This window comes from Tursiops truncatus, chromosome 4 (genome assembly GCF_011762595.2).
Source record: "Tursiops truncatus isolate mTurTru1 chromosome 4, mTurTru1.mat.Y, whole genome shotgun sequence".
Lineage (NCBI taxonomy): Eukaryota > Metazoa > Chordata > Mammalia > Artiodactyla > Delphinidae > Tursiops > Tursiops truncatus.
The window spans coordinates 60,898,642-61,173,705 of record NC_047037.1 but is presented as its reverse complement, the minus strand read 5'-3'; the positions used below and the strand labels follow the sequence as shown (position 1 = coordinate 61,173,705).

The 275,064-nt window shown below is 50.1% G+C and overlaps 15 protein-coding genes, 1 long non-coding RNA gene and 2 other non-coding genes across 75 annotated transcripts; 5 read left to right on the top strand and 13 right to left on the bottom strand.

The window, feature by feature from the left end:
- Positions 1-48,909: 48,909 nt before the first annotated feature.
- Positions 48,910-59,912, bottom strand: CHRD (chordin). 17 transcript variants are annotated; one of them, XM_033855569.2, is made up of 23 exons: positions 59,788-59,912; positions 57,850-58,652; positions 57,515-57,618; positions 56,907-57,036; positions 56,640-56,768; positions 56,444-56,543; positions 56,234-56,321; positions 55,734-55,875; positions 55,478-55,618; positions 55,311-55,393; positions 55,087-55,234; positions 54,823-54,929; positions 54,579-54,698; positions 53,779-53,935; positions 53,212-53,432; positions 52,660-52,773; positions 52,064-52,336; positions 51,892-51,985; positions 51,722-51,778; positions 51,334-51,437; positions 50,761-50,863; positions 49,985-50,139; positions 48,910-49,371 (listed from the first exon to the last, which is right to left on the bottom strand). In XM_033855569.2, exons 2-23 carry the CDS (start codon positions 57,995-57,997, stop codon positions 49,048-49,050), a joined length of 3,042 nt encoding a protein of 1,013 aa, XP_033711460.1. In that variant the 5' UTR covers positions 57,998-58,652; positions 59,788-59,912; the 3' UTR covers positions 48,910-49,047. The 17 variants fall into 17 exon arrangements, 11 of the variants coding, with proteins under 11 accessions (XP_033711460.1, XP_073660058.1, XP_073660059.1 ...); XM_033855570.2 differs by lacking the exon at positions 59,788-59,912 and adding an exon at positions 49,720-49,822 and having other exon boundaries at positions 49,171-49,371; positions 57,850-58,535; XM_033855571.2 differs by lacking the exon at positions 59,788-59,912 and adding an exon at positions 49,720-49,822 and having other exon boundaries at positions 49,171-49,368; positions 57,850-58,535.
- Positions 59,913-60,011: 99 nt separating this feature from the next.
- THPO (thrombopoietin) lies at positions 60,012-69,549 on the top strand. Of its 8 annotated transcripts, none has more exons than XM_033855584.2 (7): positions 60,012-60,226; positions 61,332-61,460; positions 61,556-61,730; positions 61,966-62,093; positions 62,385-62,471; positions 63,972-64,139; positions 64,379-65,272. In XM_033855584.2, the coding sequence occupies exons 3-7, from the start codon at positions 61,718-61,720 to the stop codon at positions 65,042-65,044; spliced, it is 1,062 nt and encodes a 353-aa protein (XP_033711475.1). In that variant the 5' UTR covers positions 60,012-60,226; positions 61,332-61,460; positions 61,556-61,717; the 3' UTR covers positions 65,045-65,272. The 8 variants fall into 8 exon arrangements, with proteins under 8 accessions (XP_033711475.1, XP_073660074.1, XP_033711476.1 ...); XM_033855586.2 differs by lacking the exon at positions 60,012-60,226 and having other exon boundaries at positions 61,323-61,460; positions 64,379-64,459; positions 64,576-65,272; XM_033855587.2 differs by lacking the exon at positions 60,012-60,226 and having other exon boundaries at positions 61,338-61,460; positions 64,391-64,459; positions 64,576-65,272.
- Positions 68,992-74,398, bottom strand: POLR2H (RNA polymerase II, I and III subunit H). 3 transcript variants are annotated; one of them, XM_033855590.2, is made up of 5 exons: positions 74,264-74,398; positions 71,382-71,465; positions 71,204-71,297; positions 70,322-70,405; positions 68,992-69,363 (listed from the first exon to the last, which is right to left on the bottom strand). In XM_033855590.2, the coding sequence occupies exons 2-5, from the start codon at positions 71,428-71,430 to the stop codon at positions 69,246-69,248; spliced, it is 345 nt and encodes a 114-aa protein (XP_033711481.1). In that variant the 5' UTR covers positions 71,431-71,465; positions 74,264-74,398; the 3' UTR covers positions 68,992-69,245. The 3 variants fall into 3 exon arrangements, with proteins under 3 accessions (XP_033711481.1, XP_004321485.1, XP_019801872.1); XM_004321437.4 differs by lacking the exon at positions 74,264-74,398 and adding an exon at positions 72,710-73,482; XM_019946313.3 differs by lacking the exons at positions 70,322-70,405; positions 74,264-74,398 and adding an exon at positions 72,710-73,496.
- Positions 74,399-74,588: 190 nt separating this feature from the next.
- On the top strand, positions 74,589-88,749 carry CLCN2 (chloride voltage-gated channel 2). 8 transcript variants are annotated; one of them, XM_033855575.2, is made up of 24 exons: positions 74,613-74,946; positions 77,186-77,342; positions 77,485-77,616; positions 77,960-78,088; positions 78,175-78,308; positions 78,414-78,491; positions 78,581-78,659; positions 78,762-78,887; positions 78,986-79,070; positions 79,161-79,262; positions 80,132-80,216; positions 80,354-80,509; positions 80,893-80,962; positions 81,201-81,311; positions 81,531-81,744; positions 82,070-82,203; positions 82,446-82,618; positions 82,745-82,859; positions 83,077-83,150; positions 83,383-83,442; positions 83,585-83,623; positions 83,796-83,900; positions 88,145-88,231; positions 88,363-88,749. In XM_033855575.2, the coding sequence occupies exons 1-24, from the start codon at positions 74,872-74,874 to the stop codon at positions 88,555-88,557; spliced, it is 2,715 nt and encodes a 904-aa protein (XP_033711466.1). In that variant the 5' UTR covers positions 74,613-74,871; the 3' UTR covers positions 88,558-88,749. The 8 variants fall into 8 exon arrangements, 7 of the variants coding, with proteins under 7 accessions (XP_073660067.1, XP_073660066.1, XP_073660068.1 ...); XM_073803963.1 differs by having other exon boundaries at positions 78,581-78,671; XM_073803966.1 differs by lacking the exon at positions 77,485-77,616 and having other exon boundaries at positions 74,589-74,946; positions 78,581-78,671.
- Positions 88,750-88,882: 133 nt separating this feature from the next.
- Positions 88,883-98,176, bottom strand: FAM131A (family with sequence similarity 131 member A). 8 transcript variants are annotated; one of them, XM_033855583.2, is made up of 6 exons: positions 97,495-98,176; positions 96,224-96,284; positions 92,842-92,935; positions 92,425-92,607; positions 92,152-92,268; positions 88,883-90,629 (listed from the first exon to the last, which is right to left on the bottom strand). In XM_033855583.2, the coding sequence occupies exons 3-6, from the start codon at positions 92,909-92,911 to the stop codon at positions 90,154-90,156; spliced, it is 846 nt and encodes a 281-aa protein (XP_033711474.1). In that variant the 5' UTR covers positions 92,912-92,935; positions 96,224-96,284; positions 97,495-98,176; the 3' UTR covers positions 88,883-90,153. The 8 variants fall into 8 exon arrangements, with proteins under 8 accessions (XP_033711474.1, XP_033711470.1, XP_033711472.1 ...); XM_033855579.2 differs by lacking the exon at positions 96,224-96,284 and adding an exon at positions 95,095-95,237; XM_033855581.2 differs by lacking the exon at positions 97,495-98,176 and adding an exon at positions 95,095-95,237 and having other exon boundaries at positions 96,224-97,450.
- Positions 98,177-98,324: 148 nt separating this feature from the next.
- EIF4G1 (eukaryotic translation initiation factor 4 gamma 1) lies at positions 98,325-116,810 on the bottom strand. 8 transcript variants are annotated; one of them, XR_004526335.2, is made up of 34 exons: positions 116,666-116,810; positions 115,789-115,845; positions 115,473-115,566; positions 115,095-115,181; positions 113,798-113,974; positions 113,469-113,568; positions 112,275-112,387; positions 111,392-111,484; positions 111,127-111,193; positions 109,983-110,804; positions 109,629-109,717; positions 109,350-109,536; positions 109,124-109,257; positions 108,837-108,995; positions 108,497-108,685; positions 108,112-108,309; positions 107,758-107,904; positions 107,309-107,545; positions 106,994-107,098; positions 106,721-106,880; positions 106,417-106,517; positions 105,466-105,568; positions 105,125-105,227; positions 104,665-104,897; positions 104,403-104,521; positions 104,105-104,277; positions 103,684-103,809; positions 103,444-103,525; positions 101,802-101,900; positions 101,555-101,689; positions 101,348-101,429; positions 101,070-101,210; positions 100,812-100,897; positions 98,812-98,949 (listed from the first exon to the last, which is right to left on the bottom strand). XR_004526335.2 is itself a non-coding variant. In XM_033855560.2 (33 exons), the coding sequence occupies exons 3-33, from the start codon at positions 115,530-115,532 to the stop codon at positions 98,765-98,767; spliced, it is 4,806 nt and encodes a 1,601-aa protein (XP_033711451.1). In that variant the 5' UTR covers positions 115,533-115,566; positions 115,789-115,845; positions 116,666-116,809; the 3' UTR covers positions 98,325-98,764. The 8 variants fall into 8 exon arrangements, 7 of the variants coding, with proteins under 7 accessions (XP_033711451.1, XP_033711452.1, XP_033711454.1 ...); XM_033855560.2 differs by lacking the exon at positions 100,812-100,897 and having other exon boundaries at positions 98,325-98,949; positions 116,666-116,809; XM_033855561.2 differs by lacking the exon at positions 100,812-100,897 and having other exon boundaries at positions 98,325-98,949; positions 108,497-108,682; positions 116,666-116,809.
- On the bottom strand, positions 106,597-106,672 carry LOC117312267 (small nucleolar RNA SNORD66). The gene has a single exon (XR_004526524.1). It is a non-coding gene; the product is annotated as a small nucleolar RNA SNORD66 (small nucleolar RNA).
- LOC117312268 (small nucleolar RNA SNORD66) lies at positions 109,873-109,930 on the bottom strand. Its single transcript, XR_004526525.1, has one exon. It is a non-coding gene; the product is annotated as a small nucleolar RNA SNORD66 (small nucleolar RNA).
- A 4,145-nt stretch (positions 116,811-120,955) lies between the features above and the next one.
- Positions 120,956-129,814, bottom strand: PSMD2 (proteasome 26S subunit ubiquitin receptor, non-ATPase 2). Of its 3 annotated transcripts, XM_033855555.2 has the most exons (21): positions 129,656-129,813; positions 129,150-129,206; positions 128,602-128,766; positions 127,351-127,472; positions 126,961-127,185; positions 126,520-126,678; positions 126,222-126,366; positions 125,980-126,040; positions 125,579-125,725; positions 125,302-125,408; positions 124,977-125,104; positions 124,677-124,764; positions 123,768-123,930; positions 123,541-123,642; positions 123,230-123,375; positions 122,908-122,991; positions 122,527-122,695; positions 122,340-122,434; positions 121,984-122,110; positions 121,447-121,565; positions 120,956-121,298 (listed from the first exon to the last, which is right to left on the bottom strand). In XM_033855555.2, exons 1-21 carry the CDS (start codon positions 129,788-129,790, stop codon positions 121,116-121,118), a joined length of 2,727 nt encoding a protein of 908 aa, XP_033711446.1. In that variant the 5' UTR covers positions 129,791-129,813; the 3' UTR covers positions 120,956-121,115. The 3 variants fall into 3 exon arrangements, 2 of the variants coding, with proteins under 2 accessions (XP_033711446.1, XP_033711447.1); XM_033855556.2 differs by lacking the exon at positions 129,656-129,813 and having other exon boundaries at positions 128,602-128,809; positions 129,150-129,177; XR_004526334.2 differs by lacking the exons at positions 120,956-121,298; positions 121,447-121,565 and having other exon boundaries at positions 122,057-122,110; positions 122,340-122,459; positions 129,656-129,814.
- A 5,703-nt stretch (positions 129,815-135,517) lies between these two features.
- On the bottom strand, positions 135,518-169,007 carry ECE2 (endothelin converting enzyme 2). Of its 5 annotated transcripts, XM_073803950.1 has the most exons (20): positions 168,558-169,007; positions 164,318-164,601; positions 148,773-148,859; positions 148,290-148,425; positions 147,855-148,070; positions 147,273-147,397; positions 147,010-147,156; positions 146,792-146,857; positions 142,832-143,020; positions 141,989-142,131; positions 141,591-141,705; positions 140,104-140,214; positions 139,066-139,164; positions 138,881-138,958; positions 138,262-138,365; positions 137,973-138,083; positions 137,780-137,847; positions 137,408-137,598; positions 137,205-137,300; positions 135,518-136,496 (listed from the first exon to the last, which is right to left on the bottom strand). In XM_073803950.1, the coding sequence occupies exons 1-20, from the start codon at positions 168,751-168,753 to the stop codon at positions 136,320-136,322; spliced, it is 2,739 nt and encodes a 912-aa protein (XP_073660051.1). In that variant the 5' UTR covers positions 168,754-169,007; the 3' UTR covers positions 135,518-136,319. The 5 variants fall into 5 exon arrangements, with proteins under 5 accessions (XP_073660051.1, XP_019801730.1, XP_073660049.1 ...); XM_019946171.3 differs by lacking the exons at positions 164,318-164,601; positions 168,558-169,007 and adding an exon at positions 149,128-149,378 and having other exon boundaries at positions 148,635-148,859; XM_073803948.1 differs by lacking the exons at positions 164,318-164,601; positions 168,558-169,007 and adding an exon at positions 149,128-149,377.
- On the top strand, positions 160,321-162,840 carry CAMK2N2 (calcium/calmodulin dependent protein kinase II inhibitor 2). The gene is made up of 2 exons (XM_033855558.2): positions 160,321-160,911; positions 161,797-162,840. Exons 1-2 carry the CDS (start codon positions 160,743-160,745, stop codon positions 161,865-161,867), a joined length of 240 nt encoding a protein of 79 aa, XP_033711449.1. The 5' UTR covers positions 160,321-160,742; the 3' UTR covers positions 161,868-162,840.
- A 355-nt stretch (positions 169,008-169,362) lies between the features above and the next one.
- On the top strand, positions 169,363-174,809 carry ALG3 (ALG3 alpha-1,3- mannosyltransferase). 4 transcript variants are annotated; one of them, XM_073803951.1, is made up of 9 exons: positions 169,363-169,720; positions 171,597-171,696; positions 171,794-171,941; positions 172,060-172,220; positions 172,712-172,832; positions 173,257-173,462; positions 173,603-173,680; positions 174,274-174,417; positions 174,561-174,809. In XM_073803951.1, exons 1-9 carry the CDS (start codon positions 169,378-169,380, stop codon positions 174,721-174,723), a joined length of 1,464 nt encoding a protein of 487 aa, XP_073660052.1. In that variant the 5' UTR covers positions 169,363-169,377; the 3' UTR covers positions 174,724-174,809. The 4 variants fall into 4 exon arrangements, with proteins under 4 accessions (XP_073660052.1, XP_073660055.1, XP_073660054.1 ...); XM_073803952.1 differs by having other exon boundaries at positions 169,540-169,757; XM_073803954.1 differs by lacking the exon at positions 174,561-174,809 and having other exon boundaries at positions 173,603-173,701; positions 174,275-174,408.
- Positions 174,810-174,873: 64 nt separating this feature from the next.
- Positions 174,874-187,442, bottom strand: VWA5B2 (von Willebrand factor A domain containing 5B2). Its single transcript, XM_073803947.1, has 20 exons — positions 187,308-187,442; positions 186,204-186,662; positions 185,949-186,119; positions 183,846-184,065; positions 183,516-183,673; positions 182,858-182,989; positions 182,551-182,675; positions 181,993-182,148; positions 181,445-181,555; positions 181,156-181,364; positions 180,956-181,067; positions 180,321-180,506; positions 179,277-179,448; positions 178,877-179,190; positions 178,169-178,358; positions 177,711-178,067; positions 176,307-176,444; positions 176,123-176,206; positions 175,803-176,047; positions 174,874-175,716 (listed from the first exon to the last, which is right to left on the bottom strand). The coding sequence occupies exons 2-20, from the start codon at positions 186,340-186,342 to the stop codon at positions 175,168-175,170; spliced, it is 3,768 nt and encodes a 1,255-aa protein (XP_073660048.1). The 5' UTR covers positions 186,343-186,662; positions 187,308-187,442; the 3' UTR covers positions 174,874-175,167.
- A 23,068-nt stretch (positions 187,443-210,510) lies between these two features.
- Positions 210,511-219,033, bottom strand: ABCF3 (ATP binding cassette subfamily F member 3). Its single transcript, XM_004326097.4, has 21 exons — positions 218,887-219,033; positions 218,512-218,659; positions 218,292-218,371; positions 217,755-217,801; positions 217,491-217,588; positions 217,267-217,389; positions 216,835-217,101; positions 216,442-216,522; positions 216,294-216,353; positions 216,136-216,192; positions 216,001-216,023; positions 215,835-215,890; positions 215,517-215,717; positions 215,340-215,416; positions 212,740-212,784; positions 212,527-212,659; positions 211,807-211,895; positions 211,613-211,704; positions 211,293-211,425; positions 211,067-211,154; positions 210,511-210,977 (listed from the first exon to the last, which is right to left on the bottom strand). Exons 1-21 carry the CDS (start codon positions 218,957-218,959, stop codon positions 210,819-210,821), a joined length of 2,130 nt encoding a protein of 709 aa, XP_004326145.2. The 5' UTR covers positions 218,960-219,033; the 3' UTR covers positions 210,511-210,818.
- LOC141278560 (uncharacterized) lies at positions 218,598-221,207 on the top strand. Its single transcript, XR_012331404.1, has 2 exons — positions 218,598-218,694; positions 218,864-221,207. It is a non-coding gene; the product is annotated as an uncharacterized lncRNA (long non-coding RNA).
- On the bottom strand, positions 220,732-229,794 carry AP2M1 (adaptor related protein complex 2 subunit mu 1). Its single transcript, XM_033855554.2, has 11 exons — positions 229,641-229,794; positions 227,594-227,710; positions 225,479-225,744; positions 224,678-224,760; positions 223,931-224,066; positions 223,699-223,840; positions 223,071-223,190; positions 222,830-222,965; positions 222,629-222,726; positions 222,005-222,116; positions 220,732-221,339 (listed from the first exon to the last, which is right to left on the bottom strand). The coding sequence occupies exons 2-11, from the start codon at positions 227,665-227,667 to the stop codon at positions 221,205-221,207; spliced, it is 1,302 nt and encodes a 433-aa protein (XP_033711445.1). The 5' UTR covers positions 227,668-227,710; positions 229,641-229,794; the 3' UTR covers positions 220,732-221,204.
- A 1,202-nt stretch (positions 229,795-230,996) lies between these two features.
- On the bottom strand, positions 230,997-247,761 carry DVL3 (dishevelled segment polarity protein 3). 3 transcript variants are annotated; one of them, XM_073803943.1, is made up of 16 exons: positions 247,363-247,761; positions 241,862-241,931; positions 241,217-241,338; positions 240,987-241,096; positions 240,663-240,798; positions 240,392-240,485; positions 240,107-240,176; positions 239,330-239,469; positions 239,086-239,162; positions 238,910-238,977; positions 238,605-238,754; positions 237,874-238,005; positions 237,513-237,680; positions 234,039-234,254; positions 233,529-233,939; positions 230,997-232,671 (listed from the first exon to the last, which is right to left on the bottom strand). In XM_073803943.1, the coding sequence occupies exons 1-16, from the start codon at positions 247,521-247,523 to the stop codon at positions 232,640-232,642; spliced, it is 2,157 nt and encodes a 718-aa protein (XP_073660044.1). In that variant the 5' UTR covers positions 247,524-247,761; the 3' UTR covers positions 230,997-232,639. The 3 variants fall into 3 exon arrangements, with proteins under 3 accessions (XP_073660044.1, XP_033711442.1, XP_073660046.1); XM_033855551.2 differs by having other exon boundaries at positions 230,997-233,939; XM_073803945.1 differs by lacking the exon at positions 241,862-241,931 and having other exon boundaries at positions 247,363-247,501.
- A 5,268-nt stretch (positions 247,762-253,029) lies between these two features.
- Positions 253,030-262,761, bottom strand: EIF2B5 (eukaryotic translation initiation factor 2B subunit epsilon). The gene is made up of 16 exons (XM_004318871.4): positions 262,531-262,761; positions 261,292-261,416; positions 260,274-260,459; positions 260,005-260,182; positions 259,429-259,509; positions 259,081-259,158; positions 258,247-258,559; positions 257,224-257,369; positions 256,854-256,995; positions 256,627-256,728; positions 256,338-256,445; positions 256,111-256,201; positions 255,683-255,806; positions 254,841-254,966; positions 254,298-254,408; positions 253,030-254,122 (listed from the first exon to the last, which is right to left on the bottom strand). The coding sequence occupies exons 1-16, from the start codon at positions 262,738-262,740 to the stop codon at positions 254,063-254,065; spliced, it is 2,181 nt and encodes a 726-aa protein (XP_004318919.1). The 5' UTR covers positions 262,741-262,761; the 3' UTR covers positions 253,030-254,062.
- Between the last annotated feature and the right edge of the window lie 12,303 nt (positions 262,762-275,064).

Here is a 275,064-nt window from a genome sequence, read left to right as displayed (position 1 = left end):
AGAGACAGCAATGTCTGTCCCCAGAGCCAGAGTTGATAGTCCCTCTACCCCAGAGACTGGGCAGCCCCAGACTTCTCTCTAAGGCTCCTATGGGAGAGACACCTTTGTCTTAGGAAGAAATGGGGATGTTATCGGCTGTTGTGGTTCCCTCCCTCTCCGGCCGTCTCCACCCCTACCGCTTCCCTCTGGGTCTGATCTTCCTCCTTCCTGCTTCTTTGCCTTAGGAGACCATCATTCTGGACCTATGACCCCTCACACTCACCCCTCACCCTACCCAGTCGGGTCATTAGAGGGGTTTATAAGCAACGTTGCTCTTCAAAAACCTTCGAGCATGTCTACTAAACCCTAAGAAGGGTTTGCTTACCTGTGAAGGGTGGAAGTGGCTGGTCAAAGGTGCTGGGACGGGCTTCCCTGGTGGCGCAGTGGTTGGGAGTCCGCCTGCCAATGCAGGGGACATGGGTTCGTGCCCCGGTCCGGGAAGATCCCACATGCCGTGGAGCGGCTGGGCCCATGGGCCATGGCCGCTGGGCCTGCGCATCCGGAGCCTGTTCTCCGCAGAGGGAGAGGCCACAGCAGTGAGAGGCCCGCGTCCTGCAAAAAAAACAAAACAACAAAGGTGCTGGGACCTTCTCAGGATCTATGCTCATGTCCTGCCTATTTCACCACAGTCCAAATGGTCCAGTACTTTGAGCAGTCTTTGCTCATTCTCCTACAAAGCTACTTTCTAGCTGTGTGTCAATAAAAAAATCACTTGCCCTTTCTGAGCCACTGGGGACTGGTAGGAATTGGTCCTAGCATTCTACAATTTCACAGTTGCTTAAGGTCAGAGCCCAGGGTCATCAACAAAGAGCTTGGGAGCCCCAAAGAGGTGACACGGAAATCCTGCTTTGTGGAGAAGAGGCTGGGTGCAGGCGACAGGGATGGTTCCGTGTAGAAGGTGTTATGGGAGCTGGGCCTCAGAGTCCCTCTAGCATAGTTTTTAAGAGCATGAGGTTGAATCTTGGCCCTGCCACTTACTGTCTGGGTGCAACCTAACCACTTCTCGGCTTCAGTTTCATCTTACAGCTTCAGTAATGATGCCTGTCTCACAGGCTTGCCGTGAGCATTTACAGGTTAAGGACAGAGAGGTCAGCGTCACATCTAGATTCAAGGTAAGGGCTCAAAAAAGTGGTTCTAAGGGACTTCCCTGGTGGTCCAGTGGTAAAGAATCCGCCTTCCAATGCAGGGGATGCGGGTTCGATCCCTGGTCGGGGAACTAAGGTCCCACATGCCACCGGGCAACTAAGCCCGCGTGCCACAACTACTGAGCTTGCGAGCCTAGAGCCCGCCTGCTGCAAACTACAGAGCCCACGCACTCTGGAGCCTGTGTGACACAACTAGAGAGAGAAAACCCTCACACTGCAACTAGAGAGAAGACTGTGCACCACAATGACCCGATGCAGCCCCCCCCAAAAAAAGTGGTTCTAATTATTTTTATATTATGAACCATGATTATTATTGACCAGGTGAAGAAGGGTGAGCAGTGAGGGCATGTCAGGCAGAAAGAACACCATTGGCAAAGGCTTGACAAGACAAGGTGTGTTTAGAGACAGAAGACCCGTCTGCAGGGCTGGGAAGGTGCGTTGGGTGGGATCAGGGACCTGGGAGTAGGACGGAGGATGAGATTCCAGCAAGCTGCCCCACTCTGCTCCCTAGCTCCCATTTCTGACCCCATCACCTGACCAGGAATTCTGTACAGAAACGCCAGCCACACCCCTTGTCCCCCGCCAGCCTTCACCTGCCAGAGTGGGAAACATCTCTCTAGCTCCCCCACTGCTGACAGAGCCTATGCCCTTGTCACCATCTGTGTGGACAGCACAAGTCTCCTAAATGGTCCCCCTGGGCCGCCACAGTGTTCCCTCCTGCACACGTCCCACACAGGCCCCGGAGCCAGCTCTGCAGAATGTCGGTGTGGTCAGCTTACAGCCATTCCACCTGCCCGCTGCCTGAGCAGAGAGCGCCTGTACAAAGCACTTCACGGGCTGCCTTTCCCCTCCATGTCACCCCCTCCTTCTCCAGAGTCTAGATGACGAAACCACCTGCCTTTACCCAAACATACCACAGACTTGTTTCTGGGCCTTTGCACGTGCTAGTCCCCCTGTCCAGGATGCCCTCCCCCAAGTCTTCTCCTGAAGACATTTTTTGGATCATTTTGTACCCAGTCCACTCTCCCTTCTCAGGGCCGTGTGGCTCCAGAACAACCCTTGATGCTGGAGCGATTGTACCATGTGCTTCAAGGATGCCCCAGTGCCCCACTGCCAGGCTGCGAGCTACCTGCTCATCTTTACACCTTCAACACAGTGCCTAGCTCTTAACAGAGGCTCCAAAGAAATGTGTGATTTCTTTGGAGGAGTGATTGAGATTGGAAAAATAGGGCCAGAGCGTGGAGAGAGGCTTAGGTTATGGGGAAACACCAAAGATTTGGAGGCCAAGAAATGGCATCCTGATGTGTTTTAGGGAGATGATCATGGGCAAGGAGAGGGCAGACTGCATGTGCCCAGGGCACTGGGACTTCCCCACCTCCAGAGAGAAGCAGGAGGAGAGCAGTGGACTTCGGCTAGGAGAGTCAAATGGCCATGACTAGAGAGCAGGGTTGGTCCTCCACCACCCCTTTAGCAACAACCCACTTAGAGGGTTCGCTCCTGTACTGCAAAATGAGAACCACACTTGCAGAGTCATCCTGTCAAGCTGGAAAAGAAGCCGGAGTATCTCCATGCGCTGGGACATGGCTGCCTGGGAGGAGCAGCCGTGAGCCCTCTCCAGCTGCTCTCATTCCTCGGAAGGTCCTGCGGCTGCCTGTTCCAACAGAGAGCCTGCATCCTCAGGATGGAGGGGCTTCACTGCGGGGTGAGGGGGTAGGACAGGGCTCTCTGGGGGAGGGGCAGGAGGGTGGCGTCCAACCTTCTCCTGACCTCCAGGCCCCACACCCACAGTGTCCTTCACTCCTGCAGGCACTGCTGGGACCTGAGGCCCTCCCCCATCAATGCCCTCCTTGCCTTCCGAAAATCTCCCCAGCCCTTCCCATGGCTCTCTCAGAGGAAGGAAGCCCACTCTGCTCTGTGACACCCCTCGTATCCTTTAGGGTGATTTAAGCTGCTGGTTACAAAGCTCAAATCACACTGCTTCAAATGACAGGATTTACTGGCTCCCGTAACAAAAAGTGTAGGGCAGGGAGCACTTCCAAAGGGCTTTGATCCGCAGGCCTCTACTCTGTTTTCTAGCATCTCCAGACAGCATGTGGCAGCCCCTGCCACTCATATCTTGAATAGAACAACTGAAAGGAAAAAAATCCCTCTCTATATTCCTGCATTGCACACCTCTGCCCCGTAGCATTCGCCAGAGTTGGACCTGTGCATCCCTCTTTTGTATGTACACCTATCCTTCCCCCCTCCTGATACCTTTGTCTGATTCTCAGAAGAATCCGTGACCCAAAAGAGATTACAAACCATTACCTAGCAGAAAAAAAATTAGTCCATGATAATTAATTCTAAATGTTGAGCAAACGTTCAAGTTCTGTTTGTAATTTTAAGCACCCGGTTGTGGCATAGGATTCATTCTGACTCCCAAGGAGGCTGGAGAAATTCTCAGAGCATGGAAGAGGCAAGACAGAGGGCACTATAGCACGAAAAAGACAGAAAAGCTAGAGCTGAACACATGACCAGGTAGATTTATTTCTCTTTGGCCTCATATAGCTTCAAATGTGACTAAAAGAGGAAAGATTGAAAGTAAATATCAAAGTTCATTTATTATTTGTGCTATATAATATACATAAGTCCATATATAAAACAGTATACCTAGTTATTTTTACCTGTTTGTTCTCAGGGCAGCTGTATGGACAGAACCAGTCTCAATTCATCTTTCTTGTTATTTTTATGAAACCCTAAATTAAAAGAACTCCACCCTGGACTTCCCTGGTGGTGCAGTGGTTGAGAATCCACCTGCCAATGCAGGAGACACAGGTTCCATCCCTGGTCTGGGAAGATCCCACATGATGCAGAGCAACTAAGCCCGTGCACCACAACTACTGAGTCTGTGCTCTAGAGTCCACGAGCTACAACTACTGAGCCCACGTGCCACAACTACTGAAGCCCACGCTCCTAAAGCCCGTGCTCCACAACAAGAAAAGCCACCTCAATAAGAAGCCCATGCACCACAACGAAGAGTAGCCCCAGCTCGATGCAATTAAAAAAAGCCTACGTGCAGCAACGAAGACCCAACGCAGCCAAAAATAAATTAATTAAATTAAATTAAAAAAAGAACTCCACCTGAGAAAAAGGAACCCTCCTACACCCTTGGTGGGAATGTAAATTGGTGCAGCCACTATGGAGAACGGTATGGAGGTTCCTCAAAAAACTAAAAATAGAGTTGTGATATGATCCATCAATCCCACTCCTGGGCATATATTCAGACAAAACTATAATTTGAAAAGATACATACACCCCTATGTTCATAGCAGCACTATTTACAATAGTTAAGACATGGAAACACCTAAACGTCCACCAACAGATGAATGGTTAAAGATGTGGTACACATATACAATAGAATACTACTCAGCCATAGAAAAGAATGAAATAATGCCACTTGCAGCTACCTGGATGGACCTAGAGATTATCATGCTAAGCAAAGTAAGTCAGAAAGAGACAGACGAATACCATATTATATCGTTTATATGTGGAATCTACAATATGACACAAATGAACTTATCTACAAAACAGAAACAGATTCACAGACAGAGAGAACAGACTTCTGATTGCCAAGGGGGAAGGTTGGATTGGGAGTTTGGGACTAGCAGATGCAAACTATTACATAGAGAATGGATAAACAACAAGGTCCTATTGTATAGCACAGGAACTATATTCAATATGCTATAATAAACCATAACAGAAAAGAAAATGAAAAAGAATAAAAATAAATAAGTAAAGAAAACAACTCCACCTAAAATTAAAATCAGGAGGACCTAGGTATAAAATAAATAAGATACAAAGATATGTTGTACAGCAGAGAGAATATAGCCAATATTTTTAAATAATTATAAATAATTATAAATTGTAAATAATTATTATAAATGGAGTATAATCTAAAAATTGTGAATCACTATGTTATATACCTGAAAATTATATAATATTGTAAATCAACTATACCTCAGTAAAAAAAAAAAACACAAGGAGACACCCCTATACACCTATTAGAATATCTAAAAGTAAAGAGATCGACTATACCAAGTGTTATTGAGGATGTGGAGCAACTGGAATGCTCTACAATGCTGGTGGGGAAGCAAAATGAAACAACCACTTTGGAAAACAGCTTGGTAGTTCTTCTAAGAGTTAAACATATACCTACTATATGATCCAGCCATTCCACTCTGAGGTAGCTACCCAACAGAAATGAAAGCACATGCCATACGAAGACTTACACACAAATATTCATAGCAGCTGTGATAGCTAAAAACTGGAAATAAGTCAAATGCCTGTCAACAGATGAAAGGATAAACAAATTGTGGTATGTCAATACGATAGAATACTATTCTACAACGAAAAGAAAAGAACTATTGGTATGCCTACAACACCATGAATGAATCTCAAACCAATAATGTTGAGTGAAATGTCAGTATATACGTATGATTTCATGTATATAAAATTTTAGAAAATTCAAGCTTCTCTACAGTGACAGAAAGCACATCCATTATTGTCTAGACAGGGGAGAGGAGGCAGAATTACAAGGAGACACAAGGACACTTTGGGGGGTAATGGATACATTCATTATCTTGATAGTAGTAACAGTATCGCAAGTGTATACATATGTCAAAGTTTATTGAATATCAACTACACATCAATAAAGCCACTTAGAAAAAAGAACCCCAAATGTTCACTACACCTTTCTCCTTTTCTTCCTGGAAACTTGTGCTTAGGGCCTTATTTTAAATTTCCCCCTTTCTTCCCTGTCTCTCCTTCAATTTCATAGTCTGCCTAAATTACGCAGGATTCTCCACTCTGGGCTGGGGAGTAATGTCATTCTTTCATGACAGTGAGATCGATACTGGGAAAGCTTTATCCAAAGTCCAGGCTCTTATTCAACTCATCCAAAAGAATTTGGGCACGGAACACAAAACACAAAGGAATTAAAACACACACACACACACACACACAAAGGAAGAAACACACACACACACACACACACACACACAGAGGCTGAGCAACAAAGAACAAAGAAGCAGTTTATTGAGGCAAAAGCAAAGGACACAGTCAGAGAAGAGTGCGGTGTCCTCGAGAGTGAGGGGTGCACCACAGGGTTTTTTCCTCCCCCATCTTATTTTCAGCCCTTTGAATGGGGGGTGGTCTTTTTGATTAGGGATGGAATGCTCTTTGAGGGTGGCCTGGATGGCACCAGGTTGCATCAGCTTCTGGTCCTGTGCATTTGTCCCCTGAAGCCACTGTTCCTGGGCTCTAAGAGCTATTTTCCCTTAAATTTTCCCTTTCTAGTCGAGCACCACACGTGGGAGGTCATACTGGGTCATCAGCAACCTGTGCATTTTTATTTGCGCATGCTCCACTGTTTTCAGGGTGAGAGTTTCTTGCTCAGATGCTACAAAGTTTCTGTTTTAGATGCCATTCCTCCATGTGTCATGGCCTCATTACGTGCAAAACAAGGAGGTTGTTTGCCTTCTGCCTAATGCCTATACATGAGGAGGCTGTCCTTGGACCTGGCCCCGTCTTTCCTGCCTCAAGATGAAAGTGTCAGGGCTCAACTAATCAGAGTCCATTCACAGCATTGACCGACCCCATATTTCCTCTCACGGTGCCAATCAATTCCCAGAAGTTAACCCCACTGATCTGGCCCTATGCCAGAGGTCCGAGTTCTTTGCTAGTCTAGGCAGCTGTGGATCTCAGAGCTGGGATGGCTCTCCTGGAAGCAGCGTAAACAGAGAGGAGTCTTTTCTGAATGGCATGGCCAAGCTCAGAGCAGTAGCCCCTTCTGTTCCAAGGGCAGAAACTGTTATTACACCTTTTATTACTTTCCCCAGGGTAAAAAGTGTGACACCTAATGCTACATATCTTGCATCAATGACAAAATGGAAAAATGTTCATGAAAAGAAAGCTGGAAAGCAAACAAAGATGGCTTCTAAACAGAGATGGATTTATAACAGGATATTACAAGTCTTTCTAAAACACCTCTTGCTGTGTACATTACACACAGAAATAATAATCAAAGCTGTTAATTCCATCTGCTTTCTATACCAAGGAAAACTTCCTTATGTGTGGGAGTCAGGAGGCCTCAGATCAATGGAGGGGGTTTCCCGAGGGTCTCTCAGAACCCCCTCCTGGCTGGCTTTTTGCCTTCAAGGTCCCCTCCACTTTCCCACTGCTGTCACAGAATGACACCCTCTGCCTCAGCTTTCTTCTCATCACCTGGTCCTTAACTCGTTGCTGTTTGGCTTTGGCCCCAGCCCTCCAGTGAGGCAGCTCTCGAAGGCCCCCAGCATCCTCCGTGTTGCTCTCACGACCTTTTCTCGGGGCTGATGCTGTCATCTCTCTGTAGTGCTTACCCCTCCTCTCTCTCCTGCCCTTCCACAGGTCTCCTGCTACCTCTCCCACCACTCCTGCCCACTGTTCCTCGTTTTATCCCAACCTCTTAAGCATGGGTAATTTCCTAAATTCTATCCTAGGTTGGCTTTTTTCCTCTCTCTCTCTGCACAGGCTCTCTCTGAGTATCTTTTACCCTTCCATGCTTCAGGTTTTATTTTATTCAAATGACTCCCAAATCTACATGGCTAGCCCTAAGCTCTCTCTCCAAGCTTGAGATTAACAGATGGTGGTCTATAAATAAGACATATTCCTAACAAATGAAAGAAAAGATATTTTTTAAATCTGCAACTCAAAATTATGAAAGGGTCCCTTGGTGGATTAGAAACTGTGGAGATTTTCTAAAGATAAAATGCTGATGAAATGATGATGGGATTGGATTGAAGAAAGAAAAAACAGTCCAAAATGTGGATGGGAGAGCACCATGCCCAGAGGAAGGAGTGCCTGGGAGCTGGACAGGACCAGCGCAGCTCAAACAGAGAACCACGAAGAGGAGCAGTGTTTGGTCTCTATAAACCAAGCCCTGCCCACATTCACGCAAACACCAGACAGAGGTGACTGGGACATCTCCCTCCTGGCAACACAGTGGATATGGGCTGGAGTCAGAGAGAGAAGGCAGGGTCCCATGCACACCAGAGACTGGAGCACCCATGCCACAAAACCAACCTAGGCCATCCCCTGTTCCCAGCTGCCCAACCCTCCCCTTCCCCACTCACTCACATCCCACTCCTTCCCCAAGGAAATAGCACTAACAGATACTAGAGAGCCCAACTCGGCTCCAATGAAGACAAGCCCAGTCAACAGTCAGCAAACTCTTGGGTAAGGCCAACACCATGAAAGAAGTGGAGCAGGCAACAAAAAGGAACTTACAGAAGCAAACTGTACTCACAGCAAGACCTAAACATAATCCAAATCCTCGGAGGAATAAGCGAGGGTCTGGCATCCAAGAAACAAGAACAGGCAGGCTGTGCTGAAAGAGAACCCATGCGAACGCTTGAAAATAAAAAATACCATAAAAGAAATTAAAAAATAAACAGATGAGCTGATAACAAAATAATGACAGTTTATAAGAATTACTGAGCTGGAAAATTGACCTGAGGGCTTCTTCTGGAATGCAGCACAAGAGGAGGAAAATATGAATTGATTTATTTAAGAGATGTGGAAAATAAATTCTGAAGTTCCAGTATCCCTCTAATAGGTGTTCCAGAAAAAGAAAGTAGAATAGAGAGGGATTTTTTTAAAGAAATATTAAAACTAAAAAATAGAATAGAAAATAATATAATGTCGTGTTCCCACCAATCAGAACTGACAATTTATAATGTTTTACCGGGTGCGCATCAAGTAATATTTTTAGAGAACAAAACTACAGATAAAGCTGATGGTCCTTCTGACCCCCAATCCCCCTTCCCCACCTTTTTCCTTCAGGCAGCAACCACCACCATGAATTGGTGGATATCTTTCCAGTCCATTATTTATATATATATACATGTGTATATATACATGTGTATATATACATGTGTATATACATGCGTATATATATATATACACACATATGATGTGTATTATATAATATATATAATGTTGCATGTGGCTTTCAAGTTTACTTAAATAATAATATACTGTACATAGGGTGCTACAACCCAGGATTTTCACTCAGTAGTGTAAGTGTTAGCTTTCTCCACATTTATGAAGAGAAGACCAGTTAATTTCTCTGGACTGCTGTAGAATGTTTCATTGTATTCCTGACTATACCACATTTTTTTATATAGTACTTTATTTAATAGATGGATTTATGCAATAGTTCCAAATTTTTACCACCATGAAACAATGTAATAATATGTGCTTTATGCACTTGGATGAAGGTTTTTCCAAGTGTATATCTAGAAGGAGAATTGCAGGGTGATAGGGTATGCACTAGACTCTGGCAAACTGCTCTTCAGTTTGTACTCCAACAAGTAGTGTATGGCTGTCCCCATTTTTCCTCAACCTCACCAATACTTAATATTTTCATACTTTTTAATTTTGCCAGTCTGATGGATGAGAAGTGATACCTCATTATAACTTTTATTTGCATGACCTTGATTTCTAGTCAGCTTGACCATCCTTTCATAGTCTACTGGCCATTTGGGATTCCTTTTCTATGAATTGTCTTTGCCTTTTTTTTTAATTGAGATATAGTTGACATATAACATTATACTAGCTTCAGGTATATAATATAATGATTCAATATACTGAAAACGATCACCACAATAAGTCTAGTTAATATTCATCACCACACATAGTTATATATATTTTTCTTTTGTTGGGTACTTTCAAGGTCTACTCTCTCAGCAACCTTCAAATATACAATACAGTATTACTAACCATAGTTACCATGCTGTACATTACATCCCCAGGAATTATTTATCTTACAACTGGAAGTTTATACTTTTTCACCCTTCACCCATTTCACCCACCCACCCCCTCCCTAAGTCTTTTTTCAGTTGCATTTATAGTGTTTTTTCATATAAAAGTTTTAAATTTTTACATAGTCAAATGTATTCATCTGATGGGAGATACTTCTTTTTAAAGAACGGGTGTTTCTTGAACCTAAGAAAACCGAGTCCTCAGAATTGAGAGAACACACAGAGTACTAAGCAGACTAAATCTAATAAATGCCCATTTGGATCCATAGTAGTGAAAGTTCAGCTGTTTGGGGTCGGGGGGAATTGTTGTCTGTGCTACTGTTTGCAACGGGAGAAGAGAGAGGGGGAGCTCTGGGTACTGGGAGAAACCGGCAAAGAACTGAGGTCTCGCACATTCACTGGTTTCAGGCTGTCCTTCGTAGCCACTTCACAAGTCTCCAGTTCCTTGAGACATTAAACAGAATTCTGGAGACTCATTAGGGAGCATGGATGGAAGGATTTTGTTGTTACTGTTATTTTGTTTTGTTTTGTTTTGTTTAAACACAAAAACTAACAATTCAGAGTTCACAAAACATTGTTTACACATTAGGCTGAGCCATCTGAAATTGCCATTTCTGTAGAGTGAAAGAGCATTGAACGTTGGCAGTGTCCTAGAGTTCAACCTAACACATGACTGCATTTCATACTGAACGCTGTGAGATTTGCACTATTATTATCAACATTTTTTTTTTAGAGATGAGCAGCCGGTGGGACAGGGAGCTTAAGTCGGCCGACGGGGGCTTTATGGCAGAGGTGAGCCTGCCTGGCTCCGAAGCTCTTTGGGCAGGGCTTCCTCTGTCTGAGAGATGGGAAACACACTTCATGTTCCCCTCTCCCGCAGGAAGATTGTGCCTGTCACGGATGTCACCTGTCTTCTGGGGAGATTAAGCTCAAGATAATCAGTGGCAAGAAATGGCCTTTGCCCGCAGCACTTGACCTCGACCTTCAGACAGACAACATGCTTCAGGCACGACATATGAGCTGGAGGAAAGTGTGTCAGGGCGAGAGTGGACTGCAAACCAGAGACCATCCGGTGAGCAGGGGAGAAAGAATGATTGCTGTGCACGTCCCAGCTGCTAAATGCTACGTTCAGAACCCTAAGTGACTGGTGGGCAGTTTCCTTGCACCAACAGTATTCCAGGAGAAAAGCCTCCAGGGCCTGGGTGACATCTTCAGCAGGCCCGAGATTTTCTGCTCATTTTTAGAACAGGGTCTGCAGTCACTTTGGGTCGCAAACACAGTCTCAATTCAGTAATTGGAATGCTAATGCAAGGTATTCATCAAAACTCTCAACTTATTTTTACCTTAAATCCTCTCTCTTCCCCCAGCCTGGGCCTGCCCAGCTGGACCCCGCAGTGGGGACAGTAGAGAGGAGTTGGCTTCTTCCATCGTTTTCCACTGGGCCTCCCCAGCCAGTTGCCATGGCTACAACTCGGCTGCTCCATGGGCGCAGGCGGGGAAGGGGCAGAAACAGCTGGCCGTTGACTTCAGGCTTCCTCGCCAGGCAGATGTTAAATTCTGCCTCTCTCTCATGGAGTGCTTTAATGCCCTCTCCACGAGGCTACCCACTCAGCCTCTTTCTCCCGAAGTTCCCTCCAACCTGTGAATGTATCTCAAGTCCAATCCCATTTCTGGTGGTCACCTGGGGCCCCTTCCTCGGCACCAACCTTTAGCTAGTGGGGTCCCTCCACACAGGACCCAAGACATGGCGCCCTCACAGGCTCGCTGCTGTGAGGCCCACCTCTGTCTAGCAGCAATTCCCATTCTTCCTGTACCCCCAAAAAAACCCTGGGAGTGCAGGGGGTCCTAGGGTGGTGGCAGCAGCCCAACCAGTGCAGCTAGTGAGCCCTCCTCTCACTTTCCAGATTCCCCAGGTGGGACCAGAGCCCAGGCCACCACGCCCCAGCTCTAGGGGTCACATGTTAAGCTCTTGGAATAGCGTCCCCACAGGCAATCATCCTCAGTAGGTTTGAGGTGAGGAAGCAGGCACTCACCCTGCCCCCAAGATGGGACTCACAGCCCAGCTTTCTTCAAGGAAATCCTCCTCACAAAATCCTTCTGCCTCCTCTGTTTCTACTTTTTCAGAGTCTCAGTGGAGCCAAGGGGTTTCAAAAGTCTTGGAACAGATGTTGGCATTTCCTGAGAAAATCTCATAAGGTGACTTGGCATCACGCTTTGGATTTTCACATCTATGATACGTATTAGTACCTCGCGGAAAATTTAGTCTTAAGGCCCTGTTACATTTATATGCATTGACTCTTTACGTTCATAGGTACAAATAACATTTTTTTCATTTTAAAGATGAGGAAAACCTGCAACTTGCCTGGCGGTCCAATGGTTGAGACTCCATGCTTCCACAGCAGGGGACGCAGGTTCTATCCTTAGTCAGGGAAAAAAGATCCCACATGCTGCGTGGCACAACTGGAAAAAAAAAAAAAGGTAGGAAAAAAAAAGGTGAGGAAAACTCATCTCCGCAGACTTAGAGGTAAGGCCAAGGTCACCCAACCAGTCAGTGATGGAGCTGGGATTCCAATCAGGTCTGTCTGGGGTCATCTGGGAGGTACATGCCCACTGGCCTTGAGCCCAAGGAAAGAATCTGAAGACCCAGAGGGAAGTGCTTCCTTCATTTAACATCCAGGCTCCAAGAGGCTCTGGGCTACTATAGAGCTGATATAGGTCAGCTCCTGTGGCTTGGTCCAGCCTACACCCTCACAGGACACATTCTGGGACCTAGTTGCAGAGAGAGGGGTGGGAGGACCCGGGTGTGGGAAGGACCGATAATTCTACTGACCTGGCAACAACCCCATCTAAATGTGACTTTCGACTCAGAGGAGGGTGACAGGAGGGCGCCAGGAGGGCTGACTCACCTAGTCCATCATCCAAGCCAAACACTGTGAGGAAAGGGCTCAGCTCAGCCAAGACTGTAACTGCAGGAGGATGGGGATTCTGTGCTGGGATCCCAGCCATGCCTTTGCCTCAGCGTTTTCTCGGTGTGTTTGGGCCTCCTTTTCTCCATGACTTCCGTGAGCTTGGGAACAAGGCATGCTGGGACTTCAACAGGTGGTCCAGAACCATCACAGGAAGGTGCTGAGAGGTGAGAGATGGAGGAACTGACTAAGCTGGTCCTTATAGGAGGGGGAAGATACGGCACTGGCCAGATCCCAAGATGGGCTTAGTTTGGTCTCCAGTGAGGTCCAGTCTGGTGGGCATTTCCAACACAGCAGCTAAGAAACCACGTTCTGTCCACGATGGAATGACTATTGAACACTATGGCACAGAACGCTTAATTGTACGGAGAGATATTTACAATATGTTATTAAGTGAAGACTATGTAGAGCAGGATCCTATCTTTATAAAAGCAGTGTTGTTGCTTGAACAAGTGTTTCTAGAGGACAAGCCTAAAAGGTGCAGTCCGAGTTCTTGGCTCTGTTGATCACTGTGGGTCCCGAGATTACACCCCTTCAAATAAGTTTCTTATTTATCCTCAGGCTGACCCGAAGGTTTGAGGTCAGTACAGGGTCCAGCCCCTTCTACTTCCTACGGTCAGAGCCACTCACCTCCCTCTCTCCTACAGCCCCTTTCAAGGATCTGCTGGCCAGTCTTCTGTACCCTCCAAATACGAAGGGAGCTGTCATACCCCCATGTCATTTCCGCAGACAACTGGGCCACTCATTGGGCACCCATCTGTTGAATGATCCCTTCAGGGATTCCAGGAAGCCCCTCCCTATCCTACCCCCAATTTCTGATGGGGGCTGCTTCCCTGAGGCCAGAATGTGTTTTGGGCACTTTCTCAATGAAGAATACATATGTGCGCGTGCGCGCGCGCACACACACACACACACACACACACACACACACACACACACACACGTTTAATCTAGGACAATCTACCTTGAAACAAAAACACAAACACACATATAAATGTTTTGTTTTTTATATGCAACAGGCTCATAATAGGTATATTGTCCTGCCTCTAGGATTGAGCTAAATTCATACATAGGTCTGAAACATTTCTCCAAGGAAACAGTCTGCAGAGATGCAAATCTGCTGCCCCACTACAAAGATGATCTTTCAATACGTTGTGCAAGACAGCCTGGCTTCTCCAGGTCACAGTGTCTCAAACCTCTGCGTGACAGAAGAGGGTCTTTGAATGACTTGCACAACTAAAGACCCATAGGGAGATTGCTCAGGACAAGGGGGTGAGGTCACACAGCTATCTCCTTACACTGAGAACTGTTTTTCTTGCAGCTCCAAAATTGCAAGGTGTAGCTTCTGTTGGGTTGGTTTGTTCTTATTCTTTCAATCAGAAGGAAGAACTGGCTTCCTCTGTTATGTATTTATGCCTATATATGTATGCTTAGAGAAAACTCTAGAAGGAAATACAACAAAATATTAAAAGTGGTTATGGCAAGGGCTTGGAATTGTTCTCATTTTCTTTTATTGTTACCTGTGTTTTCCATAATAAATGTTCCTTCTCTACTTTGCCAAAGAAGTCAAAGCCATTTTCTTGAACTGCCTCAAAGTTCTGTTGCCTTCTCTCTACCCCTCCCTTATGTCTATACCCATCTCTGTGTTCACATTCGTCCTTCTCTCCTTCCCTCGAAAACCAGAGACCAAGGCAGACTTTCCTTCTGTGTCTTACTGCCTCTCATTATGTTCTTACTATGCCTAATATGTAAGACTGATCTATTAATACATTACAGACGTGTTGTCAGTAGTCATACCCCTAATAAATAAGAGCTCAATAAAAAATAATGATGATCATTGTTTTGACTCTTGGTATCTCAGTTTACCTCATCTGTAAAATGGGGTACAGTACCTACCTCATAGGTTTGTTGTAAGGATTAAATGAATTAAATATATGTTAAGCACTTAGAAGAGCACCTGTACATAGTAGGTGCTCTGTAAGTGTTTGCTAGTCTTAGTGTTACTAGTACTAATTAGCATTGTTAGTATTAGTATTAGTGCATTCATCCATTTCTGCCAAAACCTTGACTCATTAGTTATCTCCCTCTCTCTCCCATATTTAAGCCTCTTTCTGTCTTAAAATTCCTTCCCTTAGTTTATTCAGAGTCAACTATGTCCCACCCCCCAAATTCATCCCGTGATATTACTGACCTATCTCTGTCCACCCTTCAAGTCCAGGCATCTGGGAAAAGAGGGTTTGGAGATTCGCTCTTCCACTTGTGCTCACATTCAGCTCACCATCGCTCACGGCACAATGCAATCTGCTTCCCCCTCACCTCTCCAGTGAAACTCCTCCAGCGAAGACCACAAGTACCCTTCCTTTGCCAAACTCAAAGGACACTATTCAGTTTTTATCTTTCTGGACCTTTCTTCCTTGTCTGACCTCACCGAACTACACTCTTTCCTGAAACTGTTTTTCTTGGCGCCCCTGGTCTCCTCCTTCTCTGGACTCGGCCTCCTTGCCTGGGTTCTTTCTCTTCCCTCAGTCCTTAAATGCTCATGCTCGCCAGGGTCCATCTGCAGCCACCCGCCTCCCCAGGGAAGCTTATCACTGCCTCACTACTCATCTCCTTCTCCTGGAATAACCAACTCTGCACTTCTAGCTCTGGTGTCTCCCCTAAGCTGTAGACCCATATATCCTAGTACACGCTGGATACTTACACCTGGAGGTCTCACATCACTGTCTGAAATTATACTCATCATCTCCTTAAACCTATGTGCCCTTCAGGGTTCCTATCTAAACAGATAAAATGTCAGGTGGTGACTCCACCACCACTATCCCCCAGTGAGAGGCTCAGGAAACCTTCTAGGCTTCCCTCTAATCATGATCCACCAGCACAGCTCATTTCTCTAGCTTTTCTCAAGCCTGTCTACATCTCTCCACAGTCCACGTCAGAGAGCGGCAGTGAAAGCCTCAGTCTCTCTCCATCCTCCTCCTAACCTTCCTCTTTCCGCATTCCCCTCTTTCTCTATTTACTCATTCAGTCAGTCGTCAGTCAGTCAGTCAGTCAACAAGCACGGGTTGAACGTCTACACTATGCCAGGCTCTAAGAATATGGAAAGGAAAAAGACCACACCCCTGAGGGAGCTCAGGATTTAGTGGGAGAGGCCACCATCAACCCCAGTGTCATGAAATATGGACACACAGGGAGCTTAGGAGTCCTTCTGTCTGAACTGACAGTTATACAGATCTGGATTATGATGATTTTTACTACAATCTTTCAAAGGAGTAAAGACACTTACATCTAAGTATCCAACACCCAGCTCTATGGGATTCTGATATTTATCTTTCCTCTGTGTGTTTATACTGCATACTATATATATGTAACTATATATAATATCCATGTTTTCAAATTTCATGCAAAATGTATCACACTCTATATGTCATTTCACAGTGATTTTTTTCTCAACATTATGTTTTTGAGATTTATCCATATTTATAGATGTATATTTTCACTGCTTTGTAGTATTCCACTTATTTATTCATTCTCTCGTTGGTGGATACGTAGATGATTTCCAGTTTTTCCCCATTATGAGCAATGTTATAGTGGATTCTTATACACGTACTGTTTCCTAGTGCATTTGTGAGGATTTCTCTAGAAGTCAACTGCAGAGTTGAAGGACATGCACATCTGAAGTTTGTCAGACGTTGCCAAATCGCTCTTCAAAGTGGTTGTACCAATTTATTTTCCCACTAGCTGCCTATGAGAGTTTCTGTTTATCTACTCTACATCTTTGTAAATACTTGGTAGTATCCCTTTTTAATTACTTTACCAGTCTGATGGGTGTGAAATGTTATCTCATGTAGTTTAAATTTTTATTTCCTTGATTATTAATGAAGTAGCCCATTCAGATTTCTTTTTCTCTTAATTGCTCTTTCATACTTTATGCATATTTTTCTATTCTATTTTTTATCTCTTTCCTATTTCATTTGTAGAATTTTTTTACAAATTGTAGATACTAATCTTTTGTCAGTTCTCTGAGTAGCAAATACTCTCCCCTAGTCTGAGTCTTATCCTCAAGTTTCTTTAAGAAGTCTTTTTTGAACAGAAGTAGTTCATTTAAAACAGATAAGGCATCATTCATTCCTTTTGTGATCTATTTTTGTGTCCTGTTTAAGAAATCATTACCTGCCCAAAAGTCATCTCTCCATATTTATTCTAAAAGCTTTAAAGATTAGTTTTTTAGTTCTTTATTTTGGAGTATGGAACTAGGAGCCTAATTTGATATTCTTCCATGTGGATAACCAATTTTCCAAGCATCATTTATTTTTAAAAGTAATTTCTTTCCCCTACTGATTTGAAATATCAGCTGTTGTGTATCTTTTCCATATGTGTGTGGGTCTCTTCCTGGGCTCTCTGTTCTGCCTCACCACCCCACTCTCTAATTACTATTCCTTTACAATACCACTAAGTCTTCTTATCTTGTAGGTTAAGTCTTGCTTCCATCCCACCTCCTTGTGTTCTTTTCCAAAATTATCTAGCTCTTGCTCTTCCATGTGAATTTTAAGATCACTTAGTCAAATTCCATCAAAAAAACACTTCATTGAAATTTTGATTGAAATTTAATTAAATTTATAGATTGTTTGAGAGAAATTGGCATGAACATTGAGTCTTCTGATCCATGAACATATGTCTCTTCATTTATTTTCAGATCATTTTTGGCTTCTTCCCACAATATTTTGTCATTCTTTTCCATAAAAACTTTCCTATCTTCTGTTAGATTAATCACTGAGCACTTCACAACTTCATCTTGTCATTATGAATGAGATCTTTTTTTTTTTCTATTACATTTTCTAACTGGTCATGATTGATGAGTAGGAAGACTAGTAATTTGGGGGGAATTCCCTGGCAGTCCAGTGGTTAGGATTTGGCGCTTTCAATTCCTGGTCGGGGAACTAAGATTCCACAAGCCATGCGGCATGGCTGAGGGGGGGAAAAAGAAAGTCAAGACTAGTAATTTTTCTATGTTGACCTTGTGTCAAGCAATATAGCTGAATTAATTTAATACTTTAATAGTTTATCTGTAAATTCTTTTGAATTATCTATGTAGACAATTGTATTCTGCAAAAGGGAATACTTGCATTTCTTCCTTTCCAATTCTTCTACGTCTTCTTTTTTCCCTTGGGTTGTTGCATGGGCAAGGTTCTCCAATGTGAAAAAGAAGTGACGATAGTAGGCATCCTTGTCTTACTCCCGAGTTTAAAAGAAATGCTTCTGAAATTGTGCTATGTGAGTATGCTTGCTGTTGATTATTGATGGGTAACTTTGCCATGTTCAAAAAGCTTCCTTCTAAGCCCAGTCTGGTAAGTTTTATCCTGAATGGATTTAAAATTTCATCAAACGCTTTCTCTGCATCTGTTAAGATGAACATATATTCTCTCCTTTAATTTTTTGATATAGTGAATCACATTAATAAATTTTCCTAAGTTAAACATTCTTGAATTCTGGGATAAACTCTAATTATACACCACTTAATTCATTTTGCTAGTATTTAATTTCTAACTTTTGCATCTAGGTGCTCAAGTGAGTGTATCAGTTCTCCATTGCAATAATAACAATTGTCCCAAACTCACTGATTAAAAAACAATAAACATTTATTACATCTCGGTTCCGTGTGTCAGGAATACGGGAGCAATGTAGCTGGGTGGTTCTGTCTTGTGGTCTCTCATGAGTTGCGGTTAAGACATTGGCCAATGCTACAGCCATCTGTAGCCTTGACTATGGCTGAAAGAAACACTTCTAAGATGACCCACTCACATGACTGGCAAACTGGTGTTGGCTACTGGCAGAAGGCTCAGTTCCTCATCACGTGGCTCTCCTCAGGGATGCTTGAGTGTGTCTATGATATGGCAGCTGGCTTCCTCTAGAGCAACCCATCCAAAGAGTAAGGCAGAGAAGCTCTGGTGACTTTTATGGATTAGCCTCCAAAGTCACATGCTGTCACTCCTGCAGCACTCTAGTGGACACACAGACAAGCCACGGTTCAATGTGGAAATCTACACAAGGATTCAGTGTGGGAATCTACACAAGGATGTGAATATCAGGAGATGAGGGTCCTTGGGGGCCATCTTAGAGGATGGCTACCAGTGAGATTGGTTTATAATTTTCTTTTCTTGAACTGACCTTGTTTAGTTTGTATCAAGAATATACCACCCTCAAAAATTAATTTCCCTGGTTCAATTCTCTGAAGCAGTTCTTTGAAGGTTCAATAAAACTCATGTCTTTTGAAGAGAGAGATGTTTGATAAGTTGCACGATTAGTATTGGTTAATTCAAACTTTCTATATATTCTTGGGTCAAGTCTGATTATTCATATTCTTTAGAAAAGTAGCCATTTTCTCTGTTTTCAATTTCATTGACTTGAGTTGTTCTATCATCCTCTTACTATTTTTTAAAATTTCTGGGACTTCCCTGGTGACACAGTGGTTAAGAATCCGCCTGCCAATGCAGGGGACACAGGTTCGAGCCCTGGTCCAGGAAGATCCCACATGCCGTAGAGCAACTAAGCCTGTGAGCCACAACTACAGAGCTTGCATGCCACAACTACTGAAGCCCATGCACCTAGAGCCCGTGCTCCGCAACAAAAGAAGCCACCACAATGAAGCGTAGTCCCACTTGCCGCAACTAGAGAAAGCTCGTGTGCAACAGTGAAGACACAACTCAGCCTAAATAAATAAATAAATAAATAAAAATAAATAATAAATAAAATGTCTACTTCATTTCTAGCTATGCCTATTTTTTGTTTCTAATATTGTTCATTTATGACTTTTTCCTTTTTTTTCCTTGGTGAGTCTTGCTAAAAGTTTGTGTTTTGTTTTTTCATGGAACTGCTTTTGTGTTTTGTTTCTTTGTGTTCTACTTTGTTAACTTCCATTATTTTTACTATTCTCCTCCCCTACTTTCCTTGGGCACTCTGTTATACTTTTTCTAGCTCCTTGTACTGAGTGCTTAATTTTAAATCTGTCTTGTTTGTAATAAATGCCTGAAAAATTAGAATTGTTTTGGCTTCATCCTACAAGTTTTAATCTGTAGTATTTTTGTTATCATTCAGTTCTAAATACTTGGTAATTTCCATTGTGATTTCTTCTTTAACTTGCTTTAGAAGTGACTCCTTACAGTTCTAAACAAGTGGGAGATTTAATGTTATTTTTATTGTTAATTTACAATTTACTTGTTTTGTAGTTGGAGAACACAATTTTCATGATGTTGACTGACATCCTTTTTCACCTGGTATGCAGTTAATATTTCACAATTTTTCCATGTGTTTACATTCTTTTGTTCATTCTAAGTCTCAGAAATCCAATTCGTGGGCCCATGAGAAAATGGTCCAGCCAGACAGTCCTACAGTGAAATCCACCTTGGACAGACCCCACCCGTGTACACAGAGCTCACAGTCAGCTTTTTATGCTCTATCCTAAATATTAACAAGCAAATATCATCAAACATTTGAACTTCCTGTGTGAAGAAACAAAAATAAACAAGTAAATAAAAAGGAATTTTGAGGAAATAAAGACAATTTGAGAACAGGAACAAAGCTGCTTTAAAAATCTATAATTAATATCCTCAGAGAGATAAGCAGAAACATGTGGATAATAAAAATATGAGAAAAGAAATGAAAATTTTAGAAGGAGGTTTAGAAATAAAGCTAAGGAATCTGAAGGTGAGAAAGTGAGAGAGCAAGAGAGATTAAAAATAGAAGAGAAAAAGTAAAACCTTTAAATGATCAATCCAGAAGGTCCAACACCCAAATAATAAAAAATCTACAAAGAGAAAATAGAGAAGAGATCAAAAAAATAATTTAAGAGGATCATTTGTAGAGATGTGGATGGACCTGAAGACTGTCACTCAGAGTGAAGTAAGTCAGAAAGAGAAAAGCAAATATTGTATATTAACTCATATATGTGGAATCTAGAAAAATGGTATAGATGATCTTATTTGCAAAGCAGAAATAGAGACACAGACGTAGAGAACAAAGGTATGGATATCACAGGGGAAAGCGGGGTGGGAACTCGGAGATTGGGATTGACATAAATACACTATTGATACTATGTATAAAATAGAAAACTAATGAGAACCTACTGTATAGCACAGGGAACTCCACTCAGTGCTCTGTGGTGACCTAAATGGGAAGGAAATCCAAAAAAGCTATATGTACACATATAGCTGATTCACTTTGCTGTACAGCAGAAACTAACACAACATTGTAAAGCAGCTATACTCCAATGAAAATTAATTTTTAAAAAATAATAATTTAAGAAAAACTTCTAAGAAGAAAGGACATGAGTTTCTAGAGTAAGAGAGTCTCCACATTCTCAGGACAATTAATTTTGAAAAGATCCCACCAAACATATAATCATTAAATAGCAGAACAATAAGGATAAAAGAAAGGGCCCAAAATTTTTCCAGGAGAAGAAAGAGTCCTTATATAAGATCTGGAATCAAAATATCAATGGACTTCTAAACAGTAACACCGGAAGCTAAAAGGTAATAGAGCAGTGTCTTCAAATTCTGAGAGAAAATTATTTCTGACCCAGAATTACAAGTTCAGCCTAACCATCACTCAAATGTGATGGTGGAAGAGACATTTTCAGAGATGAAAGTGCTCAAAAAAATGTGCCTAAGTCTTACACACTCTTGTGTAGGAAGCCACTGAAGAATATACTTCATAAAAATGAGGGAATACATCAAGAAAGAGGAAGACACAAGACACAAGGCGTAGGCAAAGGGAATCCCCATGGTGACAGAGAAGGGATGTCCCAGGAAGACAGCTGGACAACAGGCCTAGGCACAGCCACCTGCAACAGAAACAGAAGGACAGACGGTTCTAGGAGGAAATGTCCCCAAGGAAAACATGAAATTAATAGACTACCTAAAATGTTAAAAAAAAAAAATAGATTACCTAACATGTTCAGACATATTGAGAGATGAGTCACTCATAGAAATAGAAATGTAATGAAACAAAACAGATCATTATTATCACCAGGGAAAAGAAAAAGTGATAAAAGAAAGGAAATGTAATCATATCACAATACAAAGTTTAGCTGTGAATAGTACTGATATAGTAATACTAATATGAGCATTGAATAACTAGAAAATATGATGTAATTACTTTGAAAGGGAAGGGGTGGAGAATTGGGGAAGGAGAAAAATAATATCTTTCATAATAGAAAATCAATATATAATACCTAATGAAAACTAAGAAAAATATAAACAAGATATATAGAAACATAGATGCAAAAAACAACAAAATACTAGCTAAAGGGAGTTGAAAGTGTTTGCCTTTAGGGGTTGGGAGCTGGGGTGGGGTAAGAGGGACAAGGGACTGCAATTTTTTGTTAGAAGTTATCCACATGTACCTTGGAGATATTGTGGGTTTGACTCCAGGCTACCATAGTAATCCGAATATTGCAATAAAGCAATAAATATTGCTTTAAATTTTGCAATAAAATATTGTAATAAATTTTGCAATAAATAAGTAAACATTGCAATATTGCAATGAATTTTTTGGTTTCCCAGTACATATAAAAGTTATGCACGGGGGCTTCCCTGGTGGCGCAGTGGTTGAGAGTCTGCCTGCTGATGCAGGGGACGCGGGTTCGTGCCCCGGCCTGGGAAGATCCCACATGCCGCGGAGCGGCTAGGCCCATGAGCCGTGGCCACTGAGCCTGCGCGTCCGGAGCCTGTGATCCGCAACGGCAGAGGCCACAACAGTGAAAGGCCCGCGTACCGCAAAAAAAAAAAAAAAAAAAAAAAAAGTTCTGCTTACAGGGACTCGCCTGGCAGTCCAGTGGTAAAGACTTCGCCTTCCAATGCAGGACGTGCGGGTTCGATCCATGGTCAGGGAGCTAAGATCCCACATGCCTCGTGGCCAAAAAACCAGAACATAAAACAAGCAATATTGTAACAAATTCAGTAACGACTTTAAAAATGGTCCACATCAAAAAATCTTTTAAAAAAATTCTTCTTACACTATACTGTAGTCTATTAAATACACAGTAGCATTATGTCTAAAAAACAATGTACATAACATAATTAAAAAATACTTTATTGCTAAAAAATGCTAATTATCATCCGAGCCTTCAATGAGTTGTAAATTTTTGAAACAGTAACATCAAAGATCACTGATCACAGATCACCATAATAAACATAATAATAATGAAAAAACTTAAAATACTGCTAGAATAAACAAAATGTGACACAGAGACATGAAATGAGCAAATACTGTTGGGAAAATGGTGCTGATAGACTTGCTCAATGCAGGATTGCCATAGATCTGCGATTTGTAAAAAACACAACATCTGTGAAGCACAATAAGGCAAAATGCAATAAAATGAGGTACGCCTGTGTTAATTATCTATTGTTGTATAACAAATCACCCAAAACTAATCAGCTTAAAATAACAATAAACATTTGTTATCTCATTTAGTATCTGTGGGTCAGAAATTCAGGAGTGTAGCTAGGTGGTTCTGGCTGAGAACCTCTCATAAGATCACGGTCAAGGTTCCAGCCAGGGCCATAATCATCTGAAAGCTTGACTGAGGCTGGATGACCCCTTTCCAAAGTGGTCCACTGACATTCCTGGCATTTAGTGCTGGTTGTCAGCATGAGGCCTCAGTTCCTTGCCACACAGACCTTTCCTTGGGGCTGCTTGAGTGTCCTTCCCACATGGCAGTTTCCTTCCCCCAGAGCAAGTGAGCTTAGAGAAAATCAGATGGAAGCTGCAAGGTCTTTCATCACTTAAACTGAGATATCACACACCATGATGTTCTGCAATATCCTTCTGGTTACACAAGTCAGCTCTATTCAGTGTGGGAGGGTAGAACACCAGGGCATGGCTAGGAGGCATGGATCATTGGGGACCGTCCTTAGAATCTTGGAGAATTTTTAAATTTTTAAATATATATATTTAAAAATAAGTATATGTATATCTTTAACAAAAATAAGAATTTTTAAAATTTTGTGTATAGTCAATGCTCATTTAGATTTATCAACATATCTTTATCACTTTCTGTGGTTAACATTGTTTCTTGTACCCTTCCCTTTCTTTCTAGGGAGTCATGGCCACTGAGCCTGCGTGGTTCATCTTTTCTTCTTGAAGTACATCCTATAATAATTCTTTCAATGTGGGTATGTATGGAAATGTCGCTTTTTCCTTTCATTTTAACTATAAGTTAGCTGGGCATAAAAGTCCAGGTGGACTTTGAAGCTACTACTCCAACATCTCTGGCCTTGGTTTTTGCTGAGGCCAGAAGTTCCTTTGTAAGTAATCTTCTTTTCAGGTCTACTGTAAGGTCTTTTTCTCTTTGCATTTGTTTGTCTGCAATTTCCCCCCAAACATTCTCTGCTACTACTTCCTCATGTGTTACTTCACTGTGGTTCCATTCACTCTCTTCTTCCAAAACTCCTATTGGACATACACTGTCCTTCATACAATCTATCCATCATGTCTCATAACTGCTCTTACATTTTGTAATCTTTGTCTGTGTGTACTGTATTGGTGTTAATTCCTAAGTAATGTCTTCTAACTCACTAACTCTCTCTTCATATCTAGCCTACATTTATTCTGTCTACTATGTTTTTTAATGATCAATGTTTTCATTTCCAAGATCTCTAATTCATTCTTTTTGTATCTCCTTGTTCTCATTTCATTTCTATCTGCCTCCATTCATTTCTTGTTAATGTTAAGCTTTCATTTGCCTTTTTAGGCATCCTAAACACTAGTTTTAATTCTTTATAAGATTTTCACAAAATTAAATTAATCTGGAATGAATTCAAATTCCAAATGTTGACTCTGTTGACTGTTTTTCTTACCATTAAGTTTTTTTCCTTGTATTTTGGTTTGAATCTCAGTGAGTTGGAGAATTTTTGAATTTTGTTTTTACATCTATTTTTCACTCTGTCTCTGCCCTGAGCTGGGACTCCAGGCCCAGCTGAAAACCAGGTCCTAGAATAGCACTTTAGGGCTCCCACTCTGCTGTGGTATGAGGACATCACACACCCAGGCATGTAGCCAGAGGGTGGCTTGGCTCAGCTCCTAGTCAAGAGTCTGTCTTCATCTTCCCACATTTCAAGCCCCAGGCTGTACATGGACAGCTGGCTTTTTTTTTTCCTTTGCCTCTTTTCACAAGCAGAGAGAGCCTCACCTCACCCCTGGCTTCAAGGAGCCTGGCCGTTGTCCCCTGTCTCACACAGAACTTGTAACCAGGAGCTAAACCTCTGGCAGCTACTGCTTCTTCTAGACCCCGAGGCTACCAGGCCCTCAGCCCCACTCATCACACTGCATTTCTGATCTGCTTCTCGTACACAAAGATATCTATCTTGGTTTAGGGCCCAACTATGTCCTTTTGTTTATCATTTTTTCTATCTTATTTATTATTGCTCTCTATTTGGAACAGAGGGCGTAGGCCACAGAATGAACTCACTAACCATCTTGGCTGGAAGTTGGGAACAGAACTGTGTGGTTGCCATACCTATAGAGAAGTCCTGTGTTTCCTTTTATTAAATGTAAAAGAGGAAAGATCATTGTTTAAAAATTCAGTAGGCTTTTATACATGGGCTTTGCTATGAGTGCTATCTGTGGTTCTGACAGAACATATTCCTTCCTCAGGATAAAGGAGGTAGAGTTCGCGTGTCCCCAAGTTACTCACAAGCCCACTTACTCCACACACACTCTGTGAGTTGTTCTTTGACAGTGGAGGCCACAGGACACAGACAAGGCCTCGGCAGCATCCATTTCTCTCTCCTCAGAGCAGAACAGGGCCTGCCTGAGCATAACAGCAGGGAGTGGCCCGGGGACCCCAGTGGCCACAAGAAGAAGCTGCGGCGCCCACAGCCAAGGAAATGCCCACCAGCTTAAGATGTTCCATGCACGTCCAATCCCAGCTGACCTGGGGCCTGTGGAGATGGCACTTACACAGGCCCCAAGATGGAATTCTCTCTACTGTCTCTCCTGCTCTACCAGAACCTAGCCCACCCAACTTGGGCCAGTTCTGTGAAGGCAGCTACTTCCTGCCTGGCACTTCTGAGCATCAGAACCTTGATTCTAGGGACCACTTGGTCCAGAGAGCTATTTGAATGGGTTCCTTAACACACAAATGTCCAGAGGATCCCCACCCCCATCGAGGCCACCCAGAGGATTGTGGAAAGGCAGTCTGTGCACGGGTCCAACATGGGTTTGGGGATGAGATAGACCTGAGTCTGAATCCCACCTCTGTCACTCACTAGCTGTGTGTCTCTGGGCAAGTTACTTAACCTCTCTGTGCCTCTGCTTCTTCATCTACGAATAAGGGTAATACTTTCTTATTTTAATGGGTGGCTGTGAGGATAGAACCAGATAATCAGATAACTCCATCTCCCATATACGTGACCCCTATTTCGGATGTGCCTAGGCTCTTATAGCCCCTTCCTATCCTATTCCTGGGACCTATAAGCTTCAGTCAGCCTCTTCTTGGCCTTGGGTAGCTGTGATGGAGGGAATTTTTTGAGGAGGAACCAGGCCCAGATGGAGTCCATACAGCAGAGGCCTTACATGAGGGCCAAAGTCCTCCAGATTAAGCTGTCCCTGAGAATCGCAAATTCACAAACATACCCTCTGACTGCTGGTGCCTGGGCGGCTCCTGGTTAACTATTTCCCACCCAGAGGCCTGCAGACCATACTCTCAGGTCACACGCCTGCCAGAGGTATGATTCCAGTGCAGCCAAGCTGGGCTTTCAGCTGGTCGGTCAGTGAATTATTAGGCGCCTGCTCTGTGCTCACACCGGGGTTCTAAGGGAAAGGCGATCTCTGCCCTCAAGGCATTCACAGCAGGGTGGGAAGGCTGACTGCAGACCCTCTCTGCAGGACTCTTTCATGACGGCTGTAAAGAGAGGTGCAGTGCACAGGAGAAGCACAGATCAGGGTCAGCCTGGGATTATCAAGGACGCTTCCCAGAGGAGAGGTTGATGCTGGGCACTTGAATGTGGAGTTAGAATGTGCTGAGGACAAACTTCATCAATTCGTTGAACACTTTTTTTTTCAACATCTGCCGCCCTCTCCTCCAGCATCTATCCTGTGCACTGGGGATTCCATAATGCTAAAGAGAACAGCAGTCGCGGCTGTCCAGGTCTTGGCCTGGCACTCACAGCTAGGCTGTGGTGCTCTCCTGTGGAACATAAACAATTCCACAGAACATCAACCTCAGACAAGGCCACTCTGTGACCGTGATGGATCTAGATAGAAACAAGCCCAAACCCCGTAAGTCCTTTCTGACACCCCACCCTGAGACCTCGCAGCTCCCCATGGTATGCGTTCTCCTCCACTGCAACGAGCAATAAACCCAACTGGCTCCACTGCAGGTGAGTTCCTGGTGGTCTCTGGGTGGGGAGTGTTACAGTGATGACCAAGAGGTAGGACTTGAGTGGAGACAATTAAATGATGGGCAAGCCACGTTGGAGACATGGGGGAGGAACGTTCCAGGCAGATAGAATAGCTAGTGCAAAGGCTCTGGGGCGAGATGCCAGGCATGTTTGAAAACTAGCAAGTAGGCCAACCTAGCTGGAATAGAAAAGTCAGAGTAGGTATTCCAGGCAGAGGGAATAAACTGTACAAAACTTCACGTAAAAGAAAGTAGGCCCTTGCCTGGCAAGCGTGGGTAGCTCTCTGTGGTTGAACAGGAAAATCAATGTGTCTTTGGTGGGCTGCACCCTCAGGCCTACAAGCCCAGTGCTTACCCAGCTTCGAGACCGAAGAAAGAGCCCAGAATCAGAGACAGAGACATCAGTGGTCTAATGGATGGGGGAGCTTACACGTCTGAAGCCAGGTCCTGGAGAGACACCCCACCGTGTGCAGCAGACAGCAGGCAGGACATTTTCAGGTATTTTTTTTCAGTTTCTAAATAGCCAATTCAGTTTAAACAAATAACAGGAATAGACAATAATGAATATCATTCACTCACATGCACGTGCCTCACTTTCAGAGGAACATGAATCAGCATTCAAGTTAACCTTCGCCTCCGCTGTTAGCTCAGCCCCTGTGGCCTTTCTTAATATAAAAAACAATGGCCAGGGACTTCCCTGGTGGCGCAGTGGTTGAGAATCCACCTGCCAATGCAGGGGACACGGGTTTAATCCCTGGTCCGGGAAGATCCCACATGCCGCGGAGCAACTAAGTCCATGCGCCACAACTGCTGAACCTGCACTCTAGAGCCCGTGAACCACAACTACTTAGCCTGCATGGCTAGAGCCTGTGCTCCACAGCAAGAGAAGCCATCTCAATGAGAAGCCCGCACACTGCAACAAAGACCCATGCAGCCAAAAAATAAATTAAAAAAAAAAAACAAAACAGAAAAAACAATGGCCAGGCACAGCTGGGGCCGCCACCTTATTGTCTAACTTCTTTTTCCCACGGTTATGACAGCCAATATCTCTGCAACAGCCTTAGGGATGTCTATGAGTTCTGCATACTCTCTAGGCGGCCTCCATTCATCAAGGACAGCCACCACAGGGATTACCACATACCAGTGGACAGCCACCCAAGGATTACCCCTGCAACTTTCAGGATCACCCCAGGAACTTTTGAAACCGAGACCACCTAAACCCAAGTTCCTCTGACGAGTTTATGATTAACCTCTGTATCCAAAACGATATTCTCTGTCTTGTCCAACACCAGTTCTCATCAGGATTAAGGAGTATCAAAGTAAAGGGGGGATTGAAACCAAGCAGGACCCTGTGGGGCCCTCCTGGGCACGAAAGCCTTTCCAAGTCCCCTGTTTCTTATTTGCAGGGAGGGGGGATGGGAGACTTCAGCCTCCTAGACCTTCCTGAATACCAAAGAGCAGATTCAAACAGTTGCTAATCAGGGAAGTAAGGAATGCAGAAACAAAGGTGGAGCAATCAAGAAACTCTAGGGCAGGACTTCCCTGGTGGCGCAGTGGTTAAGAATCCACCTGCCAATGCAGGGGACATAGGTTCGAGCCCTGGTCCGGGAAGATCCCACATGCCGCGGAGCAACTAAGCCTGTGCACCACAACTACCAAGCCTGCGCTCTAGAGCCTGTGAGCCACTACTACTGAGCCCATGTGCCACAACTACTGAAGCCCACACGCCTGGAGCCCATGCTTCCCAACAAGAGAAGCCACCATAATGAGAAGCCCACGCACCGCAATGAGGAGTAGCCCCCACTCATGACAACTAGAGAAAGCCCGCACGCAGCAACAAAGACCCAGCGCAGCTAAAAAAAATAAAATAAGTTAAAAAAAAAAAAAGAAACTCTAGGGCAGTGATTAATTCAGGGTCCTTGTTACTCCTCAAGGAATATACAGAACAATATCTTTGAATGCTTCTGCTGAAACTAAGGCCCCCACTCAGGTGGAGGATGGTAACTTCAGGCTGAACACAAGATTCCTGGAACATGGCCCTGTTACCTCACCACCAGCCAATCAGAAGAAAGTCACACACCCTGCAGCCCTCACCCGAAATTTTGCCTATAAAAACTTCTCCCTGAGAACCATCAGAGAGTTTGGGTTTTTTGAGCATGAGCCACCCATTCTCCTTGCTTGGCCCTACAGTAAACCTTTCTCTGCTGCAAACTCCAACGTTTCGATTTGTTTGGCCTCACTGTGCATGGGGCACGTGAACTTGTGCTCTCTAACACTTTGGGGCTCCACACGTTAGTGGATCGCCACCTGAGGATTACCCCTGAAACATCCGGGCCCCACATTAGTGGCCAGGCCTCCCGACAACTTTCCATTCCCCGTCCCTATTTCCCAACATCTCGGCGCTCACAGAAGTGTTCTACATCTCCTGGTCGCTCTGCCAATTGTTGGGCTGCACTCGGCAGGCCTAATAAACCACGTGCTTGCCCAGCTTCAACACCAAAGAAAGAGCCTGGAGTCAGTGACAGAGACACCAATGATTTAATGGATGCGGGAGCTTACACATCTGAAGCAGTGTCTTAGAGCAACAGACACCCCACTGGGTGCGGCAGACGGAAGGCAGGACATGGCGGCAGGCTACGCTCCCCGGGGCAGGGGGAGATTACCAGTCATGGGGGAATTGATGTCAGGTTGGCTCATCGGTTACCAGGAAAACTAGCAGAAAGGCACGCCCCTCACTGTCCCTTTGATAAGCTATCAGGTGGAGATGTTCTGATCTAAAGTTAGAACAACCATTAGCTGAGGTGAGGGTAAGAATGTAGGAAGGTCAGTCGTGGACAGCGTGTGGATGAAACAGGCACTGGTCGAGCAGGGATGTATAGAGAGCAAGAGAGCGACCATCTCGCGTGGCCGGATCATACAGTCTTGTTTTGAGGAAGAGAGACAAGAGTCTTTATTGCCTTCTTAAAGAGAATTTTAGCAAAGTCACCACGGGTCCTAGCGCTATGTCGGAGCCTCTCATGATGGCATACTTCTTTGATATGGTAACAGAGTAAATAAATCAGTACTTTCTATCTTTGAGCACCATCTACCGAAGGGAGACCCCCACCTTTTGGATGGTCCTGCCAGCTCACCCTGTGGATGTATGTCTCTCTAGCCATCTGGGGAAAAGCCTGTCCTTTCGGTGTAGGTCTAATGGGATAACATAGGCCAAGCATTTGTGTGGTCCAATGTGATATAAGAGTGGGGTGGATTGAACAAATTTTATCACCAGCTGCAATTTATGCCCTGGAAAAAATACAAAAAGAGAGTCTGCCTTCTCGTTGCTGGCAACATAAACCGGAAATTCCCTGCACCAACTCAGGGCTGCAGGCCGCAGGTGTGAGCACACACACACACACACACACACACACACACACACACACTGTACCATCATTAAGCCCCAAGTGCAGCCAGCTCAGGACTCAGTACCACTCAGCAATTAAATTTTCCCAGAGAAAAAGTTATGCAGGTGACAGCCAAGTACTCTTTTAGCATTGGCATTTAACAGAGAACAAAAGTGAACTTTAACTCTTCCTTTCTCTAGGTGTCCTAAAATTTCTGTTTCATTAAAATTAATGGAATCAAGTAAGTCTGGTCCATGAAAGGAGTAAACTCTGACTTGAGGCAGAGCCTTAAAAACACCATGTACTAGGGACTTCCCTGGCGGTCCAGTGGTTAAGAGTTCACCTTCTAATGCAGGGGGTGCGGGTTCAATCCCTGGTCGCGGGGCTGGGATCCCACATGCCTCACGGCCAAAAAACCAGAACATAAAACAGAAGCAACATTGTAACAAATTCAATGAAGAGTTTGAAAATGGTCCACATCAAAAAAAAAAAGTCTTTAAAAAAACAAAAAACACCATGCACCAGATTTCTATTTCTTATCCTGCTGTCAGTCAGGAGCCATGGAAGTGTTTTTGAACAGAAGGGAGATATCGTCACATTTAAACTTTTGAAAGATCACTCTGGTAGCTTAATGATGGTGCACTGGGCCAATGCCTTCATCTCCACTGCTTTCTGAAATCCTTTTTTATTTTTTTAATGTTTTTAATATTAAAATCCATAAGGAAAGAGAGAAGAGGAGAGATGTCAAAAGCAACATTTTGGAAGCTGGAAAGCAACTAGACAGACGGGAACCAATGTACCAGAACCAAGAAAGTTCAATCCTGAGCTGTGGGGCAGTAAAGAAAAAGGTCCTATTTATACCCAGAAATGCCAAATGGTTCAGGAATCGGTGGCACCAGGTACCTCTGAAAGTGGAGAGGGAGGACAAATGCTGGTGAAGCTGGAGCCAAAAACAGGAGAACTGAGGACCGATCCCTGCCCCCACCCCACCCCATCGTTTCCCCCATTCCAACAGACACTGGAGGTGGTTTTTTCTGAAAGGGTAAAAGTGAGGGTCTCTGGACTGGCACGCCAGGCAGAGTGAGGGCAGGGGCCCACACTGAAAGCGGGATCATATGCGGGGTTCCATGCTGAATACCGAGATGTGCCCCACCCATAGCCTCCTCACCCATCTGTTCCCCAAAACTGGCAGCCACGTTCCTAACCCCCAGCCACGACACTGGATGAGCCATCTGCAGGAATCTGAGCAGCCCAAGAAGAAAACCCCAAAGATCCTGATGGCCACACTCCCTGGGAAGCAGCCCTACCAGCCCAGCCCATCCTGCAGCACCCCTTGCAGCAAACTGGCTGGACCTGGTGACCCCCGCTAGGGGGTGAGGGATGGAGGAGTCCACATGATGCCTGGCTTCTGTTCACCTGGTTCCAAAAGGGACTGACCCACGTGCCTTCCCTCATCAATCTCCTCCTCCTGGCCTGTGACCTTTTCCTCCACCACTCCAGGTCTCTTATGCCATCACACATCACTTGTCCCCTGTGTCCACCCAGTACATCGGGCCAAGAAGGCACTCAGGCCCAGGATGCAGGCCTTTGGTCCCAAGGGACCATTCCCTCAAGACCAGGATAGATACAGCCGCCCACAGGGGTGAGGGGTGAGGGGTCGGGGCCTGCAGTCTCTCAAGTACTGCCCACGGCAGGCCCTCCCCTAGGGAATGCAGGTCCCGGGCAAAAATTTTTTGTGGCGCTGTCAACATAAACAATTTGATTTGATAATGTGTTACCGAAATTCATGGGCTCACATGAGCCACGCTGATGGGTTGAAGAGGTACTTAATTATTTGTTTATTGTCCAGTCAGAGCACTAAAGACTCTCTGTAATATACGGGCCCCATCTCTTCCTGTCTAGTGCAGGAACCATCTCTTCATGTTGTTTATGGCCAAGGTTGTCGTTCTCAGCGAACTTCATAAATCTCACCTCAAGGAAAAGGTAGCAAGGCTGTTACTACTCACAATGCTGTGGCTCTTCGGAACCTGTTTATATTGAAACAACATAGACCTCCCTGCCTCTGTGGTTCTCTAATACTATTTATTTAATGTCCATCCCAACACTGCATCATCCTTTTCTTTTTTAGTTAATTAATGAGTTTTGGCTGCGTTGGGTCTTCGTTGCTGCGCGCGGGCTTTCTCTAGTTGCAGCGAGCAGAGGCTACTCTTCGTTGCGATGCATGGGCCTCTCACTGTGCTGGCTTCTCTTGTTGCAGAGCACAGGCTCTAGGCGTGCGGGCTTCAGTAGTTGTGGCTCGTGGGCTCTAGAGCACAGGCTCAGTAGCTGTGTCGCACGGGCTTAGTTGCTCCGCAGCATGTGGGATCTTCCCGGACCAGGGCTCGAACCCATGTCCCCTGCATTGGCAGGTGGATTCTTAACCCCTGGGCCACCAGGGAAGTCCCACGGCATCATCCTTGGGGCGGCTTCGGTGATTCTCTCAAAGGTTGTAACGGTGCTTCCTTGATAATGATCACAAATGCAAGTCTTACCCAAAGTATGAAAAAAAAGAAAAAGCACTTATTTATTTTCAGATTATGTTCAATTTACCATTGGGAATTTTACAGTGTGAACATAGAAGAGCACATCTTCCAACCGTGACCCCTCAGGAACGCTTTAGGTCACAGTCATGGAATTTTTAGAATGTGACCTCTTTCCCTGTTGACCACACCCCCACCCTCCACACACCATGGAAGGAGAGGCGAAGGAGACCATGGCCAGAGTGAAAGGAACAGTGTCGTTCACGCTCCCCATCACCTCACAGCAAGTGCAGACACCCATGGGAAAGGCCCCTTGCTGCCGAGCTGGTCTGAAAGTCCTTGGAAGAGATGGGAGTCCCCAGAGCACAGCCGGACAGGTGGTGTGGAGGCCCCCGGCAGGGTGGGGAGGGCACACAGGGACCACTCGCTGCCACCCCTGCCCTTCTAGGGTGCTGTGGCCCCAGGGCAGCACTGTGGTTAGAGCACCGCTGGGCCAGAGCTGAAACGTGGACACACACATGCAGGCTCCAGAGCTGACAGCAGCCCAGAGCCTTGAATTTGTCCTGAGTCCCGCATGACTCAAACTCATGTGATCCCACACAAAAATACTGTGCCGGCCAGCAGGAGCAATCCACTCACCAGGCTGCCCTCCGGGAAGCGGGACCCATGCACGAGCCCCAGGACGACACCACTGGTATGAGTTCCAGAACTCCTCAGGGCGTGCGGCTCACCCCAGCAGAGAGTTGGAGACACCACAGAGGAGACTGACAGGACCCGGGGCCCACGTGGGTCCTGATCCTGGCTTGGGGGCTCTGCCAGGAGGGGAGCTCTGGCTGCTCTAGGTCATCCGAGTGGGACTTGGAAAATTTTGAGGAACAGGCTTCTGGAGACCATCACCCTCACAGGCCCAGTTCAGGCTCTGGGCACCCGGCCCAGCTGGTGCTGCCAGCCCAGCCCAGCCCAGATATCCAAGTGGGTTTAGAATATTCTAAGGAGGTCACTCAAAAGCACTGGGCCTTCTGAGGCCTGGCCCAGGGCAGAGACCTGCTTGCCCACATCTGAGGACTATACTGGCCCAGGGAGCCAGTTTACCTCCAAGCTATCGTCTCAGCCCTGAGCTTTGGGGGCCCTTGGTTCTTCTGGCAAAGATAGGACATCCAAGGCCCTCCCCAGGCTGTCTCAGCCTGTCTGTCCAACCTCATGCTCCCACCTCATATTCCTTCTCTCCCCCCACCGAACCCACACTCTTCGCTTGAAATCTCTCACCCCAGGGCCCAGGGTCTTCCCTCCACTGGCAATGCCTACAGCTTAGGGATCCTCCATGGCTCGGCTCAAACGCCACCTCCTCTGTGAGGTTTGCTCTGTTGCCCCAGCTGGGAGTGTGTCTGTCCCCAGATCTCTGCTGGCCTCAGGCATCATCCTCATCACTCCCCGCTCAGTGTCACAGGACTTTATGCATGTCAGGTCTCTCATACCAGATGGTAAGAACCCGGAAAGCAAGGTCTCTACTGAGAGATTGATTAGTTGATTGATTAGAGCAGAGAGTGGGGAGGAGGACCCAGGAAAGGAACACAAGGGCCCAGAGGAGGAGACGGGAGGGAGGGGCCCATAGTGAAAGGCAGGTCCTGGTATCTGCCGAGCAAGAGAAACCAAGTTATTGGTAGCACCAGTACCACTGCAGCCCACACAAAAATGTACCCATCACGGGCTCCCCTGGTGGCGCAGTGGTTGAGAGTCCGCCTGCCGATGCAGGGGACACGGGTTCGTGCCCCGGTCGGGGAAGATCCCACATGCCGCGGAGCGGCTGGGCCCATGAGCCATGGCCGCTGAGCCTGCGCGTCCGGAGCCTGTGCTCCGCAACGGGAGAGGCCCGCGTACCGCAAAAAAAAAAAAAAGAAGGAGAAGAAAAAAAAATGTACCCATCGCATAAGGATACTTTGGCCCCTAGGAAATGCCTCAGGGTACCTGCCTAGCTCACAATGGTTCTCTGTGTCTGTGAATTCTTCTGCCCTCCTACTTACCCACATCTCCACACAGGTGGGACCAGGCGGCCACTGTTCTGCGTGACTCCATTCTCTGGCCAAATTCCCTCTCCAGGGATTTGGGGATTGATCACAGCCAGGGAATCTCTGAACACAGCTGGGACTGAGTATCTATAACCCACCCCTCACCCGGCCACTGTGGGTAGATCACCCTATACTTGGAAAGGCAGCAAAGACCTGTGTCCAAAAGAGGGAACTACAGCAGATGAGCCACGATCAGGGGTATTGGCCAGGTCTCGTTCAGAAACAAGGGACAGAAGCCCAGATCAAACCAATTTGAGCAGAAGGGACAGCTGTGATCAGCAGTGGCCAAGCACAAGAGTGCCGTGTCCATGTGGCAGAGCTTTGTCCTTCTCTCCACTTCTTGACTCTACTTGGATCTAGTTCTTTCCCGTCGTAGGTCTAAAAGCCTTTAGAAATGCCAGGAAAGAAATTAACACAACATTGTAAATCAACTCTACTTCGATCAAATAAATTTAAAAAAAAAGGAAATGCCAGGGAAATGAGAATTTCTCCCCTCATGTTCACAGCTCTGCCCACTGGAGGCTCTAACTGACCTTGGACCACATGCTAGCTCTGAGGGAAGAGGAGGGCCAAAGAAGGTGATGGACGCCCTCCCCTGCATGTCTGCGCGAACCAGGGGTGGAGGGGTGGGAGAGGAGACCCCAAAGGCACTAGAAGATGGACAAGCACGGGGAGACGTCCAGAAGTCCATTGACCTCCGTGCCGTTCAGAGCAGAGAGAAGTGCCCGGCTCCAGCCTCAGAAGGCCGAGCACCGGTGTTTGGGTGGAATCCCCTCCATCTTCCAAACGCATTTTTCCCTTTTTGGTTAATCTTACTGAGGATGATTTCTGTTATTTGTGACCAGAAGAGCAAACAGCCCCAATCACGTGTATCTATAATAGCACAGGAAAAAGTCTAGGTGGTGTTCCAGAACCTTCACAGTAGTTATGTCTAGGTATTGAGGTGGTAGATTATTTTAGTTTTCTTCTTTACATGCTTTTAAATTTTTTTCGCAGGTTACATTAATTTTACTTTTATTTTACAAGTACTAAATACCTGATGTAGCAAAAATTGTAAAGAAAAGTAACAGTCTTTTTTTTCAGCAAGAATCCTGACACTCAAGGATGAGATTATTGACATTTTGGCTTCTTACCTTAGACACACACACACACACACACTGTGGCCTATGGAGTTGAGTGACATCACCCTGTAGGTACCCGTGTGCCAATGAAGTTGTCACAAAACGTTTGGCAACATTAAAGTAGTGTTTGGTACCCCATGGAAAAATAACTTGAACTCTAATCACATTTGACCTTCACAGATGTATAGGCAGCGGTAATGCACAGTTGGGTGGATGGTGAAGAGATCAAATGGAAGCCCATAACACGAGCAGCACCTGGAACCCCAGGAAAGTAATCAGCGTGAGGGAGGAAGTGGGCCAGACTCACCACCACGGTATGAAGGTCAGGGGCAGTAGCGAGATCAAGGTGTCTGGGAGACAGCTCCTGAATATTCCAAACTCACCTCCTCCTGGAATGCAAAGATCTGAGGTTAAAGGGGTAGGGAGAGGTATATCATGAGGAACTCACCCAGCTACGTTACTTTGGAAAATTACTTCTATGTACCCTGTTTTCCTTATCTGCACAATGGAGATGGGATGATAATACCAAGGCCCTCTCTTGGTTGTTTGGAGGCCCACATGTATGTTTAGCTCTTATCATAGTGCCCCTAGCTCCACGGTAAATATTCAGTAAATGGTGATGATGGTGATGATGAAGGAGGCATGCCTCATCCCAGAGGGCTACAGAGTCAAACCAGTGCCAGGGCGGTGTGGGGAGGAACCACCATTAGGAACTCAAGCATGGGACACAGACACACATGCCCCCCCCCACTAAAATGCTAAATTGAGGGCCTCCCTGGTGGCGCAGTGGTTGAGAGTCCGTCTGCCGATGCAGGGGACACAGGTTCGTGCCCCGGTCTGGGAAGATCCCACATGCCATGGAGCTGCTAGGCTCGTGCGCCATGGCCGCTGGGCCTGCGCGTCCGGAGCCTGTGCTCCGCAACGGGAGAGGCCACAGCAGTGAGAGGCCCTCGTACCACAAAAAAAAAAAAAGCTAAACTGAAATAGGAGGACTGTGAGCTCCGGAGATCTGGGGACAGGTGGCAAGGCACACCTAGGTGTAGGAGGAAGAGTGAGCAGTGCCCCATGACTCAAGGACAGAGGATGAGGGGGGCCATCATCTCCGCGTGGGCAGCCGGCACCAAGGGGCAGGTGCACAAGGAGGCAGAGATCAGTGGTCCCAGCCAACAGCAGGGACAGAGGCCCATGGCAGGGAGATGGGAGGCAAGGGACAATGGAGCAGAGAGATGGTGAGAACAGCAGCTGAGAAGAGGGAGCCCAAGCTTCAGGAAGCTGCCCTCATTTAAGTGAGACTCCCCAGCCCCCATCTCTGTCTCCATTCCCATCCTTGGTCCCAGGATACCTAGAGAAACACGGTACCAGGAAAGGCATTGGCCTGACATTTTGGCAGGTGACAGCAACTGACCCAGCACACTGAGGGGGAAACCAGTGACTTTACCCAGAACCCACAAGTGTGGGGGGGCCTTAGGAGCCTCCGATGGGAGATCTCTGAGCCCTCTGGCACCAGCTTAGAACAGTCTTCTCAGGGGCACATATAACATTACGACCACGGCTCTTGGCCACGGACGCATCCCTAAGTTGCTGCACCCTTGCATGGCTGGCTGCTCTGCGGGAGAGCTCTGTGCCGAGGAAGGGCCAGTCACACCTCCTGCCCGTGCTTCTGAGGCCTGTCTTTGTCCTCATTCCTCTCCTGCATCAAAATCTCCTGGGGCTTTAAAAATCTGTTGCTACCAGGACCCCAACCCCCGAAACTCTGGTTTAGGGGCTGGGCGTGGGTGTTTGTAAAAGCCCCCAGGTCAGAAATGCTGCTCTACAGAATCTGTACCTTGCAGACCTCTTTTTTTTTTTCACTTTTTTTTTTTGAATTTTATTTTATTTATTCTTTTATACAGAAGGTGCTTATTAGTTATCCATTTTATACATATTAGTGTATATATGTCAGTCCCAATCTCCCAATTCATCCCACCACCACCACCCCGGCCACTGTCCCCCCTTGGTGTCCATACGTTTGTTCTCTACATCTGTGTCTCTATTTCTGCCCTTGCAGACCTCTTAAAGACCTATGGTGAAACAGACACGACTTGCTAGAGAATGCTGTAAACCGGATGAGGCCCCGTGAAGCCTTCCTCAAGGGCACCTGGATTCTGGGCACCGAGTCTGTGGACACTTGGACAGCTTGTCCCCTCACTTAAACCTGAAATGACCCATTGAATCCATGGTCCATGAGTCAAACCTGCATTTGAATCCTTGCTCAGCCACTTATACGGAGTGTGTCTTTGTATGCCTTGCCCAGTCTCTCTAAGCCTCAGTTTACTCTTCTATAAAGTGGGGATAATTGTACCTACCCCAGGACACTGTGGATGAAATTAAGAGTGCATGGCATATGGCAGGCACCTAATAAATGACAGCCGTTATTACTCACCGTATCATTACCCCAGACCAGGAAGGACAGAATGAGCACGTTAACACACCTGCCATAACAGACCCCCAAGCACACCACCAACTCCACAAAGCACAGCGGCGGAGGGGCCGGGTAACACTGCCTGCAATGGAGCAGCGTCAGGACCAAATTAGACACCCTCCCTTTGTACCGGTGACCGGCCTCCCTAATGCAGGCTTGTCCTGGATTCATTCTTCAGCTTTGAACACCTGCCTCTACTTACCTTTCTTTTCTCATTCCTGCTTCCCATCTTTACTTCTATTTTCTCCAATCTCCTCATTTCCACCTGTTCTTACCCTATTTGTATCATCGAGTTTCGTGAGTGGCAAACAACAGAAACTAACGCTTGCCATTGTAAGCAAAATAGGAATGGGCAGGTTAAGGAGGAGGAAGCAGGGAGGTTCTCCAGAGCAGTAAGAAGAATGCCAAGGTCTCAGCACAGGACCACCTGTCCACGCACCACTGATATTGACACAACAGAATTCACCCACCACCATCCTCAAACCTTTGGTCATGAATTCTCAAGATTCACAATCCCAGGAGAGGGTATCTGATTGGTTGAGCTCAACTCACGCGCCCACTCACTGCTGTCCCAGAGAGAGAGAGACAAGTTGTCCCTTTGGTTTACACAATGGGCCATGAGCCAGCCTCTTTTCAAGACCCCTCAGAGTGGAGGATTCAGACATAGTGGGTGGTCTCTGTACTGGATGGTCACCAGCTAAGTTAGGAGCTAACAGGACTGGAAGGTTTGATCGGCAGCCACAAAATGGCAAGTGATCACGACACTGCCGTCTTTCCCCCAATTTGTATTAAGGTACAATTTACATACAATGAAATTCACCCTTTTTAGTATTTAGTTCGGAGAGTTTTTGCCAAATGCATATAGTCATGTAAACACCACAACAACCAAAATATAGAATTGTTCCATCGCCCACAAAAACTTCCCTGTGCTCCTGTGTAGTCAACCTCTCCCCCAGCCCCAGTCTCTGAGAACCACTGATCTCTTTTCTGTCCATGCAGTTTTGCTTTTTCTAGAATATCATATGACTGGAATCATACAGTAGGTAGCCTTTGGGGACTGGCTTCTTTCGCTGAGCATAATGAATTTGAGATTCATCCATGTTGTGGCACGTATTCGTAGTTCATTACTTTTTATTGCCGTGTAGTGTTGTTTCAGCGATGATGTAGCTCAGTTTGTTCATCTTGTTCACCTGTTGAAAACATTTGGGTTGTTCTCAGTTGCTGACAAGTTTTAATAAAGTTTCCATAAACATTCACCTACAAAGGTTTTGTGTGAACATAGTTTTCATCTCACTAGGTAAATACCTAAGGGTGGAACTGCTCGATTGTATGATAAACATGTGTTTAACTTCACAAGAAACTACCAGACTGTTTTCCAAAGTGGCGGTACTGTTTTGCATTCCCACCAGCAACGTATGAGAGTGCTAGTTGCTCCACATCCTCACCAGCATTTGTCTGAAATATCTTTTTCCTTCTTTCCTCACTTCATCCATAGACCATCATCACTATAGACAAATATTCCCTGGGCATCAGCTGACTACAAAGCCCAAAGATAGGCACGGGGCCCTCTCTTCTCAGCCCTTACTTTCCCCTTCTGTCCAAGGTGCAGATATCCCCCCTCCAGCCCCACCAGCTAAGCTACAAAAGCTTCATTTCAGAGTCCTGGTCCAGGCCAGGTCCTGAAGGACGCTTGGGTGGGAGAGGGGACACTCTTTCCAGGGAAGCTGAAGAAGGAGCACTGCAGCTGCTGACAGTTACATCCTAACCCCACTCCTTTCCCATGAAATGCAGCTCCGAGAACTCTAGTCCTCATAAGCCATGTCCCTGGGTTGTTCCTTCTCAGAGTAGATTTATATTGAAGAAGTAGAATTTGTGCCTCCTGATATGATCCAGTGGGAAACGTAAAGAACCCCTATGAAATGCTCCTGTGGAAAATGAACCAGAACCAGAATCTAATCAAGACTCTATATTTAACTTTCAGTTCGCAGGAAACATAGGGGATGGAGGAGCAAATCAAATGGCACCGCGAGGAGACAATACATAAATCTAGAAGGCGGGTCATTCTCTAGAGACAAATAAGCCAGTTTCTCCAGCAAATCAGTGTTACGAAAGAAAGAGGGGGAGGGACTATAACCGAAAGAGAGGATTTGAGAAACACAGTAAGAACAAAAGATGCACAGGCAAAGGCACTTATAGAGGTAATCCACAGTTAAACATTAGATTGATCATATAACTACGAAATCCAGCAATTCCACTTCTAGACAGCTGCCCAAAGAATTGAAAGCAGGGACTCAACCAGATGCTTGGACACCAATGTTGATAGCAGCATTATCCACGATAGCCAGAAAGTGGAAACAACCCAAATACCCATCATCAGGGAAATGAATAAACAAAATGTAGAATATGCATACAATGGAATATTATTCAGTCTTAAAAAGGAATGAAGTTCTGATTCATGCTACTACATGGATGAACCTTGCAAACATTATGTTAAGCGAAATAAGACTGAAACAGAAGGCAAATGTTGTATGACTCCACTTCTATAAGGTACCTAGAAGAGAAAAATTCATAGAGACAGAAAGCAAAGTGAAGGTTTACCAGGGGCTGGGGGGAATGGGGAGTTATTGTTCAATGGGTACAAAGTTTTTGCTTGGGGTGATGAAAAGTTTTGGAAATAGAGAGTGGTGATGGTTGCACAACATTGTGAATGTACTGAATGCTGAATTGTACACCTAAAAATGGTGAAAATGGTAAAATTTATGTTATATATATTTTACCACAGAAAAAGGAATTCCATCTCTATTCATATCTTGAAAAACATTAAGGGAAACTCATAATGTTTCCCAGAGCCCACAGCAACATGTTAGAATCTCTTCGCTCTGGTGCCCTCTTCCCTCTCACCCCACGTACAGGGCTGCTCTCTCCTCCACATTCACCTTACCACCTGCCCCCGACTCTCTCACCACTTGATTAGGTAGATTGGCTTAGCCTCACTCCCAGCAAGAAAGAATGCTTCCTTTGGGCTGGGAAAGGAGAGGGAGAATGAGGCTGGCTATGAACGACTCTTTGACAGTGGAAGGGCTGTGGTCACATCCACAGTAGTCATTTTCTTTCCTCCCATCACACAGTGGAGACCTGAGCACTCAGTTTCCTCTACCCCGGAATAATCTCACCCTTTCATGGTCACGCCTAGCACTTTCCACCCCCCTAATGATTCTCATACCCGTCAGATCCAAGTGCAGTGAAGTCACTGAGTACCAGCTATATGTCATGCACATTACAGACCTTTTCTATAGTCCTTGTAACAATCATGCAGCTAAGCAGTATTATCACCATTTTTCAGGAGACTGAGGCTCAGATATGTCAAATGACTTGCCCAAGGTCACATAATCAAAAAGCGTAAGGCCTTGGATTCAAACCACTATACTAAGTTGCTGCTAGTTCAAGACTGGCCATATTTCTGGGAAGTTTTCCAAAGCAAGGAAACTGAGGTGATGGAGGTCAAGTGACCAGAAGTGTTACTAGCAAAGCAGGCTTTTCTGGTTCCCCAGGTCCCTCCTCCTCCACTCAAACCCGTCAACTGCCTCCCTCCTCCTCACAAAATGTCATCTACTGAGCCCCAAACACTCAGCTGAGTCTTCTTGGCAACTAAAATGAATACACACGTTGCAAACTATTAAGGTGACCACAGCTATGCGGGGAGAGCTCAGTCCAGCTTTGGAGTCGCTTTTGACTGACCCTGGGGAAGCAGCCCCTCCCCACCAGTGGCGCATCCCTGCCTCCCTCTGACTGCCACTTCCCAGCGCCTGCATGGCTCCCGCTGGCCCCGACTGTGCGCCACCATAGGTGTCCAAACTCACTTCTTCATCCGAGGCGCCAAGTAGCTGCCCTGCAGTTATCTCTCTGGACCCGGACCGAGGGCCGAGTTTATCGCACGGACGCGGCTCTCAGGCTGCGAGATTTTCAGCTCGTCCCTTGGCCTCCGTGTCTGGCTGCACCCAGACGTGGCAAAAACAGGCACTGTCTCTCTTCAAACTCCGACAATCCATGGCCGAAGTTCATGAGATGTGTGACAATAGGGCCAAGTGAAGAAAAGAGAGACCTAAAACTATAAACACAGGGTAAACTCAACAAAACCCACAGAGGGAAGAAAACACTTCAAAAAACTTTGGATTCTCTGCAAAGAATTTTTCCTGGGTTTTTTCTTTAACCAAATTTTCTACTTCAAGCAAACATTATTTTTATAATTAAAAAAGATGGTTCACTAGAAATACCATTAGAAATGTTCAGGGAAGTCATGGTCTATTCATGTGCAGAAGAAAAGATAAGGGAAAAAATCAGAGATAAACGAGGATTACTTCTGAGTTGGCATTTTAATTGTATTAAGTAATTAACATTGAATTTCCTTCATTTTATACTGTTCTGTTTGCCAAAACAGAACATTACATTTATAAAGAATGTGGACTCATCCTTGAAGAGTCATTACATTTATGATCAGACAAAAATAAAACCCTACTTCTTTTATTCCTGTCAGGAAGTCCTCTCATTCATCTCTCTCTGGAGGAGGGGAGGGAGAATTTAAAAGCGACTTCTGAAGGTCTTCCCTGGTGCCATTTCCAGTGGTACCTCGGTTGGAACCTATGAGAAAAAGTTCCTTCATAATGACGTCAACCTTGCTTTTTAAAAAAAGCCTCTAAAACTTATGAAAAACACAGTTGATGTGAATCATATGTCTGAGTGGCCGAGTTCCCGCTAAGCTGGGAGAGCACACAGATGTGCAGGACAGAAATTCCGCACAGCAACTATTCCTCCCCGAAGCTGTTGAAGGTAAATAGCCCTGCCCTTGTCAATGTCTCTGCCTGAAGTGTGGGCTGCAAAATCCCCGTCTCCCTCCAACCTCCCGCTCCAGTCTACCTTTTTTCTAACCCACCCCCTTGTCAAAAAGGAACAGGATATGACGCTAATTATTTACATTTGTTGACTGGTAGTTCTACTTTAGCATGTGACCTAATATCTTAACCACTTGTTTGCATTTTAAAACTCCCATCTTCCAGTTGTGTTAGGAATTTCAGGCATCAGCCAGCAGGTGCAGTAATATTTGTGTTGGGGGATAGGGGGATGAGTCCTGGAAGTAAATGTGGTTTAGACCTCCTGGGACCTGGTGGGTTGGTCGGAAGGAGAGGTGCTGGGCCTCTCACCCGGTAGGCTCCCCACACCTCTGGAAGACAAGCTGAAGCTGGTGTGGTTCCAGCTTCTTGGGGAGAATGAGGCATCTTTTGTCCAACATCTGGAGCCCACCCTTCCAGGATGAGTCCACCAGGTACCACTCCCACCACCTTCCCTCTGCTCCCTTTCTCCCACATTAACCCCTTTCCTCAGAGTTTCCCAGCATGGTGCTTTTTTAGGTGGCATTCAGTAAGATGTCAAACTACAGCCTGACTTGTCTGCCAACCTGAAAACCTCTTCATGTTTCATGTGGCATTTTGGCCTCTAACGTTTCCAACCACAAGATATGTACTTAAATTGCAGCCTCTTCCTTGGTAGAGATTTTGCCATAAGGTTCCTTCCCCGTTGTGAATAGAACCTCTTCCCTTATTCCTTTTCCAGACTCAAAAGTGCCTGAATGGGTTGTATCTTGTAAGCAAACACTTGCAGGCAGAACTGGCATGTTAAGGTATGTAACCTAATTGTACCAGCTGGTAGGTAGTTCTTTTACACTTACTCTAGTCATACTTCATCTTTATATAGTATATAATTCAAGTGTTAGAAGAAGAGATTTCATACGATTGAATCAAGACCTCATCCTCTGTTCTTGTGGAGGTCCACTTCTCTCCCTAATATTCCAAGGGTCTCCTTTTCTCAGAATCTGCTCTCGGAGTTTAGATATCTATTGATATATTGATTTCACATGTATCTCACAATTATGGCAGGTCTCTTCCCTTCTCTCCTGATAAGGAACTTAGGCCCACTCACAACTTTTTTAAAAAATCATTGCATATCCCTATGGTTCATCCTCTCCCCTCATTCCTAGTCTTTAATCAAACGTCTCCTCACCAGAGCATTCTGTGGTCATCCTTGTTAAAACTACACTCAGATCCTCCTCCCCCAGAACTCCCAGTTCCCCTGTTCCTGCTTTATTTTTTCCATAGCTCCATCTGTTTCTGGCACACTATATACTTATTATATGTATTGTCTGTCTTCCCTCACTAGATTATAAACTCTACACGGGCAGGACTTTTAGCCAGCTTAACTGACTACTGAGTCTCCATCACCAAGAACAGGGCCTGGCACCAGAAAAATGCTCAATAAATACTAGTTGAGTGACTAAACTTACAGTAGCATGGCACATTGGCTGAAAATGTGGAGTGATTACTACTCACAATGTGTTTCTGGACCAACAGTATATCACCTGGGAACTTGTAAGCAATGCAGAATCTCAGGCCCACCCTAGACCTTCTGAATCAGAGTCTGCATTGAAACAAGACTCCCAGGTAACGCATATGCACATCAAAGTCTGAAAAGCACTGATCTGTATCACAACAATGCAAACAACTTAAACTTGGATCTTGGACAACCCTGTTCTTAAGAGACATTCTTATACACAAGAAATAAGTAACAGGGAGTCTCTGGGGAGGGGACCTGGTTGGCCAATGGGATAGGGATGGAAGGAAGAAACTATTCCCTAGGAATCATTTTGTGCCTTTTGCATGCAATTAGTAGCTATTGATAAGTGATTAAATTGATTACTTGTGAGATAAATAGTACATGACAAAAGGCCCTCTGCTGTTTCTCCATGGGATGTTTCTCCCCGGCCTTCCTTCTCTGTAGCCTCCTGTCTTGCTGCTTACTATCATCTGCCACCCCAACTCTCCCTCCAGACCAGTATAAAGAATATGTCTCGGGCTTCCCTGGTGGCGCAGTGGTTGAGAGTCCGCCTGCCGATGCAGGGGACGCGGGTTTGTGCCCCAGTCTGGGAAGATCCCACATGCCGCGGAGCAGCTGGGCCCGTGAGCCATGGCTGCTGAGCCTGCGCGTCCAGAGCCTGTGCTCCGCAACGGGAGAGGCCACAACAGTGAGAGGCCCAAGTACTACAAAAAAAAAAAAAGAATATGTCTCTGCTGCTACCCACTTAGAAGGCAGAAAGGACTACAGAAGGTTGAGTTTTAAAGAACAAGTTCATTGCTTTTTTTTTAGATTCACATAAGGGAGAATAAAACAGAAATGAAGGAAGCTGAAAACTTCACATCCTAACAAACATGGATAAAAATAACAGATGCGGTGTGGATGCTCTGCTCTCTGTCACATAACACACTTCAGACGTGTGTGCACGCACGCATGTATACAAACACCAATGCTCCCAAAGAGCACCCAAAAAAGATACAAACTTGCCTCTGCTTTCCTGTCATCTTCCCTCATCTCCCCTCAGAGTGGGGGCTGGTCAGGACCCCAGGACTCCATGGTAAGCACCAGGGCCACCAGGGCCACCAGGAAAGTGGCAGCAACAACAGGCAGGTTCATGAGGTCCACCAGCTACTTGGCAGTTGTCGCCCCAGTACCCGGACAGCAGCCTCACCGCCCCCTGCATGGAGAAGGACTCAGTGGGATCCCTGTTGCAACTCTCCTCCCACTGGCACCTGCTACCTCCGCCTGTCCCCCCTCTTGTCTCACTGCACAAATGGAGAGTGAGGAGCCTCTGTCCCCACAGTAGGGCCAGGGACTCAGCCAGGCATGGGGGACTCCAAAAGGGGAGGAAAAGGCGTGGCGTCTCACAAGAAGGCTGTGTCTCAGCCCAGGATCCAGCCCAGCCAAAGTGGACAAGAAGAGACGTGAATGACTCCTCCCAAGGGACAGCTGGGGCCCTGGCCCACCAGGAGACAGCCCCACCAGATGACGTCTACTGCCCCCAGAGGATGGGACAACTCGCAGCCCTGCCCAACTCCCATCAGCTGAGGAGCTCAGCCCCCACTGGTGGGCTCCGGTCAATTCACTGAAAATCAAATCACTGAATATCAACTTGCCAAGTTCCTTGATTTGGTGAGGATTTTTTCAGAGTTTCTGGGGGTTTCCCTCCCCTGCCACTTTATTTTATTTATTTATTTATTTATTTTTGCTATACGTGGGCCTCTCTCACTGTTGTGGCCTCTCCTGTTGCAGAGCACAGGTTCCGGACGCGCAGGCTCAGCGGCCATGGCTCACGGGCCCAGCCACTCTGCGGCACGTGGGATCTTCCCAGACCGGGGCATGAACCCATGTCCCCTGCATCAGCAGGCGGACTCTCAACCACTGCGCCACCAGGGAAGCCCTCCCCTGCCACTTTAAATGCAAAGGATCAGATTTCCCTTAAATGCAATCTCCTGCTTTCCTTATTTGTGCAGATTTACGTGTGTTCCTGCTCCTGAGTTGATCATACAAATTCCCTCAACTGGGTCAAGGAAGGCATCACAGCCCCTTCACAAGCGGGAACAGAGGTGCTGCAGGGGCAGGACCCAGAGTGGGCTCCAGCTGGGCAAAGGAAAACTCAGAAAAATACTCAATGATTTCTTAATAGTGGTTATCTAGGGGTTAGAATTCCTTCTTTCTAACAGGTGAGTTTTTCTTTCTTTCTCACACATTTGTGTATTACCATAATTATCCACAGTGATTTACTTTTATGATGAGCAGAAATAATTCTGGCAGCTCCCTTTGTTCATGAGATCATATATCAAGGCCAAAACAATGTTATAAGGGCGACTCCATTCTCAGACCACCATGATCATTTCACGATCCCTAAGAATTTTTCCACTTTTATCATCTGCAACCATGTCTCTCCAGTATTCCAGAATTTGCTCTATGTTTTTTCCTTCACTCATCCTCTTTGACTACCTAAAATCTGATGAGCTAAAATGTGCCCCTTCCAGCATGCCTGGTGAACACCCTCCTTGTCCCAATTGTGTTACTTTATGAAATTACCCCCTCCTGTCCCTTTTGTTGTGTCAGGGGTGTCACACTTTTGTTTCTCTATCTCCCATTATTTTCATAAAAGACTAAGGGTGAAATTCAATGAAACAGTTGTTCGGAAACTTTTTTGAAAGCAACAGACTCTTGTTTAGAATGCAAACTCTTATTTAGGCTTTCCCACAAGTTGAGAAGCTGACGTGCGTTTTAGAGTGGCGGACCCTGGACTCCCCACTCCCAGTAAGCACCTGGGCTGCCTCTCTCCAGCCCTCATTTCTCCCTCAGCCCTGAGGAGGCATCTTCTGCAGTCTGTAGTCATAAATTACTCAAATACCCGCTTGGACACTGACTTGGCCCAAAGTGAACTGGCAGCTGCCAGCAGCGCCACCATGTGATGGCTCCTAGTGGCTGTTCATCGTGTGACATACCCAAAATCCAATGTGGCACATGAGAGACGGCCAAGGGAAGTCACTGGAGAATGCTGAAAGGTGACTCTCAAGTAAAAAGTGGCAAAGTGGAGGGCTGTACGTGAGGGAGTTTTCTCTTCAAAACCCAGGTGTATCAGAACCACCCCCGTTTCTCCTCTGACCAGAGCCCCTGTTTTACCTTCCATCTCTTTCTGCCGGAGAAGCTCGGAAGCCCAGTCAAACTCTCTGCAGAGCAGAAGGCCTGACTGACCCCAGGGTAACAGATCAAATTTTAAATCCTACCAGCAACAGTTCTGAGACACTATAATACTCAGCAGAAATGCCAGCCCGGGCAGGTCACTGGAAACTAGTGTCCAAATCCTGCTTCAGGGTGCCTGAGTTCTTGAAGCTCTATTCCATCTCAAAGACGGCCCAAGCCCCTCTGTGGAGTCCGGGCATGCCAGCCCACTGCTGTGCCATCCTGTCCCCTTCCCCGGGTCTCTTCCCTCTCCCTGAGGGTCAGAGGGAAGCCCCAGGCGCCAGTGGCCCTCTCTCTCCCTGCCTACCCTCAGACCCTTCTCCACTGGGGCTCACTCAGGCCCCTGGTCACAAAGAAACAACCACTAGCCCAAAGACTGGAAAAAAACGTTTTAATAAATACAAAAATCTCCAATAATGACTCTGCTCAGCTCAGGGGCAGCAGGAGTGAAGTGGGGGGGGACCCTTGGTGCTGAGTGAGGATAAATTAAAAATCCCAACAAGCCAGTGACATTATGTACAGAAGGAAAGGGGGTGGGCTTCCAAGGCAGAGGCGAGAGGGCGACAAGGCCGAAGTTGGAGTGGACATGGCATTGGTCGGCCCTGGCTACCCCTCCCCCTTGTGGAGTTGTGGTTCCCAGAGGTAGTGGGGGAGGGAGAAGAGGCAGAAAAGAGGGGCCGAAGGCACTGGGTTTCCCGCAGGAGAATGCGGGGTCCCCGGCGCCCCTCCTCCCCCAGCCCAGGCCCCATCCTCTTGGTCACGCGGCCTTCTGGCTGCTCCCTAGGAGCCTTCAGCTTCTTTCTCCAGCTCTGGAACTGTCCTGGTGTCTGCAACTGCTGGAGACAGAGGGAGTGAGCTTTAGAAGAGGAGTGAGGGAGTGGGGTGGCAGGGAGGGCACAGCAGAGCTCCTCTGTTCTGGTCCCAGAAAGATCAGAATTTTTTCAGCACGTCAGCACACACCAGTTGCATGACTTTAGCCTAGCTGCCTGATTCCTCTGGGCATCAGAAATCTCATTCCTAAAGAAAAGGTAATCACGAACAAGTCCACAAGTTTGCTGTGACGGGGGGATGGGGTGGCGCTTGTGCAGCAGGGGGCGCTATTCCCGCCACACGGCAGGGGCTCCCTTCCCTCCCCAGGCGTCCCACAGGCAGCCTGGAGCTGCTGCCCCAGGCCCCTCACTTACACCGCCGCCGGGCTGTGCAGTGGGAACAGCAGCGGCTCTCCTTCCCTGGGCCGCAGGACAGTGGCAGTGAACAGTCATCCCGCTCACAGTGGGGCACCCCTGCCTGGTGCAGGACAGACCAGATCCTGAGGGTCCCTGAGGTGCTGGGGCACAGGGGCCTTCAGCCTCTTGGGGGAAGCCCACCCCCAGGAGCCTGCCCTCCCTGGGAAGTTCCCCTCCCCCAGGCCAGGCCCCCAATGCCCGCCTCACACAAGCCCTCACTTACCCCGCATCTGCAGGTGATACAGCTCATCTCCCCAAAGGGGGGCACCGAAGGGTGCCAGCTCTGGCTCTCCGGGAACCACTGCCCTGCAAAACGGCAGCCCCGGGGCCCATCAGCCTGCATGGGGTCCCCCAGTTGGGGGTGGGCCCCTGACCCCACTGTTGGCAGGGAGAGAAGGAGGGAAGGAGGGAGAGGTCAGTAGATGTGAGCTCTGTGAGGGCCATCCAGGTTTTATTTGTCACCAGCAGTTTCTGGCACTTAGTAGACGATAAATTTCGATGGATGGATGGATGGATGGATGGATGGATGGACAGATGGACGGAAGGACGGACGGACGGAAGGGTGGATGGGTGGATGGGTGGGTGGATGGATGGGTGGATGGATGGATGGATGGATGGATGGATGGATGGATGGACGGATGGACGGATGGACGGAAGGACAGATGGGTGGATGGGTGGATGGGTGGATGGGTGGATGGATGGATGGATGGATGGGTGGATGGGTGGATGGATGGGTGGATGGGTGGATGGGTGGATGGATGGGACAGGAACTGGATCCCATCACAGCCCACTAACACATGCACATTCTTTCCAGTGCGTGTAGATCCCTGGCTCCAGGCTAGGCACAGAGCAATGCTGGGTAAATACTGATTTAGCTGAGACATCCCTTCCATCCACCCTCACTAGGCATCCCCTCACCATGCATCCCCCCGCCCCGACCCAGGACAAGGACAAAAAGCCTTATCTGCCCCAAGAAGCCTCAGTGCCCACCCCCCTCACCTGGACACTGTTTGCAGCAGTCAGTGGGGTTGGCACGGACAGGCTGGGCACAGGCCAGCCGGGGACACTGCACCTTCTCACAGTGCACCTCTCCAGTGCCCCCCTGTAGGGATCCATTGAGTGAGGGGTATCAGGAAAAAGGAGGAGCACATAAGCCTCCTGCTTCCTCCCTCTCCTTTCCCATACCTCCAAAGTAATACATCCATGGCCTTTTACTCAGAGGCCCTGAGCTGGGGCTTTTTATGTACCTGAACTCAAATCCTCATTGTGGCCCTGCAAGGTAGGTGCTACCACATCTGCTTATGGGAGAGGAAAGTGAGACTCAGGGACGCACAGAAAGTGCCCAGGGTTACATGGAGCTAGCCAGCTGGCAGAGCCAGAGTTCACACCCCAATCAGTCCGTGCCCTTTTCCTTTATAGGAAGCCAGCTCTCAGAGCCCAGGGAACTCTTCTCAAGTTATTTTGATCCTTGAGCCCTCCTCACCAAGACAGGGCTTTCCTCTCCTACCAGCCCCCTCCCCAGCTCTGCAGACCCGCTGGGTTCCAGCAGCACAGAAGACTGGGTGGCCATACCTTGCAGGTGCAGACAGCACACTTAATTAAGCCAAATGGGGGCACGACAGGGTGCCACCGGGTGCCCGCTGCCCGCCAGCTCCGGTCGCCATCAAAATAGCAGCCTGGTGGGGGACAGTGCCCAGCTGCCATTAGCACTGAGTTCATTGGCCGGGCCCACAACCCAGGACTGAGCCTCAGGCCAACCCCACAGTAGTCTAACCGCAGGGCCCACTTGTGGGCCAGTGAATCTGATGAAGTCTATCAGGTGTCACTTGTAACCTGTGCCCCTCAGCCTCCCTCCACCCCCATAAACACTCTCCCCCTCCCATCCCCCCCCCCCCCCCCCCCCCGTCCCACCCAACAGCTCCTCTGGATTCCCTACCCCTCCACGCCTACTTCTGCTCACCCTCTCCAGGGTCCCTGTTCTTCGGCAGCCCCGGCAGGTCTCCGACATCTTGCTTCTCTGTGGATCCAAAGTAGTGAAAGCAGACGGTGGCCCCCTCCTTCCCTCCGCAGAGGCTTCACGCCCACACGGTGGACCCTCCATTACCCTCTCCGCTCCTGCAGGGCACTCACCCGGGCACACAGGGCAGCACTGATCCGGCTCCTGCACCGGGCTTGGGCAGCTGGGTGGCGGGCACACCATGGGGTCACAGATCACCGTGCGTCTCTACGGGGAGAGGTTGGGGGTTGACTGCGATCCTGACCCAGAACCCAGGCCCCAGTGTGCCCTTCCAGGGCCTCCTACCTGGCAGGTGCAGAGCGAGCAGAGCGGGTCATAGTTAGGAGCCCAGCGAGCCCCATGGGGGCGCTGCTGCCCCTCGAAGAAGCAGGTGTTGGGGTCTCGGAGCCGCCCGGGGCCACCAGGTTTGGCTGGCGCTGGGGCATCTGGGCCTAGCACAGCGGGCAGCGCGGCCACCTCGGCCACCACTGCATCCAGAGCCCCGGGCACCCGTACTTCTTCGGCCCCTGCTGCCGCCAGGCGCAGGCCGCCCGCCTCGCACTGGTTGGCGATGTGCACCTGAGAGGAGAGGCAGGTTGAGGCAGCGCCCGGGCTCCCCCTTGCGTCTCCACCAGCTGCGGCCAGTCAGCCCAAGACACCCTGAGCGCCCCTGCGCCCCAGGAGGATGCTATTATCCACGGCGATCATCCCAGCTGCCAAGGACAGATGGTCAGCTACTAGCCTCATTAAGCACCTCATCTGGCTTCAGCCTCCCGACCAGCGAGGAGGGAGTGTGTGTGGTTCTACCAGCCCCGGGGTTCAGAGACAGCAAGGGACTGACTAAGGCACACAGTGATAGCCCAACACTGGACCATCCCCACCGGCCCGCACTGCCTGCCTACCTGCCCTCGCAGCTCCCCTTGGGGGCTACCCTTGGTGGTGATCAGCAAGGAGGCAGAGCCCTGTGCCAGGTGCCGCAGCAGCTCAGGCTCCAGATCCTTGACCACGCCCTGGGCCTGTGAGTAGACAGAATCAGGGACGGGAACAAGGCCCTCTAGGGCTGAGCCTACCACTCCCAATTCGTGGGGAAGGACACTGAGGCCCGGGGAGATTAAGTAAGGCCTCCAGGATAGCAAAGCCCAGCGGCGATGGTGTAGAGCTCAGAAGCCAGGCCTCTCTAGCCCCGATTCCATGGCAACCCACCCCACGTCGGGGGCTTGGTCCATCCCACACACCCCTCTGGAGGTTCAGGATATTACATACTAGCCAAGAGATCCCACCAGAGTAGGATGCAGGAGAGAGGATGGATAACAAAAGGCTGAGTCAGATTCATACCCGGGTCTGTCTGACTCCTGAGGCTGCCTGCTCTCTGCTTCTCCTGCCAAAGGCCCACACAGCCTTTCATGCGAGAAAGTAGATCTTTTCCAAACTGCCTCCCACCAACACGTCCTCACCTCTGGGCCATAGAATCCCTTCAGCAGCCGCCGGGGCCCTGGCATCCCAGGAGGCCCGAGGAGGTGGGCAGTGATGGTGCCCTGTTCTGAGCCACCAAGCCCAGCCAGCAGCACTTCATAGTGCAGGTGACAGTGGGTATCCAGGGAGAGCCAGGCATGCCCTGCTGCCTGGCTCTGCACGGGGGGCAACACCAGGGCTCCTGCCAGGGGCACAGGTAGTGCTGGATCCAGACAGAGGAGAGGTGACAGATGAGAAGGTGGCCTAGAGCAGCGACTCAATCCCGGCATTCCCCGTCTCCCCCAGCACGGACTCCACAAGCTGCCAGGCACTGTCCACAGGCCCAGGGCTGGGGCAGCAGCAAGTGAGAGCCCTGCACCGTGTGTGGTAACAGGGAGGGTCTCCTGGCAGGGCCACCCTACACATCCCCACCTTCTCCAGATGCCAACTGGAGCTCAGGCACAGAGAAAGACACCATGCCAGGCTCTGGCCCTCTGGCACCATCCCTCACATGCTTGAGTCACAGGTTAGAGGACACCAAAGGGCAGGCAGACCCCTGGAGCACTCACTATCATGGCGGGCGCTGTGCCCGCTGTAGGGCAGGGCAGCCACGTGCCCCCGCAGCTCTCCATCTGGGAAGTCCTTGGTGCCCACGTTCAGGAACAGCTCATTCTGCAGCAGCATATGAGCCCCCCGGGCACCCAGCCCAGGGCAGACACCCACAGCCTGGAGGGCAGGGAAGGGTGAGCCCCAGCTGTAGCCTGCCAGGTCCCAGATGAACCCCTCCTCAGCTTTCACACCAGCCCAAGATTCTGAACCCTTTCCATGTTTTGTGCCCCCACTAAACCCACACACACTTCCTCACACCAGTAACACTGGTTAAGAACCTGGCGGGCCCAGGTTCAAGTCCCTTCCCTGCCACTTCCTACCTATGCAACCATCTTGAGGAGTCATTTAATCTCTCTGATCCTTCACTTCGCCATCTATAAATGAGTACTGTGAGGGCCAAAAATAACAGACGCAAGACAACCAGTACAGTTTGTGACACATAGAAAGGCTCAATAAACGGCAGCCACTGCGATCACGTTTGCTATCACGTGATCTGCTGCACTGGGCTCCCTGTATAACTCCTTCCACTTGACATGAGCTTCCTGAAGACAGGGGCCACATCGGATTTTCTTTGTACTGCAGTCTTTAGCCTGAGACTCACTAAAAAATGTGTCCAGTGAATCAATGCATCAGTGAGAGAGCCTGTGAGTGAGTGAATGACGCGGAACATCCCTGCTCATCCGACATGGCTTCCCACAGCCCCCTGCACTGTCAGCTCTGGTGCTGGGACCTGCGGCTCTGCTCTGCCTGAAGCACTCACCATGTATCCTCCCGGCTGGAGTCCAGCCATGTGGCACAGGACAGTGTGCTGGTTCCTCCGCTGAGGCTTGGTCTCCAGCGTCATGGCCACCACCTCGCTGCCTGTACCTACCACCTGTACCTGGAGGGCAGGGTCAGGGAGGGCAAACTGGAGTAGCAGAGAAGGCCTGGGCCCTGAACCATTGCAGGCCAAAGCCCCGCCCTGCTCTGCTGCCCTCCCACCTCCTCCATCCCCCAGCTCTTACTTGGTAGATCAGGGAGCCATTTCCTAGCAGTGTAAGGCTAGCCGAGCCAGCTGCACCTGTCTGAACAGGGATCAGGGCATCGGCCCCACAAAGGACACTTTGCAGAACTGCAGAGGGGCGAGACAGGTGGAGGCAGGCTTGCTGCATGGCCATTCACACCCCCAGCCCCCAGGATCCCTCCTCTACCCCCCAGCCCCTCCTCTGGCGCTTCTCTGTGCCTCTCAGTTGTGTGTGCCTGGGGCGCCAGGCTTCGCCCTGCCTCACCATCACAGCTCTGCCTGGCAGCAATGTGTCCACTGATGCGCAGCCCTGACCCACTTGCCCTCTCCAGGGCCATCTGCAGCTCCCCCAGCACCAGCCAGTCCATCTCCTGGGCTGTCAGGTTGGGCAGCACTTCAGCAAAGCCCGGCTCCTGGGGGCAGAGCAGGGTATGGTGGGCACAGCAAGAGGCCAGAACCAGTGGCAGTAAGAGCCAGACCCTTGCTCACCTGGGCCGAGGCATTGGCCTGGAGCTCTCGCAGTAGCTTCCCCTGGTGTAGAATCTGGAGCCGCAAGGGAACCTGGGCTGGTCCTGCAATAGCCGCACATGTGGATACCTCTGAAACATAGGTGATCTCCCTACCCTCCTCATATGTGCTGCCCCCATTCCACTTACCGCCACTCCTGGCTTCCAGCAGCCCACGGAAGAGCAGCAAAAAATGCAAGGAGTCCTCTGTGTCACTGAGCGTGAGGAGGGCAATGCCCCCTATGCCCTGCTGTGGGGGGCCTTCCAGGGTCAGGATGGCACTGAAGGTCTCTGGGGGAGAAAGGACCATGAGAGCCCACCAGAAAGTCCCCTCCTCAGCCCACTCCATTCCTGGGGGTAGAGAAGACTCCAAATTTCACGTCCAGGGGCTGTTTGCTCCCCTCACCTGCGGCCAGGGCCCGATGCCGGATGAGAGGCCCCCAGACCTCCCCTGAAGGGTGACTGGGTGTCACGAGTGCCACGTGCAGCTGTTCTGCCCTAAGGAGCCGCAGAGACAACCGAGGCACTGCTCGCCACACCCCACAGACCTGGAACAGAGAGATAAGAAGACTCTACTCAGAATGCAGGACAGGCCTGCTGAGAGGCCCATGTCTGGTGAGGAAGGAATATGGGAAGCTGCCCCCAGGCCCTCCTAGGAAGTTTGAGAAGGGGCCCTGGAGCCAGATGCCAGGGTCCAAATCCTGGCTCCACCACTTACTAGCTGTGTGACCTTGAGCAAGTCACATTCTGCTACTGAGCCTCAGTTCCCTCATCTGTAAAATGGGCATCATAATGTCAGTGCCTTTCTCCCACTGGGCTGTTGTGAGGACCCAAGCAGGTAATGCAGAACATGCTCTCAGCATAGCGCCCAGACTGGATAAGCACTCATAAACGGCATCATCTCACCAGGCCATCTTGGGTAGGGGCTGCAGGGTGTTCAAACAGGATGCTGCCAGTGGAGTCTGAGAAGCGGATTCGGGTAGGGCGGTCCAGCCTGGTAATGAGAGTCCCCTGAGCACGGACTCCGAGCCTGAGCCAGAAGCAGCCCCTCCAGCCTCCCCAATTCTCCCTCCCTGGCCCCCAGCTGACCCCTCCTCCCTCCTTCCCCTTTCTCACCGCCGGTAGGAGATGGAGAACCGCAGACTAGAGCGCAGCAGTGACACTCGGGCCCGTGCCACCGCTTGCGACCTTGGCCCCGTCAGCAGCGCCACGAAGTCTGTGAGGGAAGGAAGATATCCCTAGTACCGTCACCCGCTGCTGCAGCCCGGCCCCAACCATGACCCCGGTCCTCAATTGCGCAGCCCCTGCCTACCCGTGTGGCCGTCTCCACGCCCCCGATCCTCAGCTCCAGGCTCCCCGCGGTCGCTGTAGCTTCTGTGCTCTGGGTCCCGCGGATACTCGAAGGCCAGGCCCGTTGGCTGCGTTTCCGGACCGCTGCGCTCTGCACCGGGGGTGGGGGATGCGGGTTTCAGCTGGGCACGAGGAGGGCCAGTTGGCCGCTCCATTCGCTCCATTCGCGTGGCCCAGGACCAAGCATCGTGGCCCTGCTGCCCTCCTCTCACCGCGGAGCGGGCCTTACCCTGGGGGCAGGTCTGGCAGCAGTGTCCGGGCAGCTGGCGCGGCTGCCCGCAGGCCAGGGTTGGGCACTCGGGTTTGATGTTCTTGCAGCTGACCCTGCCCGCGCCCCTTGCGCGGCGACCCCACTGAGGCTGCTCACAGAGAAGACGGGAAAACCGAATGAGGGCAATACGCTGTTGGTGAGACTCAAAGGCGAGCCGAGAGGAGGCACGGGACCAGGGCAAGGTCCTCCCACGGAGTGAGACTGCTCTGCTACATACAAGCTGCATAACTCTAGACAAGTTACTTAACCTCGATGGGCCGTAGGGTCCTTATCTGAAAAATGGAAGTAATGATAGTATCTATCTAGCATGGTTGTACTAGGAGTTAAGCGAGAGACAGACGAAACGGAGTTGGCAAAGAGCCTGACACACAGTGGGTGATCAATAATAGGCAACACCTGAGACTTGAAGGGGGCTCTTCCTCCCCGCTTCCTCCTTCAGAAAAATATCCCAAGTATCTGCAGACTGACTTCTCTTTCTTCAGCAACTCCGAGTCCCTCCGACGTCCCAAGACCCCAGCGGTCCCCGACCCGCGAGGGCCCCGGCCACGGCCATTGGGTCCACTCACCGCCTCGCAGGCACACAACACGCAGCGCATCACCCCGAAGGGCTCCCCCAGGTCCGGGTGCCACGTCTCGTCCAAGGCATAGACCTTCCCGCCGAAGGAGCAGCCTACGGGGACGGACTTGGCTGGCGGCAGCTGTCCCGCTCCTACCGTGTACCCGCCCCGGGAGCTGCCGGCCGGGCCCCGGGTCCCCGGGCGCGACGCGCCTCGCGGCCCCCGCCCACCCCTCCGGGCCGCCCGCCGCACTGAGCCACCTGCACCCGGCGCCCCCTCCGGGCGGGCGCAGACTTGCCCCGAGCAGGACTCCCCGCCCGCGCCTCCCCCGGGGCAATACCTACCTGCTGCTCCCCGAATGGGCAGCGGCTCCTTCTCGGGCCGGATGGGCAGCGCTGGGTGCTCGGGGCCGGCGCCGCGGGCCGGCCGGGAGCAGAGCAGCAGCAGCCCGAGGAGCAGCAGCGGGGCCGGCGGGGCCGGGAGGCTCGGCATGACGCGAACGGGACAGCTGGGGAGGCGGGAGGGAGGAGGGAGCTGGAGAGGGAGGAGGGAGGTGGGAGGAGGGCCGGGCCGGGGGCGGTACGGCGGGAGGGGGCCGGGGCCAGGGCCCGAGCTGTGCGGCTAGGGGCTCGTCGGGCGGCCGCGGAGTCGGCGCCGGGCCGGGCGGGGCGGGAGGAGCGGCCGGGAGGAGCGCGGGCGGGCTGGCGGCCGCTGACCCGGGCCGTACGCGGCTCTAGTGCCCCGGGCGACGGCTCTGGCCCGTTTTATGCCCCGCGCCCGGCGCCCCGGCCGGGGGCCTCCTCCTCAGCAAACGGGGCGGCGGCGGCGGCTCGGCGAGGGGCCGGGCTGAGCCCGGGGGGTCCGGCCCAGCAGCAGCGGCCCGGATCGCGAATGGGGGAGGGGAGGGAGGGGCTGGAACCGGGCAGGGGAGGAGGGAGGGGCTGTAGGAGAAGGGGGAGGGGAGGGGGAGGGGAGGGAGGGGAGGGGAGGGACCAGGGGGCGCAAAGAGGGGAGGAGAGGCGGGTCTGGAGCCCCCCCTCCAAGCTGGACCAGGAGGTGCGTGTCCGGCCCAGGATGGGAGCCCCAGACCAGGGAGGGGCAGAGACTGCCCGAGGCCTGGGCCAGCCACTGGGCTAGGACTGGGTTCCTGCAGGAAGGATGAAGAATTGTCTTTAAGGATGATGACTCCGTGCAGAAAAGGCCCCGTCAACTCATCTTCGCCTGACGCTGGGCCCACAGCACCTCTCAAACCCCACACCACTCTCACTGCCTAGCCTGTGTCCTACCTCTTCTCTGAGCTCTCTCCTCATTCTACTGTTCCCCAGGATAGGAACTTGGCCAGAAACAGACAGTATCCCCTTTCTGTCTGGTGACAGTGTTTCTCTCCCTACTGTTACCTGCGCTCAGGCCCATCCAACCATCATCATCCCCAGCCTGACGCACTTTCCCACCCTCTTCCTTCACCCTGGGGACCCTGTGCCTCTCCATCCTACCCACAACCTCTTTTGTCTTGGTTTCCTGGTCATGACGGCCTCCCTGCCCCCTCCCACCCCCACTCTCCCACCATCCTCCCAACCATCCCGGCACCCTCCTTCCTAATCTTGGGAGGCATCTCGTCTGGCTGAACTGGAGAATTCTGGGATCTAGGCCATACTCTTTAGCAGACAGCCCCATCCTGGGGAGGAGGAGCAGGACACAGCCTGAGGAAGAACTGGCGGGGAGGGGGTGATGGGAACAAGGTCAGGCCAGGAGGCCCCTGAGGACGGACTGTGGGGAGAGTGGGACTGAGGGGAAAGCAAAGGAACTAGAGCCAGGGCCAAAGGAAGAGGGGGGCCAGCGGGAGGTATTTGTGGGGGAGGTTCAGCAGCTGTCTTTCCTAAGACAGGGACACATGGGCCTGGTTATTCCTCTTGTCACATGTGGAGTGGTAGGAGATGGAAGAGGGAGAAAGACCGGGCAGGCAAAGAGGGCACTGGCACAGAGATAAGTGGGCTTAGCCATCGGAGCCACTGGGCCCCAACAGAGTGGTACCTGAGCACAGCTTAATCCAGCACAGGCACCCCCTCAGCTTGAAGGCCTCTCAAACTGTCCAAACTGCTTCCTGGTAACACTGACCCCTGACAGGCGACACCCACATTCCCACTTGCAAAGGGGGCATAAGACATGACCCCCAGAGGGTTATTGGCGAGAAAAGCAGGAAAGCAAGAGTCCTAGTAGATTTTAGCAGCAGGTGTGGTGTCCAGGGAAAAGAAATTTGGACAGCCAGGAATTGAGAGACCCACCATTCTAGAGCCAGACCTCCGTGCCTCTTCCTCAGGGACAAAAGTGTCCTGCCAGAATCCTCCTGGAAAAAACCTGTTTCCCTCCCATCTTCTCCCCCAACCAGGTCCCAGATTTCCCATCTCCTAGGGAAAGACAGATCCCCCGTTCAAATCCTCTGTGTGGTGTGCGTGGGTGGAGGATCCGGGGCTCCGCTAGTGAACCATGGTCCAGGCAGGGGCTCCAGGTCCTGCGCGGGTGGGAGGAGAAGGCGTCACTTCCGGGGGCCATTGCCAGTGTCTAGTGGCTCCCTGCTCTCTGATTGGGCAGAAGTGGCCCCGGGCAGGCTTGTGACCCCACTGCCCTGGAGGGGCTATGCCCCAGCGCCACCTGTTTTCCTACCCATCTGCTCCCCAGAGTGCCGCCTGCTCCGCACCTGGGTCCTGGAGCCCTTCTCCACCGGTGAGTGGCAAGCAAGATTTGGAGTTACGTGAGGGTAGGAAGGACAGGAAAGAGGAATTGGGCTCTCTGCTGGGGGAGGGGCAGGCAAACTGGAACCTGCAGGCACTGACCTTTGTCGAGAAGAGTGTAGCCTTCCCAGAATGGGAGGAGCAGGACAGAGCAGGGGTAGGGGGTGGGGTGCTGGGTTCTGAGGGACTGATCACAGACTTGGTGGAATACAGCACGGTCGCGGCTGGCCCTAAGGAAAGGGGACATGGTCCCAGGGAGAAAATAAGAAAGGAGGTGTTTTTTTTGGACTTAGGGAACATAGCACCAAGCTGGACGCAGCCCCAATCCCCATTCTTACCCAGTCATTCCTAGTTAGCTCACAAGGTTCTGAATCCTGGGGCTGGGGAAGCTGGGCCAGGCAAGCCAAGGCACAAGGAGAGGGTAATGGGAGGAGGGCTCATGCATGTTGACAGACCTACAGGAAATCCCAATATTGAATCAGGTGCAGGCCTCTTTGCACAACTTGTGAAAGAAGGAGGAAGCCATGTGTGGGGTCCTGCAAAGGAACCGGAAGGGGTCTGCAGAGGGGGCAGGGAGGAAGGTGCAGGCTAGGAGACAGATATGGTTGGTGTCTAAGGCAAGGTAAGCCGTGCAAGGTGGGCATCATCTCACCCAGTCTGTGCTCGTTCCTGGGCAACTTGCTTCAGGAAGGAAGTTCCAGGACTGTTAGCCCATCTCCTCACCTTGGATAACCCAGTATTTCAGAACTTAGAATGCAAAGAAAAACTCCAAGAGGCTTTGTATGTTGGGGTAAATAGAAAATGAATGAGAGGTTAATTTCTCCTACACCACCTTCTCAATCTTTTAATCACTGACCTCTAGTAGTTAAGTTTCATTTTTGCCCAATTTCCCTCCTCAACCCCACTCCCCAAGCTATCCCTGAGCACATTGTACATGTTTGCTAGCTCCTGGCCCTGTACCCCATTTCCAATCTCTTCTCCAGGCTTGTGCCACAATACTTCCCTTCTCTATCCCCATCCCAGATTTTCTCCAACCAAACAGGGTTGCTCAGACTTTGAGGCCAATTAGATGTGTGTGTATATATCCTGTCCTGCAGCTCTCGGCAGGGGGCAGGGGCACCAGAGCCACCTCAGACATCCTGAGGAACCCTGACAAAGAGGAGATGCCGTACGCTACCTTCACAAGATGATGTGGGAGCAGTCCGAGCTTTAGCAGTTCTAGGCTGGTCAGCATCTCACACCCTCCCAGCATCTGTTCCACCAGCCAGACAGAGTGTTTTCCTTGAAATTCAATAATGTTCATTATTCCTGTCACTTGCAGGACAGATTCTAGACCCTCCTCCTTGGCCCACCTGTGCCCCACCTGTGCCCCACCCCACTCTGCCCAGAAGTGCAAGAGCCCAAGCCGCCCCCATGGCCCCAGGACGGATTCAGGGGAGAGGCCCCATACAGGGAGCCGCTGCAACCACACAGCCTGGCCAGAATGGAGCTGACTGGTAAGAAAACCCTCGAGAGACCTAGGGCCAAATCAGAACTCGGTAGAGGGGAAAGAGAAAGGAGATGTGCTGGGGTGCAGGGGCAGGGGGGACCTCAATCTCCCAGGAGTAAGGCCTCTGAGAGGCAGATTCCGTGGATTTCAGGTCTGGGTCCTAAGTGGGAATTCCTGGACCACCACCCAACAATGATTTCTTCCTTATCCGCCCCTTTCAACCTCACCTCTCCTCATCTAAGAATTGCTCCTCGTGGTCATGCCTCTCCTAACTGCAAGACTAACACTGTCCAGCCCGGCTCCTCCTGCCTGTGACCCCCGACTCCTAAATAAACTGCTTCGTGACTCCCATGTCCTTCACAGCAGACTGGTGAGAATCCCCAAGCACTCTCCCCGCTATCCACCTAGCTGGTGAGATACCCTGACTCCTATCACTTCCTCTCATGCCCTCCGATCACTACTCTTCTAATATTGTCTTCAGTAAGACCACCCCCCGCCTAATTACCACCCCTTCACAAGGATTATGGTTTACAATCAAACCCTCTCTTAAAAGCTCTAGTCTGGTTCTATTTCATGGAAGCCTGTCCTGGTAATTGGGCCACCATAACCCCCTCTATTTCAGCGCCCTCTCCACCATCCCCCCACCAATCTTTTTCAACAGAGCCAGTGCCCAGACGTTAACCCTTTGTCCACACCCGTCCTGCTGCCTGCTGTGGACTTCAGCTTGGGAGAATGGAAAACCCAGACAGTAAGAAAGCCATCCTTTCCCTTGGTTTCCCGAATCCTGTCTTCATGTGTTTCCTACTGATTCCCATGGATTTTTCAAAATTCCTGAGCTCCCTAAAAAGATCTCACCTTCAGCTTGGCCACCCTAACCCAACATACATTCTACTGTGGGGATATCCTCTGGACAAGATGATGGCTTGTGGTCCACTACATAAAAGAGAGTCAAAGTTGATCACCATGAAAAGCTGGATAGAAGTCTCTCATGGCCATGCTTCTGACCTATTTCTGTTCGGCCTTCTTAAGTTGGTGTGAAGAAGCAAGACTGATCTGTCATCCTCAGATGACACAAAACTGGGATGCACAGCTAAAATAACAAAAAACAGAATTAAGGTTCAAACTGCTAAAAGGCTAGGTCAAAAACAAGGTGAAATTTAACAGAGATGTATATAAAATTCTAGATGTGAAAAGTAATTGAATAAAATCCTATTCCAGCTTTCAGGCCACAGTGTCCCTACGTACCTCATATAAACTTCTAGCCCTAGTACTTACTATGAAAAGGACCTGGGAGGGTTGGATTGACCCCAAACTTAGCATTGTAACAACATTATTGAAGTAGCTACTTAAAAAGGTAGGGATCATAGGTGGCCTTAGATGTTTAACATCCACATTGTAGAAATATTCCTAAAAAACTCTATTATGAGTGGACTGCACTTAAACTACTGCACTGAGTACTAGCCATCCTCTTTTAGAAACATGCTAATTTACTCAGAGGGACCATAGTAAACTAGCATGTTTCCAAAAGGAGGAAAGCAACCTGAACAGTGAGAGGTCAGAAAATATGTTATGCAAGGAATGGTTTAAAAAAATAATAAAGCTTGTGTGATTAGCTTGGAGAAGAGTGTCAGTCTTGTGGTAGAGCATGAAGTGCTTCAGTCTGAGACACACTCAGGAAACCTACCAGGAGGGAGTGCTGCTTAGAAGGTCAGCTCCTCTACCCTCAAGATCCCTAGAATTCCCTTGCTTCCCTCAGGTCTTCTGGGGGATTGGGACAGGGAGGAAGTGTAATTGCTAGTGATCCCTTGTAGCTCTAGCTCTGCCATTTATCAGCAAGCCCCTTCCCTTCATCTTTATAATCTTTATGATGGTCTTATATCTACATTAATTTTTTTTAATCATATGATCCTGATTTTGTAGCAGAAAGAGTAGATTTGCAGCACTAGAACCAAGAAGTAAAAGCTATAATAGGGCAGATTTCAGCATAATGTAAGAAAAAAAAAAAAGAGCTTTTCTCACTGAAATTACATGCGAGACCAGGCTGCGTTACTGGACACTGGCGTTATTCAAGCAGAGGCTGATGACCAATTGTCGGGAGACTGAAGGAATTCCTGTACTGGGTGGGACCTAGGTCCTGTCCAATTCTCAGCTCCTATGATTCATTCTGCTGGCTACTCTTACAGGCTCCCCACCCGCTATTAGCATACCCTTTGAAGCTGTCCGTTTCTCTCTTCCATCTCTTTCCCAGGAACAGACCAAGGCACAGGACGTTCTGGGAGCCTCGACCCTTCTGCTGGAGGCAGTGATGGCAGCGCGGGGACAACTGGGACCCACTTGCCTCTCATCCCTACTGGTGCAGCTTTCTGGACAGGTCCGCCTCCTCCTTGGGGCCCTGCAGGGCCTCCTAGGAACCCAGGTAAGTCCCCAGTCAAGGGAACTATAGAAGTTGTCTTTCTTTTCTGACTCGGTCCCCTCAGAAGACCTGAGGGAAGAAAGGGGAATTTTAGAAATCTTGAGGGTGGAAGAGCTCACCTGCCAAGGAGTGCTCCCTCCAGCCACAAAGCCTGGGTTCTGGTACCTTATCTTTCCCACATAGACAGGGAGGCATGATATCTGGCCCAGGTCTCTGGCCTCAGGCCCATCCTCTGCCCTCAGCTTTCTGTGCAGGGCAGGACCACAGCTCACAAGGATCCCAGTGCCATCTTCCTGAGCTTCCAACGACTGCTCCGAGGAAAGGTGCGTTTCCTGCTGCTTGTAGTGGGACCCACCCTCTGTGCCAAGCGGGCCCCACCTACCACAGCTATCCCGGGGAACACCTCTCCATTTCTCATACTGAACAAGCTCCCAAACAGGACTTCTGGATTGTTGGAGACAAACTCCAGTGTCTCAGCCAGAACTACTGGCTCTGGACTTCTGAACAGGCTGCAGGGATTCAGAGCCAAGATTCCTGGTCTGCTGAACCAAACCTCCAGGTCCCTAGACCAAATCCCTGGACACCTGAACAGGACACATGGACCCCTGAGTGGAATTCACGGACTCTTTCCTGGACCCACACCCAGGGCCCTAAGAGCCCCGGATATTCCTCCGGAAACTTCAGACATGGACTCCCTGTCACCCTACCTCCAGCCTGGAGAGTCTCCTTCCCCAGCCCATCCTCCTCCTGGACAGTACACACTCTTCTCTCCTTCACCCACCTTGCCCATCCCCACGGTCCAGCTCCAACCCATGCTTCCTGACCCCTCTGCCATCACACCCAGCTCTACCAGTCATCTTCTAGTTGCAGCCCACTCTCACTTCCGGAATCTGTCTCAGGAAGAGTAAGGTACTCCGGCACTGCCGACATCAGCATCGCCTCCCAAGTACAATCCCCTTACTCGGAGGAGAGGCCCTGGGAGACAACTGCAGCTATACAGGCATACCTCATTTTATTGTGCTTCATTTTATTATGCTTTACAGATACTGCATTTTTTACAAATTGAAGGTTTGTGGCAACCCTGTGTTGTCAGATGATGGTTAGCATTTTTTAGCAATAAAGTATTTTTGAATGAAGGTATGTACATTGCTTTTTTTTTTTAGACATAATACTATTACAGTTAATAGACTACAGTATCATGTAAACATAACTGGGAAACAAAAAAAAAAACCAAAAAATTTGTGTGACTCGCTTTATTGTGATATTCACTTTATTGTGGTGGTCTGGAACTGAACCTGCAATATCTCCGAGGTATGCCTTTACCAGATTTCCTGCTTTCACTTGAAACCCAAAGCCCTGGTGAAGGGAGACATGCAGGACAGAAAAAGTATAATTTTTTTACTACATGCCATAAAACTACAAAAGCTATTTTTTTTAACTATTAATAATGTTCACCAGAGCAGTTAGTTATCTCTGGTCTATCTTCTGCACAAATTTATAACTTACTATTTCTCTGTATACTCTTTTTCATATGAGAATTCTGCAAAGGCCTGGCCTGGCCTAGCTTCTGAACAGAGGTAGGGCTTATGACAAAAAAAAGCTTTGGTTTTCTGCTCAGAACTAAGGTTAGTCTCTTTACCCCCTTTATTATCATTCTTAATGGGGCTCTGATCTGCTTTTCTTAGGAGATCCTTACTCTTGAGAAATGAATGAGAAGTCTCTCAGAAAAGCAGTTCCTAAGCAATAGACAAACCTGAGACTGTATAAAGACAGAATAAAGGAGAGGACCCAAAAGCTACCTGCAAAGCGAGGGGAAGATGTTCTTCTCATGGGCAACAGATCCCCCCTCCCTGAGAAAAAGCTAACAGGAAGCTTTGGAGAGCCTTACAGGTAAGGCTGTGCAGACGGGTCAGTCAGACAAGATGAGACCTGGATGTGACAGCTGAGCAAACAGCCAGCACTTCAGCAGCTCAGCAGGAAGCTTCACCAGGCGTGGGTTCCTGCCTCCCTCCTGTGGAGGTCAGGGGGAAATGCAGGAAGTGGCTTGAGTCAGTCTCCTAGAGCTCACACAGCAGGAGGGACAAGCACAAGTCAAGTGCAAGTTGAAGGCTCATTTCCCAATTCCCAGAAGCGTATAGTATCTAAAAAGCAACCCTGTGTGACACCATAAACTCTGCCAGGGGATCTCTAGAAAAGAAGCCCAGGCTTATGGGGCTTTCTGAATAAATGCCACCATGGTGCTTGGGAAGGTTTATACTGCCCCAAGCACTCCACTGCAAGGTCAACACTACCTCCAGAGGTGTCTGTAGGAAAACTAATGGAAGCTTTTTCTTCTCCCACCTCAACTCCCCAAAGGACAGGAAAAGTTAGCATGTAGGTAGAGGAGCCAGAAACCTAGGGTTCCAAACACTACCACAAAACCCCAGGGTCATTAAAGGCATTCCAAAACAGTAGAATGAAAGCCAGTATGTCAAGAAACTTATGCATATTATCTTTTTTAACACTCACACATCTCTATAAGGTAGGTATTATCATCTCTGCTTTACGGATGAGGAAACAGGCTCAGAGAAGCCCGGCAAGTTCCCAATGGTTTCACAGCCTGTGAACAGGAAAAGAAACACCCTAGGATGACTTAGTCTGGAGCCCATACATTCCCCAGTGTGGTGCACTGTCCAGTATATCAGTCAGTGACTCTATTTATTGGAAAAAATTTCCAAGTCCTTAGGGAGTACACATCGACAGTTAAAGAGTTCTGAGTAGAAAACCAAAGCTCTTGGTGGGGTGACCAATTTAGGCATCTCCAGGTGTCTCCCCCCACCACCCCATGGACAGAACGGTTGCCATGGAGAAAAAGTCAACAAATGCACCAAGCTCAGAAGTGCCGTCCAAATCTCGGATGGTGTCAGTTTCTCCGTGGGAGAAAATCAGTTCATCCACACTACAAATTCCAGCATGGAGTCAAGAGAATAGTAAGTGGAAATTTTAACTTACTGAAATATTAAAGTAGGTTAAATTTAATGATCAAATGAAACATTTTATGGCACATGAAAGCCAGCACCCAGTACAAGAGATGCCAAAGGGACCAGAGACAAAGAATTAAGGGTTTTCAGACAGTCAGCTGAGAGACAAAGATGGCAAAACTGCAAGAAGTATGTAGCCAGAAAGTTCCAGGCATCCAGTACTGGCATTTGACTTACCCTAGGGCAAACGTAAATAACCCATGGGCTTCTCCAGTGGGAACTAACTTGCCTCTCCTGAGCATCTAACCCATTCCCAAATCATTCTATCGGGCTGATTCAGTCCCTTCTTCCCTTTACAGAAAAGACAAAAACCTGTTACAACGAGGACGCTCTTATCTCTATTCAACTGTACCCCAGTTCTCTTTCTTCTGCCACCCCACGGCAGCTAGGACAGTCTGCTACACTACCCCGCAAACTATTAGCTACCCTGCAAACTGTTATCGGTAATTAGGTTCTCCCTTCTCCAACCTAAATCCATCCTTCTCCAACCCCTACAAAAAAATTTGACTGCACGGAAGAGGTTCTTCGATTCTATAAAAATTCATCCCAACTCCCACTTCATCTCCTACTTCCCTCTCCCCTCACCCCCACCCCACAGTAAAGCAAAAGAAATACCTTTTCCTCCCCCCTACAGAGGCCATTCATTTTCAACCCATTTCCCTAAATACTATTTCTAACACCTCCTGTGAAGACCTGAAAATGATGGGGAAGGAAATACCCCAGGCATCCCAGCAGGAGGACCAACTCTCATGGCAAAAAAGGGAGATCAAAAGAGACAACTACTGGGCTTCCCTGGTGGCGCAGTGGTTGAGAGTCCCCCTGCCGATGCAGGGGACGCGGGTTCGTGCCCCGGTCTGGGAAGATCCCACATGCCGCGGAGCGGCTAGGCCCGTGAGCCATGGCCGCTGAGCCTGCGCGTCCGGAGCCTGTGCTCCACAACAGGAGAGGCCACAACAGTGAGAGGCCCGTGTACCGCAAAAACAAAAAGAGACAACTACGTAATACACACTTATGATCTTTCTGGATTGTTACCCTGAACTTCCCAGGGGAAATCAGAGTCCCATGTACTGTCTGAGACCTCAAATGCCAGGCTGAAGACGCAGCTCCGATGCTGGAGTCCTTGTAAGCATCGCCATTTCCTCAACTTTGTTCTTCCCCCACTGATAAATTAGTGACTGCAGTCAGACTGCTGTATTGTCCCAGGCACTGGCACTGAACTGCCAAACCTCATTGGTATTGCTGCCCTGTCTACTTCACTGGTCTGTGAGGCAGCTCCCTGTTCAGTGTCACTGGTAAAAACCACCACCACTTACCCTCCCTCCAGGTCACCACTAGAATGTAAAGCAGAGAGCTAACTCCTCCACCCGCTTCCACAACCACCAAATCGTTCTTCCTCTCCTCTTCAGAGTTGTGTCCTATGCATGTGTCGAAAAGCCTCATCTCAAAGCTTCCATAAAAATGACGAACATTTCCAGGCTATGCAAGCAACTCATTCAAGTCAACGTGATCTGACTTCCTGAGAAACTGAAAGTGTTAGAAGAACACGAGCAGAGCTCCTTGCCTATTCAGGATTCTATGCCAAATGGGTGGTGCCCTCAGGAGCCAAAAGCACAACACTCTCTCTCCCAGACAGAAAATCACATTGGAGGATAGATATTGGGGGTAGTCAGCCAGGAGACGGAGATAACCCTGAACCCCGATACCAAAAGGTTGGGACAGATCCTACATTGACATGTGACCATCTGGCTGTGGGCCAGAAACATAATATACCATAGGCAAACTGGAAAAAATGATTTTAAAATAAATGGAAAAAACTTTGCTAAAAAAGAGGGGAAAAGAGTCTGAAAAAGTAAACTTTAATTAAAAAAATCATATACATAAAACAACTTCTGATTCATTTTAAGCTCTCCCACTGGGTCTTTTGCAGGCAAGTCAGTTTCCCATTGAGTCCAGACCTCCTAAAGATGCACCCACAGTGGACAGAGAGCCAGCCCCTCCTGAACAGGTGAACAACAGCAACTGCTACTCGGGCTTGAACGAACGTCCATGACGTGCGTGAGTAAGCAGCAAGGCTGGCTCCCTGGGTGGTTCAGAAGGCCAGTTTCTTCATCAGCAGATAAACTCTGGAATCCACTTCAAATCCATGCAGATTGTTGGCATCACCCTGCAGCCTCATGAGCAGGCCCCCATAGGACACGTAGGCAGAGCTGAAACAGAAGACCCAGTCCCATGAGTCTGAGCTCCATAGCAACTGTTACTCAGCAGCTCTCCAACCCAACCTAAGAACAAAAAGGCATCCTTCTAGAGTATTGTCATCAGGAACCAAACTGTTCTTTATATCGGCAAAAGTGGAAAATACCCCATGCCCAGAATAAAGGAAATGGTCAAATCAATTAAGATATATCCATTTACTGGAATGTTATATAGCTATTAAAATGTTTAGGAATAGCTTAAAATGGACATGGGGAAACATGTTTTACATAACATTAAGCAAAAAGAACAGAACAAAACATTGTAATAAACAACATGAGCTCAAAGAAAAAAGTACAGAGGGAAAAAAAACCCTAGAACATTCAAGAATGTTTATGTAAAAGATTCCCTCTGGTTATAGAATTATAGGTGACTTTTTTCCTTCTTCACGTTACTTCTCTGCTTTTCAAATTTCTTACAAAGGGCACATGTTGTTTTAATAAGATTTTAAAGAAAAGAAAAAACTAGTTGGGCAGAGAAACCAAAGAACTAGGGATTGGATTGCAGAGTAGCAAAACATACACATACACACACACAGACACACACACACACACACACACACATACACACACACACACACACACACACACACAAACAAAAAGGCCTAGCAGTTTAATCACTTATGCTGCATTTAGTTCTTGGAGAAGTAACCTTCCTTGGCATTTCACACAGCTAGATTACCAGTTTCTCATTTGGACCACCAGGCCCTGAGGTCCTGACAGAGGGCAAAGTGAGCAATCTACATTTCAGACTGAAAATTGTTCCCAGAACAGTTTCTTTCCGGGTCCCACCTAGGTCTGAGGTGCTTGGGGAAAGAAACCCAGGAAGCCTGAGCATGGTTCAAATTTTCAGAGCATAGTCCAAATTCTCACAAAAGGGAGGGGGCGAGGGCTCTCACAAGGCCGTGGAACTTACAGGCGTGTTGCTGCTTCAGTAGAAGTTTCATCTCCCTCAATCCTGTACACTTTCCCATACATTACATACTCAAATTGGTCAGCCCTGTGGAACAACAGTGGCAGTTATTCTTAAATGTAGTTAACAACAATAAGAGGTCCTTTAAAAATGGTAACTGGTAACTAAGTGCCAGCATCATAACAACAGGCACTTTCCAAACATAATGTCATTTAGTCCTCAGAGTAACCCTGTGAGATGGGTATGACCATCGATATTTTACTGATGAGAAAACTAAGGTTGAAAGAGGTTAAGGTTGGACTTCCCTGGTGGCGCAGTGGTTAAGGATCCCCCACCAATGCAAGGGACACGGGTTCTATCCCTGGTCCAGGAAGATCCCACATGCTGCGGAGCAACAAAGCCCCATGCGCCACAACTACTGAGCCTGCGCTCTAGGGCCCACATGCTGCAACTACTGAGCCCCCACTCCCTGCAACTAGAGAAAGCCCAGGTGCAGCAACAAAGACCCAACGCAGCCAATAAGAAAAAAGAAAAAAAGAAAGAGGTTAAGGTTATTCAACAAATAAGTGGTAGAGCTGAGATGTGAACTGAGTGGGGCTCGAAAGCCTCTGCCTCACACCAAACTCCCTCCCAAGACACAAGGCCCACAAAGCCTAGGTCATTCAGTGGTCATTTCCTCTGCCATCAAAAAGCTACAACTCACACTGTAATCACTGCTTTGGATAAACACCTGAATGTCTGAATTCTTAAGTGCAGCAATTTCCTTAAGGTTACATAGATTCTGCTGATAATCATTTATTTTATGAATTAAGTAAGGTCTTTCTATACCACTTATCGACTTAGTCCTCAGGCATATTTCAAGTACTCCCTGCTCCACTCCCTCACCTGGAAGGCCTATCATCTGTAGGGTTGTATTCACCATCATCCAGAGTACCATCTTCATACAAAGTACTGGCTATGACCAACCGGAACTTGTCACCTGAAAAATAACAGCAGCATCAGAGGGTGAAGAACAGCGGAAATGGCAAAAAGCCTCCTGCTGTTGTTTATGTTCAATACTTACCCAAGTCTACAGGGTAAATCTGAATGTTTACATCTAATATGAGGTCCATCTTGAAAGATTCACTCTCACAATGCAGTCGAGACACTGGAAGGAAACAGGGAAAGAGTGGCAGAGGTCATTGCCTGGCCCAAGGCAGACCCTACAGCGCAGGGCAGACTCCTACTTTGTGGGGGCTGGATGCAATAGAATACTCAATCTAACCCAACCTGTATCCACTGGCCTCTCGTAGACGTGCAGGCTCAGTCAGACTCACATATGCAGGGACCTCCCTGGTGGCGCAGTGGTTAAGAATCCGCCTGCCAATGCAGGGGACACGGGTTCGAGCCCTGGTCTGGGAAGATCCCACATGCCACAGAGCAACTAAGCCCGTGCACCACAACTACCGAGCCTGTGCTCTAGAGCCCATGAGCTACAACTACTGAGCCGACATGCCACAACTACTGAGCCCTCGCGCCTAGAGCCCGTGCTCCGCAACAAGAGAAGCCACCACAATGAGAAGCCTGCGTGCAGCAACGAAGACCCAACGCAGCCAAAAATAAATCAAAAAAAGAACCACATATGCAAGAAGGAAAGGGGACACAACCTATGGCAAGCGGATAGAATCCCCAGAAAAAAATCAAAGATCCTCTGGCAACAAATAATATCCAGGTTCTAGGCCTACCTAGATGGTTAAGAAACCACCTGATTTGGGGCAAGTTATTCATTCATCCAAAGGTTTTATCTTTCTGTGCCAGGTCCTCTGCTAAGGGGATTATCAACTTGTGTAAGAACTGGGTTTTGTCCCAAAAAACATCCCAGTCTCTAGGCAAAAGAAGAGACACCAAAGACAATTATTTATCAATGACATAATAAAGAGTTGTACACTAACCAGTCAACTCTATCTCCAAGAGGATTTCACAAAGAGCTAAAGACTCTGAGGGCGAAGGGCTCTGGAGGTCGGATTATTCGCTGTACAGCCTTGCGTGGGTTGCTTTGTCTCTCAGAGCAAAATGGGTAAGACACCACCTACCTCATGCAGGCTCTTGAAAGGAATACGTAAGATAAAGTGTGTGTAAGGTGCACAGTACAGCGCCTAGCACAGAGTGGGTAGCGATTAGAAAGATGCCCGGAGAAAAGGCCATCCAGGCACTGGGCACAGCTTGTGTGAAGCCAGGGAGAGCCCGGAGTCTCCGTTTCCTCATCTGTAAAAATGTTTCCTGAGAAAGGTCCCTACGCCAAGACCTGCCGGTAGGGGTAGGCTACGTGAAATGGGTGGACGAGAGGCCCAGGGGCGTGTCCCCGAGGAGATTAGCCCCTTCCCCCAAACAGCCCCTCCAAATCTTACTTACCTCGGTCAAACTTTTTGCCCTCCGGGTCAATGTCTTTTACATCAAAAATATCCTCAAACAGGATGCCCGCCATGGTGAGGGGGCCACGAAAACAGTGGAGGGGCTGAGCGCCCGACCACGACGACTAGGGGTACGCGCACCCCGTCGCGTGGAGGTAAAGAGGAGAAAGGAAAAGTCAGCGCTTCAAGAGCGGCGGCTAAGAAATAGAATAACGCATGCGCACGGACGAAAGGGAACGCGGCCACTTCCGCCACCTAGCTCTCGGGGCTTCTTAACTTCCGCCCCGAACGATTCTTTCCGAGAGGCTGCAGTATTAAAGGCGGGTCTCAGGTCCAAATAACTCCGCCCCGGGCGGCAACACGATAGGTCCCACCTCCGGCCGAGGCGGCGTCTTGTCCGGCTCTCTCCAGTGGCTCTCCTGCGCCCTCTTCAGAAGCCAGGTCAGGAAGACTGGAATGCTTGGGGGCCTACCCAAGCCAGGGACCTTGATCCTTGGCCCAGAGAAGCCCGGCCCGTACCCTACCGTGCCCGTCCGCCTGACCGCCGAGGGCACAGTCCGTGCGAAAGGCGAGCGGAGAAGAAGCCCGCCCCCAGGGCGCTGGCCCGGCAGGTCTCAGGACCCAGCCCCTCCAGCTGGCAACCAGGCCGGCCCGGGCCGGCCCGGGCCGTCTCGGCCCATATGGCTGTCACCTGAGCCGGGTCCGTCCAGTTTGGGAATTTGCCATGATGTCACCATGGGAAAGAGGAAAGCCTGCATCGTCCCCACCCCTACTCTCTTCCCTTACACCGCCCCTTCAGCAGGCATTAACACCCACCCACTGCCCTCCTTGAGCACTGCCCCTTAAGCTCGGTTCTGCCCTTCCCCCCCCCCCCCCCCCCCCCCCGCCACGACCCTCTCCTGGACAAGCTCTCCTATGTGCTCCTTCATCCTGACACAATCCTCTCCTACGGATACCACCTCTTCCTTTACATTGCCCCTTCCTCTAGGGTGCCGGCTCTCACACTTCCCCCTTCCTGGACACTGCTCCCTCCTCCTGGGAACCCCCGCTGCTCCCACGTGCCCCTTCACCCTGGTGCTGCCTCCTCCGGCACACTGCCTGTTTCCTGGACACTGGCCCTTCCCCCTCACACTATCTCTGACACTGCCCATCCACCTGTGCTCACCCCACCCACTGCTCTATCCTTCTTCGGACCCTTACAGAGAACGCAGAGCGCAGAGCGCCAGCAGGCCGTTCCCCCTTGGCGGCTAGACGTGAGCAGCTACTCGGATTTCTCCTTGGGCCCTGCCAGGGAGAAGCGACCTCTGTCCCCCCACGCCCGACTCCCAGGCACCTAGACCTCCCTTCCCTCTGGTCTCACCCCTTCCCGTTCCCTCTCCACCTCCACCCCCGCACAAGCCGAAGGCCAAGTTGCTCCAAGTGCACCTACCCTCGGGGAGCCGCGAAGAAGGCAAAGAGAAAGGAAGGGGATGAGAGAGACCGAGGGTCCCAGTTCCAAGCACTCCCTTTCTGGGCCTAGCGTCCCCCTCCGAGTCCCCCCAGCTTTGTTTCTCACCCCCGACGGAGTGGAGGGGCCCTGCCAGGCCGGTCTGAGCCCTTGGCCCCAGCGAAGAAGCAAGAGAGGACGCCGCTCCTGAGGGATTGGGCCTGAAAGTCTGACTTAGACGGCTCGGCAGCCCCCGGCCCCAGGCCCTACAGAGCCCCGGCGAGTCCCGCCCCTCCCGGCCGGGCGCGGAGAGCCACAGACCCCGCCCGGCCCCTCCACGTGCCAGTGGACCCGCCCCCGCCCTGGCCCGGGCGCCGCTCTCAACCACCCGCCTCGGCAGAGACTGGGTCCGGGCTCACGCGTTCCAGGCGCCCCCTGCCGCCCCTCCCGAGCCAGGGAGGCGGCCCCAACGCGGACCCCGGCCGCGTTGGGCCGGCTCCCTTAGATGGGCCGGCGGGCGGAGCAGCACGGTGGGCACCGCCCTCGGCCCGCCCGCCGAGGCGGGGACGAGAGCGGGAGGTTGCGCCAGCGGCGCCCGCCTGGGGCCCGCCGCACTCTGCACTCGGCCGCCCAGGCTACGGGGACAGGACGGGTGTGGGCGCGGGCTCTGCGGGCCGGGAGGCGAGTCCGGGCCAGAGCCCGAGCCGCGGCGGGAGGCCAGAGGGCTGTGAGCGGAGATGGCGGCGGCGGCGGGGGCGGCGGCGGCGGAGGAAGGGATGGAGCCACGGGCGCTGCAGTACGAGCAGACCCTGGTAAGTGAAGCCAGCAGAGCCCTGAGGAGTGTGCTCCCGGACCGCTGCTCCTGGTTACCCGTGGAAGCGCGAGGACGGGGACGGGGGCGGGGGGGGGCTACCCTAAGCCCGCCCCAGCCCTCTGAGCTGGGGAAACTGAGGCTCGAGGGCCTGAGAGCCTGGAGTACTAAAGGGTGGAACGCTGCATGCAGGTTTCTGGCTGAGGCTGGGGGCCTGCAGACGACAAGGACTTCAGGTGCCTGTTCCAGGTGTCCTTCCCTTTACTCCCCCCACCAACGTTTTCTTTGCTCCTCCCCACTGCCACTTGGGTCCAAGTCTCAGCACCCTACTACCCCTTCCCAGCACCACTCACATGCTTGAACTTTCTCTTTCTGCACTGAGTCTCCACCATCTGAGACATTCCTTCTGTCTCCACTATGGGCATGGCACTGCTAGGAAGATGATCAGACCCAAACCCAGCTCTGGTCCTTACCCCTGGGAGCTGGCAATCCAGCACTAGCAGGAACCCCTCAGTGGATTCTCTGGAAAAATGTGGCCTGCCACCCTGGGGCACAGGGGAGGATGGGTCAAGCAGGAGTTGGGACCTTTGCTCATCTGACCCTGGGTGTCCAGCCACCCCCACCCCAGGGCTGTCCCTCAGTGTCATTAGAAGCAGGGGTCCTGGGGATCTGCGCCGACTTACAGCCACCACTGCAACTTAGTGTTTGAGAAACCTTTTGCTTCTGCTTGTGTCACTGGGGTGGGGGACCCAAACTCTAGGGAAGGGAGTGGGCCTTGTAACTCTTTTTTATCAGCGTGGGCCGGAATTTGCCCAGTAAGGAGTCAGGGAAGGAACTTCTCCAGGAGAAGGGGGTCCAGGCTGTATCTGAGGCTAGGAGGTGCCCAGTTACAAGAAGAGTGACTGGATGAAACACGATGACAGGGAGAGGTGGCAAAGGTGAGGGTGGAGCGAGGGTAGGGGGTAAGCCTCTGCACAGGGTGGGATGTGTCTGTCAATCTGCGTGGGACGCTGGTCTAGCAAGCCAGGCACCAGCTACCTCTCCATCTCCTTCACCCAGTCTCTATCTCTGGAATGAGTTCTCAGGGTCAAGCTCTCTCCCTGGCACTCTCTGCTCCAGCCTCTCCCTCTTGTCCTTCCGATCCCTTTGTCTTTCTGTCACTCACTCACCTCCCCCTCCTGCGCTGTCTGCCTCTTTATTACTCTACTCTCTCTCTTTTCCTCCTCCCTTCTTCCCCTCTGGTTTCCTTCTCTCTCTTCTCTGCCCTTTCCCCTGGACTCTCTTTTCCCCCTCTTTCTCCTCCCACTGGTTCCCTCTCGTCCCTTTCCTGCGCTCGAGCTCTCTCTCTCCCTCTCTCCCTCTCTCTCTCTCTCTTTCCCTCCCTCCACCCCCCCCCCAGCCCCAACAGGAGCCCTTTGTGTCCCGAAGCTCTGCGGGTGGCAGCCGGAATCTACTCCTCCCTGCCCCCCAACACACACCCAGCTTGGCAGGTCTAGCCGCTGCTCAGCCACTCTCTGATCCCATCACCCCAGCATTCACGGTCACACTCCAGCCATCAGCTTCTGCTATCCCCCAACCCACCACTGGTCTCAGGGCAGCTCCAGAATGGGGCTGAGGCCACCAAGCACTCTCTCCCCATCCAGAGAGGCTTTCCACTCCCAGCTGGGCTGGCAGGCTGGTGGGGGGTGGGTGTAGAGAATGGGGACAAGGGGATTAGGGTGGGTGGGAGGGTGCAGCTGAGGCGGTTCCAAGCCAGAGGCCCAGCAGGAACGTGATAAGGATTGGGGCCCCGCCTGTTCCTAGGCCCAACACAGCTGCCCCCGGTTCCATGAGGCCCTTATTGTTACCCATATGCCCTTGACCATCCCCTATTCTCTGACCTTCCCTCCTCCCACTTGCAGACTGCCGTAGGTTTTTCCATCTTTTCCTCCTCTGGGGCCTTCCCTCCCACTCCTCCTCAGTGCTCCGTGCCTCCCCAGGCTTGTGAGAAGGGGACCGATTATTCTGCCACCCCCAGAGTTGTGTCCCTGTACCGTGGCTGTGCCCATCACTCCAGCCAGGACAGCCCCCACGATCTGCAGTGTGCATTGTTCCCACACCCCAAGCCCAAGTGGGAAGTGTGGGTTCAAGAAGGGGTATATAATGTGGGGACTGGGAGAAGGGGAGTTGAGGCCCCAGGAGCCCTCCCCCCATCCCCACTCGGCCCATGTCTGCTGACCCCCATCTTCCCTGTTTCTCAGATGTATGGCCGGTATACTCAGGACCTTGGGGCCTTTGCCAAAGAGGAAGCTGCTCGGATCCGTCTGGGAGGGCCCGAGCCCTGGAGGGGTCCACCTTCCCCTCGGGCTGCCCCAGAGCTTCTGGAATACGGACAGAGCCGTTGCACCCGATGCCGTAGTGAGACCTGGGTTGGGACAGGGGACTTGGCTGTGCTGTGCTGAGGGGGTCCGAGACCATTAGAGCTGCCTGTGGGGGGCGGGGGGACAGGGGTAGGAGCACTTTGGTGCCAGCCTCCCCTTCTTCCCTTCCCTGCTCCCAGTCTGTACTGTACACTGCCATAAGTTCCTAGTGTCCAGGGTTGGTGAAGACTGGATCTTCCTGGTCCTGTTGGGGCTCCTCATGGCACTGGTCAGCTGGGCCATGGACTATGCCATCGCTGCCTGCCTGCAGGGTGAGGACAAGGGCTGGTGGGGAAGGGCTAGGGAGAACCAACCTGCCTCCTTTATGCCACACTTGTCCATTGACCACTTCCCCCGGCCAGCCTGAGTGCCCCATCTTCAGGCATAATCACTGCCACTCCCATAGGCCACAACTTGTTGCCACGCCTATCCAACTGACCCTCTTACCTATAGTGATCTTTGTCTCCGTGCATGCCCTCTAGCCCCCTCCCTACCCCTTGTGCCTGTGCTCTGTGTGATATTCCCTGGGACACCTTGTCACACCAGTATGTCCAGTGGCCAGGAGGGGACTGGGTGTGCGCTTCGGAGCTCCAATGGCACATCCTCTCCCCACAGCTCAGCAGTGGATGTCCCGGGGCTTGAACACTAACCTCTTACTCCAGTATCTGGCCTGGGTCACCTACCCCGTCGTCCTCATCACTTTCTCTGCTGGATTCACACAGATCCTGGCTCCTCAGGCTGTCGGTACAATAGAAGAGAAAGAGAGGGCGGAGAAGGGACCTCCTGAAACCGGCACATCAAATGACTGTCCTGGGATTGTGCCTTTCCAGGGTCCGGCATCCCCGAGATGAAGACCATCTTGCGGGGAGTGGTGCTCAAGGAATACCTCACCCTCAAGACCTTCGTAGCTAAGGTTATTGGGCTGACCTGTGCCCTCGGCAGTGGGATGCCCCTCGGCAAAGAGGTAAGTGCAGGTTGGGGAATAAAGGAGTCCATCAAGTGGAGGAAGAAGCCAGGCCAAGGTCAGGGTGTGCCCCTTCCCCACTCACCACCTGCCCCCATCTCCCAGGGCCCTTTTGTGCATATCGCAAGCATGTGTGCTGCTCTCCTCAGCAAGTTCCTCTCCCTGTTTGGGGGCATCTATGAGGTAAGGGGGACCTTGGGAGAAGGCAGAGGGGAGGGATGGGCTGCTGAGCCCGCACTAACGCCGACTCCCCTTTCCACCGCTCTCGCCAGAACGAATCCCGGAACACAGAGATGCTGGCCGCCGCCTGTGCCGTGGGAGTGGGCTGCTGCTTTGCGGCACCCATTGGAGGTGGGCAGTCAGGTCAGCCCCAGCCCTGCCCTTGGGTCTGAGACGATAGGCCAGGCCCAGGCCTCAAGGGGCGCTCTCCTTGCCCACACCCCGCCCCCGCAGGTGTGCTCTTCAGCATCGAGGTCACCTCTACCTTCTTCGCTGTGCGGAACTACTGGCGGGGCTTCTTTGCCGCCACCTTCAGTGCCTTCATCTTCCGGGTCTTGGCAGTCTGGAACCGTGATGAAGGTGGGGGGACCTGGGGCATGAGAGGAGCCCTGAAATGGCTCAGGTGGGGACCTCCGAGGCTACAGCCAACCTCCCTCTGCTACTCTGCTTCCCTTCAGAGACCATTACGGCTCTCTTCAAAACCCGGTTCCGGCTTGACTTCCCCTTCGACCTCCAGGAGCTGCCGGCCTTTGCTGTCATTGGGTGAGGAGCCGAGGGAGCTGAGGCGGGTCAGAGAGGAGGAGGTAAGAGAGGGGAGACCTCCTTTCACCCAGGTGCTTGTTCCCTCTCCAGTATTGCAAGTGGCTTCGGGGGAGCGCTCTTTGTCTACCTGAACCGGAAGATTGTCCAGGTGATGAGGAAGCAGAAGACCATCAACCGTTTCCTCATGAAGAAGTGAGTTGATTCTGGGGCACTTTGGGTTGTGTGAGGGTCGTGGCCTGGGGGAAGGGGGGTGACAGGTGAGATGGTAGGTAGTGGCCCAGTCAAAAACAGGCACTCAGTGGTGTTTTCCAGACTGAACGTTTTGACTTTTATTTGAATTACCTGAAAATTGGCACTTTTGGATTTTTAGTCAGTGGCAGAGGGCATTTTGGATCAAAGGCTAAGGCTTCCTGTAGGCTCTTGGCCTGGCCCAGATAGCAATGATCCCTGGAGAATGTTTGGGTCTTAGTTCTTCCCTCATGGAGCACAGCTCTCTCAGTTGTGACCCTGAGGATTGGGAGTGGGGAGACCTGAGACATGACTTCTGTTGGGACTGACGTCCTTCAGGGAAGGGGCAACCAACTGAACCTGCTGCCTTTGGCACCTTCGGTCAACTTCATGAGTGACCCCGGCTTCCCCCAACACCGACCTTCACTCTTTTTTTTTTTTTTAACCTCTTTATTGGAGTATATGTTGTGTGACCTTCCCTGTTAAGTCACCTCGGAGAAACAGACAGAGGCAGAAGAAACTTGAGCGTGAGGGGAGGCGTCACGGCTTAGAGGTGTCCAAAGAGGGCTGGGGGGATGAATTTTCTGCTGGTGCTACCCACTTAGGGAGTCAGGAGCCAACAGAAAGGCATTTGGGTTCATTATAACCCTGGATGGCCATCACCCTCAGAGACGTCGTATCATGGATGGCAAAGGGGGCCTTCTTTCAGAACTGTGTGCTTTTATGTAAGAGCCAAGGCCCTGCTGTGACCTCAGCCCTGAGGTATGTGAGGGCACCCAAGCCTATCACCAGTCTGTAGTAAGTATTTGATGCTATGAAATCTACATCTCTAGACGCCTGCTCTTCCCGGCTCTGGTGACCCTGCTCATCTCTACTCTGACCTTCCCCCCTGGCTTTGGACAGTTCATGGCTGGACAGGTAACCCCAGGCAGAACAGGAACTTGTACTTTCTCTTGGGATGCATCCCTTCTAAAGCCAACAGTCCCTGCTCTCCTGTGGGCCCCTTTCCTTCATCCTGTCTGTCCCCCAGCCTGAGGCACCCTGTTCACCTACAGCTCTCACAGAAAGAGACACTGGTCACCCTGTTTGACAACCGGACGTGGGTCCGCCAGGGCCTGATGGAGGAGCTTGAGCCACCCGGAACCTCACAGGCCTGGAACCCACCACGCGCCAACGTTTTCCTCACCCTGGTCATCTTCATTCTCATGAAGGTGGGGCTCCTTACATATGTATGGCCAACATAAGCTTACTAGGTGCGGGGCACTGTTCTAAGCGCTTTCCGTATGTTAACTCCTTTAAGCCTCACCACAGTGCTGTGAGAAAGGTACTATCAGTACCCCTGTTTAAAGATGGGAAGTCGAGGCACAAAGAGGCTAAGTAACTGGCCCAAAGTCACACAGCTAGATGGCAGGGTGAGGATTTGAACCCAAGCCACCTGGTGCCTGAGTCCTCCTTTCCTTCACCTCTGGGGGATTCCAAGATAGCTGGGAAGTTTGTGCCTGACTGATAAGCAAGGTAGGCTTCTGGGGTGGAGCTGGGAGCTGCCTGGGGCCTGGAGGTGCCTCTACCTGTTTGAACGACCTCCTGCCTGCAGTTCTGGATGTCTGCACTGGCCACCACCATCCCAGTGCCCTGCGGGGCCTTCATGCCTGTCTTTGTTATTGGTGAGTCCTCAGCTGCGGTTCTCCCAGCCTGCACCCTCTGGCTGCCCCCTGGCTGTCCCCTGTCTGCCTGGGAGCGGGTTTTGGTCCAGTACCTGCCCCTGCCCCCGCCCCCCGCAGGGCAGTCCCCTGCACTGAATGACCCACCGGCCCCCTCCCCTACCCTCTGACCCTCTCTCTTCCTAGTGTCCCTGCCCACCCCCTCCACTACCTGTTTCAATTCCCACCCCCCTCCCTGAAGGAGCAGCATTTGGGCGTCTGGTGGGCGAAAGCATGGCTGCCTGGTTCCCAGACGGGATTCACACAGACGGCAGCACTTACCGGATCGTGCCTGGAGGCTATGCAGTGGTGGGTGAGTGCTGCAGGTCCCCCGTTGTCTTGGAAAACCCCTGGCTGGGCCACAGGGCCAGAGGCTCTGGCGCCCCCTGCTGGCAGAAACCAGGCTTCTCTTGGCAGCAGAAGCCCACTCCCCAGGATTGTACTGGGCAGCCCAGAGGGTCCCTACAGGACTGGCGGGTGGCGTCATCTGGGGCCTGGGCACCCTGAGGAGACTGAGGGTGGCTGTCCCCAGGGGCGGCTGCGCTGGCAGGAGCAGTGACACACACAGTGTCCACGGCCGTGATCGTGTTCGAGCTCACAGGCCAGATCGCCCACATCCTGCCTGTTATGATCGCCGTCATCCTGGCCAACGCCGTTGCCCAGAGCCTACAGCCCTCGCTCTATGACAGCATCATCCGAATCAAGAAACTGCCCTATCTGCCCGAGCTGGGCTGGGGCCGCCACCAGTATGGAGGACTGGGTGACAAGGGGGGAGCGGTTGAGGGGCAGAAGCCACCCTAGGACTCCCTCCCACCCACCTCCAGCAAGGTCTTCAGCCAGTGAGGCTGGGAGACCAGCCACCCTGCTCCCTCCTGGCCAGAGCTGCCCTTGTCCACTCCCTGGGGGAGCTGTGGCTGACCCACCCCATCAGAACGAAGGCAGTAGGTACACCTCGGTCCTTAGCCCTTGTCCCCATAGGCTCTGGGGCCTTCCTCACGGCCCTGGGATAGTAGTGCTCCGGGCTACCCTCCCCATGCTGATGGCAAACCACGTGCCTCTCTCTGCTCTCAGGCAGTACCGGGTGCGAGTGGAGGACATCATGGTGCGGGATGTTCCCCACGTGGCCCTCAGCTGCACCTTCCGGGACCTGCGGTTGGCACTGCACAGGACCAAGGGCCGCGTGCTGGCCCTAGTAGAGTCCCCTGGTGAGACCAGGAGAGGGCCCAGGTGCTAGGGTCATCTGCCTGGGTCGCTGCTCAGGAAGGGGGAGGGGCAGGAGCTCAGGACCAGTCTCCTTGGTTCCAAAGGCAGTAAGCTAGCAAACCCAGCCAGGGTTTCCCTCGGGAGTGTGGTTTGTGTCCAAGGCCCCACACTGGGTGTGAGAGAAGGTCAGGGGGGTAGGAGGGCCTCACCCCAGCTCCTGAGTCCTCCCACCTGCTCTCTCCAGAGTCCATGATCCTCCTGGGCTCCATCGAGTGCTCACAGGTGGTGGCATTGCTGGGGGCTCAGCTGAGCCCAGCCCGCCGGCGGCAGTACATGCAGGAGCATCGAGCTGCCCGGACCTCTTCCCCCTCCGATCAGGAGAGTCCCCCCAGCCCTGAGACCTCCCTCCTCTTCCAGGTGAGGGGAGAAGCCCCATGGCAGGGGCACCCAGACTTCCTAAATGTCATTGTGTAGACTGTTTGGGAGGGTGACTTAGAGGTGGTCCAAGGCCATGGGCTCCCCAACCCCTTCCTGCCTGTGCAGGTGAACACAGAAGACTCGGGCTTCCCTGCAGCACGGGGGGAGACTCACAAGCCCCTGAAGCCTGCTCTCAAGAGGGGGCCCAGCAACACCATGAACCTCAAGGAGAGTCCCACAGGTGAGCCCATCTGCTAGCACGACGGAGCCAGAGACCAGCCCCGGAGATGCATTAGGGTCCCTGCCCAACCTTTTTACTGGAGCACATCCCAGCTAAGAGGCTGCCCAGATGGGCCAGGAGCAGAACCAGGACGCCTCTCCCCTTGCCCTCCTCACCTCTCCTGATCCTCTCCAGCAAGGATGACATTGCCCTCAGGGCCTTGTGTTTGGGAACACAGGGAACATGGAGCAGGCAGGCATCGCCCTCAGAAGCCTCTTCTGTGGCAGTCCGCCCCCCGAGCCTGCTTCAGAGGTGAGTGGTTAGAGCCTCTCCATCTGGCTCTTTCTCTCCAGCTCTCTCTCTGACGCTGAGACCACCTGTCCGTTAACCCTGCAGTGCCTGCCTCCACTCTCCCTGCCCTTCTTCCCTCCTGGATATCAGCTGTCCCTGCACTGTGCCCTTCCTCCCAGCCCCACCACTTTCCCTCACCTCCCTCCTCCCTATAACATCAACTCCTCTTCTCTCTGGTTTGGCGCTAACAAAGTTGGAGAAGTCGGAAAAATGTGACAAACGCAAGCCGAAGCGGGTCCGAATTTCCTTGGCGGTAAGTGCTCCCTCTCTTCCTGCAGCTCAGGAGCACTAGACAGGGAGGGCCGGGCTCTAGGCAGGGTAAGCTTCCCCTGAGCCGGTGAGATACACCACCTCCCCCAAGCCCCTAGCTGCCAACCTTCCTTCCTCTCTCCTAGAGTGACTCGGACCTGGAAGGCGAGATGACCCCTGAGGAGGTAAGGTGTGACTGGACTCTGGACTCTTCTTCCTGAGTGTGTTCAGTCATCATGTTGGCTGCTGTCCCCATGGGAGGGACCATGGGGTAGGAAGAAGGGCAGGCCAACTTTCAAGGAGGTGAGAGCAGCTTTTGGTACTTTCTCCCTAACCCTCCTAGTCTTGTCCCCTCAGATTCTAGAGTGGGAGGAGCAGCAACTAGATGAACCTGTCAACTTCAGCGACTGCAAAATTGACCCTGCCCCCTTCCAGCTGGTGGAGCGGACCTCTTTGCACAAGGTAGGGCCAGAGGCCCGGGGCCGCCTGGGCTCTCAGGAGCACAGGGTGGGGAGCTAAGTCCTCCCACAAGTTTGGACTCAAGCCAGTGGGGAAAAAAGAGACAGGAGAGAGTGGGCTCTGTGCTAAGATGTTTTTCAAACACATTGCTTCAAACGATGGGAGGCCAGGAGCAGGGCCCCTTAGCCTCTTCCTGCCTATGGTGAAGCCAAGCATCATTTTTCTTCTGCTCAGCCTTGCCCCCAGGGAACTCTGGACCAAAGCGGCAACAAAGACAGGGCTGGAGCTGGGTGGAAGCCAGAAGGCCTCTGACCTTCTAGAGTCAGAGCTAGGCAGGAGGCTGCCAGCGCCTGACAAGGCTGATACACCCACGCTGAAAAAAATGGGTGAGAAATAGGCAGGATAAGAAAATCTAATAAACAAGCGAACAAACATCCAAGTAGGATTGGGGACACTGCAGAGAAGAGATAAACAAAGATGAGAAGTGCCTAGTGGGGGGCTTGGAATGTCAGACCCCAGAAAGTCTGACTCAGTGTAGGCCAAAGGAAAACTGGTAGAGACACAGGAAGATAGCTCAGCAGAAGGGCACAATGGCCTGCATAAATGCAGAGAAAACTGGAGTGCAGTGCGGTGGGTGAGGCTGACGCTAAGAGAGGACAGGGGCTGTCTTTGCAGGACTGCCTCGGGCCCCCCAAGAATGGCGCAGCCGGCATCATTGGGCACCTTCAGGCCTCTGAGCGAAGGCGGGGAGTACAGGCACACCCAGCAGGCTGCTTGGGCAAAAACCAGGGGGGTTTAGCTAAACTGTTGACAGATTTAACGTGCAAGCCTCTGAGCACATTAGACGGGGGAAGAGGAGGAATTTTCCCAAGGTCTGCAGCTTGGGCAGCTAGCTTAGACACAAACTGTGCCCAAGAGCCAGCCTAGTGCAGACAAGCAGGGCAGGAAGAACAGGGGACAAAAGCAAAAAAGCAAAAGGTAATAAAGGAACGTATAAGCCTTTGGGTAAAGACCTCGGATCAAGATGAGTGGGGAACTGCAGTGCAATTGCAAGAAAAAAAGAAGATAGGCCTGTGAATAATACATTTGGCTTTTATTTAAAGCCTTTCTTCCTAAGACCTCTAAAGCGTTTCTATCACCTTACTTAATCTCCAGACATCACACAATGACGATGATAACGCTGACGTGGTTTTTTTTAGTGCCTGCTACATGCCAGGCAGTGGGCTGAGCTCTTCACATGTTTAATTTAATCCTCACAACCACCCTGTAAGATGGGTATTGTGATATTCTAGTTTTTCTATCCTAGTTTTTTTGTTTTTTTGTTTTGTTTTGTTTTTTTGTCTTTTTGGCGGTATGCGGGCCTCTCACTGTTGCGGCCTCTCCCGTTGCGGAGCACAGGCTCCGGACGCGCATGCTCATCCGCCATGGCTCACGGGCCCAGCCGCCCTGCAGCACGTGGGATCTTCCCAGACTGGGGCACGAACCCACGTCCCCTGCATCGGCAGGCGGACTCCCAACCACTGCGCCACCAGGGAAGCCCCTCTATTCTAGTTTTTATGAGGACATTGAGATTCAGAGAGGTTAAGCAGGTTGGCCAAGGTTACACAGCTAGTAAGTAGCAGAACTAGGGCTGGAATCCAAGATGGTCTGACCCAAAAGCCTATGGATTTAACCATGTTAATACACAGGGAAGCTGAGGCAGTGAGGAGGTTACTTGCCCGAGTCAATATAGCAGAGTCAGGCCCAGAGGCCAGATTTCCTGGCCCCAATCCCAGGATTCTTTTGGAAGGCAAAACTGACCCTCTCCCTGTCAATTCACTGTTTCCAAGCCCAAGAAGTATGGGCCCTCCGGTGGGCTCCCTGGTGTCTAATTAAATGAAAATGAAAAAGAACAAAGTAGGTGTTTGTTGCAAACTTAAAAATCAGAGGAAGAAATGAAGCCTTTGAGGAACCAACTAACAAAAGTATAAAGAACTGAAAGTGATAAGAACATACAAGATGAGAATTCAAAATGTCCTTGTAGGCCTGAGGAGTCAGTAAGTAGTAGCCCCGTGAAGTCCAGGAAAGGAACATGCAGAGGGAAGAGGAATACACTGGAGACTATTTAGGAACCTGTGCCACTGGACGTCCCCGTACCATCAGAGTGCCTCATTCATTCAGGGCCGCCTGCAGAGCAGCAGTGGGTGGAGGGGGGAAGCTAGAGTGCCAGCGGGCTGAACCCGAAACCTTGTCACATTTCTTAGCCTCTGTGCCTCACTTTACTTCTCTGTAAAATGGGATCGTTGTGCCAACATAGGTTTTTCTGAGGATTAAAGTTGATAACATGTGAAGCACTTAGAACAGTGCCCAGCACATAGTAAGTATTCGATACATGTTAGGAATTACTGTTACTACTTATACTGAGAGGTGAACAACAGGAGACTTTAAAAGATGGTGTCGTGAGGGAAGGGCTGAAGCGTGGAAGAAATGGATGTTCTCAGAAGAGGATGAGTGATTATCTGAGGCTGGAAGCTGGGGTGGCTGGCGGCATCTGAGGCTGGAAAGACAGGCTGAGGCGAGTTTGGGAAGGGTCTCAATGGGCCATTCTGGGGAGTCTGGGGTCTAACTCAAGTTTGAGAAAGCTCTTAGTATGGCAGAGCCAAGTTGGAGGGAAGGGAGGCAGAAAGCAGAACCCATTAGGATGTTGCAGCCCTGTCTGGCGAGGATGGTGAGGAGGTTGGGGGGAATGGCCAGGATGTTCAGAAAGTCAATCAGTAAGGCTTAGTGGGACAAGTGGTTTGGAAATCTAAAAAGCATATAGTCTGCCAGAAGCTCACTCTGATTAGGATGGTGGAGAACAGAAAATCAATGGGAACTATTTAATAGGATCCTTGGGAGAAGCTGAGAGGGATTATTAAATGATAAGGCAAGGCTAAGGGATTATTGAAACAGGAAATATAACGATATGCTTCCCTCTGAAGTCTTATGAAGAAATTAAAGATAACTTGTAGCACATAGGATTCAAGTTAGATATGAGGAGGAACTTGCTAACCACATGACAGTTATGACGTAGGCATGGAAGGAGCACAGAAAAGTGTATTCTAAAACTGAACTTCTATCTCCTTTTATAATTACTGTCATGTCTTAGATGGAGAATTTAGCACTGTATAATAAAACATTTTTAAAGTGTTAAGATGATAACAGTGAGTTCTGAGTAAGTGGTATTCAGGAAGCTGGGTTATTAATGCCCATTTTGATTCAAATATTAAGCCAAAACGCTTACAAGTAAACTCAAAACAGTGCGATAAATGATGGGCCAAAAATTCCAGGAACTGCTGAGTCAGTAGAGTGGTTTTCAAGACATCTGGCCCAAGAAAATCCACTTAGAGCACAAGGGGAACTGCCTGACAATTTCTGAACCCTGGTGATTACATTCGAAAGCCTGGGGGGAGGGCCCGAAGCAAGAAAAACATGGGGGGATGGGCATGACTGTTGTCCTCCTGGACTGCAAGCTACATCTCAAAAGGACCCGGGATGCTACTTGGGCCCCAGAAAAGGCAAACTGTTTGAGAGGTGTAGAGTGCTGCAGGCCAAGATTGGAGGGGTACCAAAACTGGCCAGCCGAGAGCCAATGGGAAGCATGTATCAGCCGCAGAGGTGAGTTAGGGGCAGAGGATTCAGGGCCAATACCCTTAAGGGGGAGTGGGGTGCGTGTGGAACTTTGGTCCATGACTAATTGGACAGCTGCATGGGATGACTGGTGCTGTGCTTCCTCCTTCTATAATGTGATGAAAAGTGAGCTGGGGCTGCAAGGCCACTTCTTCCTGGTGACCTTGAGCGAGTCACTTCAGCTCTGACCTTCATGTTGCCTCTCCTGTAGAATGGGTATCATACTTACTTCTCAGGACACTACTGAAATTAAATGTTAATGTAGGAAAGACCTAGCCCAGTGCCTGGCCAATCATCTGATGTCGTATTTCAACAGTTGTTCTCTCTTCTGTCCTCCTTTCTAACGTGGGACAAAGAAGCCTTCCTCTGTCCCTTGCTCCATCAATGTAAGCAACATAAAGATTCCCACTATCAAGTTTCTGAGGCCTGGTTACAGAAACATTCTATTGTTCTTTTTCCTCCAGTGGTTCTGTCCCCTTCCTCACCATCCATCCTCACCCCTTCTACTGCCCCCCACCACCTTGTTCTGGGTCCCTCTGGCCTATAATCTAGAGCTGTCCCCTCACACATCAAGTCCGTGTTTTCTCCCCACCCCGCAGACTCACACCATCTTCTCACTGCTGGGAGTGGACCATGCTTACGTCACCAGTATTGGCAGACTCATTGGAATTGTCACCCTAAAGGAGGTGAGATGATAGTGACCACTTCCACTTCCAAAAAGGCTCAGAGGCTTATGTCCAGCCACCTGGGGAAGTGCTGGGGAGGAGTCTGAGCAGGGAGCTCCGAGTCCACACATCTGATCCTCTCACCTTTCCAGCTCCGGAAGGCTATCGAGGGCTCTGTCACAGCACAGGGTGTGAAAGTCCGGCCGCCCCTTGCCAGCTTCCGAGACAGTGCCACCAGCAGCAGTGACACAGAGACCACTGAGGTGCATGCACTCTGGGGGCCCCGCTCCCGCCACGGCCTCCCCCGGGAGGGCAGTCCTTCTGACAGCGACGACAAGTGCCAGTGATCCCCTCAAGGGGTGGCCTGGGATGGCAGTGGCCATGGCTGTCGACCCAGATCCTGCAGCTCTCCTGTTCCTTCTGCCTTGGGAAAACAGGAGCTCCAGCCCCGCTTCCAGACCTGGGGTGCTAGCATCTCCTGGCTCATCCTACCTGAAATCTGACCCAGTGCCCACCTGCAGCAAATGTTCCAAGGGCAGGAAGGTCAGCACTGCCCTGACAGGGTGGGGGTGGGTTCACTGGACCCCTGCTCCCCCTTTGAGGGAAGGGGTAGAACTAATATGGGTTTATACTGGAACCTCCCGTCACCAGATGTACATAGAGATTTACAAAGATTTTTATATTAATTTAATAAAACAAATTCTTAAATAGAACAAAATAAACACCTAATGAGCCACTTCTATGTAGAATGCTTGTGCCCACCGGCTCCTGTTCTTACCTTGGGCCCTCTCACCTGCCAAAGCCTACGAGGCTCCACATTCAGCAGCCACCCACCCCCCCGACAGCCATAAAACTCCAGAGCCTGCTGTCCGTGGAACGCAGGGTCTGCAGAGGCCGCCACCACCGCTTGCCATCAACACCCTGGTTGGGGCGCAGTCCCCCAGTAAGGTAGCTTTGGCCTTTTGTTCAGCCAAGAAAGGCACTACCCTCTTTCCTCCCCAAGGAGAGACGCTCCCTCATGACTGTCACTCGTTGGCACCATTCCTGCTGGCAGCTGCCCAGCCACCTGTGTGGCCCCCTCGTGGCCCTCTCTGGAAGAACATCCAAATCACGGCTCCGTGGCAACCAGAGCCATCCCGTCTTCCAGCTCCACCCTAAAGAGAACTCTTGAGTGAATGGGGCAGCCCCCGGGCTGAGAGCCACCGGGACCCTGCCCACATGTCCTACAAGTCGCTGGGAAAGGGCCCAGACCCCGCCAGGGGGGCCAGGGAAAGGGCCGAGAGTACAGGCCTTCATCATTCCAGTGCCTCCCAGAGAAGATCCGACTGAAAGAACAGACCAAGACCCCTCTTTAGGAAAAAGAAGATTTAGAGATGATGGACAGGTGAAGCACAGCACGAGCCCAGCTGGGCGAGGGGCCCTTGGGGGGACAGCTCAATCCAGAGGCTCCAGGAGGGTCAGAGCCACCCCCCACCCCGGGCGGGGGCAATTCTGTCAAGCACTACACATGGACTCGGAGGTGAGGAGAGAAGCAGAGGAGAGGCAGGGGGAGGGGGTGGGGAGGCAGGGCTCCCTCCCGCTCCACCCCACACAGCCCAGTCACAGCTGCCCCCATAGGGGTTCACATCACCCAAGGGGGAAATGTGCACGTGGTGGTTTTGATTTAAGAACATGAACATCACTGTCTGCCACAGCTGTAGCCATGCCCCAGGGGCCCCGGGCAACCCCCGGCAAACCCCAGGAGTGGGGGCAGGACATGCGCCCCCAGCCTGGCCCCTGCCTCCTCTGAACACTTTCATGCAAACACACAATGGAGGAGTGAGTGCTCCCAGGAGCCCTCCAGGCTTTGGAGCTCTGCTGGAAGCCTCGCCCGTGCTTGGGCACAGAGGCTCTGCCCCCAGCAGCGGCCAGGGGACACATGCCACCACCGGGCATGATTTGGGTCACTGTTCCTCTGGCTCCACCTCATCCTCGTCTAAGGACACCACCCCAGAAGAAGCTACGTCAGAGGCTTGCCGCTGCCGTTCCCAGCTGCTCGCTGGCGGCAGGCAGAGCGGCTGGCAGTCCTTGCAGGGGGCTGGCTCCTCCTCAGCAGGAGAAAGGCAGGACTCTGTGAGGGGCGAGTTGTAGAGCGAGTCCTGGGCCTCCAATGGGCCCAGGCTGCGGAAGGCACTTTCCCGGCTGTGGGGCAGTTTGGCGAGGAGCAGCTCGTCGCCCAGCAGCTGGGAAGCCAGGCGGGCCGGGGAGCCCAACAACCCGTCCTCCAGGCTGCACAGACTAGAGCACAGGGTCTCTGGGGACACGGTCTGCGAGCAGTCGCTCTCGGGTTCCACGGAGCCCTGGCGCATAGGCCGGGAGAATCGGTGGCCGGTGAAGAGGTCCTGGAGGTGGGGCCCCAGGGGCAGCTGCCCAGTCATGTCTGCAGGGGGAGAGAAAGAAGACAGCCCTGCTAGCCCCACTTCAATTGGCCAACCTGGAATGGAAGCCGCATCCTCTCAGCTCCACCCTCACAGGAGCTGAGTAACTTGGAGCAAGTCACTTAACCTCTCAGTGCCTCGATTCCCTTAATGGTGAATTGGGGGTTATAAATTTACAGGGTTCTTGAGAGAACAACAGACTCTGGTACACCATATGAAACAAAATATACAGGGATACCATACATGGTGCAGGTTGTTCACTGCACGAGGGGAGCCTGTCCAAGGCAGTGAGTGAGGGCTGAAATTCAGCACTCACTCTACCCACCAAGCAACATGCTCTAGCATGGGTCTGTGCCCACCAGATAAAGACATGCCTTTTTCTAATTTGCACAAAGATTCCACATAGGCTAGTAGTGGCCTTGGATAAATGTTAGTTATTATCATTATACCAGGAGTCAAAGCAAGCCTGGAACTCAATTAAACAAAAACGCTTGTGGTTCAGGCATCCAAATCAGTCCCCTCTAGACCACAGCAGCAGTCTCCAGTCTGCTCTAATGTATTGCCCACCTTGGAGAACTTGTTAATTAGCTGGAGGGGTCGGGGTGGGCGGAGGCAATGATCTTCAAAGGCAAAGGGGGGGGGAAGGTGGCCTGTGAGGTTTGAGCCCAGAAGCTACAGAGAAAGTCAGCCATGTGGTTCAGAGAATGGAAGATGAAAGGAGGGCCTCTGCACAGCTGCACGGCCCCCCGCAGGGTCCCCTCTGCATGCCCTGGCCCAGAGAAAGGTCCACAGGCAGGCCTTGGCTGGAAGGCAAGGATGCTGAGCTGGAGCCAGCGGCCCTGTGGGCAGTCCAGGCCCAGCAAGCCTTCCTGTTTGCCTGGGGCCCCAGCCCTGTGAGGAGCTGTGCTGCTGCACTGCGGCTCCTCTGCGCTGCCACAGCCAGCCAGAAGCGGACCCTCTCAGAGAGCAGCTGCTGAGAACGTATCAGTGAGGTCTCTGGGCCTATTTTTTTTTTTTTTTTTTTTTGCGGTACGCGGGCCTCTCACTGTTGTGGCCTCTCTCATTGTGGAGCGCAGGCTCCGGACGCGCAGGCTCAGCGGCCATGGCTCACGGGCCTAGCCGCTCCGCGGCATGTGGGATCTTCCCAGACCGGGGCACGAACCCGTGTCCCCTGCATCGGCAGGCAGACTCTCAACCACTGCGCCACCAGGGAAGCCCTGGGCCTTTTTTTTTTTCAGGACTGCAAAGCCCAACTGCACAGACAGGCAGAGAAGGCTCAGCACCTGTGAAAGAGGAACCACTCCATTTCCAACTGCTCACTGCCCACCCACAAGCGTAGATAGCCCACCTGCCCCTTGAATGTCAAGGACTGCCTGGACAGAGTCTGTCCCTCTCCTCTCCCCTTCCACAGCTTGAGGACATTCTGGATCTCCCCTTCCAAAACAAAGGCCAAGCTCTGAATCACAAGGCCTATCAGGCAGTTCCAGCCCAGCTGGCAGCACTAGCAATGGGATGTCCCCTCACCTGAGTCAGTTCCCCCAGCAAAGTCCTCATCATAGGATTCATCGGTGGAGTCCTCCCCATCCACTGATGACCATGCCCGGAGCTTGGCTTCTGCAATGGCGAATTGCTCGGCCACTCCTGAGAGGAAGGACACAGAATTCGTTTAGCAGAGAGGATGAACTAAGACTAGGGCTCAGCTTGGACACAGGAGAGGGTAGACACAGGGGTGTAGAAAGACTCCAACCCCCACATCAGGCCCAAGGAGAGGCACACGAGCATCCCTGATAAACCCACCTGCTGCAAAGCGAGCCTCTTGTTCACCCTCACTGAGGTCTGAATAGGAGGAAAAGGCTGATTCTAGGGCAGCGGGCGAGTCACTTGGCTTGCTCCAGCCCTTCCACTCAATGAGGTGAGCCACTCGGCCCTGGGCCATGGCAGTGGGCTTGGTCACGTGGTCCTTCACTACCTGGGAAATACCTGAAGGTGGGCCAGAGTGAGGAAAGCTGGTAAGGGGAAAGACCAGGGAGCATCTGGGAGGGAAGTGGTAGGGTCCACATGTGCCCTTGGGTGGGAGGAGGAGGCTGGGATTCATCTGAGAAAGAGAGGAAAAGGGAGATCCCAGCAAGAGCTCACAGGATCCAGTCCCCAAGGGCATGTGCAAAAGGGCAAAGAAAGGACCAAATGGCCAGAGGCACGGGAGAGGGTGCATACCATGCAGGGAGGATCTGGCCAGCGCAGCAATCTCCTGGATAGTTAGGGCTCTTCGGGACTTGGGCAGCATCGCGACTGTGTCTCCAACATTCACCTTGGGTGACAGCATCAGAGGGTGAGTGCCCCTCTGACAGCAGTGTCCCCCAGATGCCCGTACTCCACCCAAGGCATCAAGCGGATGTGGGAGCCGAGAAGAGATGCGAGAGCATCTCAGATGTCCCAGTGGCTGCTGGGATATGTAAGAGGGTAAGAAGCCAGGATCAGCAAACTGTGTCCTCCCAGGGAGCAACAGAGACTCCGTCAGGCCCAAAGAAGCAGAACTGCAGCTAACCCTCCACTGTCCCAGCTTGCAGAGGGGGAGGGAAGCAGGTTGGCAAGTAAACGGAGTGGGGCCTTTGAGAAGAGCAAAGAGGAGGGGACAAGGGTATGGGAAGAGGGACTTCCCTTCAGGTCCTCTCTCCCTTGCCCCTCTCCTCCTCTCAGTCTTCTGACCCCCATTCTAGCTGTTTCTAGAGCCTACAGCATGACCAAAACCAAGCCCAACACCTTCTCCCCATATCTGGCCCTGCTTCCAGACTTCCTGACTTTGCATCACCCCACCATTCAGCCTGGCTCCAAACCTCAGCTCTCCCCTATCTTGCTTACCCGTATCTGGTGTTAAGACCTAATGATTCCATCGCCAAACTGTCTCTTATAGTACCCTCAACCATTCCACTCCCACTGCCACTGCCCTTCCTCAAGGGCAAGCCCTCAGTGCCCCTTGCCCAGATTAGCACAAGTGGTGGTCCCCCAAGTTCCAACTCACGCTGAGACTTGGAACACACTGTTTTCTCAGCCCAGAATGTTGTGTATGTAAGTGTTCCCCTCCCCCCTTCCCATGACTGTCTGGCTCTTTCTCATCTTTGGGGTCTTGGCTGAAATATTACTCTCTCAGAGGGCCTTCCTGGCCACCCTACCAGTAGTCCATCCTCCCTCTGTAGTCTGTAACAAGCCACCATCCTCAATCGACGTACCCCGTGTGTGTCATTATGGTCTATTTCCTGTGTTTCCTTATTTCTTGTTGATCTTTAGCTCTTTGAGGAATTTGGTCTCTCTTGGTCACTGCTGCACCCTTGTGTTTAACATAGCGCCTGGTACACAGTAATCGCTCAAAATACATAGGCTGAATGAATGAGGCAAAGTATAAATGTAAACAAATAATTTTCCTGGAGTGCAACTGCTCACAATATGTCCCTATTTAAAATCTTTCCTGGACTCCTCCAAGGCCCAGTGAAGCGCAAGCTTCACAGTCAGGCACTGAAGGAACCCACTCCGTGAGGCCCCGGCCTCCTTCCAGGCCTGCTTGGAATCCACCACTGATCTCCTCTGCCCAGTAAAAGTCCACTTCCCCACCTTCCCTCCAGGCAAAGGAACGCAGCTTTCCCCTGGGTGAAGAATGCCATCCTTGCCTGACAAAATGCTCCCTACCATTTAAGGCCTGACCCTCAAGTGCCACCTCCCATTACGTTTTCAGTCCAGTTTCTCTCTCTGTCCTCTTGGATGCCTGCAGCCCCACCTCAGCGATGCCCTTGCATCTCTCCTGAGGGATCTTGGGATGGCAAAGCCTGAGTCTGATTCACCTGGGTTCCTACCTCCACCCTACCCCTGGCTCAGCGCCCCTTGGCAGCCCGGGGAAACGTTTCCCTCAATGAATGAATGAAGTCAGAGGCACACACCCCCTCCTCGGCATTGCCTAGCTCTCCTCCGTTACGTTCCCACCCCTCAGAAGAGGGACTCCACCTGCCCCTTGACCTCAGGCCCACCCTGTCCCTCCCCTTCAGTACCTGGCTGACAGCGCCCCCAGGGTGGTGCCGGCAGCTTCTGGCCAGGCCTGGGGGGAGGAGCACCTGGTGGGTGTTTCCTGACTCGCCCCCCTCCCACCCATCACTCCCCCCAGCCACCGCCATCCTTGCCTGCGCTCACGCAGCTGCGGCCCAGGCCCAGAGAAAAGGTGTATGTCTCCCTGGCAACCCATCACCATGCAACAGGGTCTCCAGGGATACGGCCCGGGATGCGCTGACGTCAGGGCCCAAGGCGCAAGAAAGCCCGCCCGCTGGCACAGCGCCAAGCAGAGCAGACCGGCATGGGGGCGGCCTTGGGGCCCCGCCGGCCGGATAGCGCCTCCGCTCGCTCGCAGGAAAAGGGAGCCAGGAGTAGGCTGGCGAAGCGGGGTGCGGCACACCCTCCCCACTACCAAAACCAGGGGCCCAGCACCTCTGGCAAGTCCTGACTGTCCACTGAGGAAGGACGGGAGGACCGGCTCCAGCCTCGGAGGGTCCGAGCAGATCCCAAGGAAGATAGAGAGAGGCCCCGAGGAAGTTCGATCCACTCCACAGCCCACGCCGGATCCGAGGCCACTGAGGGGTGGGGGGAAGGCTTTTCAGCGGGGCTCGCACTTCTGCCGAGATCCCCATTTTCATCCGGGGTTGCCGTTCCATTTCTCCATACCACCTCCCCCACCTCCCAGAATATAAGCATCCACCTGGAGCGCTCCGCAAGTCTGAAAGCCCCCATCCCACAGCCCTGAACTTCAGGCCTCCGGGGGCCCTTTGGTGGCAGCCACTCCTCACCATCCTCCTCAAGATATATCGTGTCATCAAAGCCCTAGGTATGAAACCTAATCTTTGATAAATTCGGAATTTTCTCAGGTTTCTCAGCCTACCCATTCCTCTTGGAAAGCACACCACAGTCTTCCACCACCATCACCACCAACAACTTGGACCCTTTACAGGCTTGCTCTGGTTCCTTCCTCTCGCCAGCCACAGCTTGTGCGCAGCCCTTTACTCTTCTTTTCTGACAAACCCGTGATTTTTTCTGACTTTCGCCCCAGTCCCCTAAGGCTTTTTCTTAATGCCCTGTTTGGCCCCAACTTGGTTGCTCCTATTTCAGCCTGGTTCCCAAAATCTAAGCCAGAGTAATTTTCCTCTTGCCACATAAGCATCCTATTCCTCAGCTTCCCATCACCTCCCAAATCACATCTGCGTCCCTGATCTCACCTCTGCGACTTGTCTGACAAGTCCATCGTCCTCCAGGCCCTTCACGCTGCCACAGAAACATTTTGCCCAGCACAGAAATCATAGGCATGCTGGCTGTGTTGATGCAGAGAACCAAAAGCCCAGAACTGCTCCAGGCTCAGCTCCCAGTTCTGTTCCTATTTTGGCTCCGGATGCTGAGCCAGTCCCCTCCCCACTTGGAACCTGTGCCTAGTCACATAAGGAGAACACTTCTGCCTCATGGCTTTGAGGAGGTGGGAGTGCCAGGGCCCAGCTGAGCTCTCTGGAGCTCAGGGAGATGAGGCTCATCCCCTAGACAGTGCCAACAGGCAATGTACATAACAACTGACCTTTAGCTGGAGCAGCCGTCTCTGTCCCTGAGCCTCAGCCAGCTGGTGGTCCCCAGAAATGCTACCAACCAGAAGGAAGACACAAGGTTACAGGCCATCCCTGGCTGCCAGCTGGTACCTAATCAGGGCTCTTGAGGCTAGTCATGAGGTCAGCCAAACTCTCCTGACTAAAGGAGGGATGGCTTCCTGAACTCTAAGCCTTAGCAGGGCCAGAGGAATCAGAGCAGCCTGCTGCTTCTCAGCTTCAAAAGTCATGAGATTAATTTAGGACTACAAATCCCAGAATTCCTCATGTGAACCCAAGTAAAGTACAAATCTCAGCTAGAGTCTTAGCTCCAAAGAACCTCAAGTACCACACATACTAAGGCCTGTGTGACTGACCACCTGCCCTGAAAGCCCAGGACCCATTCCAAATCCAGCCCTCAATGTCACAAGCTCCTGCCTGGCCTAAGGCATGGAGAAATCCATGACACTGGAGTTAAGTAGGCTGGCCCACCTCAGACACTAGAACTACGGCCAGGCCCCAGCGTGCACCACCATCTGTGGGAACCAAGGCCCAAGCAGGGATCAGCAGTTGTGGGAAGGATGCCTTGATAGCCTCCCTTGGGCTCCTGTTTCCCTCCACAGGGTAGGGTGATTTTTGTTTCCGTTGGGAGTGGGGTAAGGGAACTAAAACAGTTTTAAGAGGTGAGAGGTGATCAGGTGCTCACAGGTGCCCCCAAATGGGGCCGCGGTCCACTTCATCAACCTGCAGACTCTAAAGCAGGTAACAAGTTTAGTCAAAAACTCCGTGGTAGGGAGCATGGCCAGCGTTTCCAGACTACCTCCTGAAGGGGGTTGGGACACAGCTCGGAGAGGCAGGTTCCCAGCACAGGGCCACTCCCAGGACAGTGAGAGGAGAGATGTAGGCAGAGGGGGGTAATCGTGAGTGGGCGTGCAAGGCCAGTCGCCACGGGCTGGAGAGGGTTGACCAGTCCCTCTCTAGGCTGTGCGCCTCCTGCCACCCTCAGCGGTGGGGAGTCAGGCGGAAAGCCCACGAGTCCACCCCGCAAAGCCCAGAGGCAGGCAGCAGGCCTTTAGGAGCGAGCCCGAGTCGGCTAAGCCCCCTCCCGGCTCGGCCCGCTCCCTCCTCTTGCCGGGCCCGCCTCCCCAGTGCAGGCTCCTCCCTCTCCCAACACCAGCCCCCTCCTCAAGGCCCCCCCCCACCGCGGCCCGCGCACCGGGCAGCCGCAGCCAGACTCCCCAGCACCGGCCCGGCCTCCGCCTCTTACCCTGACCCGCCGGGCTCCGAGAGCCGATACAGCCCATGGCCGGGCACCCAGGCACGCTAGCCCGCGCTCGGGGCCCGGGCCATCGCCTTGCAGAGGGTCGGGCCGCGGCCGCCACCGGGGAGGGGAGAGCCCGTGAGAGGGGAGGGGGTGGGAGCCGCGCGTCCGCCAACGCTCCCGGGAGAGGGAACCGGGCTGGTGACGTAAGCGCGGGGGCGTGTCCACCCCCGCGTCACCACCCAAAGCGGGCGGGGCGAAGCGGACGTCACAGCCACACAGATGGGGTCTGGGGCCGAGTCCGGCGAGAAAAGCTCGTCCTCTGCTCCCAGACCCGACTGCGCAGTGACCTGAAGGCAGGAGGGGTGGGAACCGAAGGGACGGGGCACGGACAAAGACTCACTGGGCCCGTGCTACCGGGCATACTGCATGGGGACAGAAAACCTCATTGTGTCCAGGGTTCTCCTCTTTTCAAGATGAGACCTTCAAACCATAGGTTTCAGCTATAGACGGCCTGAAACCCAGGGCCTTCACACACAGGAGTCTGCATCACATTCTGGTAGGAGCCGAGACAGGCAAGTGTGTTCTATGAAGTACCCACAGCTGTGTCCCCCTTCTCCCCTCCTAATCAACAGTGAGCCTTACCATGTCCACTTTGAGGGCCAACCCTCCAGGAAAGACTCCCTAGCCCTCCCGATCATGGACAGGGGAAGAGGCAAGAGGGGTGCCAAGTTACAGAGAACAGTGCTACAGTGCCAGCTCTGGAAAGGAGGTTGCCCACCTACCCAGACCCCTTCTCCAGAGGGAGCAGGCCATAAAGCAGAGAGGCAGTGAGCTTAATTGAATTCATGTTTAATAATTACAGGCACCGTGCCCCCCCTTCCCCCTGCCCAGGCAGCAGCAGGGGTGGTGCAGGGGCTGGGGCGTATGCCCCCAGCAGCGAGGACGGCAGTCCCAAGAGTGATTTTTCAGAAAATAAAAAAGGACCAGGGGCAGGCAGTGGTGCCCCCCCCCCCAAGACACACCAAATTTCAAGACTTTATATATATCTCTGTGCCCCAGGGGGAGGAGAGGGACACCTGGCAGCATCCTGGAGGGGAGCCCCAAGCAGCCCCAAGCCATCCTGCCTCTTCAGCCACTTTATTAACTCAGACATCGCACTACAGGCACCCACTGCCACTGCCGCTGCCGCTGCTGCCACCCCCCTTGCAGTCCGGGCGGCTGGCTTGGCCATCCGAGTGTCCATGGGGCTCCAAGTCCCCGGCCCCACCCACCCTCAGTTGTGGTCAGACTCCTCCTCCTCGGCCTCACGAAGCCACTTGAAGAAAGCTGTGACAGATTTAAGGGCCACACCCTTGCCCTGCTGTTCAGCGGGGTCCTTGCTACTCTCCCAACTATAGAAGGCGTCCTCCTTCACCACGTCCTCATCGTACAGCGCATCAAAGAACATCCGAAGCAGGTCTGCAAGCAGGCAGGACAGCAGTTACAGGCATGCTGCCCACAACCACTCCATCCCCCCTCCCAGGGATCCCTCCCCTAAGCTCCACTGCTGAGACAAGGCCCTGACCCACCGTGCTGACATTTGTGTGTCTGGCCATTCCAGAGTAACTATGTCTCTGACAGGATGCTTATCTCATGATCTAAGAGACTGATGTGCAAGAGTGAGTCACTTGGCCAAAACTCAGAAACCTACATGCACACCCTCAGATCCACAACCGCTGCCTACGGACAGCCTCCCACCCCCATCCCACAGCAATGGCAGCAACAGATTATTTATCCCAAGCTTGTTCTCCAAATCCCATGCATACCCATCCCGGGGACCCTATACAATCAATTATCCACTCTGCCCTGTATTTTCAAGCCCAAGTTTCTCCCATCTAAACACAAAAGGGCTCCTTTACAACTGCTATCTCTTTACAGCCAAAAAGATCTGTCTTTTGACAAGAGATTACTTGAATTCAAAGATTTTTGTCTACACTTGCTGTTTTCTTTTCCTCCTGATTCAGGTATTACTCTGTCCTTTCCAATCCAGATCCTGCCCCCTGCTGTACCAAATACTGTTTCTGCCAGGGTGGCCTCTATGTTTTCACACTCCAGAGGCCCTAATTTTCAGATCTGCTCCTATGGAATCCGGGCGCATCTAGCATTACTGACCACTTCCCTCTCCTAAAATCACTCTGTCCTTTGTTCATAGGGTCCTATCCTCCTTTGGTCCCTACCTGTGGAACCTCTACCTCCTCAAGGCTGTATCCCTTGGGCAATCCTATACCCTCTTGTGACTTGCACATGTGTTGCCCTGTGCCAGCAGTTCAAGAGATGGGCCTCCAGCCCTCACCTCTTCCTCTCCAAATGAAATCAGATACCCAGCTGTCTACCTGACTGACATCTCTGATCACCCCGACCAGGACCATAAACTCAACATGACCAAATTCAACTTGACCCAGTGTTCCCTACCGCCCAGTGAATGGCACTCCCCACTAACACCTCACCTGCTGAAACTATCCTGGGAGTCATATATGTCTTCCAATCTCTCACCACCCGCCCCCCAGGCCAGTGTGTGTCTTGAATCTGCCCACTCCTCTCCCATCTCCATTGCCACCAGTGAGGCTGAGTCACTACCAACACACCCCTGATCTGCTGATCCAGCCACATTCACATTCACCCCACTCCAAAACACTCTTCCCACTAATGGCCAGGATGATCTAAAAACTAAAAAGAATGTTTAAAATCCTTGCTTAAAATCCCATAAAGGCCCTTTCCTATCCTTAGGTTAAAGCCCAAAACTCATCCCATGGCTTACACAGCCCTGCATGACCTGGCCACATCCACCTCTCCACCCAACTTGCCTCACATACAACTGGTTGCTGTGCTCTCCCACCCACACTGGTATTCCTTCAACAGTTTTTACCTTGCATCATGTTTTCTACCTCAGAGCTTCCCTTAACACACAGTTCCTTCTTGTCAAGTCTCCCCCTCCCACTTGTCATTTAGCTCCCATGTGTCAATTCCCACTCATTCTTTGACTAGGTAAATTCTCCCAGAGTACCCTTGCAGGATCCATTTTCCAACATTCATCTTGACTCCATGCCAACATGGGAACTATGCTTGACTTAATCACTGCTAATATCCCAATGTCCTGGCACATACCTCTTTGCTAAATGCATTAACCTCAAGCATGTTAACCTAAGCCTCAGTCTCCCAATATGGAAAAGGGGGGAACACCATCTACCCTAAACAATAATTGTGAGGATTAACTGAGGCAAAGAAAAGCAGCTCAGCCATGTACCAGGCAGAGGGAGCACAGGATACTTGGGAAACGTTACCATTTATCACCTCTGCACTCCTGGCATCTAACAGTTGGCTAGGCACAAAACAGGTAGTCAATTAACCTTCAAGGCCGAGTCTTGCACTTGTAGGTAAGGAAACAAACGAATGTTTGTTGCAGGGGAAAGGACTCAACCATCAGGATATTTTGCTCTCCAGTGACCACCCACTTCTCCTGGATTGAGACCCTTTCCACAACTGCCCCTACTATCTGGTAGTTCCTCCAGCCCACCCCATCCCTGTGGCCTGGCTCTTACTGGGGGGCTGTTCTAAGGTCACTACAAGGGCCTGGAGGGCGTAGAGCGCCTGCAGCTCCTTCTGCTCGTCACATAGGTACTTCTGTAGCAGTTTCGCTCGCGCTTTCAGCACCGCAACATCCACTCGGAGAGGAGTCTCAGCTACAGGGAGGAAGACAGGGATAAGTGGAATAATGCACCCTCAGCCTGGTTCAGAACTGGAGACAAAGACCAAAACCTCCCTCCCTCCATATCTGTTGGGCCCACCCTTGCCCCACCAACTCCCTGGCTCCTCTTACAGATAATTGCAGAATAGCAGACCGTTGTCATGAGAGCTCGAACTAATGTGTTGGATGCTACCTGCTGCTCATTCACGTTGGCCTGTGCAGAAGAAAGACAAATGGCCCATAAGTTCTGAATTATGCCTGGAAGGCTCCATTCTTGCTGCCCTCACTTGCACTACCTTCTCCTTTATCTCTCTTCCCCAATATCCAGGAGAAATATACCTCTATCCAGTCAAACACCCGCTGGTTAGTGCTGCCCTCCTTTAGCAGCTTCTCCAGCTGCTTGCTCAGCTCCTCAGAGGACAGCAACCTCTGGCCAGGGGCTTCTGACTCCTCTCCCAAGGTATACTCCACCTTCTGCAAGGAAAAAGGCCCACAGTTGGGAGGTAAGTGTGTCATGTGAGATGAGGGAAGAGGAAAGGACTGGCTGACCCCAACTCCTAGAGCTAACTTAAGTCCAGCTGCAAACCTGCGCAGTGACAAAGGCACCGACATCCTGGCCTTCAGGTAAAAATTCCTTCCAGCTGAGTCCAGCCTCTCGCCACAGCGTCCCCACCTTCTTGGGACCCTAGAAAACATAAGACCAACTTAGCAACTCTCTTTCTCTCCAAGAAGCTAACAGCTCCACAAATGTCATCCAACAAATGCCTACTGAAAGTCCACTAGGTGCCTGCTAGCAGCTCAGGATGATACAGAGGTACTGAATGGGAACAGTACGCCTACGGTCTAGTAACGGGCACAAACGTCAGTCAAATAACCACCCCAAGTCACAAGAACTCACCCACCACCATGCTATGAAACCTGGGGGATGGCCTGAGACCTCTAGGAAAATGTCAATTAGCTGTCACAGGATTCTCAAAGAATTACTGAACCACAAAATGTAAACAACCAAATCCAAATATCTCATCCTAGCCTTCCACACTCATCTACATTTTTTCCTAAAATAGCTTAGTTTTTCATTATTGCAAGTAACAAATGCTTATGGAAGCGAAAAACATCTAACAAGTATGTTTATTTGGTTCCCAAGTCCAGAAAATTTTAGAAGCAGATGTTAAGTCCCCACCCCCAACCCAACACAAATCAGAAATCTTCATGTAAACGGCAGTTTGAGTTCATTTTCTGTAAAGGGAAAGAGATTCTGAAGCCATCACTGTTTTACAATAACAGATATTCAGGATGACGCCATCAACCCTTGACAAAATTACTGTACTTCATGGATTTTAAAAACGCCCATTTTAACACCACTAAAACAGAGTTGTCTCACAGCTGGCATATTACCACATTTTAAAAATATGACCATGTCTTTTCTTTCTCAGCAGTGCATAGATAAGATGTTGTAGAATCTATGGCACCTTAGAGTCAATGAAATACATAAATAGTCCCATATGCTTTTTCTTTTAAATTATTATTTTAAATTTCTCAGAAACTATCCTGGTACATATTTCTACCTAAAACAAGTAATATGCTACTGAAAGAACAATTCCTCTCGATTCAAAGACTTACTCCTCTAAGTTCCAGACAGCTGAACTCTTTTAAAAAACTGCACTTCCCAACATCTCACCACTACTAAGTACCACACCCAACTTGCCTTTCCCATCATTTCACCCTTCTCCTTGCTAATCAAAATTAATTTTAACAAAGCGGTTTCTGTCGTGAACGTTACCAAATAGACACCCTTTTGCAACTTCACAGTACCTAAGGCACTCCATTTCAGCTATTTTATTTCACACTTTACTTCACACTGTTGTTTTCATTAAGCTGTCGTTTGTTTCTTTTCCAACTTGTTTCCTAACTGTGTTTTTACTCACTGCTGTGTTCCCAGTACCTAGTATACGGTAAATGTTCTAAAAGATGCTAGTTGAATGAATGAGTGAATCAATCAAGGGCCTAGGGCCTTAGATTCTCATTCTCCTCCAGCCTTGGCCAGAACCTACAACAGGCACTGGTCTGAGGGAGAGTGCCAGCCTCGACATTTCCTCTCCCAGGTACCCACACAGCACTACCATCCCACCAAAGGACCATGAGGCTTCAGGGTCACTGCCAGCACCCAAAACCACATGGTGGGAAGAGAAGTTCTCAACACACTACCTCTGAAAGGCTCTCTCACTCACCATGCTTTTGCATAGGAGCCCCAGGATCTCCAGCAACAGGGAAGCAGCTTTGCCCAGGGGTCTCAGAGGTTTTGTAATCTCCCTACAAGAGAAAAATCCAGTGTTGATAGCCTTCCACACCCTCTCAACACACTATCCCATCCCTCCCTAAAGCCGGGGGTCTAAGTTGCCACACCTCCCCTCCCTCTCCCCTCTTCTTCCTGTTTTTACCTCCCCTGAATTCCACCAAAGGGGACTAACCTGAACAGCTCCCCCATGGGCACCCCACCTTCATGCAGAATGGGCGTTACCAGTTCTGCTAGGTAGAGCCACACATGAGGGATGTCAATTTCCATGTCTTCAGCCAATTCCAGGATTTCATAGAGCCTGCAAAGAGAATTCAAAGTCAGCTAGGAGAGACAAGCTGCACTACCCTCCTGCTGGGGCAACAAAGGCGCGCCTAAAGGATCAACGTGGAGCACTTCAGCAACTTCCTAAACATGGGGCAATTATCTCAAACTAAGGCCGTCGTCTTCTCCTTAGATGGCTCACCCCCAACCCTGCCAAAACTTATGTTGACCAAGATGGCTAAGGAGCCTACATTCATATCTAAGGTTCCATGGGTCCTACAAAGGAGGGAAATTTGTGGGTATGTAAAAGTGGGAGGCCCACCAAGTCATACCCTTGGTAGTACTGAGCAGTGGAGAGGTGCCCGGCACAGAGCAGCTGGTGCAGCAGTCGCCCCATGTGCTCACGGGCAATGGCGCTGCGCTCCAGTGTGGACTCGATGCCGTGCCGCACAAAGATGAAGAGCAGCGAGGGCGAGGCCAGCTCCTGCACACACTGAACCGCCTCCTGCAGGGGCGCAGCGCACAGAAGAGAGACCAGTCACTGTCTGGCCCAGACCCTACACCCATGCCTGTCGGCACAGGCCCCTTCCCGCCCACCCTGCTGTCACTCAGACCACTCCCACTGCTTACCTTCATGTCATTGAGATGGAGGTATTCCTCAATGATGGCCCTGGATTTCTTCTCCAGCTCCTCTTCAGAGAGTGCAGCCTTCGGAGGACTCACAGGGGGCAGGGCGGCTTCTCGCTTCACTGAGCATAGAAAAACAGATCAGAGATTCTTCAATTCCAGTCTTCCTAGCAAGCAGGGTCTGGAGCCCTGAAGACACTGTCTGGGTACTAGCTAGTCCCAAACCAGCCCACACCCTTCCCTTCCCCACCCCCCAGCCCCTTACCAGCATCCCGCCCGCGGTCCCGATCCTCCGTGAGGCTAGCTGCCTTGCGCAGTCCCTCAGGCTGAGAGGGCCGCTCTCTACTCCGCTCCTCCACTTCCTTGCTGAAGCTCCGCTTGGTGGCAGGTGTCCGTGCGCGATCAAGCCGGTCACCACGGTCACCTCCCCGTTCACTCCGCTCTAGGCGGTCTCCCCGGTCCCCAGCTTTCTCACCTCGTTCCCGGCTCAAGCTACTCCTGGAAGAAAGACAGGCACATCGTCTCTCACCTGTACTGCCCACATGCACTCCTGTTTAACTATCCAACATGCTGAGCAACTGTCAGGCCTTGTTCTTGTCATCAGGTATATGCCCCAATCTCAGCCGGGAGCTCTGAGCATTACAGGTGTTAAGGATTCCTATGGCAGCAGTCAAAACCCAATCAGTACTCCCAGTGTGAAAACAAAGACACCGAGAAAACCCCACCTCTGTACCACACGTCTGTTATCTGTGCTTTCTGTAGGTACTGCTTGTTGAAGGGCTGAGAAGCGATTCAAAGTACTAGTAGCTGGACGAGCAGCTTCTGATGCTGGGGAGGGAGAAAACCCAGATTAAAACATATTTCTGTACATCTTACCTCCTACTCGCCAATTTAGGACACTTGATCCTAGTCCTGACGCTAGAATAGTTCAGTCCCTAGTGCCAAGTACACACTGCCTGTATTACCTAACTAACCACTCTGTAATGAAAGCCCCCGGTACAGAGAAGACGCTGCCCTCAGGAGAGCTGATTCCTAACCACCCAGCTCTTTACAGTGGCCTCCATACCTGCATCGGAGGGCTTGGCTCCTGAGCCTCCACTGCTACCCTTGCCCCAGCTCAATCGCCCTCCAGGTGCAAACAGCTGGTTGTTAGAATCAATGGAGCCAGGCTGAGGAAGGAAAGGGAGTGAGAGTCACGGGTCTGATCCAGCCAAAGCCCCCGCCAGCTCTCACCACACACAGCCGCAAGGGGCCCCTGGTTACAGGAAAACTTTCCCTGTAAAGGGCCAGACAGTAAATATTCACTACAGACCAGGCAGTTTGAACTACTCAACTCTGCCGCTATAGCACAAGAGCAGTCACAGACAATACTTAAAAGTGATGAGTGTGGTTATGTTCCAATAAAACTATGCACACTGAGGGCTTCCCTGGTGGCGCAGTGGTTGAGAGTCTGCCTGCCGATGCAGGGGACACGGGTTCGTGCCTTGGTCTGGGAAGATCCCACATGCCACGGAGCGGCTGGGCCCGTGAGTCATGGCCCCTGAGCCTGCGCGTCCGGAGCCTGTGCTCCGCAACGGGAGAGGCCACAACAGTAAGAGGCTCGCGTACCGCCAAAAAAAAAAAAAAAAAAAAAAAAAAACTATGCACACTGAAATTTAAACTTTATGTAATTCCTTAACACAAAGTATCGTTCACTTTTTGATTCTTTTCAACCACTAGACAATGTAGAAAACTCTCATTCTTAGCTTGTGGGCTGCAGAGAAGGAGGGAATGGCTGGCTTTGGTGTGCGTGTCAGGGTGCTGACCAGTGGTTCAGACCAATGTGAATGCATCCCCTAGAGCTGGAAGTCCCTCTCTAGCAATCTAACCAGCTAGTCTAAGGGGGAAAACTGAGCTGTCACCTTCCCAACCTCAGACAAGTGAGGGGATTAAGATCCAAACCTGTGCTTAAGGCCCATCTGACCCCTCTTTATCCTGCCATCACTGACATCAGCCCTTCCAACACACACACCCCTACCTTCGTGATCTTAGTGAGTCGTGAGGTGTCAATAGGGCGGCTGCCCTTGCTGATGGGCACTGTGTTCCAGCCACCATCATCCACAAGTGGAAGGCCACGGCCTGGGACAAAAAGGAAAGCATACTGGAATGATGGGTAAGTCCCAAGAACCCCGCTCCCGAGGGCTGCCCCCAGCCTCCCTTCCTCAGATCCTCAGTTCCATCATGGGGTCTCAGTGGCCCAGACACGTGGCACTAACAAGAAGTCATCAGTGGAAAGCACAACCCCTCACACTGTCCCTCCTCAGTCCCAGCCTCAAACTTACTGATGGGTGGGCCTGGAGGACCACCCCGACGCTTGTCGCCGCCCTTGGCCATTAACTGCTGCACTTTTATGTGCTCCCGATGCTCCTCCATCTCAGCTTCCTTGTGGATTTGGTCAATCGTCTTGGGACCCTGGTCCCCTCGACGCGGCACCCAATTGCTCTGTGGCGACAGGCCAGTCACAAGGTAATTACATCAGACAGGGCCAGACAAAAGTGTCAGGAACTGGGACTGTGGGGTCAGAGGCAGCAAACAGTGGGAAAGGGGACACACACCCGTCGCAGATCCAGCACGTCTTGCAGCATAAAGCGGATTCGGGATGAAGTCTTCTTTTCCTTAATGATTTTTTCCATCTGGTTGAAATACTGATCCATCCGGGGCTAACAAGAAGCAAAGGGATCAAGTTCAGGAACTTCTAAAACTTCACCTCCAACTACAGGCCATGCCCCTCCTCAGGCCTTCAGCTCCGCCACTGTAGCTCAGTGGCACACAGTGCCACTCAGACACAACAGCTGGAAAGGGTGTCTGCCAGTGGACCGCAGACCCCACGCGCTTCAGCCTGTCCTCTCCCATACCCCAGGAGCCCCTACCTTGGCCTTTTCAAAGTCCAGGTCTTTGCCAATGGTGGTGAGCAGACGGCAAAGGCATTCGAGGGACTCTTCATCATGGTTCTTAAGTAGTTTAACCACACAGTCGTGCATGATCGCCTCTGTTAACATCTTCAGCTTGAACAACTCCCCGATAAACTTGATATTCCCTAAAGAGCGCCGCCGGGCTATGTCTCGAGCCTCTTCCAGCTCTTCCTTCAGGCGTCCCCGTTCCTCTGCCTGCCGGTCATGGGACAGGGACCACATCAAAAAGACAGCCAGCCACTAAGCTAAAACTGTTCTCTCTTCCACTATCTAGATTCCTAAACCTAGCAGCAAGCACTCACGTCCTAAGGCAGAGAAACCCCCAAAACACCAATATCCCCACCCCCACTTCTGCAGCTGAGTAGCATCTGGGTGAGCAGTGGAAATGGGAATGGAGTTTCTCTCACCGTGGCAGCTTCATCCATCTCTTTTTGCTTCTTCTCAAAAACCTCATCATCATCTTTGTCTTTTTCAAACTCTTTCTGACATCGATTTAACAACAGTTTTCTGAAGTTCACAGTCACTGTTGGCTTTTCTGTAGTGGGCACTTTCAGCTGTTATGTCAAAGAGAACGCCACATTCAGACTAGTCCAGGGCAGGGAAAACCCTCCAAAAGTCTTCAACTACCTGACCCAGGAAGACCTCTGGCCCTGGCTCTGCCACCAACAGCACAGGATAGAGAACCAAGAAGCTGGACTCAGAGTCTTAGGAAGAGAAGTGGGAAGCTAAACCACAAGGTTTATAAAACAGTGGAAACTAACCGCCATGAGGCAGCGGCACATGTTGGCATAGGCCACGGAGAAGTTGGGTTCTGAAATGGCCTTCTCGAAGATGAGGTCAATGACCCCTTTGAGGCGTTCCTCGGTGTCGATGGCTAGCTGCGTCACCTGCTTCATAAGCTGCTGGAACATCTGGGGTGTCAGCTTATTCAGGATGGAGCGCACCCTGCGGAACAGGTCCTGGAGAGGAGAGGAGACAGAGAAAGCATAGAGTCCAGTGAGGTTTTCAGAAGAACAGGGGCTGCTGGGAGGGATGGACAAAGTAGTTACCAGTGATGAGAATGGACAGAGGCAAAGAGGGCAAGGCTGGCTCAGAGGGCAGACCTTGCAAAGAAGGAATGGACACCAAACCACGACTTCCAGGTACCTGGGTTTTGCTGCCATCAGTGTCCTCCTCCCCTCGGTCCTTATCAGTCACTGTCCGCTTGCTACTGGGTTTCCAGGCCTTCTCTGCTTTGTTCAGCTTTATATCTTCAGTCATTGACACCGTGGCAATGATCTTGCGTGGTTCCTTTCGGGGGCCCTGCTGAGATCGCCGGGGTCCCAGACCAGCCTGCTAAGCAAGGAGCGGGGACAAGAGAAGCCACAGAACTAGTCAGCACGACCTACTACCACTACCACACATCTCCAGGGCAGACTTCTCCCCACCCCCTCAAATGAGATACAGGAAGCCAACACCCCCAACTCCCCTTGCCAGTCCCACTCACCGGCCCTCGGGGCAGCTCCCCACCTGGCCCACCCCTCGGGGGCCCACGGCTGCTAAGGGCTGGTCGGCCAAGGTTGGCAAAGGACGGAGTGAAGTCTGGGCCACAATTTATGCCTGGAAGTCTGGCGGGATCCAGTGGCCGCAATGGTGTTTTATTGGCCTGCGAAAAGGACAGGGAAGGTATGAGAAACAGGCTAGGGCTAGCTACTGACCACTCTTTCAAGACCTCTGGCTCCTCCCCAGCCAGCCAACCTGCCCAAACTTACCCTCTCCCTTAAGCCCACCAACCTTATCCAACACCACATCACTGATATGGGGCAATCCCTCTGGCTTCTGCATACTGGCAAAGATGAACTGAAAGCCAAGCAGGAACTCACGGTCATAACGCTTTTTCTCCTCAAGGTTTAGAGGCTTCCACTGATCTGCGAGGAAAACAGGATGAACCAATCACACTGCTTTCTCCTGGGGCCCTGGTAAGCATACTCAACCCTTCTCAACCTTTCCTTCTGCATACCTGACTTATATTCATACTTCTGTTCCCCCGGCTGGATGTTCTCAGCATTTTGAATCTTGTCTTCCTTTGAGTCCCAGGTCTCGTCTGCTTCCTCAGGTCGCGGGGGCACACTGCTGCCCTCAGGCTCTGGGCTGGGATTGTTGCCTACAGGAGGCTGATTTTCTACCTCTGGTACTCCTGGGTTCACCTGTAACCATTGGACATTCCGTTTTGGTTGCAATGTGACCGCTGTTCCATACCCAAACTTTGCCCTTCTCCCTCCGCTTTCTGATCCCTTACCTCCTTGAAGGCATCTAGAAGGTCTCCTACAGCCTCCTTCTTATTGAGCTCCTTAATTTTCCGTCTCCTCTTTGGCACAGATACTGCCACTATTTGGGGGGGAGGAGTGAGAATAACTTAAGGAGTACCCCCAACCCCTCAGAAAAATAAAAAGCAGCCACTGTACAATATTCCCTTTTCTCATCACACCCTCTCTTGACTTAGAATTCCTTAATCCAACCCTTAGGTTAGATGGAATCTAACCCTTCCATTACAGGGCTTCTATGACCCAGACACAATGGCACAAGAAGTCATCAATGAAGAAAAAGAACCACACCCAGCGTGCCCCACCTCTACCATCCAGCCACACCTTACCTTGGGTGGCTGATGCCACCTCCAAATTCTGGGACAGGTGGGCTGGGACAGGGGTGCTCTCTAGGGGGAGCGGTTCCTCTCCTCCCTTCTCACCCTCAGCTTCTCCTTCCTCTTCCTCTTCTTCCTCTTCCTCCATGTCCTCCTCCTGAGCAGGGGAAGCAGCTGGAGGAGCCACAGCTGGAGTGGCAGAAAGGATGGTGGGGGGAGCCACCGATGCTGTAGCCTCCTTGGCCTGCTCCTCTGGTTCACTGACGGGGCTTAAGTCCACAGCTGGTGGCGAGGGGGCTCCGTTGAGCAGCTCCTCAGGTTGGGCAGTTGGAGCAATGGGCATGGGGGATTCAAAGGGACAAGCCGGGGGAGGGAGAGGGGCAAGCTCCGGGCTCGACTCCAACTCTGGTTCCAAATTCTCAGATAGGACTGTGCCATTAGGCTCAGGAAGAATTTCCACCTTGTGAGATGCCAGGGGGGTGGGAACCTGGAGAGGACTGGAAGAGAACTCAGATTCTGGAACTGGTTTGCTAAGTGTCACTTCTACTTCCAGTATGGGTTCAGCGAGGGGAGTGGGTTCTGGAGAGAGGCAATATGGCTCCCCAGTTTCAGGGGGCATGGGGGTTGATTCTTCTACAGATGTTTGTATCATCCCCGTTGTCATAGTGTCCCCAGGAATAGGGAGGACTGTGAGATTAGGCTCAGACCCCGGTTCCAAGACTGGGGGTGGTGATGGGGTCGGAGAAGGTGATGAAGGCTGGGATTCTGAAGGGCTGTGCTCTGGGCCAGGCAGCCCTGGCCGCTCCCCAATGATTGCTCCCTGCGACCGGTCATCTGCACCATAGTAAGAACGAGTAATTAGAGGCAAGTCCTTCACTGCTACTGCTCTTCCTCCTCCCAGCCAAGCATTCCCAACCTAACAGCCCCCTACACACACACCAGTCTTCTCCCACCTAGGTCTTTTCCATTCTCACTCAAAATCCAATCTACCCTAAAATCTGACTACCTGACACCTAGTTCTTCTCTGAAAGGAAAACAGGATGAACCAATCACACTGCTTTCTCTGGCACCCAATTCAAGTCACTCCACTTCCTTGGTTTTTTAAATGTTCACACTCCTTTTCCCCATAAAGGCTCTGCCCCACCTGCTCACTTACCTGGCCGGACAACAACAGCAACCTGGGGTGTCTCCCCATTAGCCTGAGGCTCCAGACCACCTCCCGTCTGCAGGACACAAAGGGTTACCAAGTTTGCCCTGAAGAGTCCCACAACCCTTCTTTACTAGAGCCATTTCTACTTTAGCCGCCTAGAAATCCAGGAAAGCAGGGAAATAAATCCCTTAGTTGAAGAAAAAGATCCAGGGACCTAGGAGTCCAGGGCAGAACAGCCATCCCAGCCAAGGCATCACTCAAAGAACAGTACCTGGGGAGGGGTGGGTGTGGAGGCAGTGCGGGCCCCAGACATGATCTCCTCCGTGATATCCTTCCCTCCTTGGTTTGGGTCTCGAATTCGGATCTGGGGGAAAAAAAAGCTACAGGATGAGTGGGAAGCAGGAGGAACCCACCTCTCCACCCTGCCCCACTCCTAGGACTCCCCACCCCTCACTGAGAAGCAGGCAGGTGGGTGCCAGAAACTCCATGAGTTCTACTGTCAACCCATCCAGCTGCTCTTATAGTCTCCTCTTGGCCGCTACCCCTAAGACACCCTTGACCTCACAGCAGCCACGTACATCACAATGCCCCTCCCTCCCTCATCCCTGCCCAGCCAGAAGTCCCCAAGAAGTGGCTGCATGCCCTGGGGCCCAGGACCCCCATCTAGCACCCATCCGGCTCACTTGTGGCTAGTCTGCTTGATCTCTGGGGGCAGAGACCAGATCCAGTGGGTGGAGCGAGGGTGACTCAGCGGCTTCCCCAGCCCTGGCACCCTATTCTGGGCACCACGCCCAGGGCTTGAGGACCGAGCAGAGGCGGAGGCCTCAAGAGCTTCCAGGACTGGGGGGGTGGGGCCACAGAAAGCAAACCATTTCCAAGGCAAGCCACCAGAAACCCAAAACCAAACTTAGATGTTACGGACCCAGGACCCAGGTCTCTAAGGAATTTCCCCACCAGACACTCCAATCTTCCAGTAAGCTTCTTCTACACGGAAATCTTAGCACGTTACAAAGAACCTAAGCAGTTCACAGGTCCCCATTCTCTGCCTACTCTCAGCTGAAGATCTCCCTCAATTTCCTGCTCCCTGACCCACAATGTGCCTGACCTTGATTCTCCCTTTCCCAGATATCCTAGAGCCCCCCGCTGCTACTCACCGTCTTCCGCTCCCTCTTGGGAGCAATCTGGGGTGGCTGGTTCATCAAAACCGGCGGGGGAGCCACACCAGTGGGAAATTGCTGCACACCCTGGGCTGGGTAGTAGGCGCCAGCTTGGGGGGCGGGAGGGACACGGAAAGGAAGAACAGTGGCAGGGTCAGAGCCCAACCACATACAAATGCCTGCTTGAACACCTCCCACCCCCTAGAGAACCTCTCATCACCCACAGCTGGCCCCTCGCCCTGCCCCACCCTCCTCCCCAAGGGAATGAGGTGTCTATCAAAGCTGGGGAACCAGTCTGAACTGCGTTTACAAGAATTCCTAACACTGACACACACACCCCTTGTAGGCAGGCACTTCTTCCCCACCACACACCAGCTACCAGGACTACGTCTGCTCCTCTTCTACCCCGTAAGGTAACACGTATGCACCCCACCCCCAGCAAAACACACACACATACTCTGAGAGAGCAGCAACTACTTAACCTGAAACAGAATCAGGTCTTTGGCTGGGAATGATAAAAACAGATTTGCCAACCCTGTTCCATTCAACCTGAGTCCAATTCCAGTCTCCAGCCCTTTGCTAAGGGGCAAGGAAACAAAAAGTAACATTATGAACCAGGCCCAGGATGAGAAAAATTCCTTAAAGCAATGGTCTCCAAAATGGGATACATTCTTTAATATCATCCATAACCTCCACTTGTTTGTTTCTGACAAGCAACATTAAGTGCTATTTGTCTAAATTATGCATACGTATAACAAACAAAAACATACATTAAAAGTACATACTCAAAATTTTTCCTGATGGTCAAAAAATTTTGGAAACCACTGCCATAAAGAACAGACTAATCCTTTCCTAGAATATAAATGAAAAACAGCTACAGAAACCTCTCAGATCCATGTTACATGGGCTCCCCCCAACCATGGAACGAGTGTCACAGGGAATATTTACTAATAGGCCTTCAAACTAGTGCTTGAACTGTATTCCTTGACATGGGGAGGACTCCAACTCTCAGCAACAGTATAAAATCCTCTCCGCACCACCCCCCAACACCAGTTACATATTAAGCAACAATCCCTGCTACCCCTGTCATTTTTAGACCAAGAAACAAGCCTGGGAAGGGTCTTAGCAATTAATAGGTGAGTTTAGATGCTCCCTGGGACTCACTCACACCTGACTCCCTCCCCTGCTTACCGTAGGTCCCAAACTCTGTAGGGCTTGCACCCGGATAGAAGCTTGGGGCTCCCGGCTGCACAGGATACTGCTGTGTCGGGACAACATATGTGGAACGCCCCTGGTGGAGGGGAAGGGGGAGAAGGAGGGGAGAGGAGTTGACGGAGCTACGAATACCGTATCAGACTACAAAGAGAATATAAGGCAAGACAGGACAAGCCAACTCTAGGCAATGACCAGAAGAAAGTCCCACCTCTGGAGAAGAGATGGGACTGGGGGGTCAGGGTAAGGAAAGTGGGAGTTGGGGTACAAGGTTGTGTGGCCTCCAGCCCCCAAGCCTCCAGCCTCACCTGTCCAGGGATGTAGTAGGCCCCCTGGGAGGCTGGGTAGGAGATCTGGGAAGGGATCATCATTACTTGGGATCCAGCAGGGTAGACATGGGCAGCTGGGCCAGGGCGGGCGGGGGCTGCACTCTGCACTCGGGAGGCTGCACTGCTCGGGGGCTGGGCCCGGCTAGGGTAGAAGTGCTGTCAGGAGGGAGGAAGGCAGTTGGCACTGGGAAGGGAAGGAAGTGGACAGCAAAATGGCCATTCTACTATGCCTCTAGTCTGGACAGAAGTGCCAGGGGCTTTGGAGCATGGGGACCAACACTTCCAAGATTCACCTGACCAACTGATGTTTAAGTGGCCTCTTGTACTCACAATGTGCCCTCCAAACTCAGATACACACTTTGCACTCTGCATATTTACTCCCTCCTTGCCATGCATACTCATGTCACCTCCTCCAGTCTATCCTTCAGCAGAGGCTTCCTAACACCCAGATGCATCATGCCTAAGTAAAGCCTTTTTCAGCAACATACTCCCCAGCATGCACTGCTCCACCCTAAGGTACTGAGGAGCTAACCGCTAACATGCAAGTCTCCCAGTTCCCAGATACGCGCTATGCAAGATTTAGCCCCTAACATGCATTGGTCAGCCTCAGAATGAGGACCTGGACAGCAAACAAGTCCCCACCCTGAGGAACCCCAGTCCCTGTCTCTAGCCCCTGACTAGGGTGGAGGGTAATGGTGAGACCAGGAGAGAGTCCAGGATTAGCAAAGGGGTATTACCTGCAGAGACCTGAATCCTCCCTGAGAGCACATGGGGACAGGAAAGAAGAGAATTACCCCCAAGGTGAGGGGAAAAGATGAAGGAAAATATGAAGGACGCAGGACAAGAATCCTCTCCCACTTAATGAGGAAGAATTTAGGGAATAGAGAAAGGCAAGAACCAGCTGGAGTGTTTATTTTCCCACAGTCCAAAGAGAAAGAAGGGATGGGGAATGGAGCAATGGCAACCTCCCAGTAAAAGGAGGAAATAGGAAAGCAGGGCCCAAAGAGTTGGCAGCAGGGCCCAACACTGCCCCCAATTCTTAAGGCACCAGGACCCCTAGTAATGCCATCCCCACCGACTACATACTAACCGAGGGGCCAGCCACCGTAAGTAATCAACAGTGCAAAGTGCAGAGCCCCATGAAAGAACACATAGCAACTGTCAGGAAACTGGGGCAGGTACAGGGCCTCCGTAGTTTCCATCCTAGGCCCAAACTGGCCTAAGCTTTACGTGGCTCCCACCCATGCCCCCTACTCCCCTCCCCACAGCCCCTCACCTGGCGGGGCTGAGAAGGCGTGTTCATTTGTGTCGCTTGAGGCGTACTGAACACCACCGGTGCTGTCTGCCCCGGGGGAAACGCTGGCTGAAGGGGGGAGACCAGATTTCAGCAAGAGGGGAAACCCAGGTGGGGCAGAAACTCAAGCTGGTGAAGGGGGCAGATCTGTGGCAAGAGCCTCAACAGTCCACATATACCCTCCCCATGACAGCCCCTGGGAACAGCCCAGGGGCCGTGTCTCAATTTGGCAGCAGGAAGCTGCACTTTGCCCTGACACAGAAAGGGGTGGGAAAATCTAGAGGCTGGAACCTGTTCCTGACCCGGCTGCCTGGTCTCCCCAACCTGCACCCCAGTCACTGCTAATTCCTCCCTAATTACCTGTGGGAGTCCAGGGGATGGGGCAGGTGGGGGGCCTGTGGGCTGTGGAGCTTTGTTCATTTCATTTGGTGCCACATCAGGGTCCCCCCAGCACCTGTTGGGAAAGAGAGGAGCTCAGAAAGGGGAAGGGACCCAAGCTGAAGGCAAATGGAGTGGGGGAAGGGCTGAAGCAAGGGCTGGGGCCCGCAGCGAGCCCCGGAGGCGCCAAGCGGGTGAAGGAGCATTAAAGACCCAGCTTACGTCCCCACCAACACCCTGTCAAACCCACACCGCCTCCAACCACCCCCCTGGCCTGCTGAAACAGCCCCTCACTCACCCCCTCGGTTAAGAATAAATCCACGGTGCGGCCTACAGGTTCTGGGCATCCGAGGGCCTGGGGTTGGGAGGTGAGGGGTATCAACCTGGCTCCGCGGGGCCCAAGACCAACCAGACCGGAAATTCCAGGTCTCGCTGGCACCAGGCTCCCGGATCACAAACGGAGCTAGCAGCTTCGGCCGTGGTGTCCCCACCCCCCACCCGGGGACACCGGGTTCGGGGCCTGGCCCGGGGGCACACGAGGCACGCCTGCCGCGGGTGACCGCGGGGGCACCCGCGCGGGGCCAGAGACGAGGCCTGCCGCTGCCCAGGAGTGGAGGCCAGGAAGGGCGGCAGTCGGGCCGTAAAAGGCCAGGCGGGCGGCGGCCGAAGAGGAGCCGGTTTGAAGCAAGTGAGGGTCGGCCCGGAGGGCGGGCGGGGCCGGGGGCTCCTCCCTGCCCGCCGCCGCCGCCTCCTTCCCCTGCGCCCTCCCTGCGCAGCGCCGGCCAGTGCCAAAGAACAACGTGTCACTTCCCGGCGGCCAGGCCGCAAAGGGGGGAGGGGGCGGCGGGCCGGGAGCCGCGGTGCCTGCGCCCGCGGGGCCTCCTCGGGTCGGACCGAGGTGGCACTTAGCGGCCGGGGAACCCGGCGCCCTCCCAGCCCACGGGGACCGCATATTCCGGCCCCGCGATCCCCCACCCCCACCCAGCAGCCAGGCCGGGCCAGGCCGGGCACACGTGGGCCGGGGATCAGGCCCTGGCGGGCCGGGGCCCGGGCTTGGGCCACGGGGCCAGGGCGCCGGGGCGGCGGCGCAGGGTAGCCGGTCCGGGCCCGGATGGCGGCGGATGCGGGGGGAGGGGGTGGGGGGGCCGGGTCGGGCCCGGACATGGCGGCTTTACCTTCAGTCTCCTTCAGTCCGCGCGGCCGAGCCCCACGCAGCCGCACAGACGTAGTCCACAACCATTTCCGGCTCCCCGCACGGATCCCGCTCGGCGGCCACCGCTTCTCCGCAGGCGCAGCCGGCGCCCCCACGTGACCGGCGCAGAGGGCGGGGCTGCGCCCGGCGCCGTGGAGCACATGGGATTTGCCCCGCCTCGTCATGTGACAGGCACTGCCCGCCCCGTGTCCCCTCCCGAACTTTGGAACTCCCCAGACCGAATCCCCTCTGCGTCTCTGTTCCGCGGTTCTTTAGTTCATTCATACTTTGAGCAAGTATTTATTGACTGCATACTGTGTGCTAGGCGAAGTGCTGGCTGAGGGCTGAGAACACTGAAATTAAAGACTCAGTCCTGCGGAAGTAAATCTTGGACAAATACGGAAAGAAATACGAATTAGGCAGCTTTGAAATAATGTAAATTTGATCATTGAAAGACCTATTAAACTGAATGTTACACTAAAAGGATTGAAACATTCTAAGTAGGGAATTAGTAGATTTGTCTTTTATAGAGATCGGCCACTCCCAGGGAGGGACTAAAACCAATCACGGAAAGTTCAAATAGTGATGGAAGAAGTAATCCAAGACCTCTCCCTGCCCAATAGCCAAGATTTTGAACCGCCTGAAGGGACACACTAGAGCCACATCTAGTTACTCAGAGTCAGCCTGGATTTTAATCCAAACTCTGCCACTTACTCCCCTGGCGATGCACCTACTATCTACCTACTTAATACCTGTTGTAAAATGGGGATATTTGAAACGAGGCAGTCTGGCTCAGTTCTGGGCTTTTACCCATCGTGCTTTCACGCTATTGGATTGTGAGGATTAAAGGAATTAATTTTTGTGAAAGTGCTTAAAACTGTGCCTAGGTATCTAGCTCTGTTTTCTCTCTCCTCCTCCCCACCCCCCTCTCTGTATACAAACACATATAATCTCAAAAGAAAACATTTTCTTTGCACTAATGATGAACTGGTCACTCAATATATGACCTTTGTGATCTCACTTAATCCTCACAATTTCCTACAAAATGGGTTGTATTATTATTCCCATTGTATCTGAGTAACTGAAACTCCAAAGAAAGGAGAGCAAAATAGACACACAGAGGAGGAACCATAAGGAGAATGAAAATGCAGATCTAGAGTGTTCTCTGTTACACTCTTCACTTGACTTCTGTGACTTTATCATGTATGGCTGGCTCCGTTTTCTACTCTTCTCATTTCTCTTTCTCCCTAAGCAAACTAATAAATAAAAATCAGTTACTGCCTGCATGCCAATTCGTTCCTAGCTCAGAAATCACTCTCGAATTCCAGTCAGAACAAGGTACTACCTAAAAGACATCTTCACCTAGTCACCTCACAGGCATCTTAAATTGTGTATGCCCAGGTAGAAATGCATCATCTCTCCCCACTGGATAGAGTCCTCCTGTTGCTCCCAAACATGTTTTGCTCATGTATTCTTTTTTATGAATAAGTGCCTAAACAGAAAATTTGGGATTCATCCTACATTCCTTCCCATACACGTCTCATCAGACATCAGGTCCTATTGGTGTCTGAATCAAAATCAAGTCCTGTTGATTTTGTCTTTAAAAGCACTTCTGCCCTTCCCCCCTCCCCATTTCTACTGCCATAATTCAGTTCATTTCCATTGCCTGGTCTCCAAGCCTCCATGGTGAGCTTTCTCACCCAGATAGCTAGCTGACCATGTCACTTTCCTGCTCTCATTCATTGGTCCCCATAGAGAGACACTGTCAATTTCTTAGCACAACAAAGCTCTTCTAAACCTCATCAGCCTGTGTCTCTTATCTCCTACCACAGTTTCCCATAGCTCTATACACAGCCAAACCAAACTATCCACGGTTTCTGAAAACAAATAGCTTGTCTGCCTCTTGCTTTTCCTACTCCTTTAGCCATATCCTGCCTTCTTTTCCTCTGGATAAACTCATCTTTCTCCAAGAATCAGTTTCCTCAAAAATCTCCCCTCACTTACCCGGGCACTTAGGCCCTATTTCAGTGATCCTAGAATAACTTGTTCACACTCCAGTACAACATAATTATTTTCTTTTTCATCATATAAGCTTTGTGAGGATTTGCTTTTCTATATTTGCATATCCACAAACTAAAATAATGTCCAATGCAGAATAAGTAAGTCTCCATTGATATTTATTGCTGAATGACATTAAATGTGAAAGGTTAAGAGCCACTGTGAAAATTTCTTACTCTAAAGTACAATCACTGACTTGGATAGAGAATTATCCTTTTATTTATGTTTTCCAGCTTACAATCACTTTCTAATTTTGTTTCATGTTTTAAAACTTTATTTAGGTATGTTATAAACTGCACATGTTTAAAATGTACAGGGAATTCCCTGGCAGTCCAGTGGTTAGGACTCTGTGCTCTCACTGCTGAGGGCCTGGGTTCAATCCCTGGGTGGGGAACTAAGATCCCACAAGCCACGCAGCCAAAAAAAAAAGAAAAAGTACAAGTTGATGAGTTTTGACAGATATGTTGAATATCATCACCACCACTACCACAATCAAGATACTGACCAATTCCATCACTCTCAAAAGTTTTCTTCCTTTGGAATCATCTTTGTCTTCACTCTAATCCACAGATAACCACTGATCTGCTGTCACTAGAATTGTATATAAATGAACTGATAGAGTATGTACTCTTCTTTTTTTATTCTTGTACTTTTTTAAAATCTGGATTCTTTCATGCAAAATAATAAATTTGACATTCATTCATGTTGTTATTTGTCACTTTTTTTTTTGCTGCCCTGTGCGGCTTGTGGGATTTTAGTTCCCCCGACCAGGGATTGAACCTGCGCCTTCGGCAGTGAGAGTGCAGAGTCCTAACCACTGGACCGCCAGGGAATTTCCCTTGTGTCACTTTTTATTGTTGAGGAATGTTCCACTGGATGGAAATCACCTTCTAATTTCTTAACATCACCACCATTAGAAATCAGGTAAGACAATTACTATATCCCCAATGTAGAGATAATAGAGGCTTATCACACTGATTTGCTTAAGACAGTTCCCATTAAAGGGGCTTTACAGGTCTGCTGACTCCCAAGTCCAGCATTTCCACCTTTTATACAGGTTTTACACAGGCTGCTAAGTGAGACTAGAGAGAAGACTATGGAGATACTCCATCCAAAGCTGCTGCTTCTCCAGCCTAGCCAAGAGCTTGGACTACTACAGGGTCCACAAGTCTCCAAGGCTACAGAGACTGATTAACAGTGAGAAGGGCATGGGCCTTGGAGTCAGATGGACTTAGATTCCAATCCTGGCTCTACTACTTACTATGTGATCCTGAACAAGTTACTGAACCTCTCTGAACTTTACATTCCTCACCAAAACACAGGGATAATACCTACCTCTCGAAGTTCTTGTGAGGTATGTAGAGCAATTATTCTTTCAACATTTATTGATGACCTATCAGGTGCTTGTCACTATTTGGAGCTTAAATCCACAGTGTTTTCCCAGTAAGTGTTGGATAAATGCTAGCAATTATCTGACAGGGCCACGTGTTCTCCTCCACTGCATCCACAGGGGTCTAGGCCCCCACCGGCAGTATAGCTATACTCATACCAGTCCCACCAGGAAGGAGCACTACAGATCAAGAGTGATTACATTCCAGGAAGGAGGCCATTTCTTTCCCATTGCTCTACTAAGAGGAAGGTCAGGATCAAGCTTTCTTGCACCGTTCCCGCAAGGACAGCCTAGAGGTAGATGTTAACATGATCATATCTCTCAAATAGCAGCCTCCCCAAAAGGACAAGCGGGTCATACGAGGTAAAGATGTTCATTTCATTCAGTAGCACAGAAGTCAAGTTAGGAAGAGTGGAACTAACTCTGCTGCCTCTTAAGAGAAGGGATCCTTAGTCCAAAGTCAGGGAATGATGGGCTTGAGGTGGGTGTGCGTTGGCAGGTGGGAATAGGGGGGATGTTTGGGATCTACAAGCCCCTTGGAAAGTTATTTGTAAAAGTTTAAGTAAAAATTTGTGTACATACATCTCTTAGAAAGAAGATCCATTACATTTATCAGCTTCTCAACAGTTCATGCCTCTAAAGATGAACCACTGTTCTAAGATGATTAGGAAGGAGGGGAGAAGGAAAAGGGGCTTAGTTTTTTCCATTCTTGGCAGCCTCCCTGCTAGCCCAGGCTCAGAGTTGCTACAAACAATACCCTCTCACATCCACTCCCCACCCCAGTCTGGCCTCCAGCCACAATACCCCAGAAAACAGACACAGAGGGACCTTGGGGATAAAGGTCTTTATTCAACAAAGTTATCTCACTCAGTAACAAAAGAACAGGAGGTAACAATTCTCCCAAAGGTTTGGAGCAGTGTCCACCCCTGATGGAAGGAAGCATGACCCGCTGACACAGCTGCAGCTCAGCGCCTCTGGTGGCCACTTAGAGATCATAGTTTGGGTTCTTCCGAAGGATAACAAAACCTTCTAGAATAGGGGTGACGGGAAGGAACTCCTCAGTGGCCAATTCTGCCCGCTCCCCGTGAGCCAGCAATACTGGGGTTGTGTGTGTCTGGAACCCTGTGATGGTCTTGGGCTTGCCGGCCTGGCCCACCACATCCACTGCCTGTGGGATGAGAAGACTGAGATGAAGAGACTCTGGATAGGAGTACAGCAGCAACCCAGTGCCAATTCACGTTTCAGAGAAATGGTACCTCTGCATTCTACAAGCTCTAGAATACAGACTGAGCCCTCCCCTCTGCTCAGCCCCTCACCTGGCCCACGCGGACAGACACTGGTAATGGCCGCAGCTCCTCATCGAATGTGACCAGCATTCGGGGCTGCATGGCAGCCACCAGCCCATATAATACATAGTGTGACTTGCCTAAGATGACTAAGAGCACAAGACAAATATAGTTAGAGGCATGCCTGAATCTTGGGACCCCACTCCAGCCCTGACTCTTTAATCCCTCAGTTATATAGCTGAACCCACAACCCTCCCCTCATACACCCTACTACAAGCTGGAGATGCCACCCCCATACTCTGCCTATAGGTTGCGGACTTGATCATCACTTTCCCCCAGTCACTCAGAGGCAAAAACTGGGCTCAGTTCTTCATCTTCAAAAGAAAATCTTTTGGGGTCAGATCAAAAGTGTGGGGGATGAAAGTCTCAACGAGGCCCAATGAACCTCAGGAATCCAGAGCAGCAGAGTTAACTCAGAGTCTTGCTCCTAAATTACCAAGGAGGCCCTGGCAGGGGAGTGGAAAGGGCGCCATATGCCACCATGTAAGATTCCTGACAGGGACTCACTGTTGCGGACATCCAGGAAAGAGACAAGCACGGTGAGCAGCCCAGCCACGGCCACTTGACTCATAAGCTGCCGGTCACTGTGGTAGGGGCAGAGGGTGAGTGTGCCCTTCCCTAAATGGGTCAGGCCCTGGGGAAAAGAAAACAAAACAAAATGGAGTGAAGTGGACGTGGGGAGTCACAAGTCACATCTAAGGAGAAATCACCTAACCCGGCCACACAGAAACCTCACAGCTCGTTCACACCCTCCTTTCCAGGCCAAACTCAAGGTCCCCTTCACGAAGCGTCACATCTCCCTTCCATCACACAGACACTTCCTTTGGCACATTCACTCTAAGGAGAAGAGTTCTATTCTCTACCTGTGCCAAGCGCACCATGAAGAGGTTGTTGGGGTCCTTGGCATGATACTGGGCTAACTGGCGCAGCATCGCAGCCAGACGGGCATTATTGGTACCTGGAAATGTTAAGCATTACAAAGACTTGAAAAAAGGGCCTCAACAACCCTTCCCCCAAGATGCTTACGATCTCTTTCTGACCAATACTCACCACTGCCCACCATGCCCATGGCAAAGATGGAGTTATAGGAAACTTCTGGGTCAGCATCATGAGAGAATTTGCTTAGGGTATCCAAGATGTTGAGTCGTGGATTTGAAACGGAGATTAAGGCCAGTGCTAAAGGCACAGCCCTTCGGAGTGTAGGCTCCCCATATCTCAGCTGGTGATAAAAGAAAATAACAAGGGTATCACAGAAAGCAGAAAAGAATAAGCTCGGTTACACGAACAGATGGATAGACGGGGTCTTAATTTTTGTAGAAAGGGTACAGCAAAAAGACCATTTCTCCACCGACAAAACCCATCAGGGAAATTCCTGGGGAAACCCCAGGCATCAAAACTAATATACTTCAATCTTCTCCATGGGATACTCACCAGGTGGCCAAAGGTTCGTAGAGCCATCTCTGCACCAATCTCCTCCCCCATAGCAATAAGGGCAATCCCCAGCACCGCTACTCCCTGCAATTGAAGAGGCAGCAGAGCCCAATAAGCTCAGGGAACAAAAAACTCACCCCTGACTCAAGTCCCATGTAAGAAGAAAAAGCCATCCTGTGGGGCACACCCTGACCCCTCATGTATGGAACCCAGTCTCATGCTATTTCAATACACAGTGATACCCAGAGACTCTAAAACAAACAAACCCACAGTTATCTTTTCTCAGAGCTTCCCTCAGAGGATGCCCAGCTGCCCACAGAACCTGATGTGCTCCCATGTCGGCAGGGGCTTCCTTCTTGTCCTTGTCCTTCTTTTCCTTTTTGTCTTTGTCTTCCTCCTTTTCCTTGGAGTCAAAGTGTTCGCTGCAAATGTGGAGCAGCTGCTGCACCTTCAGTACATTCCCAGAGCCTGGGGCAGGGTGGTAAGGGAGAGAAAAGGTAGAAATGAGAAGGCACCAAGGAAAAGCTTGCTCTAGGAACAGAAGCTAAAGAATCTAAGGCAATCCAGAATGACTTAAGAAAGGAGGACCAAGAGAGAAGTGAAGAGTCACTGAGGAAGAACAAAGACACAGACCTGCATAGGCACACACATCCACCAGTGTGTTGGCAAAACTGCGGAATGGCTCTGACACAACCTCCAGCGCGGCCAGGATGGCCTCAATGGCCTCTCCCTTCCCTAAAGGAGAGATTCGAGGGGTCAGAGGACATGTACTCCCTTCCAGCACAGCCTGACTCATAAACTCTCCCTGTTGTATCCAGTTACTACCAGTCTTTTGCCCAAATAGAGAGACATCCCCTAACCTAGGTGGTTGAGGCCCAGTCCAAGAGGAAGCCAACGGGCATAAGTGTCCTTGAGCTCAGTCTCTGACTTCTCCATGATGGTCTGAAGGATAGTGGAAGTGACATCGCCATTGCAGGATCCCACTGCTATCATTCCACAGGCTAGAGCTGTCACACCTGCCACCTAGCAATAGGAAAATCGACATCAAGTTATTAAAATAAGGTGTTAAAATAGTTGTTTACCTATCTTGATTCAAGATAGCCAATTCCTACAGTCCACTGAAACCACATGAGGTAATAACCCCTTTCTGATGGTAGGTCAAAATAACAGTAGCATCAACCATTCACTGAATACTACAGGTCAGCCACTAAGTCAACTCGCTTGCATACTATTAACATTTAATCCTCACAACCCCATGAAACAGGTCCTACTGTTATTCCTCTTTTATTGATGAGAAAAATGATGCCTAAGGAGACTGAGTTACGTGTCCAAGATCACATTGTTTGTAAGCAGAGGTGGCAGGATCTGAACTGAAGCCTATCTGACTAAAACCTATGCTTTTAGCCACCATACTATATTTATCCATCACTAAAATGATTCTGCACAAGTAAGAAAATTTAAAGTTGGCTCATGACTAAAACAGTGTACCCACCCCAAGCTGGGTTAAGTTACTCCCCAGTCTAGTCTGGTACTCAATACTAAAATGTTAACTCTTTAGCCTCAATATCTCCTGAGACTTAGAAGCCCAATTCCAAGCAGTTTACACACACACACACACACACACACACACACACACACACACACACACACACACACACACACACACACACACACACACACACACATTTTTTCACCATTTATCAGAGACCGGCAACACTCAGAGCACCTTCCCTACTATCTCCCCTAAGTGATCAACAAACTCTACTCACCTCCATACTGGACTTGGAATCTCCCATCACAGGTAGCAGCAGTGTTAGAACATCTTCGCGATTGGAGCCAGCATAGGCCAAGCCAAGCCTGCAAAAGCCAGGGAGAGGCAGTCCCCGACACACATCCGACGATAGGACAAGGAAGAAACAAAAAGAGGATTGGTCATTTCAACAAATAGTCACCCAGAGCCAAATACTCAACAGGCACAGTGGTGCTCTTTGGCAATACAAAGGTGAAAGGGCCTGATTCTGTTTTCACAGAGCTTACAGGCTAAGCACTACCAAAAGGAGAAGCCTTACCCAAAGATGGAACCAAGTCTCATTGTGTTACTGTTGTGGAGGACATAGTCTGAGAGGAGTGCCAGAGCAGGGTCACACTCATTTCGGACACCAGAGTTCACGATGCCACAGGCCAGGAGGGCTCCTGACTGAAAAATGCAAATAGATCCTTCACTCGGGCTACTCTACCTTCCTCACCACAAAGGATGCAACATAGGCCTTATTATAGCACCCGCCTTAACTGGAGTTAAAAACAGGGTAGACCTTACCAGTGAAAGGGAGGTCCTGAGAGGGCCCTAGAACATGGGAGGGGATGTCTGCATTAGTGGGTTGTACCCAGACCAACCTTGATATAGTCCTCAGAAGAGTACAGGTACTTGTCAATCTGGGTAAGGCCACCATCCACATCCCACAGCAGAATCATGCCAAGGGATGCAGCTGCACTCAACATTCCTATACCAAGGAAAAATCTATCAGTCTTAAAATGGCCCTGCCCTGAGAAAACTGTTATAAAGAGCTCTCCAAAGAACTGCCTTGGGGATCTGCCATTATAACACATGAACCTAGGAGAACAACAAGATGGACCAAAATTATACAAAGATAGAGTAGGAACAGAATTATACCATGATCCTTGTTCTTGTAAAGCCATTTGTTGCCATCATCAGTCAGCAGCTTGTCCTGGCCAAAGGCTGCATTCACAAAGCCGTTCACAAAAGAGGAGGCCAGGTTCATGCGGGCAGAGTCCACCTGAGAGCCACTGCCCCCAAACCCTGCAAAGGAGGGAAGGAGGAAATGAAGGTCTAGAGTAGGACAAGAAAAGAACACAGTATGGCAGCTGGTCTCTGATTCTGAGCTGGCCCCTTGGAATCCTCTATCTATAACCCCAACAGTGACCTAGGGAAAAAGTATGTGGGAATTCTGAGCTCTATAGGATTCCTAAGTATGTTGGGCCAAGCCATGACTCTCAATACAAGGGGCATAATTAACAATCCTCCAATCCCCAAACATGGAGATGTTTACTCACTGTTGTTCTCTAGGTGGGTTTTATAGATGTCATCAGGCACCTTGGGTTCCATGATGTCCAGCTGAAGAGAAGTCAGAGGATCACAACTGCTCCCCCAGTCCTCCCCTAGCTGTCCCTTCTGTTACCCCATTGAATGGCAATTCTAACCAAGGAGAGTCTAGTCAGAGGCATAATCAGGGAGGTGAAATGCCAGGTATCATCACAACCAAAAAACCTTGTTGGAAAAGGGCAAAGACTCTCACCTCCCGAGCTAAAGCCAAGAAGTTGCTGTTGAGCTGCACATTGGACATGATCTCTGTCAGGTCCTCATACTCCTCCACATCTTCACTCAGCTCCAAAAACACCCCATGTCGGCCTAGCATGAATGCCATTTGCTTCTGTACAACCCTGTGGGAGAGAGCCATCACATCTGCTCAGCCCCCATCCACTAAGGGCACAGAAAAGCCCTTCAAATCCTAACCAGAAACTACATGTCCCAGCACTTCATGCAAATGTCCCACCCATGAGCTTATCGCTTTGCCAACTTTTTCCTTTACATACACGTCCTTGCAGGAGGTGAAAATATCTTCTACCAGCTCCATGTCATTGAGCATCAATGCCAATCTCAGTGCTTCAGGGAAGCGACTGAACTTTCGGAACACACCCAGGGCACAACGCAGTAGGGCGGAGTTCTCAGGCTCGGGCACGTAATTCACACAACTACAAAGGTAAAAATAATAAAGCTATCAGGCATTCATTTACCCCGTTTAATTCACTTACCCAATACCGAATGCCTACTACATACCAGGAAGTATACTAGTTATTGGGACTACTAAGGAGACATGTCGTCTCTGACCTCAAGAAGTTCACAGATGTTAACAAATTCACTACAGCTTGATTGCGACCTTTGAAGCAGATACTCTTGGAGAATAAAGGAGTCACAGTTGAGAAGAAGTGCTGGGGAGGGCAGGCCTGCCACCATTCCCCACCCTGCTCACTCACCTGGTGAGATAGAGGCAGACCTTTGCATATGCATTCTCATCAATGTCTTTCTCCAGCATATCCACCTGCTCAATTTCCATAAGCAGGTCGCAGGCCTCATGCTCTGCATTGTGGGCCATGTTGTAGGGGACAATCTCCTTCACCAGGGTCAGCAGTGGCTCCCGCTGCGTCTTCTCTGCATCATCCAGCTCCTGCCACTCCTTAGCCACTTCTCCTGCCAGATGCCTACGGACAGGCCCAGACTATTAGAGGAGCAGTGCTTCATGGGAAGCACTTCCCTGTGGGTCAAGGAATTCACTATCTGGGAAACTCAATACACTGGTACTCCAAGACAGAACTCAGAACTATATCTCAGAACCCCTTCAGATTCCCAAGAAGAAAAGGTCTTACCTGACATACTCATGACCCCATGATGCCAATTCCTCCTGGGAGCCCACTAGACGATATTTGAGGCACTCACGCTCCCCGCTCATGGTCATGGCCAAAACAGAGATGATGTCAGCGGCAAAACGCTATAAAGAAACCAGTCCTTTGAAGTCAAATCCAGGGTAAGGGGAATGTTACATTATGGAATCAAGATCACTGTCACTACCCCCAAAATTAAATGCTAATTATATCACCAGCCTCCATACTAAAAACTTAAAACATGTTATATCAGCTAAGCCTCATAATAATCTTAAGGTTAGTGTTGCAATCTCCCTTCTGAACCAACGTGACTGAAGGGTGATAACAAGTGGAGAGTGGAGAAAAATGGAGACTCTGAATTTTATTCCAATCATAATAATAAACTATTAAAAGGTTTTAAGCAGAAAAGATTCACACTCTAGAAAAGATCACTATGGCTGCTGCATGAAAGACAAACTGTGTAGGAGGTCACAGACAAAAGGAAGAGGGTCAGTTAGGAGGCTGCTGCAGTAGTTCCGGTGAGAACTGAAAACTTGGATTAGGGTTGTGCCAATATGCAGGTAAGTTACTGAACTGGGAATATATTTTAGAGGTAAAACAAATGAAGGTGCATGTGATACAAAGAAAAGAAAAATATTAAGGTTAAAAGTAAGTTAATAATAAATCATGATAATAAAATCCCAAGGTCCAACATAAATGACAGAAACACTGTCGTTTCTGAAGACAATCTTCCTGTCAGCTCTTATGTGACCATTTCGATTACGACGAGCAATGTTTTGTTGTTTTAATTTTTAAATTTAATTTTATTTATTTATTCTTGGTTGCACTGGGTCTCTGTTGCTGCGCATGGGCTTTCTCTAGTTGTGGCGACTCTTTGTTGTGGTGCGTGGGTTTCTCATTGCGGTGGCTTCTCTTGTTGTGGAGCATAGGCTCTAGGCGTGCAGGCTTCAGTAGTTGTGGCACGTGGGCTCTAGGCGCGTGGGCTTCAGTAGTTGTAGCACACGGGCTTAGTTGCTCTGTGGCATGTGAGATCTTCCCGGACCAGGGCTCAAACCCCTGTCCCCTGCATTGGCAGGTGGATTCTTAACCACTGCGCCACCAGGGAAGTCCCGGGCACTGTTCAACTAGCTCAGATCTCAGGTCTATCAGGCTTCCTGAGATTCACCATGAGCCCCATGGTCTAGACGAAAAGGAATTCCTAAACTAGGCCTCCACCAGCTTCTGCAATAGTTTTACCTTATTCTCCCCAGGGGCCATGTTCTCATAGATCTCCTTCAGTTTGCCGTAGTGTGGACGCAGAAATTTGAGAGGCTTGGGTACTGAAGTCATGGAAGTTGTAGAAGAACGAATCTGCCTCCTCAGCTCCTCCAGGGCTGGTCGGTACAGGGACGTGTCCTTCTCCTGATCAGGAGATGTTAGGGCTCAGACAAAAGGAGTCTCATACCTTAAGTCATAATACAGAAGTGTTCAACAACCTCCTAGGAAAGTAACTAACTGTGTCTTATCCATCTGTGATTGCCCAACGCCCTGCACACACACTACCTGACACAAAAACAAATGTCTCAGGTTAAGAGTTCAAGAACTGCTTCTCCCACGAAACAAAGCTACAAAATCTTTCAATTATCTTTTTTTACTCCCCTCCCTCACAACATGGTTGTAATATGACTCCAAAATACAGTCTCTCTTTCCCTATCTCATATAGCAGTTGTTGCCCCAAGTGGAATAAAGCAAACAAGTGGGAAAGATCCATACATGCACCGGCTTTTGTTAACATCGTGACTCACCCCCAGTCGTTCCACGAGCATCTCCAGTTCATCCTGAAGTTGTTTGTCCTCCTCAGACTGGAGGATTGAGGGAAGAAGCTCATCAAGACAAGGAATCTCAAACACATCCTCCTCCCATTCACCCTGGGGCAGGTGGAGAGTGAGCCTGCCTCCTTAGGAAGGACCAGGTGAGACAAGGAAAGAGAGAGGGAATGGGAAGCTCTGGTGGGAAGGCAGCCTGGCTTCTGGGCCAGGCTTTACTTGAACGCTGTTCTGAAAAACGAGGGTGACAATGACCCGCCCGGGCCCACCTCACGAGTCGGTGGTGAGGACTGGTAGGGGCGGCGGCGGTGACAGCGCGGAATGGAGGATGAGGGGCAGAGAGGCGGGTGCCGGGAGCCCCGAGGGTCGCCCTATCCGCCCTCTCCCGGGCGCGGCGGGGCCGTTGGGAGTCGGGCCCGAGGCCTGCGGAGCCGCCGTGACTCAGCCCGCGGCCTTTTCCGCCGGCTCCCGGGGCCGCGCCTCACCAGCTCCTGCTCTTTGTCCTTGTCTCCGGCATCCCGCCGCTCCTTGCCGCTCGGCTTCTCATCCCCGCCACCGGGGGACGTCGCTGGGGGCTGCTGGGGCTGCAGCGGTGCCTTCTCCCTGCCACCCTCCTCCATCGCCGCCGCCACTGCCGGCCCGCTGCGCGCGCACCGCCCCGTTTCCCAGATGTCCTCGCGCGCGTGGCCCACGGCGCCCCTCCTTCTCCAGAGCCCGCCTGCGACCGGAAACGCCGCGGCAACCCACCCACCCCCGCGGCCTGGGAGTTCCAGCCCTCGGACCTCGCCCTCCGAAACCAAACGAAAACTCTAATTCCCAGCTTCCCGCGTGCCGTAGGCACCTCCCCGGTTCGAACCTGGAGTTTCCTGAACGCCGTCTGGGGTTTGGGGTCACCAGCTGCAGTAGGAGTTGAGCTGGCTGCGAGCCGAGACCGCCCCTCGATTCCGCCAAAGCAGTGTGAATAGTACACCCCAGTGATACCCCCGTTAGCCGCGTGGTGGGACAAACAGAAGAGATTCTTGAAATCCTGGACGCTTGATTGCCGTCTTTGTGAAGTCTGTGTAATCTATGTTTAGTCCCACACTACTGTGGCATATTCACCTCCCCAACTGAAGAATAGTGCTCTACTATTACCATAAAGATGTGGATACCATCTTAAATCCACCTGCGGAGCCAGATGGAGTAGAAATGAATACATCAAGCCCTATACCCTAATGCGAAGTTCTGGAGCTAAAAACGGGACAAGATAAGGTCTTTGTCCTCAGTGTGTCTTTTGGTCTTCCTCTCCCTCTTATGACTTAGAGGGGATGTGACCGACACTTTATGTCAGGACTTATTTTAAATGATATATATTGTTCGCACAACTTTTTGAGTTTGGGAGGATTGTGTCCATTTTACAGCGGAAATCGTACAGTAAGTAGTAGAATCAGGATATGAATCTCCATCTTTGAGTCTCCCAAGTTCTTGAGTGTTTCAGGCAAACCTCAAAGTTCTTCTGATCGGGCTATGTGTATATATCTAGAAGGTGAGAAAAGAGGAAGTAATTCTTCTCCCTTTCATCTGGTGGGAACACTCACCATTTGGCCTGGAATCTTATTTTATGGGTCCTGAGGCATTAAAGAATGCAGAAAATGTTTGTTTAAAAAAACAAACCACCTGTCACAGCACAGTTAGCATTGAATGAATGTTGTTGGCTAAACATTTGTATAGGTATTGATGTACGGGTCTGATGCCCATTTTAAAACTTGTTGCTCTTTTCCACTCAGTGTTTGGATACTGGGGATGACCTTCCACTTGCATCACCGGTGATGGCCCCAGCCCTAGTCTACTGACAGAAATTGGATGGTCCATAGCTGGTGTGCCTACTCTGTTTTCTGGCTTCGAGATGTCCATACTTTGTCATGCTTTCTTCAGTCATCAGTAGAGGTATTTCTCCTAAATCTTTCCTATTTCCACGACTTCTTTCTATCCGATCTCAGATTTTGTCTTTTATACCAGTCACATCCCCACCAGTACCTTAGAGGAGACGGGGTGATGTTGTGGCATAAAGCACAGGCTATTAACAGCTGGTGACTCCAGGTGAAGAGTAAACGAATGTCTGTGTACTATGTTTCAACTTTTTTGTAGGTTTAAAATACAAAGTTGGCAAAGTTTGTAAAATAAAAAGTTTGTAAAATAAAAAGTTGGGGGTGGGTGGGAGAACATAAGCTTTAGAGAGGACAGACCCGGTATTTAAAACTAAATTCTGCCCTTCACCAGCTGTGATATTTGGGCAAGCTTCCTAACCTCTCTCAGCTTGGTTTCTTCTTCTATGAAATGAGAGTAATAAAGTATCTCCCTCGGAAGTTTTTATGAGAATAAAGTAAGACAGTGTATATAAAGTGCTTAGCTAAGTGCCTGGCAACTGGAGAGGAGGCAGTTAGCATTTTCCAGCTTCCTCAAATTTGCAGGGCTGCCCCTTGCTCCCCACCTCCAAACCTCTCTGGCCAAATGCAGATGTCTGGCAATTATTCTCAAGGCCTTATGATAACATTGATTTCCTGCCTCAAGCTTCATTTCAGTCAAATTGCTCTCCCAGAAGCACTCCTTCCTACCATTTGGCCAGACTCCCAGCCTTGTGACCAAATTGCTCTCCGATCAGGGGACAGCCCATCACCTGTCCCTTCCTACCACCTTCTTTCACATTGCACCCACTGGCCAGCCATGCTTCCCCCAAACGTATGGCCTGAGCTATAGAGCTACACATTTTATGGATGGCTCTACTCATCTGAGAATCATTCGACCCAAAGCGTCACTTACGTAATACCAGAAATGCTTCAGGCCAGACACAGCATTGCACTGTTTCCACTGGGTTGCTACTTTCTTTGTGTGATATTTTTCAAAATCAGATTGCATTGTGGCCCTTTTACTGTTAATTCCCAGGACTGAAAGCAGTTGTTACAATCCCCTTTTTTATAACTACTGTTACAACTTCCCTTCTTCAGGCGCTCACCTCTCATTATGCCCCTTGCATCTACCTCCTTCTGATCTCCCTGAACATTTCACCACTTCTGAACGTGCCCTGCCCCTTCAAGCTGGATTAGTCTTTTCTTGTTGCTGTTATTTCTGTATGGAATGCCCTTCACTGTTTTTGGCTAGCAAATTCTCCCATCCTCTGTACTCCAGCTCAGTATCACCTGTGTAGGAAGCCTTTCCTGTTCTTTCAAGTTATTAATTTCTTCCCTGTACTCCTACAATGCTTGATACATACCTCTCCCTTCCTCCACTCTGAGCTCTTAGAGGACAGGAACTGTGTCTTATTCAACTTTGTGCCCCTAGCACCCAATCTAATACCTGGCTTGTGGTAGGCCTTGACAAATATTTGTTGAATAAATGAATGAATGAATGGCTTTGCATTCAACTTCAGGTCATCTTTGTTTATAATAATAGCCCATTGGGAGCTCTCTTTGGAGCCCAGAGCTCAGCACTGGGAAACTGTCAGGAGTCTCCATTTGTGACTCGTGATAGGTCTACTGAAACTGTGCTTATTTTATGGAGATTCTCTTCCAACTTGACATTTCGAGAGCACTTCCGAGTGTGAAACCATACTGTTTGGCATACGTTACTGTATTGTGCATGGGAATTAGTCAAACTTCCAATGGGATAGTGTAGGGTACGGCCCAGCACCTTACTAATAACTATTCTCATGTGTCCACCCAGGAGCACCATCCATTATTCCCCCTTCTGCTTTAACACATCAGAGCATATTGCAGATGCATATTTATCAGTTTGGCAGGCTACTAAGGGTGGAGGTTACATCTGTCACTTGATGTTCACCTTGCCTTGCCCATGGAACCAAGCACCTGCAGAGTGCTCAACAAACAGTGCCACCTGGCTTAATTTCAGGTCAACATGTGCTTAGGTTTCCTGCAGCTGCATGGTTGTCACATGTACCTGGCCCGGATGAGATAGGGGCCATGAAAGTGCACCTGCTGGTAATGGCCTCACTTGGAAGCATGATAAAATTGCCCAGAAGGCAGATGTATATGCTTGAGTCTAAATTCTGCCATGACTTAGCAGACTAAGTGGTGGTGATTAAGAACATCTGAATCCCAAATCTGAGGCTCTGAGTTCCAAATTGGACTTCAATGTCTTAGCTGACACTGGAAGTTATGTCATCTTTCTCCTTAATTTCGCCACTTGTAAGATAGAGACAATGATAGGACCTCCTTATAAGTTGTTGTGGGAATTTAATGAGGTGATGTTTTTAAAGTGCTTAGCACAGGCTTAAGCAAAAAAAGAAAAAAAAAGGGACTTGGTAAATGAGGGCTGCTCATTATCATCATCATCATCATCATTATTTGACACTTCAACCTTTGCAAATATGGAGTTGTTTTTTTTTTTTTTAAACCGGTACACAGGCCTCTCACTGTTGTGGCCTTTCCTGTTGAGGAGCACAGGCTCCGGACGCACAGGCTCAGCAGCCATGGCTCACGGGTGTAGCCGCTCCGCGGCATGTGGGATCTTCCCGGACCAGGGCATGAACCCATGTCCCCTGCATCGGCAGGCGGACTCTCAACCACTGCGCCACCAGGGAAGCCCGCAAATATGGTGTTTTAATGCCACAATGGCCAGCTGGTCAGTATCCCTAGCTGGCCTCTGAAATCAGGTGTCAAGGGAAGGGCAAGGCTTTGTGAAACCAACCCTATCTCCTCTATCATTACACTGACATTATAAATCTCATACTCTGTGCAAGACCCAAACTTCACAAGCCATTTCTTAATATTTCTTTGGGTTCTGGAACCTGCTAAGCCCATGAATTCACTTCTTAAAACATTAAAGCTGATCTAGTCCTCAGAGATCATCTCATCCAACCCACTTATTTTACAGACTGCTAAGGTTACTGAGATCTGAAGAGGGGATAAGCCATGCCTGGTGTCACAGCTGGGGAGTGGCAGAACTGGAGCCAGAACCAGATTTCCAGATGTGACGGCCTTCCTCTTTCCAATACACTTTGCCACCCCCCCTCCTAGAGTTTTGCTCTCAGAGCAGAGACTCAAGCCATGCTTTCCCTTGGTCTTAGAGTTCCCAAGGCCACTTTTCCTTTTTCTTAGTAGCCAGCAATTTCCTTCCCTTGGTGAGCAGCCACAGTTCCAAGTAACTTGACAGAGACCCACATACAGCTCTTTATGGGGACAGTCTGATGCTGTGACAGGATACAGACTGTGGGACATGTGCTGGTGCCATCGCCCAGGAACCAGTGACCCTAGCAGCAATCACTGACAAAGCTTCACTCTTCCCCCTCCAAACTTAATAAACCCACACCTACTTACACCTTGGAGAACACTGCATGTTAAAGAGAACTGAGACTGGACTCTTTCCACCGCTTTGCTCTGGTTCTTATTTTACAGATGAAGAAACTGAGGCTTGTAGAGGTTAGGGAACCGGCTCAAGCTCACACAGCTGTCAGAGCTTCAGTTTCAATCCAGGTCTCTTACTGCAGTGAAGTGTTTACAGTTAGACCTGTAAAGTGGAAACTGGAGCACTTAGAAAATATGTTGCTGCGAGGATCGGGCAAGCTTATGAAGGTGAAAGTGCCAACGGAAGAAGAGTCACCTGAGGGAGGGAATCATCGTATTCCTCTTTCTGTCACCAGTGCCTGGCACATTATTGGTAATCAATATACTTATAAAAACAAATCTATGAATATATAAATGTATAACTAAATGAATGAAGAAAGAAATGAGCCACCTAGCAGAAGTGCCTGGAACACAGAGGTATCAGTAAATGCTCCGTTTCCCTCGCTTGTGCTGGAGGGTGGCAGCCAAACCCGCAGTCTCTGTGCCTGGAACTTAGTAGGCCTCGATGCGCGTGTGTAGGTGGGATGAGCGGCTCTCAGGAGCGCTAAGCCTTTGAGAACATGGAGAAATGCATGTCTTCTCAGCCACAAGCAGAGGCTGGTGCTCCAAGCTCCAGGGAGTGAAATGCTACCTTGGCCAGGGCCGCCCTCCACTGCAGGGTAAGGGCCACCCGTCTTCCAGGCCGACCGTGGCCAAGTAGTTACCCAGACTCAGTGTCAGACCCAGCTGCATGCACCAGCGGAGGGCCGTAGCAAACGCTTCCAGCTATAGAACAGCCAGTGATGGAACATGGCCACCAGTGAGCGGAGGATGTACTCCACTTGCCAGACTCAATTTCATGCCATTCCTCCATCCTGCCTCTTTGTCTTCTTGGGACTTCAAATTTCAGTCCCCTGTGCCTGGTGCGTGAGTAAATGCGTGCCTATAAGAGTACCTGGCATACAGCAGGTACTCAATAAATACTGGTAGAATGAGTAAATGAAAACAGGACTGAAGGAAGAGACAGGCTGACTGATGCGTGTCTGTTTATTGGCACAGGGTCCTACAGGGCCAAGACCATTCCTTCCCCACCCTCTTTCCTGTAAAAATAAACTCTATCCTTCCCTCTCCCTGCTCTGTCTGCTTTCCTGCTTGGTCCAGGGAGAATCAGTCATCCCCTAAGTCTTGCATGCCGAGACACAGGGACTAGCATCCCCTACATGTACACTCTTCCCCTCTGAGCCTAGGGAACCTGGGAGGCGGCAGGAAGGTTCGTAAAGGCTTCCACTAAGCACTGAGCACAGGTGGTTTGTCAGCGAGGGCTGGCAGCAGTATTAGGAGCAGCAGCAGGAAGAACACGGGGTGGGGGCCACCCCGAGGGTGGGGCTGAAAGGAGCTCTGTCTACTCCCGAGGGAGCACTGAGTGAGCCTTGGGGAGAAGTGTGGGAGGCACACCAGCAGGGCCCTGCGTGGTCAGCATGTGGCAGTCACAGCAGGCCCCGTGGCCACCAAGCCCAGGGAGCTTGGGACCAGAAGAGGTGGACTCCTTCCTGTGGGAACTGGTGCCCTCTGCCCAGGCATCCTCCAGGCAGGGTGACGCGGAAGAATGTCACAGTGAATGGTGGGGACTCTGCTGGAGGCAGGGACACCCCCAAAGCCTTGGCACGATGTGGTGGTCGAGGAGGGACTAGGACTCATGTCATCCGTGGTGTGGAGGGGCCGGACCCAGCCCAGCTGGCATTTGCCTTCTCCAAACCGCAGAGCAGACAGCCTCGCTGGGCAAACTGCCCCAGGCCCTGGCAACAGCTGGCCATTTCTCCCCAACCCAAGTCTACCACACCTCACAAAGCAGCCCTGAGTTCATGGGGGAGCCGACAGGGCAGCCGAAGTGCCGCAGGAAGTCACGGGAGTTGGCGAGCGTGCCCAGCACGCGGAAGCGGGCAGGGCTGTGGGGGTCCGTCACCAGCCCCTCGTGAGAGCTCTCGGGTGTGCGGACCGAGCACCACACCTGCAGGCCAGGACAGACATGGGGACACAGGGTGTCTAGTGCGGGCAAGGCCACTGCCCCAGTTGCAGCAGAGCCATCCTGGGGACACACGGCACCACCGCCCCAGGCCCTGGGCTCCGGGAGCCTCAGGGATGTAGGAGAGGCCTTAGCCGGGCTGTCTCAGCCCCGACCCCTTGCCATCGGCACCAAGGGAGGAGAAAGCACCCTCCCTCCCAAGTTCCTTAAGGGCCTTTCAAAGCTGCCTGGACAATGGGCTGCCTAGATGGATGTGTCCGAGGGGAAGAAACCCAGCCCCCAGAGGCTGCCTGCTGTAGTGCAAAGTACCTGGAGGAGACCCTGCTGAGTCTGCCACTTACTTTATTCCTGGGTAGCCCTGGAGAGCCACTTGGCCCCGCGCTTCCTCCTCCACAGCCACCTCACGGGAGCATCATGGAGATCAGTCCCGCTCCCCACCCCTTGCCCCATCAGGCAGGGCAGCCCTGCCCTTCGAGATCTGCAAAAGCCTCCTGAAGCCTTCTCCCTCCTCAGCCCTCCTCACGTGCTTTTGTGGACCCCGCCAAAAGGCTTCACGAGGCCTTCCCAAACCACTTTCCACACTCCAACTTCGGCCCCATTTCCCAGTCCCTTCTGCGTGCCCCAGACTTCTAATGACGTGCCCAGGAGGTTGTAGGAGAAGGGCAGACCCCCGGCCTCCCAGGAGGGCAATACCTGGGCAAATCCCACAAAGAAGAGCTGGTGGTTGGTGAGCCCCACGGCTGGTAGCTGCTGCTCCTCCCCATGCTTTCTTAGCCATGCTTTGTAAGCCTGGGGTTGGGAACGGATGGCAAGTCTGTTGGGGCCTGCCCACCAGCTCCACCCAGTGCCCTGCCCCCCCAGGGCAGGTGAGCCTCAGCTACCAGGGGGCCACTCACGTTGTAGGCAGCCTTAAGCCCTCCGTTGTCAGCAATGTTCTCCCCCAGCGTCTGGCGGCCGTTGAGCTTCTCCCCGTTGACCTGGTACTGGCTATACTGCTCCTCCATGCAGGCCGTGTGATTCCGGAAGGCTGCCAGCGACTCATTCTGCCACCATGGCCGCAGGTTCCCTTCCTTGTCATACTCGCGCCCTGAGGAGAACTAACCTTTGCACCCCACCGAGAGTAGAACTCAACCCTTGGGGGCACAAGTGCCCCCACCAGCCCTAGTCCACAGACCCCGGGGTCCACGGGGCCTGCTTCCAACATCCCAAGGTTTTGCAGGAGCCACTAGGAATTCTAGGCTGGAGGAGACAACTACATGGACCTCTACCTTGGTCATCAAAGGCATGTGTCAACTCGTGGCCCATCACCACGCCGATGCCACCAAAGTTCAGGGCCCTGGTAGGTGAGGAATGTTGAGTGAGGACATGGTGGGGGGACTTCTAGATCCCACCTCCAGCCCTGCTCCCAGCTCACCCGCAGGCCCAGGCCCCAGCACCCAGCCCCTCCTGCCTCAGACACACTTGGGGTGGTTGCGGGCGTAGAAGGGGGCCTGCAGGATGCCGGCGGGGAAGACGATTTCATTCTTGGTTGGAAGGTAGTAGGCATTCACTGTCTGGGGGGTCATGCTCCACCTGGGGGAGGGAGAAGCTGAGGCGGAGCCTGACTCTCTCGATGCCCAGCAGCCCTGACCTACATTCTAGAAGAACCTCGTGCCTCATTTGGGATCCATCTTGCCATCCCCTTCCCTCAGCCCTGGAAACCTCCCCTACGTCTCCTGCTGCCCCAAGTGTCTGCAGCCCCCATTCTTACTGGTCCCGGCTGGGAGGCTTGCGGAGCTGGTCAGCCATCACCTTAGCAGAGAAGTTGTACAAATTCAACATGTTCTGGAAGAAGGAATCTTCAGACACTTCATACTGTGGGAATGGGAGGAAGTAGAAAGCCAGTGAGAGAACACGTTGGAGAAGATAATAGTCCCAGTTTGGCTACTAATTAGCACCCTTCTGAGCCTCAGTTTCTTCAACTGTAAAATGGGTGTAAAATAGCTACTAAATAATAATTGCCAATATTATGTTGCAGCTGCTTTATTTTTTTTTAATACTATCTCCTTTTATTCTCACAACAATCCTATCAGGTAAGTGCTAATAGGACTCCCTTTTACAGATGAAGAAACTGAGGCCCAGAGAGGTCCAAGGTTACAGTTAGGTAAAAACAGGTTTGACTACAAATCCCTGCTTGTGAACACTGCATTCTACTGCTGTCTGGCCTGCAGCCTGGCACACAGCCAGCACTTGAGCAATGCTGGCTGCCTGCACTTGCCTCTGAAAGGCACCAACAAGTATCTCCTTCCCTCTCAGTGCTTGAGCTCCCATTCCTGAGCCCTGTGCCCCCCACAGGGCTAAGGTTCAGTACTGATGGGCAGGGTACTCACCCCATCATAAACATCATCCAGCTCTTTGGGCTCCAGGATGAAGTCTGGGAAACCAATCATATCATAGATGGCATCTGCCTAAAGAGACCAGGTTAAGGGTTTCCCTCCCCAGGCTCCCCCCAGCACCAAAACTGTATTCTCCATCCTCACCTCAAGATGGCACCCCAACCCTGGCCACTGCTCACTTTCTCCTTGGCTGCCTGGCGGGTCTTCTCATCCATCCAAACCAACTGTCCCAGGGCCTCCTCAAAGGCAGTCCGGATCTCGCTGATCATCCCCTCTGCCTGGGAGGGAGGGTGCACAAGTCTGCCTCCCACTCGCATTAAAGCATCCTTTTTCCCCATCTACCCTAGTGCCCCATCCCCCCTAGTGCCCCATCCCTGTCCTTCCAGGGGAGCACATGGGAGTACCCAGACTCTTGAAATAAGGCTGAGCATCTGGGCAGGATGAGAAGGAAACATGATTTGTGAAGGTACTGGGACTGTGGTGGCTTTTTTTCTAATTAATCAAAAAACTGACAATAAGTTAACTGAATTAACATTATAATTTAATGTAGTGCATTGATTTTTATCCAATTATGAAAAGAAGGCACTAATAGCAGAAAATGTGGAAAATTGAGAAGAGCTGAAGAAGAAAATAGACCATTTAAAATCTTATCCCTCACAGATAACTCCTTTCAACATTTTGACTACCTATGTCTAGTGTCTTCCCCTGCTGAGATATTCATATATATATATACATTTTTTTACACACATATACGTATAATATGGAATTATGTTGTACAACATATATACATTTCATAACCTACTTTCTTTTCACTTAACAATCATCAGTTTTAAGGCTGCCTCATAATCCAGCCTAACCACAATTTGTTTTTCCAGTCCCCTATGCTGGACATTTAAGCTGTTGTCATTTTCACCTATTATAAACAACACTGCCATTTACATCCTTATAGGTAATATTTTAAGTACAAACATCATTTCCTAAAAAATAAACATTATTTTTCTAATTATATAGGTAACATAAACTCATTGTAGAAAACCTGGAAAACACAGAAAACTTTAAAAGAAAAAAAAAAACTCATAATCCCAACCACCCAAAGTAATCACTGTTAATTTGTCGATGAATTTCCTCTACATTTTTTCCCTGTAGGTACATACAAATATGAATGGTGAATTTTAACTAAAACAAGGGGCAGTGTTGGAAGGACCTTGAAGACTCACAATTTCCTTACTCTGCCGGTCAAACGTGGCCTTCACAAAGAGGGAGCCCAGAGCGAAGCCAAGGGCGTCGTCCGTGTTGGAGATGCAGGTCTGCCACCTTGGTGTGCAGGACTGGAAGGGGTAAAGAGCCAGGCCTCCTGGAGATCGCTCTGCCCTCCAGTCTGAGGGCCTTTCTCTGTCTCTAGGGCCAACCCCTCTCGCTCTGCACACAGGAGGCCTGGGTTTGGGGTGCCATCTCTCCTTCAGACTCCAGGGAAAATGAAGGGCAATATCGCAAAGCATGCCAACCCCAGCAACGTAACCTCAGGAGGGACATGTGTGCTGCCCACTCTATTTGCAGCACTCTCCTCCTCTTATGTTTCTCAGAGGCCCACTGGGGTCCAGATGTTTCTTTGCTCAGCTGCACCTCGCAGTCTTATATCCAGTCAGTCCCCCATGCCAGAAACCTGGGAGTCACCAGCTTCCTCCATCTCCCTACCCTCACGTTCAATCTATCACCAGATTCTAATACTAACTCTGCTTCTTAATCGTCTCCTCCGTCCACGCCGTTGTCACTTCCCTGTCCTGTAACACTGTTATCTCTTGCCTGAAGACTGCAGTGGCCTCCTAACTAGACACTCGACTCCATTCTCATCCCCCTCCCGTCATCCTCTCCATCCATCTTCCATTTAGCTGCAGAAAGATGATCTAATACATAAATCCAACCAGGTTACACCTCTGCTTAAAACCATCCCAGGTTCTCTATCCCTGAATCAAGGCCAGGCTTCCTAGGCACAGCGTTCAGGTCCCTCCAAGGATTGCCCCAGGCCCGCCTCACCACCCTCGGCCTCTCCGGTGCCCTGTCCTCAAAGTCATGCCAGAACACATGCAAAACTACCACGCTCCTTCTGGCCTCTGGGAATTTACACATCGTATTCCTTCAGCCTGGAATCCCTTTTCCCTGGCTTTCTTGATGAACTCATTCTTCAAATGTCACCTCTTCAGAGAAGACTTTCCTAATGCCCCCCATCCCCCAGGTAAAATGTGCTGTCTCCACCTCTGTCCTACAACACAAAGAAGGTTCGTCACTCAGTGTGAGCACTTATCACCCCAAAATATAATGTTTGTTTACACATCTCCTTCCCCCACTTAACAGGGCTTCTTGAAACTAAGAACTGCATTTATTCATTCTCTCCTTCACCCTCATCATCAAAGTTGAGTGCCTACACAAAGCATGCACTGGGTAGGTGCTTCACTTACGTGAACTCAGTCCTCATAACAACCCCACAAGAAATTCCTGTTTTACAGACCAAGAAATGGAGAGTCAGAGAGGTGGGGGGGATATGCTCAAGGTCCCATAGGCCAAGAAATAGAGGAGTTAGGAATGGAACCCAAGTCAGCCTGATTCCTAATCCTATGCTCCATGTGCAAATGGTGCCTGACACACAGTGGGTGTGAAGTGTCAGCCTGACTGGATTGGAAGGTGGGAGCAGAGTCAGAAAGCCCACCTTCTTGGTGCCATAGAGGGTCTCCAGCAGCTTCTCTTGTGCAGACTCAAAGCGGCGGTCCAGGCTTGATGTTGTCTTCTGTACCAGGTTCCAGATCAGGTAATTGTTCAGGACACTGGCATTCAGGTAGCCAGAACATAAGGTAAAGGCAGGTAACATTTCCACCCCAAACCAGCTCTACCAGCATGCAGACAGCAGGAGTCCCGAGAGGCACGTGTGGGAGCTGTCCCATAATCCCTCTCTCTTACCCTGGGACCACACACCTGCCTGTAAAAGTCAGGTTGGAGCTAGGTGTGGAAATAGAGACCACAAGTGGGTCCCCCGAAGCCCTGGCCTAGGGGAAGAGCCTGCACAGAGCCCTGAGCCCCACCCCTGACACCTTGGGCTCCACCCCCCACCTTGGCTCTGTGCGGTTGATGAGCTCTGACACCTGCTGCAAATAATCCGTCCCATACACCACCACAGGCTCAGAATCACCCAGCTCCAGCGGCGACAGCAAGAAGGACAGGAACTCCAGCCAGTCCATGGAGGGCGCCAGGGCCTGTAAGCAAAAAAATCGCAAGCGTCCCTGCCCCCTTGGCTTTCAGCAGACCACTCCCCCACTGATACACTCAAGCTGGGAGCCCTTTCCATTGTCATAGCAACAGCTACTAGCTGCTCGGAGGCCCCTTCCTATCATAAACCCGTTTTCAGGCCTAGGTGCTCTTCAATCAGGTAACCCAATCACATATCGTACAAGGAAAACCACCACGTGTGATATTTAGTTGGACTGCAGATATTCAAATATCTTTCAGACAGTTAACAAACTCCCCAGATACCACCCAGGGTCCCTACATACCTGGCCTCTCCTCCAGAACTCCCCCTTACCCAACTTTTCCATAATCCAACGACTAAGAGGCTGATGCCTGGCACAGTAAGGGCCCTCCAGGAGATGCTTCCATTTCTCTTCTGATTGTTTTGTGGACATCTTGTACAAGTTGTCATGGATTTTTAACATAATCCCTCTATGCATCCCCAGGCAATACAAAAGGGACCAAGGGATGGCCCAGTGGGGGTGCCCTAAAATGGACACCACTTTTCCTTCCAGGATAGCAACAGTTCAGCTGGGAAGCTCAGAGGAAATAAGGAAATGAGGAGAGGCTTGGCTGCTTCAGACAGATGGCATGAAGGGAAGCTGCGTGGCCTGTGCTGGGGCTGGCCCCCCCCCCCCCCCAGCTGTCTCTATTCCCTGCCTGCCCCACCTGCAGCTCTGCGATGCTCATCTTGTGGTAGATCTTCTCCTCATCCCGCCGCTGGTCCTGGGGCACCGTGATGTTGGCCAGTTGTATCTCCAGCTCCAGCACCTGCTGCATCTGCTCCCGCGTGGAGGCTGGATGTCCTCCTAGCAGCATCCCCAGCTCCTCCATGTAGTCCAGGTAGGCGGTAAGCACCTGTCAAGGCCCCAAGTCATCCTCAGAGCCCAGCAACAAGTCCTGCCCAAGGCTAAGACGACTATTCTGGCTGCTACCCCTGCTCACCATCTCTTCTGCAGACCCTCCTCACTGTCTCGTCTGCAGACCCTCCTCGTAGAAGCTTTCCTGGATGACCCTCATCATTTCTGTCATACTGCTTATCACCATCTGCTAGGATCTTTTTTTATTAATTTGTGCAACTGTTCATCATCTGTTTCCCCAAGGAGAAGGTAAGTTCCAGGAGAGCACTGTTCCAAGTTACAGCGGCTTATTCACCACTGTATCCCAAGGGTCTGGAATAGGGCCTAGCACAGGAGCCCTGTAAATATTTGTCCAGTGGATGGATCCGCTTCCCATACTGCTCTGCCTTCTCATTTCCTAAAGCCCTTCTACTTTTCCCAGCCCATCAGTGACCATGTGCCCTCACTTAACAGCTGAGTGGACCCCAGTGGGGAATTTGGTCCACAGTGGCTTCAATTTCCTTCTACCTCCCATCCTGCCAGGCCTCAAACTTGCTGCCTTCCCCTCTGGTCTCCAAGGGGGAGAAAAGCACAGAAAAGAAATATTTAGTGACTACATGTACATACATGTATCAAATTCTCTGCTTGCGTTCTACATGTAATATATCTGCCCCGACCCCGCGCCCACCACAGCAACTCCATATAGTTCCATCTTACAGATGAAGCTTGGCAAGATTACATGATTTGACTCATACTACAAACTAGCAGATGGCAGAGTTGTGGCCTAGGCCTGATGACTCCAGGGCCACAATCCCAGCACTGCCTGGGCTCAGAACAAACCCATGTCGCCTCAGAGCCTGCTGGCACTTTAGCTGCATGGGGGCAGGGGCTGTTTGTTCTGTTCTGCACTGTAGTCTCAGGCTCTAGCACAGCATCTGGCACATAGTAGGTGCTCAATAAATATTTGTTGACTGATGGATGAAAACCCATGCACAGACCCTCAGCCCTGCTCGGCACTGACTTCCTGTGGCCCTCCTCCCAGGGACCACTGTCACTCTTGCCCTGAAGCCCCACCCGGGGCTCCTTTCATTGCCAAAGGCCATCTCCTCTTCCACTTTACTGAGAAGTTTTAGATCCCTTAATATCCATTCTCTGCAAAATATTCAAATATCAAGATATTCAAAATAACTCCTTTTTCCCACCTCCCCTCTTTCTTGCTGCTGCTGTCAGAAGAAGAGGTTTGCATACCAATTCCAGTCATCCCAGCTCCTAAAGTGGATGGTTGGTTCAACCAGTGATCTTGCCCCACCCCCCAGGTCACTTACCCCTCTCTCCCTACTTCCTTACTTTCAGCTTAAGACTTGCCTTTTTTTTTAATGTGTTTTTTTGTTGTTGTTGTCGTTGTTTTTGGCCGTGACACTCGGCTTGCGGGATCTTAGTTTCCTGACCAGGGATCGAACCCAGGCCCCTGGCATTGGAAGTGCAGAGTCCTAACCACTGGACCGCCAGAGAATTCCCAAGACTTCCTTTGGCACTACAGCTTCCCCTAGATGCTGGCACAGGAGACTTCCTACCCAAGACAAGGTGACACACTGAGAGGTAAATCGAGGCTTCTCCTGCCCTTTCCTGGGGGTCAGAGCATGTGGTTCTCTCCTGAATTCTCAAAATTCCTCCCCTGACTCAGGTGATATCAAAACCACACATCTGTTCATAACACTCTCCACTTTTGAGTTTCCTATTCCATTTCTTTTGGGATAAATGCTCAACTTGACCCATAGTGTTTATGTGTACCATGACTCCACCTACCTGTCCAGAAGGACTTGGCCCACTCTCCCCTCCCACTCCCCTCTCTGATCTGTCAACAAGTCACACCCCTTCCCACCTCAGAGCCTTTGCATCAGCTGTTCCCTTTGCCTAGAACCCTCTCCCTTCCCACAGCCAACCCTCACCCTAGGACCAGGCTGGCTGCCTGTTACTGCACTCTCGGAATGCCATGCTCCTCCTCTTACAACAGTCCCAGCAACTGTACAAAGGATAACTGCACTTGGCCATTTCATGCTTTCTCTCCCACTGAGTGGCAGTGTCTTGTTCACCACATGGTAGCAGAGGGTCTGGCTGAGGGATGCTTGGTAAGTGTTTGGGAGCGAATGGGAGAAGGACAAACACCCCTCTTGGTTATCCTTCCCCACAGAAGTCTCTCTTTCTCCCGCTGCCCTTGAAATACAAGGATCTCCTCCTTCTTTTTTTAAAAAAAGTATTTATTTATTCATTTGGTTGCACCGGGTCTTACTTGCAGCACACGGGCTCCTTAGTTGTGGCATGCAAACTCTTAGTTGCGGCATGCATGTGGGATCCAGTTCCCGGACCAGGGATCAAACCTGGGCCCCCTGCGTTGGGAGCACAGAGTCTTATCCACTACGCCACCAGGGAAGTCCCAAGGATCTCCTTGTTTTCCTTCTCTAGTCTTGCCCTTTCTCTCACTTCTCCTAAGCCTTTGTCTAGGCTTTTAAGGAGATGCCCCTCAAGCCTTTGGCTCCCTCCAGGCCCGTGCTCTCTCCAGGACCCCACCCAGCTTTCACAGCTGTCTGCTGACCTCTGTACAGAGATGGTACCCAGTTCCCTCACACTCACACGTCTGAAACGAGCAGCTCCCACTCCCTAAGGGTCTGCCACGTGCAGAAGCGTAAACTTGCATCTTCCTCCTGCCTCCAAGCACTACATGAGGTAGATGCTGTGATCCCCATTTTTCAGATGAAGAAACAGCCTCAGAGAGCTTAATCAACTTGCACCAAGCTGTCAAGCTGGGATTAAAATCAAGGTCTGACTTCAAAGTCTGCCTTTTTCCTGTGATATCACCACCTCCCCAATGTGCTTGAAGCTGGTTCTCCCTGTAGGCATCCCGAATTCTCTAAGGACCCCTCCACTCCACCATCACTCAGGTGCACAGCCTCAACTATCTTTACCTGTTCCTCCTTCTACTCCTCTCTTCTAACATCCAGGCATCAACAATTCATGATTTGGCCTTGATTATGTCTCTTGCATCCTCCCCTTCCTGACTTTCCTTCTGCCACTTCTGCCATTTGGGTCCTCACAGACTCAGAGCCTGGAGTACTGCAGACACTCTTAACTGATCTCCAGGCTCCCTCTCTTGCATCTACTTTTCACACCCAGCCATACTGCCTTCCCAAACTAGTTCCTACCCACTTTTCCACCCTCTCATCTGCTTTGAGCTCTACACTTTGCCAAACTGGACCACTTCCTGTGATCCAAACACGCCTTAGCTTTTCCTTCTTCAACACTTTTGTTTAAAATCTGAGCATGCCCTCACCCAGTCCTAGATATTCTACAGGGCCTAACTCAAATGCAACCTTCTTAGGAAAACTTCTCTGGCTGCCAGGTCTCTCCTGAGTCCCAGAGGCCCTCTTTTGAGCCGTGTTCTCGGCTGTCTAGGTCTGTGAACCCATCTACACTGAAAGCTTCCTATGACAGTGGCTCTGAAATGTACGTCTCACAGCAGGTGCCTGTAAAATGTTTTCCTGGAAGAGTAAGAGAAAGGAAGGAAGGAAAGAAGGGAAGAGGAAGGGAGAAAGGAAAAGGAAGGGAAGAAAGGAGGGAGGGAAGAATGCAGGGAGGGGAGAACGAAGAGAGAAAGAAGGAATGGTAGTCGGCTCACTAGGTGACAGGATAGGCTCACCTTCGCCACTCTGACCCTGGGTAAAGGGAAAAGTAAACAGGGATCAGCCCAGCTCAACAGGGGGGTCAGGGTGGATATTCTGAGGATGCTCCTTACTTTCTCATTGGCAGTCCTGTTTAGGTAGTAATCTCGAGAGGGCAGAAAGAGCCCAGACTGGTCCACCTGCAATAGCAAGGTGAGGAGTGAGTCCTCCCCCCATGAAATCTGGACTCTTGTGCGGGGGGAGCCACCCCAGCCAGCCCAGCACAGGGGAGGGGAGTCTGGTCTCAGCAAATAGTCCGTAAGTCCCTCCCCACCCTTCCCCAGCCCAGTACCTGGATAACATTGCTGTTGGAACTCTTAGAGTCGGCACTGATGTAGACAGTGAAGAAGGGGGTGGCCCTGTAGGTCCCTGCTACTGCCTTCAGCACCTCCATGAAGTTGTCCTGGTCCCAGGGCCCCGTAATGTTCCAACCACCAATCTGAGTAGAGACCATGGTGGCGCCTCTGGAACAGGGGCCTCTAAAGCTTTCTGGGGCCACATCCTCTCCCAAGGCCTGTGCTGCTCCCCTACCTGCAGCCCATCCCCGGGGCCTACCTTGTCAATGAGGTCTCGCAGCGGCTGGGCTCCCAGCTCTTCAATGCGCTCCACCTGTAGGCAGGAGAGGTAGAAGCGCTGTGTCTTCCGCTCAGCTTCACTGCTGGAGTTGAAGGTGGTGTTTTCTGTTGAATAGAACACAGGTCCGGGTGGCAACCATGCTGACTGCTAAGAGGGGTCCTGGACCCTTGCTTGATCCCTCTCCTTGCCTTCTCAAGGGGGTAGTCCTCCTAATGTAGACCCAGGAAGACTGTCTGCCACAGCAAAGAGTAGCTTCCTCTCCCCTGTCCAGGGAGACTCTCAAAGATCTCTAAGCACTACAGACTCCCTGGTGCCTACCACACCTCAACAGTGTTCCAGAGTGCAGAGAGGAGTCCCTTCATTAACCTCAGAGGTCTGCCCCCTCAAACTCATCTCCACCCCTCAGGAGCCCCCTGCTCTCTGTATCCCCTACGCCAGGAGTGGTGGCAGTCATCCACTTATTCATTCATGGACATTTCTTGAGTACCTACTAAGTGCCGAGCCCTGTGCTGGGAACAAGGCATGTACTTGGCTCAGTGCCTCCCGGACAGGCCCATTTACCGAGCAGGTGCTTCAGTATGGCCTGGTTCTGGTCCCAGAGGCTGTTGAAGGTGTTCCAGCGAGAACGCCCATCAGGCAGAGGGTTTCTCCGAATCCAGCCTCCACAGGAGAACTGGTAAAAGTCTTCACAGGGGCTCACCCCACGGTCCAGGGACTCCAAGATTTTTCCAGCCACTCGAATGCAGGCCTCCGTGAGGCAAGTGCTGTGGGATGGGTCTGTGGCAGGGGACACGGGGGGGGGGGGGTGGGGGGGGGGGACTGTCTGTCAGTCTGGGAGAGGCAAATGCTTTGGGAGGGGTCGTGACAGCAGAAAGGCTGGGAGGAGGGAGAACAGCTGGGGGAAGGCTGGCCCCACCCAGGGAGAACCTTAGCAGCCCCTTCTGCCTCCAGAGCCCCCAGGCTAAGAGGGCTGATGACAGGAGTGGGCCCACCTACCTCTGTGGTACTGGACCCACAGGGCCACCAAGCAACCCAGAAGCACTGCAGCCAGCAGTAGAGAGACACCAGCCAAGACCAGCTCCAGCTGGGTGTGCGAGCCCAAGAGGTGTCTTGTCCTCTTCCGGAATCCCACCTGGGGAACAGAGGAGGACCTGGAGCTAGCAAGCTGCAGGTGGGCGACCCAATCACAGAAGTCCTCCCAGAGGGTGAAGGCTCAGGCAGTTTCCAGAGCCATGAAGCAAAGACGCTAACGGGGCTAACTTGGGGCACAGGGGCAATGAAGCAAGCTGAGATGATCCCTCAGCCTGTTTTGTGCAACGTCATGACTTCGAATCGCCTCACCATAGTCCTAGCGCAGAGGCCAGAGATGGATCGGAGGTGGGGGCAGGTGACCCTCCAGGGCAACCCAGAGCTCCCGGGTGTGCCGGCCGTCATGCCAGGGCGGGGGCCTGGTGAGACAGGAATGACCCCCTTGCCCACCTCCACGGCGTCCGGGGAGGCCCCGCCCTCTACGGGGGTCTCGGGTGCGTCTTCATCCCGCAGCGTGGCGCGTTTGTACTCCACCATCTGCCAGACAGTCGGGCGCCAACCCAGGTCAGGCAGACAGAGCTGCGCGCCCACTGCCCTGCCCCGGCGCCCCTTGCCCGGCGGGGCCCCTCCTGCATGAAGTGCGGGCTCCTTCCCTCCCGCCCACCGAGCTCTCCGGCCTGGGTCCCTCCGACCCCCGCCCGTCAAGTTCGCAGCCCCTTCTCCGCGAGCCGGAGCCCCTTCCCGACGCCGCCTGCCCCTCTGCCTCCCCCCAACCCCGGTCCTTTCCCCCGGGGCTCCCACTCACGTTGCCGCCGCCGCTCATCTCCTGCAGCGCGACGCTCATGGTGGAGTCGGGGCCGGCGGCACCTTAGGGCTCCCGCCGGCTGGCCCTCGCCGGGGCCATGGCCTCGGCCCCCGGCCCGGCCGCGCCACCGCCCTTCATCTCAGCAGTCGCCGTAGCCACTTGCTCCGCTGCCGCCGCCGCCCCCGCCTGCCTGCGCCCCCCTCCCCCCGCGGCGCCGCGCCAGGGGTGGGGGAGACGTGGGGCAGGGGGAGGAGCGCGCCTGCCGCGCCCCGCCGTCCGCCCGGCGCCCAGTCCTCTTTCCGGGTGCCCGCGGCCCGCCCCGCAGAGCTGCACCCAGCCTGCTGCCCTAGCCGGAGCGAGCCGCCCTGCAGAAACGCCGGAGACTCCCTCTCCGCTTCGTGGTCAGCACCCATCCCAGCAACACCCTCTTGCAAGACTCCCGGAATTTACATTCCTTTGACCCAGGCCCAAACCCTGCTGATATTTTTTGGCCCAACTCCCCAGATTGCAGGCCCTCCCCATTCCCTTTAACACCTTTGAGAAATTGTGCTCTCATGGAGAACGTCTTCCCCCAGCTGTCCGCACTGCCCCTCTTCAGCCAGCACATACAGAGCAGCACGGAGGAGGTGACCCACATTCAGGATGTCAGCACGATATCTATACAGGGAGCGCATAGACCCAAAGTACACAGGCAGGCACTCAGCCCGACACACGGTCCACACACACACACACACACTCACCACTCACAGAATGCACACACTGCATATTCACACAAAATGTATACACGCACCAGGCACCCAGAGCCAACATATGTTCTATACTGAGGTTCTGGACACACACACACAACACACATACAACACACACAAAGTGTTCAGGCATCATGTACACACAGCCCACACTCTGAGTCCACCCTTACATGTTGTTTCAAGACTGCACTTTTACTCTCCAAGATAATTGTTGTCATCAGATCATCTCACAAAGGAAGGGTTACAGATGGTGACAAATCGGCAGGGAAAAAAACAGCTATGCACAGATATTTAAAGGAAAGACGAGCTAACACTTCTAACTTGAGGAAAGCAAATCACTTTATTTGGGAGGTTTACAAGAAAAAAAAAAAAAAACCCACACACCAAGCAATATTTAACTGAAAGGCAATAGTGTGGCATCTATGCATCTGCCATCTGCCTTCCATATTGTCATTCCTTAATCAAGCCTGGTGGTGTTACAGTCTGCTTCACTGAAGAGTGCCTAGTTTTTTGTTTTGTTTGTTTTTTTACCACAAAATTTTTTAAAGTGCCTCATCCTCGTCCCACCTCTCTTTTGCAAAAGAGTGTATGGATTTGACCTGAGAAGGCTTGGAATGGTAGCAAATCCACCACCCATTTCTTGACTCTCACCTCAGTTCTCAAACCTCTTGCTGTGAGCATTTCTAACATGGAATGCTCTTGTGGCTGAGAGAGGGTAGGTGATGAATGGATCAGGCTGAGAAATGTTGGATTGCTGTCTTTTGGCATTTTCCACCCCCAAATTGCATGTTCTCAAACAAGAGACAGTACAGTGTCATAGTTAGGATGAACGATTCTGGATTCGGACTCAATTTCCTCTCTTGTAAAATGGAAATAAGAATAGTACCTATTTCAAAGGATGGTTGTGAGAATTAAATGGAACAATACTTGTAAAATGCTTAGGACAATGTGTGGCGTGTAATGAGTACTCTAGCTGCTATTATTATTGTTGTTGTTGTTATTAAAATCCTATAGGTAGAAATGAGAATTGTACGGCTGGAGGAAGCCTGTTCTATTTCCCAGATGGTAGAGTAGGCACATGGGTTCTAGGTTAGTCAGGGGTTCCCTGAGCAAGGAACTTTCACATCCAGCCACACTGTGGTCTGCAGCAGCACGACCTTGGGATATCCACATAGGACAAGTCTCTGGAGTTGTTCATGTTCAGTCTGATGGCAATATGGCATCACATCACTCACCTCTTTCCCCTCTCCCCCAAGCCTGGATGAAGCGAAACATGGCAGCAGGGTCAGTCCTGCCACATGGAAAATTCCACCATGACATGGCCATGTGAGTATAAGCAAAGCCACTTTGTAAGGACTTTCTGGCAACAGGTTCATTAGAATAGTCCCATGGCTGCTGCAATGACGTGCTGTAAGTAGCCAGCTTATACAGCACTGTACCATGGCCAGCCACTGCACTAGGTGCTTTACCTCGATGTACTCATTTATCCTCGTGGCACTTATGAAGCCATTTTACAGATGAGGAAACTGAGGCATAGAGAGGCTGAGTCACACAGCTAGTAAGCAGTAGAGCTGGAATTCAAACCCAGGCAGTCTAACAGCCCTCTGAAGAGCAGGTTGGCAATATGAATCAAAAGGAGGATATACTTCCTCCCAGCATTAGTTGATAGTCTTCTCCACATCTCTGGAAGAGTAAGGGGAAGCACATAGTTTTCAAGCCAGACAAACCTGGACTCAAATCTGACTCAACTCTTTATCAGGTGTATAATCTATATTAATTTATTTGAAAGCTCTGACCTTTCACTTTTCTTCATCTGTAAGGTGGGAACAATCATCCCTATCTCAGTGTATTGTTGTAAGAATTCAATGCAACCACATAAGGAAGAGGCCAGTACCTGCTTTTACAGTGTTCCCAGTTTCACTAGGTTTGGCCTAAATGGACATTTCCTTTCCATGCCTCTTTGATTACCCAAATCATTTATTAGGTTCACAGCTATTCCTGAATGCATGTTAAGTACCCTATGTATAAAAAGGCTTGGAAGTTGCTCTATTCTTTTTTTTTCTTTTGGCTGTGCTGGGTCTTTATGGTAGCAGCACGTGGGCTTAGTTGCCCCGAGGCATGTAGGATCTTAATTCCCCCGACCAGGGATCAAACCCATGTCCCCTGCATTGGAAGGCAGATTCTTAACCATTGGACCACCAGGGAAGTCCCTGCTGCATTCTATATTTCTATTTTTTTTTCCTCTGTGTTTATAACCTTTGACTCTGTTTTATTCTCTCACTATTATTTTCTCTCTCTTTTCTGCTCTTCTTTTCATATAAGAGTAAGTTTTGGGGGTCTATTTTTCTCTAAATTGACTGTGAATTGAGAGGGAATGGAAAATGTTTATGTGTTAACTTACAAGAACAGTATAGTTATGAAGATAACAACACACATTAATGTCCAGTGTTGACAAAGTTGGGGAATGTGGGCACTGTCATATACTGCTGATGGCTTATAAAACGGATACAGTCTTTTTGGCAATATGAATCAAAATGTATGTGTACATATTTTCTGACCCAGAAAGTTGAATTCTAGGAAATTGTTCTAGGAAATAATCATTATCTACAGCATGTTTGTATCAATTAGCTTTGGCTGCATAACAAACTCCCCAAACTTCATGGATTAAAATAGCAAACATTTATTACTTTTCATGTTCAGTAGATTGATTGGGTGGTTCTTCAGGTCTGGGTTAGCTCACCAGGAGCTGAATGGTGTAGCTGAATTACCTCATTTACATGCTTGGGCCTCAGCTGGGATGGCTGGGCCCAGTCTCTATGTGGTCTCTCCTTCCCCAGGAGGCTAGCCCAGGCTTCTTCATATGGTGGTCTCAGGATTCCCAGCAACAAAAAACAAGGCAAGCCCTAGTACATAAACACTTTTCAAGCCTCTGCTTGTATCACATTTGCTAATGTCCCTATTGAGCAAAGCAAGTCAGGTGGTCAAGCCCAGATTCAATGAGGGAGAAAAAGATTCTACTTTTTTTTTTAATATTTATTTATTTGGCTTGCAGGGTCTTAGTTGCGGCACGTGGGATCTTCACTGTGGCATGAGGGATCTAGTTCCCTGACCAGGGATTGAACCCAGGCCCCCTACATTGGGAGTGCAGAGTCTTAACCACTGGACCACCAGGGAAGTCCCAGATTCTACTTCTTTTTTTCTTTTTTTTAAAATTTTATTTTAACATCTTTATTGGAGTATAATTGCTTTACAGTGGTATGTTAGTTTCAGCTTCACAACAAAATGAATCAGTTATATATATACATATGTTCCCATATCTCTTCCCGCTTGCGTCTCCCTCCCTCCCACCCTCCCTATCCCACCCCTCCAGGCGGTCACAAAGCACCGAGCTGATCTCCCTGTGCTATGTGGCTGCTTCCCACTAGCTATCTACCTTACGTTTTGTAGTGTATATGTGTCCATGCCTCTCTCTCACTTTGTCACAGCTTACCCTTCATGCTCCCCATATCCTCAAGTCCATTCTCTAGTAAGTCTGTGTTTTTATTCCTGTCTTACCCCTAGGTTCTTCATGACATTTTTTTTTCTTAAATTCCATATATATGTGTTAGCATACGGTATTTGTCTCTCTCTTTCTGACTTACTTCACTCTGTATGACAGACTCTAGGTCTATCCACCTCGTTACAAATGGCTCAATTTCGTTTCTTTTTATGGCTGAGTAATATTCCATTGTATATATGTGCCACATCTTCTTTATCCATTCATCCGATGATGGACACTTAGGTTGTTTCCATCTCCGGGCTATTGTAAATAGAGCTGCAATGAACATTTTGGTACATGACTCTTTTTGAATTATGGTTTTCTCAGGGTATATGCCCAGTAGTGGGATTGCTGGGTCATATGGTAGTTCTATTTGTAGTTTTTTAAGGAACCTCCATACTGTTCTCCATAGTGGCTGTATCAATTTACATTCCCACCAACAGTGTAAGAGGGTTCCCTTTTCTCCACACCCTCTCCAGCATTTATTGTTTCTAGATTTTTTGATGATGGCCATTCTGACTGGTGTGAGATGATATCTCATTGTAGTTTTGATTTGCATTTCTCTAATGATTAGTGATGTTGAGCATTCTTTCATGTGTTTGTTGGCAGTCTGTATATCTTCTTTGGAGAAATGTCTATTTAGGTCTTCTGCCCATTTTTGGATTGGGTTGTTTGTTTTTTTGTTATTAAGCTGCATGAGCTGCTTATAAATTTTGGAGATTAATCCTTTGTCAGCTGCTTCATTTGCAAATATTTTCTCCCATTCTGAGGGTTGTCTTTTGGTCTTGTTTATGGTTTCCTTTGCTGCGCAAAAGCTTTGAAGTTTCATTAGGTCCCATTTGTTTATTTTTGTTTTTATTTCCATTTCTCTAGGAGGTGGGTCAAAAAGGACCTTGCTGTGATTTATGTCATAGAGTGTCCTGCCTATGTTTTCCTCTAAGAGTTTGATAGTTTCTGGCCTTACATTTAGGTCTTTAATCCATTTTGAGCTTATTTTTGTGTATGGTGTTAGGGAGTGATCTAATCTCATACTTTTACATGTAGCTGTCCAGTTTTCCCAGCACCACTTATTGAAGAGGCTGTCCTTTCTCCACTGTACATTCCTGCCTCCTTTATCAAAGATAAGGTGACAATATGTGCATGGGTTTATCTGGGCTTTCTATCCTGTTCCATTGATCTATATTTCTGTTTTGTGCCAGTACCATACTGTCTTGATTACTGTAGCTTTGTAGTATAGTCTGAAGTCAGGAAGCCTGATTCCTCCAGCTCCGTTTTTTGTTCTCAAGATTGCTTTGGCTATTCGGGGTCTTTTGTGTTTCCATACAAATTGTGAAATTTTTTGTGCTAGTTCTGTGAAAAATGCCAGTGGTAGTTTGATAGGGATTGCATTGAATCTGTAGATTGCTTTGGGTAGTAGAGTCATTTTCACAATGTTGATTCTTCCAATCCAAGAACATGGTATATCTCTCCATCTATTTGTATCATCTTTAATTTCTTTCATCAGTGTCTTATAATTTTCTGCATATAGGTCTTTTGTCTCCTTAGGTAGGTTTATTCCTAGATATTTTATTCTTTTTGTTGCAATGGTAAATGGGACTGTTTTCTTGATTTCACTTTCAGATTTTTCATCCTTAGTGTATAGGAATGCCAGAGATTTCTGTGCATTAATTTTGTATCCTGCTACTTTACCAAATTCATTGATTAGCTCTAGTAGTTTTCTGGTAGCATCTTTAGGATTTTCTACGTATAGTATCATGTCATCTGCTAATAGAGACAGCTTTACTTCTTCTTTTCCAATTTGTATTCCTTTTATTTCCTTTTCTTCTCTGATTGCTGTGGCTAAAACTTCCAAAACTATGTTGAATAAGAGTGGTGAGAGTGGGCAACCTTGTCTTCTTCCTGATCTTCGTGGAAATGCTTTTAGTTTTTCACCATTGAGGATGATGTTGGCTGTGGGTTTGTCATATATGGCCTTTATTATGTTGAGGAAAGTTCCCTTTATGCCTACTTTCTGCAGGGTTTTTATCATAAATGGGTGTTGAATTTTGTCAAAAGCTTTCTCTGCATCTATTGAGATGATTATATGGTTTTTCTCCTTCAATTTGTTAATATGGTGTATCATGTTGATTGATTTGCGTATATTGAAGAATCCTTGCATTCCTGGGATAAACCCCACTTGATCATGGTGTATGATCCGTTTAATGTGCTGTTGGATTCTGTTTGCTAGTATTTTGTTGAGGATTTTTGCATCTATGTTCATCAGTGATATTGGCCTGTAGTTTTCTTTCTTTGTGACATCCTTGTCTGGTTTTGGTATCAGGGTGATGGTGGCCTCGTAGAATGAGTTGGGGAGTGTTCCTCCCTCTGCTATATTTTGGAAGAGTTTGAGAAGGATAGGTGATAGCTCTTCTCTAAATGTTTGATAGAATTCACCTGTGAAGCCATCTGGTCCTGGGCTTTTGTTTGTTGGAAGATTTTTAATCACAGTTTCAATTTCAGTGCTTGTGATTGGTCTGTACAAGTTCTACTTCTTGATTGGAAGAGCTATTAAATATTTGGGCCATTTTTCTCCTACAACAAATGTTCATCTCAGCACTGTCTATAATAAGAAAAAAAAATGGGAGGGGATTCAATGTCTGAGAGTAGAGGACTTGTCAAATAAATCAAACATCCATACAATGGGATACAATGCAACATTTACAAATGATAGAAAAGAAGAGTTAATACTATCGGGAAATGTTCCCCATATAGAGTTAAGTGGAGGAGAAAAAGAATTACAAAATCTCATTTTATTGAAGCAAAAACGTAAAAAAGCATAGGTTAAAAAAAGAGATTGGAAGGACATGCAACAAAATGTGAATCTGAATGTATCTAATGATGAGGTTACTGTTAACTTCTTCTTTATGCTTTTCTGTATAATAGCTAACAATTCTATTGTCTAGCACTTACCTAAGCACTTTATGTATGTTAACTTATTTAATCCTCACAATGACCCAATGAAATAGAGTCTACCAATATCACTGTCCAGATGAGGAACCTACAACACAGGGAAGCTTAATGACATACCTAAAAGTCACACATCAGCGAGAAGGCAGATCCTTGATTTGAATCTAAACTCCATGCTGTTAACTACTAATCTCCTTTCTAAGTCAACTGATTTGTCTAGGGTCAGAGTGTGATGTTTGATAAATGGACTATATCATCGGTTTTAAACCTTTTTTTAAAAAAATCACTAAAACCTTTTTATTGCAAATGTAATATACTCCAGAGGTATATAGAATAAAAGATGAACTTCATTCTGCCAGGATCCCAGTACCATCCTCAGAGATAAACATTATTAGCAGTTGGGTATGTATCCTTCCTGCTCTTTCTTTTATATTCATTTACATACCTAAATACACTGTTGTGTGTTTGTGTGTAAGTGTGCATACGTATGTATACACACATATGAAATCATACTCTACACTTGTTCTTTGGTGATATTTCGGCAGGCCTTGGAGATCTTACTATGTCCATCCACACAGATGTGCTTCATTCTTTTCTGTGATTTATCAGCTTCTGCTAAATAGAAGAGTCCCAGAAATACCCTCATGGTGTAGGCTTCCCTTGAGTGGACAGGGTGGGAGCAACGCGTCCGGGGAGAGCTTAAGAAAGGAGAAACATGATCATGAGAGATGTGAAAAGATGACCCCCAAATACTTGTAACTGATTGTATTTGTTTCCTAGGACTGCTGTAACAAAGTACCATGAACTGGATGGCTTAAAACAGAAACATAATGAATTCCCTGGCGGTCTAGTGGTTAGGGTGATGGACTTCCACTGCAGGGGCTGTGGGTTTGGTCCCTGGTTGGGGAACTAATGCCGTGTGGTGCAGCCAAAAAAACAAAAAAAACAAAAAAACCCCCAAAAACCCAGAAACTTATTCTCTTACAGTTCCAGAAGTGAGAAGTCCAAAATCTAGGCAGGGCCATGCTCTCTCAGAAGGCCCTAGGGAAGAATTCTTCCTTGCCTCTTCCATCTTCTTGTGGCTCCCAGCAACACTACGTGTTCCTTGGCTCGCAGCCACATCACTTCTATCTCTGCTTCTTCACGAGGCCTTCTCATGTGTGTATATGTCTTGTTCACTTGTCCTCTTCTTACAAAGACACCAGTGATTGAATATAGGGCCCACCCTCATCCAGTATGATCTTAGCTTAATTTGGCTAATTAACATCTGCAAAGACCCTATTTCCAAATAAGGTCTATTCTGAGGTTCCAGGCAGACATGAATTTTAGGGGGGGACCCTGTTCAACCCACTACACAGGCCTACAGTTCCCACTTGAATAAAAGTGTCATTAATACTCAATTGTCAAAAGGCATATTATTCTTCTGAGAATGTATGGATTAATCTCACTAGGTCTTGAGGGGCTTTTAAAAGAAATTCAATGCATTTTCACAAAAATCCAAGCAAACTTTACTTCATTTTAGCTGTGAAAATGAATTTTCATCTCATGGTCAGGGATGCAGAACATCAGAATTTAAGTAAAGGAGCATAATTTAAAGAACTCCCTCCAGGGCTTCCCTGGTGGTGCAGTGGTTAAGAATATGCCTGCCAATGCAGGGGACACGGGTTCGAGCCCTGCTCCAGGAAGATCCCACATGCTGTGGAGCAACTAAGCCCGTGTTCCACAACTACTGAGCCTGTGCTCTAGAGCCCACGAGCCACAACTACTGAGCCCACGCGCCACATCTACTGAAGCCCGCGCTCGAGAGCCTGTGCTCCGCAATGAGAAGCCCGCTCACTGCAACGAAGAGTAGCCCCTGCTTGCCGCAACTAGAGAAAGCCTGCACACAGCAATGAAGACCCAAGGCAACCAAAAATAATAAATAAAAATAAGTAAATTTATAAAAAAAAAACTCCCTCCAAATTTTCACAACATAGCTGAAACATATATTACTATATCTTTACAATTATGCACTTATGTCTTTTGCTTTAATCACAATCCAGCATGTACCTTACAGGACTAAGATTATTTAAGAAGGATCTCCAAGTTAAATTGTTGTTCCTCCAGTCTCCCTCATTCTGAGGGGAGAAACGAGAAATGTTTCAGTTCCTCACCCAGTGCTCTCATCCTATTCTTGGCAAGAAACTGGATGGCCCCTTTAGCATTTTTGGTAGGGGCAGCTCATTACCTCCTGAGACAAACCACTTCACCTCATGACAAGTTCATCTACAAAACTATCATTATGTAGGTTCTATCATCTCTAGGCTTCACACTAGAACATGCGGGCTCAGAGAGGTATGCATATTACGCAAATGCATGAGAAAAAGATGGGAAGGATATATATGAAAGGTTCTGTGTGATTTTCCAAATTTCCCTAAAAGGTTACAGGTACAAATGAACTAATTTTTTAAAACTAATTGTGGGGCCATCAGTTCAAGGCCACACAGAAAGTGGCAGAGGCTGGATTGGAACCCATTGCTGGACAACCCCCTGCGGGGGTGGAATTTTCTGGACTCTCTCCTAGTGACCCTGAGCTCCAGCTTCTCCTGTCCTTCCAGGTCTGGAGGCTCCTCTCACTCCAGATGGGCCTCCACCTCCAGCTTCAGCCCTCATCCCAGAGACTAGGACACAGCAGAGGAGGGTTTGATAGGGATAGGATTATGGTCTTGAGCGAGGCCTGTTCAGAGGCAACTCTGGCACTTCCCAACCTCGTCCTGAGGGCAGCCACCATGGCATTCGCCTTTGTGTCCCCAGGACTAACACGTGGTGAGGAGTTGCTGGAGGAAGGAGACTCAGCGCCAGGAGCTAAGTGATTTAGAGGGCGGGAGGAAAAGCGCTTCAGGGACAGTGGAGAACTCTCCGCCTCGAGTATGGACTGAACGTCCGGATGATAATTACCCTTATTAGCGCTGTCGTCACTGTCACCGAATGTGAGACGCCCCCCTCCCCCAAGGCCAGAGATTGCGCCAGAGCCCCAGCGCGCTAGCGAGCAGGTGACGAAGCCGCTGACGGCCAGAGGGGGAGGGGGGGAGAGAAGAGAGTGCGTTACAGTCCTTGAGGCGAGAGCTGTTACGCGATGCACCGCACCCAGGGCGGAGGCGTCCTCTATCCCTGCCCCTCTACCTCCGGACACAAACTCGCGCGCGCGACGCGTCCTCAGGCGCTCCGGGCTTCCCCGCGTCACCTGCAGCCAGGGCGCCCCCCGCGACGCCTTCATTCATTCCTCCTACACTGCAAGCGCAGCGCGGGCCTCGGGGGCTGGGAGAACCGCAGGGCGCGGCGGGCGCTTTGAGCCTGAGTTTCGGCGGCTGCAACAGCGCTGGGGGTGGAGGGCTGCCCTGGTGAGCGCGCGTCGGCCCAGTTACCGAGAATCCTTCAAGAAGAGACCAAGACCCCCAGCCCTGTTGCTGGCGCCGAAACTCGGGCTCAAAGCGCCCGTCGCGCCCTGCGGTTCTCCCAGACCCTGAGGCCCCCATGTGTCACTACGGCACACAGAGGCCAAGAATGGAGACAGATACAGAAGAGCAGAGACACTTAAGAGATAGACGTAGACAGAGACCATGACACAAAGAGATATGGGGCACTGAGACAGAGACACAGACACATGGAGATAGACTGACATATAAATAGGCACAGACAGAAACAGAGGACAGTCAGAGAAACACAGGCTCCAGATGAACAGTTTAATACCCGAAGAGCAACCCTATACAAGACCGCGCCAGCCCCGAAGAGCAACCCTATACAAGAGCGCGCCAACGGCGGGGGCACCACCTATTGGCCTGAGCTATTCCCGCGTCCTGCGGGTTCCAGCACATCTCCGCCGTATCCGACGCCCCCCCTCCTCGCAGCGCTTCCGGTGTCCGCCTCCTGCACCCGTTGGCCGGTACCATTCGCCCAGCAGCCAGTCCCGCCAATGGCAGGACCCTCCCATTTTCGCTCCTTTGCCTCCGCAGAGAGCTTGGGCCCGCTCCTGTCCGCACACCACCCCACCCCCGCGGCCGGCCTCCCTCCCTGCCCTGGCCGGTGTCCTCCCCACCTCCACTGCGCCCCGCCCGCCGCGCTCTGCGGCAGTCGGGCGCTCATCGTCATTCCGCTCTCGCCGCCGCCGCCACCCCCGCCTCCCCGCGCACCGCCTCCGCCCGGTCCCCGCCGCCGCCGCCGCCGCCGCCGCCTGCCCAGCGGCCCGGGAGGCGGAGGCGCGGGGGAGGAGGCCCCGCTTGGCTCCGCAGCCCCGGATGCTGCATGACTTCATCTTTCCGCCGGCTCCCCTGCTGAGCTAGGGCCGGTCCGGCAGCTAGCCCGCCGCCCGCGCCCCGCCGCAGTCCCGCGCCCACCCCGCACCCGCCATGTCCGAGATCCTGCCCTACAGTGAGGACAAGATGGGCCGCTTCGGCGCCGACCCCGAGGGCTCTGACCTCTCCTTCAGCTGCCGCCTGCAGGACACCAACTCCTTCTTCGCGGGCAACCAAGCCAAGCGACCCCCCAAGCTGGGCCAGATCGGCCGAGCCAAGAGAGGTACGCGGCCGGGGCCCGGAGTCGTCGCTTGACCCAGAAACCCTCCGCCGGGCGCCCCCCGGCTGCAGTTCCCCGCCAAGCGCCAGCAGCTCTTGCCGCAGACCAGCGCAGCCAGCCGCTCGCCGGCCAGGGTTGGAGGGGGGGTCCCTGCTGCAGTGTTGTGTCCCCCTCTTCCCCTCTCCTGGGAAAGCAGTGCCCCGGATTCGATGCTCGCCACCTCTGGAAGTAGAGTCTTGGCACCCGGGCGAAGGGGAGGGGCCGGCCGGGGCATTTGGGGCTGCCTGAAGTGGGAACATGGGGCGACGGGCCGCTTCTTCGGGAGCAAACGCTGAGTCGGTGTATGCTACGGAAGAACCTTCGGGTGGGGAGGGATGTCTGACTGGAGAATGGGCAGGGAGCCGGGGGTTCGCTTGTCCTGGTTGTTTGCATGGGGAAGGGGCTCTGTTAGTGCCAGGATCGGAAGAGGGGTTCTAGCCGCAAGAAGGTTAGGTTGGGTAGAGGGCTGGAATAGATGGAGATTAGGTTTGAGGAGGGAATTCTGTTGAAGTGAGGGTGGAAGAGGGGGATCCCATGAGCAAAAGCTTTCCGATCAGCTCGGATGGAGGAGAGCTCAGGCGGCGGGAGGGTTTGGACCGGAAGGTTGAACGGCTGGAGTCTTTGGAAGAGGGGCGTTCCTCCACAAGCAGAGGAGTGGGTCTGTGGGAGCTGGGGTCAGCAGTGGGTTGAGTCGGCAGGAGAGTTCGGACGGGGAGGTCACTGTAGCACGGAGGTCCGAGGGGCGTCTCTGGGCCACGGGCAGTAGCTGAGCGGGGCGCGGGGATCAGGGCCCCATTCTCGCCGCCGCCCCCCGAGACCGCGCGGCTGACGCGCTTTCTCCCTGCGCAGTGGTGATCGAGGATGACCGGATAGACGACGTGCTGAAAGGGATGGGGGAGAAGCCGCCGTCCGGAGTGTAGACGCGCCGGCTCAGGCGGCGGGCTCCGGGCCCAGCCCCGCGGCGGCCAGGACCGCGGGCCGGCGATGCGGCTGCCGGCCCCCCCCGCCCCGGCCCAGGCGCTCGCGGGCGGGGGCTGCAGGGCCGCGCCGCTTTCGGGTCATAGTCGCTGCCGCCGCCGCCAGGCACTCCGGAGCTGTCCGCTTCAGCACCACGGCGGCGGCGGTAGCGGCGGCGCGGACCGGCCCGGAGCCCGCCGCCGCGCTCATGCACTTTAGAACCTCGGGCCGCAGCCCCACCCCGCACACCGGAACGGACAGAGACCCGCGGCCCTCAGCCCCGGCCCGTCCCCTCCCGCACGGCTCCCCTGCCCCGCCCCTCTCAGGCAGGTCTGGTCCGCAGACCGGCTGCCTGCCGGTGTCGGACCTCGCACGCGGCCAGGGATGTTTGGCTGCACATTTGCATGAGCTTCCCACCCACCTGAGTCCAGCCCTCCAGGCGCTCCTCACCCTCCACCCCTGTCTGGCGTGACCCCAGCCTCAGCCTCTTTCTAAGGGACTTCCTCAGCACATTTGTATTTTTATATCCGACTCTTTGTTTACTGATTCCCCTCGTGGTTCATGCCCTCCCCCCCCCCCCCACGGTCTCGGCCACGCTCTTCTGCGCCTGGCAGATAGGATGGGTGTTGAGGCTGGGATGGGACAAGCCCCTAACATGGTAACCAACCATATGACCAGTCTGCCCATGGCTGACCCCAGGCGGCTCTCTGGCAGACCCCTCCCTTCAAGGTATCACCTTCCAAGGGCCCAGGTCTGATTTTACCTTGGACCCCTGCGTCCTGCCCCTGGGAATCCAAATGTGGGCTGCATTGCATCTTCGGATGACACCTGTAGCCCTAGCCCTGGAGATATTCTCAACCCCAGGGATGTCCTTTGTAAATGTTCCTCCATCCTCACTGTACCAGGAGTGTGTGAATAAACACAGACCCCCCTGTGTGTGCGTGTGTGTGTAGCTGCTGCTTTGGTTTGCTATAGGAGCCAGCCCAAAATGGCTCCAATTCTTTTTGGGGAGGGGAGTAGATACTTGGGAATCTCAGGTGCATGTAACTGACAGAGAAGTGTTGCCAAGTAAACACAGGCAGGTCAGCCTGGCCTGGGAACATCATTACAGCGTGGCCTCCTTGGGTAAATAACACAACCTGAGCAGGATAGGTCACCGGAGTTGGGGCTGGAGCTGGGGTCAGAAGCAATCTAGATTCAAAGTCTGCAGCCTCCTATGAATAAATCCAGGTTGAATGGGGGTCAGTAACAGGCCCCAGGGATACAAGTCTCCAAGTCTGGCTGGCATGCACAGGGGTTGTGCTGAGATTTGCCCCTGGGGATGAATCACTGATGGTTCAGTATGGTGGGGGAGGAAGTTGGGGAATCCAGGAGAGATCTGAGGAGCCTAAGAAGGAAGTCAGAAACCTGAGATTTGGGATCTAGTTTGACCTAGCCTGTATTTTTTTCATGTGGGGTTGCTCCCATCAGCTCTGTCTTAGTTAGGCATGAGGCCCCTGGGATGTGGGCACTTTGGACCTGACCTTAAGCCCTGAGTCAGGAATTCCGAATACTTGAGCCTGGGGCAGAAAGGCAGGAGAACCATGCTTCTGGCCTCACAGCTGAATGGCACTGAGGAAGTCCTCATGATCTGAGTCCTGGAGGAAGCAGGGTGGGGTGGGAGGTCTAGGAGGTGAGAGGATCTGGGCCCCAAAGGCCAGCTGGGCCACACTGAGCTCTTTGCCCTTCTGCATAAGGTAGAAATGGAAGTGGAAACCATTGCCATAGGTTGCATGCCTCAAGGACCAGCCGTAACGAGCTTGGGCGTAGTGTCTTGTCCGAAAGTGGGGGGCAGCAGGGGTCATTGAGATGAACTGGCCCCCAGGGACCAGTACTCGGCTCACCTGAAAGGCAGATAGAGAAGCCATTGGTGAGAAGCCCATCTCCAGGTTCTCAAAGGTCAGTATGGCCCCAGATGCCCTCCCAGCGAAATCTCAGGTACTACCCTCCATCCAGTAGCTCAGGGCTCAGGGCTTTCTATGGCAAAAGAGTGAGGCTTCCTCTCTGCCCCTGGTTGTTCTGTGGAGGTAGGGCTATATTTTAAACAGGTAGGAGCATAGGAGTGATGTCAAGTGCAGGGGGCACTGCCTTCCTGTCAGCTGCTTACCTTCCCTACCTGGAACCTGGCCGCTACCTCATCTCTATGGCAACACAGTATTCAATCCTCAGCCTCTGTGAGCCTGGCCACCCCAGCCCCCTACAATCTCGATGCAGCTTAACACCCGCTTCCTTCAGGTAACCATAGTCCCGAAGGGACCCACTACTTGTTCCAAACCATGCCTCCTTCTGGCTTCTGAGTTCTTCTAGTCTCCTAGAAACTTAACCCCTCATCCCCACCTCTTGATCAGCCATCTTTCCCTTAGTGCTCCCTCACCTCACTCAGCACCTGGTCCACAGTGTGGATACCTTCAGAGGACACATTCCAGGGATCCTGTTCTCCAGTCAACAGGGCATCCAGCGTGCCCTTCTCGAGCACCACGTCAAAGGAGCCACTGGGGAAGCCCAGTGCCCGCACGTCCATGGTCTCCCAGCGCAGCTCGGGCACGTGGGCATATCGAGCCCGCATGGCAGCCACCACTACTGATGAGTAGTCCACACTGGTCACATCAGGGAAGCCCCCAAGGAATAGTTCGTAGCTCAGGGCACTGTTTCCACAGCCTGGGGTGAGAAGGGGTGGATGACAAAAGGTCTAGGTTAGCTTTGGTTCTCACCTCCCCAATTATCCATCCACTCTTGGCCTGTTTTCTCTCAGCTCAAACCCTCCCGTACCGAGGGAGAAGCAGCACGGTACAAGAGCATGAGCCTTAGAGTCATACAGATCTGGGCACATATCCTGGCTCTATCATTCCTGGCTGTGTGGACTAAAGCAAGTCGTTTACATACTAGGAACTTGGATTTCCTAGTCACAAAAATGAAGATAACAATACCTAGCCTACATGTAGGATGTGATGCTCTAAATTTAAAAACTAAACAGCTGAAGAGTAGGAAGGAGCTTTGAACTTAGGAGTTCAAAGATTTGGGTTCTGATATCTCTAGTCATACAATCATGGCAGGTCATTCAACTCAGCCTCAGTTTCCTCAGACTCAGAATGGGGATAATATTGGCATCATAATATTATTAATAGGATAATGCTAGTAGTATCCTAATTCCTAACCTCTCAGAGATCCTCTGATGATATCAGCCCTGGGAAGACTTCATGTTAGGGGTTTTTATCTTACTTTGCTTTCCAAGGCAGAATTAACAAGTGAAGGGGAAACTAAGTGGGGACACACAGTGGAGATGATTCCTTGTAATTTCTTCATGTATGACTGAGCGCCACATATTGGGTTCTGCTGATGAATAAAGAGCTTCTGCCCTCAAGGAGCTGATGCTCTGGTGAGAGGAACAGATGTGCAGTCAGAAAACTGCCACATAATGCAATGAGAGTTTCAACAGGGACAGGCTGCAGGAGCACATAGGACAGTCCCTGTCCCCACCTTAGATGGGTGGGCCAACAGGATCGGGGGAACTGACAACCAGTCAGAGTCTTGAAGAATCATAACACTGGTGGGAAGTGCCCAGAAAGCAGTCCCAAAGTGGTGGAGGGTGGAGGTTAGAGGAGTGGATGTGGACCTACTGCCCAGTGGGCATGGCTTCCTTCAAAGATCTGTTGGCCTCTTCCAGGCCCTCTTGTGGTCAGTATCAGCCCAAGAACAGGCCTGGATGACAGTTCTTGGTGGCCTCACATGGGGATCCCCAGCTCTTGGGATTAGATTGCCTTTAATCCCCATTTGCCTCACTAAGAGGATCACAGAATCAGCTGTTGGGATAGCCCTAATCCAGCAGGCAGAGCTTGGCACCTGGACAGGTGCCAGAGACTGCTGGCTGGTCCCCGGCTGCCCCTTCTTGTGTTCCTCCTCAGGCTCTGGGGCTCAGGAAGAGTACAATCTTACCTGGGAAAACCCAATGTGTGCGTCCCAACACTGGAACCACAACAGGCTCTGGAACGGGAGGTGAGGGTGGCTGAATAGGAGACTCTAACCCAGTTCAGCCTGAAATCCCACTGGGTTCTCTGACCACAATGCCTTCATCACCCAACACCTGACCTCATATGCCTGCAGAGCTCTGCCTAACTGTGGACAAACCGAAATTTTCTTCCTTCGTTTCCTTTGGTACAGGAATGGTATCTCCCAAAACAACTTTATTAAAGATGAATGGAAAATAAAACTTGACCACAGGGCCAGTTATGCCTACAAAGCAGTGATTTGGGGCTAACAACTAAGATGAGGCTTGGAACCGCCACCGCTTCCCTAGGTGGGGCCTTAGGGAAGCAGAGCTCTGGAGAACTGGGCCAGATCCAAGAACCCATCATATGGGAGCCCAGAGCTATGTGGATGCTATCCCCAACACCAAGAGACTGAAGTGTAAACCAGAATATCAATTCGCTTATTTATAATAGGAAAAAATACCCATCATGGGGTCTGGACAGTCAGTCCTCTGGTCAGTCCCTTGTGTCTCTATAGGAAATGCAAATTGAAGCCAAATTATAATCAGAAGATTCTACAGAGCATGGAGTCAAGCAAGAAGAGAGAATCAGAGAAGTATAATGACAGCAAAACTGGGACGGCCACATGAACTCATCTGTAATGAGGAATCTAGCCATAGGGACCAGACACACAAGTCTTCAGGCAAGGTACTCTTTCTCCGAACAGTCCTGGCGAAAGTGCCTCTCTGACTCCCATTTTCAATAATAATAATGATAGCTAACAGTTTTTGAACACTAGGTCCCATGCTGAGTACTTTATAAGGATTATCTCAATTTTCCCAGTAGCTCCATACTGAAGATTCTATTATAAAAACCATCGCCATTTTCTAGTTGTGACACCAACTGTATAGCCTGAAAGACCTAAAATATTTACTATTTGGCCATTTTTCAGAAAAAGTTTACTGAACCCTAACCTAAAGTAGTTCTCATTATATTTATCACTAACCGCTAGGGGTTGCCATGAGGATTAAATAAGTTAGAAAGGGCTCACCACATTCCCTAGCACCTACCAGGTGTTCAATTTGTTTGTTTAGGTGGAATGTAACATAGGGTAGCCCCCAAGCTGTGGGTCCTGTTCTTAGATCTTGGGAATCCTGTCTGGAAAGTTTTTCTTTTTGATTTTTAGACTTTTCCCTCCTCTATCCAGAAAAGGATATCTCCCAATCGGGCAGAACTTAAGGCAGTGTTACTCTGCCAATTACCAGCATGAGAATCAGTCTGTGGGCTTGTTGAAAATACAGACCCCGGGACCCGCCTTAGACCATCCCTGGAATTATATACTCAGAGTGGGGTCCAGTTTTCCAGGTTATTACACTAAAGCTTGAAAAACATAGATCTATGGTAAATCTATAAATAAATGCAATTGTTTAAAGCCACAAAACTCAAGAGAGGTTTTACCTCTGGGGGGAAGAGGTTTGGGGGACCACACAGAAAACCTTGGATATACAAGGCTTTTTATTTTGTCAGGCTTTTTTCTAGTTATCTTTCATACTCACTCAATCATCTTAAAAACCTGATAAATAAGTATGTACTCTTACTTTTTTTTTTTTAAGGCTGAGAAAATGGAGGCACAGAAATTTAAGTATTTTGCCCATGATTCCACAGCTAAGATGACATGTGCTGAGATCCCTACATAATTAGCTGCCTCCAGGGTTCAAGTTCTTAAGCACTTTCTAGTCCTAGGAATGCTGTATTTCTCAAACCGAGTAGGGCATACACACACATTCGAGTTATTATTTATACCTTACATATATACTGTATTATAAATGTCTCATATATGTGAAATATTTCACTTAATACATGGTTTTAAAAATAGCAAAATAAAAACTATAATTGGAAGGAAATCCGTTGTTTAATCAAACTTCACTGGAGCCCCCAAGGCTGGCAGTGGAAGGAGAACCCCAAGGGGGGCTGGTGGACCTCTCGGAGCCCCACCTGAAACCCCAGTACTTATTCCTTTTGGGGAGTCACACCAATCTCGGCTGCAATCTCCCCTCAGAGGGAGCTGTCCTCATCCTCACTGCACACGGTGGGATGGGGGTGGGGTGGGGGGGTGGGGACGACGACGACATAGGACCAAGTTTCAGTTAGAGCTTGGAGAGTCAAGAGATAACTCTCTAGGCGACAATGGCTCATGGTGCCCAGTGGCGCACACAGAAAAGCGCTAGGCATTGCGCTCAAGGTGCCTGCACGTGCCTTATCCGACTTGATTTCGCAGTCCCATTTCTAGAAGTGAATCCGGGGCTCAGAACAGGCTCATGATTTGTCCTAAGTCCTACAGTCAACTAGCGCTGGGACTTGAACTAGTTACTGTGAACTCTCCAGTGGAGAGGCTGCCTCCCCAGGGTCCGGAAAGGGGTCATGGGTCACCTACCACACTCAGACTCAGAGAGACTGTCTTTCTCCTGGAGGATCCCCGGACTAAGAATCTCTTGGCTCCTGTTTGCCCTGCCTAAATACTGCCGAGATTCTAAAGGTACTGGATCCTGACTTCTGACTGGGGAGTCCTCTGAGAAGGGCAGGCAGGAGTGAGGGGCGGGGCCAGTCCAACCAGCTCCACCTGGGCTGGGCAGCCCCGGGACTACCCACCTAGCACGAGGATACGGTTCTCCGGCCTCAGCTCCGGCTCTAGGAGGTCACGGAAGGAAGAGAAGTCCCCGAACCACTCGTAGGGAGCAGAGTCGGCAGCGTCCCGGTAGCGCTGGTCCCAGTACTGGACCTCGCGGTACCCACAGTTCTTCTCTGGTAACTCCGGCAGCGGCGCCCAGGCCCCAGGACAGGCCATGATTGCGGCTGCCGGGCCTTGAAGGCAACTGGCCCCCACGTCTGGGCGGGGCTTGGCCCCTTATGTAGCCAATTGGAATGGCTGCATATAGGAGGCGGGGCCCTTGTGTCTCCGCCCAGCACCAGCAGTTGCTCAACATAAACACGTGGAACTTCCGTCCTCTGCTAAGCGCTCTTGGAAGAATCCTCCGGGTGGGAAAGTAATATCGTCCAGACCCTGAATCCTCTGGATGCGCTGCTCACTAACTTCTGAGAGCCACACTCATGGTGTCAGACTCACTCCGGCTCGTCATTGCCCCTCTCATATCTTCAGTTTGGCTCCTTCCATTAAGAAGTCTGAAAATTATTGAAACATTCATTTCTTCCTAGTTTTGAGCACCCGAAAGGCTCTGGGGGGTGGCGGGAGTAGCGCGGACAGAGTTCTTGCTCTCCAGGAAAGACTGGCATGAACGCAGATATTACCAACATAGGCGAAGTGTTATGCTAGGCGGGGGAGGTGCGGAGGAGGGGGGGGAGACATGGCGTGGGCAGGAATGTTACTTTTCTGGACAAACGTTCGATCCACATTAGCTCTTGTGTGCCCAGGGCTAAGTGTGTACTGAGGAGTAAGACTATTCCTGCTCGTATGGAGCACGCAGTCCATCAGGGGAGACATGTGGAAGAAGTAGATTTTAGTGGAGTAAATAAGGACTCCGGCAACTCCAGTCAGCCCTCGGTCCGTTGGGGCACGCGGCGCGGGAAGCGGAACCTAAGTACCAAAGGGTCGGGCTTCCGGGGTAGCGGGCCCGCAAGTGCGGCGCACCTTCAAGATGGCGGCAGGCTTGAGGAAACGCGGCCGGGCAGGTCCCGCAGCTCGGGCGATGGGACTGTGCGGGCAGTGGCTGCGGCGCGCCTGGCAAGAGCGGCGCCTACTGCTCCTGGAACCGCGCTACACGCTGAAGGTGGCCGCCTGCCTCTGCCTGGCGGAGGTGGGCATCACCTTCTGGGTCATTCACAGGGTGGCATGTGAGTGCGCCGAGGGGGAGAGGAGGGTGGGAAGGGGGACCGAACCCCCGACCAAAACTGGGACCCACATTCGGAGCTCAGACTTAGACCCCTGATCCACTCAGTCATCAGTTGCAGAGTCGTATCTTTTACCCAAATCCTGCTCCGCAGAGAGCCAAACCCGATTTTAATCCCTCCCAGAAAACCTGGGTCCAAGCTAATGGCTGCTGCTGCTGTTTGTCTCTGTGGCTTTGGACACGTCACTTCCCTTGCTGGGTCTCAGTCTTCTCATCTGTTCAATTGTGAGGTCTGGAAGTCTCTTCTCAGTGATGACATTTTCTGACGGTTTGAGTCTGTTTGGCATTATTGGTGACTCCTCTCCAGGCTGAAAACACTGGACTTAAGGCTTACTTGCTAAAGACCATTAATTCAATACATATTTATTGAGTGCTTATTATATGGCTTACACTATGCTAGGCACCAAGGGTATAGTGGTGAAAAAGATAGACACATTTCGTACTTATGTGTGTGGGCCTGGACAAAGATAACAGAAAATTACAACACATCATATTCATCATGAGGGTAGTAGACAGGGTGCTATAAAGGACATAGGAGGGCATTTAATGCAGACTTGAGGAGTCAGAGAAGGCTTCCGAGAGAGTCCTCCTCGAAAGATAAGAGCTAGTTCCTTGAGGAAAGAGACGAAAGGGGTGTGTGTGGGGGGGAAGAGTACTCTAGGCAGAGAGAATCCTGTATCAAAGAGCTCCTGTCAAAAGAGAAAGTCTGTTTCCTTTGAGGAACTGAAAGAATTTTTTCAGAGCTGGAACACAGAAATCAAGTGAGGGTAGTACTAAGAGATGAGATTGCAGAAGTCAAGACAAGATCATGAAGGAATCTGTAAGCTGTGTTAAGGAGATAGTTAGCATGGTGTTTAAGAATTTAGAGCTCCATGTGTTCCAATCTCAACTCTACCCTTCCTAGCTCAGTGTTCTTGAGCTAGTCACTTAACCTTATTAATTCATAATTTCATCTTCTAAAAATGGGAAGAATAGAATTTGGTCTTTATCTTAAGAGCCTTGGGGAATCATTGAAGAGTTTTAAGCAGAGAAATGTGATATGATTTCTATTATAGGATGAGCTCTCTGGTTGCAGGGTGGAAAATATATTGTAGTGGGGTGAAAGTGGAAGCTGGGAGCCTAGTTAGGGAGCTCTTGCACCATTGTGGCTAGAGATTATGTTAGGCCCAAATTTGAGTGCATGATAGCAGAGAAGGATGAGATAGTAGAGATATTTAGGATAAAGAATAGGCAGGGGGCTTCCCTGATGGCACAGTGGTTGAGAGTCCACCTGCCGATGCAGGGGACATGGGTTCATGCCCCAGTCCGGGAAGATCCCACATGCTGCAGAGGGGCTAGGCCCGTGAGCCATGGCCACTGAGCCTGCACGTCCGGAGCCTGCGCTCCACAATGGGAGAGGCCACAACAGTGAGAGGCCCGCGTACTGCAAAAAAAAAAAAAAAAAAAAAAAGAATATGCAGGACTTGGTGACTGGTGGTTGGAAATGAAAGAGAAGGAAGTATCAAAGGTGTTTCCCAGGTTTGTGACTTGAGCAGCTGAGAGGTTAATGGTACCATTCATGGGACCCAGGAAGGGGAGCAGATTTGGAGTGGAAGGTTATGAGTTCCATTACAGACATGTTTGAGTTTGAGATACCTGGGTTCACCCAGAGAATGTCAGATAGGCCTTTAGAGAAGGGGTTAAGATAGAAGTCCCGAGGATGAGCTGGAACTCTGTGCTTTGATGGGCTGAGGCAGAGAAATTCTGAACCTGGAAGTAACCACACCATCCTGTCGTTTTCCAGATACAGAGATTGATTGGAAAGCCTACATGGCTGAGGTGGAGGGCGTCATCAATGGCACCTATGACTATACTCAACTGCGGGGTGACACTGGACCTCTTGTGTGAGTGGGGATCGGCTGTTCAGTGAGGATGGGAGGGGCTGACTGGATGCCAGGCCGGATAGCTTGACCCAGACTCACGTTCTTTCTCCTCTTCCAGGTACCCAGCCGGCTTTGTGTACATCTTTATGGGGCTATACTATGCCACTGGCCGGGGCACTGACATCCGCATGGCCCAGCACATCTTCGCTGTGCTCTACCTGGCCACTTTGCTGCTTGTCTTCTTGATTTACCACCAGACCTGCAAGGTGAGTCCTCACTACCAGGAACAGGGGGCCCCTGTTCCTGGTAGTGAGGAGGGCTGGGGAGTGGGGATGGTTCAGGGTTGGTGAGCTGACCTTTTTCCCCACTGTGCCCACCTCTCAGGTACCTCCCTTCGTCTTTTTCTTCATGTGCTGTGCCTCTTACCGTGTCCACTCCATCTTTGTGCTGCGGCTCTTCAACGATCCAGTGGCCATGGTGCTGCTCTTCCTCAGTATCAACCTCCTGCTGGCCCAGCGCTGGAGCTGGGGCTGCTGCTGTTTCAGGTCAACACCCCTTCCTTCTGACCCCCTCTTTCATTTTCTGTATTCCGTCACTCTCTCCCCAATTTTCTGCAGCAGAGGAAGTAAGGGAGTAGCCAGACAGTGTAGGTCAGTTAGGGCCATACTAGGTGAGTCCAGGATGTGTAGAAAGTCTTCACCCTCAGGCCCCCTACACACACACCCTCTTCCCATCCTCTGTTTCCTCCAGACAGCATCTGCTGTTGGAGTTGGTCATTGCACTTTCTAAATACTCAATATATATTTGCTCACTCAGTCTGAGTGTAGAGACAAGGTATGAGCACCCTACTCCCAGCCTCCTCCCAGGCTTCCTTATCCTCCCTCCAGCAGTTCTGAGTATGAGTGCTCACCCTCTGCCTGGAGCTTGCTGGCAGGGGAGGGGAGGAGTTGCTGTGGTGATGGTGGGCTGTACATCTTTGGGTGGGATGCATGTCCCTGGAGCTGATCTCCACTCTCCTCTCCCCTATCCACTGCAGCCTTGCAGTCTCTGTGAAGATGAATGTGCTGCTCTTCGCCCCTGGGTTACTATTCCTTCTTCTCAGGCAATTTGGCCTCCGTGGGGCCCTCCCCAAGCTGGGCATCTGTGCTGTCCTTCAGGTATTCCCTCCTTACCCTTTCCCCTTTCTAATGAAGTGGAGGCCACTCTGTCTGGCCTCCTTTCATCCTTGAGACTTCCTCAAAGACAAGAGACAGAGTTTTGGAGTTGATTCTGATCTGGGCAGCCACCACCTCTAGGCTTTGGTTTCTTTAGCTGTCAAACAAGGGTGTTGAACTACATGGTCTCTGAGAGCCTTTCTAACTCTGCGCATTTATGACTTGGTGAATCCAAACTTAAAGCACTGTTATTACCTGCTTCTTTGGCCCAAGGCTCTTGTCTGGGTGGGTGGGCTGGCTTTCTTGCTATTCCTAGTGGGAGTTAGGGATCCTCTGAGACCTATACCCTGTTCCCCCTCCTCTCAGTGATTAGCATGAGGCTGAGGGTGAGCCTGGGCAGCTCTGTTGACATCACACCCATCCTCAGGTGGTGCTGGGGCTACCCTTCCTGCTGGAGAACCCTGTCGGCTATGTATCCCGCTCCTTTGACCTTGGCCGCCAGTTTCTCTTCCGCTGGACAGTGAACTGGCGCTTCCTCCCCGAGGCCCTCTTCCTGCATCGTGCCTTCCACCTGGCACTTTTGACTGCCCACCTCACCCTGCTCTTGCTCTTTGCCCTCTGCAGGTGGCACAGGTGAGAAAGGGGAGCAATTTCATGAGCAGACATGGGGGAAGGAGTGAAAGGCCTAGGCCTTAGGGGCTGCATGGGGAGATGTTGAGCTCCGCTTGGCCCACATTGGGGGCTTGATAAATGTCTCAGTGGCTTCTCCCCAGGACAGGGGAAAGTATCCTGTCACTGCTGAAGGATCCCTCCAAAAGGAAGTTTCCACTCCAGCCCCTCACACCCAACCATATCCTTTAAATCATGGGAAGGTAAGTCTTGCCCTCTCCAGCTGAAGTTGGGGTCCTTGTCAACTAGCCCTGCATGGCTGGTGACCTGGGAGAGGGAAAAGGAGATAGCAGTAATAGCTACAGGGCCCATTCATAGAGCTCTTACCAATACTGTGCTGAGCACTTTACATATTTAAGCATTTTTTATTCTTTATTCTAAATATTATTGAGTTACCATTATGAGTGCTCACTCTCTGCCTGGTGCTGCCCTAAGAGGTTTACATACATTCTAACATTTAAAGCTCACAAGAGACTCTGTTTTATCCTCACTTTACAGATTTTAAAGATGGGAAAATTAGGGCTTTAAGAAGTTAAGTAATTTGCCAAGGTCACATAGCTAGTAAGTGATGACTCGTTAGGCGTTAGGGCTCTAGATATTACTGCCTCCACATCAGACTGAGGAATAGGTCCAGAGAGGTTAAGAAACTTGCCCAAAGGTATGCATCTAGGAACAGCAGAGCCAAGGGGCTATCTGACCCCAAAACTTTTGTCCCTCTGCTTTGAAACCTCCCTACCCCTTCTGCTCCTGCCCTTGGCCTTGACCACTGTACACAGATTGTTTCTGCCCTCTTCACCTCCAACTTCATTGGCATCTGCTTCAGCCGCTCCCTTCACTACCAGTTCTACGTCTGGTATTTCCACACATTGCCCTACCTCCTGTGGGCCACGCCTGCACGCTGGCTCACACACCTGCTCAGGTACCAGCTGGGACAACCTGGGGGCGTGGGAAGGGGTAGGGAGCTCCTCATCCCAAGACTGTGACCATGGAGGGGCAGGGGGTGAGCTGAAGTGCTGCAGGCCTAGAACCTGGACGGACCTGGAGCTTATTTCTCATCTCCAGGTTGCTGGTGCTGGGGCTCATTGAGCTCTCCTGGAACACATACCCATCCACGTCCTGCAGCTCTGGTGCCCTGCACATGTGCCATGCTGTCATCCTGCTGCAGCTCTGGCTGGGCCCCCAGCCTTTCCCCAAGATCATCCAGCACAGCAAGAAAGCCCACTGAGATCCATCTCTTCCCCTCCAGTCTATTCTCAGGACCCTGGATGGGGATGGACTGTGTGCCCTTCCCAATAAACTTTCTGAAGTCCACTTCTGTGCAGCCTACATGGAGGTACCTGGACCAAGCTGTGAGGGACAGGCACGCAGCAGATAAAGAACTCATTCAGACAGTCCTAAGAGGCACTTTATTGCGTAGGATTTAGGGACTGTGGCTCTCTCCCCTTCTACTGCACTGCACAGAGCTCAGAGGGGAAGGGGCATGGGGCGGAAGGAGCAGGAGAGAGCACAGGCAGGCACTTTTTGTGGGGCAAGAGGATTTTGTGAAGGGAATGAGAAGCAGTAGGGGCAGACTGTCACCAGCCCACCCCTTCCCAGCACCAAGAGGCCGGCTCTGGGTGGCAGTGACTTGAGTTTGTTGGGGGGTGCCAGCCAGAGCAACCAGTGACCCTCACATGTTTGCTGGGCTGTAGCACAGCAGGTGCAGCTGCAGGTTCTGGTCCCAGTGGCGCAGCAGCAGGAAGAGACCCCGGGCTGCGGCCTTGAGGTTGGCCAGGTCGAGGCCGTCGGGCAGGTGCTGGGCCTGCAGCCAACAGTCAGCCTTAGCTGCCGCCAGTTCCCACTCGCCGAAGGCCGCGGCACAGCGGTGCTCCAACCACGCAAGCGCCACAGCAGTGGCCCAAGTCCGGCCCCGCAGGTCGGCACCACCAGGCCCTTCCGCCCCCTCCGAGGCCTCGGTGTCTGAGCCCCGGCCACTGTCCACCTGGCCTGGACCCTCGGAGCCTGAACTGGGGGATGGGCTGCAAGAGGCCGTGGCACTGTCACCCTGGCCAGCACCATGGCCTAGAAGTGCCCAGGGAGAGGAGGCCGAGGTGGGGCTGAGGCTGGTGCGATGCGCAGCGAAGGGCGAGGCGCGGCACAGGCGCTCCCGCGAGATGCGCACCGCTGTGCAAAACGGCGCGTCTAGGCGGAAGGAGCCAGGTGCCTCCTGCAAGCGCACCTGAGGAGAGAGGAGGTGGGGGGAGAATCGAGCTGAGACAGCGCCCTGGCCCTGGCAGTGCCACCCTCCACCTCCCGAGTCCTCACCAAGGGCAGGTAGTCATGGTTGCTGCCTTCACTGTTGCTGTCACTGGCTTGGCCCGTGTTGGGGCTGCAGAGTCTATGGCTGTCTGGGCCTCTGGCCTTCTGACGGCCCAGGCTGAGCCGAGAGGGAGGCTCAGGGGGCAGACGATGAGGACCTCCGATGGGGGCTGCGCGGTCCCCCAAAGCAGAACTGGAGTTGCCAATTTGGTCCGGCTCCCAGCCACCTGCCAGAGAGCCTCCCTTAAGTCCTGAACTGGAGCCATTCAGTGGTGGTCCCTAAGCCTTGGTTGGTTCCCTACCATTTACCCAAACTTGAGTGTTACCTTTAGAGTGGACGGCTGTGGGCAGAGGAGCTGCATCTAGATGACCTTGAGAGGCAGGAGGGGTGCCTGGGGGTTCGGCTAGCTCTGCAGGGGCACAGAAGACAGGGGTGAGGTATGTCTCAGAGGGTGGCCAGTGAGATGAGAACCCGCACCTGGGAGGTCACCTGGAAGGGACCTTACCTACCTGAGCTGTGCACCTGCAGGGCTGAAGGTAGGACCTCTCTGGTGGTAGCATCCACAGCTACAGGGCAGGTGAAGCAGGAAGGGGCAGAGCTGACCTTGCTTGTCTGAAGGGCTCGGAGCCAGGGCCTCCGGGCATGACCTGCAAAACCAAGGGGCCGGGCTTCCCTGGTGGCGCAGTGGTTTAAAATCTGCCTGCCAATGCAGGGGACACGGGTTCGAGCCCTGGTCCGGGAAGATCCCACATGCCGCGGAACAACTAGGCCCGTGAGCCACAATTACTGAGCCTGCGCATCTGGAGCCTGTGCTCTGCAGCAAGAGAGGCTGTGATAGTGAGAGGCCCGCGCACCGCGATGAAGAGTGGCCCCCACTTGCCGCAACTAGGGAAAGCCCTCGCACAGAAACGAAGACCCAACACAGCCATAAATAAATAAAATTAAAAACAAAACAAAACAAAACAAAAAAAACCCAAGGGGCCACATGTTGACTGGGAGGGGGGTGTGCTCCCAGCACCCACTCTCTACAAAGGGCTTCACAGAAAAAATCTCAGTGCTCCCATAGCTTCTCCCTCTGTACATATTTTTGGGTTTTTTTGGCTGTGCCTCCAGGCTTGCGGGATCTTAGTAGTTCCCCGACCAAGGATTGGACCTGGGCCCCAGCAGTGAAAGCACTGAGTCCTAACCACTGGACCACCAGGGAATTCCCAGCCTTCTGTCCACTTTTGAACAGAGTGGAGTTCCTTCTTGGGGTCAGCTCAGACTCCTCAGCTTTGACAAGAAGTGGTTAGGCTGAACACTCAACCACATTGTACCAGGACTAGGCCCCTGGCCACCCACAAAGTCAACATTCTGGATACAGCCCAGAGGAGGCATTGACTGGTACCTTTTCCATCCACTCATTTCAGCACTGCCCAACAGAACTTCCTGCAATGATGGAAATGTTCTACATCTGCATGATCCAGTATAGTAGCCACTAGTCCCATGTGACTATTAAGCATTTGAAGTGTGGCTAGTGCAACTGAAGAACTGACATTTTAACTTTATTTAATTTTAATAATCTTCCTAAATGACAGATTTGTTTTTATGTTATGGGCACTGTGAATCATTACAAGATGAAATTCCCTCTCTGTTGGCTGCTAGGAAGCTTGCCAGTTTGGGGTCCCATGCTTGCAAGGGCACAAAACCTCATGGTGTGCATCTTTGATATAATCTCATTCTCTGCTTCCTTTTATTATCCCTTTTTTCCCCATTGCCCTGCTTAATTTTTTTTCTTAACAATGTGGGTGAGCCGCCTCAAATCACTTGTGAGCAAGGTGAGGTATGGCGAGTGATCCCACAGACCTATGCCTCTGCCGCTCTCTGTCCCATACAGGCTCCTTGAGCCCTGACTGGGGCCACCAGCAACTCACCCCGGTCAGCCCTGGTCTCGCCCCGTCCTCGGAGAGCCAGCTGCTCGTTGTCCCGGACCACAGAAGCCGCTGTCAGTCGATGGAGTGCTTGGTCCCAAGCATTTCCGCTTTCAGGGGGTGACGGAGGCAGTGAGCCAGCATCCCTAGGCCCCCACAGCATCTCCAGCCCAACGCCTACCTCCCAGCTCATAGGCTGCTCCCCGCACAGGGCCCGGATCACCACATGGCAGCGCGGAGGCTGGGGAGGCAGTGGTATTGCTGGAGGGGCCAACTCCCCACTGGGGGGAACAGCCGTGAACAAGAAGGGTGGTTCCATCAACATGTCCCAGTCCATGGGGGCTGGGGAGAGCAGGTTTCCTGGGGAGAGACGATGGTAGGAGCAGGGGCAGTGGAGTGCCCTGGGCTCCACCTCCCCAAAGTCTACCTGGTGTCAGAACCCAGCTCCCCATAACCCTTACCTGAGTCATCCAGGCCCTGTCCCAGCAGCTGCCCTGGCTCAGGGCCTGGCCCATCTGGTGCTACACCCAGAGAGGGGTGCCGGAGATGGCCAGGGACTGAGTTCACCCGGCCGGGGGGCGATGAGAGGCTTCGGCCAGTTAGAGCTGCTCTGTGTCGACGGCCCAGCACCTCAGCACTCAAGGCCCCAGTCTGCATGTGTGAAGGTGGGGGGGGTCCAATGGTCAAGGAATGCAGAGCTCCTGGACATCAGACATACATACACAGCTGGCCACATGCCCCTTTGTCTGGAACCCTGGATGGCTGCTCACCACCCTTAGGGGTGAGGCCAGACTCCTTCTGGTGCCTGACCCCCTTCCCATCGTCATCTCACTCCATGCCTATGTCTCAGTTGAGGTTATTGCTTGTCTGTTTTTATTCATGTCTTCTCCCGTTTTGCCTAGCTAACTTCTTATTCTTCCAGAGGTGCCTCTTGCTTTCCTGACTCCCTCAGACAGGGTTAGTCACCTTGACTCTGAACCCCCATAAAGCCACATCCCTGTGCTCATCAATGTATGTTGCATGGATTCATCACTATACATTATACCATCATTACCCATCTATTTCTTCAGGTAGACTTCATAGTAACCACTGCACAATTTATGGCATACAGCCAATGGTCAATAAATATTTGCTGGATACATGGTAGATGGATGTGGATTGAATCTCACCTTGACTGGAGCCAGTGGGGGTGGAGGCAGGGGGCAGGAGTGGGAGCCAGCAGATTCTCCCCAGGCCAGGCTGCGGCAGCCCTGCTGAGAAGGGGGATCCAGGGGAGCACTGCCTTCGGGGGACCCAGGGCCCTGGGAGACGGGGGACTCGCTGCTGCCTGTGGAGCCTGGGCCTGGCTCTGGGCTGGCAGAGCAGTGGGTAAGCACATACTGCTCCCGGATGTACGAGGACTGGAAGATGCGGCGCCATATGGCTGTGTCAGAAGAGGGGTTAGGTCCAGGGTCCGTGACTGGGTCTGTCAGAGCATCAGTACCTATTGGGAGGCAGGAGAATAGATCCCAGCCCTGGCCCCTCCCACTGCCCACTCCTCCTCCAACACACATACACTCAGGCACTCACTCCGATCTGAGTCCCCAGCAGCCCACGGGCTGGACAGCTCTGCTGACACAGTGCCTGTTCCCAGTGGCTCTGAGGTGCCAGTGGGCTCGGTGCCAGGGCTGGTGGCAGATGGTGCTTCCTCTGGGGATGGGAACACGGAGCTGCCCAAGCTCTGCCAGCCAGGCTCTTGGCCCTGGAGAGGGATAGACGTTGGGGGAAAAACAACAACAACTGATTATAGTTATACACTACCTCTTTCCAAACAGGATTTAAGATGACTCACTGCAAGAGGCGATAAAGATAATAAACCAGAAGTGAAAGCCCAGTACTAAGGAAAGAGGAAGCATACATGCTGACCATAGGGTTACTAGAGATGCTGTGGCTGAGCTGCAGGTTTGGCCCTGAGCTTCCTGGCAGCCAGGGAAAAAGACCAGCAGTCCATTATACAGCTCTCCTGATCAAAAAGTAGGAAGCATGCTTGGTTCTTCTAGAGAGATAAAGCTTTTCATAATAAAAATAACAGTCATTTATCCAACTCCTCCTATGTGTCAAGTATCCTACCAAGAGCACACATGTTATGACTTCTAATTACAACCTTATGAAAAAAATCAGTACAAGGAAATGGGCTCAGAGAGGTTAAGTGACTTGTCCAAAATCAAATGGTTAGTACATGGCAGAGTTGGGATTTGAGATTTCACTTAGACAATGCTCTGTCTGTCCCTGAATGTTACAGGAAATAATCCAGATGGTGCTTTTTGCAGGCACTGTGTGAAGTAATGAGCAAGTTTCAACAAAAACCTTGAAACTAATGCTGGCGCTGTTCCCTGTAACTGTGTGCTTTAGTGACCAAGGGTAGCACTTTACAGGACAGCTCAGTGGAAGACCTTATGAGGGAGGCAGGCTGCAGCCACCTTGAGGGACCCAGTATCATCTCTAAGGAGGTCTAGTGGGTAGCAGTAGGAGCATTTGGCAGAGAGAGGCACAGGGAATAGGAAATGGGTTTTGCAGAGATGCAGGGGCTTCAGCCATCCCAGGCCCACCTCCCACACCCCAGCCCAGGCTTACCCCTAGGGGGCGGGACCGGAAGCCGTCCACCCTGAAGAGTGAGCAGTAACCGAGCAGCTGGTCCCCAGGATAGAGCGCTGGGATCTCCCGGGGCGTCAGCAGTGCCTCCACCGCATCGGGCACAAACCAGTCCACAGAGATGTCGCTCAACGCAGGCTCCAGTGCCTTCCGCAGGGCCTGCACCAGCTGTGAGGAGTGACCAGAGGGAGGCCATGGGAGAGAAAGAGGTGCCACACAGCCAACAGAGTGGGAAGGCTGCCCTTCTGCTGATGCCATCTACCCAGCCCCTGGCTGAGGGGAGCAGGGTCCGGCTGGGGTTGGGGGAAGGAATGGGGGTAGGAACAAGCAAGGGGACTGAGTGTTCAGTGCTCAGGGCTCGGTGCTTCTCCTGGCCTGAACTGTGCCACGTGGATAAGGCAAGACTTTTCAAAGATATGGCTTAGTACCCGGACAAAACTGAGAGCAAGATTTGGGGAGCAGTCAGAGGCCATGTCCCCCACACTTCCAGCCTCCTGCAGCACCCCACAGCAGGGTGCCTGGAGACCCCACGACCTGACCAGGTTCTGTTTCAGACTCAGTGCGACTTGGGAGGAGGACTTAGACGCATAGGGAACAGGGCCCAGGCTCAAGCTCACCATGGGCTGCAGCCTTTCCCCAGGCCTCAGGAAGTAGGCCTGGCCCCTGCTGAGGGCAGACAGACCCTGCAGCAGCTGGCGGCAGGCAGGCCCCAGCCCGAAGGAGAAGCACCTGACAAGAGAAGGGGAGCAGCCGTGACCTTCCGGAGCCTCTCTGGGAGGCCAACCTCAGGATCCTGGCTCTGCCCACTCCATCCTACCTGGCTGCCCCCCGGTGCCACCTCATGAGCTCCAGGGTGTGGTGGGTCGCAGCAGCCATGGGCGAGGCAGCGGTGAGCAGGAACAGCTGCCGAGGGTGGGCCCTGTGCTGGGGCTGCCCAAGGGCCCAGGCCAGCGCAGACCTCACATCCGGCGGGCCGCCCGCAGCTTGCAGCATCTCAACGCTCTCGCAGATCAGCTTCACAGCTTCCTGGAGGAAAAGGACATGGGCTGGGCCACACTGGCTGAGACGCCTCTGGCTAGGCCACCAAAGCCCCGGGCCACACTCACATCATTGCAAGGCCGGCTCTCTGGGAAGAGGGGCTGCACCAATGTGCCAAACATGGCCAGGTTGATGAGTGTCTGGGGCGGGAGCGACTTCACGGCCAAAACGATGGCATCCTGGGGAGAGCCAGGGAGGGCAGGGTGAGGCAGGCCCCACTGGCACTGGTAGAGAACAAGGGATGCCAGATTGCTTGCTTTCTCCAGGCCGTGTGTAGAATGAGGGGTAATCTGGGTGAGGCCCTGTGTGTGTGAGGCTGTGAGTGAGACCCTGGCATGTGAGGGAGACTCTGTATGAGAGATGATTGTGCATGTGACCCTGGAGGTGTATGTGAATCCTTGGGTTTGAGATTCGGTGTGACTGAATGTAACTTTACATATGAAAGAGGCTCTTGGAATCTGGGAGAAATGCATGTATGTATGAGCATGAGAAGGAGAGAGAGGGGTGTGTGTGTGTGTGTGTGTGTGTGTGTGTCTTCAGGAGGCTGCCCCCCAGCCCACCTCAGACCCACTGCTGCACCTAACCCCAGGCCTGCCCACACCATGCTCCCACAGGCCTTGTGTGCCATGCTGCTGCCATCCAACAGGAAGAGGAGCTCCCGAGTAGCTGTGCCCAGGTGTCCAGGCTTGGAGCTCAGGTCCGGGCAGAAGCTGAGCACCAGCACGGGGTTCAGCAGGATGTCCTTGTGGAAGCGTCGCTGCAGGAACCACACCTGAGCACGGGAGCCCCAAGTCATCCTGGGCCAGGCTGAGTGCAGCTCCGACCTAGGCTGGCAGCAGGACCTAGCCCCGGAGACTTTTTCAATCCAGTCCACCCAGAGGGGGCACCCTTTTGTAGTCATCTGAATAAAAGCGAGGGCAGAGACAAGTGGCTGTCCTCTGCCTAGGTCAGTCCTACCCCCAATCCTCCGAGACACATTCCAGGGACATTTGAGTGGGCCCTCCTGTGAAAATATTCATCAGTCCTCTGGGACGGTAGTGGCAGCTACTGAGAGCTCCTGCTGAGAGCAGAAGCCCCCTGCCCATCCCAACGTAAGCCTGCTCGCCTTCTCCTCCTGCACTAACACAGCCAGAAGTGGGACCAGGGGCCAGGCCAGGACCCCAGGCAGCCATACCTGCCGGTCCCCCTCACTGTCCCTTCGCTGCAGCCTCTGGAAATCCCGGCGGGCCCTCACCTGGGCCTCATATTCTGCTGAGCTCAGGCTGCCGGCCTCCAGCATCAGGTGTGGCTGGTGGGGCTCTGGGGAGAAGGGGACACAGCTCTGTCAGGGAAGTCCCTGTCTCTAGACCCCAACTGCTCAGGCCCACTGTCCTGGGAGAACTTTGCCGGTCTGGCCTCCCTGTACCACCAGGCCCACCCTCACAAATGAGGTGGTCCTGAAGCAGGTCAGAGCTGGCCTACTGTGTGTCCCAATCTCTCACCACTGGGGTGCAGCAGGATCTCCAAGGCCCGGTCGCAGTGGTGACCCTCTGCCAGTGTGACACAGATGGTGGCTGCAGAGCTGGCATGAGGGGGGGCATCTGCCCGCAGAGCATGAGAGGGGCTCTCCAGGCCTGAGGGATGTAGAGGCAGGGAGAGGTGATGATTGCCCCACCCCAAGCCAGTACTAAGAGCACAACTATCACCTTCCCGGGCAATAGTGCTGGGGGCCGGGATCATGACTGATTGAGCTCAGCTCTCAGAGTCCAAGCTATGGAGTGGGCAAGCGGGGATTTACCTGCTTTCATGGACTGGGAGCAGAATTCCCAGGTGCATCCTGCCTGGCCAAACAGTTCTATATCAACCAACTGCTGATTTAACGTCCTGGTCCACCTCGTGCACAAGAAAACTCAAATTCATCACTTGGACCGGTCTCATTGTAAGCATCTCTCTTCTCATTGGCGAGTGGAGTGGGATATAAATAAATGACACTGACAAACCTAGGGGTGTGTTTGTTGTGTGGAAGTGGCCAGGGGGTGATCCCACTGTGAGACTAGAGGTTCCTAAGGCTTAGGTCCCTGTCTTCTTTTTGTCCTGTGTTCCTCCCATCCCTGAGCCTTCAGTTATTTCCCAGTCAGCTATGCTGGGAGGGGCACCCACCTGCGAGCAGGCATGGCCCGGTCACCAGCATCTCGAAGGAGAAGGTGTACGGGGCCGGGCAACGGGCAGGGCCTGAGAACACGTCCAGAGGGGCAGCTGGCTCCTCCCAGGCCGGCCCCTCCCCCTCAAGGCTGCCCATTCCGAAGCAGCTGGTGGGGCTGGAAAGGAACACAAGGAGGGTCACTACCAGGGCCCCTAGCCCCTCTGGCTGACTGGCCTCAGCCCTTCCCCACCCTGCCCATCCCCCGGGGCACCCTGCCAAAGCCCCCTCACCCGCACTAGACCCAGAGAAGTCGAGGGAGGGACGAAGAGAATCACCATAGGCCCAACCTGTCGTCACAGAGCCCCGGAGGCCTGGGGGGCCCCAGCGGGCCTGGCGGGGCCAGAGGGGTGAGCACGGAGGGCAGGGCCACGCACAGCACCCCGTCAGGCCTGGAGGGCAGCTCCCGGCTGCTGCGCAGGGTCACTGTCATGGTGCCGGCTGCGGCGATGAGGCCTGTGGGCAGCACCAGTGTGGACCGGGCCTGGGCCAGATCCAAGACAAGATGACCTATGATGAGTGAGGAAAGGGGTCAGAGGGGGCTGGAAGCAGACGAGATGGGGGAATCTGGGGGTAGGAGCAGGCACTGAATCAGGGGAGCTTGGGCAAGGAGGATTTTGTGAGGTTGGAGGGATGCTGGGCTAATGCACTGGTGAGGCAGGATGGAGGCATGAGATGAACGATGGTTGAAGGAGAGGCAGGTTGATGGTAGAAGGAGCTGGCTGTCATTAGGAAAGGCAGCAGTGACATCACTGCTAATAGAGGGCTGAGGAGAAGGGGGCATGTCCACACCACCCCTAAGGTCCTGGGGGACCCATACCCTCCACCTCTCTTTCTTTACCTGCTCCAGCCTGTTCAACCCTTGGGCCTCATCTTCCTAAAGAACCCTCGCTGCCATCTCCCATAGCCTGGTACCCACCTGCTCACAAATTCCCTGCTCATGAACAGTCACGGACTCCCCACTGCCCACTAGGTGTGGCTCCAGAATTTTCTACCCAAGAGGAATTCAGGAACTGTAATCTATTTGGAAGCTAGCTAGAGGACATTTACATACCAAGCACATCATTTTACTTAGATCTCGGTTTGTTTGGGGACGGGTGGAGTCATGGGCATCACCACTGCTGCTAAAGGGAAAATGGCCAGGGGTATACAGTGATGGTCAAGGCCCTACATGGTCTGGCCCCAGCCTACCTTTACAGCCCTACTTCACCTCATTTCCCCACAATAATCATTGACCCATTCTTTTGAAAAATACTTGCTGAATAAATGAAGGGAAGAAAAAAATGGAAGGAAAAAAAGGAAGGTAAGAAGGAAGAAAGGGGCTTCCATCCCAGGCAGCTGAGGCTTGGGACAGTCTGATACAGGGAAGAGAGCACAGTGTCAGGTTTTGAGTCTCCACTCTGTGATTTCTAATTCTATCCTTTGGTAACTCTCTTGTTTAGAGGAGCCTTGGTTTCCTCATTTATAAAATGGGGGTCATAATTATATGTCAAGGACTGCGGTGAGGAATGAATGAGATGATATACATGAAGCATCCAACGTTTAAGAGACTGCTGCTGTTACTTTTGTCACCTATAGAAGGGGGAAGGAGAACAACACTTGCGTTACATACCTCTCTGGATTCATATGAGGTGACATCAGTGACTGGGCTTTGTCAACTGTGAATCACTATAAACATGAGGTATTTTATTACCATCACCCAGTATAACTTACTTCGAAACCTTTGCTTACACGATTGCCCCTGCCTGGGGTGCCTTTCCTCTCCTCTCCATATCACTACATCCAACCCTTCCTTTCAGTCAAATGCTGGCTCCACTTCCTTCTGGAATTTTCCTGAGGCCTCAGCCTAGAGCTCACTCTGGCCTCTACGTGCTGGGCTTGTGCCAACTCTCAACACCACTGAATTCTGTTCCTCTTCTCACCCAGATGGTAAATCCCATGTGCAGGAATCAAGTGAATGTACAAATAAATAAAGGAATGAAGTGCAAGCCAGAAAACCTAGCAGAGGGGTGGGCTTCCATCCCCTCACCCAGCACTCACTGATTCTCTTTGTGCTACATTTTGTGCCAGGTGCTGGGATTCTGGGACTCCGAGATGACCAAAACCCCGTCCCAGGCTCAGGAGCTAAAGCTCCAGAGGGAGAGAGAGACGTGTGGACTGCCTGCCTTGTCTATCTACCTGGCTGCAAACCTCGGGTCAGGCCTGGTTCACATTCCCCCAGCACCTGGCCCACGTCAGGGGCCCAGTCCTCGACTGTGGAATAAAGGGATGAATCAATGAATGAAAAAAACAGTGGCTGGAGGGGGAACAGAGAGGGGCGGGATGCAGAGCGGTGCAGGAACTAAAGTGCGGCTGCTTTCAGGGAGATGGGGCGGGAAGCGCCCTGGACTCACCCTGCGCACAGCGGCGGGGTGTTGAGGCCCCCAGCGCGGGGCCCACCGCGCGGCAGCAGGCGTCCTGCGAGCGGCGCCGGCTCTGCAGCTGGAAGGAGACGCGCCGTCCGGCGGCCTCCGCCTCGAAGCCCGAAACCACTTCGGCCTCGGCCAGCGGGTACACAAACACGCCTGGGGCGGGAGGGGGGCACCGGCGATGTCGGACCTTGCTAGGCTTGCGCTGGCCACCACCCTGTGCCCCCGCCCGGGCCTCACCGTCCACAGGCTGCGGCTGTGGGTTGTGGTAGGTGAGCCGGGCCCGCAGGCTGAGGCAGGGTCCATTGGCGCAGGCCCGAACCCAGGAGTCCGTGAGCGGCAGCGGCGTCCAGCTGGAGGGGCAGTACAGACCGGGCATGGTGCCTCTGGTGGAGGGGGTGCTCGATGAGGGGTGCGCGGCGTGAGTTCAGGGCGTTCCGCCCCACCCTCCTGAAAGCAGGCGGGGAGGCTCTAACTCCGGCGCTGGGACGCGGACCTGCAGGGGGCGCGAGGCTGAGCCCGGCCCGGCGGACAGGTGGCGAGGGGAGGGAGGCAGCGGGGGTGGCGGCATGGGCATCTTCGCCGGTTACCTGGGAAGCCGGGGCGGAGCGCAGCTCCAGGCAGCACGGGGACCCGGGGAGCGGAGGGTTAATGTTTAACTGGAGCTACGGGCGCCCAGCAGTCCCGCCGCCGGCTCCTCTAGGGGCGGGGGGGGGGGGGGGGGTAGTGTCGCAGCTGTTCCATCACACCCTCCCGGGCCTCACCGCCACCCCAGTACCTGCCGGCCCCCCGGGGCTCCCCGCGGCTGCCAGCTGTTGGAAGTGGCGCGGGTGGAGAGATGGAAGATGCTCTGGGTGGGGAGCAAGGGTTTAAAGGGCCAGCATCCTTCTGGGTCTCCCCAGCCCAGCAAGGGATAGCAGGGGCGGGGTGGGACGGGGAGCCGAAGGGCCGCAGTCCCTCTCTCTCTCTCTCTCTCTCTCTCTCTCTCTCTCTCTCTCTCTCTCTCTCTCTCTCTCTCTCTCTCTCTCTCTCTCTCTCTCTCTCGGGCTCCTCAACTGACAAGGGCGCTGAGACGGGCTGCAGGCCGGAGTGGAGGGGATTGGGTTGGGAAGAACGAGATGGGAAGCGAAAGGAGGGGGTCTTACGGAGGCAAGACCCGGAGAGGTGTTGGGCAGAGGGATTAGTTGGCATCCGTCCAGGGCACCTCTCCCCATCCTGGCAGAAGTGACCTGGGATTGGGAAGGGGGGCTGCAGTCGCCGCCGCCCGCACAGCCGAACTGTCTATGGATGCTGCGGGCTGGGTCTGGGGATCGTCCCCCTCCCCTCAGGCAGCCCCAGCCTCACCGTCGCGTCCTCTGCGGAGTTCTGGGCGCCACGACGGGACCAGGATAGGTGGTACCGCCTCTGCGACCCGGTCCACATTCAGTCTGGACACCTGCCGGGCGCCCGCCGCGACCGCTCTGAGTCCGCCCAGGGGCGTCGGCCCGGTGGGTGCTGGTCCCGCCCCCGCTCGGAAGGCGGCCCCTCCAGCTGGCCTTGGCCCCGCCTGTCGCTGCGGCGGGGCTGCTGCTCCCCGCCCCCTTCGGGCGCGGTACCGCCTCCGCGCCAGCGCCGGCCGCTCCAGCCAGACCAGGCGCCGCAGTGCAGGAACCGCGTCCTCGCCCCGCGCAGCCCCCCATCAGTGCGGGGCGGAGGCCTTCGAGGCCCCACCCTTTCCGTCCTTCAGGAAGTGAGGGGCTCTGCAAGTGCAGCAGAGGGGCTCAATTTTCAGTCCCCCCATCCCCGCACTGCAGCAACCCCAGCTATCCCGATATTACCCCACCCCTGCCCCCTCACCCCTCACCCCCACAATGGCTCAGCTTTTCATCACTGCAGTGACCCTCATCACTGCAGCGAACCCCAGGGCCCCATCACCGTAGGAACCCCGAGCCCCCAAGAAGCCCGACCCTTTCCTGTGCAAAGCGCTACTTCACTGCAGAAACCTCCCCCTCCCCCATCCCTGCAGGTGTCTTCAGCTAGTGTGATCACTTCCGTGACCACTCACTCCAAGCAGGGAATCCCCATCACTGCAGGAGTTCTTCCCCCTCCAACAGCCAACCTTCCCACCACTGCTGTGCCATCTCCCCACTTTTTCTGGGGATGGGGAGGGTAGGCAGGATTGCCCTCTCAAGCTATAACTTCTGGGTACCTTCAGTTGCCCACCAGCTTGGAGTGAGGCCTTTCGGCCTGCAGAGCCTTCTGGCGGCTGCAGACTGCCCCCATTGTAGCAGTGACCCCTCACCCCATCACTGAAGCACCTGTAGCAGAAAACATCCCTGCCTGTTACCAGGTTCCTTTGTTACTGGCTGAAATTTCGTGCACTTGACAGTGTTATGCTGCAAAAGACTAGGGAAGTCTGTAAAATCTTCCCCAGGATCCCTGAGGGAGAGAGTCTGGGAGCCCTGGGAAAGTGACCGTGTTGGGGGTCACCCATGCAAGCTTTCTTGGAGAGGCCACACTCAGATTCTGCCAAGAGAGCTTGAGGAGAGCTGGGAGTGGGGGGCAGCCAGTAGGGAGTGGGCTTCAAGTCAGGCTCAGGGTTCTCACCCCTCCCCATTTACTGTATCCTGATTCCAGTCACTAGCTCCATGCTGGTCCCAGGGGGGATCCCCTGCCTCCTTGAGCACCTGAACCCTCCACTCCAGCCCTTTCTCTTGCTTGAACCACTTAGCGTGGTGGAGATAGCTTGGCCTTTTCCCAGGGAACTTCATGGGTGGAAATGCACAGGGATGATACAGGAGGCATAGCCACCATCACAATGATCCAGCTCACGGGGAGCTCCAGCTAAGTCCTAGCCTGTTCTTTTCTTTTTCCTAATTAAAAAAAATTTTTTTTTAATTTTTTTGGCTGTGTTGGGTCTTCATTGCTGCATGTTGGCATTCTCTAGTTGTGGCGACCAGGGTCTACTCCGTTATGGTGCACCGGCTTCTCATTGCGATGGCTCCTCTTGTTGTGGAGTTCAGGCTCTAAGCTCACGGGCTTCAGTAGTTGTGGCTCACTGGCTTAGTTGCTCTGCGGCATGTGGGATCTTCCTGGAGCAGGGATCAAATCCCGTGTTCCCTGCATTGGCAGGCAGATTCTTAACCACTGCGCCACCAGGGAAATCCCCAGCCCTGTTCTTTTCACACTATCTGAGCCCTGGTTCCATTGACCCCCTCTCCTCCCTTCTCTGCTGAGCCCTCCCCCAGCCTCGTTCAGAGTGAAAATTCCTCTAACAGGCTTGGGGAGAAAGAGTAGATGGTGGGTGGGTGGATGGGCCCTCCAGGTGCTCCAGGTCTCCGGACAGGACCAGCCCTGGCCCACGAAAGTCCAGGCAGCGACCACCTCCCTATGGGTGTTTTGTGCTCTGCCCCTTCTGCAAATGAGCCAAGAGCTACCTGTACAAATACGAAGCTGCAAGGAGCAGTCATTAAAGGGCCTCAAACACACAGAAATGGAAAAAGAGGTCCTTGTCTTGGGTCCTGAGGAGGGCTTGGATGTAAAACAGTGTCCCAGGAAGATGGTTTCTTGGTCAGAGACTAGACAACACATTGGTAGAAGCCAAGCTTTCCTGGGAAGCTGGACCAACCCTGAGATCCTGCTGGGAAGGCTGTCTAAGATAGGTCAGCAGCTTGGCCGGAGGTGTAAAGCATTCTGCAGGATGGGGCAGGGCAGTGCAGGCTGCCTGGCTCTGGGGAGGAGGGGGGTTCTGTGGAGGGGCTCTGAGGCCCAGCTGGGAGGCACTTTGGTGGTGGGGCTGCAGCATGGCAGGCAGCTGAGGGCTGGAAGGGGCAGCACAGACCCAGGGGGTCCCAGAACCACATTTCAGGAGGTAGCGGCGATCCTAGGCAGGGCTAAGGAATGGCCTGGGGGCTGAGTGCTCTGCTATGTGCCAGGCATAGGGGAGGGCATGAGGAATATAGAGCTACAAAGGCATAGCCTCTGTCCTGAAAGGCTCACACTCTGATGAAGAAGGCAAACACACAGTTACAGTAGGCTAGGATGACGGCTGCATTACAGGGATATCATGGATATTATAAAAGCTTTTAACTGAGACCTTTTAGGAGGGGTACCTAACCTGGTGGTTGAAGGGTGGTGCCGTTTAAGTGGAGTCCTAAATGGGAGTTAAGCAGTAAAGAGGAAGATGTTTCAAGCAGAGGGATCAGCTCATCAAAAAATGAAGAGCTAGAGGGACTAAGGAAAGGCTAAGTAGGTGTGCATTTGTTTTTTTCTCTTAGTTAATACTTGTCAAGCACTTACTATTGGCCAGGCACTGCACTAAGCATGCATCACCTCCTTGAATGATTAAAATAGCCCAAGAGACAAGCACTATTATTATCTTACAGGTGAGGAAATCAAAGCCCAGACAAGCCCAAGAGACAAGCACTATTATTATCTTACAGGTGAGGAAATCAAAGCCCAGACAAGGTAAGTTGCTCATGATAAGCTAGTAAAGTGGTAGAGCCAGGATGTTGAACTCAGATGATCTACCCTCAGAACACTTGAACCTTTGTTTTTAAACTACTACCATAGACAATAAAATTTCCTTAATGTTTATTTCTCTTTGATTTTCCCTAAATCTCTTTTTTTTTTCTGAAACTTTTTAAAAATTGAGGGGCTTTCCTGGTGGTCCAGTGGTTAAGATTCCACGTTTCCACTGCAGTGGGCACAGGTTCGATCCCTGGTTGGGGAACTTAGATCCTGCAAGCTGCTCAGCACGGCCATAAAAAATATATAAATAAATAAATAAATAAATAGAGATATAATTGACATATACCAATATATTAGTTTAAGGTGTACAATATAATGATTTGATATATGTATATATTGTGAAATGATTACCACAGTAAGTTTAGCTAATATCCAATTAAATTTCCTAAATCTCTTAATATACCTCCTTTTGAAAATTCCCATCAGTCTTGGCTGACCTCAAAAGAAAGGGACAGGTGGAGAAACAGGTGTAGAGTGGGAGACCTAGTGCCAAGCCAGTGGGCAAAGGTGGGAGCTGGTGGGGCCCAGGCAGGGAATGGGACAGGACAGGTGGTTGAGTCTAGAGCCCACATTTACCTCTTGAGCCAGTGAGAGCCCCTGGGAGTGACTCTCTTTCTATCACAGGCCCTGGCACACAGTAGGTGCCCAATAAATGTTGGCTGACTCAGTTACAGGGATGATGTGAGAAAACTCACTGGCCCTGTTAGTGGAATAGACCCTATTTTCTAATCTCTGTGTGGAGCAGGCCGCTGGGCCACTGAGGTCCCTGTCCAGGATACCTCTCACCTTGGCCACCACCAACCTAGCCTGTAGGTTGCTTCTCCTCTGATCTGGCCCAGGACGGAGGATTGAACTTGTCCCCCCAGGTCAGGAGAACACTGTCCAGGTCAGGGCCAAAAATGTCAACAACCTTTATCAAGGGTGGTGGTATAGGGGTGGGGACAGGGTAAATCTAAAGGGAAAGGGCCTCAGAAAATGACATTCAGCTGTGTCACTTGTTGCAAAACGCAACTCAGTTGTCTTCTGCTTGTGGGCTGCCTCCCTGCCTTCGGGACCAGTGGTTGTGTTTCCCCAAGCCTCAGAAGCATCTACATGCTCATATTTGAGCTCCAGGAGAATTAGGCCTAGAGAAAGAGTTTTACCTCCTGCCTGTCTCAAGCTCAGTATCCAAAATTCCCAGCCCCACGTGAAGCCCAAATTGGAAGATGGCTTAGTTCATTAGTATTCAGTCAATAAATATTTCTTGTTGTATGTGCTGGGTGGAAGCCACAGCAGGAAACAAGACAGTGGCAGATCCTTCCCCTCATGAAAGACATCAAACATACATTAACATACAGTTAATTTGTAAACTTCTGAATCAGAAATAATTTCAAAATGTGTACAAAAATTGGAAGATTAGCATTTTTTAAAACTAATTTGTTGTTCTGAACCATAGATTGTTCACATCGTGCCTCTTTACCTGTAAATACTTCAATGTATGTTTCTTAAGAACAGGGACATGGGACTTCCCTGGTGGCACAGTGGATAAGACTCCATGCTCCCAGTGCAGGGGGCCTGGGTTTGATCCCTGGTCAGGGAACTAGATCCCACATGCATGCCGCAACTAAGAGTTCACATGCCACAACTAAGGAGCCCACGTGCTGCAACTCAGGAGCACACCTGCACCAACTAAGACCTGGTGCAACCAAATAAATAAATAAATATTTTTTTAAACAAACAAACAAACAAAAAAGAACAAGGACACACTCTTACATAGACACAGAATAGTTGTCAAATTCTGGAAACTTAACATTGAATTCCATTATCTAAACCGCAGTCAGTATTCCAATTTCACTAACTGTTGCAAAAATGTTCTTCATAAATACTCCCCCTCCCCCATCCAATCCAGGATCACACATTGCATTTAGTTGATAGTTCATATCATGTGTCAACTTGAAGGGTGGGTTTGGATGAGATTAACATTTAAGTTAGTTAACTGTTAGTAAGCAGACTACCCTCCATAATGTGGGTGGGCCTCATCCAATCAGTTGAAGGCCTGAACAGAGTAAAAAGACTGGTCTCTCCAGCAAGAGGGGATTCTCTAACAGACTGCCTTCAGATTTTGCTTGAACTATCACAGATAATGTTGCCAGATTTGTTCATTGTAATGCTACTATTTTTCTTTTTGTAATTAAATAAGTAAGAACTTTTGTAGAGATTGTTTGATTCTATGTAACTATCCTAATCTTCATCAAAATCTTACCTACAAGTTTTAGCCTCCATTAATGTCCCAGTTAATATTTTATGTCAGTTTTATTGAGGTATAATTTACATTACCATTTTTATTGTGGTAAAATACACATACATAAAATTTACCATTGCAACTAGTGAAAGAATTCAGCAAGGTAGCCAGATATAAGATCAATCTTCAAAAATCAATAGCATATCTCTACACCAGCTGTAACCAAGTAGAAAATGCAATAAAAAAGATGCTTGCACAATGATGACGAAAACTATAAAGTATCTAAGAATCTACTTAATCAAGATCACATGAGACCTCTATGAAGAAAACTTTAAAGCTCAAAGGACACAGAAAACGATCAAAATAACTAGAAAGATACTCCATTGTCGTAGATGGAATGGCTAAAAAACTAACAATGTTAATTTTTCACAGTTAATCTGTTCTTTCAATGCAATCCCAATTAAAATCCATGAGGATTTTCTAAAGTGTAATAAACTTACTCCACTATATATACAGAGACAGTTTCAAAATTAGCAAAGTCAAAATTCAAAGTTTCAAAATTAGCAAAATATATAAAAAGAAGGAAGAGTGGGGCTTACCTTATCAGATATCAAGACATGCTACAAGACTACAGTAATCAAAAGAGTATGGTAGGGCTTCCCTGGTGGCACAGTGGTTGAGAGTCCACCTGCCGATTCAGGGGACACGGGTTCGTGCCCCGGTCCGGGAAGATCCCACATGCCACGGAGCGGCTAGGCCCATGAGCCATGGCCGCTGAGCCTGTGCGTCCAGAGCCTGTGCTCCGCAACGGGAGAGGCCACAACAGTGAGAGGCCCGTGTACAAAAAAAAAAAGAGTATGGTAGTGTTACAAGAACAAGTTGGGAACTCCCTGGTGGTCCAGTGATTAGGACCTCGGCATGGGTTCCATCCCTCGTTGGGGAACTAAGATCCCGCAAGCCTTGCAGCATGGCCAAAACAAAACAACAAACAAACAAAAAGAACAAGTAGATCAATAGAGAACCTGACTCATGTATGATATGATATAAATGAGAACATAACATGCAACAAATGTGGCACCACCATCACTGAGAAAAGGGTAGCTTGTTTGGTAGATAGTGTTAGAAAAACTGGTTCATTATGTAGAGAAAGGTGAAAAAACATATTCTTATACAACAACACATACATAGTGAATTCTACAGGATTCAACCTAAATAAGAAAAACAAAACTATACAATGAATAGAGAAAACAATGTTGCAAAAAATCTCTGTTACCTAAGGGTGATGGGGAAGGACTTAAACATTTTAAAAGAACAAATCACTGTTGCAAAACACTGATGACTTTGATATTATAAAAATTAAGTATTTCTTCTCCACAAGAGTCTTATTAATCACAAAGGGAAAAATAGCAATTTAAAGCATAGAAACCTGGCAGACACCACCTTAACCAAGTAATCAAAGTTAACATCACCAGTAATGGGACAAATTGACATCACATGCCTCCTGATAAGACGTACTGAGAAGGTACAGTCTCACTTCTGTGATATTCCTGCCCAAAATGCACAGCCTGAATCTAATCATGAGGAAACACCAGACTAACCCAAACTGAGGGACATTCTCAAAATGAATGTCCTGTACCCTTCCAAAATGATAAGGTCATGAAAGATAAACAAAGGTTGAAGAACTGCTCCAGATTAAAGAAGGCTAAAGAGACAGGACAGCTAAATGCAATGTGTGATCCTGAATCAAACATATTTTTTTCTTTTCATATAAAGGAAATTGCTGATACAATTGGCAAAATTTGGATAAACTCTATAGATTAGATAATATTACTGTATCAAGGTTTATTTCCCAATTTTGATAATTATACTGTGGCTACATAAGTAAAGTCCTTGTTTTTAGAAAACAGCATATTGGGTACTTAGAAATAAAGAAACATTATGTCTGCAACTTACTCTCAAATGACTTAGGAAAAAGTATACACACACACATACACATAACACAGAGAAGGATAAAGCAAATGTGGCAAAATGTTAACATTTAGGAATCTGGCTGAAGAAAAGAGCAGAATTCTTTGTAGTATTTTGCAATATTTCTCCAAGTCTGAAGTTATTCTAAAATAAAATGTTACAAAAATTAAGGATTTCTGATTAATGAAAGATACTAAGGAGAGAGTTAATGGTTGCCATGGTGAGAGAAGGTGTTTCCCTACATATAAATTTATAGGTTTACATGTTCATATGAGTATAAAGTTTGGAAAGATATCTATGAAACTGGTAACAATAGTTTCTTTAGGGAAGAGGGAACTAGAATTAGGAGGGAGAGGAGTATATTAACTATTTGAATATACCACTGCATTTTTCAACTTGTTACAATTCATATATTATTTTTATATTTTAAAAATATATTTTTTAAAAATTTGAAACAATCTCAAGCATACAGAAAATTTTAAGTACAGAACAAAGAACTTCCCACCATGAACCATTTACAAGTAAGTAGCCAATTTATGTCCCATCACTCTTGATATAGTGTGTAGTTTCTACAAACAAGGACATTCTCCTACATAACTACGGCACAACTGTCAAAATCAGGGAATTAACATTGATACGTCTCTACCATCTAATGATCATACCTCACTTCAGTTTTGCCTAGTGTCCTAATAATGTCCTTTATGATAATAATTTTAAAAATCCATCTCAGATCACGTGTTGCATTTTGTCATCTCTCTGGAGTCTCTTCTTCACTCTGGAACAGTTCCTCAGTCTTTTCTTGACTTTCATGACCTTGATATTTTGAAAGAATACAGGATATTTATTTTGCAGAATGTCCTTTAATTTGGGTTTATCTGATACTTTCCTATGATTAGATTCAGGTTGCACATCTTTGGAGGGAAAATCACAGAAACTATGCTGTGTTCGTTTTTAAAAAAAATTTTAGGGACTTCCCTGGTGGTCCAATGGTAAAGAATCTGCCTTCCAATGCAGGGGACACGGGTTCGATCGCTGGTTGGGGAACTAAGATCCCACATGCTGCGGGACAACTAAGCCCACATGCCTCAAAGAGAGAGCCCACGTGCTGCAAACTACAGAGCCCACACGCCCTGGAGCCTGCACACGCCACAACTAGAGAGAAGCCCGCGCGCTGGCAACGAAAGATCCCACGTGCTTAAAAAAGATCCTGTGTGCCGCAACTACGACCCCACGCAGCCAAAAAAAAAAAAAAGAAAAAAAGGAAAATAAATAAATATTAAAAAAATTTTAAACCATTTTTAATTGAAGTATAGTTAATTTACAATGTTGTGTTAGTTTCAAGTGTACAGCAAAGTAATCCGAATATATATATACATATTCTTTTTCAGATTCTTTTCCTTTATAGGTTATTACCTAATACTACATCCAAGGTATTGAATATAGTTCTCTGTGCTGTACAGTAGGTCCCCCTTTGGTAACCATAAGTTTGTTTTCTATGTCTGTGAGTCTATTTCTGTTTTGTAAATAAGTTCATTTGTATCATTTTTTAAGATTCCACATGTAATTGATATCATATATTTGTCTTTGTTGGACTTCACTTGATATGATAATCTCTAAGTCCATCCATGTTGCTGCAAATGGCATTATTTCGGTGTTTTTTATGGCAGAGTGATATTCCATTGTATATATATATACCACACTTTCTTTATCCATTCATCTCTTGATGGACATTTAGGTTGCTTCCATGTCTTGGCTATTGTAACTAGTGCTGCTATGAACATTGGGGTGCATGTATCTTTTTGAATTAGAGTTTCCTTCGGATATATGCCCAGGAGTGGGATTTCAGGATCATATGGCAACTCTATTTTTCATTTTTTAAGGAACCTCCAGACTGTTTTCTGTAGTGGTTGCACCAATTTATACTCCCACCAAGAGTGTAGGAGAGTTCCTTTTTCTCCACACCCTTTCCAGCATTTATTATTTGTAGACATTTTAATGATGGCCATTCTGACTGGTGTGAGGTGATACCTCATTGTAGTTTTGGTTTGCATTTCTCTAATAATTAGTGACATTGAGCATCTTTTCATGTGCCTGTTGGCCATTTGTATGTCTTCTTTGGAGAAATGTCTATTTAAGGTCTTCTGCCCATTTTTTTTTTTTTTTTTGCCCATTTTTCAAATTAGGTTGTTTGGTTTTTTGCTTTTCTTTTTTTTTATAGTAAGCGGTATGAGCTGTTTGCATATTTTGGAAATTAATCCCTTGTTGGTAGCATTGTTTGCAAATATTTTCTCCCAGTCTGTAGGATCACATGTTGTTTTTGTTTTGTTTGTGGTTTCCTTTATTGTGAAAAAGCTTTTAAGTTTGTCTCACTTGTTAATTTTTGTTTTTATTTCCAATACTCTAGGAGACAGAACCAAAAATATATTGCTGTGATTTATGTCAAAGAGTGTTCTGTGTTAGGAATTCCCTCTAGGAATTTTATAGTATTTGGTCTTACATTTAAATCTTTAATCCATTTTGAGTTTATTTTTGTATATGGTGTTAGGGAATGTTCTAATTTCATTCTTTTGCAGGTAGCTGTCCAGTTTTCCCAGCACCACTTATTGAAGAGACTGTCTTTTCCCTATTGTATATTCTTGCCTCCTTTGTTGTAGATTAATTGATCATTAAGTGGGTGGGTTTATATCTGGGTTTTCTATCCTGTTCCATTGATCTTGTGTCTGTTTTTTTGTGCCAGTATCATACTATTTTGATTACTGTAGCTTTGTAGTATAGTCTGAAATCAGGGAGCATGATTCCTCCAGCTCTGTTCTTCTTTCTCAAAATTGTTTTTGTTGTTTGGGGTCTTTTGTGTTTCCATACAAATTAAAAAAACTTTTTTGTTCTAGTTCTGTGAAAAATGCCTTTGGTAGTTTGGTAGGGATTGCATTTAATCTGTAGATTGCCTTGGGTAGTATGGTAATTTTAACAATATTGATTCTTCCAATCCAAGGACACAATGTATCTTTCCATCTGTTTGTGTCCTCCTCAATTTCTTTCATCAGCATCTTGTAGTTTTCAGAGTACAGGTTTTTTGCCTCCTTAGGTAGGTTTATTCCTAGGTATTTTATTCTTTTTGATGTGATCGTAAATGGGATTGTTTCCTTAATTTCTCTTTCTGATATTTTGTTGTAAGTGTATAGAAATGCAACAGATTTCTGACGCTGTGTTCTTCTGATTGCATCCTATTGGGTGGCACAAGATTTTGATTTTATATTACTGAGGATGTTTCCTGTGATTACTTGATTAAAAGTGGTGTCTCTTAGGCTTCTCTACTGTAAAATCACTCCTTTTCCCTTTATAATGAATAAATGTTTTGAGTGGAAACATTTTGAAAATATGTATCTCATTCCTCATCCAACTTTTAATTTATTCATGTATTTATGTATACCAGTATGGATTCATGGTTTTCTATTTTATTCAGGGGTTACAGTCTTTACCTATCATTATTTATATTGAGCTCAAACTGTCCCTAATTCATCCAGTGGGAGCACTTCAAGCTGACATTTGTGTCTTTTTCCCATGTCCCAAACATTCTTTCAGTACTTCTTTGCTTTCAAGTACAAGATTTCCAGGCTCATCTTGCATCTTTTCTCCTGCAGTCCTAGAATCAACTATTTCACTAGGGAGCCCTTGTACCTTATAGTGAAGAATGATATTTAGATGCTAGGATTTGGGCCCTGGGTGTGCTTATTGCCATTGGGGTAGAAGTGTCACTTCCCTAAGGCCCTATCAATAGCCAGAGGGACTTCCCTGGCTGTCCAGTGGTTAAGACTCCGTGCTCCCAATGCAGGGGGCATGGGTTCAATCCCTGGTCAGGGAACTAAGATCCAGCATGCTGCGTGGCATGGCCAAAAAATAAAGAAAGAAAGAAAATAAAAAATAAAGACAAACTATTCTTAGTTTAAAAAAAATAGGGACTTCTTTGGTGGTCCAGTGGTAAAGAATCCGCCTTGCAATGCAGGGGACACAGATTCGATCCCTGGTCAGGGAACTAAGATCCGACATGCCACAGGACAACTAAGCCCACAGCACTACAGCTACTGAGCTCGCACGTCTCAACTAGAGCCCACGTGCTGCAAACCACAGAGCCTATGCGCTCTGGAACCCACGTGCCACAACTATAGAGCCCATGTGCCCTGAAGCCAGCGTGCCACAACTAGACAGAAGCCCGTGCGCTGCAATGAAAGATCCTGCGTGCCTCAATGAAGATCCCACGTGCCGTAACTAAGACCCCATGCAGCCAAAAATAAATAAAAATATATAAATAAATAATCTTAAAAAAAATAGCCAGAGCTGGGACAGAGCTACACACACACTTAATTCTGTACTTATTTCTGTTGTCCATCTCTTTGTATTGAAAACCATGAGTTCACACTAATATCTCCAGTTTTAATCCAGCATTGCAATGTTCATTTGTTTTCTCCCTTCCTATATTTTTTTAAAGGATTTATTTATTTATTTAGGCTGCTTCGGGTCTTAGTTGCTGCACGCAGAATCTTACTGAGGCATGTGGGATCTTTCATTGCACAGGCTCTTGGTTGTGGCACGCGGGCTTCTCACTAGTTGTGGTGTATGGGCTTTCTCTTCTCTAGTTGTGACGTGCGAGCTCCAGAGTGCGTACGCTCTGTACTTTGCAGCACAGGGGCTCTGTGAGGTGCTCGAGCTCAGTAGTTGTGGCACGTGGGCTTAGTTGCCCTGTGGCATGTGGGATCTTATTTCCCTGACTAGGGATCGAACCCGCATCCCCTGCATTGTAAGGTGGATTCTTTACCACTGGACCACCAGGGAAGTCCCTCCCTTCCTATATTTGTAATTTCCTTCTCCAGCTGTGAGAAAGAAACCTGGCTCCCATTTACCCGAATATATTTATTCACATGATCAGTCTCCCATTGCCACTGCCCTCTTACACATTTAGATACCCTTCTCACTCTACTTTGTCTCCAACACACTGTGTTGGGTTGCTGCCCCCTTCCACGTCAGTGAGTGCCCTCCTCACCCCAACCTTGCCCAACACCCTGTCCTGGTCATCCCTTCCTCAGGAATGCCCCCTCCCCCTTCTTGGGCTCTGAGTCTCCACACCAGGCTGCACTCCCATCCCCATTGTTGCAGGTACACCATCGTCACTCTGTTGGGTCTCTGGTACCTGCAGCAGGCCATTCCCATGCATGGATGTCCTCACTTCACTTGGGCTCTGACACCTCACGCTGGGCAACCTTCCTACACAGATGCCCTTCTCACCCTGATCAGGTCCTGACATCCTGCTCTGGGTCTCTGAAGGGGATCCCACCTTATTGTGGACAAGTACCTTGCTCTACCCCATCTAATGGCTTCAGGACTGAATTGTTCAGGGAGGGAAGGGAAGGAAAGAAGAAGACTTTTTTAAGTTTTAGAAGTTTAAGGGCACTCTTAGGGCGATGAAACTACTCTGTATGATACTATAATGATGAATACATGTCATTATACATTGTACAGAATGTACAACACCTAATGTAAACTGTGGACTTTGGGTGATAATAATGTGTCAGTATAGGTTCATCAGTTGTAAGCTTCCAGTCTAGCGGGGGATGCTGACAATAGGGGAGGCTATGCAAGTGGGGGGCAGGGGGATGTGGGAAATCTGTGTACCTTCCCCTCAGTTTTGCTGTGAATCTAAAACTGATCTAAAAAATACAGTCTCTTTTAAAATGAGATAAGATTTTTACTTCTTGCAAGAAAATTGCATCTCTATGTTGTGTTGATTTATGTAGTATAATAATGATTACTGAAAAATGACTGTATGAGTAACTTGACATTTTACACTACTAATTCTATAAGAAAACCTTTTATAAACTGCAAACAAAATGAAGGGAAACCAAAAGCTGAACCTTATCCTGTCATAAATGTTAAAATGATCACAAAAAGCGATCAAACATTATATTCCATATAATTCCATTATGTTAGTATGTAACACTTATAAGTATTATCCTGGGGTAGGGATGGGGGGTGGGGAGTTCAGGGTGAGGAAGCAGGATTCACAGTGCAGGCAGAATATGGTGGTGTAGAGGAAATAAGGTAAGCCAACATGACATGAAGGATAATTGCTGAAGCTGGGTAATGCATTCATAGGGGTTCATTATTCTGTTTCTCTACTCTTGTACGTTTGCAAATTTCCATAATAAATAGTTTAAAATATATATGCAATATAAAGAGAATATATATCATCATTTAAAAAATTTGAGATCAAAGCTTTACAGTAGCAGAAGAAATGTACAATTAATATCTTCACCAGCAACCTGGTGACAGGGATGTCCGAACAAGTGCTCCACCATATTCTATTCTTTCTCCCAAAGGAACTGCACCAGCTGTTCCAACCAAAAGACCAACACATATCATCAAATTGTACAAATATTCCTGTGGACTTACTGGGATACAGGCCCATAGGCCAATGGAGTTTAGTTATGGAGAAAAGAATATTCCTTTTCACAAAACTTTGAGTTTCACTATTGTTTACCTGGCTCATTGCTGGCACCTTGAAGGATTCCAAGATAAATCCCCTTTCCTGCAACTTGGATACAACAGATGCAAGGTGGAATGAGGCCAGCATTCCAAGGGGTTGGAAGCAAAGTGCTGTGGGAACCCAGAAGGAGAAAGGGGAGATGATTTCAGAAGGAAAGGGTTTTAAGAAAGAAAGAAAGAGAGAGAGAGAGAGAGAGAGAGAGAGAGAGAGAGAGAGAGAGAGAGATAGAAAGGAGGGAGGGAGGGAGAAAGGGAGGGAGGGAGGGAGGAAGGGAGGAAGGAAGGAAGGAACAAAGGAAGGAAGGGAGGGAGAAAGAGAAAGAGAGAGAGAGAAAGAGAAAGAAAGGAGGGAGGAAGGGAGGGAGGGAGGAAGGAAGGAAGGAAGTTAACGTTGAGACAAACTATGCTGCTTCCCTTCTTCCTTCATCAGGAATTGCCCTAATTTCTGTTTACTTTCCTGACACTGTCTACCTTGATTTGTCACTGAAGGGTGTCCAAGCTAAATGAAACAGAGTGTTTTTTTCTTGGGGCTGGAATGAAATAACTTGGGTTGGCAAGTGTGATTATTTAAGGCTGATCAGAAACTGTGATTAGTACCATATTACGTCTTTTTTAAAAAAAAAAATTTATTTATTTAGGCTGTGTTGGATGTTTGTTGCTGCTCGCGGGCTTTCTCTAGTTGCGGCAAGCAGGAGCTACTCTTCATTGTGGTGTGCAGGCTTCTCATTGCGGTGGCTTCTCTTGTTGCGGAGCACGGGCTCTAGGCACACAGGCTTCAGTAGTTGTGGCACTCGGGCTCAGTAGTTGTGGCACATGGGCTCTAGAGCGTAGGCTCAGTAGTTGTGGCACATGGGCTTAGTTGCTCCACAGCATGTGGGATCTTCCCGGACCAGGGCTCGAACCCGTGTCCCCTGCATTGGCGGGCGATTCTTAACCATTGCGCCACGAGGGAAGCCCCCATATTATGTCTTTGATTACATTTTAATGGGAAAATAATTATTTAATAAATTAGGTTTGTTTCGTAGATAAAATCTTTCAAAACACAATGGTATGCTCCAGGTGGGCTGGTAGGCTGCTCAGACACGGCCCCCCTGAGCCCCAGTACCCACTGAGGTCACCCCAGCACAGAGGTGCTCCTCATCAGCTTAGATCCCAAACGTCAGCTTGGTCAGGTGTCTTGCTGTGCTAGACTGGGCAAGCTGAAGCTTTGGGCCCATCCTGACCTCAGGGCAAACCCCAGCGCAGAGACTCATGAGTTGGGTAGACCTAGGCAAGATTAGGTTAGTTTAGTTTTTTAAAACATTTCTGAGTTTCCATTTATTCATAAAGTGCCGATTTTTAAAAGAAAATTATTGGAGTATAGTTGATTTACAATGTTGTGTTCGTTTCAGGTGTACAGCAAAGTGATTCAGTTATACATACACATATATCCACTCTTTTTTAGATTCTTTTCCCACATAGGCCATTACAGAGTATTGAGTAGAGTTCTCTGTGCTATACAGTAGGTCCTTATTAGTTATTTGTTTTATATATAGTAGTGTGTATAGGTCAATCTCAATCTTCCAGTGTATCCCTACCTGCCCCACACACAAGGGATATTAGATGAATGTGTGGTCATCATGGTTGGTACAGTCCATCTGCTTTTTTTTTTTTTTTTTGAATTTTATTTATTTTTTTATACAGCAGGTTCTTATTAGTTATCCATTCTATACATATTAGGGTATATATGTCAATCCCAATCTCCCAATTCATCCTACCACCACCACTCCCGCCGCTTTCCCCCCTTGGTGTCCATACATTTGTTCTCTACATCTGTGTCTCTATTTCTGCCCTGCAAACCGGTTCATCTGTACCATATTTCTAGGCTCCACATATATGCGTTAACATACGATATTCGTTTTTCTCTTTCTGACTTACTTCACTCTGTATGACAGTCTCTAGATCCACACACACCTCTACAAATGACCCAATTTCATTCCTTTTTATGGTTGAGTAATATTCCATTGTATATAATCCATACCACATTATTTTGTTGTGAGGATGAAACAAGTTAACTCATATAAAATGATTAGAATAATGCTTGGAACATAGTGCCCAGTAAATTATTATCATTGTTGGATCAAGCCAAGTGTTTTTATCTCCCACTGTTGAAACTTAGAAGAGACTGATGTATAAACCAGATGTCAGTTTATTATCATTAGAAACACAGCCAACAGGGGGCCTAAAAATCCATTTTTACTGGTTAGTACATCCACTCTAGATGAGAAAGGTCACACAAACCAAGTCACAAGCCAAAGAAATCAGATGAGGGTGGAATGGAGTGGGGGAGTTAGTGGATGGAGCTCAGGTGCCTGTGGTGTCAAGCTCTGATGGACGAAGGCATCCAGTGCCTCTGAAGGGCAAGACCTGCTAAAGGGACAAGCCACAAAATAGAGTCTGCTTCCTCTCAGGCAGGTCTGGGGACTCACTGACCAATTCTTGGTCCGTCCATTGCAGGATTCTGGCATTCTTGATTTGAATCACATTTCATGTGCTCTTCACATCACTTGTGTTCTTCTTTGGCTAAATAATATACACTCATCAACCTGATGGTTGTTAAATGTCCCCTCCCGACCCTGAAACACACATACACCAGCAAACTACAATTTACAAACTCTTGAATGACTTCTACATTTCAACCATTGTTTGTTCATTCTTACTAGTTTTACTCTAAGATAACTCTGCTCCCAACTTCTGGGTGTGCCATACCTGGGTGTGTTCTGACTGTAGAGTTCATGCAGGAGGTACAGTAAGAAACCTTTGGTGGGGAGAAGGTTCAGAATGACTACGCTTAAAGGTCTCTAGCAGTAAAGAAAAACCTAGACTTCTACAATGATGGAGAGTCACCAACCTAGAACAAAGTATTGAGTGATGGAACAAACTGAGTATAGAACATTCAGAAAGAACTAGAGGGGCATGTGTGTGTGTAGAAAAATCAAAAGAAAAAGTCTCTGCAGTGGGAGAAGAATCCAAGAAAGGGTCCCTTCTAGGCCCAAGGACACAAAATAGGAGGTGTGGGTACATGTCTTGTTGCTTGAGGCACCATGACTAAACACAGTGGATTTCAGCCACAGGGCATTGTAAGCAATATCCCACTAAAAATCAATAAAGCAGTAAAGGTCGCAACAAATACTAATCATCATCATAATGGCTATCAATTATGGAACTACTAGGAACCACATGAGAGTTTTGCTTATATTATCTGATTTAATATTCACCATAACCCTACTGTGTAAGGACCATTATTATTCACATTTTATAGATAAGGAAACTGAGGCACTGAGAAGCTAATTTGCCGAGGTCACACAGTTATTAGATAACAGAATCCGGAATCAAATGCAATTCTGATTCCAGAGATGGCTCCCTAATTTACAAGTTTAAAACAAATTAAAATAGGTTCATAGTCCCCTTCATTCTGGGTTCAAAATATTTCCCTACAAGGATAGAAGGGCACATGACCCTGGGCATACTCACTGGCATGTGTGATATGAGAATGTCACCCATTGTATGAATAGCTGTGGAACAAAGTTCATTATAGCCGATCCAGAAAGACGTGAGAAGGCTGGGGACGCAGATACTTTGGTTATTGCCCCATCTCTGCATGCACAGAGGTATCGGAACCTAAGCAAGACACTTAACATCTTTTTTTAAAATTCCATTCTTTTTTTAATTTATTTTTTATACAGCAGGTTATTTTTTTTCCATAAATCTATTTATTTATTTTTGGCTGTGTTGGGTTTTCGTTGCTGTGCGTGGGCTTTCTCTAGTTGCAGAGAGCGGGGGCCACTGTTTGTTGCAGTGCGCGGGCTTCTCATTGTTGCAGCTTCTCGTTGCAGAGCATGGGCTCTAGGTGCGCATGCTTCTGTACTTGTGGTACACGAGCTCAGTAGTTGTGGCTTGTGGGCTCTAGAGCTCAAGCTCAGTAGTTGTGGCGCACAGGCTTAGTTGCTCTGCGGCATGTGGGATCTTCCCGGGCTAGGGCTCAAACCCACATCCCCTGCATTGGCAGGCGGATTCTTAACCACTGTGCCACCAGGGAAGCCCTATACAGCAGGTTCTTATTAGTTATCTATTTTATACATATTAGTGTATATATGTCAATCCGAATCTCCCAATTTATCCCACCACCACCACCCCTTCCCCCTTGATGTCCATACGTTTGTTCTCTACATCTGTGTCTCTACTTTTTTAAATATTTATTTATTTATTTTTGGCAGCATTGGGTCTCTGTTGCTGCAAGCGGGCTTTCTCTAGCCGTGAGGAGCGGGGGGCTACTCTTCGTTGCAGTGCACAGTCTTCTCACTGCGGTGGCTTCTCTTGTTGCGGAGCATGGGCTCTAGGCACGCGGGCTTCAGTACTTGTGGCACGTGGGCTCGGTAGATGTGGTGCACGGGCTTATGTTGCTCCGCATGTGGGATCTTCCCAGACCAGGGCTCAAACCTGTGTCCCCTGCATCGGCAGGCGGATTCTTAACCACTGCACCACCAGGGAAGTCCTGTGTCTCTATTTCGGCCTTGCAAACCAGTTCAGATGTACCATTTTTCTAGATATGTGTTAATATACGATATTTTTCTCCTGACTTGCTTCACTCCATACGACAGTCTCTAGGTCCGTCCACGTCTCTACAAATGACCCAATTTTGTTCCTTTTTATGGCTAATATTCCATTGTATATATGTACCACATCTTCTTTATCCATTCGTCTGTTGATGGGCATTTAGGTTGCTTTCATGACCTGGTTATCCTAAATAGTGCTGCAATGAACATTGGGGTGCATGTATCTTTTTGAATTATGGTTTTCTCTGGGTATATGCCCAGTAGTGGGATTGCTGGGTCATATGGTTTAGTTTTTTAAGGAATCTCCATACTGTTCTCCATAGTGGTTGTATCAATTTACATTCCCACCAACAGGGCAAGAGGGTTCCCTTTTCTCCACACCCTCTCCAGCATTTGTTGTTCATAGATTTTCTGACGATGCCCATTCTAACCAGTGTGAGGTGATACCTCGTTGTAGTTTTGATTTGCATTTCTCTAATAATTAGTGATATTGAGGTTTTCATGTGCCTCTTGGCCATCTGTTTGTCTTCTTTGGAGAAATGTCTATTTAGGTCTTCTGCCCATGTTTTGATTGGGTTGTTTGTTTTTTTTAATATTGAGCTGCCTGAGCTGTTTATATAATTTGGAGGTTAATCCCTTGTCTGTTGATTCATTTGCAAATATTTTCTCCTATTCTGTGGGTTGTCTTTTCGTCTTGTTTAGTTTCCTTTGCCGTGCAAAAGCTTTTAAGTTTCATTAGGTCCCATTTGTTTTTGTTTTTATTTCCATTACTCTAGGAGGTGGGTCAAAAAAGATCTTGCTGTGATTTATGTCGGAGTGTTCTTCCTATGTTTTCCTCTAAAAGTTTTACAGAAGACACTTAACATCTTTCTGCTTCAAGCTTCTGTTCTATAAAATGAGGATAACTCAGCAGGAGCCACATAACACGAGATTATTGAGGAGACAAGACTGAAAGAGAACATTTGTGGAAGCATTTCTCAATGTTAAAAATGCTATAGCATGGGTTGATAAATATTTATTCTAATTTAGGATTTCAAAGGTCTCTCTATATACAGTACGGCAGAAATCCCTTCCAAACCATGCATTTATTTAACATAGAGAAACCTACCTAGAATTACCAACAGGGCATGGCCTATACATGTTATTAGAATGGGCTTTAATTGCAGTGATTTCTAACTCAGCGGGTGCCAGGCAGAGTCTCACGCTGCATTCCTGCTTTCTGATGCTTGGGTTAGCAGATGAGGACTATGGGGTGGCCCTCCAGGGGCCATCATCTTGATGATGGCCTGGAGTGCTTGTGTGTGTATGTGCGAGTCTGCGTGTCTCCACAGGAGACTCCAGGCTGCTCTCCTATCACTCCTCCCATGAAATGACACCCTTTGGATCCACAGCACTTTACAGTGTACAAAAAATTTTATTCAGTTTACACAGGACCTTGTCTTATTTAATCCTTCCTCCTACCCAAGAAGCGGGCAACACAAACTGCGTTATGCCCATTTTATGGATGGTAATTTATTCAGGAGAGATTGATTTGCCTAAGATGCCATCAGTGGTAGAGCTGGCTAATCCCAGTGCATGACTTTTCCACTATACCACAGGTATCGAATCATTTAATGAACTATTCACGGAGCACCTAGCGTGTGTCAGCCACTGTGCCAGGACCTACTCATCAGCTTGTTCTCCCGAGAGAAGCTTCTTCAAGTCCCCCACCTCCCATCCCCCACCCCATGCAATTAATGATGAGTTTTAAGTGATTGAATTAACAAACTCTCACTATTCAGCACATGGTGCTAGGAACTGAGTGATAGGGCAGTGTGGCTACTCAGAGCTGTGCTCTAGAGCCAGACTGTCCTGAACCCCTCCCACTATGTCAACTCCATTTCCTCATCTATAAAATGGGGATAATAACTGTGCCAGTTCGTAGGGTTGTGGGGGTTGACTTAGTGCAAGTAAAGCACTTACTACGGTGCCTACTGCGTAACAAGAGCCCAATAACTATTAACTGTCATTATTTCCTTAACATTGTCATAAAAGAAAACAAGGAGACGTTTGAAAAAAATAAAAAACAAACCTGGCCCCTTTAATCTGTCTCTTATGTCCCAAAGCTCTGCACCTCCACCTCCGCTGCTCTGACCCCATATCCTTAGGGCTGGGTTTCGGTCATGGCCTGCTTGTCTCCTGGCCTCTGTGCTTTCCTTCTCCAATATCATTCCCTACTTTTTCTCAAATAATTTTCCCCAAATATTCACTTCTCAAGTATTTTTATTGAGCACCTCTTTATGTGCTAGGCACAGTAGTGGTTGCTATAGTGGTTGCTGCGATGAGCTTTCGGGAATGAAGGACTTGCCGCACTAGCTGCTGAGCACTGACTGATGGCAGCAAGTCCTCAGCTGTCACCACTTAGGGGTAACTGCCTCAGCTGAAGGAAACTTCCTCTCCCAATGTCCTCACAGCTCCTTCTGGTGGCAGCCAGCATCCAGAGACTGTTCAACTCAGTGGAATAAGGCCGGACCCACTGCCTCAACTCAGAAGATCCCTGCCAGCTCCAGAATGTGGGGTTGATTGAGGCCTTCATTGGGCCTGCGTCAATACTCAACTTCTCCCTCTGCTCAATCTGGAGCACCTCCTCCCAGTAAACATACCAATCTCCTCTTCAAGCTGCTTCCCAGGAAACCCAACCTGCGACAGGGACAGAAGATGAAAAGATGAGCAAGCCATGGTCTGGCCTTCAAGGATATCAAGGCAAAGTGGGAACTACAACCCTAATAATGGCAAGCAGCTTACAGTGAGGGACACACAAAGTGCACTGAAGCCCACCTGGAGGGGGGCGGGTTTGAGGGGAGTCCATCACTCCAGGTGGACCCTGTGGGATTTCCCAGACTCTGACATCCAGGCTGCACACCCAGGCTGGTGCCGGGCAGTGGTGCGCTGATGTTGACATTGTTTGGTTTGCATCTGTGGGTGAGCCAGGCCCAGGTCTGGGGAGCGGCTCTTAGTAGAATGTGATGTTCTAAATGACGAACTAGACTGGGGCATGACCAGTGAGGGTAAATAGCCCTTTCTCTACTCGGCTAAAATTTGCCTGGAAACCAGTGAGAACTTACCTAAATGTTGTCTACATCCGACGAATCTCAAGATGGCAATTCCACATTGAAATAAACAGTTCTCTGACTGGCACCTTCAAGTGCCTTGTAGACTCGTATGGAGGAACCCATGACCCTTCTGCACCCCTGCACTCTGCCTCCCACAGGGGACCAGCCAGGTTGCCTGAGAAGGTGCTGGTGAGTGTGGTAAGGCCCGGGATCCTGCAGGGACAGCAGGATTTCAATGAAGACCCTGCAGACAGGTCTTTTGACTGGGCCAGCTCCTGACTGGCTTTAAGGCTCCAGTGGAAGAAACAGCTTCCCAATGGCTGGGGTTGGACAGGCTCTCCATAGTGTGGAAAGGGTAGCTTCACCCACTGTGTGCCAGATTCCTCCCTTCTCTCTGCCCTGTGTTTTCTGGAGTGGACATGGCTGACACTGCCTTCATTTTCTACCCATCAGGACAACCAACTTCTCCCAACTCCCCCACCTCTAATCCCCCAAACTTCACCTTACACACTTACTGTAGGGTCTTTCTCAACTGCTGCAATTCATTCATCCCAACTTTCTAAGGTCTGCAGTAGGCCTGTGTTGTCATATATACAGGCTCTCACATAATGGAATCATAAAATTGGGAGCCAGCTTAGAGGCCATAAGAGCCCTTCTCTAGAGAGCGGTGGGGCTGAACAGTCCCAGAGGCCAGGAACTATCAGAAGGCAGCCTGAACTATTAAGAAAGTTTTTCCTTCTTTTGAGCCCAAACTTGCCTACCTCTGGAGTCATTCAGAAAAAATTCATTACTTTTTCATATGATGGTCCTCCAAATCATAGACTGGTCACAGAGGAATCCATTTGAGTGCTTCTGTAGGTGCCAAGGAGAAGGTGTTCAAAAAGGCCAACTTGCTGTGGCTACCCCGCTAACATAGGTGACCCCTTCTACTACCAGTAATAGAGTTGGGATTTGATCATAGATTCAACTCCAGTGCTCTTCATACACAAAGCCACCTCCAAAGAAGCAGATTCTGCCACAGAACCTTCAGCAGCACTTCCAGGAACTCTAAAAGAATTGGGAGAACTCAGACAGGGACCACAAGCTGGTAAGGGGTGAAAGGCCTGAGAGTCTGGCAAACAGGCAGGCACAGACCCTACACCAGCTAGCCCCAACTGGCCCATCTGCAAATCTGAGGTTGGAAGAGAGTGATGGGGCCTGTGAGAAGGCTCTCAGATCAGAGGTCCAGATCAGAGAAGAAGGGTGAGCCTGGGCCAGAGACCACTGGAGAAAGCAGTTGGCAAACCATGTTTGAGGCCAGGTTACAGAATCAGTTTACTCTCTCAAGCAGTGGGGCTGAGACAGCAGAGCCCAGACCCCTTCAGCTGAGGCTGAGCCCGGGCCAGAGGGAACAGCACCGCAGTGATGTAATATGCCGCCCTTCATCACTAGCTTGGTCCACTGCAAGGCCAACCCCCAGCGGCTTCAATGACATCTCTGCCCAAGGGCAACACTGATACTGCCATGGCCTCCTCCACATGACCGACACAAATGCCACAGGAAAATGCCAAATCAGAGAGCCTACACTCCTTAACTGTGGGCAAACACTGTAGCCCCGCGCCAGGGAGCAGCAGAGGCGAGGCGAGGAAGATGCAGGGAGATTTAATTTACATGTGGCCACTCAGAGCCCAGTCGCAGCTGGGGCAGTGGGGGAGAACCTAAAATCCCAGAGGGCACCCCCATTCCCTTCCTCTTGGAAGACCAGTCCTTAAAGACCCTTAGGTGGGGCTCCCTGGGTTGCGCAAGAGGACGCTCCAATCAAAAGGAGAGATTTAGGAATAAGGCTGTCCCCAAAGTCGGGGTAAGTCCATGGCCGGAGATGGTTGCCTACGTGGTGGCCCAGGGGTCTGAGAGACCAGTCCATGTCCTGGGCACAGTCCTCAGCTTGGTGGCCCTAGAGGAAGCCCTCACGGCGGAACTGTTCCTGGAGAAGAGCTCGGTACTGGTCAAATCCCCCCTCGACCCGGGTGACGCCGCCTCCTTCACACACCCACAGCTCTTGGCACACCAGCCGGATGAAGCGTTCATCGTGGGACACCAGAATCACACCACCCTGAAAGACAGGAGACCAGGGAGCACTCAGGGGGCCCCTAAGGGGTGCTGAGGCCTGGGAAGGAGTGGGCAGTGTGAAGGTACACTCACCCTGAAACTGTTGAGAGCGCGGCCCAGAGCCTCAATGGTCTCCATATCCAGGTGGTTTGTGGGTTCATCCAGAATGTAGAAGTTGGGGCTGGAAGGCAGAACCCAGGAAGGTGGGAAGTTACGGGGGCTGGGAGAAAAGGAACTCTGATACGAAGGCAAGACAATCATTTTCCATTAGGAAAGAGTGGGAAAGGGGAGGGCAAAGCTCTTGAAAAGGAGGCCTCACCAGGGCATGGTCATCTGAGCAAAGGCCACACGGCTCTTCTGGCCTCCAGACAAGCTGGCAACAGGGCGCACGGCCAGTTCTCCAGAGATGCCATACCGGCCCAGCTGGTGACGGTATTCCTCCTCAGGCCGTCCTGGAATAGGCCCCACCCCACCGTGTGGGTTCTCGGCCCAACTCCCTCCCTTCACATTCCTCCCAGCCCCACCCCCAATGCATATGTCCTCACACCCAGCGTTGGAGGGCTGCTCAGCAACCCCAGGTAGGCCTAGCTGTAGGCGTCAGACCCGGCCCTCCTTCCCCAACTCAAATCCCTGACGCACCGGGGAACTTGCGTGCCAGCAATTCCACAGCACTGACATTCAGGTCCAGCTGCTCCACGTGGTGCTGGCTGAAATAGCCAATCTTCAGATTCCTGCAGGCAGACGGAAAGGTGGAGAGAGGTCATGGAGGGCAATGGCCATGAGAGTGCAGCTACAGCACAGGAGGGTTTGGAGAGCGGCGATGTGGGCCCTACCTGTGAGCATGTCTGATGCCCCGAACAGGTGCCAGATCCCCCATAAGGAGCTTCAACATGGTAGACTTCCCAGCCCCATTCTCCCCAACCTGTAAGAAGTAACAAGAGAATGTAAAGAGCACCCTTGTGCGGGATACAGAAGTGGAGGAGATGAGAATGGGTCTCAGCTAGTCCCAGGGACTCCAACAACTAAAAAAATATTTTTAAGGAACTATAGAAAAAAATGAAGGAAGATGTAAAAGGGACCAATACCTAAGTACCCACTAAGTGCAAGGGAATTAATTCTCCCAATAACCAAGTGAGTTAGACATTATCTCCATTTTAAGGATGAGGAGACTGCTTAGTAACCAAGCTAGGAAATGGCAGAGTTAGGAATCGAAGTCTGACCCTGAAGCCCATGCTCTCTCCTCTATGTTCCACAGTTTGAGGAAACTCAGAGCTGAGACCAGTAAGACAAAGTACTGCTCTAAGTATTTATAAAATACCACATGCCAGGCTCTCCATCTATGCCGCAGAGCGGCCCTGTGAGGCTGGAGGAGGGGCCAGTACAAGTATAGCAAAGTCCTCCCCCGGGAGGTGGGGCCAAGTATAGCAAAGTCCTCAGCCCAGGCGCTGACTCCTACTCCTGGGGACCTTCTCCCCCATGTGGCCAATCCACACCACATACAGGGGTGGGAGAGTCCAGTCCCAGCTCACGAAACAGAGAAACACCAACCATACCACACAGATGCGGGATTCAAGATCAGCTGAGACGGTGAGACAGCTGAAGATGACATGCTTTGGGTCATAGTAGAAATCCACCTCATCTAGCTGCAGAATTGGTGGTGAGAATTTCTCAAACCCATCGGGGAACCTGCAAGAAGTGGGGGTGAGGAGCACGAGGGCAGCCAGAAACAAGAGCTTCCCCACCTGCCCCTCTGGCCCAGCACTCACTTCATCACTACCTCCAACTCCTTGTCCACGGGTTTCAGCTCCGGTCTGAGGAGAGAGGAGACAGACTAGGTTTACAACTTTAAAAAATAAATTTGTTTTTGTCACACAAGTAATATACATGCCAGAAAAACAGGATTCTTTTTTTTGGTGGTTCTTTTGTCCTCCCTGTTAATATACTGTGACGTATGTTTCAAGGTCACAAAATCCTAAATAAGCCTTATGACTCCCCTACCACCAGCACATCCAGAAATATTGCTTCAAGATTAAACCTCCGGGGCTTCCCTGGTGGCGCAGTGGTTGAGAGTCCGCCTGCCGACGCAGGGGACACGGGTTCATGCCCCGGTCTGGGAAGATCCCACATGCCACGGAGCGGCTAGGCCCGTGAGCCATGGCCGCTGAGCCTGCACATCCGGAGCCTGTGCTCCGCAACGGGACAGGCCAAGGCAGTGAGAGGCCCGCTTACCGCAAAAAAAAACCAAAAAAAAACGAAAAAAAAAAGATTAAACCTCCAATGCTCTCCTGGGTATGTATCCAAAAAAAATGAAAACACTAATTCGAAAAGATACATGCACCCCAATGTTCACAGCAGTATTGTTTACAACTGCCAAGATACAGAAGCAACCTAAGTGTCTGCACATCCACAGATGAATGAATACACACACACACACACACACACACATAATGCAAAACGACTCAGCCACAAAAAAAGAATAAAATTTTGCCATCTGTAACAACATGGATGGACTTGAAGAATATTATGCTAAGTGAAATAAGGCAGAGAAAAAATTTACTGTATGATATCACTTATAGGTGGAATCTAAAAACTAAAGCTAGTGAATATAACAAAAAAGAAACAGACTCACAGATACAGAGAACAAACTAGTAGTTACCAGTGGGGAGAGGAAAGGGGTGGGGGGGGCAAGATTGGGGTAGAGGATTAAGAGATACAAACTACTATGTATAAAATAAATAAGCTACAAGAACATATTACACAACACAGAGAATACCGCCGATATTTTACGATAACTATAAATGAAATGTAACCTTTAAATATTATGAATCACTATGCTGTACAAGTGAAACTTATATAATACTGCATATCAACTGCACCTCAATTAAAAAAACCTCCGCGGCTTCCCTAGTGGCGCAGTGGTTGAGAATCTGCCTGCCAACGCAGGGGACACGGGTTCGAGCTGTGGCCTGGGAGGATCCCACATGCCGCAGAGCAAGTGAGCCCGTGCGCCACAACTACTGAGCCTGCATGTCTGGAGCCTGTGCTCCGCAACAAGAGAGGCCACGATAGTGAGAGGCCCGTGCACCGCGATGAAGAGTGGCCCCCGCTTGCCCCAACTAGGGAAAGCCCTCGCACAGAAACGAAGACCCAACACAGCCAAAAATAAATTAAATAAATAAATTTTAAAAACAAAAAAACCGTCCAATGCTCAACACCATTAGTCATTAAGGAAATACAAATCAAGATCACAATGAGATATCACTTCACACCCACTAGGATGGCTAAAATTTGAAAGACAGATAATAAGTGTTGGCAAGAAGGCAGAGAAATTGGAACCCTCATATATTGCTGGCAGGAAGGTAAAATGGTGCAGCTGCTTTTAGAAACAGTTTGGAGGGCTTCCCTGGTGGCACAGTGGTTAAGAATCCGCCTGCCAATGCAGGCGACACAGGTTTGAGCCCTGGTCCAGGAAGATCCCATATGCTGTGGCGCAACTAAGCCCATGCGCCAACTACTGAGCCTGCGCTCTAGAGCCCGCGAGCCACAACTACTGAGCCCACATGCCACAACTACTGAGCCCACGTGCCACAACTACTGAAGCCTGTGCACCTAGAGCCCGTGCTCTGCAACGAGAAGCCACCGCAATAAGAAGCCTGCGCACCGCAACGAAGAGTAGCCCCCACTCGCCACAACTAGAGAAAGCCCACATGCAGCAACGAAGAGCCAACAGAGCCAAAAATAAATAAATAAATAAACAAAATAAAATAAAATAAAATAAAAACAGTTTGGCAGTTCCTCAAAAATTTAAACATAGAATTACCATGTAACCCAGCAATTCCATTCCTAGGTATGTACCCAAGAGAATAAAAAACACATGTCTACACAAAAACTTGTACACAAATGTTCACAGCAGCATTATTCATAAGAGCCAAAAAGGGGAAATAATCCAAATGTCTACCACCTGATGAGTCAACAAAATGTGGACTATCCATACAACAGAATATTATCTGGTCATAAAGAGGAGTGAAGCACTAATCCATGCTCCGACACATTGAACCTCGAAAACGTTATGTTAAGCGAAAAAAGCCAGACACAAAAGATTACGTGTACAATTCCATTTATACGAAATGTCCAGAATTAGCAAATATATACAGACAGAAAGTAGACTGATAGTTGCCTAGACCTGGGGGCAAGATTAACTCTCCAAGAGCAGTAACAGAATACCCTGCCTTCCTGCAGGGGAGGAAATTAAAGTTGGTTTGTAGAAAAGAGGAGATCTAAAATGGGAGTGCAAGGGGTGGCCTACAAAATGAGGGAAGAAAATAAGAGACATGAGTCAAAGCCTGGTCAGAGACACCGTACTCACAGCTTCTCCAGCATCTTGAGTTTGCTCTGCACTTGAGAGGCTCTGTTAGCGTTGTAGCGAAACCGGTCAATGAAAACCTGCAGGTGGATGAGTTCAGGTACTGTTCAGCTCCCTCACTCCCCACAACTCTAATACCCATGGGATGGGGCAGGTCCCCAGCGCTGCCTGCTCCCACACCTGGATATGCTGGCGATATTGCTGCTGGGCCTCATATTCACGCTGCTGATTGAGCAGCCGCTCCTGCTTGCTCTTGATGAAGGTCTCAAAGTCTCCCCGGTAACCATCCAGCCGCTGGCTGTGCAGGTGGATGATGTCTGTGGCTATGGCATTCAGGAAGTTGCGGTCGTGGGAGACGACCAGGATTGTGGAGGGCCACGTCTGAGGGGGGGGTCACAGGATGGCAGGCCCAGTTTGGGAAGGCAGTCAGCTCCCAGACCCCAACGGTCTTGGAGGCAGACCTTTCCCAGACTTACTCTGGCACCTGTAGGCACTCACCTGCAGGTAATTCTCCAGCCACAGGATGGCCCTTACATCCAGCATGTTTGTGGGTTCTGGAAAAGTGGAGGAGGACACGTTTGGGATAGAAGGGCTAGAGAACTGGGAACTTGGGTGATGGCATGCTTTTGCACCCCAAAGTCAGGGTGCCCCATTTCAAACTCACCATCTAACAGCAGCAGATCTGGCCTGTGGAAAAGAAGAACGCAAGGCTTGAGGTTTTAGGCCAGCGACTTGTTGCCACTCGCCAAGAGCCAAGCCCATCCTCCACAGTATCCATACCCAGGCCCAGGAGACTCACCTAGCAAACAGAGCCCGGGCGAGGGCCAGTCTCATCCTCCAGCCACCTGAGAACTCCCTAAAGAGAGACAGAGCTGCATCACAAGGGCGAGTGTTCACGAGAACAGGCAGAGGCAGAGCCAACAGTGTTCAGAGCCAAGAATGGTAAGGGCCACTCACCGCGTGGGCTGCTGCTGCATTTTGGGGGTAAAGCCAAGCCCAGCAAGAATGACTGATGCTCTAGGAGTGAAGAAATGAAAGAACCTGGTTGGAACAGGTAACAGAAGGGAAGGAGGAAATCTGAAGAAAGGAAGGGAAGTTTAAATACCTGGCAGGTGCTTTGTCAGCCTCAATCTCCTCCAACTTGGCATAGATTTCTGCCAGCTGTGCAGCTTCTGAGCCCTCGGCCCTAGGAATGGGGGAAGGGCAATCAGCCTGAGTGGGCGCAGTCTACTAGTATATCCTGCACCCCAGGACAGCTGCAAAGCAGGCCACTGGCTGCCTTGTTGCCGGGACAGGAACAGAGCACAGGAAGGACTTGCTCACGGCGGTGAGGGCAATGGGCACTGTGCCAGGAACAAGGGATTTACAGCCCCACAGCGCCAAGTTCTAAGATATGCTGCCTACTAGGATGGGCACACGAATTGTGGATTGTGCCAGCACGGCAGGCACTCTGTGAAGCACAGCCGCTGCTGGTCAATCCCTCGCCAGGAGCCCTCACCTGCCAGCAGCAATCTGGGCGCTGAGCTCCCGCTCCCGACGCAGGAGATCTTCTCGCACAGTATCACTCTCCAGCACACTCTGCAGGGCAGGGGTGTCGTCTCCAGCAACCTCCTGCTCCACGTGCAGCAGGGAAATGTGGGCTGGAACCCGCAGGCTCCGGGTGGCCAGCATCTTCAGCAGCGTCGTCTTCCCTAGTCCATTCCGACCCACCAGCCCATAGCGGCGGCCCCATGCCAGGTTCACATCTGCTCCAGCCAGCAGTACCCTGCAGAGGTGGTAGGAAGGAGACAAAGGGTACTCTAGAGGTAGTTGCACAGCAAGTTTAACAACAGAAACCTAACTATTTTTAGCCCCATTTCACCTCTCCTAATTCTCCTTTAACTGGAAAAAGAAAAATATCACCCGCACTCCCCCACTGCCACTCTCTCACCTATCGCCAAAAGACACATCAAAGTTCTCAATTCGCACATCGTAGGATTTGTTCTTGCCAGATGATTCCAACCGACTCTCCTTTCTGCTGCCTGCCTGGCTGGCTGATGCCTCTTCCAAAACTCTTTTAAAGGGAGAAACGGATGGCTTTTAGCACTCCCAAGCACCCTTCCATCCCAATAGAGACTGCTCTGCTCTCTTCTCAGCCCTTCTCACTAAACTCACAGAGGGCTGCTGGTCTTGAGTGTGTCCTTCTCTGAGCGCTTCTCCTGCTTTGCCTTCAGTCGAGCCTCAGCTTTCTCTAGCTTCTTTGCATTCACTGTCTAAGGGTCCAAACACAACCATTTCATCCTAGGGTGTAGGCTCAGAGACTCAGGAAAAGACAATCAGAAATCCCCCAGAAAGATACTCCAATATTTAGAGACAATCAACTCCCACTCCCCCCCATAGATACAGCCCTCTCCTTTTCTTCCTCCTCCCCCTCCTCACCGAGGACTGTTCCCTCTTTAGCAGGCCTGGAAGTTTGGTGCCACAGTCTGTAAGCGATAAGAAAAGCTGTCACCTTCTCCCTAAGGGAAGGGAAACTAACATTTTGAGTAACTATCACAAACTAAACACAGACACATACATTTAAAGGAAAGCCTTACAAATTCTGGAGATAGGTATCATCCTCCCAACACTTAAAAACAAAACAAAAACTCAATTCACAGATTAAGGATACAGAGACTGGGAGCAGACAGGCAACTCTTACAAGATCATGCAGTTGGTTAGTAAGTCGCAAAATTGGGGAGTGAACCCAAGACTGTCCAGCTGCAAGGCCCATATGCTTCCTACCACACCCAAGAGCTTAGAGAACTCTCCAATCCTAATCCCTTTATTAACGGGCTCATCTGCCCTCTGTAAAGACATCAACTAGTTCCTACAACCTTGTTCTGTGGAACAGAGATACCAAGAGTCCTGAGCTCCAGGGGGCGGAGGCCAAGAAAAGGACACAGGGCAGCTAGTTCAATCTTCCCTCACTCTCACCGTAGCTCTCTGTTATCTTTGACAACTGGATGGGGGCGTCTAGTAGCACCTGGCTGTTTCCCTGGGTCTGTGGCTCAGTCCTTGAGGGTAGGGATAGAAAGCAAAGAGTTAGAAGTGGAGGAGAAAGCTCTGTGGCCGTCAGACCTTCCTCCCTCACGTCTCCTCTCCTGACCGTCCGCCCTCCCATCTCCCCCACGAATATCCCTGCCCTGGCACGTACAGGCGCAGAGTGTTGTACATGCGCTGGCACACGGCCCTGATGCCCGCGTCATCCTTGCTGTCCCCGGACACCTCTTGCAACAGTTCCCCCACAGCTTCCACCAGGTCATCCACAGACTCGAAGTCCGCACTGCCGCTGTGCAAGACGCCTAGGGCGGGCGTGGCAAGACGAGGAAAATACCAGGTAGGGTGGACATACAAGCAGTTTTAATCCCCGTACCGCGGCCCCAGTCCGGGCTCCAGAACCAACTGGCCCTCGGGACAACAGGTCACGCAGAGGAGAGGCCTAGCAGCGGTCCCCGGCACTGCCCTCCCTTAGTACTCCCCCCTGACTACCACTTCGGCATCCCCAGCGCGTTGATTCGGTTCGGCTCACCCGTCACGTAGTCGAAGACCTGTCCGTCAATTTCGGGGAACTCGCTCCGCAGGATTTCTGCGCAAGTCGCCATGTTCCAGTTGGGATCCCGTCCGCGCAGTCGCCGTGAGACCTCGGCCAAGGCCCGCCCCCTGCCCGTCCCCGAAATCTCGCCCTTCCTTCCAAAGCGCATGCGAAACGGTGACGTAAGAAATGCGCAGAGTGCGCAGAACCCGGTGGGCGGGGTGAACGGCGCTGGAGGAACGGTGCGCAAGCGCCGCTCAAGTCTACGCTGAGCCACACTCTCTGCGCTTGCGCAACCCTTTCCACTAAAAAATTAGCGACACGTGCGGTGCTCGCTGCCTTATGGGAGGTGGAGATCCTGCTGGCGGCGGGGGCGGGGTGCAGGGAAGCTCGCGGTTTATCTGGGAACCTCCCAAGAAGGGCGGTTGATAAAGCACTTCGGCCTTGCTAGATTCTGTACGCTCACTTGAGGCGCGTCAGCCGCTGCGCGCCTGTCCGGGTCCATTTTGGAGCTCGCCGAGAGCTTTGCTGACTCAACGCTGGTCCCTGAGCTCTTAGAAGCCCCTGGCGCCGTTCTGTGCAGCCGCGCGTTTTGTTCCGGTTCTCTGGCTCTACGGGCTGCTTGTCTTGGTCAGGTAGCCAGCCCGCCCGCGACCTGCACTCAGTCCTCTCACACTTGACAGCTCAGCTGACTTCAGCGAATTACGTCCTCCCACCACCCCCGGGGCACTGCCTCACTGACCGCCACGGGGCAAGAAAACCAGATCGACAAGGTCTGTGTAAATGCACTATTTATTCCCTACCTACACCCAAAGCAAAGAGACTTCTTCGTACCCTGATGATGCTACTGCTTCACATTTAATGTGAATATTCTTCCAACTGGGCTCTAAAATTGTCACCTAAAGTCACAACGTTATCCATCCTTTTGGCATTGTGAGGAATCGATCCTGTTATTTCCATTTTATATGAAACACAGGGAAAGTAATTCTGACGGGGAAACTACAGAACTATTTGGTTTCTTCAACATTGCAAGAGCTAAGGGAAAACCTGTGATTTTTAAGATTTAAGAAGCATTCACCAATCACAATGGACCTTGTTTGGATCCAGATGTAAATTGTGAAAATTTTTGTAGGACACTTGGATTAAGCACGAACACAGATTGGATGTGATATTAAGGAGATGACAAGTTAAACCACCATGATGCGACATGAGGGTTCATTATATATTTTCTCTTAATAGATGTTTTAGGTTTAAAAAGGTTGAGACCAAGCAAGGGAAAACCAGTGATGGCAAATCTTTATCTGCTCCAACACATCAGCAGAAGATGAAGCACTCCCCTCACGGACTCACTCACCACACAATTCTATGGAGAGGGGGAGGCACAGAGGGAGGAATTTTCTAAGAGGCCTGGGAAGAGTCATTTTTCCTTTTTACAACCCACCCACTGAGGTCTGTGAAGCCTGAGTAACTGCCAGGAGGATGGAATTAAGAGGTCAGTTTCTAAGGATGGCTGGAAAGACCAAACGTAAACCTTGCTTAATCTCTGCTAATTAGAAAAATACCTGCCTAAAGCTGAGAATGATTTTAAGGAAAGAATCTCTACCCTCAGGGAACCGGGGCCAGGTGGGGCTGCTTGTCCTTGAGGCTATTTTCTCAGAGGAGATGGGAGACCTGGGGCTAACACCTGTCAGGGGCTTAGATGGCCCTGAGGGACGTAACAATTGAGACAAAATAGAGTTTGGAATAGAAAATTCTACTCCTGGCAGGCCAAGTAAGACAGGGGAGGACAGTCCCACCAGACCCCCTCCCCGTGTACCTTCCACTTCAACATTTAGCCAGCAACACCATTCTACAGAGTTTATTAGGTTTATAACTGGACAAAGTCACACGTTGTACAAAATGAAGCTCACACTATCCCAAAGCAGAGTAGGAATCGAGGGCTGGGGATCTGTTACTGGCCTTTGGGGGAGCTCCGAGGTGAGGGGCAGCCGACCCTCCCACTCCAGAGATGTGGCCACAGGGGAGGGGAGGAGATGGGGCCCACCTGGCTTTGGTCGCAGAACTCAGAGCCTGGCATGGGGCTGGGGCAGGCAGATGGACGGAGGAGCAGGAACCTCAGAAACCACCCTGCCCAGGGAGCCCAGGGACTGCTCCAACAGTCCCGCTCACAACGTGGTTGGTCCAGACCTAGACGAAGGGGCTGGTGCAAAGGGAAGGCAGCAAAGCAGGAGGGAGACACTGACGTGTGGTGACCAAGGGCACCCAGACCCGTGGAAGAGGGTGGGTGGGGAGGCGGGCTAGCTGCCACTAGGCAGCTAGCAGCGGGTCTCATAAATGCCGCTGCGGCCAATGTAGCGCACCCATTTGATGACGTCGTGGTCGCTGTAGTTCAGCTTCGGTTCAAACACCTTCAAGTAGCGCACCTTGAGACCAGAAGGCGCGAATGGCACCTGGGCAAGGGACAGCTCCAGTTAGGAACGTGACCTTCCTTTCACTGCCGCTCTCCTCCGGGAAGTTCCATAGCCTTGCCCTACCTCATCTCTCTACTACAGGTGTCTGAATGGTTGGGACCCTGAAAGAAGCTGAAGGAAGCTGGGGTGGTGAGGGGTCCTCTAAGAGGTTACTAAGGAAGAAAGCATATCCAGGAGTAACTAGCAATCATTTGGGTTTGAAGTCAGGCCCTGCCTGTGATGACTTGAATCAATTCCTTTAATGAGCAGGTGGCAGCAACCAAAGACCTGCCTTAGAACATACTTATCCCGCTCAATATTAGGGACTTAAACAATAAGGTGGAAAAAATTACATGTCTAACGTACACAAAGCAAAGTCAGCCCATTTTCCTGTCTGTAAACTTTGTGTCTTACCTGACATGAAAGCTGTTTCAGTTTTCCCTAAGAATTGTTTTATGACAAGCCAAAGGAAGTCAAGGATTTTTGTCGGTGTGAATAGCAATTTCTAGTAGGAGGCCTAAGGCGGGAAGGAATGGGTCTGTGAATTGCAATCACTTCTCTCTGGGCCTCAGTTTCCTCGTCTGCAAGGTGGTAGGTGCAGAGGTTGATCTGAATGATCTCTAAAGCACACCCTGCCGTGGCTCTAGGCCCCTTCTCTGCCATACCTCAAAGTTCATTGAAATGGGGGGTCGAGCCCATTTCTTCTTGTCGTTGGTGGGCAGAAGCTCAATCTCAGCGCTGATCTGCGATTCCTTCATGCCTGCCATGCGCTTGATCCTGGGAACACAGGGGCCCTGGTAGCCTGGAGGAGCTTCAAGGGGGGTTGCCCCTTTGGGGAGGTTGCGGGGTGGCAGGGAAGAGAACCCAGGAGCTTGTGGGAGGTGCTAGGGCAAGGAAATGTGGTGAGGACTCTGATAACCTCTTGCTATGAAACCCTGGGTCTGTTATTCCTTTAGCACTGTGGGCTGCACGCAGTTTCTGCTTAGATACATGGCCATGCTATCCCTTGCTCTCTACTTCACAGAGGTATTGCAAGGGCAAATAGGGAAATGTTAAAGAATCTTGATAAATAAATGCATGCATGCATGCACCCCAGTGCAGGCATCTGCACACTTACACAGAGGTATAAGGGGTGAGAACACAAGCAAAGGCTCCTGGAGAAGCAGTCACCCCCGTTCCCCCCACAACCACACACACACACTCACTCACAGGACGAAAGGTGAAACTTAACAAGAGGGTACACCAAGGCATCTTGAGCCCTGCTGTGGCCTCATGAAGGAAAGACTCACTTCCACACGATGGCGTTCTCGCTGGCCTTGTACTTGGCCTTCCCCTTCATGCAGATCACCTGCACCCCACTGGTGTTCAGGGGGGTTGGGATCCTCACCTAGAAGTGACACACCTGTCAGGGAGCTCTGTCAAACCCTGACATCAGCTCCCTTTATTCCTGGAGACAAGTGCTTCCTCCTCCCCAAGTCCCTTATCCTCACCTCAATCTTCTGAGCCAGTAGTGAGGGCTTGAAGTTGGACTTAATGACCACCTTGACCTCCAGCTTGGTGCGTCCCACTTCCCGAACTAGCGGGATCACTCGGAAAGGAAGGATGATGTCCTTGGTGGTGCGATACCTTTAGGGGTGTGAGACCTTCAGGTTGGCACAGCAGAGCCTGTTCTCCTCCCTCTCTCCCTATCTCTGCCAACAGCAACCCCTGCTCCTCACACCCCAATGGCACCTCATGAGCTCAAATTCTCCGTCTGGTGGGATGAAGCTGATGCTGCGCTCCGAGTCAAACTTGCTGAGTCGCACACACTGGTGGAAGGTACAGTCGTCAATGGCAATTGACTGCTTCCCGCTGCAAGCAGGGACAGAAGGTCTCCTCATTGGTACAAGAGACTAGCACGAGAGAGTCGGGCTGGGAGATTAGCCCACCCCCAAAGGCTGCCAGAGCCTGGACAGGCGTGCACTATAATCTATGGAAAGCTGTCAGAATGCAGCTGTCTGGCTTGCGGGTCCTTGTCCCAGAGTTATGGATGAGTGGGAGCTTTGCAAACTCATCATCTTTTGAGAGCTCTGCTGCTTGGAACCCAAAAGTTTCAGGCACACTGGGCAGGGGCCATCAGTATGTACAGAAGAATCTTGGTCCTTGGGATCAAACAAAGGGGCTTACTCTGAGTAGGATGAGGACAATCCCCTCATCTCTCTTAACACAGATACCAAGAGCAACCAAGCCAAGCACACCCTTAGGAAAAGGGAGTTTGCATTACTGCAAAAATGAAATCCAGAAGGAACCTGTGATTCACCAGGCTCTGCTCAGCCCTCCAAGGTCCACCCTCTCCCACCAGCTCCCCTGCCCCAGGCACCTCTTGCTTGTTTCATCAGCTGTGCCTTTGCCCTGCTTCTCAATGACAATCTTGTCATTCATCCCAAACTTGCACTCGGGCATGCCACTCAGGTAGCTCTTCATCACCACCCGGCCTGACACATGGGCGCTCAGCACCTGCCCTGGTGATGGACAGATAAACAGGAGCAGCTGAGTCAGGACCAATATCCTGCCCTGGCCCCCATCCCGCTTCATCACGAGAGGGCCCTCACCCTGTGGGGACATGAGGAGGTTCACACTCTCCAGCACATCCAGGAAGAGCTCGTTCCGGCGATACTTGATGCCCTCCCGCCGCCAGCCAATCTGCCCGGTCACCTGGCTGGTGATCTGAGACTGCTCTTCTTTTGTCTACATGGGGAATAGAGACAAACAGCAAGGCCTCACTCCTCTCCCCCTTCAATCCACTTGTCTCCATCCCCACTCCACCCTCATCCCCTCTCCCTTCTAGTCCCCACCCTGTGACCCATCTTCCCCCATGGGGCAGCGCCTGGAGGAAACTGAGCAAAGCTGCAAGGGTGGAAGCTGAGGGAACAGCTTACCTGATGCTGGAGAACACAGGGCCAACATGGTGCCCACAGGAAGCAGCAGAGGAGCGCAGATGGGAAGAGGCAGGCAGAAAAGAAGGAGAAGGCTATGAGGCCTGGATCCTAGAAGAGGGCCCAAGCTCTCTCCTCCTGAGGAATGCCAAGCCTCCAGAGCAGTCCACACCCACCCTTCCCGCAGTGTAGAAGGAAACTGCTTGAGCTGTATCCCCAGTAACAGAGATGCTGAGTTGGCAAGCTCCAGGGGTGGGAGAGGGCTACACAGAGCAAAAGAGGCCTGCGGTCATGGCAGGAGGCTCAGGCCAGCACTTCCTGTCAGGGGCAGGCTCATGAGTCAGCTCAGACAACGCTTGGGGGCCAGCGGGGATGAAGGGAGGTTGGGCTCCACCCTGACTACAGCCTGTACAATTTGAGTACCTGGCTCTTGATGCCCTGCTGGGTGATGAAGGTTTTCAGCGCGCCTGTCTCTGAGTTCTGTGGGTAGCCAAAATCTAGGATCTCTGCAAAAGGAAGGGAGCCATCAGCTCCTAGAAAAAGCGGAAGGCTCCTTTGATCCAGTCCCTCCCCTGGCCTGGATATATCTGGCCAGCATAGCTCCAAAAGACATTTAGGCACCATCTGCAGCGAAGTTTTAGCATTTACTCTAGGATTTGTGCTTTATAAGAAAACAATGAAAACATCACGGTTTTTTTTCAAATAGAAAAAATCAGCAGAAGAGTTGCATGGCCAGTGGGTGAGAGGTCAAGAAGCCCTCAGCCCTGAAAAGACAGAGATGTTGGGAAGATGAAAGGACTCTGTTCACTTAAATCATACCCTACAGAGGAAGAGAGGTAACGACGCGCCCGGAGGGGCCTATATCATCTCACCCTTGTCCAGGCTCTGAGGCAGCTGTTGCGATGGAAAGCTGGGAGGAGAGTCAGTGTGGTAAGACCCAAACCACAAAGATAAGAGGATGAAATGTGCTTAACTGAACTGCAGGAGGACCAGCCACCAAAAGACCTTTTGGTCTTCCCCTACCTCCATTCGCTAGCCTATTTTTGTATTCACTTCAGATCAGCCTTTAGTTCTGGATTTGGACTGTCCTCCTCAGAGCTCAAAATACCAGATAGTCAGGAAAGGAAGTTCAGAGGGCACTGGAGCCTCAGACCTGCTCCCACCTCCAGGCCAGGCCCCAGCAGGTGCATCCCCACCCTAGACCCACTGCCCCGCCAGCCTCACCATCCAGCAGCTCATATATGAGCACAAAATTGTTCTTGATGTTCTCTTCGCTGATCTTGCCAAAGTAGGCAGCCATTACGTCACACATCTTATAGAGGAATTCGAAGACCATGGCAGCATTGACATTCTGCTTGGTGACAGCTGCCAGCCAGATGTTGGACCGCTTAACATGGAAGAAACTGGTGCGAGCAATGTTGGTGACGGGGCTGCGCACCTGCTGCCGGGCATGGATAACATTGACCCGAAAGGCGTCCACTGCGTTCCTCCTGAGAGAAAAGGGTGCACAGAGGCTGCTCAGTACATGGGCAAACCTCACTCTGCAGGGATCAACCACAGCTAACAAACAGCCACCCCCCTCTCTGCTGAAGTCTGACATGCACTCTAAAGCCAATGCCTAAACTGTTGGGTGGTTCCCTAGGGCTCCTCCCAGTGGGGGCACGGGGTGGGGCGGCGGGAAGGGCCAGTGCTAGGCTGATATCTGAAGGCCACGAGAGACAGGGAAGTCAAGTGGCAATGACAGGACGGCAGATATAACCACAATAAAGTGAGGTCCATCAGGTTTCGAGAAGTATGTTCCTGACTTCCAGGCCTGGCCCCAGTTTTCCTGCTGCCACCTCTATAGCTTCTCAGTAAGCTCCAGGCCCAGATGAGAAAGAGACGCTGCTGCTTCTCCAGTCTTTCCACTAGTGATCCCACCAGTGGGGAAGGCTGCCTCCTCCAGAAGTTAGACAAAACCAGCATGACTTCAGAGAAGGCTCTAATCTACTGAGGGAAAAGCCGAGGGGCCATGGAGCTGGGCCACCCCATTCTTGTCCAGGATCCAATTCCAGGGCAAGTTCAGGGATGAAAAAGGATGAACAAAACAACGATGTGGGGACTGGGGTGGGGGGACAGGATCCCCCACCCACCTGTGCCTGGGCAGCAGCTTAACAGGCCGCTTACCTATTGCTACGGCAGCCAATGAGATGGGATGAGAGAAATGATGCCAGCAAGAAGAGGAGAGTGACAGCAACGAAAGAGAGGATTAGACACCAACACACTGGGGTGGGCAGCACACACCACGAGGTGGAAGCAGACGGGCAACAGGCAAGGGGTGGAGAGCACAGCAAGGCATGCAAGATGGTGTATGTCCTGGCCTTGGCTTAACCAGGCCCATCCAGGGTGCGAGTGGGGTGTGGGTGGGTATACGCAAGCCAGGCACTGCCACAACTCTAGCCCATGCCCCACCACCAGCCAACGGACAAACAGCCACAAAGACCAGGCTAGCCCATTAGCCAAGAAACCAGGAGCCACTGCAGCAGGCCCACCTCTGACTGTCTATTCTAAGCAATTCCAGGAAGAAAAACAGGGCAGCATGAACCAAAGGAGCCTAATCTCGTTAGAGCCGCTGAGGCTGGGGTAAGTCCCCTGTCAGGGAACAGCAGTGGCATGCAGGGTGGGGCAGAATGAGAAGTGAGGCTGTGCCTCCTTATAGGGGTCTGAGGCACACAGGACAAGGAGCTGTTCCCAGGCTACTCTGATAGGCCAGAAAGGCAGCACAGCCTCCCTGCTCATCCCTCAGTGACCCGGAGAGTGTCTCAGGCTTGCTCACCACCTCTCCTCCAGGAGTAGCCCAGAGGTACTGAAAACAGCTGAGTCAGCAGCCTGACTCCTGAGAAAGGGAGAGGCGTTCAAGAGTCCAGTGAAGACTCTCACCATGAGAAGGGCTTGTGAGAGCAAGACTTAGGTGGATTAGTACCACCAGCCTGACCACTGACTCCACCCGCTGGAGACAGATCTCCCTTCTCCTCAAAGGAGGGATCAATCTGCCCGGCCAAAAGCACTCAGCTCCAGCAACCAGGTCTGTCACTGCAGCAAACAGGAGGCAGGAAGGGCAGGAGTTCCTAAGACTGTGGGGGGCCTGCCTTTTCACAGGTCCCACCAAGCAGCCAGCAACTGGCTGCCTGGCCAACACCACCAGACCTAATGGGAACCAGGCTGTATTAGCTGAGCTTCCAGGATGAAGCAAGGGGTGGGGGCGGTCCCAATCAAGCCTCTGGAAGAAAGAGACCTGGTCCTGCATGCTGGGGAGGTGGGTGGGGGTGGGGGCACAGCTGGCTCAGCCAGGGGACTCACCCGATATCATCTCGGTAGACTCGGGAGATGAGCACCTCCCCCTTGTGATTATAGATGAATAAGCCTCCAATCATGGCGGCAGCTCAGTCTCCGCGGCCCATCGCTCTCAGAACAGACCTAGGATGGGGGGGTCAGGGTAAGGGAAGGTCTCAGAACCCCTGCCAATGTCCCCTGTGGGGCTGTGCAGGTCACTGGCTGGGCTTTTTTTCTGACTTGATCCTCCAGCAAGTGACCCTGCAACCCTCCCAGGCATGCCCCTCCCCTTAGCCAGGCTCCAGTTCCTGTTTATCCCATACTGGAAGGGAGAAAAGGGAGAGGGACTGAGGCCCAGGATTCTAAGGCCATTTTGCCCCCCCCCCCCCCCCCCCGGGCCCCTTTTCTGGGGCTGAGCCCAGAGTAGCCCCTCCCCCATTTCACAGTGCTGAGCTCAGCAAGGCCCCTTCCTGTGCAGACTCTCACTCAGGCTCTAGCTGGTGAGTCACGGTGAAGGCCTGCCTGTGGCTGCAGGAATGGTGGTAGGAATGACTCCAGTTGGTTCAGGCCTGGGGCCCCCAGGCAAAGCTTTAGGAGCGCCCAGTCCCTCAGGCTCCACTACCCTTCTGAGAAGGCACCAGGCTCTAATTCACAGAAGTCTAAACATTCCAGGAAAGGGTGTGAAGGGTGTGGGGAGGAAGAGAGAAGGGAGGCCTTAGGCCCTGACATGGACCCTGGAGTGTGGCTCCAACCTCTCCCAGGCAGTCAGATAAACAGCAAAAGAGCAGAGTAGAAAGGCCCCAGCTCTGACAGACTACACTTCAGTGACCCAAGCTGCTTATTAGTTATTTTTGACCACCTCTCTTTTAAAAAGAAAGGCTCCCTCTCAGCTCCCAAGTGCAATGAAAATACAGGGGTGTGGGGGAATGGGGTGGGTGCAGGTTCATAAAAATCAAGAGATCCTTCCAGCTGAAATTCTGTGATTCCAGACCCACAGCATAATTCGCTTCTGACCCGAGTGCCTATAAACGAGGGGCAGAATCCCTGAATTATCCAAATTATTTGGGTCAAACTAATTTAGACTGTTTGCAGTGAGAAAAAGGGTTAATTTAGTTCTAGATTTCCTGGATTAGCCCTGGTGTTAATTTCACCGGGGGCAGTTTAGCAGACTTTTCTAAACTGGAAAATAAAGCGTATTACTGTGGCAGTCAAGGTCTCCCAGACTGCGTGAGAAGTCTCTCAAGGTGGTGGACACATCCCATTCCTCAGTCCCAAAGAGACTGGGAGAGGAAGCGCAAAATGGAGGTAGAGCCCTGGGCAAAGAACCAAGTTCACAGGTATCAAATGGTAGGGAGCTCAGGGCATCAGAGAAGCAGAGGTGGGGCCCAGGAAAGGAATGGCATATTTAGTTAAGGGACAGACTGGCAGCAACAGCCAGGAAGTATACTCAGGTGAGCCCACAGCGGCAACAGGTATGGTGGGGGCACCTGGAGAAGAGAGTTTCCAGTATGTCAAAAGTCAAGGCTTTAAAGAGGAAAAAACGGCAGGGAGAGACTAGTAGTGGTGAATAAGGGAAAGCTGGGTAGACGTAGCTTGCTGTGGCGTGCAGGTGTAGAAGCAGGCGGGCGTGGTGGGCTTTTCGCCCTGGGGAGGAGAACGTCGCGGGTAAAGATGGTTCCAGGGAGTGCGGGGGCTGTCACTCAACTGCGAGGAGGGGTGCCGCAGGGTGGGAAGCTTGTCCTTGCGCCGAGAGGAGGAGGCGCCGCGGGGTATGGGGTTGTCACGATCCTAGGGAGGGGGCCGTCGCGGGGCATCCCTGCTCTGGGAGGATTCCAGTAGGGTCCCCTTCTCACAGGAAGCTCCGGGCGGGTCAGGTGGAGGGCACCGCTCAGCGCCCGTCCTGCAACCGCGCCCGGGGCGCCCCCGCCCCGCCGTCAGCTCCCTCCCGGATCTGAAGGCTGAGGCCACTCCCGGGTGTGGACTGCTTTCCGCGTAGCGCAGTGTAGGGAAGAGCAAAGCTGGGCAGCCAGGCAGGCGTCTTCCTTCACCCCGTACGGCTAGATCCCTAACTCACCTGGTGTCCGCAGGCCCCTGCTCAGCCAGCCTGGCCACTCTCCGGATCCCAAGATGTCCGCCCGCCCCCTGCTCGCCTGCCCGCTGCCTCGGCTTTCACTGCAGTGCCGCGGCACCGCCCCGGCCTCTGCTGCGCGTGCGCATCCGCCGAGGCAGCAGACTACAAATCCCGTCAGGCCTCTCGGCCTTCTCGCTTACAATTATAAACCCCGTAAGTTTGGCAAAACTACAACTACCGCGGCCTTTGAGAACCTTCGAAGGAGGGGGTAGGCGTGCCTTGGGGGAGGGGTAGGAGTGGCCTTATTCAGCCCTACCCGAAATACACAATCCAGAATACGCTGCTACACTCCTCACTTCATTTTCCCCATTGAGCATTCTGGGGATTGTAGTCTCTGCAATCCCTCCTGTTCCTATTTCAGTGTTTCCGAGAGCCTCAGAGGATTAGTGCTGGTTGTTGAGGCCCGGCTGTTAAACCTTGAATCGCTGTAGGCCTTTTCAGTCTCCAGAGCCCGAGGACTGGTTGTCCTCACTTTACACACACGCGCGCGCGCGCGCACACACACACACACACACGCACACACACACACACGACTTGGCAGTAGAAGAGTTTGTACTGAGTTTACTGCTTTATAACACCACCTCAGATTTTCCCAAGCTTTTTTGCATGGTATATTTGTTCTAGACATGAGCCTTTTCCCAGGGATCAAGACCCAAGGTAGGGGGCAGGGTGTGAGGCGGCAAATATTTGGAAGAAACTAGCTAAAGCTTTTCAAAAATATGTCTGTTCTACCTCAGCTATACCTATGTGACTGTGAGCTCCTCAAGGCCAGGAGGACCTGTGCGCCTTCTAGTGACAGGCATATATATTGCTTAAAAAACCGTTGGCAAGTTGAATTTAATTTGACATGGGATTTGAAATCCCTTCTCTGATGGAGTTAATTTTCACATCCAAGCTGAGAAGAAGAGACAGAGCCAGTCCTGGCACATGAAAGGCCTTCCTGGCTCTTGCAGGACCTGCAGAACATCTGTTGGCTCTTCTCTTTCTGTAGGAAAAGATACCCCGCTGCCTTCCCTAGGCAGGGCTGAGCCCATCATGAGAGGAACAAAGGGCACCAAACGGTAAACCTAGTCGCAAACCTTACTGTTCCTAGCATCCTCCTGCTAGAAGCCAAAATATGGCAGGATGATCTGACTTCCTGCAAATCGGGGTCACAGCTTTAAGCCATTAAATGACTGAATACAGGCACTTCTAATTCTTGAATCAGCACTCAAGGTTTACTTCTACCTTTCCAAAACCTTCGTCCTCAGTACATATCCTAAACCCCTACCAATTTAGAATAAATAATAATAATAATAGTAATAATAACAATAGCTACCATTTATTGAGCACCTATTCTACTGTGTGCCAGGCACTGTGCTAGGCACTTTTCGTACAATATCTAACTTAAATCCTCACAACAACCCTGTGAGGTAGGTATTATTATCATCATTTTACATATGAGGAAACTGAGGCTCAGAGAGACTGAATAACTCTCTTATCACGCAACCAAAAAGTAGTAGAGCTGGGATTCAAACCCAGAATAACCTGACTCCAAATCCCATGCTCCTGTGAACTAGAGTAGAGGCAGAGGGGAGAGGAAGGGCCAAATTCAAGAAAGATTGTTGGAGTGGAATGGATATGATATACTGACTAGTAAAATATGGGAAGGAATTTAAGCCCATAAATGTTTCTAGCTGGTGAGCCTATGAAGAGTGTGATGAAGGTAACCAGGATTGGAATTCAGAAGGAACACACTTCGGGGGGGGGGGTGGGAAGGAAATGAGTTGAGTCCACGTGGACACGTCCATGGAGAGGTCCAGCGGGTGATAAAAATACAGATCTAAAGATAAAGGGAAGTTAGGGCTGGAGATACATATTTGGGAATCACCAGCATATTAATGGCAGTTGAGGATGTCAGGATGGATGATACCGTTTCGGGAGTAAATACAGAGGAAAGAGAAGTGGAACAGAGATAAAATACAGGGACCCTGAAGGCATGAGCAATAGTGGAGGAATCCTCAAGAGAGTCAGAGACAGAAGAATCAGAGGAGGAAGAGAAGTACAGGAGGCAGCCCTATAGTGGTGGCTAGAGGAAACCATGTTCTGGGTTGGGAGCAAACCTAGAGCTCCCAGAAGAAAGGCAAGACTGAGTCACACTTCTAACACAGCCCTCATGCACCCCAAATCCCAGGGAATATTTGTTAAATGAATGAATGCCAAAATACCCCTACCCTGGATTGCTCCAAGACCTGGAGCTTAGGACTTCATCTTACGCTTGACATCCCAGACCTAAAAATATGGAAGCCTAGGTGAGCCAGAATTTATAGAAGAGGCTCACAGAGAAAGTTGTGATTTGCTTAAATGGGAGAATAAGGTAAAAACTAAAACTTGGCACTCTGTCTGGAAGTCCCAGAAGTCCCCCTGCCTAACCTTGCTCTGGGTTATCATGGTGATGGTGAAAACACAGGAGGGTGTGTGGGGCGCGGGGCAAGGTGAGAACAGCCTGTCAGTTGCCTGGGGGGTCCTGCGCTGAGCCCAACCTGAGACCCAGATTATGGGCTTTAACCAGATAGAAATATTATGGGGACATGTGTGGGAGGTTTGAGGGCTATGAAGAAAGGGAGAGAGAAATCAGGGGACCAGCCCCATGACCTAGGAGTGGACTGGGAGAGAGGGTCCAGCCCTCTGGTCAGGGACCAGCCCTGAGGCTTAAGTGAACTTGCATAGGCACGTGTGTGTTGGGGCAGGGGGTGGGGGAGGTGTGTGTGAGAAAGAGGGAGAGAGGGAAAGAGAGTGAGTCTCTCACAAATGGGCGAGAGGCTGGGTGCTCCTCAGAAGCCTAGTGACTCAACGGGTTAAAGTGTGGGTATGGGGGCTGAAATATCCTTGGGAAGCCCTGAGGGGCTGCTGAAGCAGGGCTCCTGGTCTCCTCGGAGGCTGGGCCTCCCCTCGCTGGGGGCTCACAGAAAGTCAAACAGCCCGAAATTCTTGGCTGCTCCAGGCCCAGGAAAAATTGGGGGAGGAAAAAAGAAAGAAAAGAAATGTTTCAGGCCCCGAGGTGAGATGAGCCTGCTGGTTAGTAGGGTTAGGGTCTGAAGGAACCAGCACACCGGGCAGGCATGGGGCAGCGGTGGGGCTGGGTATAGAGCACAGATGCTCCCTGGAATCCACTAGCAGCTCAGGCAACTGAGGGGGCCCGCTGGGCTTCTGCTAAGGTTGAGCGCAGGTGGAGTTAGTGTGGATGGTTACTGGAGGTGACTACAGCTCTAGGGTGCGGGGCTGAGGCAGTAGCAAGGGCAGTTAGGAGGAGGGGCAGAGGAAGCAAGTCTTTTTTTTTTTTTTTTGGTATCAGTATTAAGGGGAAAAAACAAGAAATCGGCACGCATGCTTGAGGGGATGGGTTAATAGAGGGATGATGCAGCTGAATGAATGGTGAAAAAGAACTGAGGGAGGGAAAGTGGGGATGAGGGGTATGCAGGCCCTCAAGGGCACCGCTGGGTCAGCTCCTGAAGTCTGTGTGGTGGTGACGGCGGGTGGTAAGGAGCAGCACCAGCAGTTCGGGTCCCAGGAACACGAAGGATCCCGGGAAGTCCTGTGCAGCGGTTAGTGGGCAGAGGAACAAGCCGGGGCTGGTGGCAGGTTAGGGGCTGCAGTGGCGATCAGGTGCACCCTGCCCTCGCTGCACCCAGCGAGCGGTTAGCGGGCCTGGATTTAGTTCCATTTATTTCCCTTTCAGGTACCAAAGTAAAAATGACGGACGGACGGAGAAAGGGACGCGGCCTGCCCGGGGCGGGGTGGGATGGAAGTGGGGAAGGGGCCCTGCTCACATCACATCCACAAAGAACTCACTGGGGTTTCCCATGGCCATGCGGAAGGACTGTCTGCTGGCGGTCAGTTCAGGGGGCACGGAGGCCAGGTCGCGGCCCGGAGGGGCTCCCGGGGGCCCCATGGCCGCAGGCGGTGGGGGCATCATCAGCATGGGGGGGCCGTAGAGAGGGGGCACCCCGGGGGGGCCGTAGCTCGGGTGCGTATGATGGCTGCGCAGGCTGCTGGCCAGCGAGTGGTGGCTGCGGTGGCTGTGCTCGCTGGCGGCAGGACCCGAGCGCTCGCTGGGCGCCCGCTCCCGCGCCCCCCGCAGGCTGCTGCGGGTCGTGTGGTCCGACTCGCTGCCGCTGCCGCCCGACTTCGAGTCCCCGGTCTTCGGGTCCTTCTCCTTCCGCCGGTCGCTGCCGCTACGGTTGGAGCCACTGCTCCGGCTGCCTGCAGGGGACAGGCAGGGACGGGGTGGGGGACACTCAGAGCTTGCAGAGGAAGCCTGGGGCTCGCCTGGGGCTCCCTCCACGACCCCCGCCGCCTTACCTTCACTGTGCTGACTGCTGGCGCTGCCCCCGCCATAGCTGTACCCCAGCTCGGGGAAGCCTGGGTGCGGGTTGTAGGGGTGCGGGGGCGGCGGGTACTGGTACGGGAAAGCCATGGGCCAAGGGGCAGCCCCCGGGTGCGGCAGAGGGGCCAGCGTGTCCTGGTCGGAGGCGCCGCTGGAGCCATCATGATCGTGGAGGGAGAGGTTGGCCATGTCTGTGGAGGGGAGGGGAGGGCATCTGAGCTGGGTCTATCCCATGCCTTCGCACCCGCAGTCAGCAGAGAGATGCCCAGCCTCGGCCCGGTGGGTGCGTTTGGGAAGATAGTGACAGCAGTGGCAGTGTCCCACCAGAACGGGAGGAGGGACAGGCCAGAGATCTCTCACTCCTTCAGACCCCCTCTGTCACCCTCCAGAGGTGGTGGGGAGGGAGATCCTGCAGAGCCAGCCCCCGAGAAAACCGTCCCCAGGAAGGCCCTGAGTCACCACTTCAGATGCTCAGTGCCAAATCCCAGTTTCTCCTCCTTCCTCTGTGGGCTGGAGGAAGGGGCAAAACTCTTGCTTGGCAATCGCCGCCCAACCCCGACTCTGTTCCCTTACGGGAAGGGTAGGGTGGGGAATATGGGAGGCCGAAATACCAGACAGCCACCAGCTACTGCATACCTGCACTTCCTCAGGTACAGTGCAAGCACTTCATCTCACGCAAACGTTACCACCCCATGAGGAAGGTTATTAGTCACACTTTTTCCAGATGAGGAAAGTGAAGTCCAGAGAGGTTAAATGACCAGCCTGAGGTCAACCCAAACTGCAGCCAGAGCAGAAGCTAAGAGTTGCTTACTTTCTCTTTACCTTTCCAGATGAGGGCATTAGTAAGGAGGAGGGGGCAGTTTGGGGAAATTTAGGTGAAATTTTGCCCTCCTCACTCACTTAGGACTAAAAAAACACCCATTAAAAGCCAGAATGAACACAGGGCCTTTCAGAGCCTCCCCACACAGAAGGCCCTTGGCCCAGATCAATTTTCTGGTGCTTCTGGGGAGGGTGGGAGTGGGGTGGAAGGGTCCAGAAACAGAACAACTTAGATGCCTCCTCTGTGCTCTCCACCCCATTCCCAGCCAGGCCTAGTTCTTCACAGCACTTGAGTCACTGCACTAACATTACTTCTTTCATGACTCTGACTCCCCAGTAAACTGTGCACAGGCAAGGCTGCTCCCACCAATGTTGGAACTATCTGGAAGGGAGTATAAGGGGCCACTAGATCTGCCTGCCTGGGACACCCCTTGTTCACAGGTCCCTGGTTCTCTGGGACCACCCATACCAGGTCCCAGAGCTCTGAGAGAGCTGCAATTGCCCAGGAGCCAGCTGCTGGATACAGACTGAGCCCTTTGTTGCAAGCCCTTAAGGGAGCTGAGCCAACCTTACAGGGGAGAAGAGGTCAGGAGAGGGGGCTGAGGCAGCCTACGTAATCTACCAGCCAAACCATCAGTCAAGGCCGGCAGCTAGCATGAGAGGTGGTGGCGGTGGGAAGCAGGGGCGTGCCTCGGTGACCACTTCAGCTGCCAGGCTGTCATCCCATGGGGAGTGACTGTGTGCTCTGGGGGTTACCCAGGTCCCCAGCTATTCCCTTTGAGCCTGCTGTACTCCCAACTGAGGAGACCTCACCAGTGAGAAGGAAAAGACCTGTCCTGTCAGCATCTCCGTGAGCTCGGCTTCTGCTGGACTTGGTCCATGGGTAGGAGACCCAGAATGCCCCTGGGATGGAACAATGTCTCTCTGAGCAAAAGCCACAGCTATCCTGAGAAGCTTTATGTACCCATGAAGGTTTGGGGCCAGGGCTCACTTCTACTAATGATGATAATAATAGCCGTATTTGACTGAGTCTAAGAAGCCATTGATTATAAGATGCACCCCAATTTCAGAGATAACTGAAATGTGAAAAAAATGTTCATCTTAGAATTAAATATATGATAAATGGACAACTTTTTTAGAGCAATTACTGTGGGCCAAACACGGTGCTAAAAGCATTACATACATTATCTTATATCATTCTCAAAACAGATCTATAAGTTTTACTGTTACCTCCATCTTACAGATCAAGAAATCAAGGCACTGAGAGGCTGTGTCACTTACTCATGTTCACACAGTAAGGGTGGAGCTAAAATCTGAACTCAAAACTAACTCCAGGGCTTCCCTGGTGGTGCAGTGGTTGAGAGTCCGCTTGCCGATGCAGGGGACACGGGTTCGTGCCCCGGTCCGGGAAGATCCCACAGGCTGTGGAGCAGCTGGGCCCGCGAGCCATGGCCGCTGAGCCTGCGCGTCTGGAGCCTGTGCTCCGCAACGGGAGAGGCCACAACAGTGAGAGGCCCACGTACCGCAAAAAAAACAAAAACAAAAACAAAAACTAACTCTAAAACCTTATGCATCTATTACTACCCCATGGGGCCATGCCAGAGCTGCTGAGGGACAGGGACCCCATCCAGCCTCCACCAGGGACTTATGCTCCACAAGAACAACCTTTCTAGCCCCTAGAACCTAATCTGAAGCATTTTAAGGGCTAGCTTTTGGACTCCAGCCAGCACCACTGGGCTGAGAGAAGCCTCCCTCAGACAGGGGTGGCTGCTGGGGCCGTGCTTCAGCTCCCAATCCTGAGCACTGCTGCCCTGTTTTGAGGACTCCTCTTCCCGAGAGCTGTCCACAGGCTCCGGAGAATGGGGGTTCCCTACATACTTCTCCTGCTTAATAACCCTCATTGGCTTTGTACTCTCTCAGGATCAAGTCCAAATTCCTTGGTACAGCTTACAGAGTCCTCTACAGCCTGGCCCTGACAGCTTTTCCAGCTTCACTGAGAGGCACAGCCCCACCCTGAGAGGTCTGAGGAGGCTGTGGACTTGAGGCCTCAGGCCAGCTCCAGGACGTCCTGCCTTAGTGGAAGCTGCTTGGTGCTGTGAAGGTGAGCAGGGGCCAAGGCTAGGAACTCTGTTTGGCCTTGCTGGGACAATGTTTCTGCAGCACCACGCACCGAGGACAACCCTGATGGTGGGAAGAACAAAGGATCTGGAGCCAGAAAGACCTAGATCCAAGGCCTAGCTCCTCTGCTTCTAGCTGTGAAACGTGGGATGGACTGCTTAACTTCCGTAAGTCTCAGTTTCCTCATCTGAAAACAGGGATAGTAATCCGTCTCCCCAAGGGTTGTGGGGAGGTTGTGAGGCTTGAATGAGAGTGAGATGATGCTTCAGAAACAATCAGCATGGTGCCGGGCACAGAGCAGGCACTTAGAAAATGCCAGCCCCCAGAGGGGGATGTAGGGCAGGTAAAGAAGCTGGACTGGGCTCTGCCTCTACCACAGAACTGTCCGGTCTCGAGATTCCCCCAGCTCTGCTACCCCCTCATCTGGGTTCCCTAGAGTCTGCTGCCACATCCCCGAGCAACTCTCCACTTCCAAGCAGGAGACAGGGCAAGGAGGTGGGGGAGGCACGTACTGCCACAGAGGTCGCCGAAGATGTAATAGCACTGCTCAGAGAAGGTGATCTTGTTGACAGTGTGGCGGATGAAGCCGGCCTTCAGCAGGTTGCTGGCGTATTTGCGGGCCTCTCGCCGGTCAGTGAAGCCTTCCACGTTGTGGTACAGCCAGTCCACCACATCCGAGCCTGAGGGCAAGGCTGCCACTTGACTGGGAGGCCCACCTGACTGGGCTCTTCTGGCCTCACAGAAGCCATGAGGCTAGTGCTGATTCCAGCTCAAAGGAGTGGCCCAAGGGAGTTCTTGGCACCCCCCCGCCACAGCCTGCCCTGCCCCACTGCTCTCCACCCTGTCCTTCATCCCACCATGGGGCCCTCTCACCGATGAAAGCATTGGGGATGGTAATCTTGAGCCACATCCTGTCACGGACCTCCAGCCCAGATTCAGGGGAGGCCATGGCTTTTACGATGGCGGCCATGTCACTGTGGATGGACAGGTGGAAGTCGTCTAGGCCTGGGGGTAGGAGGCAGAATGGTGAGGCAGAAAGGGGCTATGGAGCTAGGTACACAGAAGTTTGCATTCCAGCTCTACCACCTAATAGCATGGACCAATGTCGAGCAAATCACCGATTTGTTGGACACTCAGTTTCCTCTTCCATAAAAATAGGGACTTTAGTATCTATTTCACAGGATATTTAAAGAGAGAATTAAATAGTGTAAATGAAGGGGCTTAGCCCAGTGTATAATGCGTGCTATGATAATAAAAAGGCAGTCATTTACTGAGTGCTTACTTTATGCCACACTGTGACTGATGCTTTACTTGTATCCTCTCATTAAACCCCCAGGAACCTGGTAAAGTGCATATCATTAGTCCCATTTCACGAGAGGAAACTGAGGCTTACTGAGTGCTCAGGACAGGTTCAGAAGCAAACTCTGTTTGGTGAGGGTCAGCATCCACTGAGGAAAACTGCAGAGTAAGGTAGCTGGAATGAACCGAGTCTCCTCCTCTCCAGCCCCCTCTGACGCTTAAGCAAGAGGCTCCAGGTGGGCCTTCAGCAGTCCCTCCCAGCTGGCCCTGTCTGCTGGGCCCAGGGGTCAGGGTTGGACACTCACGCTCTGTGTCAGGGATGGAGCTGGTGATGGAGGAGCTGGTGGAGGTGATGGTGCTCAGGGAGGGGCTCATGCCGTAGGCAGGGAAGGTGCCGGTCATGGCTGCAGTGTGGGAGACCCAGGCCGCGGGGTCAATGGGCCGGATGGGCTCGCCTGCAGGGAGGATGAGGAGTCAGGGGCTGCCTGCCCTGCCTACTGCTTGGCCCAACAGGGTAGGTATGAGGGTTCAGGGTAACACGGAAGGGAGGAGAGATAGGGCTCACATAGGTCAAGCACCAGCTTTAGGGCCAACTGCCCCATCCACTTACTCCTGGGCAGTGTGAAGCACCCACGTGGACTTGGGTCCCAGCACTTGGCTACAGTCAAGGTGATGGGCCTGAAAGCAAGGGTGTCCCTAGTAAGGGCAGGATGTGCGGGGGCCAAACCAAGCCCCTTGCCTGATAGCCAGAAATACCTGCCCCCTCCTCCCCAATGCCATCCATACCCTGGTTTGTGCACGATCTCCCGCAGTACCCGGACCGCGTCGTCATTACTCATGTTCTCAAAGTTGATCTCGTTTACCTGGGAAAGAGGACCAGGAGTGGGATAAGCAGCTGTGCTGGGGAGGTGGGTAGGGAAGCTGAGTTTGGTGGGCCAGGGGGTCTTCCCCTTACCAAGAAGCAGGGTACAGACGGCATGGACATCTCCCCATCCCTATCCATACCACCACCCACGGTGGGCAATGGTACCTGTAACAGCATATCTCCTGGCTCGATGCGTCCATCAGCAGCCACGGCCCCCCCCTTCATGATAGAGCCAATGTAGATGCCTCCGTCACCACGCTCGTTGCTTTGGCCCACAATGGAGATACCCAAGAAGTTATACTTTTCTACAGGGAGTAACAAGACCTTGAGAGAGGAACCAAGTTCCTACCCAAATTCCAAGCCCCATATTAGAAAAGGGTAGAAAGGGACAAGAACTAACACTTATTGGACCTGAGTCAGGCACTGTATTCCACATGCTCAAACATGCTTTCACTTGATCCTCGTTGGCTATGAGGTAGGGACTCAGTCCTGTTTTACAGAGCAGACAACTGAGGTTCAGAGAATTTAAGTGACTTTTCTAAGCCATGAAGTGGCAGAGTCAGGATTCAAACTCAGATTTAAATTCCAAAGTTGGGGCTCTTTTCCCTATATCCAGCTATCTCCTAAAGAAGAGCACCTAGGGTAGAAATCAGAGAGCAAGAATGCAGTGCCTGAAAAATGGAAAGCTGGGAGGAATCAGAAATCACTTCCTCTAGGAAGTCTTCCCGGATGCCATTCTCTGCGTCCATAGTTCTCTGTGCTTATATCTCTCATAGCCCTGATCATGAGATACTGAAGTGATCAGTGTATGTACCAATTTATGCTTATGAAAGAGAACTTCTTGAGGGCAGGGAACGTAGCCTGTGCCTCTCTGAACTCCTCGAGTCTGCCCAGCGTCTGGCACGTAGCAGGTGCTCACGAGAGTTGTTTCACCAGACTCACCCATGTTGAGAGTGACCGTGATGATGTTGAGTGACATGGTGGAGTCCGTGATGCTGCTGAAGGATGAGGACTGGAACAGACAGAGGCCCTGAGTAGCAGGCAGTGCTGGCAGGAACTCACTGCTCCCACCTGGCTCTGCCTCAAGGTGAGCCCTCAGCACCACCTCCCCTCTCAGGTTCTAAACCCTGACCCAAGGGGAGGGGTCTAAGGAAGCACAGACTCTGGCCCTGCCTGGGCAGGAGGGCTCGGTCTGCTCCCACCCACCCTAACATCTCAGCTCCATACCCTCTCAATCCGCGAAACCTTCTGCTTCCGCCGCCGCCGCTTGTGTCTTCTCATCAGGCGTGAGGCGCTGCTCTGCTCTGTGGAGCTGCTGAACCTGTGGGGCCCACAGTCATTCCCCACCGAGCTGGCCCAGCCTTGCCCCATAAGAGGCACCGCAGGGCCCAGGTCCCCCCCACCAAGCCCAGGTCCCGCCCAGGGGCCCAGCATCCTCAGGGTTCAGGGCTCCTCCGGGGTCACCTGTCCCACAGTACCCATGAAACCAAAGCCCCACCTGCTGGTGGAGTCATCCTCATCTGAATCAAAGAAGCTGGTGGTTTCCAACTCGCTGCTCATAAGGGTGGATGAGCTGTCATACCCCCCTGGCTCTCGCCGCCGCTCCCCCTTTGCAGTTCCATTTAGCCGGGTTGCTGCAGGAGATGGAGGCAGTTGGGTTCACAGATGCAGGAGAGAAGGAGGAGCAAGGAAGGAGCAGGGGCTGCACTGGGGCCAGGCGTACCCAGAACTCAGGAAGTAGGGCAGAGAGGTGGGTAGCTGAGTGGAAGCTGCGGGGGGGCGGGGTGGGGGTGGGGAAGGTGTCTGTTCAGGGAAGACGCACTGTGCTCTGGGCCATCCCTCCGTCGTGGCCGCTCTCGCTGGGCAGACACCAAGGAGTCAGTCTCTGTGTCATTGTCCAGGTTCTCCTGGCTGCCCCCACCAGCATGAGGGCTGCAGGGAAGAGAGGACTTGGTGGGGGAGGGGGCAGGCTGGGGGCTCCCTCCCCCAGCCCTGAGCTGAGCTGACGCAGACCTCCCCCATGGGCCCTCCCCACCCTCAGGTCACACTCACTGGAAGGATGGGGGCCGGGAGTCCCCAATGCCTCCTGTGCGCTCCATGGGCGGTGGCAGTTCCGATGGGTTGTCAGCACAGAAGGGAGCTGGCTCTGGGTGTGAGCCCTCAGCCGACACCAGCTGATGGGGAGAAAATGCATGGATAGTAGGGCGCAGGGGCCCAGGGAAAAGGGGATAGTTGGCTTCTGGCAGGGCATGAGACTTGGGGAGAATGAAGCAAGGGACATGCAGGGAGAAGAAACAGGACTGTGTTAGGTCAGCTGAGATGAGGAATGGACCCACTGCTGGGCTGATGAGGAGGCTGGGAGGCATGGGTTGGTGAAGTGAGATGGGGGCAGAGAACAAGAGTCAGAGGTCCAAGGTAGAGGTCAGCAAGTGACAGAAGGGAACCTGAGGCAAAGTACCTCAGAGGACATAGGAGACGTTTTTGTCTCCAACGTGTATTTCTGTCTCTCTTTTCCCCCTTCTCACCACTCCCTCACTTTTCACCAAAGCTATAGAGTCTGGGGTGAGAGTCAGTTCAGTTAGAAAACTCAAGGAATATTCAGATACTGAAGCATAAAACCACAGTCTCAGCAATGCCTTTCCTCCATCCAGCCCACTGCAGGAATGCAGGTGGAGAGGGCTGAGGGGGGCTCCTTACCCAGGACACCACCCGGCCATTGAAGCAGGGCAGCTTGGCATTGTCGTCCGAGATCTCCTCCTTCACCACTCTGCAGGGAAAGGTGGGTGTCAGAGCGAGCTTTCTGAGGTGGAATCGGAGGCATCCTCACAACCCCAACTCTCAGGGGCTCCTCTTCCCTAAACTGGGAATCAAACCACCAGCATAAACCTGTTCAAATGGGAGCAGGGATGGGCTGACCAGGGACAGCTCTTTGTCACTACCAGGAAGACACCAGCCATGCCCAGGCCATCTGTCTTCCTGGGGCATCCTCTTGGTCATCAGGTGATTGCAAATTACACCTGACAAATCACTGTCCCCAATGAGTGCAGTCGCCCCCTAGAATCTCGAGAGCTGTACCCATCCTAACAATGGCTCTCCTGGGCTGGACTTTATCTTTCCCTCTGACCCTAAACTAGGAAAAAGCACACCCATATCACTGTTCTTCCCTTCTCATTTGGGAATCCTAATATTATTCTGGGAGATGTGGATGAGGAATTTAAGGAAATTAGGAAAGAGAAGGGGAGAAGGCATTTACCAAACATCCTCTACTGCCACTATGACATTAGTAACAACTGCTCTCATATATTGAGCATGTATTGGGTTGGCCAAAAAGTGCGTTCGGATTTTTCCGTAACATCTTATGGAAAAACCCCAAGGAACTTTTTGGCCAACCCAATATTATAGGCCAAGCACAAAGCTAAGTACTTTACTTGTATCACTTCGTTTAACATTCATAGTAATGTTATAAAATAGATACAGATGGGGAAACCAAGGCTCAGTAGGTTCACAAATTTACCTACAGTCACACGATTAATAAGTGAAGAGATGGAATTTGAATCCTGGTCAGCCTGATTCCAAAGCCTTTATTCTTACCTATTATACCATCTTATCTCCCTATAGTTAGAATGTATAATCTTCACATCACCCTCATTGTATAGACCATATGATCCTGATTTTATGAATAAGGAAACTGAGAAACAATCAGTAACTTGTTCAAGGTCACAGAGCTAGATGTCAGAGCTGGAATTCCACCCCAAGCTCGTCTGACTCCAAACCCCATATTCTTTCCATGGTATTTCACATTCTTTCCCGTACAGTGAGAGAGGTGATGTGGGTCTGTGTGGAGGGTGACGGTGTGGGAGACAGTGATGTGGGACATGGGGTGGTGGATGAGGGGAGGGTAGGATGTAGTCTCAGGCATGTAGTTTGGCCTGGGGCACGCAGTGGGGCAAGAAGTCAGACCACAACTACAATATGGGGCCAGGAAAGGAGATAGAAAAGCTTGAGGCCTGCACCCCCAGACTGATCAAATACCCCAGGAGCACAGAGCTAGAAAGCTGTGATCAGGGGCAAGAGGAAGACACATGCCTGGAGTTATGAGCAGAGAGGGAAGACAGCAAGGAAGGAGGCTGGGAAGCCCAGTCCTCCCTTTTTCTTAAAGCAGCTCCTGCCCAGAGCTCGGGACGTGCTTGGCTTCTTGTGATGCTCACATTCTTGGACTCACAGCCAAGTTCGAAGGCTGAGCCTGCCCTCCTCCCTCCCCTTCAGCTTTGGCTCCTCCACTGTTTCCAACCCCACAGCAACCCCAGGAAAGCAGTTCAAATCATCCTGCTCAGGCCCACCACGGCAGAAAGCCTGGAGACAGAACAAGCTAGAAAACAGGGACACAGAGATAGCTCAGACCCACCAGCCAGTCTGACCACAGGGCACCCCAAGCTCGCAGCCCCCATGGGAACTGGGGCTCAAATTAAAAGGAGGTATGTGGGTCACGTGGCAGGGACTGTGATCTGCTTTGGAGAGGGTCTCAGCAGCCCTGTGGTGGGAAACTGCTGCTGAGGCCCCACCACACAGCTCAGCACTACAGATGTTTCCTCTCTTTCTGGGGGTCACCGACAGGTCACCAAGGCTCTGCTGACTCACAATGATCAGCTGATCTTCGGGAGCCTTGGGGGACCTCAGACAGGCCTCCCCTTCCCGCTGTGGAGCTGAATGGCTCAGGGTTCTGCAGCATTTATGCACTCACATACACACACACACCCCAAGTGGAGTCGGACAAATCTGGGTTCAAATTCCAATTCTGCTACTTATTAGCCCTCCTATCTTAGGTTTCTTGACTTTTCCAAGCCTTTGTCTCATCCTTGTAAGTGAGATTTGTAAGTGCCTGGCATGGTCCAGGCATACACTAAAAACTAGTTACTAACTTTGTCAATGTTTTGTGGGATCCATACTCTCTTTTTTTTTTTTTTTTTTTTCCCTTCAGACCTCATACTCTCTTTCTAACTAGGTGTAAGTTTCGAAGGGCAGGGGCCAAATAAATCTGCTTATCACTCCTTGTTCATTCAATTAAAAAGCCTTTGCCAAGAGCCCAGTGGGCTTTAAGTTTTGTGCTTGCCGTTGCATGGATCTCAAGAAGCATTAGACCTGGAGCCTGTCTTGTCCTTGGAGGTTACTGTCCAATGCATAGTTCACATGAGTATATTGCAAGTGGGAAGTGATCAGAGCTGTAAGAGCAGCAGATGTGTTCACTGGACAAACATCTACTGAGTACTATTTAGTGTTAGGTCCTGGCTAGGAGCTGGGTAGGTATAGGGATAAATAGGAATAAGTGCCATAACTTTAAAAGTGCAACCCAGAGGAAAGGAGAATTTGGACCTGGAGAAGACAAGGGAAAAGAAGTACTCCAGGTAGAAGGCCCAGAGACAGGCTAGTGTGTGACATGGAGCGGGGAGCCAAACAGTTAGTGGCCTGACTTCCCATGTTACTCCTCCCATGGCTCAAGGCCCCTCAAATGGTGGTACCTTGTTCTTCCATCCACTATCTCCTCAGTGCTGAAAATATTTAATTCTTCTTCTATATCCCAAATAATTTAAGAGGGCTGGACCTACCCTGAGCTTGACAAATACTTCTGGAGACCAGATGGGAGTTGGGAATCCTCAAGTCTTACACACCAGAACCCCAGAGGGAGAGCCTGTAAAGCTGGAGGAGATGGCAGCCTTCCTCCTCTGACCCACTTTCCCATCTGTCAGCAGAGGTTGCTGGCCCCTGCCAGACCTCCCTCTCATGGGGCTGGGATAAGGGGCAGCCCTATCACCTATACAGTTTGCCAAGGCTCAGCATCTCCCTCAGAGAGGATGTCCCTGTTAAATGATGATGATAATACCTACAATTGTGTGATTAATGCCTTAGACTTTGGAACCAGGTTCCTAATAAGCTCTGCCACTTATTAGCTGTGTGACCTTGGGTAAGTAAGTTACTTAAGTTTTCTGTGCTCTAGTTTCCTCATCTATAAACTGGAGATATTACTATCTATTCCACAGGACTGTAAAGAGAATTGAATGACTAAAGATTTGAAAGTCATTTAGATCAGTGTCTGCACACTGTAAGCACCATAAAAAGAGTTTGATAAATAAATGAAATACATATATAAATATATATTCCTCAGCTGTTAGTCCTCTGTGACAAGACAGCCCTACCAGGTCTCCTGATCATTAATCCTTCTAGGAATAAAAACAAAATCAATCTCCTCCACTTCATTTTTACCATAGTTCGCAACCCTGCTAAAATGGCCTACTATAATATTTTGCAAAAGATGGTTCAAGTTCCAGTACCACTGATGAATGCAAGATGGCTTCAGGTGTATCTGAACGAATGTTTAATTCGAGTTAAACATTTATTTTTAACATATTTTAGAAAGAAATATAAATAGAATGTCAGACCTGTGGTTTCATATTATTGACTAGGTCAAACTAAGAAAGCGTGAGTGGGCTGACAGTGGATTTAAAGAACAATATTAAGTCAACAGTGAGCGGATATAATGGGGGTTAGGCCTGGCTTGACAGCAGCCTGGGGAGAGTGGGAGGCAGCCCACAGAGATCTAGGTTTAGGAGGTGGGGGCTAGGCCCAGTGGACTCTGGGATGAGTGGGCGGTGGAGACACAGGTCTAACCCAGTCCCTCAAGGCACCTGACCCCAGGGTGGCCCCAGCGTACTGAAATGCAGCTGATTTTCTCCTATCCCATACACTGAGGCAGTATCTTGGTCTCTTCTAACTCCATTCTTCCTTTATCAGACCAAGGCATCTGCCCATCTCACTCCCACCCCTTGCAGATGGATCCCTCTTCAGCATCTTCCAATCAGGGGTCTCTGTCTCTGGACTGAAGCCAGACAATCATTACTACACTAGAAGTACCCAACCCCAAGGCAGGAACAACAACAGAAACAAGAATAGAAGCCGCATAGCACTTCCCACTGTACAAAGCACTTTCACACATATGAGCTCTTGGGCTCAACAAACCCTGAGTTCCAAGGGGAAATGTGACAGCAAAACATGCAGAAGACAGAAAAGGTGCTAGCGTCCCAGAGCCAGGGGTCCTTGGAGAGAAGCCAGGCTGATGAACACGGGGGAGAAGAATTTCTCCCCTCACTCAGCTCTGGGCCTCTGCTCTAAAGAGCAGCGTAGGCCTCAGGCTAGGCTGGAGAGGCGGCCTTTAGGCCGGGAGGGCCCGGGAAGGCCTTCCCCGCAGGCCTCCAGGCCCAGTGCCCAGTTAGTGAGGGGCAGGCTAGTGTGGGGGGCCTCCCCCTCCCCCAGTCCCCTGGGAGTTGGGGGGGGCGGTGAGGGGATCCACCAGGCTCCCCCTCCCAGGCCAGCTGCTACAGAACCTTCCGGCTCCAACATTCCATCCCCTCTTAAAGGGGAAGTCACTGCTTCCAAAACTCCGCCCGTCCAAAGCCCTGCAGCTGGGTGGATAAGACCCCTCCAGGGAGGGGAGGATGAACATCAAGAGACCCTTCCTGGCCCTCCCATTAAGAGGCCCCAGTTCTGTGAGGGACTCTGCACCTGGGCTAGTGGGGAATCCTCCTCAGGGGTGAGGTGCTCTGCTCCCTGACAACATCCCCAACAGCCCACAAGGGACAGGGGAGACAGCTAAGTAAACATCAGAGCTGCAGGCCTTAGCTTACAGCCTAAGCACCCCCCAGCCAGTGCTAAGTCCCACAGCATAGCCCTTAGATGCTCCATATTCCAAATATGGCTCTGAGTTGTGGAGCTGAAAAGATGGAGAAGGCGAAGGCCGAGTGCCGAACACCCGAAGTCTCTGCTAGAAAGGTGGCTCTGTTGGCAGGAGGAGGGTTGGGAACTGTGCTCTGGAACGGGTGGAGGGGGGGAAGGTGTGTCTGTGTGGGCCGCTGGTCTCTGAGGAGGTGAGGAGGCTTGACTGCGCTGGAACTGACTGCTCTTAGGGAGTTGGACGTCCCCTTAAACGAGGGGACCAAGGTCCCCCACAAGAGGGGAAAGGAGAGTCCCTAGAGGGGCTGGAACTCCAGCCTCTGAAAAAGCCAGTGGGGACCAAATGGCCGAGTCGCCCCTAGAATCCAGAGGAGGGGTAGAAGCCAGTGTAGCAAGGGGAGTCCGAACTGGCCGAGTGGGCCCCTAGAAGCCGGAGGGGCCGGGGTCCCCCGGAGGCGAGGCGGGGCCATCCTCACCCGAAATCGTCGTCCATAGACTTGAAGAAGAACTTATAGCTGGGTCGCTGCAGAACGCCCTTAAAGTCCGCCAAGGTGACGCGCTCGGCGGGCAGGGGCAGCTTCACCAGGTACGGCGTCTCCTGCCCGTCCAGGTGGTAGATGATCTTGGTCTCGCCCATGGCTCCGGCCTCGGGCCCGGCGGCCCGCGCGCTGCCTGCTCGGGCGGCGGGGCCGGGCCTCTCCGGCGGCGGCGGCGGCGGTCGGCGCGGCCCAGCGGCTCAGCCCAGCTCCGCGGCCGGCCGCGGCGCCAGCTCCCTTGTTCTCCGGCCGCTCCCGGGTCCCAGCGCCGCCTGCCGCCGTCGCGGCCGCCGCTTCCGCTCCCCACTCTCCCGGCTCTGCTGGCGACGGCGACTCTTCCGGTGGCTGCGGCCCTCCCGGCTCTTGGCTGCAGCCCGGTCCACTCCCCGCCCCAGACCCAGGCGCGGCTCCGCCCCGGCGCAGGCCCACCCCCGGCTGCAGCCGAGCCGCGCTGGCCGCGCGGCAGATGGCCTGGCCCTCGGCCGTACCCCGCAGACACCCCGCCCAGCCACCCTGCGGTGCTCAGCTCCTGCGCGCTGGTCCCAGGCCCAGAGGGGAGCGTGGCGGCGGTCGCCTACGCCCCCAAGGATGGAAGGGGCAGATCTCTCCAGCCCACGTTCCCGGACTCTTCAAGGCCCTGGCTCTGGACCCAAGGGGGATCGGCTGCTTCTCTGCAGCTGGGGAGGGATGTAATGTAGGGGTCGCTTTGCTTTCTGAGAAGGGACGGGGGGCGCGGTTTTGACCATGTATCGCTGGAGAAAAGGGACCTCGACATGGCCTTTTAGGGTCTGTTGAGAAGCACAGCTGCTATCACTGAGTCTACCAAACAACTCCTTAAGGTCAGAACAAGATCGAATTGATTCCTTCTTATAACTTCAGTACCTAGGTGTAAAGCAGTGGTTTAATAAATGGGTTGAATGCAGAATGAGTACAGGAATGAAGATGCGTGTGAGACTGGGACATGAAGTCTCAAGCCAGAACTATAACAGGGGAAAGAGTAATATGGGTGGTCAGAAAAGGCCTCTTCCATTTGAGTTAAGACCTAGAACTAATGAGGAAGCAGCTATAAGAAGGTCTGGTCTGGGGGAAGAGCATTCTAGGCAGAGGGAACAGTGAAGTATAAAGGCCCAAGGCAAGAATAAACTTGCCAAATTTGAGGAACAAAAAGAAGGCCATTGTGACTACAATGATAGTGGTAGATGAGGCTGTAAAGGTAGACTGGGACCAGACCACATAGGTCCTTTTAGGCCACAGTAACAAATATGGGCTTCTCCCACTCCATTTTGTATACTGTTGCCAAATTAGCATTTCAAGATGAAGGACCTCTTTCAGACACCTCTTCAACTCAGAAACCTCTCCATATTTCGCAATGCCTTCCAAATATCCTTAGCATGATATTCAAAGCTCTCCATAATCTAACCTCTACCTACCTTTACAGCCTTTTTTTCATTATATCCTGACTAAAGTTTTGACTTAAGCAATTCAACCTACTTGCCAGCCCCTGCACACACCTTGTATATTTTTATTTCATACCTTTCCCTCTACTTTAAAATTTCATCAAAGTAATATGTGTGCATAGACAAATATTAAGAAAACTTACAGCAGTCCTGTCTCATTTCCCTCCCCACCCCCACCCCAGTGTACCTTTTTTTAGCTCATATTATTTCTTGATATATGCATTCTAGACATTACTTATTGATTTCCAATTTTGATTGATGGATTTACCTTTCTTCCACCTCCCCCTAACCTCTTAAAATGATAAGATCACATTTTTTGGTTAAGATAATACAGTACTTATATTACTTATATTACTTATAATATAGTATTGACATTTTGACTATGAATAAATGCTTCCTTTACAACTTTTCCTCCTGGCATAATCATTTTTTTAAAAAATTAATTTTTGGCTCCATTGGGTCTTCGTTGCTGCGCGCGGGCTTTCCCTAGTTGCTGCGAGTTGGGGCTACTCTTCGTTGCAGTGTGTGGGCTTCTCACTGCGGTGGCTTCTCTTGTTGCAGAGCACGGGCTCTAGGCGCGTGGGCTTCGGTAGCTGTGACTCGTGGGCTCTAGAGCGCAGGCTCAGTAGTTGCAGCGCACACGCTTAGTTGCTCTGCGGCACGTGGGATCTTCCTGGACCAGGGCTCAAACCCGTGTCCCTGCACTGGCAGGTGGATTCTTAAAAACTGCGCCACCAGAAAGTCCCAGCATTAATCATTGCCTTGCTTTTTCATTTTTTTTTCTATAGTGTACCTATCATTAAATCTTTCCACATACTCTAATAGGTTCTCAATTCATATTTTATTCATTCAGCCCAATGTATTAGATAATCCGTTTTCTTTCCTGGGGGCTTCCATTCCATTGCTCTGGTCTGCACTGCTGACTGTCTCAGCCTGTGAACAGCTGTCATCCTGGGACTTCTCTGCATCATTCTCAGAACTCCCTTTACCTCTCACCTGTGTTGGATCCCAGTTTCTTGGATACTTTACTCCTTTGTTTAGTAAAGCACATCCTTTGGTAGTTCCCCTTGAAAGCATGGGAAATAAAAACTTGTGGCGGGGGGGAACTATAATGGAAAAGAATCTGAAAACAGTATATATTGATATAAAACTGAATCACTTTGCTGTACACCTGAAACTAACATAGCATTGTAAATCCACTATACTTAAATAAAAAGTTTTGTTTTGAAAAAAATTTTTAAATTTGGGGAGAAACCTGAAAAGATGAAAGTATGATTCTGAGTTGAAAGTAATTTTCCTTCAGAATTCTGAAAGCATCACTCCATTGTCTTCTAGCTTCCAGTGTTGCTATTTAGTGATCAGTTTGATCTCTTTCCTAGGCACTTGTTTTTAACTCTTTGTAAGTCTTTAGGAAGTTCTATTTATCCCTGAGGTTCTCAAATTTCTTGGTGATGTGCCTTGGTGCTCATTCACTGTGCTAGGCATTGGGCGAGCCCTACCCATCTAGAAATTCAACAATATTTTCTTGAATTATTTAATAACATCACTACCATTTTTCCTTTCTTTCTGCAACTCCTGTTAGATGTTGTACCTTCTGGATTGATCCTTTTATCTTTTTCTCCTTCATCATCCATTTCATTTTATTTTCAAATGATTTCACCTTTTTGTAAGGTTTTAACATTACTTCCAAACTTTCCCCTATCCAACTGTATAGGTAAAATATTCACAATTAAAAATTCAATAAGTATATAAGGATGGACATATAATTTCCCTATTTGGTTCTGTAGTCCTCCAGTTCTCAGTAGGAAAAGAAAATTCATATAGTTTTTTAATTTCTAAAAGCTCTTTTGTTCTCCAATTCTTTTCATAGCACTTTATTCATAGACACAATATTTTCCCTGAGTTTTGAGAATTATAGCCATTTCCCCCCCTAAAGTTTTCGAAAAGCTCCCTACTTTGTCAGTTTCCTTGGTTTCAATTTTCTGTTTGTTTTGGTCTCCGCCTTTCATACGTTGGAAGTTTCTTCAAATGTTTGGTGGCCTTTAACAGTCTATTCATATGTAAGAGTGAGATACTAAAAATCTGTTTGGAAGTTCTGTCCATGTACGCAGGCTAACAGGCTTCAGTGTTCAGTATACGGCGAGCAGAGGAAGATGGCTTTTTTTTTTTTTTTGAAACAAAATTCTAAGTATTTGTAGGCCTTTGGTCTGCAATTGTTTAGTTAGTTTTGGCCTGGGGGTATAAGCCAGTGTGTGCTGACATTCAGAGCCCTACCACTCATATACTTTCATTTAATCCCTCATTTTCAATCTAGCCCCTCAATCCCATCCCCACCACGTCTCCTATCGAATCCAGAGGTTCTAAAGATTTATTTTCCCTGAGGTTCTGAAATTTCGTGGTGTTACTTTGTTCATTATGCTGGGCACTCATGGGCTCTTGTCAGTGTAGAAACTCATGACCTTTGGGTTTAGGAAACCTTCATAGATATTTCTCTGGAAATTCCTCCCCACCATTTCTCCAGACTAAATCTCCCATTTCCTGCAGAGGAGAAGTAGGGGTAATCACTTGGTTGGATCAGATAAAGTGGGGACCTGGGGGAGCTTTTTCTCATACAGATCTTTGTCTGATTCTCCTCCATTCCACCCCCAGTTCTCAGGACCCAATCCTTAACCCCTCTACTGAGCCTTTTCTGGGTTCAGAAGGGCACACTGGTTTGCTTCTTGTTAATAACCACCTCAGCAGGTAGAGCCCAACTCATTCTGCTCTGCTAGGTCAACTTTCACCCTTCCATTTATTTTTTTCCCCAAAATGTTGATGTCTCTCATTCATTGTTGTCACCTTCTGTTTTCCTTATCATTGAGTCACGTGCCTTTTTTGAAGAATTCCTTTGCTACCATTTGAAAGTGGTTTTGGAGTAAAAAGCTCATGAGTTTTTTCTCTTTTTTTTTGGCCGCTCCACAGCACAAGGGATCTTAGTTCCCCGACCAGGACCAGGGATCAAACTCGTGCCCCCTGCAGTGGAAGCACGGTGTCTTAACCACTGGACTGCCAGAGAAGTCCCCAAAGCCCATGTGTTTAATCTGCCATATTTAAATGGAAACCCTTTGCTTTGCTCATAATGTTCCCTCTACCCTTTCTATTTTTTAGGCCACTCAAGTGTCACAATCCTGTAAGCCTTCCCTAATCACTGCAACTAGAAGGAATATTTTCCTCCTAAAAAGTTCTATAGGCCACTTCTGATCTCTGCCACCCATCAGGTATAAATCAGAGGTACCCTACAGTTGCTTGTATTTAACTGCCCCTATTAGGTCCATGCCATAACCTTCAAATGCTCTCTAGTCACTAGGTCCTGTATTTGACAAAGGAGAAACTGAAATTCACTGAATAAGAAAAGTAAATTAAGTCAAACCCTGGCCAGCCTGTTTTTTCCTCTTTAGAAATACTGAGTAATGCCCCTTAATACCCCTTAGTACAGTTCAGTATCCCCTTCCTCATCTTACTCCTCTCCACCCAACTGAAATGAAGAAAAGGCAACCATTTTACCTGTGATGTCCAGGAGGGCCACTTGTTACCAAAGACATCTGCTACAGTTTAAGCGTTAACAGAGTAAGGTTTATAGGAAAGCAACAAAGAGCTCAAAAAGGTGAGATAGAAGGGCCTGTCTCATGTTTGAGGTTAAAGGAGACAATATAGGTGACAAATTCCAGCTCTAGAGTCCAATAACAAATCCTTGCTCTATCAATTACCAGTTACAGGACCTCTATGAACTTCAGCCTCTTCATCTGAAAATGGGGATAAGACCTACTTCATAGGGCTGATGTGAAGGTTAACTAAAATAACACATGAAAAGTATTTAGCAAAATGACTGGGGACTTTCCCTGGTGGTCCAGTGGTAAAGAATCTGCCTTCCGATGCAGGGGATGCAGGTTTGATCCCTGGTCAGGGAACTAAGATCCCACATGCCTCGGGGCAACTAAGCCTGTGTGCCACAACTACTGAGCCCATGTTCCTCAAGTATAGACCCCACGTGCTCTGGAGCCCGCACCACAACTAGAAAGAGAAGAAACCCGCACGCCACAACTAGAGAGAAGCCCGCACGCCGCAATGAAAGATCCTGCATGCCGCAACTAAGACCCGATGCAGCCAAAAATAAATAAATAAATGTATATAAAAAACAAATGTCTGTCATGCAGTAGATACTCTCTCAATATTAGGGGACAGCCCATTTCACAGGTTCTTCTTCTGTTCTTAGGATATCCATTGCTGGCTTGGGGTTGTATTTGCCTCTGGGGGCAATTTCCCTTCACTGAGACACTGACTATGCTGAAGGAAAAAGAATTCTGGATTATGAGGCTCAAGTCCTTAGCTTTACCCCTCAAGAGTCATGACACCTTGAGCAAATTCCCTTATCTATAAGATGAAAAGTAGCCCAGCTTCTCTTGACAGTAGTACTGGATCAAATGGACAGAGCATGTGACAGACTGGCAGTGGCTAATGGACTTTACATATGGTTGGCATCATCACCTTCTGACAGAAAAGTGTTTGGACTAGGACTCTCTACAGAACTAGGTTCAGGCACACCACTCCAGGACCACAAATTGGCCCACAAAGTCTGGAAAAGAATCTAGGCCCTCTACCACCATGGCCATGGCAATGGTCAACTAGCGAGGCACCACAGTCCCACCTAGTGGCCATAACACCCCTCTTCTCCCTCTCCACCAGGTGTTAAGAAAGGCTACCACATCAGAGGTTGAGAACTCTTTGTTGACCTACTTCAACTGCTGATCAGTCAGAGTTGCAGAGAAACCAAATATACCCCTCTCTCTGTTTTTTAATATTAACAAATACAAGCAACAGAGAGGGCCAACTGCTCTCTGCTGTTCCCTGAGGGGAAACCAGAGCACAAAGCTGTTCCTCTGGCCTTCCTCTAACTGCAGGGCCTGCCTAGCTCCTCCTTAGGCAGAGTTGTTATCCAGCCCAACTTCCCTCATCTCAACTCCCCAGTCAGGATGGGAGGCACATGGCTGCTGGCGGTGGGAAGAATACTGTAGCTCCAGCCTCTGCTCCTTTAAGTCTCAGCTCAGATGGTGGTCACTCATCCTTCTGCAACTAGCCGCTCACTTGCCCTGGCCCAGAAACCAGGAGGGCAATCAACCACACCCACAGGAGCAGGTAGTGCGACTTCAGTCATCTTCAGATGACTCCTCTTCTGCCTCTTTTAGCCACTGGATGAACCTCTGCAGCTGTAAGGAAGCAGAGCGGAGAGCTACTGAGGGAGGGGCACATAACCCTCCTTTTCTCCTTAGCAGATAAACAGCTCTAACAACCAGAGTCCCAGGGACCAACCACCTGGAGTCTAAGGCCAGGAGCCAGGGAGCCAGGCAACCACTGCAGTGACAGGAAGGCAGCCTGACTTACCTGCTGGTTCTTGCGCAACTGCCGGCCCTTGTCAGTTGTATCCATTTGGCTGAACCAGCTCAGGATTGTTTCCTCAGCCAGGATCTCCAGCTGGTAGAAAGCCATCAGTACCTGCAGAAGGCCAGCAGAGGAGATGAGATCTCAGGGGCCTTGCAGGGTTCAGCGAGACATAATGGATAACAGAGGAAGAGGAGGCAAGATCTAGTACCTCTCTACCAGGCCCTCAGCCTCCTTCTACACACGGAGCAGCCTCCTCCAAAACAGGTAAGAATGAGCTCTTCACTCTGATACTGGGACAGGTTTGACTTCTGGAACTATTGCTGGGTAGTGCTTTGCACATTCCCAGGGTAACCTCCAAATGGTTGCCTTACTAGTTTGGCTCCAAGCTGTACTATCCCAGCAATAAGCACAACACTAGGGGTGGATGAAGCTGTTAACCAAACTCCATACGGATTCATGTCAGTCTATTTTGTGTCTCCACGGAGGTCACCAAGGCCTGTTTCAAAGTAAGTGCAGGACTTTGGGGCTTGACGTGGTATTCACCTTGGCCATGGAAGTACTAAGGGCTTCATGCTCCAGGAAGAAGTCCTCAATGGCTGCCAATGCTTCCAAATGATCAGCTGCACGCTTTATGTAGTTCCTAAAAACAGGGCTCCAGGTCTTGAGCAACTGTGGAAGAAAGGAGAAGTTGCAATATATTCCTGAGCATGCACCTACACCTGGACAGCAAAGAAAATCAATATTGATAACATGGGTCTTTCAAGACAAGATGGGGAGTTCCCTGGTAGTCTAGTGGTTAGATTTTGGCACTTTCACTGCCATGGCCCAGGTTCAATCCCTGGCTGGGGAACTGAGATCCTGCAAGTCACATGGCAAGGTCAAAAATTTAAAAATTAAAAAAAAAAAAAAAAAAAGACAAGAGGGAGATGATACAGGTCCTGTGGAATTATGTCAGAGGGACTTGGGAGTGCTGGCAGTCAGGACTGGGGAAAAAGAAATTTCCTAGGGAAGGTGAAGGGGGTCAGATGCTGCAGGCTTCCTCAGAATACCTGTTTCCAGCCTAAAGGTTCACCTCATTCTGGTCAAATCATTTTCAGTCAGACAATATGACAGTCCAGGTCTATTCTGGGTATACCTTTGGGGTCTAGTACTGTCTGAATACTGGAATCTCAAAGGCCACTCAGTATTGAACCTAACTTGACTCCCCTGGACCAGCCAAACCTGCTCTAGAACCTAATCTGTGTCCAGAGGCAAGGAGAAAGGAACCACAAGTAACATATATCTCACAAGACCTTCTACTCCTGATTTCCTTTAAAGTCAAGCCCAGTAAGGATGTGTACCTGTCTCCACCCAACCCCTTGTACCCAGCCCCAATCTTTGCTTACGGGAATCAGCAGGGCACAGTAGCGGTTTGGGTCAAGTGGGGAATCCATGTGTTGCAGGGGGAACTCCAGGACCACATGGCTCAGCACCTGCATCACCTCCTTCAGGCTTATGTTGTAGGCGTACCTGTGGGGAGACTGGGGTGACACCAGGGCCTTCACTGGCCCTTTCAGCATACTGTAGGACTATGACTTTGGCAGGACACTGGGGGAGAGAAAGTCAGATGGAACAACATGGAAAGAGAGGGTTTTGGAAGGAGGAAGTCTATGCTGAGGCAAAAACATAATGTTCTCCTTGCTCCAAATGCTACCGGCCTTGTCCAGTTGGGATGTCGAGGGAACAGGTTCCTATTTGGAGAAGAAGTAGGAGAGAACCTACACCTGCCTGGGATTACCCCGAGGAGATGAGAATAAGGAGGAGCTGCTCTTACTTGAGAGAGTTGATCTCTAGGACTAGATTGTCACAAGAAATGTTCTCCTCCTTGCCCCGCTGTAGAGTTCCCAGGACTTCATTCTGGAACACTAAAATCAAAGCAAGAGTAAGTTCATGGGCCAATATCACTCCAGGATGCTTTAAGTCATCCAGTTCTGACTTTATGCCCAACCAAACTGGAGGCTTTCCTCTTTTGTACCAGACACTGCTCCCCTGGCCACTTACCTTTGATGTCATCCATCTGTGGGGAGCCTGCCCGGCTATCTAGCTCTTCAGAATCCATACTTCGCTCACTTTCAGTTTCGCTCTCTTCTTCCATGTTGATTTTGAGTCCTGAGAATCCATAAAGGGTGAGAAAAGAGAAAAATACTGAAAGAGCCATTGACAGAGAGCAATATATCTGCTCAGTCTGCATAAATAAAGTAATGAACAAGTAGTCTGATTCTGAAGTGTTCAATTTCCCTCAAAATAATCTGATTTAGAGGGTGGGTGGCAGGAATAAGGCTTAGCTCACCCCACAGATTCTGCCGTAGTTCCTCCTCTTCCTCCATGTTCATGTCTGCTGTTTTCCAGAGGTAGCCCTGGCCTGCAACTCCGACTTCTGCTGGATTGTAACCTGGAAAAGGCACGGATCTTTAGCAAAGGCCCAGTAGAAGCACCAACCCCTTAGGGGGAACCTTGGTTTTTCTATGGGGCAGAGAGACACACAGATAGATGCCCCACACCTGCTGAGCCTCACACCTTTCAGCTTCACTTTCTCCTTTTCTTGGTCAGCCCCAGAATCATCACTGAACTGACCATCATCCTCATCATCTTCTGCATCGGGAGGGTGCAAAGAGATCACCGAGCCCTCAGGCAGCGTGATATCTGGGCCTACCACCACCTGGAGGAGAAAAAAGGAGTGGGTGGCACAGACTGATTAGTGTGTTGGGGAAAAGTACATCCTGAAAATCAGAGTGACTTTTATTTACCAAGCCAAATAGAAGGTAAATGAAACCACTGGATTGGGACTCTCAATTCAGGGTGGACTGGGTGGACATAAGGCCCCTTTCTGGCTCAGCATAACCACCACTCAACTTGGGGCCTATGTGCAGTGTGGAACAGGTCTTACCTGGGAAGTGAGGACACAGCGTGGCTTCAGGATAACTTTTTCCTTGACCTCAGCATTGTCACAGAGCACAGACTGACGGATCTGTGCTCCAGCAGCCACTCGGACGCCCTGCCATAGGAAGGCCTCGTCCAGCACCACATTATCACCTGGCTCAGGACAGGAAGGATTCCTGGTCACCCAGGGCCCCAATTCCAGACCAGGGCCGTTTGTGGAGAATGGGGCTGACTGACATCAGCACAGCTCTCACCAAGCTCTACTACTCCCTCCCCAATTCACCAGCAATACCCTCTCCCTAAACTTGGGCCAGAGACGCCTGACTACACTCCACCAGGTTTACAACAATTACAGACTACATACTGGACTTAAGAACCTGAGAACCCTTAAGATTTCTGGAGACTCCTTGAGCTCAAGAACCTTATTAGAATTAAATCCATGCCTAAAAGTAGAACCAAATTATTCCACCTCTTCTTGTACATTTTAGAATTAGAATCTTATTGTTGTTCTTTTAAAGGGGTGGTTCCATTACAAGCATCACTTTCTTATAACCAAAGCAAGTTACTAAGAGTAGAAAGGACACTGGATTTAAAATCAGAACACTCAGATTCAAGTCCCAGCACTGCCTCTTATTAGCTATGACCTTGGGTGAGACAACCTTACAGCTTTTTTATCTATAAACTTATCTATAAATAATACCTACCTCACAAGGTTTTTAATAATGTATGCAAAAGCCCTTTGTAAACTGCAATGCACTAAAGAGATGTTATTATTGCATGTTAATTATCCAGTTGGTCCTGAATGTGAATATAGGGTACCCTGAAATGTGAAGAGTCACCCAATAACAGGCTCACAGGCCACAAATTAAAGTATCACTGTTTTTACATCCCTATTTCTTCCTTTATTAAGGCAGCCACTCTAGTTCCTTATTCTCTGGGACTATCCCTCTGTATCCTTTTCTAGAGACATGGGGTTCCCCCAGGTTCCTGCTCCTAGGATGGCCAGCTTGACCTCCCCACCTGTACTCACCAATGTGACAGCCGGGGCCAATGACACTGTTGGTGATGGAGCAATTGCTGCCAATGACAGTGCCAGAGCCCAGGAGCACATTTTCCTCCAGTATGCTGCCATGACCCAGGCTGACCTCAGGCCCTCGGTAGATGTTGTGTCGGGAGTGAGTGCAGCTTTGGGTTGTGCTGTCAGTGAAGTTCGCCTCTGGGGTGAGAGGGTAGACCCATCGGCGGATGACATCAGCGCAGATAGCAGCATACATGTGTAGGTTGGAGACCCGGGCACCATATTCCTTAGTTGTCACATGCATGTGGATCTGGTTTCCTAAGATCTGAATGAGGAGAAAAAAAGAGAGGTCACTCAAGCAAGCAAGAGAGAAAGAACATCCCAGGTATAATTCTATTCTAACTTTCTTAAGTTTCCTACTGCCTCTCAATGTCACAGCCAAGTGGCCTGAGACTTTTCTCTGTATACTGCTTCCCTCTCCTCTCCAGCTCTTTTCCTTTCTCCTAAGGTTTAATAAAACATAAAAGGGGACCAAAACTCCCCCAACCCTTCCCAAGGGAAAACAAACTTTCACATTATGTGTAATGGTGGATGTTCATGTTTTTAGCAATTTATCTGTTGATCTTGAGATGTTTTTAGCATGTCACTGGTGGTCAGATGGTATTGGGGATCTGCCAAAAACCACAAATGAATCTTTTGCTTTTGTGTGTCAGTAGGGTCTACTGTGCCCTAAAAATGGGCAGAATAAAAAAGCAAATGGAGAGAGAAAAAAAGGGGGACCAAACTTATCAGCATTGAGATAAAATCACAGCCTTCTTCTAACGAGGCATTGGGAGCTTTTCTTACCTCCTCATTTACTAACAGGCCTCGCACAAAGTCATCTCGAGTTTGGTAGTCGAAGTTGTCTGTAAAGAGTTGAGCCACCTGTGTGGGGAAGTCAGAGGGGGCCAAGGTTAAGCATTATTCTCTGGAAGCAAACACAAGCCCCCCAGAGACCTATCAGACACTATGACAGCAGGATATGGGCCAGAATCCCAAAAAAGTCTGCCGATACTGGGGTCAAGATGATAGCACCTATTTGCTGTAGATAAGAGAATGAAGGAGAAGAAATATACTCTGGCCTTTTAAGGGGGTGATAATAAACCCTCAGAGTTCTACTCTTTAGATGTGCAGGCTTGGCCCTGAGGAGCTCACCTGAGGAGAGCAGATGCTGATATGACAATCAAGTAAATCATAGCGAATCTCCACTCCATCTCCACTGCCCTGGAACAAGCTCTGTGGGGAGAAGTTACAAGGACTTATTATTATTATTTTTTAATAAATTTATTTATTTTCTTTTTGGCTGAGTTGGGTCTTCATTGCTGTGTGCGGGCTTTCTCTTGTGGCGAGCAGGGGCTACTCTTTGTTGCGGTGCGCGGGCTTCTCATTGTGGTGGCTTCTCTTCTTGTGGAGCACGGGCTCTAGGCGTGCAGGCTTCAGTAGTTGCAGCGCGTGGGCTCAGTAGTTGTGGCTCACAGGCTCTAGAGCGCAGACTCAGTAGTTGTGGCTCATGGGCTCTAGAGTGCAGGCTCAGTAGTTGTGGTGCACGGGTCTAGTTGCTCCATGACATGTGGGATCTTCCTGGACCAGGGCTCAAACCCGCGTCCCCTGCATTGGCAGGTGGATTCTTAACCACTGTGCCACCAGGGAAGTCCCTACAAGGACTTTAACTCATCTCTCCTGCTGAAGCCTGTCACTTTCCCACCTCAAGGACCCCAGATACCCACACACCAGAGGAAAAGAAAAACGTCGGAGGCCTTGGGTCTTCTGGAAATGGAGCACCCGGTTTGTGGCACTATCCACAGCCACTACCACATTGTCCTCATGGCAACGAGTTGGGTGGCTGGGGGATGACTCCTTGAAGATCATCGTCATCACAGACACATTTTTTTCCAGCTTCCGCCTTAACCTGTAAAGGATAGGAGGGAGAGAGTTGCAAAAAAGCAGTCTTAGGGCTCTGCTGGTCCCAAACCTCATCTCTACCATTTTCCCATCCTGACCTGTGTTCTTCCAGGGCTCTGGTAATATTGATGTTTGAGATGACATCCCCATACACCAGAAGGAAGTCAGAGCGCACCAAGGCCTTAGCATCAACATCACGGAGAATATCCCCCAGTGATCTATATAGCTCTGATGTAATTATTCGAACCACGTTGAGGGATGTAGGGCGGCACCACTTGGATTTCCTAAAGGAAGGGAGGTGAGGGGGATGAGTAAACCAAGCATAAACATCATGCAGAGCTTCCCTATTTTTTCTCCCCACTCAACATTCACACTCCTTTGCTATGGCTTTTTCTGGGTTCCTGTCAGCATCCTTGACTTCAAAGAGGTTTATGAACTATAATTAATGGTTTCAGCATAGTCTGTCACTAATCTTGTTTTATGGGTTAGAGAAACTATTTCCTCTCCATACCCTGACCCCTGTCCGTAAACACGGATTTGAACTAAAATTCCCGCTGAGACTTAGGTTATACAAAGTATCCTGGGAACACACATTTCATGCCACTTTTCTCCTTCTAAACCTCATACCAAATTTAGGAGCTGTTTGATGGAGACCATGCTAACATCCTAGTCTTTATTTCCTAAGCTTCCATAAATCCTGAGATTCACTCTTTTTCAAAAACACTTCGCTAAACATTTGTTAAGTGTTTACTATGTGCGTGGTACTAAGCTAGACACCAGGAATACAAAAATGAGGAAGAGCTCAATATTTAGAAGCTCAGTGGAAAAACAAAGATATTACTCTTTTAACTTGCATATTGGAGCCACTAAATAAAAAGCAAAACCCATTGGGTACAAACTTTGTGAGATTCAGAAAAAATCCAAATGCTATTCTTTAATCTTTGTCATGGCTTCAGCTGCTCACCTCCTAAGTGAAGAGAATGCCCTTAGACCTTATGATGGGATCCAAACAAATACATTTTTCTCCCTCATAATCTCCTCTTATTTAGTTATATCCATCCTAAGGAAACTGGGAAAAAATGGTGAAACATGGAAAGAAAAGTTGCAGAGCCTTACAATAAATGTTCCTTGATTTGGGCAGCCTTCCAGCAACAAAAGACAAAGGTTTCCTGTACACCTGTGGCAGTCAGAAATTCCAGAGTGTAGTCAATTAGCGCCACATTGGCCAGGGGCAAGAGGACCTAAGGGTAGGAGATGAAAAAAAGTCATGAGGGTCCTCTGAGTATCATTCTTTTCCCCATTTCAACCACAATTTTCACTCCTCTATCAGTATTTTCAAACACTAGTTTTTACTTTATCTTTCCTATTTAAAACTAATCAGGCTGCTGCCTTTAATGTTCATGGCATACTCTAAACATCAGAGTCTAATGGGTTGCAATTGGGATATAGTAGGCATGGAATCTACTTGCCTAGCATCAGACACAGAGCTGGTATAGAACAGCAAACTATCCCTGACAAAGGATAATATAGAAATCAATTACATCTCCAGAAGCTTAAGTACCACTCATGCTTTTTTTCCCATAAAATTTCCTTCCTTGATCCCTTTCTAGGAGTCAGGGGCTAGCCATCCCAATCAACTGTACAAAATAAACAGCCATTAGACTATTTAGAGGGAGTGGTGAGTCAAAGAGGTTTTTCCTGAACTGAATGCAAGTCCTTTTCTTTGAACTGGGGACTGCTGAATGACCCAGCAATCCCTAGGACTAGCTCAGTCCAGTTCCCCAGTGTCTGGACAATACTGGGGACGCGGGCAACCAGCCACTGAACCTGTTCTGTTCTCCTTTTGACAGATAGCACTAGCTGTCACTAAAACCTGAAAAGAAAAAAAGCACACTACAAGAGATCCAAAACAGCTGTTACTATGGAATCAGACCAGCCTGCTCTTTTTTCAGGCACATGACTTCCCTTTTGGAGGCAAAAGGAGGTGACAGTCCCTTTCACCTAAGGATTTTTCTTTCCTCTACATAAGTGCGGCGCAGCCTCCTCTTGAGGCACTGAATCCCCGTGTGAAGGCTTCTCACAAGCACTGCTTCTTCATTAGCCCCTGCAGGCCTCCCAGACCTGAGGTGGACAGCATTACGAGTGCCCAAATCTGCCTGCCATTCACTTGGTCAGGCAGTCGTCAGGGCTTTAGACGGTCTCTCCGCCTTTTTCCTAACCAGATAAACCCGATTTCTGGGAAAGACCGTGGACACAAGTCCTTCCAGAGCGCGCCTCACTAGGCAGCCAAAAAGATAACTTGGTCTAGCTCCGCCACCTCCGGACCCTCTGGCAGCTTTCGCGCGCGGCGCTCACCCGAGGCTGGTCCTTGGAGATGGGGAAGAAGCGGCGGTTGAAGCTGTCGGCCACCAGAACTGCTTGTAGGGGCGGCGGCTGTTCCTCCTCCGCCCCTCTGGCTGCTCCACCGCCGCCGCCGCCGCTGCCACCGCCTGCCGGCCCGCTGCCGCTGCGCTTGTTGGGCCGACCGGCCACCACATCAGGCGGCACCACCACAGAGGCCGCCATCTTCTTCTCTCACAGTCACCACTTCCGCTCGGAAACTGACACGGCACGCAGTAGGGGACAAAAAGATCCAGCACTCGAAATGCGAAGCACTAGCGAAGGGAGGCCGGGAGGAGCTGAGGAGAAAGGAATGCGCATGCGTCTCCCCTAGACCTGCCTGAAGGCTGAGCAGGAAGGAGTACGGCCTGAGGCCCTGCGGCGCTCGTGGCCGCATGTTGAGGCGCCCGGGGTTGGGGTCCTGTGGACTGCAGACTCCATCTGCAAGTATTATCGGCTGTCATTTGTTCGTGAGCAAGCTGAGATTCTTGGGGGATAATGAGACACGTGGTCTCTGCGAAGCGGCCAGATCCTTTCTGGATGTGTAATCTTCTCCGCCCCGAGCATGTTAAAAATTGTGGTCCTCCGTCTTCATTCTCATCACCTAATGTGACCCAGCACCCTGGGGAGCTCAGAACCGAGTCAGACATTCCTTCCCTCAGGGCACTCACAGTCTACATAAATACAGAACGTGGAATAGAAGGGAGAGTAGTAATTCTATTAAGCGCTGATCGTGGCGGGGAATGATACAAGCATTATCGCACTTAGTTCGTCACACGTCTCTGAGAGAAAATTTTATCCATTCGTTCAACAAACATTTGTTTTTCTTTTTAAATTTATTTTATTTATGTATTTTTGGCTGCTGTGGGTCTTCGTTACTGCGCGCCGGCTTTCTGTAGTTGTGGAGAGCAGGGGCTTCTTTTGTTGCGGAGCACGGGCTCTAGGCACACGGGCTCCAGTAGTTGTGGCACGTGAGCTCAGTAGTTGTGGCTGGTGGGCCCTAGAGCACAGGCTCAGTAGTTGTGGCGCACAGGCCCAGCTGTTCCGCGGCATGTGGGATCTTCCTGGGCCAGGGCTCGAACCTGTGTGGCCAGGGCTCGAACCTGTGTCCCCTGCAATGGCAGGCGGATTCTTAACGACTGTGCCACCAGGGAAGCCCCAACAAACATTTCTTCAAGTCTCAGTGGGGTGAAGTTCACCCAGCTAGTAAGTGGAAGAACTGGTGTTGGAACCCAATCCATATGATGTCATAGCTCCACAATCTTTCTGCCATGTGTGGATAAAAATTTATTATTTTATGATGTCTTCATTTATTCACTAATTCAGCCTATCAGGATTTATTGAAGCTCTACTCTGTGCCTTAATCAGATTGGAAATAAAGGTGGAACCACGAACACTCTAAAGTTGAGTAGGCCTGGAAGATGTAAGCCGCAAGGCCCGAGTCTTGAGAGGCGCGGCACCAGATGGGGAAAGAGGCAGTGGGCTGCAGCGGGTAAGCCAGGCCTACGGAAGTGAGGGACCTTGGGGACGTGGTGGAAGCGAGGTGAGGCAGCTTGGGTGTCCTTAGGTGGACAAGGAACTTGCCAGCAAGGCACCGTGCTCTTCCAGCACGAGAACTGTCGGAGTTCCACCATCGATTCCTCAAAGTTTCTGCAAGCGTCGTTACCACCCACGGCCGCGTTGCATGTCTGGATTCGGAGTTCCAAGGGCTGAGGTTTGTTTCCGTCTGGCGGCTGTGGCTTGGCCCGCGTTACTCAGGCACCCTCCTCGTGGGTCCGAGGAGTCTGTCATTTCTTCCCTCTACCAGTTAATGAGAGTGCTGAGCGAAAACTGTTTCTTCAGAATTTTGGAAAATTTAGCCTGGAGAAGGAAAGGCAGAAGGCAACTCAGTAAAAGTTTTCAATTAAAATGAGCGTACATTGTAGAAGAAGGTGTTCCACTGTCCTACAAAAGATGGGTGAGTAAACAAACAGGACTAGTAATTTGTGCGAGTACACACACGAGGGGGTTGCGTGGGGGTGTGTTGAGGGTATGGGAAATAGGTCCAATTGTAGAAAATTTTAAATGACTCCTGACACCTCTGAAAATGTGAGTGGTAAATCCAGGCCTTGTAATTCTGTAGACAGGTAGCTGGATGCATAAGATTTTAATGGATGGGTCTTAAGGAGACTCTTTCTCGACCGGTTGTTATTTTTTTTATTTTTTATTTTTTGCTTCAAAACTTAACAACAACGAAACAAAAATGGGCAAAGGACTTGAATGGACATTTCTTGAAAGAAGGTATACAAATGGCCAACAAGCACATGAAAGGTGCTTAACATGACTAATCATTAGGTAAGTGCAAATCAAGACTGCAGTGAAATATCATCTCATGCTCATTAGGATGACTGTTATCAAAACAAACAAACCAAACCCCAAACCAAAAACCAGAAAGTAAGAGGCATTAGTGAGGATGTGGAGAAATTGGAATCCTTGTGCACTGTTGGTGGGAATGTAAAATGGTACAGGCACTGTGGGAAACGGTATGGTGGTTCTTTGAAAAATGAAACACAGAATTACTATGTGATCCAGCAATTCTACATCTAGATATATACCCCCAAAAAGTGAAAGCGGGGACTCAAACAGATATTTATACATCCGTGCTCATAGCAACATTATTCATGATAGTTAAAACATGGAAGCAACCCAAGTGTATGAATAGGTAAGTAAAATGTGGTACCCTAGCATATAATCCTCAGAGCTGGGTTCCATTCCAGCTTCTAGTCATTTACTAGCTGTTTATTCTTGGGCAGGTTACACAATCGCTCTATGCCTGGACTTCCTCATGTTTGAAATGGGATAATAACAGTACTTACGTCATAAGGTTGAAAAGCCCTTAGAACACTGTTGACACATTGTCAGTACAACTTAAGTATTAGCTAATATTATGATGATGCATTTTTGTCTGCAACTTAATTTTTATTTAATATATGGTGGAATGTAGACAAACCTAGCTATTTTCAATGATTCCATAACATTCTGTAGTATGCATATACCATTATTTATCCAACCGTTTCTCAACTGGTAAGCATTCAGATTTTTTGCAGTTTTTGCTATTACAAATAATGCTGCAACTAGCATCTTCCTATTGATATCTTTATACATTTGCATTTATTTCTTAGAATTTGTTCTTAAAGGAGAGTGACTGGTTCAAATTGAATTCAATTCCCATGGCAGGAGATATGCTGTTGAACTCACTGGGAAACCTGCTGAGACTTAATTGCTCATGGTGTTATATTACTTAATGGCTATCCATGGAAAATGTGCCATTTTGCCCTGACACTGGCAGTGTATGAGAGTGCCTGTTCCCCTACAGCTTCACAGAGTGTGTTGTCAACAGTTTGGACTTTCTGTCAATCTATAGGGGAATGAAGTGTAGTTTTAATTTGTATTTCTCGTTTTTAAAAAAATAATTTTATTTTATTTTGATTCTTTTCTCTCTTTTTTTAAAAAAATTAATTAATTTATTTTTGGCTGCACTGGGACTTTGTTGTTGCACGCGGGCTTTCTCTAGTTGTAGAGAGCAGGGGCTACTCTTTGTTGCAGTTGCTTCTCTCATTGCGTTGGCTTCTCTTGTTGCGGAGCACGGGCTCCAGGCATGCGGGCTTCAGTGGTTGTGATTTGCAGGCTCGAGAGCATAGGCTCAGTAGTTGTGGCACATGGGCTTAGTTGCTCCATGGCATGTGGGACCTTCCTGGACCAGGGCTCGAACCCGTGTCTCCTGCATTGGCAGGTGGATTCTTAACCACTGCACCACCAGGGAAGCCCTGTATTTCTCTTAGTTTGAGTGAGGTTGAACATGTTTTCATATGTTAAAAGACCGTTTGGTCAACCGTCAGTTCTGGTTCTTTTTGTAAATTAATATATTGCCATTAAGCTTTCAAAATGAGTCTTGAATATCACCCAGTGTAGAATGCAAGCTCTGTGAAAATTGGGGCTTTCTATCTGTTTTAGTCACTACTGTATCCCAGGTCTAGAAGAGTACCTGGCACATGGCACATGCTCAATAAATATTTGCTGAATGAATGAGTGGTTGTTGCCACTCAGTAAGTGAGAATCTCATCAACTTTAGACAAATAAGTAGAAGTAATTTCAGGCTCCTCAAGCTGAAGCTTATGGTTTTTTTTTTTGCGGTACGCGGGCCTCTCACTGTTGTGGCCTCTCCCGTTGCGGAGCACAGGTTCCGGACCCGCAGGCTCAGCGTCCATGGCTCATGGGCCCAGATGCTCCGCGGCATGTGGGATCTTCCCAGACCGGGGCACGAACCCGTGTCCCCTGTATCGGCAGGTGGACTCTCAACAACTGCGCCACCAGGGAAGCCCTGTTTTGTTTTTTAAATTGTGTTAAAGTACACATAACATAAAATTTACCATCTTAACCATTTTTAGGTGTACAGTTCGGTGCTATCAAGTACATTCACATTGTTGTGCTACCATCACCACCATCCATCCACAGAACTCTTTTCATGTTGCACAACTGAAGCTCTGTATCCATCCAACAATAATTTCCCATTCTCTTCTCCCCTCAACCCTGGCAACCACCATCCTACTCTCTGTCTACATGATTTTGACTACTCTGAATACCTCATATAAGTAGAATCAAATAATATTTGTTCTTTTGTGACTAGTTTACTTCACTTAGCATGGAAGAATGCTAAGTGAAATAATGCTTAGCATGAAATGTCCTCAAGTTTCATCCATGTTGTGGCATACATCAGAATTTCCTTCCTTTTAAAGGCTGAGTCATATTCCACTGTATGTATACACCACATTTTACTTATCCATTCATCTGTAATCAACACTTGGGTTGCTTCCATGTTTTAGCTATTGTGAATAATTCTGCTCCGAACATGAGTGTATAAATATCTGTTTGAGTCCCTGCTTTCACTTTTTTGGGGGTATATATCCAGAAGTAGAATTGCTGGATTGTATAGTTTAATCTTAAACCACCATACTGTTTTCCAGCACCTGTACCATTTTACATTCTGGCCTACAGTGCACAAGGGTTCAAATTTCTCCATATCCTCACCAATGCTTGTTATTTTCTTTGAAAAAACGTTTATTTTATAATGTCCATCCTAACCGGTGTGAAGTGGTATCTCACTGCGGTTTTGACTTGCATTTCTGTAATGACTAGTGATGTTGATCATCTTTGCATGCACTTATTGACCATTTGTCTATTTTCTTTTGAGAAATGTCTATTCAAGTCCTTTGCCTTTTTTTTTTTTCTTTGCTCTTTTTAAAATCAGTTTTGTTGGGACTTCCCTGGTGGTCCAGTGGTTAAGACTCTGTACTCCCAATGCAGGGGGGCCTGGGTTTGATCCCTGGTCAGGGAACTAGATCCTACATGCCGCAACTAAGAGTTTGCATGCTGCAACTAAACATCCTGCACGCAGCAACAAAGATCCCATGTGCTGCAACTAAGACCCGATGCAGACAAATAAATAAATAAATATTAAAAAAACATCAGTTTTGTTGTCATTGAGTTGTAGGAGTTCTTTATATATTCTGGATTTCAATCCCTTATCAGATATATGGTTTGCAAATATCTTCTCCAATTCTATAGATTGCCTTTTTACTCTGTTGGTGGTGTCCCTTGATGCACAAATGTTTTAAATTTTTTTTTTAATAAATAAATTTATTTAGTTATTTATTTTTGGCTGCGTTGGATCTTCGTTGCTGCACGTGGGCTTTCTCTAGTTGCGGTGAGTGGGAGCTACTCTTCGTTGTGGTGCACGGGCTTCTTATTGTGGTGGCTTCTCTTGCTGTAGAGCACGGGCTCTAGGTGCGCGGGCTTCAGTAGCTGTGGCATGCAGGCTCAGTAGTTGTGGCTCGGGGGCTCTAGAGCGCAGGCTCAGTAGTTGTGGCACACGGGCTTAGTTGCTCCGCAGCATGTGGGATCTTCCAGGACCAGGGCTTGAACACATGTTCCCTGCATTGGCAAGCGGATTCTTAACCACTGCACTACTAGGGAAGCCCGATGTTTTAAATTTTGATGAAGTCCAACTTATCTATATTTTTCTTTTGTTGCCTGTACTGTTGGTGTCATATCCAAGAAATCATTGGCAACCCTGTGTTTTCTTCTAACTTTTATAAATTTACTTATTTTATTTATTTATTTTTGGCTGTGTCGGGTCTTTGTTGCTATGCACAGGCTTTCTCTAGTTGTGGCGAGCAGGGACTACTCTTCGTTGCGGTGCGCAGGCTTCTCATTGCAGTGGCTTCTCTTGTTGCGGAGCACAGGCTCTAGGCGCGAGGGCTTCAGTAATTGTGGCATGTGTGCTCAGTAGTTGTGGCTCGTGGGCTCTAGAGCGCAGGCTCAGTAGTTGTGGCACATGGACTTAGTTGCTCTGAGGCGTGTGAGATCTTCCCAGACCAGGGCTCGAACCCGTGTACCCTGCATTGGCAGGCGGATTCTTAACCACTGCGCCACCAGGGAAGCCCCTCTTCTAACTTTTAAATGGCACTTTTTTCAGGTTCTACCTGTAAAGATGTCAAAATAATGGTATGATATGTACCCTTCAGGGCACCCTTGATACATGTACAAGAGCTGGACTTTTCTAGACATTGCTAAACAGTCAGTGCTCTGTTTATTGTATGCATCGAACCGATGGATTAGAGCACTTTCAGGGTAAAGCTTAAGGCCTTTCATGCTTCTCAGCTGGGCTTACTTGCTGCTTAGTGATCAGAGCCAGTTATTCACTGCATGAGTGTTTATTTTTCTAATAACTTGCAGGTCTGGAGTATTTGTTCTGAAAGTTGAGGGTTGTTAATATGCTATCGGATAGCTGAGGTTTTTACTGTTCATGTCCTAGCTTGCTGGTCTCTCTCTGTCTCTTTTTTTTCTCCCCCTGGAATCTTCACTATCACCTCCAGAGGTGTAACTAGTCTCTAGAGGTATGACAATCCTCTTTGTCCAGGATGAGAGTTGAGGAAAAATATTCTTTAAACTTTCTCAAAAGTTCAGTTGAGGGCTTCCCTGGTGGCGCAGTGGTTGAGAATCTGTCTGCTAATGCAGGGAACACGGGTTCAAGCCCTGGTCTGGGAAGATCCCACATGCCGCGGAGCAACTAGGCCCGTGAGCCATGGCCGCTGGGCCTGAGCGTCCAGAGCCTGTGCTCCACAACAAGAGAGGCCACGACAGTGAGAGGCCCTCGCACGGCGATGAAGAGTGCTCCCGCTCGCTGCAACTAGAGAAAGGCCTCGCACAGAAACGAAGACCCAACACAGCCAAAAAATAAATAAAAATAAATAAATTAAAAGAAGGCTCAACATAAAAAAAAAAAAAGTTCAGTTGAAACAGGTTGAGGTTATTCAAAAGAAACTGCACTTAAAAACTTAAGGGAGAGGGCTTCCCTGGTGGCGCAGTGGTTGAGAGTCCGCCTGCCAATGCCGGGGACACGGGTTCGTGCCCCGGTCCGGGAAGATCCCACATGCCGCGGAGCGGCTGGGCCCGTGAGCCGTGGCCGCTGAGCCTGCGCGTCCGGAGCCTGTGCTCCGCAACGGGAGAGGCCACAACAGTGAGAGGCCCGCGTACCGCAAAAAAACAAAACAAAACGAAACAAAAACCAACAAAACTTAAGGAAGGAGAAGGGTGTGGGAAAAAAAGAAAGCGATTGACACACATAAAACAGTACTTTGGCTAGACCCTGAGATACTGGAGGGTGGCCTGTGGAGTTAGGCAATACCACCCCCTAGAGGTAATTGCCGTGCACCAACCTACTCACCAATTGTTAGTAGACCTTTCAGGCTGGATGGGAGAGCCAGTAGGGTTCCTGAGGCAGTATTGCCAAGAGGAAAAAAAGTGTGGCCAAGCAGACCAGCCTGAACATCAAAGTCTTGAATCCAAATGAGCAAGGATTGTAGGAACAGTGTGCGAACCTAGAATTGTCTTCTCAGAGAAATGATCTTTCAAGAACAAGAAATAAAGACATTTTCAGATAAACAAAAACTGAGACAATTGATCATAAGAAGACCTTGACTAAAGGACTTTGACCTTCTAAAGTTACACTGTCTAGTGCAGCAGCCACTAGCCATATATAGCTATTAAAATTAAAATTAAATAAAATAAAAAATCCAGTAATGTAATCACATTTGCCACATTTCAAGTGCTTAGTAGTCACATGTGGCTAGCAGCTAGTATACTGGAAAGTGCAGATATAGAAAATTTCCACCATTTTGAACAGTATATTGAACAGCACTTCCTCAAGCAGAAGGAGAAAATTCCAGAACAAAGGTCTTAGCTGCAAGGTGGAAGATCTAGTAAACAATATTGTAAATATATGAGTAAAGTGAAACAAATATTGATACCAAAAATATTAATGTCTAAATTGGAGAGGATCAAAAAAAGAAAGTACTAAATTACTTATATGTATAAGTCAGGAAGGAGGTGATCAGAGTTAAAAAATTCTAAGATCGTTATTCACATAAAGACTGGACCAAGAAATAGAATGCAGCAATATGCTGTTTACAAGCGATACACTTAAGACATAAGGACTCAGAAAAGCTGAAAGTAAAAAGATGGCAAATGTTGTCCAAAACTAATCTGTCGGTAAGCTGTGCTAGAAATAGAACTGGTCATGTTATAATGATAGAACTTTAATTCACAGGAATATAAAACATTTCAAATTCTGTGCACCTACAAATGCAGCTTTAAAACATATGAAGTAAAAATTTACAAAACTATAAGAAACGGTTGACAAATCCACTCTCAGAGTAAGAGATTTAAAATGTATTTCTCTCAGTATTTGGTAAGTCAAGCAGATAAATGAATAGGATACAGAAGTCTTGAATATCACAATTAATCATGTTGATCTAATGAATTTATGTAGAATACTGCACTCAGTAATGAGATAATATGCATTATTTCCAAATGCCGGTGGAATGTTTGTGAACATTAACTGTGCATAAAGCAAATCTCAACAGATTGCAAGAAATTGGTGTCAGATAGACCCTTTGAAAAGTATGGTTCATAGAGCAGCAGCAGCACAATAAAGCCTGTTAAGAAATGTGGAAGCTCAGGCCCCACTTCAGACCTCCTGCGTCAGAAACTGCATTTTGACAACACCCCCAGGGGATTCATGTGCACATTCAAGTTTGACATGTGTTGACACAAAGTATATTTTCCGACCACAGTGTAATTAAGTTAGAAATCAGTAATACAAAGATAATTTAGAAAACCCCATGTATTTGGAAATTAAGAACATACCTCTAAAGATAGTTATATATGTGTACATATATGTATATATAAATGCCTGTTTATATATATAATGTTGTTTTTTCCATCTACAGGCATTACTTGGTATACTTGTGCATTCGTCAACCCCACAGGTTGGTTCCCTGGGTCCACAACCTCCAAATTGGGAATCACTGTCTTAAACTTTGTGACAATAATACTAGTTTAATTGTAGACAATATTTTGAGAGCCAGTAATGTGCTTTTTTCTTTATCTTTCTGAATACATGACATCATTATGGTTGGTTTGAGGCTTGCATCTGCCTGAGAAGAGATTAGGATTTGTAACAGAAAGGAGGCAAAGAGAAAGAAACAAGCAGTGAAAAAAAATTTTCATAATGAAAAAGTTAAACATACACAAAAGTAGAGAAAATAGTATAATGAATCCTAGATACCCATCACCATATGAAACAGTGATCGACTTATAGACAGTCTTATTTCATCTGTACCCTTCAGCGTGCTCAGAGTCACCAAGGCCACCAGCACCAAGAAGCTATTCCAGAATTTCTGAGACTGGACACCTACCACTCCCCCAAACAAAATAAAGTTATTTTCCCAGTAAAAACAAAAACAAAAAACAAAAATCTTATGATTTAATCTGTAAATATTCCAGCATTTATCTCTAGAAGAAAAGAATTATTTAATAAAAATAACTACAATGTCATTATCCTGCTGAAAATTAACAGTGATTTTTTGATATCATTAAATATCCACTCTGTTCAAATTTTCCCACTTAGCTAATAAGTGTTTTTTCTTTCAACAGTTTATTGTTTAATTCAGGATCAAAATAAATTCATACATTGCAATTGGTTGAAATATCTCTTAAGTTTCTATCTTTTAAAAAATAATCATTTTGAAATAATTTTAGATTTACAGAAAAGTTGCAGAATAGTACAGAGAGTTTCCTAATATACTTCCCCTAATGTTAACAATTTATATAACCATAATATAATAGTACATGAAATCCGTAAAATTAATACTGGTACAATATTACTAAGTAAGCTATAGACTTACTAGAATTTCAAGTTTCCCCTTTCAGTATCATTTCCTGCTCCAGGATTAGATCAAGACCCCCCATTGCATTTAGTTTTCACTTCTCCTTAGTCTCCTCACATCTGTGGTGACTCCTCAGTCTTTCCTTGCTTTTCATGACTTTGACACTTTTTGGTAAGTACTGGTCAGTTATTTTGTAGAATGTCACTCAATTTAGTTTTGTTTAGCAGCTTTACTGAGATATAATTTACATACCATATAGTACACTCATTTAAAGTGTGCAGTTCAGTGTTTTTAGTATATTTACAGAGATGTGCCTCTATCATCGTAATCTAATCTTAATACATTTTCATCATCCCATAAAGAAAGCTTGTATCCATTAGCAGTCACTTCCCATTCCTCCCAACCCACCGCTATCTCCTCCCCCACCAACTCTCGGCAGATATTAATCTACTTTTTATCTCTATGAATGTGCCTATTCTGGACATTTCATATAAATTATATGACACAAGGTGGCCTTTTATGTCTTTCACTTACAGAAAATTGTCAAGGTTCATCTATGTCGTGGCATGTATCAGTACTTCATTCTTTTTTATGGCTGAACAATTGTCCATCATATGGACATACCACATTTTGTTTATCCATTATCAATGGATGGACATTTGTTTTTTTTCCATTTCTTGGCTGTTATGAATAATGCTGCTATCAACATTTGTGTAAAAGTTTTGTGGGGTTATGTGTTTTCATTTATCTTGGGCATATACCTTGGAGTAGAATTGTTGGGTCATATGGTGACTCTATGTTTAACATATTTAGGAACTGTCAAACTATCTTCCAAAAAGGCTACACCATTTTGCTTTCCAATCAGCAACACATGAGGGCTCCAATTTCTTCATGTCCTCACCAACACTTGTTATTATCTGTCTTTTTGATCAGAGCCATTCTCATGAGTGTGAAGTGGCCTAGCATTGTGGTTTTGATTTGCATTCTCCTAATGACTAAGATGTTGAACATCTTTTCATGTGCTTATTGGTCACTTGTATGTCTTCTTTGGTGAAACATCTATTCAAATTCTTTGCTCCTTTTTATATTTTATTATTTTGGCTGTGTTGGGTCTTCGTTGCTGCGTGCAGGCTTTCTCTAGTTGTGGCAAGCAGGGCCTACTCTTCGTTGCTGTGCGTGGGCTTCTCACTGAGGTGGCTTCTCTTGTTGCAGAGCATAGGCTCTAGGCATGCAGGCTTCAGTAGTTGCAGCACGTGGGTTCAGTAGTTGCGGTGCACGGGCTCTAGAGTGCAGGCTCAGTAGTTGTGGCGCCTGGGCCCAGCTGCTCCACGGCAAGTGGGATCCTCCCAGACCAGGGATTGAACCCGTGTCCCCTGCATTGGCAGGCGGACTCTCAACCACTGCACCACCAGGGAAGTACTATTTTTTATTTAAAAAAAATTTTATTTTATACTGGAGTAGAGTTGATTAACAATGTGTTAATTTCAGATGTACAGCAAAGTGATTCAGTTATACATATACATGCATCTACTGGTTTTCAAATTCTTTTCCCATTTAGGTTATTATAGAGTATTGAGCAGAGTTCCCTCTGCTATTTATTATTTGCTCCTTTTTAAATTGGTTATTTGTCTATTTATTTTTGGGTTATAAGAGTTCTTTATGTTTTCTGGATACAAGTCCCTTATCAGATGTATGAACCTCAAATATTTTCTTCCAGTCTGTGGGCTCTTTTTCCCCCGCTTCTTGATGATTCTTTTAAAGTACAAAAGTTTTCAATTTTGATGAAATCAATTTATCTATCTTTTTTATCATTTGTGCTTTTGGTGTCGTGTATAAGAAATCATTGCCCAACCTAAGATCATGAAGATTTACTCCTATGTTTTCTTCTAAGAGTTTTAGCTCTTGCATCTAGGTCTAAAGATATGATTTGAGTTAATTTTTGTGTATGGTGTGAGATAGGGATCCAAACTCATTCTTTTGCATGTTGATCTCTAGTTATCCCGTCACCATTTGCTGAAAAAAAGAAAAGATTCTTTTCCCTATTGAATTGCCTTGGTCCATTTGTAAAAATTAATTGATCATAAATGTTAGGGTTTATTTATGAACTCCCAATTCTATTTCATTGATCTATATGTTTATCCTTGTGTTAGTACGACACTATCTTGATTATTGTAGTCTGTAGTAAGTTTTGAAATCAGAAAGTGTAAGTCTACAAATTGGGTTCTTCTCTTCCATGATTATA

Excerpts from the sequence above, each read along its gene's own strand:
- CHRD (XM_033855569.2), bottom strand. The coding sequence starts at position 57,997 with ATGCCGAGCCTCCCGGCCCCGCCGGCCCCGCTGCTGCTCCTCGGGCTG. Across the intron at positions 55,619-55,733 it reads GCATCGGGCCCTGGCCGCAG|AGACCTTCAGTGCCATCCTG; the intron begins GTGAGGGGAGCA and ends TTTCTCCCCCAG. Across the intron at positions 52,337-52,659 it reads AAGGGGAGCTGCGAGGGCAG|GTGCACATCGCCAACCAGTG; the intron begins GTAGGCAGGCAG and ends CTCTCCTCTCAG.
- THPO (XM_073803973.1), top strand. Across the intron at positions 62,094-62,384 it reads ATGTCCTTCACAGCAGACTG|AGCCAGTGCCCAGACGTTAA; the intron begins GTGAGAATCCCC and ends CTTTTTCAACAG. Across the intron at positions 64,140-64,378 it reads AGGGCCTCCTAGGAACCCAG|CTTTCTGTGCAGGGCAGGAC; the intron begins GTAAGTCCCCAG and ends CTCTGCCCTCAG.
- POLR2H (XM_004321437.4), bottom strand. The coding sequence starts at position 72,782 with ATGGCGGGCATCCTGTTTGAGGATATTTTTGATGTAAAAGACATTGAC. Across the intron at positions 70,406-71,203 it reads ACAGATGATAGGCCTTCCAG|GGCTGACCAATTTGAGTATG; the intron begins GTGAGGGAGTGG and ends GTTGTTCCACAG. Across the intron at positions 69,364-70,321 it reads ACTGAAGCAGCAACACGCCT|CTCTGCCTACGTGTCCTATG; the intron begins GTAAGTTCCACG and ends CTTCTGTTTCAG.
- CLCN2 (XM_073803963.1), top strand. The coding sequence starts at position 74,872 with ATGGCGGCGGCGGCGGGGGCGGCGGCGGCGGAGGAAGGGATGGAGCCA. Across the intron at positions 77,617-77,959 it reads CATCGCTGCCTGCCTGCAGG|CTCAGCAGTGGATGTCCCGG; the intron begins GTGAGGACAAGG and ends CTCTCCCCACAG. Across the intron at positions 83,443-83,584 it reads GGGTCCGAATTTCCTTGGCG|AGTGACTCGGACCTGGAAGG; the intron begins GTAAGTGCTCCC and ends CCTCTCTCCTAG.
- FAM131A (XM_033855578.2), bottom strand. The coding sequence starts at position 95,394 with ATGGGGGCTTTCAGACTTGCGGAGCGCTCCAGGTGGATGCTTATATTC. Across the intron at positions 92,936-95,094 it reads ACAGTCAGGACTTGCCAGAG|GTGAATGTTGGAGACACAGT; the intron begins GTGCTGGGCCCC and ends CTGTCACCCAAG. Across the intron at positions 92,608-92,841 it reads GGCCAGATCCTCCCTGCATG|GTATTTCCCAGGTAGTGAAG; the intron begins GTATGCACCCTC and ends GCCCACCTTCAG.
- EIF4G1 (XM_033855560.2), bottom strand. The coding sequence starts at position 115,532 with ATGAACAAAGCTCCACAGCCCACAGGCCCCCCACCTGCCCCATCCCCT. Across the intron at positions 109,258-109,349 it reads GAAGTATGAATATAAGTCAG|ATCAGTGGAAGCCTCTAAAC; the intron begins GTATGCAGAAGG and ends TTTTCCTCGCAG. Across the intron at positions 107,546-107,757 it reads AGATGGATGAAGCTGCCACG|GCAGAGGAACGGGGACGCCT; the intron begins GTGAGAGAAACT and ends CATGACCGGCAG.
- PSMD2 (XM_033855555.2), bottom strand. The coding sequence starts at position 129,790 with ATGGAGGAGGGTGGCAGGGAGAAGGCACCGCTGCAGCCCCAGCAGCCC. Across the intron at positions 123,376-123,540 it reads GGATGTGTGTGCCTATGCAG|GCTCTGGGAATGTACTGAAG; the intron begins GTCTGTGTCTTT and ends ACCCTGCCCCAG. Across the intron at positions 122,992-123,229 it reads CCGACATGGGAGCACATCAG|GGAGTAGCGGTGCTGGGGAT; the intron begins GTTCTGTGGGCA and ends CTTCAATTGCAG.
- CAMK2N2 (XM_033855558.2), top strand. The coding sequence starts at position 160,743 with ATGTCCGAGATCCTGCCCTACAGTGAGGACAAGATGGGCCGCTTCGGC. Across the intron at positions 160,912-161,796 it reads GATCGGCCGAGCCAAGAGAG|TGGTGATCGAGGATGACCGG; the intron begins GTACGCGGCCGG and ends CTCCCTGCGCAG.
- ECE2 (XM_073803950.1), bottom strand. The coding sequence starts at position 168,753 with ATGGCCTGTCCTGGGGCCTGGGCGCCGCTGCCGGAGTTACCAGAGAAG. Across the intron at positions 138,366-138,880 it reads TGGATGATGTTTATGATGGG|TATGAAGTGTCTGAAGATTC; the intron begins GTGAGTACCCTG and ends CCATTCCCACAG. Across the intron at positions 138,084-138,261 it reads AAGCCTCCCAGCCGGGACCA|GTGGAGCATGACCCCCCAGA; the intron begins GTAAGAATGGGG and ends TCCCTCCCCCAG.
- ALG3 (XM_073803951.1), top strand. The coding sequence starts at position 169,378 with ATGGAGCACGCAGTCCATCAGGGGAGACATGTGGAAGAAGTAGATTTT. Across the intron at positions 171,697-171,793 it reads GGTGACACTGGACCTCTTGT|GTACCCAGCCGGCTTTGTGT; the intron begins GTGAGTGGGGAT and ends CTCCTCTTCCAG. Across the intron at positions 173,463-173,602 it reads GCCCTCTGCAGGTGGCACAG|GACAGGGGAAAGTATCCTGT; the intron begins GTGAGAAAGGGG and ends GCTTCTCCCCAG.
- VWA5B2 (XM_073803947.1), bottom strand. The coding sequence starts at position 186,342 with ATGCCCGGTCTGTACTGCCCCTCCAGCTGGACGCCGCTGCCGCTCACG. Across the intron at positions 184,066-185,948 it reads ACCCCGCCGCTGTGCGCAGG|GTCATCTTGTCTTGGATCTG; the intron begins GTGAGTCCAGGG and ends CACTCATCATAG. Across the intron at positions 176,445-177,710 it reads CGAGACCAGGGCTGACCGGG|GTCATGCCCGGAGGCCCTGG; the intron begins GTGAGTTGCTGG and ends TTGGTTTTGCAG.
- ABCF3 (XM_004326097.4), bottom strand. The coding sequence starts at position 218,959 with ATGGCGACTTGCGCAGAAATCCTGCGGAGCGAGTTCCCCGAAATTGAC. Across the intron at positions 212,785-215,339 it reads CTCAAGATGCTGGAGAAGCT|ACCGGAGCTGAAACCCGTGG; the intron begins GTGAGTACGGTG and ends CTCTCTCCTCAG. Across the intron at positions 212,660-212,739 it reads GAGTTGGAGGTAGTGATGAA|GTTCCCCGATGGGTTTGAGA; the intron begins GTGAGTGCTGGG and ends CACTTCTTGCAG.
- AP2M1 (XM_033855554.2), bottom strand. The coding sequence starts at position 227,667 with ATGATTGGAGGCTTATTCATCTATAATCACAAGGGGGAGGTGCTCATC. Across the intron at positions 223,841-223,930 it reads CCTCCTCATGTCCCCACAGG|GGCAGGTGCTGAGCGCCCAT; the intron begins GTGAGGGCCCTC and ends GTCCATCACCAG. Across the intron at positions 222,727-222,829 it reads TACTGGCTCAGAAGATTGAG|GTGAGGATCCCAACCCCCCT; the intron begins GTGAGGATAAGG and ends TGTCACTTCTAG.
- DVL3 (XM_073803943.1), bottom strand. The coding sequence starts at position 247,523 with ATGGGCGAGACCAAGATCATCTACCACCTGGACGGGCAGGAGACGCCG. Across the intron at positions 241,339-241,861 it reads ATGGCCGGGTGGTGTCCTGG|CTGGTGTCGGCTGAGGGCTC; the intron begins GTAAGGAGCCCC and ends TCTCCCCATCAG. Across the intron at positions 241,097-241,216 it reads TCCCGGCCCCCATCCTTCCA|CCCTCATGCTGGTGGGGGCA; the intron begins GTGAGTGTGACC and ends TCTTCCCTGCAG.
- EIF2B5 (XM_004318871.4), bottom strand. The coding sequence starts at position 262,740 with ATGGCGGCCTCTGTGGTGGTGCCGCCTGATGTGGTGGCCGGTCGGCCC. Across the intron at positions 256,996-257,223 it reads GCTGTGTCCTCACTTCCCAG|GTGGTGGTAGGCCCAGATAT; the intron begins GTAAGACCTGTT and ends TTTCTCCTCCAG. Across the intron at positions 256,202-256,337 it reads ACAGATGGATGACATCAAAG|TGTTCCAGAATGAAGTCCTG; the intron begins GTAAGTGGCCAG and ends CTTTGATTTTAG.